Genomic DNA, 205,672 nt, shown 5'->3' with positions numbered 1-205,672 from the left:
ACCGGCCTGTCTTGCAAGTGTATTGGAAACGTCCTCGTTCCGCTGCTGCTCCTCCACCCGCCTCGCCTCCCCTTGCTCTCCGGTGCCCAAGGCCGTTTTTGCTGCGGAGCCCCCGCCCCTCCTTTCCGCCTGCTTGCGCTCCACTGGGGCGCTGCTTCAGCCTTGGCGCAGATAAATCAGGTGCCAGGCTGGTGGCAGTGACATTGACGTAGAATTGAAATTCAACCTGTTTTAGGTAGGGGAACAGGTTTACTTTTGGGTGTGCTATTGGTAACATGGAGACATGATCAATGATTTGCTTGATCCCGGTTTGTTGAATTAATTAGCTTTAGTTGGGTTTGTTCTAACAAACCACCTTATGGCATGAAGCCAATTTACAAGGTCTTTGTTGGATCTTATCAAAGTCTTAGGCTGGTATTCTGTTGCTTTCATAATTTATGTGCATGTCAATAGCAACCCTAAACTATCTGATGATGATCTTGTGCCATCAAGTCAGGTTTGACTCCTAGAGAGCAGATATATTTCCTCCATAATGCTTTTTCCTTAACCTGTTCCTTCAAGTCTCCCAGCTCATTGTCACTGTAATTGAATCCACCTACCTTGCTGCTTGTCATCCTTTTTTCCAACTTTCCTAGCATTAAAGCCTCCTCCAGAGAGCTAGGTCTTCATATAATATATCTTAAGTAGGATAATGTGATGCCTTGAATGAGAACTCTGGGTTGATTTGTTCAAGGATTCACCAGGCTTGTTTCCTTGGCTGTCCACAGGAATCTTCTACAACAGCAAAGTTCAAAAGTGTCAATACTCTTCCTATTCTGCTTCTTTAAAGTATCAACTTTCACTTTGATAGAGTGTCATAGGGGCATTTTCTGAACATCGGGTGCATGATGCACAAATCATTCAGAAATTCAGTGGCACAAATTTATAGTCTTAGATACTGGCTGTTATACTCTTAAGCTTTTGACTTGTGTATAATTTCAGTCATAATGTCTTTGAAAGTCATCCAGTCACTGTGAGTTGGACAGCCATATAAATGCCCTAAATAAATAGTGATGTGACAGCAACATCCATAGTAGTGAATCAGTGGTGGGTTGCTCCCAGTTCGTCTGAACCAGTAGTAGCAGCGGTAGTAGGCTCCCACCTACCTACCCGGACACTACTGCGCATGCGCAGAAGCGTTGCGCACCCCTGAACCAGTAGTAAAAATATTTGCAACCCACCACTGTAATAAATGGTAGAATGATGAAAACTGTATTACATAAGACCTGCCCGTTTTGTGCATGCATTGTCAGACCACATTATGTGCAAAGGGGTGAAGCATACGATGCAACATTGAGATGCTGCTTTCATTATTCTGAAGAAAGCAGTCATCACTTGTGGACACCCATGTGATGTAGCATTTTGGCATGCATTTTGTGAAAGAATGTGTATGAAAGATCAACTATACAGAACAAGGCAAAAATATTTGTCGTGGACAATTTCTGCTTATGCAGTATGTGAAAGCAAATGTGAGAATGAAAAGTTCTAAGAACACAAAGCAAGACACTGTTCTGAGAACAAAGATAGTCCTTGTGTGATGATGCAGTAGCATCTGTGTAAAGCGTCAAAGAAACTAGTCAAGCTTTGATGGACTCCTTGAACTTGGTTGTAAGTACAATATAAAATAGAGGTGCTTGCTAGATTTACAGCAGGTTCCATCTTGCTTCTGCCACTGTGCTCCACACTCATCTTTTTTTACTAGTCATATTGATGTATTTTCTTTGGGTTTTTTGTTGTTGCTTATTTTGTTGTTCTGCTTTGTTTTCACTTTGTTTAAACTTCTTTTTTATTTGTTCTTTTATTGTTGTGAGCCACCTAGAGTAGCACCATGGCAACATAGACAGCAAATAAATTTAATAACAATAGATTGAAGCCTTTTGTAGAATACAGTACCAGATAACTAACAATCTGAACTGGTCTCTCCACACGTCATCCTTGATGTGGAAGCGTGCAAACTAGTGTCTGCCTTTCCTGCATCGGATGAGGAGAGCACATCTTTCTCCTTCTATCCTGGCCACTTTTAACAAACTGCATCACTGTTTGGTTTGGGGGCTGCAGTGCCTCAGATAGAAAGTCCATTCAGAGAGTGGTAAGGACAGCCGAGAAAATTATAGGCAGCTTGCTTCCTGTCGTTCAGGATACTGCTTATAAGTGCTATGTGCTTAGAGCTCAAAGCATTGTCAGAGACCCCACACACCCACTTCATGGTCTCTTTCTGTTGCTCCCCTGGGAGGAAGTTTTGAGGTATTTCTAGCAGGACTTCCAGATTCTGTAACAGCTTTGTTCCCTATGCCATCCGCCTAGTACACTCGCAAGGTTTGTTTCTCTTGCCATGTACATGCATACATCTGAACTAGACTGTGTTGTTTCTCTGCGTCATATAATATATGTGGGCACATGCATAATTTTGTATTTATGAATTTCTCTTGTCTTGTTTATGTGGTGTATGTTAAGAGGGGAGACCCTTTGAGAGCTGTATGCAACAAAATTTCATTTTAATGTATGCTGATTAGTGTACATTCAAAGTGACAATAAAGTTATTCTAAGTCTAAGCAGTGAATGTCCTACTCCAATTCTTCTACAGACCTGTTGGATTGATATGCACAGATGAATGAATGTATAAACAAATGGAGTTTATTTCAGAAAGTGAACAATTAAAATTATAAACCTGAATTTGTTTCCAAGTATTGAAACACTGAAGAAAGATGAAGAAATAGCATCATTGGAAGCTTAGGTGTGATAACAAATACTCTGTTTCTCTGAAAATAACACCGCCCTGGATAATAAGAACAATCGGGCTTTTGCGCGCTTGTGCTAAAATAAATTTCCCCTGAAAATAAGCCTTCCCCAAAAATATTGCAACACAGCAGCAGCCATGAAGTGACCATGCTCACCGCCTCCTGCACCTCAAAAATAAGGCCAAGCACTTATTTCGGGGGTCAAAATAAAATGTCTTATTTTCGGGGAAACACTGTACCTTATTGTCAAGACAGTCTTGTAATATGCATAATTTGAATCCATTTCCAGATCTTCATGCAACATCACAATTGTACTGTGTTAATAGATTTTTATGTGGTTGGGCAATATTTAGCTTCAGGGTTTAGTGAGTGTGGTCTACTCTAGACAACAGTTTGAAAAAAGTTTCATTGGCAATGGTGGTTACAGAAATCTGTTGTCTAGACCATGATTGCTAAATCCTCAATGCTCAATGCTACTCAACAATTAAGGAGAAATTTTCTGACAGAACAATCAACCAATGAAACAGCTTGCCTTCAGAAGTTGTGGGAGCTTCACTCGAAGCTTTCAAGAAGAGACTGGACTGCCATCTGTCAAAAATGGTGTAGGGTCTGCTGGGGGGGAGGAGGTTGGACTAGATGACCTACAAAGTCCCTTCCAACACTGCTAATCTGTAACTAAATATTGTTGTGACAACCTATACCTGTATATTTTTCTGTAGTTTAGTAGCAAAAGATAGGGTTTTCATATATCACCAGATGAACAGATTCGTGAATCAGAAATTTAAGAAAAAAATTCAAAGACTACTGAAAAATACTACCTAGTGAATCTCTGAAATTCAACAGTAGTTTTTACTTTGTTGAAAGCCTTATTCAGGAGGGTATAGGAAGTTCTTCTGAATAAATATATGCTGAATCATGTTGCATAGCTCCTGAAATACATTTTAATCATTGCTTTGTAAACACATACCTCTTGAAAGTCTCACTGGGACCACTAGCAATTTATTAGCAGGAAAGACTATCTTCTAAATGCATCATTGGTTTTATATGCCAGTGTCTCAAAGTGCATCTTCAATACATGGCTAGAAAATTTCTAGCTAAGCCATGCCTGTGGTTTGTAACAAAGATGAAGACTCCTTCATGTTGAATGCTGCTGTTAAATAACTAAAGAAAATGCCTCATACTCTTAAAAGCATGCAAACTGCCATTTTGATTCAGTACATAACACGTCTGTACAGAACTAACGAGTATGAATTTGTTCTGAAAAGTAAAACGATAGCTGGAATCTCTCGATGCTATAAACCTAAACAGAACAACTCTATCAATCTAATATTTTATTTCAGTCACCTGAACTGTGTTGGACGAAGTCCAATTCTTTTTTACTGGATAGCTAAAAGTTCACATTTTAAGGGAACATGTTAGAGCAGTGGTTCCCAACCTTTTGGGGGCCATGCCCACCAGTGGTGGGTTTCAATTTTTTTTAGAACCTATTCTGTGGGTGTGGCCTATTTTGTGGGCATGGCTTGGCAGTCATGTGACCGGGCAGATATGGCCAACTTGACATCACTCATGCAGACTCAGTCACATGACCACCACCATCCCCAAGCCATGTGGCAAAAAATTTTGGGACTCCTATGAAGGGGGGAGGGGGAAGAGAGGGGAAAACCTCCCAAAAATATTAGTGGCCAAATTAGGGAGATGGGAGGAGGCAGGACAGAGGGGAATCCAGTAGAAAGCTATTGCATGCTGGGGAAAGAACCTTGGGAGATGGGAGGAGGCAGGACAGAGGGGAATCCAGTAGAAAGCTATTGCATGCTGGGGAAAGAACCTTGGGAGATGGGAGGAGGCAGGACAGAGGGGAATCCAGTAGAAAGCTATTGCATGCTGGGGAAAGAACCTTGGGAGATCGGAGGAGGCAGGACAGAGGGGAATCCAGTAGAAAGCTATCGCACGCTGGGGAAAAAACCTTGGGAGATCGGAGGAGGCAGGACAGAGGGGAATCCAGTAGAAAGCTATCGCACACTGGGGACTTCCGGGTCCACCAGTTGAACCTCCTCTCACCGGATCTGTAACTTTCACCATCAGGTTCTCCCGAGCCAGTGCGAACCAGCAGAAACCCACCACTGACGCCCACCTAAGCAGCTCTAAAATCCTGATCCCCCCTCCCCCCCCGTTGCATATAGTTCTTACTATTCAAAAAGTGAACTCCCAACTCATGCAGAGGAAGCCTAAAAGGCCATGAATTTGATTTAAACAAGCACTACTGCACTACTCGTTTTATGCATAGGATTTGTGACTAAAAGAAATAAATGTGAGGAAAAACTTATGAAATGATGCAAATTATTAAAAGAAATAACTATTAAAAGAAGATGGTGCAGAAAGAGGGAATTAAAAAAACATTCTTAGCTTAATTTATGAATAATAAGGTTGTCATGAACGAAAGGGGAGGTTGTAACCTATGACCCACCTACTCGCCCACTCAGTTTGAACCTGCAGCTTAGTGGTTTGGTAGTAAGTGGAGGTGAATCACCCAGCCTGGCAAAGCCTATGCCTGCATGGCCCAGCCCCATATTGCTCTGAGAGGAAAAGTCTTGTAAAACACGGCCTGGGAAAACACAGACTAAAAATAACTGTACATCTAACAATTTCTTACTTAAACTTGGGTCCTGGTTCTGTATCCTCACTGCTAGGCTTACCCCAGCAGCCATACACTCTGTCACCCAGCAGCAAAGCCCACAGGAAAGAGAGAGAGAGAGAGAGATTCTGCCAGTGCCATGATCCTTAGTGGGAACACATCTGGTTGGCTGACAGTTGCTTCCCCCCCCCACAGCTGGGATATCCTTTTCAGACCAGGCCCTAGGAAATGCACTTTAACAAAGACAACAATAGGTAAATGAAACACAGCTGTTTCATCACAAATATATAAGAACGATTAGCGGGCTTTCCAAAATTCAGTTAATAGCTCATTTTTGAATTGTCCTGTTAAAAATCAAATCCCCCCCCCTTCGTGGGGCGTGGGCCCCATGTTGGGAACCACTGTGTTAGAGCAAGGAAAACCATTGTAGCACTTCAGTATATTCAATAGTGCAACATAGTGGGTGATGGTGCATTTTAATAAAATAATACTTCAAGGTGCAATTGCTAAATATTTCCTTCCCTCCATGATTCTGCTACCTTTATTATTATAGTGGAATAGGTTTTCAATAGATGGCGACTTCTACTTCTCTATACCAATGACTCAGCCTTTGATTGGATTTGTACAGTTCTGAATAGACCCACAATTCATAGTTGGCACTATACATTAAATAATAAACTGGCTTACAAATTACCAATAGCACATTATACCAAAACTATCCATTATTACTGCAGGAATGCTTTACCTTTGTGGGCTGGTAGACACATTTTGAGAGCATGTTGGACTTGCTAAGGGACACAATGGCTTCTAAATAGTCACCAACAAGCACTGCTATAGCCATATTTCTCCACAAACTCACAAGACCCACCAGCTACTTGTACTTCGTTTGTCTTTTTTCTTGACAAGTGACTACACGTTGCTGCCCGTAATTGCTATTATTTAAGACATCCAGGCATCACACTGGGGATCCCAGCTTTAGCAGGATGTATTGTAAAAGACTAAATAACAGGCTTAGGTGTTTTGAAAAGAGGCAGCCGAGATTTAGAGGGCAAGTAAAGAAAAAGTTATGAAGAGAGACTTGACTTTAATAGGCTTGCTATAAGTTATACCCCCTCTTGGGCCCCGCCTTGGAGCTTCCTGTTCCTGTATAAGAAATGTACTCTGATTGGTTGTCAGATTACCATGGGCCTGGTTGAATCTTGCTGCGTGATTATGTAATGAAGGGGCTTTGGGCAATTTCTATTATGGCTTAATGGCTTTGTCCTGGTTTGGATCTTGAGTGAGGGGTAATCCTATCACCCTTCCCCTGCTACACCCACCAAGCTACTCCCACTAAGCTACGTCCACAGAACCGGTAGTAAAAAAACTTGAATCCCACCACTAGACTAAACCTCATCTTTTAAATCAATTTGGATTTTAGTTTTTTTATTGCCTTTTTTAGAATGAAAAACCATCAGAACTACCAGCTTTCAAATTGCTGGGTAAACTTCCTTTAAGTCATTTTTTTTTTAAAAAGAAGAAACTATGTCTTTTCAGCTTTGTAAAAAAAAAATGTAACTGCAAAGTACAGTAAAAGAGTGATTTTAGACACCAGAGTTGTTTCTAAACAGTTTAGTTGCTAATGTTTTGTGAAACTGATTTAAGAAAAGGTTTTGGAACTAATTAGCTGGATCCCCTCATGTGGAAAAAGCTTTTCTACATTTCAGTGCAAAACAAGACTTGGAAAGTCGATTACTAAAGCATATGATGGTTTTTTAAAGGAAACTTGGTCTGTGGGTATGTGAATTGCTTAAGCTTTTTAATTCTACTAGAACTAACAGTTGTTATGGAAGATGAACAAACTCCTCTGAAAACAACCGAAACAGACTCTAGGGTGGCCTTAAAATTACAACTTACAAGAAAAAAAATAGAAATACTGCATTTATAAGCTCCTAAATAATTATTAAAGACCAAAAAAAAAACCCCACCCATGCAAATAATGTGCCAAAAGCATTGTGAACTGTCCTTTTAAATTGACCTATAAGAACTTTAGTAGAGTTACTGTACTTAATGAAAGTACAAATGGACTTGATAAAAATCATAAGAACTTCAAAAGAAGATACATAGACTGGAAAAAACAAGAGTTAGATTTTTATCTGTGAGATTTAAGGAGGACTGGGAGGGAGGGAGGGAGGGAGGGAGGGAGGAAGGAAGGAAGGAAGGAAGGAAGGAAAATATTATAAAATTGGTTTATTTGGTAAAATGAGTTGCTATCTTTGATGATGTTTCATGGCTATACAGATTGGATACTGTAGTTTCTCTTTTGGAAATGTTCAGTGGTTTAATGGATTAGAGTGTAATATTTACATTGTCATTGTTGGATACAAAAATTATTATTAGTGGTAATATTTGATAGCTTTCAGTTTTATTATGATTATGTAATGTTTAATTGTTAAGAGAAGAACAAGGGGGATTTTGACTAAATGGAAAGCAGGATTATATATGGATGTCACAAGGTATTTTTGTTAATTTTTACAGAACCTTTGTGGATCAATAGTAAGAGCTCAAGATTTAGAGATGAGTTATAGAAAATGCAATGATACTGGCATACCGGAACCTTCCCCGGAGCACCGAATACCTTTCCGGTACGGTGCTCCAGAGGGCCCACCCACCCGCCTGAGTTCCTTATCGTGTTTTAAAGCTTTCGGCGCTTCCGCGCATGCGCATGGTGTATACAGCACCTGCATGACGCTCCGCCGAGCAACTGGAGCATTGCAGAGGCTTGAGGAAGCGTCGTTTGCAGCTACAACACATGTGTGTGCCATGCACGTCCACTTGGGTGATGCCGGGCCTGTTCCAACCATACCAATTGGAACGGGATCCGGAACCCACTACTGCTCCCCCCTCTCTACCCCCCGCACGTATGTGTGTATTCTTGTATTAGGTTTGTTAGTTGTATCTGTTTAATACAAATTTTAATAAAATTATCGAAAGAAGTTTTAGGCCTTTGAATTGTTCATTCAGAAAAGCAGGAAACTGCAAAAGGAAGGGATGCTGCTATTGACCAACAGACTGTCCACCAATTGCTTACTGACCTGAATATTTAGCAAAGGATAAGGCCAGTGCTGAGTCATACATCAGCAAAGCTAAAGCTTTCAATACAATCAAAGTAATCCTTAGAAATGTTGCTGGACTATTCTGGTTGATAGAAGATTGAATTGTGATTGCATTTCAGAAGAGGCGCATTCCTACCTGTTTCAATGATTTTACTACAGGAATTTCTAAGCTGAGCCAGCATTACATTGTTTTCTTTTGGCACCGATTGACAGATTAAGCAGTCAGTGCAAACATCTCTGGATTACAGCCACGGTCAAGAATACAGATTCTTACAAAAGCATTTCCCAACCTGTTACCCTCCAAATAGTTTGAATATAACTTTCAGAATCAATTTGTCATAGCAGCTGTAGTTGATGGGAGCTGGAATCCAAAAAAATGTTGAGGTCACACAATGCAGTTTTCTATTGGTTAGCAGCCTAAAAATTACATTGCCAAAGCTGTCGGGTTTTACATTTCTACTATCTAAGCTGTACATTGAAAGAAAAGCAGAACATCAAAGAAGACAGAGCAAGGAGGAGGAGCTAACGTTGCGATGACACGATGTGCAATCTTGGGCTCCAGGATCGCAGTCAATACTTTTGTCGCTGGACGGTCCTGCAGAGACAGTGACAGGGAATAGTACGTCTTGCTGATCTCAGGGACATCGCAAAGTCCCTGATTGATCCAGGAGAACCTCTTCTTGCCGACAATAGAAGCGCAGCCACTGAAGCTGCTGAAGTTGGGACAGCTCCAGAACAGCAGGAAAGCAGAAAGAGAAAGTGTGACGTTTCGTGAGGAAATTTTATTACTAGACAAGAGACTACCCAAAAAATCAAAGTTAAATTAAATTTGAAAACAGAAGAAAGTAAGCGGTGAAATTAAGATACGTTAGACAGTGTGTTATCCTTGTTTTTTAAAAATCTTTTTTCATGGATGGAACTTTTGCAAATATTTCCTGTTTTTAAACTGAATGGGATAGTTTTTCTTCTACTACTTTTTATTTATTTTTATATACCAATGGATTAAGAATTTTTTCCTATATTTTTACAATGATGGACTGGATGGTTTTTTTCTCCATTTAAGAAGGTTTTTTTTTCTCTGTAAGTTTGGATTATAATGAAGATATTAAAAGGAATACAAAGAGGTCTGTAACAATAGAAGGAAAGGAAGTAACACTGCCACTTGGAGACTGGAGGCTGGAAATATTGTTTTTTTTCTCCCTTTGATCATTTGTTTTACACTTCAAGGTCTCTCAGCTTGTTTACTGTGAGTGATAGTGGGAAGAGCACGGGTTGTTTATGCAGGTGCTCTTCGGAAGCTCTTTCAATAGCTGTAGTGGAGAGAGGAGAGACCTTGACTTTGAAAGATTATAAATGAACTCGCTTCAAATGTAACAAAAAGTTTGAATGTTATAGTGGCAGTGTTTACAAATTGAAAAATGGCACAACAAGAAAAAAAAACTTAACATTGCAAATGATTATGTTTGGAATTCAAAAGATCTTAGCTGTAACAGAAAAAATTGAGAAGATATTGGAGAATATAGAATGCAGCACAGTAAAATTTGATGGAAAAATTGAGAATGTTTATCAAATGGAAAAAGTGAAGGACAGAGTTCTAAAAATTGAAAGGAAAAATAATCAAAGAAACAAGAAAACTGTTGATATTGATAGTAAACTGAGTCTGGCTGGAAATGAAAAGAGTGGAATATGGAAAGGGGAAATAGATGGACTGGAACTCTATCCCAGACTTCAAAGTACAGAAGAAGAAGAAGAAGAGAGAAAAATTGATGGAAGTAAGTAGAGAAACTTTATCAGAAGCATGAGTGATAATTAAAGATAAGCTGATTGAAGAAGCAAATGGAGGGTTTCGAGTTTATATAAGAAATGAACTGAACAATAACTTGCAAAGAGAAGTCTATATAAGACTTACCAAGAAATTAATCAGAATGCTAATGCTACAAATGGCAAGAGACATAAGACTGCACTATTACTGGAGAGACATAGGTTGATGTAATGAAAGCTGATAATAAAAATTAAGTAAAATTTAGTTAAATTTAGAGTATTATGTATAAAATGAAGTGATAATGGTTATAGTTAAATAAATAATTGATAATGATAATAATGCATATATATGTATTGGTTTGTTAAGAAGAAATTCTATATAAATTGCAAATGGAGACTATGAAAGGAAGTTTAGAAATTAAACATAATCAATTTTTTATTTAGAACGTTATAAAGATGCAATTTTGTTGTAGGATGTTGGGAGGTGTTAATGGAATGCCATTATGTGGTTTTGCTTTAAATTGGAATATTTCATATAAAAGGATGTAAAAACAATTACAGTCAAATGAAGGCTGAGGTATGATGAAAGCAATGTATATAAATACTGCATACTTGATTTAAAACTATGTGATTCGATATGAATTATAGGTGATGACTGTGGAAGGGACGCACGGAGGTTTTTGTAACCAATCATCACACTTTCTACAATTTGTAATGGGAGATGGTTTTGTGTTTTTTGTTTTTGTCTGTTTGTGTTCATTTTTAAAAAATTCTTCAAAAAAAAGAAGAAGACAGAGCCAGCAGGGTGGGGTTCAGGCACTTGCATGTGATTGGGGAGTGAATCAGCATCTTCCATCTGGGTGTGACTTCCATTCCTATAAATCAGTCTCGTATAATGCTGACCATAGCAAAGAAAAGCCTTTGTGTGGAATATGAGTTTTGCACCGTCAATGAAACCACACCCCAGTCAAAGACTATGTAGTTTAATGTTTTCATAATTGGACTTGAAGATGTTTGGACAAAAAGACAAATGTGAGGCAAAGAAGCAGAGGTAAAGAGTGATGATCTTTTGAAGCATGGTCACTGAATCTTAAAAGACTAATACATAGAAATGATTAAGACTGTTTGGATAACATACCCACGATTAATGCAAATCTGAGTTCACACCATGCTCCATTCCATAATTTAAAAATGGGGGGCACGTGTACAGAATGTGGTGTGCTAAAACATAGCTGGTACTTTAAAAAAAAAATTCAGCATATTGTACATATCTAACCAGAGACCAAAAAAATCCAGAGCATTTTCTTAATTTAGCATCCTCTACAATCAGCCAATGGCCATGCTGACTTGTGAACTCTGGCTGTTGTAGTTCTTCCACCCTTAAAATAAATACACTAAAATGGAGCCTTTACCGTGGCTTAAATTGTTCAAATATGTTATTGTGGCTTGATTTGCATATAATAATGAGTTATAATGGATGCATTTACACATTGGACTAAGTCAAAAACAAACAAACCGTCTAATGGTTTACCATTAGTTGTGAACCTAGCCATTAGTTGTTTAACACAGAGCACACAATATTTTCTTCTCGCACAGACACATGCACATACACATTTGACACCAGTCAGAGACTTCTTTAAATGTTAAACAAAAGCAAACCTAACTATTATTCTGAAATATGAACATAAAAGTTTGATTTTGAAGTAGGACGTTAGATACTTTGAAGTCATTTATTCAAAGTTATTTATTTATGCCATACTTTGACATGGATCTTCTCCTCCTTCAAGGCTTGAGAGCTGGGGCCTCAAAAAGGAACCGGGTGCTAGATCCCTGCCTTGGCACTTTTACAAATTTAAAGTTTCATTGTTTTCAAAGTCTTTGTTTTAACCTGATTTCTTACTATATAGAGTAGTACCTTTCAGTTATGAAGAGCACTTTATTTCATTCTGGAGCTGACATTAAAAACATCTTTCTCTTGAAAACAAGATGATGCAAGTATATCTTTCACTTTCCCAAGCTTTAAATTTGTCAGCATGCCCAATGTTAAGAGCTTTCTTAAATTTTGCTGCAATTATTTTTGCTTTTTCCCCAAACTATTTTGCTTTGGTAAATTCATTGAATACTGCTTATTGAAGCTTTATTTATAGAATAACATTTTCCAGAATCATCACGGAGGACACCTGCTTATTAAAAACCATCCAATCTCAATAAAGCCTTCACATAGTTATTTGATGACAAATCTTACTCACACATACAACCAAAAGTATCGATCCAATATTTTCATCATAATAAGAAAGAAAAAACCTAGAGAAGACAAGTGAAACAGTGGATAATACCTTTGAAGGAATTAAATTCATAAGGGAAGAAGAAAATAGCAATATACTACCCTTCTTGAGGGACACGGTGGCTCAGTGGCTAAGATGCTGAGCTTGTCGATCAGAAAGGTCAGCAGTTCGGTGGTTCAAATCCCTAGCACCATGTAATGGAATGAGCTCCTATTACTTGTCCCAGCTTCTGCCAACCTAACAGTTCAAAAGCATGTAAAACACAAGAAGAAAAATAGATACCACCTTCCGTTCCATAAGCCTTCGGTGTTTAGTCATGCTGGCCACATGACCATGACCATGGATATGTCTTCGTACAGCACTGGCTCTTCAGCTTTGGAATGGAGATGAGCACCGCCCCCTAGAGTCGGGAACGACTAGCACATATCTGCGAGGGGAACCTTTACCTTTACCCTTCCTGAATATCTTCATCAGCAAAGGAAACAACAACAATCTAGAAATCCTTAGAAAGAAACTCACACTAGGTGTTCAACTACAGAGTAATAATTCAACCTCCCATAAGAGGAGTATGTAAGAGCCATATTCAGGCAAAAACAAACACACTGCAAATACAAATCCACAATGCCAAAAGGAAGAAACAGACCATCTAATGCAGTGGTTCTCAACCTTCCCAATGCTGCGACCCTTTAATACAGTTCCTCGTGTGGTGACCCCCAACATAAAATTGGTGTCTCGGTTCCTAAGACCATCGAAAATATGTGTTTTCTGATGGTCTTAGGCGATCCCTGTGAAAGGGCCATTTGACCCCCAAAGGGGTCCCGACCCACAGGTTGAGAACCACTGATCTAATGTATATAATATTTCTAATGAAACGGATACCCACGCAACTTTATCAAGAAGTATCTAACCACATAAACGACTATGGCCAAACTAGAACAACTGAGGAAAAGAATAATTCTTGCATACATCAAAAACCTCTAAGAAACAATCAATTGCTACAACCACACAACAGCACTATAGTACCGTAACACACAAACCAGCTTCCAAAACATTTAACAAATCCAAAGACTCAATAGCTCAAGAAGAAGAGGGGGGAAGGGGAGTCATCTACAACATACAGTACACGAACTGCAATGTAAGACAGAGAAGTAGAAGCAACAAACATCCACAAGTACCTACTAGCTCTCATGACAAGACTCTTTCAAATTAGACACAAAAAGATCAACCATAGTTTCAACTGGGAAACTGTAAGTATCCTAGATAGCCCAACCAAAACTGAAAGGCAAGCTACCTCACATAAACAGGTGGCAAATCCCACACTCACTGCATTGATAATGTTACCTAATTAGGTAATGAAACATTTGGAAGCAACCAACTAAGTTCAGAGCGCACCAAGAACACCACAATATTTTTGAATATAGCTGGTGTCTATTGTTTTAATTAATTTAGGCAGCTTTTCACCATATGGCCGTCCAGTATTTAGGAAGAACTCAGCAACTAGGAAATTAGTAGTCAGTACTAATTTGAGGTTATTTGTTAAAAACAGAGTGACATGGGATAAACCATATTTTCCAGCTTTCTGTCTTTCATATTTAGCACTGGCATTAGCACTAGCCCTTAGACTTATATAGCACTTCACAGTATTTTACAGCCCTCTCTTAAGCAGTTTACAGAAGAGTCAGCATATTGTCCCCAGCAATTTGTGTCCTCATTTTACTGAACTCGGAAGGATGGAAGGCTGAGACAGCCTTGAGCCATTTAGAATGGAACTCCTGGCAGTGAGCAGTTAGTCTGCAATACTGCATTCTACTGCACCACCATTATTAGATTAATGGAATTTAAGCCATTGCAAATTACCTAGTTTATTTTGGGGGGGGGGGATATTTGTCTGTTTTACCTGGGTAACCTGCATTCTGTTGCTTAATAGCCATAGTCAGTCTTCGGTTTGATTAGGACAAATGTCAAAACTGCCTCCATCCTAAATTTCTCCGATTCTTTCCTTTTTCCAATTTCATCAATCCAGTTCAAGGTAATTGGTTGTTCCACATTAGATGGAACAGTTCATGATAAATGAGTGCCATCTACAGTCAGGATATGAAATGTGGTTGTGATACCCAAGCAGCTTATCATATAATAAACAATTCTAAAGCAGACAAAAATGTTATGTTAAAAATAAAACAGAGATGGATAAATAAATGGAGCAGGTTTTTAATTAGTAGAATATATCTTGTTGCATAAGTGCTCTTTTCCAATCTGTATTTCAAAATGGCTAAATAAATTCATATTTCTAATCTTGTGTCTTGGTTTAAGTTGTCAAGTTGGAATAATATTGATCTAAGAAATAAGGAGGACTGCTGGAATATTGTTAGTACATTTCATCTGAACTGTCAAAATACTTTTTTAGATTTACTGTCTTTTCGTGTATTTATTCTTTGCATTGGCTAATGGTTCCTTGTTAATCATCTAGATCGTCTAAGAAAAAAAGCAGTTTAAACAAACTATAAATTAGGCATATTGTAACTCAAAAAACTCTGAAACTATTTGATCTTTTAGAAATCTAGCACAGGTTTGCAAATAATAAATTTCAATCCACTGAGCAAAGTCCCATGGAATGCCATATCTAGTAATCACTTGCTTTAAAAAATTAATCTGAATGAAATCAAAGGCTTTTTCTTCATCTAAAATTACTAATAACATGAAGTTCATTCTATTCTTGGCTATATCCAGTTTATCAATTATAATTGTAAATGGTCTGATGCCTAACATTTTTTTGTAAACCCCAAGTAACAGGGGTAAATTATATGTAGTAAGACTTCCTACAACTATTTAGCCAGTATGGTAATTAAATTCTTACTATCCAAATTAATTAATGAAATCAACCTCATATATTCATATGAGAAAAGAAAGTGCACCCTCTTTGAGTTTTATGGTTTTAAGTATCAGGACATAGTAAAAATCATCTAGTTCTTAGAAGTTATTAAAAGTAGAATAGAATAACAGAATTGGAAGGGACCTTGGAGGTCTTCTAGTCCAACCCCTACACCACTTCAGACCAATGGTTATCCAATCTCTTCTTAAAAACCTCCAGTGTTGGAGCATTTACAACTTCTAGAGGCAAGTTGTTCCATTGATTAATTGTTCTAACTGTCAGGAAATTTCTCCTTAGTTCCAAGTTGCTTCTCTCTTTGATTAGTTTCTACCCATTGCTTCTTGTCATACCCTAAGGTGCTTTGGAGAATAGCTTAATGCCCTCTTCTTTGTGGCAGCCCCTGAGATATTGGAACACTGCTATCAAATCTCCCCTAGTCCTTCTTTTCATTAAACTAGACATACCCAGTTCCTGCAACCATTCTTCATATGTTTTAGCCTCCTGTACCCTAATCATCTTTGTTGCTCTTCTCTGCACTCTTTCTAGAGCAGCGGTTCTCAACCTGTGGCTCGCGACCCCTTTGGGGGTCGAACAACCCTTTCACAGGGGTTGCCTAAGACCTCTAGGGCCTAGAGTCAATAACAGGAGAGGGGAATTAATTCACTTGATTTTAGCTAATGGGTGCATTCGCCAACCTCGGTGTGGAAAGGGAGGCGTTTTGCAGTGACAGCCTTCGCAACATAAACAGCTGGTTTCCAGTGCTTTCTGGGAAGTGTGGTCTTAAGGCATTGTTTTCACCTGCCTAGATGCCGCTGGCTCTGAGATTAGTCAGTCACGTGTCACCTGCTCAGCTCTGCAGCGGCGGCCCTTGGGTGTAGTAGGCATATGGGGGGGGGCAAGAAGCAGGTCCGCTTTGCCCGGTTGGAAGAAGAGGTGGGAGCGTGAGAAGAAGCGGGAGCCCTTGGGGATACCGCTGGGGAGGATGCAGCCACTGGAGAGTCACAGCCTGGAAGCTCGGCACCGCTCACCTTTCAGCCGATCATAAAGGTGGCTGATGGCCATGGGCAAAGAAGCCAAGGTGGCGGCCTTGGCGCAGGAAAGCTGGCAGCTTCATGTCGGGCACTGAAGTGCATTTCAGCTGCTCTTTGCACCGATTTCCTGGGCCTGGTAAGGAGGTAGGAAAGCCAGGAGGGTGAACGAGCCGGGCAGCACGTTGAATGACAGCCGGCTTCACTCTCTGCCAACCCTGTGGGCCCCTTGCCCTTATGGCCCAGCCCGCAGCTTTCTGGGAGCAGCGAAGGAAGTCTGGAGTTGGGCGCTGCCCTCTAGCGCCCTTGAAAGAGTGATAGTCAGCAGACCCAATTGAACTGCCCCGCTGGTAAGAGATCCAGTGGGGATCTCTCTGCCTTCCTTAAGAAGCAAACGTTGCCCTGTTGGAATAGGGACAAATGGATACCCTTTGCCTCTTGCCCTGTTTTTGTTCAAGCCTAACATACAGGTAGTCCTCGACTTACCAGCCCACACTTGAGCCCAACATTTATGTTGCTAAGTGAGAAGTTTTTTGTGGGTTTTGCCCCATTTTACCATTTTTCTTGCTACATCTGTCAAGTGAATCACTGCAAGTTAAGTTAGTAACACTGTTGTTAAGTGCATCAGGCTTAACAATTCATAACAGTAGCAAAATTACAGTTGTGAAGTAGCAACAAAAATATTTTTATGGTTGGGGGTCACCACGACATGAGGAACTGTATTAAAGGGTCGTGGCATTGGGAAGGTTGAGAACCACTGAGTCTCCACATCTTTTTTACATCGTGGCGACCAAAACTGGATGCAGTATTCCAAGTATGGCCTGACTAAGGCATTATAAAGTGGTATTAACACTTCACATGATCTTGATTCTATCGTTCAGTTTATGCAGCCTAGAACTATGTTGGCTTTTTTGCAGCACATTGCTGGCTCATATTTAAATGGTTGCTCACTAGGACTCCAAGATCCCTCTCACAGTCACCACTATTAAGCAAGGTACCACATATACTGTACCTGTGAACTTGGTTTTCCTTGCCTAAATGTAGAACCTTACTTTTTTCATCATTGAATTTCATTTTATTAGATAGTGCCAGTGGTGGGTTTCAAATTTTTTAGAACCTCTTCTGTAGGTGTGGCCTGCTTTGTGGGAGTGGCATGCCGGCCATGTGACCAGATGGGAGTGGCTTACCAGCCATGTGACTGAGTGGGCGTGGCCAACATGTAAAATGTGGCAAAACTCACTTAATGCAACCAAAATGTTGGCTCAGAAACTCTGGCATTTGAAGCACGCAAGTCTTAAAGCTGTCAAGTTACAAGACCCTTGCACCCCTAACCCTTTAGAAAAAAAACCCCAGGGGTGTTCAAACTTGGCAGCTTTAAGACTTGTGGACTTCAACTCCCAGAATTCCTCCTCTGGCTCTTCATCTTGATGATGTGCGGACGGGCGGGGGGAGGGAGCTGGAACCGGTTCTAAATGGCACTGTAGATTTGTGGAACCTCTTCTGTAGAAAAGGTTAGAACTGGCAGGAACCCAGCCCTGGATAGTGCCCAATGTTCAAGTCTGTCAAGTTCCTTCTGTATCTTAAGCCTATCTTTTGGAATGTTGGCTATTCCTGCTAGCTTAGTGTTGTCTGCAAATGTGATGAGTTCTCCATCATACATAAATACAAACTCAGATGAGTAACATAACATGACATATTACACCATGTCATTATTTATCTACAATTATTAATACAATGAGGTTCTTTCTATTCTTGACTATATCTAGTTTATTAATTATAACTGTAAATTGTCTGGTGCCTGATGATGATGGCAGTTTACAATTATTAAAATGTTTATTATACAAAATATAGTACCCTGGAAATCTGCCAATGTCTTGTGCCATTGTTTCTCAACCATGGTCACTTTAAGATGCATGGACTTCAACCCCCATGTTTCCCAGCTAGCTTTCTGAGGGATTCTGGGAATTGAGAGCGTGCACCTTAAAGTGACCAAGGTTGAGAAAAAGTGCCTTATGCCATTATAGTGAAAAACTGTGTCTGAATATGTGTTGTTTTTCACCATTCTTTTCCTCTACTGCAGTGTTTCCCTACAGTGAACCAATTAAAAAAGACTTGGTTATGGAAAACTAATGTGGAGGATTCAAACTAACCTATTTGCAGTCATGTATCTAGTATTCTATGTGTATTTTAGTTGATACAACCACATAAAGTAAATGTCTGCATACTTTATTTATTTTGGGTCAGTACAGCAAGTGGGGTTAATGATGAATTGCCTTCTAATTAGTCAGTTTTTATTCTCCATTAGAGGACTGATTTAATTACTGGTTTGTACATTTAATTACTTCTGTCTGCTTTAGGGAAGCAATATTATTTGATAGCATGATGACTAATTAATAAAAGAACAATTCATCACTAATCCCTTAGGTGCATTATAAAAGAAACAATAAAAGGAGTCAAAAGAGAAAGGAGGGAACTATTAAATAATATTGGAACCGACTTTAATTAAACACTCTTCTCTCAAACTTAGAGTGAAATGTTGCCTGGAAAGCATTGACAGTAGAGGATATCTGAAAGGGGAATGCTAGCTAGCAACTATAATCCAGCTGAAAAGATGTCAGTAGTGGCAGAGGGATTCGTAGGTTTAGGAAGTGGACACTTTCCACAAGAAAAGAGAATTGATGTTTTTGATGTTGGAGAAAATTCCTGTGAATATCGCACATAGAACAAGTCAATCCACAGTTTTTCCTTAAAGCAAAAAATTAACAAATTCAAAAGATCATATTTCGGACATATTATGTGTAGACCCAGCTCCCTTAAGAAGAAAATGTAGGAAAGATGGGAGGAAAGAGAAAAAAATAGATGACCAGATAGATGGACTTGATTATAATGTCAGTGGAGGCACTCAGTTTTAAAATCAAGGATGCTTCTTAGTAAGACTCTGTCATCACTAAAGAGGTGATGAAGAGATGATGGAAACTATTTTTGGAGAAACAAACTTTTTCACATCTTGTTTGGTTTGGCTTTCCTTTCAACAGGAGTGTTGAAGTGGATGATGGGGAAAAGGTGAAAATTACAGTTTTTCATATTCAAACATTTGTATTAAATAGATATATGCAGAAAGATCAAGAATCAAGCATTCTTGATTTTAAAAACCAAGGATGTACCAAAAGTTGGTTTTGCATAGATAGATGCAGAATTGCTAAAGAGATGGGTTAGGTGAGTAAGATCGGCACCTGGGAGAGGGAAACAGGGATTGGTTTGATTTGGGGACAGAGCAGGCAAGCAGAGGTTTATGCAGGAAGTGCTTATACTGTGGATTCTCCTGGAAAAGGTTTATCGAGGCAGAATGCTGTTGTCAGGGTTCCAGGTAACACCCCCAACGAAAGAAGATTCTGAGGCTTGAGTTTCCTCAAAGTTCCTTTTTATTAGAGATGTCATATTGGCACATCTGGGAAAATCCGAATCTGAAAGCTTCTAGGTTTTCCTCACCCTAACAAAAGTTCAAGTCCCTGCCCAGCACCCACATGTCCATCATATGGTCCAATCAGGCATCGTTCCAACTGGAGATGCCTTCCAGTCACACCACTCCAGGTGCAGGGCAAGATGTCCTTGACTCTCTGAGAAAGGAATGTTATTTAGACCATATATCTCCCATACTCCATGTAATGCCCCCTCCCATTTTCCCACAGCAGAAAATGTGGCAGGCCTGGAGTCCCAATGTAAAAGATGTTTTTCAGGCCTGACAGCTCTAGTGTATTTTAGCAATGTCTCAGAGTACACTTCACGAAATACAGATAGGATTGGGACAAACCACTACATTCAATTTCATTTAAATCAAAAGAATTTAAAATAATTTTAGTGATACTGTTTACACCCATGCATTTAATAACCACCATCTCATTTAAAATTTCAGTTTGAGAATTCCTTTAATAGATCTTGAGAATCTATGAAACCCAAAGGTTTTAGAGGCTGAACACCAGAATCTCAAGACAATTGAACAGAAGTTGGAGGACAATGCTGTAACCCAGGAGTTTTATGATAGTTCTGTTAGATATTAACATATATCGCAGCAAGTCTCCACTCAGGTCCGCCGCTAGGGCGGGAACCAGGTATCATTCTGATTGGTCGAGAGGCGTACCCGATCCCTATAAAAGGGGAAACCTCAGACCACAGAGCAAGCTGGATCACTACTACTACTAATAAAGAGCTGTTAAGTCACTACGTGTCCAGAGTCTGTTCTCTCGTTGCCCAAATCTAACATTGGCGACGAAGGTGGGATTGAGAGACAGATAGGACGAAGCTACCTCCAGAATCCCAGGATTCGATCCAGCCCAGGAATTCGGCAGAAATTCCGGCAGCCATCTCACACCATCGCAGCGCGGGAAATTCAACGCAGAGAAGATGGCGATGCACACTCCTCCTGCTCCATTCGACCCAATGAGCGACCATTGGGAGTCCTACATGATCCGGTTCGAGTGTTTTCTCGAAGCGAACGAATACACGGGAATACCAGACTCCCGTAAGAAGAACATTTTTCTTAGCTACTATGGGCGAGAGGTCTTCGAGACGGCCAGAGACCTCTCTGAGCCAACACCGATTCAAGCGGTATCATGGGCGGCACTACAACAGACTCTGCAAACACACTACGCGCCAAAACCTTCCCGCCATGTTTGCCGACAAGAGTTCAACACGAGGAACCAGAAAGCGGGAGAATCAATCAACCAATATGTTGCAGCACTACGGAAAGCAGCGACTCACTGCGAGTTCAGGGATCTGGACGAGCAAATCCTGGCAAGACTCGTTTGTGGGTTAAAGGACATTTCTCTACAAAAACGGCTGTTGGCAAATCCCAATTTAACCCTACAAATAGCACTAAATGAAGCAAGGGCGTCCGAGTCAGCAGATAGATCTTCCGAGACTATACAACGCGGGTTCAGCGCGATCCAATCCGGATCCAGACATGCCAGAGTTCACTATGAGGACACCGATCCAGATTTTGAGGATCCCGAAGTAGAGGACAGTCACCTGATGAGGAGCAGTCACATGAGACCTGGGGGTAAACCCGGATTCCGCTTGCCACCCTGCGCAAGCTGCGGAGGGAACCACCCCCGGTCTACCTGTCGGTTCAGGAACGTTGTTTGTTCGCACTGCGACAAACTTGGGCACATCGCAAGAGTGTGCCGGAGCGAAGTCCCTGCCTCACAAGAGCAGCCTCCCATGTACCGCCAACAGAAGCCCAACCCAGGGGCTTGGCGAAAGCAAAAAGGGCGCCCAGAGAGAAACCCAAGAGAGTTTACCCAGAGACATTATTCACAAAGAGCTGAAGGGGGATATTCCCAGAGAGATTACACACAAAGAGCTGAGCGAGCGTATTACCAGAACGCTGAGCGAGAGTATTCCCAGGATACCGATGCTGAGATAGAGTTGACCCAGAGAGAGCAATTGCGAACCTATCTCACCACGATAGGTCAGGTCCGCACCAAGCGGCCTAAAAAGCTGAAAGTCACAGTCCTCCTGGAGGACTCTCCTTGCGAGCTGGAAGTTGACACAGGATCGTCCCTAACGATCATTTCATGGTCCGCCATGAAAAAGGCTATCCCTAGCCTCAAAAAGAGCCAACTACGCACACCAGACATCCTGCTACGAGACTACCAGGGGAACAGGGTCCCCATCGTGGGCCAAGGCACGTTCCGGATACAGTTCAAGGACATCGTAGCCCAGCTGCCAGTAACCGTCGCCAGCGTGCCATTACAGAACCTTCTAGGATTGGATTGGTTTGGAGCCCTGGGGTTGGAAGTCACCGGAATCAACGCCGTGGAGAACAGCAGCGCTGAACAGATTTTTAAGGAGTTCGAGGATGTGTTCAGCCCCGGTCTTGGTAAGTATGTGGGTAAACCTATCTCATTCAATCTAGACCCAAACGTGGCGCCAATCCGACTTAAACCAAGAAGAGTGCCTTTTGCACTCCGCCCCAAAATAGACAAAGAAATCGACAAACTAGTAGAGCAAGGGATCCTTGAACCGGTGGATCACGCGTGCTGGGAAACCCCCATCGTGACCCCAGTTAAACCAGACGGGTCAGTCCACATCTGCGCAGACTATAAATGCACAATTAATGTCGCGCTACAACAAAGCGCATATCCTGTGCCAGTAGTCCAACACTTATTGCACTCGTTGGGGCCAGGAAAGATATTTGCAAAATTAGACATGGCACAAGCGTATCAGCAGCTGCCTGTGGCTAGCGCCACGGCGGAGGCCCAAACTATAGTGATGCACAGAGGCACATTCAAATGTAACCGGTTACAATTCGGTGTGAGTATCGCCCCCAGTCTGTTCCAGAGCGTCATGGAGCGGTTATTGCAAGGGATACCAGGAGTCGTCCCATATTTTGACGACATTTTGGTGTCCGCTGCAAACGAGGAGCAACTATTAAAAAGAGTCAGAACTGTTTTGGCCAGAATCAGAGAGAAGGGTCTCCGCCTCAAAAAAGATAAATGCCAAATTAACGTGCCTAGCGTAGAATTCCTGGGATATAGGATCGATGGTCTGGGCATACACCCTACATCGAAGAAAATTAAGGCGATCCAGGACGCCCCCACACCACGAAATCAGACCGAGTTGCAGGCCTTCCTCGGACTACTTAACTTCTACAGCGTTTTTCTGAGACAGAAAGCGACCGTTGCTGAACCACTACATCGACTCCTCGCCAAGAACGCAACATGGAGATGGGGACGTTCCGAGGCAGCCGCTTTTGCCGCAGTCAAGCGCCTGCTCACCACCGACTCGCTACTAGTACAATACAGCCAGACGCTACCACTGGTATTGACCTGCGATGCATCACCATTTGGCGTCGGCGCAGTTCTCAGCCACCGCATGCCAAACGGGAACGAAGCACCCATTGCTTTCTATTCAAGGACTCTTTCATCGGCCGAGAGGAACTACAGCCAGATGGACAGAGAAGCGTTAGCCGCTGTGGCTGGAGTCAAACGTTTCCACGAGTACCTCTACGGCCGCGATTTCGAACTCATTACGGACCATAAACCGCTGTTGGGACTTTTGGCGGGAAACCGCCCCACACCAGTCTCACTCTCTCCACGCATGACCAGGTGGACTGTTTTCCTGGCTGCGTATTCCTACAAACTGATACATCGACCGGGCTCCACTCTAGGGCATGCAGCCGTTGCCCACTTCCAGAACTTTTGCCAGACCCCACTCCCGAGGTACCGGTTTTATTAATTGACTGTTTGGACTCAGGACCTGTTTCTTCCTGCGATGTTGCCAGATTCTCTTCTAGGGACAATGTAATAAAACAAGTTCAAACTTGGGTTTGGAGGGGGTGGCCCAAGGGAAACGTGGGGCCGGAATTTAAACTGTTTTGGGCGAAACGTGATGAGCTATCAGTGTTACAGGGTTTGTTGTGGGGGGATCGAGTTGTTATTCCATATGCTTTGAGAAGAAATGTTTTAGAAGCGTTACATGTTGGGCATCCGGTAATCGTTAGAATGAAGGCGTTAGCAAGGAGTTACGTTTGGTGGCCAAATATGGACAAAGAGATAGAGGAATGGGTGGCCACTTGTGATCCGTGCCAAGAGTCTAGACCAGCACCCCCTGAAGCATGGAATGGGAGAAGCCAAAAGCACCCTGGTCGCGAATACACATTGATTTCGCAGGGCCAGTCCAGGGACAAACATTTCTTATAGTTGTGGATGCATACTCCAAATGGTTAGAAGTAGTCCTAATGACTTCAATCACGGCAGAGGCAGTCATTAAGGTACTACGGCGACTTTTCGCCACTCATGGCCTGCCCGACCTCCTGGTTTCCGATAACGGGCCTCAGTTCACGGCCATGCAATTTGAAACATATTTAGCAAGTCAGGGAATTCGGCATGCCCTCATCGCGCCATTCCATCCGGCATCGAATGGACAGGCGGAGAGAATGGTGCGATCTGCAAAAGAGGCCCTCGCTAGGATGGGTCCAGGTGATTGGCAAACACGCATTGATCATTACCTCTTAATTCAGCACATTACCCCCAGCGCAACGACGGGTAGGAGCCCCACTGAATTACTCATGGGCCACCGTCTACGGTCTCACCTGGACTGTCTTCACCCAAATTACTCTGCCACATCGCCCCCAGACTCTACAAGCAAAATTCGGAGTTTTAGCATAGGGGATTCGGTATACGCCCACAACTATGCAGGGGGAACATTGTGGATGCTGGCAACGGTAATTGGTATCACGGGTCCACGATCATATTTGCTGGAGCTAGAAGATGGAAGGAACTGGAAAAGGCACATAGATCAACTCCGGGGTCGCCTTGCACACTCGGAACTACGATCCGCAAACGAGGACTATTTGCCAGCGCAAAGTCAGCAACCCGAGAGCCCAAACACAGAAGAGCACAACACCTTGGAACCCAGGGTAGAACCAGCGGTCGATGGCGAATCTGAACAGCGCCCAAACGAGGAAAGCCTTCAGACCCCCGACTGCGAAACAGGGGGAGCAGAACAAGCCGATTCCGAAACCACTCCAGTTCAACCCGAACTACGACAATCCACCCGTGTAAGACAAAAACCAACATACTTAAAAGACTTTGTAACTAACAGGAACACTCCATCTAAGAAGGGAGGGGTGTTAGATATTAACATATATCGCAGCAAGTCTCCACTCAGGTCCGCCGCTAGGGCGGGAACCAGGTATCATTCTGATTGGTCGAGAGGCGTACCCGATCCCTATAAAAGGGGAAACCTCAGACCACAGAGCAAGCTGGATCACTACTACTACTAATAAAGAGCTGTTAAGTCACTACGTGTCCGGAGTCTGTTCTCTCGTTGCCCAAATCTAACAAGTTCTATGTACGTTTGATGTGTATTTGCGTGTATACAGAACAAGAGATGGATGGGATCATGTAAATCTTGTAATCCAACCCCCTGCTCAAGCAGGCGACCCCATACCATTTGAGACAAATGACCGTCCAGTCTCTTCTGGGCAAGCAGTTTTGCTGGTTTATTGCTCTGACTGGTAGGAAATTTCTCCTTAGTTTTAGGTTGCTTCTCTCCTTGTTTCCTTTCCATTCATTGCTTCTTGTCCTACCCTCAGGTGCCTTGGAAAACAGGTTGACCCCTCTCTTCTTTGTGGCAGCCCCTCAAATATTGGAACACTACTATCATGTTAGCAGTGTTCTTTTCACTAGACTAGACATAGCCAATTCCTGCAATTGTTCTTCAGCCTCCAGCCCCCTAATCATCTTCTCGTCACACTTTCCAGAGTCTCAACATCTTTTTTTATACCATCACATTTCCCAGGGGCTCTAAGCCATATGCAAGATTAAATAAAAATAAAGAAGCATAATAATTAAAATCCAGAGCAGCATCAAAAATAAAAAATATCCATAGAAAGCAATGTTAAAATCCCAAACCAAACCCGAGATAGTGCCCACAGCTGGGATTGAATGTACATTGAAATAAAACAACTTCAATTTCTGTTTCTGCAAATTAGGAAGTTGCGGGTTTTTGCAGAGAAAACCTGCCAAGGCCTGCCACAAGGGGAGGGACAATCAGATGATAGAAGTTGATTCAATTCGGGCAAGTTCAGCCTGAGGGTGTTAACCATAATGATTAGCACTCTGAATTGGACTGAGAAGTCTACTGCCAACTGATGCAGTGATTTTAGTAGTGGTATGATGTCAACCTCTGCTTCACTTACTTGCTATCAGCTGCCATAGAAACGGGGAGGGAGGGGGAAGGAGCCAACGTCGCTATGAGACGGACATGCGATCTCAATGCTCTGAGATCGCTGCTGAAACTTTTATCGCTGGGTGGTCCAATCGGACCTAAACCGTCCCGCAGAGACAGCGAACGGGAAGAATACGTCCTTCCTGCTGATCTCAGGGACACTGCAAGATCCCTGATCGACCCAGGAGAAGTTCTTCTAGCTGGTAATAAAAGCACAGCCCCTAGGCTGATGAAGTTGGGATGGCTCCAAATGGAAGGAAATTGAAAAAGAAAGTGTTTCCATCTGGTGAGGATTTTTTACTATTTTAAAAGAGACTGCCTACAAAAAACTTTAAATTAATTTAAATCTGAGAACAGAAGAAATAAGCGGCAGAATTAAGCTTTAAACAAATGAAATGCCACTATGTGGTCAGGTTTTAAATCTTGATACATTTTATGATGAAGGACGTTTAAACAATTATAGTCAAATGAAAATGGAGGTATGATGATGGTAACATGTATAAAATATCTGATTTAAAATACTTGAGTTAATACGAATTTTGTGATGACAGTGGAAGAGATGCATGAAAGCTTTTTGTAACCAACTGATACACTTTCTACAGTATGTAAAGAAGGAGGATTCTTTGTGTTGTGTTTGTTTTGAAAATAAAAAACCCTTTTAATTAAAAAAAAGAAATGGGGAGGGAGGGGGCATGATATTTGGGATTGGAACAAATGGTACAGGAGGTGATATGGAAAAGAGAGTTTTCTTCTCAACATCTTCTGCGCATGCTGGTTCCTGGTGTTTGGATCTGCTCAAGGCCAACCCTCCTGCATACCAACATGATGATGCCTTTTGGAGATGCAATCCACATGACACCTAAGGGAGTTACAGATTGGACACTGGGGTGGGGTCGTTGGAGGGAGGGGGCTGAGTTATCATTTGATATGTACTTGTTCGCGCCTTTCTGGCTCAGATCTTGCTTTACTTTAGCTGCTGTGTTTTCATAACCAGTAAAAGTATTTCAATTCCACGAACAATGGAGTTGGGAGTTTTCTTTCTTGGTTATTGATGGAAGCACACCTGACATTAAGTAAGATCTTCCCAGAGCTAACACCTTCCGAGGGAAGTGTACTTAAAACAAAAATCCTCCACAGAATGTCACATCCAGGCAGTGATCAGGAGGACAACATGGGGGCTACTGGATCCTCATATCTTTTGGAAATGGAACAGATGGCTGAACTTGACTTGGAGGAAAGATCCGTCCATCCCAGGTGGTCATTGGGAGTGGGGCAGAGGAGTGATCCTGGGGAGATTCCTGCCGGAGTTACCACCAGCCGAAGCCAGCGACCTGAGGCTGCTTGACAGGAAGCCGAACAAGAGGACCTCATGATGACCCATGCTTTGAAACTTTTTCAAGAGGCGTGGGAGAAACGCTGTTTCCATGAGAGCTATGCTGAGAGAGAAGCTGATTTTGCTGAATCAGTGTGGAAAACCTGTCTAACCCAGGGGGGGGGCTGGGGGCAGACAGTGGAGCTGATTGGGATGGGAGAGCCCCAGCTGCAGCAGCGGCAGCCGTCTGAGCTCCTCCAAGGGGGGGGAGGGCCCCCCGCAGACGCCGAATGCCAAAAGTTCCTCCTCTTGGCGTGAAATTCGGAGGAGACCCCAAAGAGCTGGGATTTTTCCTGGTCCAGATCTGGAATTACATACAACAGTATGGAGAAGATTTCTCTAATTCCCTGTATTGGCAGAGGTCCTAATAATATTACTGTCATATTTTGTATCAATTTCTGAACTGGGTCCAAAGAGTAGACACCAAAGGGTGATTCACAGTAGTTCAATCAAGAGGTGATGAGGGTATCAGTTACCGAGATCAGGGCATCCTGATAAGACAATAACTGGTTCCTCAGCTGAAGTTGGGCAAAGACTTCTCTTCTCACAGCTTTCACTTGCTGCCTAGATAGGAATGGGAACATCCAGGAGGATCCCCAAGTCATGGACCATTCCATTGGTGGGGTAAGAACAGGGGGAATAAAAGTTGCATCATAAAAATGCCAATAGTCTTGAAAGAAAAGTGAAGTGCAAGTAAGTAGCACATTCTCCCCTTTTACCACTTAGAAAAGCAGTTCATGGACATACAGGTTGTCCTCGACTTATGACTGCAACTGGAACTAGAACTTCTTTCACTAAGCGAGGCAGCAGCTAAGTGAGTTGTGCCTAATTTTGCAATATTTTTGCCATTGTTGTTAGGCGAGTCACCACAGTTGTTAAGTGATACCTGTGGTCATTAAGTGAATTCAGCTTCCCCCATGTCTTTTGCTCGTCAGAAGACAACTAGGAAGGTCATAAAAGGTGATCACATGACCCCGGGTTGCTGTAACCATTGTAAATACATATCAGTTTCCAAGTGCTCAAATATCAATCACTTAATTGCGAGAATGCTGCAAAAGTTGTAAGTGCGCAGACTGGTTGTAAATCATTTTTTTCCAGTGCTGTTGTAACTCTGAGTGGTTGTCAAATGAACTGAGGACTATATGTAAGTTGGGGACTATATGCAGTGGTAATTATAATAAGAGTTCAAATTTTTATTTCTCAAATAAAATGTTAACATTGAAAGATCTAATCATAAAAATTAAAATGTTCTCTTCCTTGTGCTTACAGCTTTCACATTCATATAGCTTTTTTTTTGCCAGTTTTCATAAAATTAAGAATCATTCATGTAGCATTTTTTAAAACCAGTTTTCATAAAGTTAAGAATCAAGATTGCCTAAAGTAAAACTAAAATAATTAGAGCAGGGGTGTCCAAACTTGGGAACTTTAAGACTTGTGGACTTCAACTCCCAGAATTCCCCAGCCAGCCATGCTGGCTGGGGAATTCTGAGAGTTGAAGTCCACAAGTCTTAAAGTTCTCAAGTTTGGACACACCTGAATTAGAGATCACCAGATGGCACTCTGCAACAGAAGGGTGTGATAGTCACAACATATCCTCAGAACTTCTTAGTCTGAGTTGGTGACTGCCAACTTTCAAGCCTTTGACAAAACATGCCTGAGCAGATTGTAGGACCTAGCCAAACAAGATTGTTGTCGAAAAAGGTAAGCAGAGCTGGAACTGAACCTGGATTGAAAACCTGTAGGCAGATAAATGATGACCATAGGAAGTTTATTTATTTTTATTTCCAAGCTATGAAAAGTTGATTATGAGTTTTGTTTGCTGAGAAGTAACAAAGAAAAAATGAGCATACAAGACCAGCTCTACATTTGCTTGGCAGTCTCACTCATCGCCAACAATAACTTCAGACCAGTCTTTGAAGCAGCCATTCCCATTTCCCATGGTGCACCTGATGGAGAATTTAAGTGCCTTCTTGGATGCACAGCTCAGTGTGGTATCACCGCTGGAACTCTAAATTCTGAGAAAGGAGTCTCATTCTTTCAGCTATTCATGTTGCTTTTTTCTCTGTGTTCTGGCTGTTTCTGTCAATGAGTTTGTTGTGCCTTCTTGGTCACTAGTATCCCTCAACAGCAGCTTGGAACGGTTCACCATCTTTTTTGGATATTGAAGCTACAGGTAATCCTCTAGTTATGAACATTCACTTAGCGACTATTTGAAGTTACAACATAACACACACACACAACCCAAGTACTTACAACACACTCCTATGATGACCAGGGGTGTGGTGCGAAAGCAGCACAACCAGAGAATAGATTTAACTCTCCTTTATTGCTCCAACTGTACCCCTAAACCAGAGGTGGGTTACTGCTAGTTCGGCCCGGTTCATGACAAACTGGTAGTAGAACAGTTAGCAACCCACCACTGCCCCAAACGTTCCCACATTCACAAGTCCTGGAGCAAAGCTCTCATACGCACCTTCAGAAGCCAGTAAGTCAGGTTAATCAAACTGCAACCAGGGTCAGCAGTCCAATAAGCCAGGTTAGCCCAAACATTAATCAGGGGCAGCAGTCCAGTAAGGCAGGTTAATCAAACTGCAACCAGGGTCAGCAGTCCAATAAGCCAGGTTAGCCCAAACATTAATCAGGGGCAGCAGTCCAATAAGCCAGGTTAGCCCAAACATTAATCAGGGGCAGCAGTCCAGTAAGGCAGGTTAATCAAACTGCAACCAGGGTCAGCAGTCCAATAAGCCAGGTTAGCCCAAACATTAATCAGGGGCAGCAGTCCAATAAGCCAGGTTAGCTAAACAGTAACCAGAGCAAGAAGTTCAATGAAGCAGGCATCTGGCAAGCCCCACAAGAACAGTACAGCAATCTTCAGGCTTTGGCAAGTGCACACAAAGCTCCACAGATTCAATGCTCCTTACATCTCATTCTCCAGGTGTGCCTTGTAAAAGGGGGGTGGGGCACTCTCCTCCCTCGTAGCCGGCTCAATCTGCATTGATCTCGCAGTCTCTCTTCCCTCCTTGTTCTCGGATCTGGAGGGGGTAGTCCTTGCTTTTCTCCTGAGCTCTCCCTGTCTGCAGGCCTTACTAATTCAGAAAAACCTTGCCTGAACTGATTCTGCCCTTCCTGTTTCCTCCAAGACCAACAGAGCTGGACTCTCCATCTCTATCAGTTCTTGTTCCAGCTCATCTTCCCCTGCAGATTCAGACTCTGATAGGGGCATAACACTTCTGAGGTTATGAATGTTGCAGCACTATGGTAGTCATTCACACTTATGAATGACCACAGAGGCACTGCAACATTCACCCTGCCTATTCCCCCCACCCACCAGGTTTCCACAAGTACTGGGCCTGTGGAGACTCACCTTGCAATGATCTAATAGGCCATCACTTCCTTTGCCTGTTTAGGTGCATTCACAGAGAACAGAGCCCTATAGTAGTGAAAGATCATGAGAGATCGCATGATCTCGCATGATCTCAAAGTAATTTAGGCCTCTGTTCTCAGTGAACCGAGGTCTGCACAAGATCTGGCTGAAGAGTGTGTTAGGGAAAAAAAATGCCCTGGGGAAATCTGAGATCAATGGACCGTGGCTGATTCCCTTCCGCATATCTTTTGAGATATTGAGAAAAATAAAAGTCTTTAAAAGTATTCTAATTAATAAACAAACTTTAATAATAAAATAATAAAAGTAAATGAAACAGAAAATAACTAATGGTTACATTTTGATAATGAAAGCTACGTCTGCCAAGTTGGCTGCCGAACAAAGAAGAAAGGAATTTTGGAATGTGTCACGCGTGCGCAATAAATCACCTTCAGATAAGAACTTTTTGTTTTATGACCTGCTCAATAAAGCTTTCTTAGTTTAACTCTTGAGTGTCAGTTTAGGCAGTTCAGGCCTAGCAAACCTTTTAACATTGTGACAGAGTGTTTGCAAGCCATCAAGACTTTGGGGCAATGAAATCGCATTGCTTCAAGTCTCATTGACATGTGAGATCATGGCCCCCAGAAGCTACTAGTCTCGGCACAAAAAGTGTTTGCAAGTCAGTGGGAGGCTTGAAGCAAAACAATTTCACTGCTTCAAAATCTTGTTGACTTGCAAACTCTTTTCGCGCTGAGACTGCAAGCGGGCAAAGAAACAGTGGCAGAGAGGCTGGAGAGGAGACAGCTTGTTGGGGGGGGGGAGCAATTATGAGGAGACCCCAGGGGAGGGAGCATGAGGTGGGTCAGGGGAGGCCTTGGGTGGTCTGAAGCAGGTGACCTGTTCCACTGCTATCCCCCCCCATGGCCTTCTCCATCCTGAGATCCCGCTTGTGCACTTAATGGCCTGCACATTCGATTAGCGAATGCATGACCGAAAGCAGGGAGTGATCATGTTCATTTTATGTGATTCACTCCAATAAATCCTTGGATTATGAATGGAATGGAGGTTTCAGGTTTTTTTCTTTTTACATTGTGTCTGGCCTCTCTAAAAGAAAAAAGCTCCCTCGGTAAATGGTTTCCCACAAGTATAATACAGGTAAACTTCAAGTTATGAATGTAATGGAGCCTGACCATACAATACAATAGTAGAGTTGGAAGGGACCTTGGAGGTCTTCTAGTCCAACCCCCTGCCTAGGCAAGAAACCCTATACCGTTTCAGACAGATGGCTATCCAACATCTTCTTAAAGACTTCCAGTGTTGGGGCATTCATAACCTCTGGAGGCAAGCTGTTCCACTGATTAATTGTTCTAACTGTCAGGAAATTTCTCCTCAGTTCTAAGTTGCTTCTCTCCTTGATTAATTTCCACCCATTGCTTCTTGTTCTACCCTCAGGTGCCTGTGGCAATATCTCAGGGTAATATCTTACCTTTTTTTTAACTGTCTTACTGTCATCATCCAGTTCAACCTGCATGGACTGGGTCAACAGTTTCATAGGCAGCAGAAGATCAACAATGCCTCAACATATCTGAAAGGCGTATGAGGACATGGTTTTTAGTTTATATACCTCCCAAAGTCATTCTGGCTTTAAAATTTAAACTTATGTCTTGTGAAATGCTCTATTAAGCAAAGTTAATTCTCCCGTTTTAGTCTTTACTGCTTAGCAGCTATCAATTGCTTTTTTTTAAAAAAATCTATCATTATAACTTGTTTTTATTTATTTTGCCTAAAGAGAATAATACTATATGGCAACTACCGGTAATACTCTTTCAAAATAAAGACTTTGAGAAAGCTTTGGTCCTCATTTATAAAAAGATTGTAGAATCCTCCTAACTTTATTTATTTATATTTATTTATTTATCTATCAAATTTGTGTGCCACCCATCTTGCTTAGATGACTCTTTCCAACCTTCTTGCATGCAATTCAGAAAAATTAGGAGAGGGAAATTGAAGTTATCCTGCTGATAAAATTTTTGTGTGCAGTGATCCAGCAGTAATGCCGGGAGCAACCCATCCCTGAATATCTTCAACATTTTTACTTGCCAACATATCCATGTATAAATTTAGCAATGTGATTTGGAATCCTTGAAAATCAAAGTAATCAAACTAATCAAGGAGAGAAGCAACTTAGAACTGAGGAGAAATTTCCTGACAGTTAGAACAATTAATCAGTGGAACAGCTTGCCTACAGAAGTTGTGAATGCCCCAACACTGGAAGTCTTTAAGAAGATGTTGGATAACCATTTGTCTGGAATGGTATAGGGTTTCCTGCCTAGGCAGGGGGTTGGACTAGAAGACCTCCAAGGTCCCTTCCAACTCTGCTATTGTTTTATTAATGTAAGGGTGCTTTTTTTTCATTTTCCCTTCTTCTCTTTCCTTTCACCTTTCTATATAAACATCATACAAAAAACAGCTATTGCAACCTCCTGTAATTAAGTAGCAAGTTAGCGAAAGATGTAGACTGCTTTAGTGGCCAATGGCAGAAGATTAAATGTGTGTGTTTTTAAAAAGAGAAACGTTTAATTTGGCTGGGAACAATTATGTTTATCTCAAACAAATTGCCTCTGTTGCAAATGCTTGCAACTGTATTTGTCATCCATTTTTGGCCAGTTAAGAGATGCCTCTAAGTTTCAGTAAGCTGCCATATGCTTCTACAGTATAGAACAACCACAACTTATGCTGTCCCAATGCCTTTGGGATACTGGGATATCACCACTCCATTCTGTGTACAAAAACTAACAGGGGAACCATACTGTGCTTCAGTATTTTCATGAAACAATACCTACTATAGAAGATGACTTTGTAATCCATCAGTGAGACAGTATAGACCAGTGGTAGTCAACCTGGTCCCTACTGCCCACTAGTGGGCGTTCCAGCTTTCATGGTGGGCGGTAGGGATTTGCTGTAACTCTGCTTTATAAATTTTATAAAGTAAAGTTATTTCCCTACTTTATAAATCACCATTACTGTGGAATCGGTGGGCAGTTAAAAAATTTAACTACTAACAGAGATACAAAAGTGGGCGGTAGGTATAAAAAGGTTGACTACCCCTGGTATAGACTGTAGTGACACAGATATACAGTATCTGTGTTGCAATATGTTCCTAACATCCCTTAAGTGTTTAATAATATTGCCCAACCTGACTTTTTATGACGGAGGAGAGTATACTAAGAAAATTGGATGGGGCATATTATTATCCAAATACTGTCAAGAGTTGAACAATCAGGTCAGAACACCCACTTTGAGACTTTCCTGTAGCAGTCCAACATATTTGCAACAACGTGAATCAGCAAATAAATCAATATCTTTACAATAAGCCTTTGAAAGTCTCTAAAGTTGCACTTATTGTATATGGCTTCTTAAAATGAGTTTCTAATGGAAATTCGGTATTTTCTTGTTTGTGATATTTTGGGTCAGTGTTATCCCTTTATTCTGTAAACACCCTTGGAAGCATTAAGACCATGATACGTAGCAGTCATACAGTAGTTTAAATTCTCTGTAAATAAATAAATCAACTGAACAAGCAACCTAGACAAAGCTATAGAGATATTGAGAAGACAGCTTTTGGGATGTCTATGGAGATTCTCAGTCATCCAAATCATGTCTTATCTGAAGAACTGAAGAAGCTTCTTGAATGCAAAGCAAAATGTCTTCAAAGAAAAACCAGAAAGTCCAGTTGCCTCTTGAAAAAGTACCTTTGGGACAGCTTTTGGGATGGTAGATCTGATGCTCACAGCATATTTCTTCTTTATTGGTGGAGTTTTTGGTGCTCCCCAAGCTCAGTTGTTTGCCTGCAGATGTTTCATTACCCAGCTAGGTAACATTATCAGTATGAGTCCTCTTTTCAACCTCACAAAAACTGGCAGGGCAAGCAACTGTATATAAAAGGGCAATGAATTCTACATTTACCTACACTGATGATGTTACCTAGTTGGGTAAGGAAATGTTTGTGAGCAGACAACTAAGTTCAGAGAGCATCAACAACTCCATAGTTCAGTCCTACAAACAATGCCCTCCTTGTTTTCCTTTGTTAGCAGAAATAAAATCAAGAGTACAGAAAATGTTTTCTAATTTTAAAATTTAGCTATGCACATTTATTAATTCAAGGTGTTAAAAACCATTATTATTATTATTATTATTATTATTATTATTATTATTATTATTATTATTATTATTATTATTATTATTATACAATATTGCAAAGGAAGTACAGCCATATTTTATCCAAAGCTTTTCTTAGTTTAGCTTTTTAAGGATTCAACTTTAAAAGGCTAACCTAAATAATTCACAGAAATTCCACTCTCAGCAACATTTACAGGGTGTTTATTCACTTAAAAGAACTGGTAGCAAGCTGGGTGAGAAACTGTTATTTCTCAGGTACAGAAACTTGTGAGTCAAGTGCTGGGAAAAGGTGAGATTTCTCAGCAATTTTGGTAGGAATGCATCTGAATCACTGAAGACAAATGAGTTGCTTTCATTATGGAGAGAGAAAGTCTTTTAGAACTACACTAGACAAGCCATGACCTGTTGGGTCATAGTTTCAGATTTTCTTATCTAAACAGAAAGACTAAGGGTGAGCAAAAAAGCAGGAATCAGCTTCCCCATTGACATCCCTTGTAGTGTAGGATGTTATCACCCGGCCCTGTCCCAGAAAAATGAAATATCCTAGGAAATATTGAAAAGGCAGAATATTATATTTCCCTGGATGTGAAAAGGAAGAAACATGTTTTAAATTGAGAATAGCTCCCTGTAGCTTCCCACCTCCACCCACTTTGTCAATGCGCCATTAAGAAGGCCAAGCCAGTCCCTTTACATAATAAAGAGCTCCCCTTCAGCTCCAGGGGGTTGGGAATGAAGGCATGATGATATAAGCCTTTACTCAACTGACCACATGGCATCTGAGAACTCTGAGAATTCAACCAAACCTGGACTCAGCCTAGAGAGTTGCCCCTGCATGGGCCCATGTGAGTCTGACAACCAATCAGAACACATTTCTTACACAGGAACAGGAAACAGAGAGGTGGGACTGAACAGGTTATAAAAAGCCTAGCAAGCCCCTCCATCGGCCCTTCTCTTCTTCTCCCCAACATTGAAGCATGTGATTGCCTTTTCTGTTCAGGACTCAAGCCATGTGGTCCTTGTCCACCATTAAAACCATCTTTCCAAGCAGCCTCCATGTCTCCAGTGTCTTTTTCCCCACTTGGAGCTGAACCCAGAAGGACATTTCTTTCAACAGTAGGAAGCTGGCATGGAGCACTGGAAATGATGGTCAGTGACCACAGCTGATTGTGGCAATGTAGCAGCACTGAAGTGGCCACAATTTTGCCAAATTTCAACCCCACAGGGGTCATGGGTCCTAGATTTTGGACACATTGTCTAAGTTAGCCTATTTGAGGTTCAAAAATTGTTGTCCTATGATGCACCATTTTGCCCAATTGAAGGTTACAACAGGTATGAGTATTTTAATAGCATATAGCTGCACTAAGGTAGGAATCCCATGCATAAGTCAAAGCAATACTCCCTGAATGCCATAACACGTAAATCATCTTTTAGATGCTACAAAGTTGAAACTGACGATGAGTTTTCCTACTTTTGAATTCCTTGTAGCAGGGTTGGGGACCTGTGACTTTTCAAGTCACAACATTATTCACTGATGGCTAACCCAGCTGTGCCTGCTGGAAGCTGCAGTCAGCCTCATCGAAGAGGTTACAGGTTCTCCATTCCTTAGGAACTGAGAATTGAAAGCTGAATCTTACAGAAAGCTAAATCAAGGTCTCATTTTAAAAAATTGTTTGGCTATCTAAAAAGAAATCAATAAATATAACATAATCTGCATGTTAATATTCTTTGTGCCTAATTTGTAGTAACAGCATTTAAGTATAATTAAAAGGTATATTATTACATACATAATTTAATGAGGATACTTGCTGTTATAAAGAGGAGTTTTATTTTCATTCATAGTCTTTGAAAATACAATTTCCTCCAAATGTAGCCTGAAGTAATCTTAGATATTATTAAACCAAAGTACTGAATTTGTTGCTATAGGAATAGGCAGTATGAGTTGATATCCAGCACCGATGGTTAGAAGAAATCTATGGTAATTAAAACACACTTTGTTAAAAAAAACCACAGGTCTAATTTAAAGGGAAAAAAATCAGAAGGATCTATGTTGAATATTTTTTTCTGTCTTGATTCAGATATGTTGAAAAGCAATTAATCCTACCTATCTTCAAGTTGGGAAAAGCTGATCCAGAAAAGCTGATCCAAAGCTGTAGCTGATATGCTACAGTTGCTTTTCGTGTGAAAATAATAGACTGAATTAAAATGTTTTTTATATTGTTTTTCCTCCTTATAGGAATTTATATAAGGACATTAGTGATTTAATGTTCAATTAAAAGAAAAGAAAATGTATGTAAGACTATATACATACACACACACACACACACACACACACACACACACACACACACAAAGACTGGATGGATGAGAGACTCTACCTTTTTTGAAATACTTGAAGTGCTGTATATATAAAGGGTACATTTTGCTTTTGCTTCCCTAAAGTTCATGTTTAATATGAACTTTGCAGAGCAAATGTTGGCTGAACGTTAGGGGAATCTTAGCAACAACAAAACCAATTATCCTAAATAATCCCTAAAGCTTTTAAACTCTTTTTATCCCTAAAGTTGTTCTTTTTTGGACATCCTTAAGCAAGATGAAATCCAAAATTCCATCCCAAGCAAGAATTAAAAGACTAGCCACTATTTTTGGACAGGAATAGTAAAGAACCTGATCCCACTTGCTTCTTGATCACAAAATATTCTCTTCATCCCATTGCTTGCCATGAATGAAATAGCCTTAAGTCATGACTTAAGTGTACTGTTACAAATATATTATCTTCTCTCTTAAATTAGGGGAATTGCCCCACCATTTTTTCAAAGTGTTTAAAATATGCACCACTTTATCACTCTTAACCTGAAAGGTAAGGCCAGGTCACCTGTTCTTGGTGCAATTGCTTTTGGCACCATCACTGGATTATGTTTGTGACCTCAGGATTTCCCCCCTATGATTTTTTAGAATGCCCAGGAAAGTTTTCATTCTATTTTGCTAAAACAGTGTATTAAATTGACTATGTCACATTTTGCTAATTTCTCTTTATTAGATCACAGGAGTATTTATCTTAAAGAAATAGAAGCAATGAATATTATGAGATAAAATACTTATTTTTGAAGTTTCTTATGATCAGTATAGGATTTATAATTGATACTTTCTTAGAGCAAAGAAGTCATAAGACTTATTTTAATGAAATAAATCTTGAAATAATGTGATATGAATAGTTGCTTTCTATAGAGTGAATCATTTCTAACTCAGAAGTATGGGGGATATATATTAAATTCTTCCTTCTGAGAAAGACTTCCTGCACATGGAAAATTTGCAAGTCTGGGACAGAAGTCCTTACTGTTGTGAACTATTTATTGAATCCAAACATGTTCTGCTTCTGTTTTGGCTAATTATTTTAACATTCTTCATGTTCAGTTCAGCTTTTAATATGGCACTTATGCTAATTCAATCAGAATATACATAATTGAAAGATTTAGACCAATATAATTTATTGCATAAAAGCTGCAATTTTACAGGCACACACCGATTTGGTAATACATTCCAATGGAGGAAACTATGTTACTTATTTTCAACATTTGAATACCCACACAAATGACTCTAGGCAGCTTATAATATATAGTCTAAAAACAATCTTGTAAAAACATGTCATTAAAAATAAATAAAATTGCTGCTGTCCAATTAAAAGTTTCTAAACTGAATATAATTTAGACCAGAACTCTCTTCATCTATTTTCAAAAGAATACCTGCCTGTCTGATCAGGAGTTTTGAAGATCACAAAGGCTTGCATATGATATTTTGTTATTTTGGGTTGTCCGATTGCTCTAATACTGATTCAAGGGTTTCACATGCACTATCTAGTCTAAACTCCTGCACCTGTGAAAAAATCATATTTTTTCCTTCTTAAATTCCATTTAATACAAGAGGCCTAATCCCAAGTTTTATGGGTACAAAATAGATACCAGGATGTGCAGCTGCCCACTCTAAACACTTTCCCCAGGACTTATTGTGTAGTTGTAAGCCAGATGTGATTTGCTGCGTTTGGCTGAAGTAGACAAAACTTGGCTTAGCACAATATGCGAACCTGGCCGTTACTTTATTCATGATGAAACAAACCATGTTTCGTTGGTTAAACCTTGTGCTCCCCCTTCAAAAACAAGCCGCTTTGCTCCTGCCTCAGAGGATGAGGAAGGCGCTTCTCCCTTTAAAAGGTTGGGCGCGTTTAGACACCCATCTTCATGAATGGAACTTCCCCCCTCCTCCTCCCTTGTGTGGGCGAGCTCATTCCGCTCATCACCGGGGTCCTTTTTCTCATGGGGGGGGGGCGCAAAATGGTTTCTTCTCCACGGCGCAGTGTTGTTTTTCCGGGAACTGCACCGGCCGTGTAAAAGGGCTGCGCACGGCCGGCGCGCCTCGGGTTCCGCTTGAGATCATCTCGAAGCAACGCTCCCTTCGCGCCGCTTCTCCTCCTCCTCCTCCTCCTTTTCCTGGGGCGGGCGGGAGCGGCGAGAAAACGGGGGCCGCTGTGCAGTTTGCAGCAATGGCAGAGCTAGAGGAGGGGGAGGGACGCAGCTCGGGCCAGAGCGGGCTCCCTTCGCTTTGCCTCCAGCAGATGGTCGTCGTTCCTCGCTAGCCGGCCAGACCGCCGCCACCGCCGCTGCCCGTGCTGGAACCCAGCAGCTTTTTCCCGCAGAAGAGCACCGCCATGTCGACCAAAGCAGAGCAATGTAAGTAAAGCAACAGCGGCGAGACGGGGGCCCGTCTTCTCCGCGGGGAATAAAAGACGCAGGACGCCCCGCGGCTGCTGCCCGAAGCTTTTCGGAGGGCGGGAGAGGTGCAAGGAGGGAGGCCGGGAAACCTTGGCAAGGTGTGGGCGCTGTCCGTGGTGCTGGAGGCGACTAGGTGTCGACGACCGGCCCTGCTCGCAAGCAGCGGGATGGGAGAGGGGCGGAGCGAAAGCCGAGGGTTCCCCGGCCACTGCAGTTTTCGAGCGCTTGATCCGGGGCAACTTTGCCTCTCCGACATTATTCTGCGACCCCCATTTGAGGACGCGTGTGGTTGCTTATTTCTTGTCATGGTATTTTGAAAGACCAGCGTTTTAGGAAGAGAAAACCCGTGACTGTGTAAAATGGCGAGAGAAACCCAGCCCAAAGCAGGCCTTAGACGTGGTGTTGTTAGGATTTAGTCATTATCTTCAGAAAAGGGCCTAGCTTTTTTTGTTTACTTCAATTGTACAGTCCTACCTCGGTACTTATCGTTAATTGTGATGAGTTCCAAAAATGATGAGTACCAAACAATTTTTCCCCATAAGGAATAATGTAGTGAGTCACAAGGAAGTCAACACTGACAAGTTCTTAACTGTGTGCATTGAGTACCAAATAAACAAGTAGTATTGAGACAAAATGTTTGCATTAAAATGCTTAGAGTACCAAATCCAATGAGTTTCAAAGCAATTGAGTACCCAGGTGCCACTGTGTATGAATATGTCTTCATGCTGTACTAGTTTACTCAACCTTGTCAACATAAAATTCAGGAGCTTTCAGTCACAGCTCTATTGTTACTTCCTTTCACGTCTATTCCAGCCTTACCTGCTGTTTTACCAAATAACACTGTCTTTCACTGTGGCTTTATGAGTTACCAGTGAGTTAATGTTAACATATTCAGATGAATTAATATATGATTAGAAAAGGGAGTAAGAGACTGGTCACATCCATATGTACAAGACAAATGTTTATAAGGCATCTTCTTAAGTTACCATGATATATGGCTAACTATTTCTGTGGTTTGACTATTGAATGAAATAGTGTAATAGGATCACAGAAATATCAAATTGTATGGAACCTGTGGCTAGCTGCACTATTCTCCAGTGTAAATCAGAAGTTCCTATTGAAATGTTCTGCAAAGCCTCTCAGGAAAAATTAATTCATTGTGGGTGAACTTCTTAAACATCTTACTGATATGGTAAACAATCTCTCTTTCAAATTAGAATTTGATATGGTGCACATGATTTTCTCCCCTCTTAAACAAAACATTGCAGCTGCTGCTAGTAGTTGGCCAACACGCTGATCACAGAGCTATAGCAACATAAATCTGAGAAGGAGTACACAACTGCTATGTTCAAATCAAATGGAGGATATTTCTCAACAGGTATCTTTCTGAAGTTTTCTTAGAGACCATCTGGGAACCGTTGTACCAGACCATTAATCACATAATTATTTTTATAGATGGTTTACCAAATACCAGGAAATTGTTCTTTCTTTCCATAGGAGGGATAAATAGTTTTCTGCACTGGAATTCTCAGAATGTGTTGTGGATGCTTCCTTACAATGGCTGCAATAAGGGGCTTTTCCCTGTTTTTTATTTTTACAAAGAAAGAAACCACTTATGACACTTTGGCATTATGGCATTTTAACTTGCATAATCATAAATACAGATATAGTTGCTCTCTCATAATCCCTCTAGCTCTTCCACTGCTTACCATTTTTCTTGGCAATGATCACACATCTAGTGAAAATACTGAACTGTAGCCATGCTCCAAATTTATATCTGATTTTGCCTAAAAGGTCTGTGTGGGCATTCTTGGAAATAAAGGTTAATGGAGATTAGATCCTTGGATCCATTTTTTTCATTTTAATTAAAAACAGTTCTCTCAGAAAATTTCAGTTAAACATAACATCAAAGTAAATATGATCTAATATATTGTTAAGAATGAGACACGTTTAGATGCTTTTTACCTCTGCAGTATTTTTAGAGAGGATATTAGTACCTGTAGAATTTAATTCATTAAGTGTTAAGAGAAAGCATCTCCTTTTTAAGTTCAAATCATGTGTTGATCATTAACAGATGCACTGATAATTCTATCAGTGAAATAAACTATAATTCCCAGGATTATTTGGAGAAAAACATGATAGATAAGCAATCAATGCATTATGGTGTTAACAATTTGTGACAGGATAAATCTATTACACTAAACTACACTTGAAGGCACCAAGCTAGGAAACAAGAGATCGTGAGTTCAAGTCCTGCCTTAGTCATAAAAACCAGTTGAATAACCTTGGGCCAGTCACTCTCTCTCTCTCTGTCCAACCCACCTTGCAGCTATTGTTATAGTGGAGAAAATAGGAGGCAGAAAATGTGCTAGGATTGTTTGCCACCTTGAGTTTTGTACAAATAATAAAGGTGGGATATAGATAAATAAATAGTAAACATCTCGAGGCTCTTGGCTCCTGCTGGGGAACAAGAAAAGCCAGAAGATGTCTATGACCTTAATTCCTCTCTGTGATCAGTGTATTAGAGTATTAGCCCACGAACCAATATTTTTTGGATGGTTGGCACATTTGGAATCATAAAGCATATTGTGGGTTCTTTTACAAAAAGCTGTCACGATGGATAAAGCTAACCGATTTACTAAAGAGATTTTGGGAAGGTTGCTCCCCCAACTTGATTTTTGCCTCCTGGTAGATTTTACTTTTTCAATTTACCATTCATATTTTTCCCCTGAGTAGATGAACACGCTCCTAACATATACATCTGCAGTAAGCATCTATTTCTTTTCCTCCAGGCATGCATGTCTAATTTTTAAAAGAAGGTTTGAATTTCCTCCAGGGGATTCAGGGCCTGTGACTGGTGATGTGATGATATCATCAGAATGAACATGGTTAAATATTCTGGTCTTTTAAATATTTAAGAACACACAGAAATATGTGCATTAACCTTAGAATATTGAAGAATTTTGTACCAATGAAAACTACAATTTTGCCTTTAATTTGATAACACGATTCTGGGCCTGGAACACCAACTGAGCTGCAGACCACTGAATTTTCCTGCTATAGAAGGTGGAAAGCATACCACATGGCTGAGTTTACATTCAGAATTAAACAAACCCATGTTATGGCTAGAGTATGGTGTGACAATAGTAGAGAATTCTTATGCTGGATTAAGGCCATCCAACATTTATCATATATTTGAATGCCCTGCAGAGCAAATCTATCATATTTGTCATGTCTGAACAAAATCATGGAAATTTTGGTAAGTTTGTCATTGGCTCTGTGGTTTTTGAATCACTTCTCTTTGTTTAGTCAGTCAGTCAGACAGTAATGCATGGTGATGCCTAAATGTGGTGATACCTAAACATGGATGAGTGTAGAAGAGGAGAGCTACCTTCTTTGGTTCCCATATGCCTCATCTCACTTTCACGTTCATTTTATCTCCTCTTAGTTGATCTACAGCAGTGGTTCTCAACCTGTGGGTCGGGACCCCTTTGGGGGTCGAACGACCCTTTCACAGGGGTCGCCTAAGACCATCGGAAAACACATATTTTTGATGGTCTTAGGAACAGAGACACCAATTTTATGGTTGGGGATCACCACAACTTGAGAAACTGTATTAAAGGGTTGCGGCATTGGGAAGGTTGAGAAGCACTGATCTACAGGTTTTTTCTTACTTCAGCTTGAATATTTTCTGTACCTTTCATATTATATTAGACTGAATAAAAAAATTCAGACTTGAATCTTATGGGTGTGCTTCACAATAATGCTGCTTGGTTGCATGCTGATTAGATGATTACGATTTCAATGGACAAGGCCCAAGAACCAGAGAATGTTATATCACTGGTACACAAGTGCTAATAATGGTTCCTTTAATTTGTTATCTATATTTCCAATGATTAGGAACAGTCCAATAAATGGGAGAGGAAGAAAGTAATCAAGAGACCACAGAGGTAGGGGGGTATTGAGGACATATTTTTCCATGATTCACTGCCCACAATCATGCAATCACTAAGTGTTTTAAAAGGATAAGTGCCATAGTAACCAGAACTGAAGCTGCTAAACATATTAAATAGAATATCTTAAAAACTGAAGCTACTAGAAGAAGGTTGTAAGATGCAGAATTAAACAGTATGCTTATTATTGATTGGGTCTGTACACCATGCTAAGCAATTATATAGCTAAGGGCGTTGCGTAAATTGAAATTTTGTGTACTCCTGTAGTAGTAATCCTAGTGGAAAAGGGTTTGAGTTACTATGCAAGAAGAGTTTTAAGCAGAACTCAAAGACTAAGCCAGACTTGCTATTTTTTGACAATTGGTTGGTTTACAAAATACCTCGATTGCATCTCCTCTTCAGGTGCTCTCTTCCTTCTGAATCAACTTGTAACTAGGCAAGCTGTCCATTAGTTTTACAGCTATACTCGCTGGACATACTCAGCTAGAAACTTAAATTAGTGAGCAAAGGGTTATGGGCAGAATATAATTAAAGTATATTATTTTCTGAGAGGGAGAACTGAGCTAAGCATTTTCCCCCATTTTCTTCTTTCATGCAATACAAAATCCAGTTGCTTCCAAGATCCGATACTTGCAAGAATACCATAATCGTGTCCTTCACAACATTTATCCTGTCCCCTCTGGAACTGACATTGCCAATACTCTGAAGTACTTTTCTCAGACATTACTAAGGTAAGTTTTAAATTATGATCTCAAAGAAAAAATATAAGTACTGTATGTATACAAGTAGCCTATTGACAAATGGTATGGCGTTTGGCAGAACGGTCAAAAGCTCATTGAAACATAGCTTGAATTAAGTAACTATGGCAGAATCTGGTTAGACTGGGCCTTTAAATGCAGCAGAATGATGTGGAATGAGGTGTTTGAATTCTTTCTTTCCTTCAAAGGAGTCCTAAAATGAAAATAAGCAGAGAGAAACCCTATAGGCCAGACCGGACTTTTCCTGGCACACTATTTTTCAGGATGATATTAATGTACTGGGATATTTAAACTGTCATCAATTACATCAGCCTTCCCAAACTGGTCCTCTGGTTGTGCTAGGCTACAAAAGTCAGAAAAAATTAGTGTAGATTTATGCTACTTGGAAATTTGGGGAAATATATCCAAAAGGTGCTTTTGCAAGAGACAACTGGACTTTTTTTTTTCTTTGAAGACATTTCGCTTGGATGAGAAGCAAAACGTCTTCAAAGAAAAACAAGAAAGTCCAGTTGCCTCTTGAAAAAGCAACTTTGGGACAACTATGACCTCAATGACTGAGAATCTCCATAGGCTTCTGAGAAATATAGTGTAATCCATCTGAAAGGCAACAGGTTAGAAAAGATAACCTTCTCATGCAGATGGAAGCATTTTGTTCTATTTTAAATGTCCTGGTCTTTCTTTTTTTAATAGATTATTCTGATACATTCTGTAAACTGGGCCATGGCTTGCCAAGGTTAACTGCATGCTTCCCAACAGCTAATTCTAAACTAACAAATAAAAGCTTGGGTTGGTTCTACTGATACTCAGCTTTAGAAAATTCAGAGGTTTAGCAACCTAATTGCCCAGCCTTCTGTAAGCTAGAAAACGTACAGTACAGTAGTTATATTATTGCCCTGTAAGGCTAAGTGAATAAGTTATAATTAGAAATGTCCTCAATCTTTGATTAGTCTTCATTCTGAAAGATATATGAAAAGCGGTAATCTGTATAAGATTGGTTTTATAGTAGTCTCAGTGATTCTAGATGCTTTTGATAATGAAATTAAAATTTGGACTGTCTCAAGTTTGTCCTGCATTCAGGATTTGGTTTAATCCCATCTGCAGTCAATAAAATTAGTAAGAAGCTTGTTTGCTGCATAGCTATAAAACAGGAATTTTCCTACAAAGATTCTCTAGTGGAGATAATCCTTGTGATCAAATTATCTTCTCAGTAATGATAATATCTTTGAAGGTCACATTTTTTATCCACATATATTTATCCCAGAGCTTTTAATAGAAACTTGATTTATTGAAATTATAGGCAACTATTTGTGACAAGATTTGCCTGCTGACTGTTGCAGAACATACTGTTGTAAAGAGTAAAGGAAAATGTTAGGTTTTTTTCAAGCAATTAGTAACCCAGTAACCTCTCCATGAATTTATGGCAAAAATCAAAGTGAATTCTGCTATTCTAAATAGTGCAATGTGGAAGATAATATTAACATGCATGTATCATATAGTGATCATTTTTACAGAGCTTGATTAATTATTTCCACAAGCATGTTTTAGATGGGATATATACCTGAGCTGAAGTTTAGCAATAGAAATTTCTGAAATAACCCTAAACTGTTCTTTGAACCAAGCTTGATCTGGGGATTTTTTGGCTATATCCAGGTAGGGAGTTTTGGAAATGGTTTGCCACTGGCCTCTTCCAATTTCCTAATATTGTCTTAGCTAAAACTTTACTTTGGAAATTAGAAATAAGATAGAAAACTAGAACTGCATGGTTGATTACTCAGTGAGTTTCCTGAGCCTCTGGAAAAGGATATCATGCTTCAAAACTGTTGCCAAGGTTTTCTTAAACATTTTATGGAAAGAAGATCCATACTTATCTGAATGACCACATTACCAAACATTCATAGTATCCCTTAATATTTGATCAGAAACTCTAACTAAACTTATTGCAATTCTTTTTCTGATCTTAGACATATTTTTTTCCTTTAAACCACAATTTTCATTCAGGAAGCAATATATAGTAGTAATGACGAGAAGTAGAATGTGGTGGACCAAGAAGAGTTGAGATCCAAATTCTCAGTAGATATTGGAGCATTTTGGGTGATATGGGTTATCAGAATCTCTCAGCCCACTCACTTCATAGGATAGTTAGGACAATGAAATATTTGGATTTGATTCCTGAAATATGCAAACCTAGCACTTAAAAGTTCTAAAAGCATGCGTATCCTTTCCTTAGATTGCATGCACAGAACTTCTAAAGAAGGAGTGGTATACAACATAATAAATAAGATTAGTTTTGTTAAGGAATAAGCAGTAAACACTGCACTAACATAGCCGCTCTCTTACATTTATTTCTTTTGTATGTGATCAATGTTAATATGAGTAGTAATGGGACAGATGAGAAGAACACACATTTCAGTTGTTAGCAATGTCAACCTATCTCCATCAAAACAGACATGTAGAAAGATATTTTCTGTAAAGAATTCAATGCCACCAGCATAATATGAAAAGAAGTAGATATTGCTCCATTATCTTGATGTGTCTTAACTTCCCATGTGCTCAAATGAGTTTAAACCAAAATCCTGTTGCTCATTATGACTTCAGAACAGTCATGATCAATTTTAGTGATCTTCAAATGTGGTTGGCTACAGCAACCTTGAAGACTCAGAAAGAAGTTAAAAGTAATCTTAGGCCTGAAGAATCAGGGAGCTGATGTAACTCTAGAGTGAGGGAATTCGCAAAATTCTGTGTGTTGTGGACATGGGTAGAGTTTATGGAAGATTACCTTAATAGAGATATGAAGGGTCTGTTGTCTAGACAAAGGTTTCTGCATACTGTATCTCCATCAAGGTTATCTTCCATACTCTCTACAACATTGTCAAAATACTTGTAGTTACTTTAGATCTAGTCTAGAAGTAAGAAAGCTGTGTTTCTCCAGGTGTTCTTGATCTTTATCATCCCAAACCAATGGAACCCAAGACCTGGAACCCAGCTATATCTGAAGATTCTCTTTGCAGCTAAGAAATTGCCACAACAATAGTTTCATACAAAAAGTGGCACACTGAAAAATTAAACTGTTTTGCCATAGTTTACTCAATTAATTTATAAATGAAGATTGAATGGAACCAATATATTTTGTTGACTTTCATTAAGGACGATTTGGGTTGCATTTCAATTTGCTCCTCAAATGTCTTTCTTTTTAGTCACCCCAGAGTTAAAACATGATCCTTGATTTACAGACATCTTGAGAGGTTATCAAATTTGGGGAGGGGAATTGGGCTATGCTGGTTTTAATTGGAAAGATGGGAAAATGGAAAGAAATTGCATTGAATTTTTTGACAAACAAAACATCACATTAAACAATCACCATGCACAGCGCATAATACATTGATTCATTGAGCTCCTCCTTAAGTTTTTGGCCAAAAGCATTTCTCTGCATTTAAGCATGAATTTAATTTTCATGCATTTCTCATTTCCAACCTGTTTTATCCCAAATTTCCACTGTGATTATAAAAAATGTAATAATTCACCTCATATAAATAAGCTCCATGCTAGTAAATTTCTGTTATTCAAAAATAAGCCAAGATTCAAATAACCTTCTAAGAGCTTTTGCATATACAGCCAGATTATTCAGGTTTTTTTTTAAAAAAATGGCAGTGTGTCTGAAAGAGTTGGTGAATGCAACTTGAACTTGAGGAATGATTTTTGAAATGGTGACGGTGACTTATAGTTTTCACTTTAGGATGCCCAAATACAAAAGGGAAGAAAAGATAGGCTAGAAGAATTATTGTTACATAGAAGCAAAGGAAACTGTTCCCACTCAAAAATCTCTTACACAGGTGCCATTAAATATACAAAAGCCCTGTCCCCTTTTTTTGTCTCTCTCCATATGATCCTAGAGAAATGTGGACACTTTGAAAATAGAATGGAATAGAATAACAGAGTTGGAAGGGACCCTGGAGGTCTTCTAGTCCAGCCCCCTGCTTAAGCAAGAAACCCTGTACCATTTCAGACAAACAGTTGTCCAATCACTTCTTAAAAACTTCTAGTGTTGGAGCATTCACAACTTCTGGATGCAAGTTGTTCCACTGATTAATTGTTTTAACTGTCAGGAAATTTCTCCTTAGTTCTAGATTGCTTCTTGATTACTTTCCATTCATTGCTTCTTGTCCTACCCTTGGGTGCTTTGGAGAATAGCTTGACTCCCTCTTCTTTGTGGCAACATTGCTATCCTGTCACCCCTAATCCTTCTTTTCAGTAACACAGACATACCCAATTCCAGCAACCGTTTTTTATATGTTTTAACCTCCAGTCCCCTAATCATCTTTGTTGCCCTTCTCTGCACTCTTTCTAGAGTCTCAACATCTTTTTTATATTGTGGCGACCAAAGCTGGATGCAGTATATTCCCAATGCATTATAAAGTGATATTAACACTTCACGTGATTTTGATTCTATCCCTCTGTTAATGCAGCCTAGAACTATGTTGGCTTTTTTGGCAGCTGCAGCACACTGCTGGCTCATATTTAAGTGATTGTCCACTCAGACACCAAGATCCCTCTCACAGTTATTGAGCCAGGTACCATCTATGCCATACCTGTGTACTTGGTTTTTCTTGCCTAAATGTAAAACATTACTTTTTAACCATTGCATTTCATTTTGTTAGATAGCCTCCAATGTTCAAGCCTGTCAAGATCCTATCTTCTGGAGTTTTGACTATTCCTGCCAGATTGGTGTCATCTGCAAATTTGATGAGTTCCCCATTTATTCCCTTATCCAAATCATTGATGAAAATGTTAAAGAATATTGGGTCTAAAACAGAGCCTTGGGGGTACCTCATTGCATACTTCCCTCCATGTAGATGCAGTTCTATTGATGACTACATGTTCAGTTGGCCAGTCAGTTACAAATCCATCTGATTGTGATGCTGTCTAACCCACATTTGTCTATCTTATCAAGTAGTAGGTTGAGGTTCATTTTATCAAATGCTTTACTGAAATCTAAGTAAATTATATCCACAGCATTTCTCTGGTTCACTAATTTTGTCACTTTGTCAAAGAATGTAATACAATTTGTCTGGCATGATTTGTTTTTGACAAACCCATGTTGGCTTTTGGTTATGACTTTGTATGCATCTAGGTGTTCACAGATTCGTTGGTTGATTATCTTTTCCAGAATCTTCCCAAGTATTGAGGTCAGGCTGATAGTTTCCTGGATCTATTTCCCCCCTCTTTTGAAGACGGGAAAATATGTCAGCTCTTTTCCAGTCCTCTGGTAGTTCCTTGGTGAGCCAGGATCTTTGAAAGATATAGTTAAGTTGTTCTGAGATAATATCTGCCAGTTCCTTCAGAACCTTGGGATGTAATCCATCTGGTTCTTGTGATTTGAACTCATCTAGGGTGGACAAGTGCTCTCTTACCATTTTCTTGCCTATTTGAAGTTGTATTCCTAATCTGTTTTTTACAGTACTGTTTTGATAGGTTGGACTGTTTTTTTCCTTTTGTGTAAAGACAGATGCAAAAAAACAAGTTAAGCAGTTCTGCTTTCTCCCTGTTGCTTGTCATCTTCTTGCCACTTTCAACATCCTAACTACACCCAGTAGGAACATCTTTGGAAAGGCAGAATTGTGTACAGGTTCCACACTGACACTCCTTTTGTGATTGAAAGTTTTGAGCATATTGAGAATATACAGTATTGTTTGTGTTAGATCTGTGCAGTCTTTAAAAAGATGCTTTGCAATGTTTAAGAGCAGATATAAGTCACCACTTTTTACATAACTTACAGCAGCTGTATCTTGAAAAGTTCATGTCACTGCCTTGGTATCTGCTCCTGGGGGCTGCATAAACAAAATGCTAAAAAGTTATGATAACTTTTAACGTTTAAATTATATTAAAGTAACCAAAATATCTTTACAATCCCCAAGGCATGTCACAACTTTTGAGCACCCCTAATGTTTGGAAATTGAATGTTGAAAAAATTTGACAGACCCTAACAGGGGGTTAGACTAGAAAACTGCTAAGGTCCATTCCAACTCGGTTATTCTGTAATTCTGAAATGTTGCATATACAGGCACAGCACCTTTGCTTTCCTGACAATCCCAGAGTAAGAGTATATTTGTATCTATAGCATGCAGAAACAAGACCATCTTTTAATACAACCCCACAAGTTTGCAAACACCAAAGCCAATTCCAAAAGAGGTACTTTTTACACCTCCCCATTCACGGTGAAGCATTATTTACATAAATGTTGTTCGTGGAAATGTGAAACCCAAGTATGTGACAAATCCCAACATGCAGTGCAACACTCTTTTGGTTAAGGAGATATAAGGCTGTACCGTCAGGATTTAGACTAGTGGGAGAACAAGTCTAGCCATTGTATTGGAAAGCTTAGTAACAGGTGGAAAATCAATAATTGAAACTTTACTTACGTAGGTCTGGGATGCCTCCTTAGGGAGCAACAATCGTTGCTTCATTTATGTAGTTGTCCTTTACATGGAACTGCCCTACATGCAACTGTTAAAGCAGCAGTTCCCAATTTTACATTCTCCAGATACGTTGAGAGTTCCCACTTAGCATGGGAATAGTAGCCCCAACACATTTGGCAATTATATTTTAGTGATGTCTGTATTAAACAAAAACCTTATTGTAGGGGGTGAAAGGCTACTGGTTCGGGCCAGTTTGCCCAAACCGATAGTAAGAAATGCTAAACAAAGTTTAAAAAAAAATTCTAACAATCACGTGGCACTGCTGATTGTTGCACAGCTGATCATTGGAACTTATTTTTTTTTTACTTTTAAAGCATTTTTAAACTACTAGTTCTCTCGAACTGGTAGTTAAAAATTGCTTTTAAAAAGTTTTAAAAAGTTCCGACGAGCAGCTGTGTGACAATCAGCTGTTCTGCATGATTTACATTCGCTAGAAAGCAGGAAATCCTGCTTTCTAGCGAATCTATATCTCGCGGCACAGCTGTTCCCCCCCCTCGCTGTTCTACTTACCTTTGCAGACTCAGAAAAGGCTTCTTAGCGCCTGCGGTGTGATGTGCATGAAGCGCACGAAGCAAACCGGTAGCAGACTTCAGAGCATTTCACCCCTGCCTTATTGACAATTAAATAATTACTTTTAGGGAAACTTAAAAGTAAATTTTGTCTTTAAAATTTCTGAGCAATACCATAGCAGTATCTGAAGATACAAATGACACAGCCAGGTGGATCCAGTAGCCGCATAAATAGAAGTTTAGTTTTGGAAAGTTTCTTCTGGAAGAAGTGCACGCGATTCCACATTTTTCATCCCCATAAAAAGCTGTTCTATCTATAGAAGTCAGAATGTAGGAATAGCAGAAGTAAGAAAAGCCATTCAGATATGCCTCTTCCACTTATATCAGCCAAATGTCCTTTGAATCTCAGTCCTTCCAGAATGGAGGGAACCTTTTCAGTTGTAAATGAAAACTAGTCTATATTGTGAATTCATTCTAAGCAATTTATCCTATGGGATTTAATAGAATATGGTTAACTCTGCATTAATATTCATATGAAGGAAAGACTAGTTCTGAAAAACAACAGAAGAGGATGAAGAAGCAGAGTGTCTTGTAGATTTGACTGTCCACAAACTGAAAGGCTCCTTCCATATATAGAAAACATTTATTCTTGTTTCTTATTGGAAACAAACAAACTGTCTTGCAAATTCACTAACATTATTGCTGACATTAGTGGAAAGGGAAATAAAGGAGAGAGTTTGAGGAAGTGTCAGGACAATTGTTTGTTCCCTTTATCATACAAAATGTTGTGTTGGTAAACACAGATGTAAAAGGAACAACATAGGATATGAGTACTTACTGGTCAGAAGGGCTTTATATCAGCACAGACTTCATATGTCTCTGGATTTTTTTTTTTAGAGAATAGGAATAAAAACATGATATTGCCCTCATATTTTTCTATGAGACCTTTATTTGGCACAAGTTTTGTTGTGGAAAAAGTATTGACCTAGAAAAACTTTTGACCTGAACTTTATGTTCTCTTGCCCTTAGAGAATATATGAGAAGAAGAATTGTGGGAAAAAAGCCAAAACATAGTTTTTATCACTGAGATATTTCAATAATAAAATGCATTACACTTTTAGAAAACAGACTGAATGAGGGTGGATTACTACATGATGGGATATGTAGTCTCTGGACACAACAGTTCCATATTGAAGAGGACAACCTTGAGTCAAAAATTGGCATTGATTGCACAAATACATATGAAAACTAAAGCTCAATATGATTTAATTATTGCTGCCAAATAAAATGAATAATTTAGTGAAAATCAGAATGAAAACTAATAAGAAAGCAAGTAGAAAGATATAGCACAAGCGATCAATTAAACATAAGCCCTCTTTTGGGCTTCTATTTTAATTGAGGTAGACAAGCTACTGGTTTAATATAATAGAAGTCAGTATCTTTTATCCCTACATTTCTGTTTATTACGGTAAGCTGCTAGGTTATTTTACAGTTATTTTACAGCTAGGCTTATTACAGTTATTACTGCTAGGGTAATATTTGGATATATTGCATTTAGATGATTTATTGGTTTTATTTTACTAATTACTTTCGTGACAACTGGATAATAGTTAACTAGAAACCAATTTAGGCGGACTGTTATACAAAGCACAATAAATATTTTAGAATTTAAATATGCTAGTCCAATGTATTCTCCAGCTACACAGTAAAAGCTTTGGGGCTGGGTCCGTTCTCTACAGCAGTTCCCCTCAGTTTGGCGCACACCAACTATATGGGTCCCAGAATTCCCAGCAAACGACAAACTGAGAATTCTGAGTATTGTAATGCTAACTAAGCCTAAGGGCACCAGACTGGGGAAAATTGCTTTGTACACTGATGGGGACAAAAAGAGGCACACTTGAACATACTTGTACATTTATGGATTGCAGCACCATAATATGCTGTCTATATCCTAGAGATACCTGTAACTTTCCCAGTGCTATCTTTAATGATATCATTTGGGAATTTTTGCTTCTGAATAATCAAATCGTTGAGTTTAATAAAAGAAGGAACTTTAAAAATATTAAGATGTTATTCAACACTCTTCTCAATAACCATCAGTGGAAAGTTAATTTCTGCAGTATGTAGAAAATTAACAACAGTCACAATGATAAGTGATTTTTCAAATATTTTCTCTTTCATCACACAAAGATTAATGGATTTGTAGTTTGGTGAAATGTAAATACACTTTTTATAACTTAATTCTCTAACACAAATAATTTTTGCAAGAGTGGCAAATATCTGTAGCTCGGGTGTAGGATTGGGTTGAAGGTTTGCTTTCCGAACATTTCATTACCAGGCTAAGTAACATCTTCAGCAGAATTAACGGAATCCATCCCCCAAACTCCACTGAAAATGTTACCTAGCCTGGTAACTAAACGTTCAGAAACAAACCCACAAGTTTGCAGAATGAACCTTCACCCTCATAAATTATTTCATAATAAAGTAGAAAAGCATTTACGATCATAAAATTGAATATTTTTAGCTTTTCTGATTTCAGTAGGAGCCAAGGTGTACTTAAGATAATAATGCTAAACTTACTTATTTGGTGTCCAGGTAGACTACCTTCTGATTGTTGTTATACTCTTTCTGCAAATCTCACATTATAAAGTGCTATACTAGTTAGATTATGCCCTTTTAGTTTGCTTATTTAGCAGCAGTTTTTAAAAATAAAAGCATAGTTATTATAAAAATAAAAGCATAATTTGATTAGGGGGATTTTCAGAAGGCGTAGCAGTCTATTTTTTGCTCCCATGAAGCTTTTCTTTTATTCTAAATTATTTTTCCTTTAGTTTGTAAGTTCATTAAATAATGTAAGTAGCAAAACAATGAATGCTAACACCTTTTCTGCTATGCAGTTATATATAACTGGTAATGCTTGCTTAGTCCTTAGAAAATAACCACAAAATAGAACAGCATTATGTTTCCTCCCCGCCCCCAATTAAAAGCAGACACAAATTATCATGCTCATTAGCTCACAAACATATGCTGCAGCCCATCAATTATATATTATTTTAAAGCTTACCTAATGTAGTTTAGCTAACATTTTAGAAATATATATTATTTCTAAATCCATGTGCCTGTTGAAATCTCATTATCTCAGATGATACTGAAAGACCGTCATGAAACAGTATCATGTATTACATACAGACATTATTTTAATGCAATAAACATGTGATTTTTAAGGTTCTCTTAACAAACACACATGTTTATTTTTTGCTAAAACATGTTTCTGTAAGTGTCACACCTATCTTTTGCAAGTATTTTATCTTTGGTTTTCCAATCATGAGGTTCAAAATGTTGTCTCAATATTTATTTGATAAAAGGTCAACAATGCAATCAATTGACATGGTGCTGCTGTAACTTTTGTTTTCTATAACAAATCGCATCCAATTCTGTAGAACTGTAAAACATGGGTGTGCCACTGAAACATGCATTTTTATATTTTTGCTCCTTATGAACCAGATAACACATGAGATGCAATGGAAATTTCCCCACTTGTAGCAATTTTTGAACTGTATTTCTCCTAAGCATGGAAGTAAATGGTTGCTAGATTTTTCAAGATGCCTTAGTATTGGTAGAGACTGCATCTCATGTGGGATGTATCTGGAGTTTTATTATTTGTTTTATAGTGTCATTTCAATGTAATGTGCTGTTCTTTGTGTCTTTGTTGTCTCTTTTTTTTCTTTGTCCCCCCAACAGCATTTTGTCCCGCACAGGGAAGAAGGAGAATCAAGATGCCTCCAATTTGACAGTGCCCATGACCATGTGTCTTTTTCCTGTGCCATTCCCACTCACCCCATCTCTAAGACCACAGGTCAGTTCCATCAACCCTACTGTTACTCGCTCCCTCCTTTACAGCGTCCTGCGAGATGCTCCTACTGAACGAGGCCAGCAAAGTCGGGATGCTCAGTTATCTGACTACCCATCATTGGACTATCAAGGACTATACGTGACATTGGTGACTCTGCTGGATCTAGTTCCTTTGCTACAACATGGTCAGCATGGTGAGTGAATTCTTCTTATACTCAACACGATACATAAAGATAGTAGGCATGTGCAGGCATATTTCAAAATATCTCCAAATCAGATGCCTTCAGATGTATTCGGATTAAAGTGGCCATCTTCCCAGTCTATGGCCTATTAACCATACTACCTCTTATTATGGATTTTTTGTAGACTAACTAAAGTCTGAGAGGGGAAGGTTGGCTTAATATTAATTTGTAAAACTTGAGTCATTGTTATTTGCCACAGATAAAAATGTGTGTGTGTGAGTACATAATCGCATATGCACACACAGTATTTTACTTTACTTTACTTTATTTAAATTTATAAACCGCTCCCTCTCCCCGAAGGGACTCGGGGCGGTGTACAGTCAGAGTTAAAACACCATATACATACATATACATAGAGGAGGCGATATACAAACTGTACAGTAATAATAAAATTAGAGACAACATTAAAATCTACCCCAAAAACTACCCCATAATTAAAAAATAATTGCCAGGAGGATTAAAGAATATTACTATGAATGGGCCAGGCCAGCTAATTGGAACAGGTGGGTCTTGAGTTTCTTGCGGAAGGAGCGGAGATCCGTGGTGGTTCTAATATCGGGGGGGGGGGGGGAGGTCATTCCAGAGGGTTGGGCCCATTCAATTATATATTGAATTAAGAAATGGCTTGTCAGGTTTCTTTTTATAAGCTATATTCAGGTTGTTTTGGATCTTACATTAATATTTTGTCTTAATAAGGTAAGAAATTACGTAATTGATTTTTGGTAGTAATAATTTGAGAGTCTCAGTAAATTGACAAAAATATTAAAGAAGTGACCTGGAAGCTTCAGGGTTTCCATATCTGCACCTGGAATAAATAGATATTCAGCCTGAAATTAATACACATACATATAATATTAATCACTGTATGTATACATAGCAATATTTGCAAACTTTCCAGCATGCAGCGTTCTTCATTTATTTTTTGTCATTATTTCTTTTGTGTGAAAAGTGTGTGTATCAGCTCACATGTATTCTTGCCACATGATCTGAATTCCTACTCATTGATTCTTAAATATAACCAACATTAATGACAATATATAAAACATTTTAAATAGTGAGATCACTTTAAATAGCATATATGTGTGTGTATATATGTGTGTGTGTGTGTGTGTGTGTGTGTATGTAGATTTGATGCATCAGATCAATGTGTGACAGAAGCACAGCAGTATATTAATTATTTTCAGTGTAAATTTACATTCTGTGCAAAGAATTTTGTGGTAATTGGTACAAGTGCTATAACTGAATTGAAACCCACTTTGAAATATTAGGTTCATATTTAGCTGCACGTCCAGAAATCTCATGGACTAAAAGTTCCTTGGATATTACAGTGTTGTAGAAATGGCTGTTTTGCAGCCAATACTAGACAGGTTCATGACCTACTAATTTCAATTGGATCAACTTAGTGATTGAAATCAATCATAGATACTCCAGGTATAGAATTGCTATTAGTTTCTGAATATTTGGTCCTTTCCAGATTAATGTTTCGACCTTTAATTTAGCACAAAATGTTATCCAATGAGTTAGCAAGAAATATCCTTAAGTGTCAGTACCAGGAGTTCCATCATCAGCTTTCAGAGACAGGCCAAGGATCTGCTGGATATGAGTTGTTTCTTATCAGTTTTTGGAAGTTCAAGGATAACAGTGAGGTGATGATACAAAGTGGGCACACACAAGGTTTTAAGGAATTTTCCTGTTCTTGGTATGTGTGTGTGTGGGGGGGTCAGTTTTAGTTTTAGGCTATTTTAGGGCATAAACTCTAATTTCTTGCCACTTATTGTACCTTCTACCAATGTACTTAGAGGGTGCTCCATGGGTGGCTAAAGAACCTCCGATTTTGTTTCTTTTTACTAAGTAATGATAGACCAGGCACTGCAGACTATTTCTTTTATACTTTATTGAAAAGACAGTGTCATGTCAGGGTAACAATTGCAAAGCCAAAGAAAAATCAGTAGCAAATCTTAATCTATTTAACAAGCTAATAACTATACAATAATATATTTACAGTAATTATAATAATACAACCAAAGGGGAAAAAAAGAAAAAGAAAATGAGCTTTAATTGAATTTCTACTTACATTAATCTATTTACAGTTTTTCATATTATATCCATAATTCAATAGCATCTTTATTTTCCACACTAACAGTTATTGACATTCATCAACTTGCCTCTCATTTCTCAGGCAGTGTAGACTATTGAACATAATGTTTCGACTCTAGTTTTTTCCCCATCATCTTCCTTCCCATTTCAATCTTTTTATCTCTTCTGCTAAACCTGATTAATTCACAAGAACATAAAATAGGAAAAACCCTTTCACACAGTGATTGCAATTGTGTATTCATATTGTTTGTTCTTTGTGCCTCTGACAGATCTTGGACAGTCCATTTTTTATACTACTACATGTTTGCTACCTTTTCTCAATGATGACATCTTGAGTACTTTACCGTATACAATGATCTCTACTTTAGCTACATTCCCACCGTTTCTGCACAAAGATATCATAGAGTATCTCAGCACATCATTCTTGCCCATGGCGATATGTGAGTAAATTTGGTTAATTTGTATTTGCATGTAAGTAAATCTGGCTTCACTTGTGAAGGAGAATAGCGTATCCTGCTTTGGAGGGTTGATTTTTAGAATACCCAAAGAGCTATGAATGCATGGGATGAATTGGGCAAAGGATTCAAAAGTATTTATTTTTTAAAAAAATTGGGCATCCATATTATCATAAGGTGCGTCTGGGTGGTATACATTCATAAAAAAATTATGTACATTAAAACAAATAAATTAAAACCAAAGTTTAAAAACTAAAGACATGCAGGGTGGGCAAGGGAGGTGGAATGTGGGGAGGTAGGATCTGCTGTTAATCACTTCCAGTGTGCTGTTCCCTCATTGGGGTCCAAGGCCAACTGGCAAAGCCAGGTCTGTAGGCCTTTACAAAAAGATAGGAGGCTTGGGGCCGACCTCATGTCGGAGGGCAAGATGTTACAGGGGGCAGGAGCAACAGCAGAGAAGGCCCTCCTCCTGGACTCTGAATTCAAAAGTATTCCTTGTACTTCTTAGCTTCCAGCTTTTGTTTTTAATAATTAAGAGCTGTAGATGGATGATTCTAGGTAAATAGAATCGTTGTGGTAAATAGTTTTCCCACAAGCTTACTTAAGGTCTTTTGAATCTCCCAAAGTTGTGTATATCCCCATGGGAATTCCACTATTTCCATATGCCACAGGATTGGGCCTATTTTGCACTGATATGCAAAATCCTCTTTCAAGAAAATAAAATTCAGAAAAGACAATGCATTTAGGGTTAATATAAGAGGTCGTTCTTTAATTGATAAGAAATCTGGTAGCCATTCCCAAAACAATCAACAAATTCGGTCTGCCCTTCTCTCACAAAATAGAGAAATTAATATCAAAAGAGCAGGAGAAAACAAATCAAAACTTTCATACCCTAATCTGTTTAGATAGATGTTTCTCATTTGAAGGTAGAGTACTTGCCAAAATTTTAGCATTGTTACTTTAGTCTTTTTCCCAATACACCTTATTAAACAGATTTCTGACATATTTTTTTTCTTGAGGTTTACAGTATTCAGACCAGCTTGCTTGCTGCAAAACAGGTTTCATGTTAACACTTTAGGAATTGGGAGCTCAATCTGATTGCTGTGAACAGTTTCTCTGATGCTCAATGGATACGTTTCCATTTTAAAAAGACTTTTCATTAAAAAAAATAAGGTGGCGTGCATTAAATTTATTGCATCCCTAGAGGCCCCATTAATATTGGAAAATAAAGGCTAATTGCAATCCAATGCTTGTTTGGAAGTATGCCTTAATATAGCAAGAATAGATTAATTGCACCTTCTTTTAATGTATATTTTATCCAGAGCTCATACTACTGACATAACGTTATTTCTCTTTTAAATGTCCTCTTCTCAAATGTTTGATTTCCTATTCCTTGTTTTGTATTCACCAGAACAAGCTATTTTCAATGTTTGAACAATATATGCACCTCCCAAATCATGTAGCGTTTAGGTTTCTGTGAGAATCTTTCAGAACTTCTCACCTCCATCAAAACTCTTAATGCATTTTTTAAAGAAAAACACCTGAAATAATTGGCTTGTGAGCCTCTGGATGGCTGGGATGATGGTTTGCCTCAGATTTGTCCACTCTTGAGCTATATAATTTTCTACTCCCCCTTTATTCTTCTTGCATTATTGTCACTTGGATAAAAAATTGTTAATCTTTTGTTATGTAAAGCTCCATATTTACTATACTATACTACACTACACTACATTACACTACACTACACTACATGCACACACATATCTATCTATAGGAATAAGCAGACTTTAAAATTGGGTGGGAATATTAAGAATGATGTTGAGAAAGAGAAAGGCATAGAATTTGTATTGCTAGTATGGTGGGCAGGTATCCCATTTTCCTGAGAAGGATCTTCTATTTAAAACAGGGGTTCCCAACTAGGGTGCTTGCTCCCCCACTAGGTGCAGGATGGAATTTCTGGGGGTACAACAAAGATAGTTTGCATCCCTTGCGAGGTGGAATTTCAGACAAAGAGTATCATTAGATTCATTAGTGATGAATCACAAGTCACAATTTCTTTTATAGGGAGTTCAAACATTAATCAAATATTTCCTAGGGATGTGGGGTATAGAAAAGATTGGGAACCATTGCTAAATGTTTGTTTGAGGATAGAAATTCTTACTAAAGTCTGTTCAGTTCCAATCTGGTTTAGAAAAAGAAATGTAAGAAGAAAAATCTCAGGTTTGAAGTTGCCTTTTCCATCTTTGTAGTAACCTCGGTCATTATGGCCTAAACATGTATTTTTTAACTGTCCCTATTTTCTAAAAAGTACAGAATCGATTCAAAAATAAATATTTGTTTAATTGCTGCCATTTATTTTTGGTTACTTCCATCTATTGGTGGACATAGCATTGTCCAGTTCAAGTGCAGAAGTAGCACACCATTGTTAGAATGTACATTTTAAAAAGCTGAAAATATTTTCAGAAATCAGCTTTCCTGTGATATTATATATGTGTAGATTGTGATATCTAAAAGCTGAAATGGGTCTTTGACATTTTAAAGAATTAACTGGAACATTTGTGAGTACTTTTCTCCAATTGGTTTTCTTTTATTTTTATGGTATGGATTCTTCATTGGTTTAATCGAAGAGTCATGTGTGTACCTTTCTCCTAAGCAAGAAAAATCTTCAGATTTTAAAGTATTTCAAGTATTTTAGAGTTCCAGTTTGAGCTACAGTGTATATGTGTAGTAGGTAGAACTGTGTTCCTGTATCAAAGAAGTAATTTTAGCACCATGGTCTTATCCTGGGAGTGAGATGGGTGGTTCCAAAATTAATTAATTAAAGGAATGGACATATAAAGAGGGGGAAATAGCAAAAACCAGCCAGACAACTTTACCAACATGGCTGAAGGACTACAGATTAATGTTCTGTGGGGAAGGAGCACAGAGCAAAGTAGCTTGCAAAGTCTGCTGAATACTACTAAATTTTTTTTAAAATTCACTACAGCTTCTGTCATGTTTGTCAAGTTGAAAAAAAAGAGATCTCTATAAGCATTTCATTTTGGGAGTAACAATATGCTCTGACAAAATATTCAAAATAAGACCCAAACTTCTTGCAGGTTTTGGCAACAAGATTTAAATTGTGTGACATATTTTATAGCCAGACTCAATTGTGGCTGATCTTGAGCTGAGCAAAATGGACTCTGCTGGGCACTTGAATATGAGATAACAACAAAATACCAGATCTATTGGACAGTTGAGGAAATCATGTTGAAAGAAAACACATTACTTCTTTAAAAAACACTACACACTATTTTTTTAAAAAAACATGTGGACATCCAAATTATCAGAAATCAAGCATAATTTTAAAACATTGCATCTTTATTGAACATAGGAGAGACAGGGAAAATGAATTTAAAGTACAGGTAGTCCTTGATTTACAACAATTAATTAAGTGACCATTCAAAGTTACAATAGCATTGAAAAAAGTGACTTATGACCATTTTTCATACTTACAACCATTGCCGCATCCCCATGGTCATTCTGATGCTTGGAGCTAGTTCAGATTCTTCAATGACAAGTGGGATATTACAATGCTAGCAACTATAGAATTGGTAGAGCATTTCTTTAACTTCATAAAGGTAAGCTGAAACCAGTAGCCTATTCTTCCAAAATATTCTTGGATCCAGACAAAATGCCTGATTTCGGGAAGACATAAGGATAGTTGCAAAAGGATAGTTGTTTGAACAGTTCCCATATATCAGGGGTGTCCAAACTTGGGAACTTTAAGACTTGTGGACTTCAACTCCCAGAATTCCCCAGCCAGCATGGCTGGCTGGGGAATTCTGGGAGTTGAAGTCCACAAGTCTTAAAGTTCCCAAGTTTGGACACCCCTGCCATATATGTATGTCTGTGTGGACAGACAGACAGACAGATTTGGAGTGGGTACCACCGAGAGATCAGAAGTCTTTTCTTCCAGTTATGAGACAGCAAATTCTTACTGCATAGTGATTTTTTTTAAACACAGGAAGATCCATTTCTAGCTCTATTACGTTATAACACAAATCTTATTCATGAAATCAAGTATACATGAGGAGAACTAACTATAGATCAACAGCGTCCACCCCTAATTCCATCTTTGGAAGCAAACTGGCACACTCCTGTGCTTGATTTCAAGGAAATCCATGCAATGGATACAAAGAGAAGAACAAGCATGTGTTAATTGGGGAATAAGGAAAAACAGGCAAAGACTGAAAGCTTTGTCACTGCAGTTACTACTGTATATGTAGAAGTTACTGTAACTATAGTTAATTCTATTTAATCTAAGGCAGTTTATGTAGAACAAAATTAGGAATTTGATCTGCTACACATTCCGATATATCTAAGCCACAGTTGATTGTGGCTTATTGTAAAAGTCAGATCATTGCCTATCAATCATTTAACATCATCAAGCAACAAAGGTCTGGACATTGTTGAGAATGAGGTTCAGAAAACATGCAAAAGGCATATCAATGGCAAATGTTGACATTATTCTACCCAGCCAGGTATGAGAATAGTAACTTCTTGAATGAGCTATTATTTGGTAGGAGTTTGAGAATAATCTTAAACTGCCCTGCAGGCTTGAAGAAGACTCTCTTGGGTCAATTGTATTGGCATTTTCTTATTTGTGCTTAACCACATCAAAGACATATCTTGGCAGCCTTTTTTCTGTTGTGTCCTCATGATTTTACTTTCATCCCATGAGTGACAGACCTACCGTAAGTTGTCCTTATTTATACCAACTGTCCTCTTTATTTAGTTTTAAGGGAAGACTGAAATTGTATAAAGTTTATTAGGTTTGTCAGCTTGGAGGGAAATCAGGTGATGGCAGCAACCTGAAATGGGCAGGCTAAAAACTGCAGTTAGGGACGATAGATTACATGTTGGTATAGTTTTCTGCCAGGTCAAGAATGAATGGCTAGTGCTAATTCAGCAATGTTGAAAGGCCTTCTGTATGCTACAATAAAATGGGAAAAATCAGATACATAAATAAAGGAGACAATTTGAATAATAGAGAAACAACAGAGAAAGATATTACAGGTAGTCCTCGACTTACAATCACAATTGAACCCAACATTTCTATTGTTAAATGATGTTAAGTGAGACATTAGTTAAAAGAATTTTGCCCTATTTTACAACTTTTCTTGCCACAGTTGTTAAGGGAATCACTGCGGTTGATAAGTTAGTAACCCGGTTGTTAAGTGAATCAGGTTTCCCCATTGACTTTGCTTGTCAAAAGGTTGCAAAAGATGATCACATGACCTTGGGACACTGCAATGGTCATAAGTATGAACCAGTTACCAAGCATCTGAATTTTGATCACCTGGTCATGGGGATGCTACAGACGTTGTAATTGTGAAAAATTGTCATGCCACTTTTTTCATTGTCTTTTGAATGGTCATTAAACGAATTGGTGTAAGTTGAGCACTATCTGTATAGGATAAGGTATTAATTCCATATTTGAATGAACTGCTTATGATATTAATGAGACAATTTATATTGCTAACTGCTAATATTTTTTCTTCTTTTCTTTGAAGTGGGCTCTTCAAGGAGAGAAGGGGTACCGGCTCATGTTAATCTTTCTGCATCTTCAATGCTAATGATTGCAATGCAGTATACGACCAATCCTGGTATGTACTGGCTGCCATGGCTGTTTCTCGGAAGAGCAGAACTATTTGAGAGTGCTTTTAATTCCTGTGTGCTTATTTTTAAAAGGAGTTGAAAATGGCTCTTTTAACATATCTAAGCCTAGTACCTGAAGTAGCTATTATGGTGCTAATTAATTTCACAATGATGCAATGGTACATTTCAAGATCTGGAAACAGGACCATAAGCTCTATTTTAACACCAGGAAATGGGGCAGGTTTTTTTAAAATCACAATTTATTTAGTGATAATTGCTAACAACTCTGAAGTTCGTGTTAAATTTATATTAAAAGGTGTTGATTGCTTCATATTTCACATTTGGTAAAGTTTGTAATGTTAAGGCCTGCTTGGAAACGGATAAATTTTGCCTCCTTCTGTTTAATAAATTGATTACAGGTAAAGAGAGACAGAAGAATGGTTACATTAGTGATAATAAGCGGTTCATATGGGTGTCTATTCAGTTATTACCTATGGTGGGCTTTTAAAGAAAAAAAATAACAGCCTAATGTTTAATTAATGAAAATTTCCACTATTATGTGGATATGCTGTTGAAAAATGGATCAATTGATCTCTAAGTAGCTGATTACAGATGTCCCTCCACACAATGGTTAGCAACAAAGCATTCTTTCTTTAGCAAGGTCTGTTATGGTAAAATAATGCTTGGTTATTTTGGAAATGGCCTGATTTATTTGTTCTCTGTTTATTATCAGGGATGCACTAAAATCTTGGGGGGGGGGGGATTCAGATTGCTAGCTTTTATTCTTATTGGATAGTGATTATCCAATTTGACTTTTGAAATCTCTCAAGTTATTTGATTTGCCAGAAAGTTAGTAATTAAACAATAAATAAGGTATTTTGTCATTTAATGAGATTTGCTTCTGTTTGTCTCTTCTTTCCCAGTGTATCACTGTCAGTTACTGGAATGTCTTATGAAACACAAACAGGAAGTATGGAAAGTAAGTTTGGGACCAGATGGCTTTTATGGAAACAGTACTGTATGGTGATTAATAATAAGTTAGTAACTTTGAATTACTAAATCATTTTGAAAATGCACTTCTAATTCCTTTCCTGAAGTTACAGAATACAAATCCATTGTAGGATGGCATAAATTTATGCATGTATTTATTTTTTATATTATTTTATATTATATTATATTATTTTATATTATTTTATATTATTTTATATTATTTTATATTATTTTATATTATTTTATATTATTTTATATTATTTTATATTATTTTATATTATTTTATATTATTTTATATTATTTTATATTATTTATATTATTTTATATTATTTTATATTATTTTATATTATTTTATATTATTTTATAATGTTATTTTATATTATTTATATTTTTTAATATTTTATATTATTATTTTGTCAAACATGTAAAAGATAACAGGTATAAGTATAAACATAAATATGAACATAGTAAATGGGTACAAATAAATGGAGATAGTAGAACAGGGATGGAAGGCATGCTGGTGCGCTTATGCACGCCCCTTACAGACTTCTTAGGAATGAGGTGAGGGTGACATTAGACAGTCTTAGGTTAAAATTATGGGGGTTTGGGGATGTAACAACAGTCAGGTAGTGCATTCCAGGCATTGACCCCTCTGTTGCCGAAGTCGTATTTCTCTGTTTTAGGTTTTCCACTGAAATTCTAGGTGAACATAAAAAGAAATATGGAGAATAAACATTGATTCAGTCTTTTAGAAGACCCATGTATGCTATGAGCAAGCTTCTCTTCCATCTGCTGTCCCTTCACCCACCATTGTCTCTGAGCTTTTCCCTATGGTTTTTTCTGACCATTTGAACCCACTTGTTCTCACAGTATTAGTGGATCACAGATACTCCATCAATTTATCATGAGCTCTATTGTTGTCATATGAATCTGCAGCAAACTTAGCTCTTGAAGAATTTCTTGCCAATCCATTCCACCATTAATGGCAACTCTTGCCTTATCCTGCCTTCTGTCTCCTTTGCCTTAGCATTAATTGGGCAACATTTTTTTCCCCAGCCAACCCATATTCTTGGAACTTAATAGAAATGTTGGGTCCTTTAGCCTGGCTTTTTGATGGATCATCTCTTTCCTATTTGTTCAGGTTCCATATGTTTCTCCTACTTTGTGGAATGTTGCTTGTGGCCCAGAAAGAGTTGTACTCCTCTGAATTAGAATAATAGCAAGCACTACTTGCAGAAAATGTTTGGGAAAAACCCGATATAGATTTTTATATGTAAACTTTGTGAGCAAAGTTCTGGAACTGTAAATAAATGCATGGACTGATTTGGAGGCACCTTGCTCCTTAAATCTAAGTTTCTATTCCCCTGTTGCTATGGTGTATGAGCATGAAAACAATAACAATAGATTCAAAAGCAGAAGTAGTTAGTGAATGGATTTCTATAGGTAGATCAGAGAATCAGTGGTAATTAATTTTATTTAAATCTTTGGGGGATGGAGTATTCTCAGGAAAGAGACAACATTGCAATTGTGTACATGACTATTTAAAGAAATAAGTACTATATACTGACCAGTATGTAGCGTACTGTACAGGATTTCAATGTTGTGCATGTCTACTCAACTCATATGTGCCACTGAGTTCAGAGAGGCTTATTCCTTAGTCTAACTGCCTCCAAGTCTTGGGAAGGATCATTGAATTGCTAATTGTTTTCACTTTTCTATTACTTGTGTCTCACTGCACCTGTAAAGGCTGATGTTGCCTGAATTTAAATGTGTTGCACCCTCTGACTTCCTCTAGGATTTGCTATATGTAATAGCATATGGTCCATCTCAAGTAAAGCCACCTGCAGTCCAAATGCTTTTCCACTACTGGCCCAACTTAAAACCTCCCGGGGCAATAAGTGAATATCGAGGACTACAGTATACGGGTAACTGAGATCATCAAACTATGCATTAATGCTAATGCCATATATCAGCAGAAGTTTTCAATAATGTCACTGAGATATAGTTGGTTTTTTTTAAGCATTGACTCTTCTGTATAAAATGTTCATCACCCTATAATGAGCTCTGGATTAGAATCTTTGAAAATGAAAAATGGGGAAAATAGAGACAATGTTCTATCTTCCTAATTCAGAAAGCAATTATAGTTGTTTGCAAACTAGAAAGACAGTTAAATGCTGTCAAAAAGTAGGGTGTAAGTTCTTCTATAAGCATGTAATGTTTAACATAATGATGCAGGAGAAAAAGATTGAACTGATTGATCTCAGTCTGTTAGTGCATATAGTAGTTCTGTATTTTAAAGCTAGAATTTTTTTCTAGCTTTAAAATGCAGAACTACGTACTAACAGACTGAGTTGTCGCTTGATGTTCTGATGATAGATTTACCATGAATTTCTATTTTTACTCTGACTACTTTAATTCTGGGATGAATCCTGCATCCATTGGATTGCAAAAGTAATTAATATGGATGGGTGAACCAGGCCTTAAAAATAGTTTATACTGTGATTTTGGAAAGATATGCAGAATGATAAACAATACTTCACATCAGTGACGTGCGGTGAGGTTTATGGCTGGTGAGGCTGGTGACGTCATCAGGAAGGCGGGGAATGGGACCACGTGTGCTGGAGGCTGAGGCTGCCTCAGCCTCCAGCACACGTGATCCCATTCCCTGTCATCCGGGAGCGCCGACAACATTTCTGCCTCCGCAGCTCGCGGGTGCGGACGGACGGAGGTAGCCAGAGTGACACCGAGAACCTTCCCCCAGTCGCTTTCGTGGCTTCATCATCTGGGAGCGCCAACAACATTTCTGCCTCCGCAGCTCCCGGGTGCGGCCGGCCGGATGTATATAATATTATAATATACTATTATTTCATGAAGAGAGGTGAGGCTCTGCCTCCCCTGCCTTCCCTGACCGCACGTCCCTGCTTCACATTTAACATTTAAGAAAATGTTGTATAGATATGTATGTCCAACTCCAATAATTTAATCTCTGGATTCTCAGAATTCGTTTTGTTATAAGCAGACTGGCATACTTTAAATGGCATTGTATTGCTGTATTTGCTCCACTGTATTTGCCAGAGCTGGGCTACCATCCCATGGCTAAATATTTGAGGCATGAAACAGAGACATTATCAGCTGAAAGTCCTTCAGATGATATTTATGGTTTCATATAATGCTGAGTTTTACTTCTATTTTAGTAAACCTGTGGAAATTTATCCATGATGGCTTTATTTTTCAGCATGGAATCCCATTCATTGTCAGCACATTGAATGCCATAATGCAATTAACAAGCCAGCTGTGAAGGTAATGAACACTTCTGTATCCTGTAAAGCATGCCCTGTGAGTAACTATTTCAGCCTTATCCCAGCTTTTCATGGCATAGTAAGGCAATTAAAAACAGAATGGAAGGTCATTGTCTACCACTCAAACTATGGTATTGCCAAATATAACCATGGTAATCCCAATATAAAATTCCTGATAAATCCCTCTTTTCTATAAAGAGATTGTGAAAATGATTCTTTAGTCCAAGTCCATTTGTTGTTCCTAAAAATTCTACAAATAGTTCTGCTTAGTGACGTGCGGTGAGGTTTATGGCTGGTGGGTTTCAAATATTTTTAGACTTGTGGACTTCAACTCCCAGAATTCCAGAGCCAGGCATGCTCAGTTCCGATTTAAAGCGACAGCATTTGTTTTTCTCCTTTACGAAAGAAGATTCCTTCTTTCTTTTTCTTTTTCTTCTCCCTTCCCCTCCTTCCTCCCTCTCTCCCTCTCTCCCCCCTCTCTCAAACACACACACACACACACAAGTTGGATTGGACTACACACACTTTTCCCCAGCCCCGGAAGGATCCAGCCCAGCGTCACTGATTACAGGTTTGAAAAGGCACGTGGCTCTGCCTGTAATCAAACTATACTTTGAAGTTTGAAGTTTGAATTCCTCCCCCTCCCTCTGACCCACACATACCTTTTCCATCTGTTTTTGAGAGGATTTCAACTCTGGTCTTGCCTCGGGTCCTCTGAAGAAGCCCCGCCCAAACGAGCGCCCTCTACTATGAGGCAGAAGAACTGTGTGCCTCATCTACGTCAGGAATTTTTAGGCTTTTAACCCTTGCTTAACTCTGCTCAAGTGATCATAAAACGCCTAAAGTCAGATTAGATGAGGCATGCAGTTCTCCTGCCTCATAGTAGAGGGCGCTTTTTTAGAGGCTTTTTTAAACAGTTAAGCAGAGTCATCCACGGTGAGGCAGCAACTAGCTCAGCCTGACCTCAGCTCTCGCCTTTTTCCTTTTACATTTTTTTTCTTTTCATGATGACAGTGGTGAGGTCTCCCCTGACTGCACATCACTGGTTCTGCTAGACCACACAACTTAAGTGATCACAGTTGGAATTAACAACCTTGTAGTATACTTCTGCACTAAGTAGTATTGTTTTCCCTCACAAAGACACTTATTTTTTGCTCCTGTGTCCTTTGCTTTCATCCAAATAAGAACTAGAAGTCTAATGAAAATGCAAAAAATCATGAACAAAGAAAGAAAGTTCCAAACTACTTTTGCTCAAAAGGTTCCCATCTTCAAAAAAGGAAAAAAATAGATCCAGGAAACATTAGACCTATCAGCCTGATCTCAATACCAGGAAAGATTCTGGAAAAGATAAGCAACGAAATAGCGAACACCTAGAAGTAAACAAAGTAATAACCAAAAGCCAACATGGGTTTGTCAAAAACAGATCATGCTAGACTAATCTTATTGCATTCTTTCACAAAGTGACAAAATTAGTGGACCAGAGGAATGCCGTCGATATAATTTACTTGGACTTCAGTAAGGCATTTGATAAGGTAGACCATAACCTACTACTAGATAAAGTAGAAGAATGTTGGTTGGACAGCATCACCACCAGATGGATTTGTAACTGGCTGACCAACCACACTCAACGTGTAGTCCTCAATGGAACTGCATCTACATGGAGGGAAGTATTCAGTGGAGTACCCAAGGCTCTGTTTTAGGTTTAGTACTCTTTAACATCTTCATCAATGATTTGGATGAGGGAATAAATGGGGAACTCATCAAATTTGCAGATGACACCAAGCTGGCAGGAATAGCCAACACTCCAGAAGATAGGCTTAAGATACAGAAGGATCTTGACAAACTTGAACATTGGGCACTATCTAATAAAATGAAATTCAATGGTGAAAAGAGTAAGGTTCTACATTTAGGCAACAAAAACGGAATGCACAGGTACAGTATCGGTCAGCAATGGCGAACCTTTTTTGGCTCGGGTGCCACAAAGGGGGGGGGAGCGCAGGGGGATCGTGTGCGGGCGTGCCGCACCCATAATGCAACGCGCGACCCCCCCCCATTTTTACATGCTTTTTTCGCCCTCCCCAGGCTTCAGAGGCTTTATATGAGCCTGGGGAGGGCGAAAAGAGCCTCCCCCACCCCCCCCGGAGGCCCTCTGGAGGCTTCAAAGGACCGTCCGGAGGCTTCCCTGAAGGCTTCGGAACGCTTAAAACAACCCTCCAAGCAAACAAGAAGTGACTTCCGGTTTGCAAGGAGGGTCATTTTAAGCGCTCCGAAGGCATCAGGGAAGCCTCCAGACGGTCCCTGAAGCCTTTGGAACGCTTAAAACCACCCTCCGAGCAACCCGGAAGTCACTTCCGGTTTGCTCGGAGGGTCGTTTTAAGCACTCTGAAGGCATCAGGGAAGCCTCCGGACGGTCCCTTAAGCCTCCAGAGGCTCTTTTCGCCCTCCCCAGGCTCCTATAAAGCCTCTGAAGCCTAGGGAGGGCGAAAAATGGCTTTTTAAAAGGTGAACTCAGCTGGCCAGCGCGCGTGCCCTGACAAATGGCTCCGCGTGCCAAGTGTGGCACGCGTGCCATAGGTTCGCCATCACTGGTATAGGTGGTACCTTGCTCAGTAGTAGTAACTGTGAAAGGGATCTTGGAGTCCTAGTGGACAACCATTTAAATATGAGCCAGCAGTGTGCAGCAGCTGCCAAAAAAGCCAACACAGTTCTAGGCTACATAAACAGAGGGATAGAATCAAGATCACGTGAAGTGTTAATATCACTTTATAATGCCTTGGTAAGGCCATACTTGGAATACTGCACTCAGTTTTGGTCGTCACGATGTAGAACAGATGTGGAGACTCTACAAAGAGTGCAGAGAAGAGCAACAAAGATGATTAGGGAACTGGAGACTAAAACATATGAAGAACGGCAGAAACTGGGTAGGTCTAGTTTAATTAAAAGAAGGACTAGGGGAGACATGATAGCAGTGTTCCAATATCTCAGGGGTTGCCACAAAGAAGATGGAGTCAAACTATTCTCCAAGGCACCTGAGGGTAGAACAAGAAGCAATGGGTGGAAACTAATCAAGGAGAGAAGCAACTTAGAACTGAGGAGAAATTTTCTGACAGTTAGAACAATTAATCAGTGGAACAGCTTGCTTCCAGAAGTTGTGAATGCCCCAACACTGGAAGTCTTTAAGAAGATGTTGGATAGCCATTTGTCTGAAACAGTATAGGGTTTCCTGCCTAGGCAGGGGGTTGGACTAGAAGACCTCCAAGGTCCCTTCCAACTCTGCTATTGTATTGTATTGTATTGTATTGTATTTCTATAGAACTGATGTTTTAAAAAACAGGAACAAGAGCTGTGGTGGTATAATGGTTAGAATGCAGTATTATAGGCTAATTTTGTTGACTGCCAGCAGTTCAATCCTGTCCATTTCAAGATTGACTCAGCCTTCCATCCTTTCGAAGTCAGTAAAATGAGGAGCCAGATTATTGGGGGCAATATCCTGACATTGTAAACTGATTAGAGAGGGCTGTAAAGTATTATAAAGTAATATATGTCTAAGTACTATTGACAGTATTATTGCTAACTATAGAATAGAATAGAATAGAATAGAACAGAACAGAATAGAATAGAATAGAATAGAATAGAATAGAATAGAATAGAATAACAGAGTTGGAATAGACTTTGGAGGTCTTCTAGTCCAACCTCCTGCTTAGGCAGGAAACCCTAACCACTACAGACAAATGGTTATCCAACATCATCTTAAAGAAGAAGATGGAGCATTCACAACTTCTGGAGGCAAGTTGCTCCACTGATTAATTGTCCTAACTGTCAGGAAATTTCTTCTTAGTTCTCTAAGTTGCTTCGCTCCTTGATTAGTTTCTACCCATTACTTCTTGTCCTACCCTCAGGTTCTTTGGAGAATAGCTTGACTCCCTCTTCTTTGTGGCACCCCTGAGATATTGGAACACTCTATCATGTCTCCCCTAATCCTTCTTTTCATTACCTAGACATACCCAGTTCCTGCAACCACTCTTCATATGTTTTAGCCTCCAGTCCCCTAATCATCTTTGTTGCTCTTCTCTGCACTCTTTCTAGTGTCTCAACATCTTTTTTACATTGTCGCGACCAAAACTGAATAAATCCAACACTTTATTTTGAATAGAGTAATGCTATAATTTATTCAAAGTTACACTGGTTATGAAAAGTAAATCCATATTCTCTCTACTGCAGTTGTGTTTTGTGGTCTTTAGTATCTGAATGTTTGTGATGCTGATGACAAGAGTCATATGTCTGATGCTTATGAACTGATATTTTAACTTTTGAGCCAAATTTTAATGCAAAGATAAAAATAAGATTTTATGATAATCAGAGTAGATTTACTCTATACAAAGTTTTATAGACTGAATCCTTATGGTAAATGTTGTTTCCACTTGTAATCCTAATATGTTAATGCTAAATATTTTGTGAATAGAAGAATAATTCAACCCATAGATTCTAGTTTGAGTAACACACACTATAAAGAGTAAGGAATGATAAATTTCATATATCACACTTAACTATGATTTTATTAATTCTGTTTTATTCACCCAGAAGTGGCTGGGAATACATACATTAAATTAAGCTGTGAACCATCCTTTACAAAGGCACATGAAATGTGTTAAATAGACTACATTATAGCATGTTGGCATAACGTGATATGCAACTCAGACTAGGAAGCAAAGTCATATTCTCTTTTGATAATTTAACTAACAGTCTGCTCCTTTTCCCCCTCCAGACTAGCATATTAGTTTGCTTGCTGAATCTCAAAATGTGTCAGACTACCTTATTACAAATTATGACATTATGTCTTAATATCTTGTTTACTGAATCAGTGCTGCAAAATATATCAAACAAACATTCAAAAAATTAATAATATAACCATTTGTGCCATTGTCCGTCATCACAAGCAATCCTTTCTTCATATTCAAGCACTAGGGTAAAAAGGAAATCCAGGACCTATAATGTTAATTTCTTTCATTCAAAATATACCTGTCCTGGGAGGGTGCTTTTGGGGAATGAGACACTAATTCCATGCTTCCTGTGTATTTCAGATGTGCGTAGACCCTTCTTTATCAGTGGCTTTGGGTGATAAACCACCTCCTCTCTACCTTTGTGAAGAATGCAGCCAAAGGATTGCAGGGTGGGTAAATCAAGAGATGTAACACACACACACACAGAACGAGGGAGAGAATGAGAACTGGAGATAAACTTAAGATACATTTCTTTTAAAAACTTGTTAAACTTTTTAGTTTAGTTTAGTTAAACTTAATCAGTTGGAGCCTGATTAAGTTAAAGTGACACTGAAATAGAAAGCAAGCAGAAAAAACAACTATTTAATTTACAGGTCTGGGCAAATACAGCAGTTTGATTTTCTAAGTTGAATAAAAAAAATACATTTGCTTTATTAAGTCACACAGGCCATTTGACACTGCAGTCTGCAGGAAATATGTTATCAATAAAAACAGAGCTGGGAGTAGTGTCCATGTCCTGACTGCAATTAAGCAAAAAGATTTAAGATTCAAAGATGCAGGAGGTAAAGGTGTATAATAGAAGGAGTCAGGATTTTCCAAGTATTTAAAGAAAAATTGTCCTGCTGGATCCCTCTGTATGATATGGTTGGCTAGACTATTTTTGATCTCAGTCTTTAGTAAAATCTATATACTACTACAACTCTTATGTCTTACTTTTAACTGGGTGAAACAGTGTATCACGGGCAACAATTTTAGTACCAAGATACTTCACATGGGCTAACTTTGAGAATGTGTCCAAAATCCAGGACCCAGGACTCATGTGATCCAGACCCTTGGCAAATTTGTGATTGCTTCAGTGCTACCATGCTGTCACATGGATCTATAACAGAGATGGGAAACCCATATCACCAAAGTCATATATTGTCTTTGACTTAAGTTCAAGCATCAGTTAGCTACTCCTGTTTATAGCATCTCTGAAAATACATCCAACCATCATTCACCTGGTTGTAACAGTAGATGTGGATGGGCTTTATTGGTGACTAAGTGGCATTAGAGGACAGGTGGCTCAGTGGCTAAGACGCTGAGCTTGTCGATCAGAAAGGTCGGCAGTTCAGCGGTTCAAATCTCTAGCACTGCGTAAGAGAGTGAGCTCCCATTACTTGTCCCAGCTTCTGCCAACCTAGCAGTTCAAAAGCATGTAAATACAAGTAGAAAAATAGGAATCACCTTTGGTGGGAAGATAACAGCGTTCCGTGCGCCCTCGGAGTTTAGTCATGCTGGCCACATGGCTACAGAGACGTCTTCGGACAGCGCTGGCTCTTCGGCTTTGAAACAGGGATGAGCACCGCCCCCTAGAGTCGAGAACAACTAGCACATATGTGTGAGGGGAACCTTTACCTTTAAGGGGCATTAGAAGTCACAACTCAAAAAGGGTGAAGAAAGGGAGAGGGGAGAAGTGAGCTTTCTACGTACTTTAAGGTCTGGTTCTTCCTGCTGTTGCCTTCTGCTTAGCCCTTATCCAGCACTGTTATATTCCCTGAAGGAATTCAATCTTGGTAAGAAAAAAACAAATCCTATTCATTTTGTATAGCATTAAATTGTAATGTAAGGCCATGTATTCCCTCTTCATTTTTTGTTTCTTAAGTAAATACAACTTCTCACTGTTACAGCATTTGCTTTAATGAGATACTCAGAATGGAACTCATATTATTTTATTAAAATAGCAGTGTTAAGAATGAAATTTAACCCAGGGTTGTTAATTAAGTGGAGAAAATACATTATTTTTTGGGCTAAGTTTTAAAATCCAATTATTATCAAAATTGGAAGTATGTGGCTACCAATTCCTGGACATGTGGATCAGAAGGTATGATTTTGGGCTGCTGCTTTATCAATGCTTTATCATTATAACGATGCCACTCGCAAAGGATTACTAAAATGTGTTCTAATCTTATAAAAGTCTTCTTTGTGTCAACATAATCCTTGCTTTAAATCTAAAGTAAAAATAATTAATTTGGAAAGAAGGCCAAGCTTTATACAGGGATGAGGTATTTGACACTTAGAGCTACTTATTCTCTTTTTTTAGTATTTTATCATTTTGCCAAATATATTTTTTCCCTCTGTATATTTTGGTATCTTCTAAATTAGAGTGTTCTTTGTAACAAAAACAATAGGCAGGCAGACTTGGAATAAATGAATGACAAAGAGGCGAACGTTGTCCAGCTGCCAGCTGCCGTTTTAGAAGTAAAAATAAAGCTTGGATCTTAATTAGGTGTCTGGGAGCTTTTCCCTTCATGTATGTTTAATGGAGGTTCCATTAATTGGGGAATTAATTTTAGGCAATGTCTCCCATAAAGTCTTTTCTCTCTCTTCATTCTCCCAGGCGTATAAAACAGCTTTTCAGAAGTATAAGATTAGCAGAAGTAGAAGAACTAATAAAACTTTCCCCTTCAACTTGTAGAAATACCTGCAGGAATTCTTCTCAGATAATTCTTAAGAACTTCGTCCCCGTACATAATCATTATATTGAAAACGTGGCTGTTTCATTGAAGGGATATAGATGACATCACAGTCCATTCTAATTCGTTTTCTTTTTTCTTTTAAGGGATCACAGTGAATGGTTGGTTGATGTTCTTTTACCACAAGGTAAGACTGAATTTAACACCAGAGAAAGTAATATTCACAGTATGGATATTGTGGATATTGTGGATTCATAAATAGTAATATTTATAAAATAATGGACTTGTGAAATGCTATTAGGATATTCAAGGGGTATTCATAGTTGGATGGAAAGCCTTTGCGTGTACAAAATCTCAGGTTCAGTTTCTTCCTTTTTCAGCTCAACAGTCAAATAGTGGTGAAAACAATTTCATCTTTCTTAGAATGTAAGAGCTTTATCATCATCTTTGGTGCAGGCAAACCTGGGGTAAATGGACATACAATCTGAAATAAAATCGTTTTCTAGGTTACTATTTCAGGATTATTCTTTAAGAGGTGATGTTATTCTCAAAGTGATTAATTCTTATTCTTGAAAATCTAAGACCCTGTCTCTCATTAAATAGACGCTGAACTTAATCAGATTTGAAATAGACTCAATATAATCCATAGATCTTGAGTAGCTTTCTTTTAACTGTGATTACATTTGGATTCATGATGTTTAGTAGGATATAATGGCCATTGGTTTTAGGGCTAATGCCATGGGGAACCATCACAATATATCTGATTTTTAGTCAGATATAATGATGTTGGGTTGGACAACCTGTGGCCCTCTAGATGTTGCTATACTCCCAGAATCCCTCACAATTATTCCAAGGGTTGAGAAGTGAAGCAACATTTGCATGCCCTGTGTTTGCTGAAAGATTAAAAAAAAAAAGGGAATCCTTGCTTCAGACCTTCCAATTTATAAATGGATGTCCTGGATGATACAGACACACATTTGGTAGCTTTAACACTCCTTTATATATACCTGTAGGTAGTAATGGAAAGGGCTGAAAGGTTTTTTTCCCCATATCTCTGCTATTTATCAGTGTTCATCAGGGATTTGCTGTTAAATTCAGGAGGGAAATAAGCATTTTTTTGGTTCTGAACTTTCAGTGAAACTGAACTGCCTGTCTTTGTTAAGGAGGATTGTGAAGGGAATAGCAAGTCCAGGTCGTCCTTGATTTATAACCATTTATTATCAACCATTTAAAATTACAATTGAAATGAAAAAAATGACTTATGACTTGCACTTATGGCCATTGCAGCACACAGTGAAAATATAGGCACTTGGCAATGGCACATATTTACAACAATCCTGGAGTCATGTGATTACTATTTGCAACCTTCCTAGCCGGCTTCTGTCAAGCAAAGTCAACGGAGGAAGCTGGATTTGCTTAACAATCCTGTGATTCACTTAACAACTGAGGCAAAAAAGTCATAAAATTGGACACAGTTCACTTAGCAGCAAGCTTGCTTAGCAACAGAAATCCTGATATCGTTTGTAAGTCAAGGGCTACCTTTACTGAAATTGTTCAAGCATATTATTTTAACAATTTCAATCAATCAATTTCAAGCAAACAATCAAACATACAGTATACTAAAATTGTTCAAGCAAATTGTTCAAGGTGTATGTAATTTTTCTTTTTGAAATTGGATTAGACTGAGGCAATATTTTTTAAAAGAATGATAAGAGTAAAAATTTATTCACTGGGTTTATAAATACATAAAAAGGCAACATCTTTGTTTTCACTTTTAGTTTTAGAATACATATATTAATATACTTTTATCTAGGATTATATATGTAAGACTAACAGAGAAGTTTTATGTAATACGTTTTTAAAAAGTTTGAATCGTGTTCTTACTGCCAACATCCAGGCAGTTTCTGAAATGTCCTGAGTAGAATACATTTTCACCAGAAATTTATTTTGCTCAATTATAGATTATCTTCTCCTGCCAAATCCAATGTTATTCACTATTCCTAAAACTTTTGCTTGTAATCCATGATTGCACGTCTTCCTTGTATGAATATTTTAGCCTCCAAGCTTAGAAATTGAATGGGTTTATGCAAAAATGTCTGTTATGCAGGTCAGAATCCAATACTGTGCCTAGGCCTAACCCTACTGTTAGACTGTGGTGGTTATCTCAGGCAGCATATATTAGGAAATAATATCACAGTGCTGACAGACAAACTTGTAGGTGTCATTTAACAAGTTCTGTAACCTCTAAATTAGGAAGCATTGTGTAAGGAAGATTTAACTGCCAGTTTAGCTGACTTTTGGGCATAGAATGGGAAGAGTAATTATCTTGCTTTGGCCTCTAACAATAAAGATATTGTGGGCTAGCCCGAACTAATTCCAGGAAAGTGAGAAATGGGCAAGATTTGCCTTGTTTTGAATGGTAGAAGGTGGAAGATTTGAGTCATGAAGGAAAACTATTCACTCTCTGTTACATACATCCATACCATATAATGGCTTAATGTAAATGTGTTTCTAATCTGCTTCTATATAAGGTACTGAAAAACCCAATAAGATCCAGAAGCCAGAGACCTATGCTTTACTGGATATGCTTATCATACCTGGTGGCAAAGTGATCATAACTCTTTTGATTTTAATTTCCCTTCCCTTATAGCTGAAATTTCTGCTATATGTCAAAAGAAGGTAAGGTAGAAGTGCATGTCTAATGAGATACAACTCAGCTTGTTGTTGTTGTTGTTGTTGTTGTTGTTGTTGTTGTTGTTGTTGTTTGGTTTCTGTCTTCATCTCATCATCACATGCTGTATAAAAGTCTTTCTGTGAAAATCATCTTATCTTGCTAACACATCTTGAAATTGTTCTGATTATTATGTGTTGACATTCGGCCTACAATTCTATAAGAGCTATTGTATTAGTTAGCTATTGTACTATTGCACTCAGTTCTACGCTACATAAACAGAGGGATAGAATCAAGATCACGTGAAGTGTTAATACCACTTTATAATGCCTTGGTAAGGCCACACTTGGAATACTGCATTCAGTTCTGGTCGCCACGATGTAAAAAAGATGTGGAGACTCTAGAAAAAGTGCAGAGAAGAGCAACAAAGATGATTAGGGGACTGGAGGCTAAAACATATGAAGAACGGTTGCAGGAACTGGGTATGTCTAGTTTAATAGAAAGAAGGACTAGGGGAGACATGATAGCAGTGTTCCAATATCTCAGGAGTTGCCACAAAGAAGAGGGAGTCAAGCTATTCTCCAAGGCACCTGAGGGTAGAACAAGAAGCAATGGGTGGAAACTAATCAAGGAGAGAAGCAACTTAGAACTGAAGAGAAATTTCCTGACAGTTAGAACAATTAATCAGTGGAACAGCTTGCCTCCAGAAGTTGTGAATGCCCCAACACTGGAAGTCTTTAAGAAGATGTTGGATAGTCATTTGTCTGGAATGGTATAGGATTTCCTGCCCAGGCAGGGGGTTGGACTAGAAGACCTCCAAGGTCCTTTCCAACTCTGCTATTGTATTGTATTGTATTACTACATTGTCTGGTTAAGTACGAGCATGCTTCATATAAAATTGCTAATCCAGGAAGCCTGCTGAAGTGGATAGAGACGGCAAAGGTAGTTTAGGGGGGCGGCAAAACACAGATATGTTCTGAATGGAAGAATGCTAGGTTATTTTACTTCTAGATAGAAGTTTTCCCCAAAGAAGATTATTTGCTCAGTCTGAAATATTGTGATTGTCCTCTATGAGTAAGGTAGACATCCTGGTGATGGGCAAAGCAATAGCAAGAGAATTTCACAATTGTAAAGAAAGAGTCGAATCATGTAGCATCAGGATTCATCAAGAGAAAAGAACTTCCATCTTGCTTCATTTTTCTTTTTTTGTCTTTTGTCACCTTGTGCAAAGATGAGAAAATTTTTTTAAAGATCTAGATCAAGGCTGTCAAACTCCCAGCCCATGAGCCAGATGTGTCGTGGGCTGGCCATGCTCATGCCCAGTTTAGCGAAGGGGGAAAAAGTCCAGCTATGTCACGTGACACCACCATGATGACGTGTGTTTGACCCCCCTAATCTAAGTTTTTTTAATGGTAGTAAAATTATATACTAAAAACTGAATATCCAAATATTAAGGTCTTTCTCTGTCTCGCTAAAATTCATCAATAGTTGTGAGTGATTGATGATTTACTGCAAAACATAATCTCTCCACAGTATATTTATCTTACACTATTATGGGTGGAGGTTGATGTAAGAACAGTATTGTGCATACCTTCAGAATGTGGGTCTTGAACAAAGGCACATGTAAAGCACCTGTTCAAAATTTCTTCACAAAACAGTACAGCCACCAAATGTCTAACAGGAAAACGACCATTGCCTTTAGTCTGAACGATTTCAGAAGCTAAAAATGTCTGCATGTGCAACTTTATTTGGAGCTTTTGATCAGTTTTCTACAGTCAGCTGCACAAAGTAGTTCCACAGGAATTGCCAGACAAAGTTTCAAGGTCACACAGGTACCCTGTTTGAGGTGAACCAAGCCATCACTTATAGGCTTAATCTGGAACAGTATAGAGGACTAAATACTAGTACTGGGAGCTTGGTTTTCCATTGCTGAATAGGGTAACTATTTAGAATCTAGTACAGGTAGTCCTCAACCTAGAACCGTTTATTTAGAAACTATTCGAAGTTACAACAGCACTAAAAAAAAGTGACTGTTTTTCACATGACCATTATCGTATCCCAGTGGTCACGTGATCACAATTTGGACAGTTGGCAACTGGCATGTGTTTGTGATAATTGTAGTGTCCAAGGATCATGTCTTCACCTTTTGCGACCTTCTGACAAGCAGAGTCAATGGGGAAGCCAGACTAACTTAACAACCATGCGACTACTTAACATCTGCAGCGATTCACTTAACAACTGTGGTAAGAAAGATTGTAAAATGAGGCAAAGCTCACCGAACAACTATCTTGCTTAGCAATGGAAATTTTGGGCTATATTGCGGTCACATGTCAAGGATTACCTGTAGCTCACATCTGAACTCTGCATTTCCCCACCCTCTTAAGTATCTCAGCTTTTCAACCCAATCCAAGGTAGTATTTTAAATGTAAATTTCTATGACTGTCAGCTAGTTGAGTTTTTCTTCTATATCACATTTATTTTGTTTTTGTTTTTTTTGCAGAATTGCAGCTCACATGTTAGGAGGGCTGTTGTGACATGTTTCTCTGCTGGATGCTGTGGTCGCCATGGTAACAGGCCAGTGCGTTACTGCAAAAGATGCCACTCAAATCATCACAGCAGTGAAGTCGGGGCAACAGCAGAGACCCACCTTTATCAGACATCACCACCCCCTATCAATACCCGTGAATGTGGTGCTGAGGAATTAGTCTGTACGGTGGAAGCTGTCATTAGGTAACCTTCACCAGCTTAATTAATATAGCCAAATGTTCCTTTCGGCACTCCATCCTCTGTCCCATTATTGCAGTCTTTCCCAATTGGTATCACCAAGATTGAACCCACAATGCCCAATCAGATTCACCCATGGTTCCAGTCCAAGAAGCCACACTGCCTGACATTGAAAGGTTAGTACAGTGAACTCATGTACAGGTTTTGGAGTTCATCTTAGGTGTTCTTCATCTTTTAGCCTGCTGAAGGAGGCTGAATTCCATGCTGAACAAAGAGAGTATGAGCTCAATCGCAGGAGGCAGCTGGGCCTGTCTTCCTCTCATCATTCTTTGGACAACACAGATTTTGATAACAAAGATGATGACAAGCATGATCAGCGGCTTCTGAGCCAATTTGGAATCTGGTTCCTGGTAGGTGTTCTTTCCTCTCTTCGTTAAGATTCAAATTTTGGGGGAATTATTAGAAGCATCTCAGAGATTAAAACAGTCTTTCCAAATATGGTGCCTTCCAGTTACTCTGGACTTTAACCCCATCATCCATAGCCAGTCTTCCCAATATCTATTACTGTCTGGAGATTATGTGAGTTGAAGGCCGACGCATCTGTAGAATTGAGACTAGGGTTCTAAATCTCCGTGAATACAGAAAGTTCGTGGCTTCTGATGTTAGTTTTCCTAATTTGAGGGGATGACAGAACATTGTTGTTCTTCCCATTTTTTAAAAATTTGGTTTGAAAGCATAATATCTGGAGAAGGTCTCTTTATAAACAGCTTTGACAGGCTATAGAATTATAGACTAGAATAAAATGTAAATAGTATGCATGACCACAGCAAAACAAATACATGGATGCACTTTGAACAATGATGACTCTAGGGGGATTACAAATGAGCAACCACCTCCACAAGCACTTACATGTGAGGAATTCTGTCCATATAAACTAAAAGCAAACAAATATGACTAGCTTTGTAGTGTTCTGTGAATGCAGTTGCTCCCCTCCTTAGTTATTGTTACGGAATTAAGTGCAGTTTCTCAGTGCAGTGCTTCTTATTTTGGTTTTATGTATTGGGGGAAAATATGGGTCAATATAGTCTCTTATACTTACAAGTTTAGTTCAGTCTTCTCATCTTTGAATTCTCTTTTTATAATACCCCAACTAAAGAGCATTTCTGGAGGGCTCAAAAGCTTTTCTATCAATTCCCCCCAAAAGTACTTAGTTAATCAAAAGTCCTTCAAGATAGCATCAATGGCAATCTGTTAACAATGGCAAGTGATGTATAGACTGCTTAGCTTGATTTTTGAATATGTGGTGTGCTTAGCTGAAGTAGGAATGTGAGAAGCATGCCTTTTATCAGACATATTCCTTAATAATCAGGATAAAAAACTCTTAATCGGCTCCTTAAAGGGGATGATATTAAACCAAAGAACAAGTAAGAGATGGTCAAAAGGATTATAATCTGTGCTGAATGTAGATGGAAATATGATAACTTTGTCTGCAGTTGATCACTTTGGAATATTGCGTCATGATCTGCTAGAAACTGAATCTGAATCTCATTTTGAACCTTAGCTTTTATTTTTAATAGAGAAGTCCCAATTGGAACAAATACACACTAGCAGTTGCCTACTATTTCATTATTTATGGTTATTGCTTTCCCAATGTTTTTGGCTGAGCTTGATAGTAGTAGAATAGTCCGCCCCACCGAGTTTTTGTGCCTTTGTTAGTCAAACTACCTGAAAGCACACTTGTTTCTTGCTTTTCCCAAATTTGCAAAAGATAAGGAGAAAAATTGAGAACATTTTGTTTGCAGGTTAGCCTCTGCACCCCTAGCGAGAACACTCCGACAGAGAGTTTGGCTCGGCTTGTCAGCATGGTTTTCCAGTGGTTCCACTCCACGGCATATATGATGGATGATGAAGTTGGCAGCCTAGTGGAGAAACTCAAACCCCAATTTGTCACTAAATGGCTGAAAACAGTGTGCGATGTTAGATTTGATGTCATGGTGATGTGCCTTCTTCCTAAACCAATGGAGTTTGCAAGGGTAAGAATTATAGTTCTTGATTTATAGCAGTGTCACAGAGAAACATATTTAGAGCCATAAGTAATGGACATTCCTAGCAGGCTTAAATTACAGGGTTTAATATTTTGAGTGCCTGTTGTACACAAAAAGAAAATGTAGTGCTGGTTGCCTTCAATACTATATTCACTTACTACATGACATTTAATATACCTTTTCCCCCCCTTGGCAATGTCCTCAGGTAGGTGGATATTGGGATAAGTCATGTAGCACTGTGACACAATTAAAGGAAGGTCTGAACCGGATCCTCTGCTTAATTCCATACAATGTAATCAATCAACCTGTGTGGGACTGTATTATGCCAGAATGGCTGGAAGCCATCAGGACTGAAGTGCCAGACAATCAACTGAAGGAATTCAGGGAAGTATTAAGGTAAGTGGAACAATATGCAGTCTTTTTAATTCGTGTTGGAGGACTTGAAGCTTATATATTAGTCATCTTTCAGACAGTAATCCAAGGCTTACATATCAAAACTGCAACTTTATAAATGGAATGTCAGACATGAAATATGTCCTGTAACATATATGAAATTTCAAGCCCTTGGAGAAAATGCAGTTGCTTTTCCCAAAAGCATCAGATCTGGATTGGACCCCAAGTCTGAATTGCAAGAAAGCACTTTCAAATTCTAAACCTCTTGAGATGCTTCCTTAGGCAATGGTTTGATTACAATGATTCAGGTCTTGGAGGCCCATGAATGTTATTTAGGAACTTATAGGTTGAACATTAGTTCTTGATATTGATATATCAATAAAATTCCAAGTTGCAGAAGAGCAAGTACCTACAATCATAATTCTCTGTGGGATTGTTAATTTGGATTTTTTTTTAGAAAGGTGGACAGCCAAAGAATTGCAGCAACCGATGTATCGCACTCTGATTGTGATTGTAGAGAGAGATGCTGACATATATTTACTTCAGTTGAATTTGAAATCCTTCCAATTTTATTATCAGTTCAGAATGGTTTACACATGTAATACAAAAATAAAAGCATCCGTAAATTATATAATTACATTACTTTCTAAAGAGGGAATTCGAAAACTGTTAAACTTCCTAATGGTCAGGAATATACACTATTGTAGCTTATAGGATTGATGGTCCTTTCCCACTGGAGATATTTGAGTAAACATGAGAAGTCATGAACAGAAATACTGTAATTCTCTAATACTTGTACTCATCAAAGTTTGGATTAAAAGGGCTTAAAAAATTGAGATTCTCAGGCATTCTTCATACTTTCATATATGTCAAACTTTTTCATTGTCCACTTCATGCTTCTTATACAATCTCCTTGCATAATCTTATTTCTTTTCAACATTCCATAGGAATATTTGCTCTTTTTATGACTACCAATTGGCCTAGTCTCATTTGGAATTTATTCCAGTAAAAACTACTACTATATGACGTAGTACCTTTACATAAATATAATGTTTTCCTGATCAGATGTCTGATGAAGCAAAATCTCACTTAAGCCAAAACCCTGCCTAAAATAAGCAGTATAGCTATGTATGACATGGTATGAATGGAACATAATACATTTGTTTACTTTATATAATGTATTACAGAATTTCAGTCTTTAGTGCAGAGTCTATTTTATAAAGTTCCAAAGTTTCCAAATGTGCACAATGTTTAAAAATAAATAAAAAATATAGTGTGTTTAAAAATAAATAAATAAAAATTATAGTGTGTATTTTAAACCAAAGTTTGGAGCTTGAAATGGGATTGCTTTGATCTCAGACTTCTAGAATTTTTAGACTAGCTGTCCTGAATCAGAGCAGGGTCCTTCAGATTCAAAACATTTGAAATTTGCAATGTTTTACAAACAGCTGGTTTCAAATAATACACCAATTACCGTGTTTCCCCAAAAATACGACATGTCCTGATAATAAGGTCATGCCACATTTTTCGGGTGGGCAAAAATGTAAGCTCTCCCCCGAAAATAAGCTCCCTGGACAACCCCCCTCCAGCCAGGCAGAGCGCCACTCACCGACCTAGCGGTATCCCGAAGGTGCCAAGCCGCAGGAACGGGGTGGAGTTGGCAAAGGCTCGCATTGCTTGGCACCTTTGGGATATTGCTAGGCCGGTGAGCGGTGCTGTGCCCAGCTGGAGAGGGGAGTTGCCGGGCGGTTGCTCTCTTGCGAGCGGGCTCCCAAAGAGCTGGGCACAGCCTCAGGGACAAACGGCTGTGTTGCGCTGTCGCAGCAGCACTACACAGCAGCCATGATGTGACCACGCTCACGAGCAGCCGCCCGGCAACCCCCCTTTCCAGTCAGGCAAAGCGCCATTCACTGATCTAGGGGTATTGCCAAGCCGCGTGAACACCTGTTCGCCGCCCTCCGGCTCCCATGGCTTGGCGCCTTTAGAATGCCCTTAGGTCAGTGATTGGGGCTCTGCATGGCTGAAGAGGACGGTTGCGCTAGTGGCTTTTACGCTCCCTGCTCACATGCCTCCCAGGCCTCACGATGCCCTTGTCTAACTCTTCATGCAGAGCCAGGGCATCTCCGCTACTGCCGTTGCTCACCGCCGCCGCATGGCTTTTTCTGCAGCTTCCAAAGCACGGAGGTAGGATGCCGAGTCTTCCAGAAGTTGCCATTCTGGGAATATGCTCTATGATTGTACACTTTGGGAGTATGCTCTGCCGGCAGCCAGCCCACAACCATAGAGCATACTCCCAGAGCGGCCGCTGCCGAAAGACTCGGCTGCGGATGTCCAGAGTTTGGAAGCAGAAGAATAGGTTATGCTCGGAATGCCTCCATGGCAGCGGCACCCTGGCCCTGCAGGGAGAGCTGGGCCAGGGCATGGTGAGGTTGGGAGGCACACCAGTTGGAGATGGAACAGGCCCTCCTGCAACCTCCATTTCCAGCCGGGCAGAGTGCCATACACTGACCTAAGGGTATCCCGAATATGCCAAGCCACAGGAGCTGGGGGGAGAGCAGAGCACCACGTAGCTTAGCGCCTTTGGGATATCACTGGGTCGGTGAGTGGTGCTCTCCCTGGCTGGAAAGGGGTGTTGCTGGGTGGCTGCTCGTGAGCATGGTCACCTCATGGCTGGTGTATTGCACTGCTGCAACAGCGCAACACAACCGTTTGCCCCTGAGGCTGTGCCTGGCTCTTCGGGCACCCGCTCGCAAGAGAGAAGCCACCTGGCAACCCCAAAACAATAAGCCTCTCCCCAATAATAAGACCCAATCAATATTTTGGGGATCAAAAGAAAATAAGACCCTGGGGGAAACACGGTAGTAATTAGAATTGTTTGAGTGTTGTTTTTAAATTTTGTGGACAGCCTTTGCTCTTTTGGGTAGCTGTTTTAAAAGAACTTGCTATTCAATCTTTTGTCTTTGTGTATTGCAGTAAAATGTTCGATATAGAGCTATGCCCACTCCCTTTTTCTATGGAGGAAATGTTTGGCTTCATAAGCTGTCGATTCACAGGATATCCATCCTCTGTACAAGAACAAGCTCTACTCTGGCTTCATGTGAGTGCTGATATATCTCTGATCAAATCATTCTATGGAAGCCCATTCCAGTGTGTTGATAGGATATAGTTCCCAGATAATATTGACTGGGTGCATCAACAAAATTTTAATATATACTAATCCTACTAATTATTTATTATTATTTTGGCTCACTATCCCAAGCAAACATTAGATGGCTTCTATTGTTATTGTCTTGAAGCTACTTATGATCAAGATTTATGATCTGTGAGACGCTTTCAGTGTTCAACTCATAAAATAGCTTACAGAGTCTGTACTCTTTATTTCCTTTTCCTTGCCACCTGTTATGAAGTTAATACAGTCTCAAGAAATCATATAGAGGCATCTTATTACTGAGGCTAAGCAGATCAGCATTTGGTTGTGTCTGGTTAGAAAGCAATGTTGTCAATCTATGCATAAGTTTTGTCATGACAGAAAGATGTGTATTTAAGAAATTAAGGCTTCAGTAACAATTTTAGGTGACTTGCATTAAGAGTCTCTTGGAGGACGCCAACCTAAAAGCAGAAACTGGGTTCACATACATTAAACCATGATTATTTGATTTGTTGAACAAATAATAAAAATTGGGTTTGCACGATTTGCTAAACCCTACATCATAGTTTCACAATTAATATAATATATTAAGCCTAGATCAACCTCCTCACACAAACATCATTAGTATGTATACACCAACTAGGGCATGTCAAATCTTTCAACTTTCAATTTCCAAATATTAGGGGTGCTCAAAAGTTGTGGCATGCAGGTAAGTAACTACATAAATATCATAACTTTTTAACATTTTGTTTCATTTATACACATTTTAGTTGATTATCACACAGACTGCTGTACATAAATCCTACAACTACAGTTTCAACCCCCATTCTCTAGATCTTAATTTATATAGGGACTAAATTAAATGCACGTTTCAAGTTCATTTTTCTTTTTGACCTAGTTTCTAAAATATGCATTAGCACTTCAGTTTTTAGTTGAACCTGAGAACACTGCCTTCTTCCTTCTTTTTCAGGTGTTATCTGAATTAGACATTGTAGTTCCACTTCAGTTGGTAATCAGTATGTTTTCTGATGGTGTTAATTCTGTGAAAGAACTGGCAAATCAAAGAAAATCGAGAGTCAGTGAGATAACTGGGAACCTTGCAGCTCGAAGGGTAATTCATTATCAATTTCTTTTATAACAGGAGACACATTTTGCATGTATTTTTTTGACTAAGTCAGCAGGTGCAATCAGTGAAAATGAAGTGTGATTAAACTAAAGACCTTTGAAATGAGCTGGCTTGAGTATGCATTTAAGCATAAGACTGAAGTCGGTTACTTAACAGGACACTCTGTTGAAGATTGGAAATTTATTCATTGTAAATAGATGCACTTAGAATCAGGTTCAAAGTAGGCAGGAAGCTTTTTTTGTAGAAATGGCAGTTAACATAGATGTGTGTGTGTGTGTGTGTGTGTGTAAAACCCACTAAGTAGCAAATTTAGGTCTTTGACCTGGATCAGGACATTATTAGGAGTGAAAGCTTACTCATTTGCTATCTGTTGCAGACCTAATCTAGATCACACCATTCCTTATTCATATTATATGTATAGGGGGGAAAATCCAATAGAGGGTATATGAATTCTGCAAATATTGCACGTAGCTTATGTGGAAGCATGAAACTGATGGGACACCTGCAGGAGTTGAAAAGTTCTGGTATGAAAAAGGATTATCCCTCCATCAATCTTAGTTATGGTCAACTATAAAGGATTCTGAGTGTTTCAGCATAACTTCAGTTGGAGGGTTGTAAAATATAAATATAAAATATATATTGAACTATATCCCCCTGGCAGGAACTAGACTTACTGGTAGCTTTTTAGAAAACACTTCCTGCTTTTTAAAACATGTTTAAACTGTGTATGCTAACCTTACAAATAGAGGTGTCCTTGGATATTTTAAATCTATATAAAACGTTTGTAGCAAAAAGATGAACTATTTAACTCAGTAAGCTAAACAAGCAATTAAAACAATTAAACCAGCAACTGAATAGCAGAAATCAGGCTGATTCAAATGATTCAAATATTAGAGCTACAAAAATCTCTAGACTGCTAGATGGTAGGAAAAGAAGTTTTATGCATTTCATTGTTACCATCTTATGATTGTCTGGATTTTTATGGTGCAAATGTGGTCACTCGAATTAAAAAGAATGATTAAAACAGGAAATTCTGGGAGTTCAACCCATAGGTCTTAAAGTTGCTAAGGTTGGACTCCCTGCATTAGAACAAAGTAAAATTTAACAGTAAAATTCTTAATCAAATATAATTGTTTTTGCCTTGCACCAAAAAGATAATATAGAACTGCCGAGGGCAGATGCTTCATCACTATACATTCTCATGGAAGGGTACCAAGTATCTCTTAGCTCTCAGAGAGAAATACACGAGAAAAGTTGTTCTTTTAAATATGTCAAATGGAGTTTGGCTGTTAGTCACATCATTTTAGTTAAGACTTAAGGTGTACCTAATTTGTGCCATTTAACTATTCCATCAGTCATGAATGGAATAATTCAGTGGCACATAAAACAGCTAAATGGGATCTCTGAAAAATATTTTGGAATACCATGAACAAATGATTATTAAATCATGCTTTTCTGCTTTTATGACTGTTTTATTAATAGCAGGTAACACTGTATCTTCACGCTGGGGAAAATGTGTTTTCTGCAACTTTCTATCATGAAATGAATGTATTTTCTTAAATTAAACATAAAGGAGTTCACCTGGAATTCTGTCTCTGTATGTTATTTTATTTGGATTCCTGTAGGTGAGCATTGCTTCCGATCCAGGACGCAGAGTTCAGCATAATACACTGAGTCCATTCCCAAGTCCGTTTCAGAGTCCATTTCGCAGCCCCATGCACAGCCCTTTCCGCAGTCCTTTCAAAAATTTTGGACCCCCTGGAGGAGGAAGGGCCATTGACTTTGACTGTGATGATGAGGAAATGAATTTGAGTTGTTTCATTCTAATGTTTGATCTCATCTTGAAGCAGGTAATAATATACATCCCAGTATTGAAAACACGGTCAATAATACAATCCAAATATAATCACATCTTGTTTTGGAACATTTTAAAGAATCTTTTAACATTTTATACAGGTGTCAATTTGCAAGCCAGAGATTTATATGCATCTAGAAACATTCCATGGTATACAAACTTTTTTGGGATCAAGAGTTCACTATGCCTGAGTGAGTTTTCTTGGCCTTTTGGTAAACCCAAGAAATTAAAACCATACCTTTTCCAACCCAAGAAATTAAAACCATACCTTTTCCAACCCAAGAAATTAAAACCATACCTTTTCCAACCCAAGAAATTAAAACCATACCTTTTCCAGCTGATAGGCATCATGGTGCAATACCCCAGACATTTTAACAAATCAAAATATCACATATTCATGAGATTCTGTGAGTATTTAATTTGGTGGCTAGGTGGAGGGACTTTAGAGAGCTAGAGAAGGATCATTAATGACCTCTGATCTAATGTTGGAGGGATATGTAGTATAATTGATAAATATTGATTGAAAATTACTGATTTCACACAACATATTGTCGGGAATTTGAATATGGGTCAAAGATCTATATTTAGTTTACTAATTTATTAAATTTATATGACATTCACATCACAGTTTGAGGCAACTTTGTTGAGTTGAATCCTATATTCAGCTCAAAATTAAATAAAAACTGTTAATCCTTTGGAGATGCAGCATTCAGGATATAGTCACTGGCTCAATTGACTTTTTCCCTATCAAAAATTTCTATACTTTTCTTCATGCATCTTTTAGAAGGACTGTGATTACTTCAAAGACATACTTCTTGTTAATGAAGCTTCAGGTGAATTACCCAGGTCAAAACAGATTTACAAATTAAAGCAGATCTACTGTTACACAGCAAATGTGGCTAAGCATCTCTATCTTTATTTCCTTCTGGACGGTCTGTGTATCTCTGGCAGTTCTAGTCTGGTTTTTCTGCTCTGCTAACTAACTTAGAGTGTTGCCAATAAGGCACAGCCCTGATACAATTAAATTCTATCCAGAAGAGGCCTTGCCTGCCCAGCCTGAAACAAAGGAAACCAAGGCTGGGGGTGAGCCTTCTCAGGATAAATGAATCTTGCTAGCCAGATAGTATAGCTTTATTGTAACTCTGCTAAAGGGGAGGCTCTTAAATAAGAGGAAGCCAGCGGACATTAATGTTAAGAAAAGGAAGTGGATAAACAAGAACTCTAATAGTTTATAGTTTTTGTTTTTAAACTGGAATACAAATAATTCTTGTTTATCAACTGCATCATACAGCAACTGTTCACGTGATGAAAAAGTAACTTTTCAACCATTAATATATTTATTATCTTTATAGCATCTCTTTCTCTCTGTCCTGCATTTATCATTACAGTTAATTGGTACACCTTGTCCTGGCTTGACCCATTACCTCCCCAGAGTGGAGAGATTGTCTAAATAAGATTGTTTCTTCCTCAGATGCTTTTCTCTCACTCCCTAAAAAGTGCTAAGGGCAAGTTAACCAGCTCAGCTCTGTATTCTTAATTAGTTGATTAGAACCCAGTTGGCTGGCAGCTGCTGCCTGAAACTGACTAATCAGCTTTACATTAAAGGCAAACAGCTGACACCCATGTATTCCTTTTGAAGTGTAGTCCCTATTGTGTGTCTGCTTACTCTCTTTTTATCCCTGCCTCTTCAGTGCATGTAAATACAAATATTTTCTTCTTGCTAATTACTCCAGTACCAGGTGAGCATCCCAAAGGTAAGGGGGGGGGCAGCTTCCTCATGAAATGAGTTTCAGAAACCCTGCCATTTGGCCTCACCCAGATTTTTGGAGTGGTACCCTGACGTTGTAAAGCAAAGCAATGCTGAAGTAAAATCATAGTCACATTATTTTTTTCACTTAGCAACAGCTTACTTAATGACCAAGTTGTTGGTTTGAATTGTGATTGCTTAAATGAGAACTATCAGTAAGACATTTTCTGCACTGATTTGACCAGATCATTTGAGCTTTTTCCTGTATAATGTAGTGGCTCTGCTGTCCTGTCTTTTCTTCATCTCTGCCCAAAAAAAACCCCACCTCCTGATAACAGCAAACATAACCATGTAATTTTCTATGGAACAATATAGAAATGGGATATTTTTTCTAGTTTGCAGCTCTGGAAAACCCTCCCTATATATCAATAAAACCTGGCTCTATTTGGCATCCAGATTCAGTCAAGGATTAGTGCTAAGTGCTGCCAATTGCTGAGAATTCTACCATTCTTACTATTTTCATTTTCTTTCCAGTCTATCAAAGCAGCTTCAACTATTTTGATGTTTTCCTGTTATAACGAATCCTATAAAAAGTTGGAAACAAAAATGTCAAAGTAGTTTAATCAGCTTAAAATTGAATCTCAAACTGCAGCTCAAATAGAATCATACCTTGAATTGAATCCCAATGATTCATATAGGCTTCATTTCCAATATGGAGAAATCGTCAGTTTTATGATTCTCATCTGCATGTTGCATATTGTGATTTGTCTGAACATATATGTCATTTTTTAGGGATGAATAACACGGAAACTGTGCTGCATTCGCATGCCAAGCAGTATTACATATATAATCTTTTTAATCTGAATTCATGTCAGCTAGATGGATGTCTGATTAATTTATTCAGCTAACTAGAACAAGAAGAACTGGAACAATAAAAGACAGTGTAATTTACCTAGAGTCTTTTGTAGTGGGTGGCTATAATAAATCTAATTAATGATAAGGATTGAGATGGATTGGGCCTAGGAAGCCTAATGTTCAAATTTCCATTCAACAATGGAACTGAGTGATTTTGAAACAACTATTATGTCTTAGCACAACCTGTCTCACCAGGTTGTTATGAGGATAAAAATCAGGCAGATTTTCCCATGTGCAATATCGCAAATTCACAAAAGAAAGACAAGATATAAAGACAAGACAGAAATATAATAGTAAGGATTGATGACCCATAACCACACTGAAATCACCACACAACTGGACTATTTATTTGTCAACTTTCTTAAACACCCATCTCCCTCATAGAGGGGCTCAATGCAATGGGGCTGCCTTTGAAAATGATTTCCAAGATATAGTTAGAATACAGAATACATAAATCATATTCCTAACTGGGAAACCCCATTGTTATGTCCATCTAACAGTCACTGCATTGGCTACTAACAGGTTTATCAGCTCAATTGGAAGCACTATTTTTAACCGATAAAGCCTTGTAAGGTATGGCACTGGATTATAACTACCTTACCAAATATAACACTGCCCATCTGACCCAGTCACCACTTGAGATCTTCTTTGAAGTTCTATGCCCAGGGGAAGTAAGAGAAGTCAGACGGTGAGTGAAATCTATCGGCAGAACATAATATGGGATTGCAACCTTTAATACCCCACAAGCATCTGTTGTGTGAATAGTTGTTTGACAGGAAGAAATTCAACTGAAATGAATTTTCAAAGAGAAAATTTCAAAGCTTTCTGTACTTTTCAGCTATTCAAATACATGGAGCTTTTAAGAGCCGGGATGCTATTGTATATTATTTAGTAGACTAATTTAGTTACTTGGACTAGGGAGGGCTAGGGCGACTTTAAATAAATTTAAATACACACAGAGCCATGGAAGATGATTCAGTGGGGTTTTTGTGTGTGGCTAATATGATCTCTCTTTATGTAATCCAGGACACAAAATTATCGTGGAGTGAAACTGGAGGGAAATGTATTATGTATGCTTTCTTGAGCTCCCCCCCAAAAAAGATAGGATATAATTTCAATAATACATTAAAAGCACATTTAAGAGGGCACTCTCCTTTTTTCCAATGTTTGTATATCAATTACTTTGCTAATGATTCCTCCTAAAATGTGTTTTTCAGATGGAACTACAAGATGATGGTATTACCTTGGGCTTGGAGAACAGCATTTCCAAAGATATAATTGCTATCATCAATAATGTATTCCAGGCCCCCTGGGGTGGTTCCCATATTTGTCAAAAAGATGAGAAGGCAGTAGAATGTAGCTTGTGCCAGTCTAGTATCTTGTGCTATCAGATGGCTTGTGAACTCTTGGAAAGATTAGCCCCCAAAGAAGAAATCAGACTGGTGGTAAGCAAATTAAAGAAAGCATTTGAAAAAGTGTCCAGGAAAAAAAAAATCCCATTGTATTTATATAACTAGATCTTGACTCTGATATTTTGCCTTCTGTGTACCACATGTTGAATATACAATATGCCATTTGATTTGTGCAAAGATCTATATAGAAACCCAGGGTGTATGAACTTTCAAGTTCTCAAGGCCCCATTCAACAATAACTAGAAAAGGGTGTTACAATCACTGTTCAGATGTTGCTAAATTTAATTACTATCACTTAGATTGGTAAGGTTCCTGGGAGATGTAGTTCAGGAACATCTGGAGCAGTGGTGGGATACGACTGGTATGTCCCAGTATGGGCATACCGGTGCTTGCTGGGAGCACCAGGTACCGTTCCGGTACGGTGCTTCGGAGGGCCCGCCCATCCTCCTTACCTGTATTTGAGCCGATTGGGGCTTATGCGCACGGAGCGTACGGTGCCTGCATGATGCTCCGTCAAGCAACTGGAGCGTCATGGGCGGTGAGTATGCATGTGCGCGCATGCATACTCACCGCCCATGACGCTCCAGTTGCTTGACGGAGCATCATGCAGGCACCGTACGCTCCGTGCGCATAAGCCCCAATCGGCTCAAATACAGGTAAGGAGGATGGGCGGGCCCTCCGAAGCACCGTACCGGAACGGTACCTGGTGCTCCCAGCAAGCACCGGTACGCCTGCACGCATGCATGTGGTGGATGCCCAGCCCTGTTGCACCATACCGGTTGCAACGGGATCTGGAACCCACCACTGATCTGGAGAGTCATCATTTTTCACTTTAGTATAGGTAGTCCTCAGCTTACATTTATTTGCTTAATAACTTTTTAAAGTTACAGTAGACTCAAAAAACGTACTTACAACCTGTCCTTGAAGTTATATCTTCTGCATCACCCCCGTGGTCCCAAGATCACATTTCAGGCACTTGACAACCGGCTCACATTTATGACTTAGTTGCAGCATCTCACAGTCACATGATTGCATTTCACCACTTCTTTTCCAGCAAAGAAATGCCTGTTGGATAAGCTGGATTTGGACTTATGCCAACGTGATTCACTTATTGACCATGCAGTTCACTTAGCAACCACAATAAAAATGCCCATAAAAATCAAGTCCGCATATGTGGCGACTTGATTTATGTCCACAATGACTTATGACCAAAATTCTTTTGGTTATGGTCATATGTCAAGGACTACCTATAAAGGCAAGGATCTTATTTTTGTTCAAAGATTACAAACCGCAATAAAACTAAATGAAACTGGGATACCATAGAATGATGTTGAAATATGGTAAACAAATTTTACACAATTATTGCCAATTGTTTAAAACATGGTTGCTTCTCCTACTCTGACCCTCAGCAATTTATAAATGTCAACTTTGTGAAGGGTAAGACATAATTTTTGTAGGGCTTGTTTCTCTGGTTGATGGTTATAAAAATTATGTAAAGAAACACAAGAGAAAATTGAAAGGTCTTAGTATCTGTTGATTAGTCCTCTTTGTAAAGTATGTGTAAGAGATGACCAAGTTGAGTCTGAGGGAGGGGTCAATCAGTCATGAGTTCATCCATGCCCACAAGAGACCTAAATTCAGCCCACCTTGAATTCCTTTCTCTTCTTAACTCCACAGCAAATTTCCCTTGACCATTAGATTCAGATTAACCCAGATTCTTGTAGAGTTTAAACTTGCAATAAATCTTTATATTCATTTGAACTGCCTGAATCTTCAGACTTCCTTGGTGCTTGAGAGGATGTTTGCCCTGAAATACATACATGTGAATATTGAACATTATTTGTATTTGATCTTACGTTTTGAAGGAACCGACAGATAACTTAGAGGACAGTCTTCTTGATTCCAAACCGGAGTTCATTATAGGAACTGAAGGGGATGGAAACAAATCTGCACCAGAGCATGTAGAAAACCCAGGGAACCACACAGAATCAACAGAAAATACAGGTATTCTTTTTTAAGTATTAAAATTAAAATACTATAATGATTAAAATTGAAAGGTAGCCAATACCTATTATTTAATCTATAGCTTGCCATAATCTCATGACTCTCTGTCTCTGTCTACCTACCTACCTACCTACCTACCTACCTACCTACCTACCTACCTACATGCACCCCATAAGTAACATAAAGAAAGACATTGCTAATTTGTACTCATTTTCCACTTGTCATTTCTGACACTTTATTTTCCTTTAATTTTTATAACAATTCCCTTCAATAAATATTGGTATCAACTGGGATGCCAAACAGGCATCTTGAGATCATTTGTTCTAATGGCAGGCTAGCCTCCCATTAGCAATAGCAATATCACTTAGATTTATATACTGCTTCACAGTGCTTTACAGCCCTCTCTAAGCGGTTTACAGAGTCAGCATATTGCCCCCAGCAATCTGGGTCCTCATATTATCCACCTTGGAAGGATGGAAGGCTGAGTCAACCTTGAGCCTGGTGGGATTTGAACTGCCGAACTGCAGCTAGCAGTCAGCTGAACTAGCTTGCAGTACTGCACTGTAACCACTGCACCATCTTGGCTCATTACTAGTGGTTTACTATACAGAGCACTAAATTGCCTGCCAGAAAGGTAGGAAATTTCCTTCCAGAAACCAATGACATTGTTTAGGCACCTAGGATAGAGAATGTGAACCAATCCCATTCTCAACATACTGAAAGGTGAAATGAATTGACTATGCATTGACAACTTAAACATCAGTTAAATTAAATAGAAGGCAATTGGACACTCAAAAGATACTTCTCAGAACATAAAACCAAAGAAGGATCAGTATTGCTTTTATAGGAAGGATATATAGCAAGGACAGTGTTTGAGTATAGTGCAATCATTGGCAGAGCCGTGGTGGTGCAGTGGTTAGAATGCACTACTGCAGGCTACTTCTGCTGATCACCAGCTGCCAGCAGTTCGTGTCTCACCAGTTCAAGGTTGATTCAACCTTCCATCCTTCTGAGGTCGGTAAAATGACCCAGATTGTTGGGTCTACGAGTCATGTGATCACCTTTTGCAATCTTCTGACAAGCAAAGTCAATGGGGAATCCAGATTCACTTGGCAACCATGTTACTCACTGTGAATGTTACATGAATGTAAGAATTCTAATTAATTCCTAATTAAAAAGAATGAATGTTACTCATTCATTCATTGATTCACTTAACAACTATGTGTTGTAAAATGGGACCAAACTCACTTAACAACTGTCTTGCTTAGCAACACAAATGTTGGGGTCAATTATGGTCATAAGTCAAGGTTTACCTATAATCAGAATGATTTCTATGTGTTGTATATGAACTTCATCAGCTTGAATTCAACGAAATCAGATCGACTATATTATTGCTACAGGGAAGTAGAAAATCCAGATGTACAGCAAAGAAATGGCCAGGAGCTGACTGTGGAAGAATTCATGAACTGCTCATATGAAAGCTCCCAATTAAGCTAAAGAAGAAAGCCAACCAGTTTGCATATTATGATCTTGAGCACATATCCACCAGTTTTAAGGAGAACATCAGAAATCACTTTGAAGTTCTGAATTTTATATATAGGGAACCAAGAGAACTGTAGCATGAAATCAAATGTGTTGTTAAGAATGAATGTGAAAATCAGAAGCATACAGGAATATATGGAATAGCCATAGAAATATTCCAAACAACTGAAGAAGAATCTATAAGATTGTAACCGAACTATGCCGGAGAACGTAGCAGCCAACAAATTGGAACAGGCCAGCCAATATTTCAATACTAGAAGAAAAGGGAACCAACATAGTGTGTGTTGGTATTTTTTCATATTTTTAATTTCACCATGGTCTTGTTACACTCATTGCAGCTGCAACTTTCTGCCTCATCAATTCCTTTAACAAACTTTCCTAATTCCAACCTAAGTCCTTCAAGAGGAGATAATAGCATTCAATAAAGGGCAATATCCTTGAATTTAAAATGTAAGCAATAATGTAAAAATAATATAATAAAACAGAAAAATAAAGAAGAACATCTAATATCATGTGGATTCCTAGATGGAATCTTTCCCCATTTTTATATGGGGACTTTTAAAAATAGATAAATAAATAAATGTGACCAAAATGATCTGTCATTCTTCTCCCATTGGATAATATTTTCACACGGGGGTCAAGAATGTATAGAAAAGGGGTAACACAAAATCTGAAAATGTTATGAATGGGGGTTTCTGAACAAAACTATACAGTGAATTAGGAGCCAATTCAAGTAACAATTATTAATTATCAAGTAATTGGAAGGTTTGCTTGCCCTGCAGGACTTTACTACATATAAAGAAAAGCCATTAAAGTATCAAAGCTTTATTTAACACAAGAGTGATGTAGAATTGTGGATCTACTCAATGCAATATATATATATATATATATATATATATATATATATATATATATATATATATATATATATATATATATATATATATATATATATATATATATATATATACACACACACACACACACACACACACACACACACACACACACACACATACATACATACATACATATGTGGGAATCATAATTGAACAGTTTCAACTTATTTTTCAAAAACATTGCTATCTTTTATCTTAATTTTTAGCACCCATAAAAAATGACACTGAAAGGAAATTTTGTTACCAGCAGCTCCCAGTGACATTGAAACTCATATATACAATATTGCAGGTAAGTTTCACTTTTATTTTTATTTCAAAATATCTTTATGAATTTAATAATTTAGAACATAAAACCCAATAAAGCACAGTTTTTGAGACTTGTATTGAATCTTTTAGAACACACAAATCCAAACAGTCTATGCATCTATGCATCAAAAAGTGAAAATTATATATTAAAGGACAGGGGTGGGTTCCGGTAGCCATTACTGCCGATTTGCTCAGGGACGCACCGTACATGTACACATGCGCAGTATAACAAAAAATGCTCTGTGCACATGCAGAAGCAAAAACCAAGATGGCAGTGCCTATGGTGCTGCCAGGAGAACCAGTTTGGGGGTGTGGCAGGCCTGGGTCGTTGCCAGTTCCAGTGACCCAGGCCGCCAAGGTACTACCGACTCAGCCAAACTAGTCCGAACTGGTAGGAACCCACCACTGGTGAAGGAGAATCAAACTTATCTAAGTTTTTAGATTTAGATTAGATTTATTGCATTTCTAAACCGCTCCCTCTCCCCAAAGGGACTCGGGGCGGTGAGTTTAGATGAGTTTGATTCTCCTTCACTATATCTACTAAATCAAGTTATGTTTTGATCGTTATAATTTTGTTTCAGTTTGTAATTTATTATTTTTGGTGGAATCCAAGATTAATTTTACCATATATTATTTGCCAAATTTTGCACAGGAAATGGCACGTTTTGAAGAGCCAGATATTCTCTTTAACATGCTTAACTGCTTGAAGATTCTTTGCCTTCATGGGGAATGCTTATATGTTGCAAAGAAGAACTATCCTCAGTTTCTAGCATATATCCAGGACCACATGCTGATTGCCAGGTATAAATGTTATCAAGAGGAGGCTTAATAAGTTCATAGGCTATCCACAAACAAGTTTTGGTGGCCATAAATCAATGGTTTTATTTTTGGTGCAATCTGGACTGAAATTGTTAAAATACATTAAATCAGGGGTGTCCAAACTTGGGAACTTTAAGACTTGTGGACTTCAACTCCCAGAATTCCCCAGCCAGCCATGCTGGCTGGGGAATTCTGGGAGTTGAAGTCCACAAGTCTTAAAGTTCCCAAGTTTGGACACCCCTGCATTAAATCAACATATAGGTGGATAAAGGCTAGAGCTGTACCCATCAGTAGTCCAAAGCAATGTTTCTCAACCTTGGTTGGCTGGGGAATTCCGAAAGTTGAAGTTCACGCATCTTAAAGTTGCTAAAGTTGAGAAACACTGGCCCAAAGCATGGTTGAACAACCATATATTCAGACACTTAAGCCTGCTCTGGGGTTTCTCTGTTGGATAATTGGGTTTTGGAACCACCATTTTCCATAGTGCTCTAGAGAACTTGATTAAAAGACCATTGTAGGGAATTAAAAGTTACTTAAGATGTCTGTCATTGATTATAATAATACTGTTGTTGCCATATAAGCTGAACCGAGCCACTAGAATACAAATAGATTATCAGAGGGCATTTTCCCCCAGAGATTCCTTCAAATCTGAAGTACAAAATTATAGACAGGGCAGACTCATTCAGTCTTTGAACTAAGAGAATTGAAATCAATTCTACTTTGGAGCCTAAAGCTAAAACAGCTTTGAAAGGAATGTAATGATCTACTTTTCCAGAATTCTTGTCTACAGTGGCATTGATGCAGATATAAGATCCTATTTGCTGCCTTGCTAGATCTTTTCCACCATAAGCAGAAAAGGGGGAAAAAGGTTAAGACCAAAAGATGGAAGTTATTTCTGGTTGCTAATTAAAAAGTACCATTTAGGCAATAGAGTTGCACCATAGCTAAGGGGAGATGCTTTACCGCATATTTATGGGCACAAAATTATTGATTGCAGAAATCATTTCTGCTTGATGAAGCAGAAAAAGTAACAAAACTAGTAATCTATTCATGGAATCATGATCATGTGTTCTGAGTTGCCTCTCCTCTCTCGTCTGTCCCCAGCTTATGGAGAGTTGTAAAATCAGAGTTCTCCCAGCTGTCTTCACTAGCAGTGCCACTCCTTCTCCATGCTCTTTCATTGCCTCATGGAGCTGATATTTTCTGGACAATCATCAATCTCAACTTCAATAGCAAAGACTGGAAAGTTAGATTTGAAGCAGGTATGTCCTTTAACAGATGAAATCTATGGTTCAAAAATGTACACATTTTAAGGGAATCTTCCCTGAATGTTAATGAATTCCCCCGTAGATGATGTAGGTATAAGTAAAAGCACACCGATTTATGTTTGTTTATTTATTTTAAAAAATTTGTATGGCTGTGCATCTTCAAAAAACTCTGGGTGGGTGATTCAGATGTTTTAGGAGTTCAAGGATTTCAAGCAGTGGTGAAATTCAAAATTTTCCTCTGCCGGTTCTGTGGGCATGGCTTGGTGGCTGTTGGCTTGGTGGGTGTGGCTTGGTGGTCATGTGACTGGCGGGAAACAAGCCGGTCACATGAGGAACCCCATAGAGTCACAGAGAATTAAAAAATCAACTATCACACTTTACACCAAAATAACACAAAAGCTACACAACTGATTCACATACGGTGCAAAAGCAACTGGACTTCACTTACAAAAAAAAGGTTCCAACAATCATGCAGCACAGCTGATTGTCATAGCTGGAACCTTTTTAAAACTTTTTTTTAGCATTTTACCCAAACCGGTAGTAAAAAAATGCTAATTTTTTTTAAAAAAAAAGTTCTGACGATCAGCTGTGCCACGTGATTGTTGGAACCTTATAAAAAAAATTTTAAAGCATTTTTTTTTACTACCAGTTCAGGCGAATCAGTAGCATTTTTACAAGTGGTTTGGGCGTTTGTAGCTTTTCCCCCGGTAGCGTTTGACCCCTGAATTCAAGACCTCCATGGCAACCATGGCCCCAAGTCCAATCCAACTCACACAAGTAGCCACATGCTTTTATCTTGGATTAGTTGGCTTGTGATCTGAAATTTTAGTTTTTTGGCCTGGTCAGATCACTTTCTAGTCACTATGCAGTCTCTTACCTATGAATAGTGAGGACAGTTTAGAATGGACTTCCCTAGGAACTTATGGGTCCTATGGCTTTTCACAATGATCCGACAGCAATTCTGCTTTACAACTGGTCAAGCTCTGAAATGCAGATGCAAACATTTTAGATGGTCTTCCGTGATTTTTCTCTCTCACAAAAGGTGCCATGGCTCAGTTAACATGCTTCTTTATTTGCTGTTTACCTACAGTGGAGAAAGTAGCAGTGTTGTGTAGATTCCTGGATATTCACTCAGTGACCAAAAACCATCTACTGAAATATTCCTTGGCACATGCCTTTTGTTGTTTTCTGACTGCTGTGGAGGATGTGAATCCAGCTGTGGCCACCAGAGCAGGGCTTCTGCTAGACACCATAAAAAGGCCAGCCTTGCAGGTATGTTAAAACAGTGAAGAAACTAAACACGGTCCCAGATAAGTTGCAGGCTTAAAATTCCTTGCTAGATTTAAAGTTAAATCCATTTGTGTAACCTCTCAAACTCTAGGATGATATTGGTGGCTTCTTTGATAACTCGAAGTAATTGCTGTTATAACTTTTATTCTTCTTTTTAGGGACTATGCCTTTGTCTTGATTTCCAGTTTGATACTGTTGTCAAAGACAGACCCATTATTCTTAGCAAGCTTTTGCTGCTACATTTTCTCAAGCAAGATATTCCAGCGTTGAGCTGGGAATTCTTTGTGAATCGGTTTGAGACACTCTCTCTTGAGGCACAGCTTCACTTGGACTGCAACAAGGAATTCCCCTTCCCAACAAGTAAGAAAGCTTGGTAACATGATTTATTTTTTACAGTTAGGGTTCTAAACTTAAATGTCTCTTCTTTGTTGGAAAAAAAATGCATATCTATGGTGAATAACCCTTATATTTAAATCGTATATTCTCTTTGTGGAAATAATTCTAGTAATATTTGGCCAGTTACTCCAGTTACTGGTGTGGTGCTGATGAGTATGGCACCACACCTTACGCTGGCAATATAACACAAATAAAATATCTTTACTGCTTTAAAGAATTTATATGAAATAGAAAATAATGGACCTAGTTAAGAAGTAATGATCTTGGCCTGATAAAGTATAGCTTATTAAACCAGAATTTCCCCGTAAACTCCTTCATGATCCTTCTGTTTTTGAGGCCAAATTTAGTGGTACTGTTGTATTACTTAGATTGTGGTTTCCTATCACATCCAAGGCAAAAACTGGGTCTCATGGAATCTGTGATTTGAATACGTAAGACAACTTTGTAAAAACTGGATATGAAAGTTTATGGAAGAAACATGTAGTTACATGCCTTATTCCTGGACCAATATTTATCAGTCATATATCATTTCTTTTTTTAAAAGCCACTCTTATCAGCTTAAAAAGGGACACGGTGACTCAGTGGGCTAAGACACTGAGCTTGTCAATCAGAAGGTCGGCAGTTCAATGGTTCAAATCCCTAGCGCCGCGTAATGGAGTGAGCTCCTGTTACTTGTTCCAGCTTCTGCCAACCTAGCAGTTCAAAAGCATGTAAAAATGCAAGTAGAAAAATAGGGACCACCTTTGGTGGAAGGTAACAGTGTTCTGTGTGCCTTCGGCATTTAGTCATGCAGGCCACATGACCATGGAGACATCTTCGGACAGCGCTGGAAATGAGTACCGCCCCCTAGAATCGGGAACGACTAGCACATCTGTGCGAGGGGAACCTTTACCTTTACCTATCAGCTTAAAAAGCATGTGATAATATTGGATGGGCCATATTCTGTGCTCCCCATACATTATCTCTCTGTAGAAGAGAAATTGAAAGCATATGCCACATTGTTTGAAAGTACTGGGTTACAAACAAATGCACATTTTTGAACCCAAGCATGAAAACTGTGCTATGAAGATGTGGGTTTACAAGTTAGTCTATGAAATGAAATTTGGTTTAATCCTGTTTGAAAAGCAATCACAGCGGTCCGGACCAATGTTGCCAACTTAAGTGACACAGCAATGTGGAAGATCAAGAGAGCTCGCTTTGCTCGGAATCGGCAGAAGAGCGTGCGTTCTTTGAGGGACAGTGTGAAAGGTCCAGCAGAATCCAAGAGGGCACTTTCTCTTCCAGAAACCTTAACAACCAAAATCCGTTGAGTATTTTATTTTATGTTTTTTCTCCATTTTAATTCTGTTGCACAATTGCCACTAGGTGGAGATGAAATCTAGGATTTGGCCAGATTTTCTTAAACTGACAAAACAGTTGGTTTTAACTGATTGCTTTGTTCACAGTTTACGGGATGCTACTGAAAGATCATAGTGATCTATAGAATAGTAAAATACGTTATCTATTTCTGTTTGTCACTATTATTTTATAAACAAGTCCTTTTCTTTAAAGCCATTTTGTTGGTTGTTTTAATACATTTGCAAGCTGCTAAATTCTTCCAGACTCCTGGTGGCTTATCATAATATGTAGGCTATTTGTGAGTGGTGCCTCTCTACAAAAAGAAGAAATCAGTGATATCTCTCTGTGTGTATGCTTACATGTGATATCTCTCTGTTTGTATGCTTACATACACACATGACATGATTATTAGGAAATATCATAACCATGGTTTTCTACTAATTAATTAATAACAACCCAGCTTCGCAAGTATATGTGACTCATACCTGTAGAGCAAAAAAAAAAAAAAGGTTCTCTGCTCTGTTCAGATCTATGCTTATAAACATTTTTTGTTTTCTGTTATATATAATATACCACCGATTACTACATTGCAGTTCTAAACACTGGGAAAACACTGCTTCTTTTACGTGCATCTTCTCAGATGCAATGTTATTGTTCACTGTTAAAAACAAAAAGCTGACTAGATATTTCAACATCTACGTGAACTACTGGGTGACATTACCTGCTTATTTGGGGTCATACAGTATACATAGAGCTTACCCTTGAAGATAACCACTAGTGCAACAGGGCAGGCAGTGATGGTCGTGCCTCAGTGTGCCTTTGTAACATCTCTGCTTTGTCAGCTGCCCCTGGTTGCCAGTTTGCTTCTGGGTGCAATTTGAGGTGCTGGTTGTTACCTATAAAGCCCTACAGAGCATAGCGCATGATTATGGAATGCCTGTCTCCCGTAGTATCTGCCCAGCAGATTGAATCTGGCAGGGTTGTGTGCTTTGGTTTCCTTTGATTAAACAATGGTATCTATCAGAAGCATGCTTTCTCTGCAGCAGTATATGCCCTCTGGAAAGAGGTTCCCCAAAAATTCAACTAGTAATGTGTTCAAAATAAATTACCCATTGATAATTTAAAGGGATCTGAAGATCTAGCTCTTCACCTGTTTTAATTTCTGGCATGTTGTTTCCTTGTTTTTAAATATTGTTTTACTGTATTATTATAAAATGCAAGTAATACATTATATTGTTTGGCCACAGTGATATTTGTGCAGTATTAATTAGAGACTATTATGATGTTTTAGATAAATTAGACCTTTAAATGTTTTTAACAATTTGAAAATATCCAGGGTCATTTGCAGTCGGGTGGCATATAAATTTGATAACTTTCTATTATTATTATTATTATTATTATTATTATTATTATTATTATTATTATTATTATTATTATTATTATTATTATTATAATATATGTGCCCAGTGGGAATACTGGTCCCTCAAGTTCAGTATTGCCCACATTGATTGACAGTGGGTTTCTAATATGGCATGGTGGTACTGATTTGCAAAGTTTGGAATTTTTCCTACTTTGCAAGAATATGTCTCAATTTTCTGCACACGGTATATATGACACTCCATTGAATACAGCAATGGCTCCTGAAGATGCCACAGCTCTATACAAGCTAACCATAGCTTTCCATTTTTTTAAGCAGCAAAACTGATCAGACACGAACAATCTGCTCCAGCGCTTGGCGGAACACCAGAAAATACACAAGGTAAATGTGGCCTTTATATGTTCTGTAATTACATAAAGAAGAAAAGAATAATTCTTAATTTTGGATATTCTCTTACTACTCAAAAGTACGAGTCAGAAGGATCTTGGCACGGAGTCTCAGAGAGCCACGAACCAATTAAGTGAAATTATTGTCTCCTGCACTCCCCTTTCGCTCCTCTTTTATGTCCTCTGGGAGGGGCTGTTCATCATCCATCTGTGGCCTTACTCCCAAGTCGACCCCTGTTCTTTAGCTGTTCCCTTTGTCTGGCAACTCTGTGCATGTGCACACTGGGAACAGGCTCCAGCTGTTTGTCTGCCTCACTGATATCTGAGTCTGAAAGCAGCTGATAACTGGCATAGGGCTCTGGCCCTCCCTCTGCCTCCGACACAGAGCCCTCATCAGAGCCTTCCCCAGACTCCAGGACTGGCCATGTTCCTCCCCAACCTCCTCACTGTCCGAATCTGCTGTCAGCTCCACTGGCCGCTGGTGGAAAACATGGAGAAACAAATGCATTTTTAAATGAAAGAAAAAACACTCCATACTTGGAGCTCATCTGATTAGGGATCTCTCTCTCTCTCTCTCTCTCTCTCTCTCTCTCTCTCTCTCTCTCTCTCTCTCTCTCTCTCTCTCTCTCTCTCTCTCTCTCTCTCTCTCTCTCTCTCTCTCTCCTCCCTCCCTCCCTCCCTCCCTCCCTCCCTCTCTCTCTCTCTCTCTCTCTCTCTCTCACACACACACACACACAGACTGTTTTGCTGCCATCTTTAAACCTCCTTTAAAAGAGACATTTAGCCTTTCTTCCCAGTGATAATCTCTATATTACAGATTTTTTAAATTTTCTGTGCTAACAGGGCAGCCTTCTCCAGGGAATGATAATACCATAAAGGACCTTCTCCCAGAGGATGCTGGGATTGATCATCAAACTGTCCATCAACTCATTACCGTGCTGATGAAATTTATGGCCAAGGATGAGAGCAGTGCAGAATCCGATATCAGCAGTGCTAAAGCCTTCAATACAGTCAAGCGCCATTTATATGTTTTGCTGGGCTACGATCAACAGGAAGGATGCTTCATGATTGCACCTCAGAAGATGAGAATATCAACCTGCTTTAATGCCTTTATTGCAGGAATTGCACAAGTGAGTTGGATTTATGCATTTGGTATAACCTGTCCAATTATCCCACATGGTCTGGCTGAAACCTCTATTGCAATTCCCGAAAGTGAAATTTATAGCCATAATCAGAAGAATTCAATGGCACATAGGGCATTTATTTGTATGAAAAGGAAAAAAAAGGCACTGTTATGTGCACTGTTTCTAAAAAGTTCTATCCTCTCATTTATGTACATAGTGCTTATACACAGGCATACATAAACACATTTCTGTGCAAATGTTTAGGTACACATGGTGAACTTGTATTTTAATTGATGTCTAAATGAACAGAAATCGATGCGATTTCTATAAATGAAAAGATACCTTTCTTCAAATTTGAAGGGAACCTTTCTATGTAGGAGCAGTTGTTTAAAGATTCAAATTTTTTAAAAAATTAAGATGAAAAAGACTGGAGTCTCTTGGGACTAGAAAATGAGCCGTTTCAGTCATGGCCACTCTTTTCTGGAACAGAATTCCTCCAGATATGACAGTGGCTTCTACTATATGGGGTTGGTCTTTCTTTTTTCTTTTTTAGAATGGCATTTAAATTTGTTTATTCCGTCTGTCTGTCTGTCTGTCTGTCTGTCTAGCTATCTATTAAGTAAATATGTGATAAAGGAGATCCTCCTGCTATGGATTTAGTAACTATAAAATGTTACTTAAGTATAGTTTTTGTCTTGCTGCTGTTGTATTTCAATGTTTGTGTTATTTTATAAGGCACTTAGAGTCTTGTTTTGATTAAGTTGGAAGATATAAATGAGTGAGAAAGAAAGAAACTACACTAACGATTTAACTACACTAAAGATTTAATTCCAAAGTAGCAGTGAAGCACTGAAAGGTGCAAAAGCAAGTGAAACTCATATTAGTCTTTGGATTTACCCTTTATCTAGATGTTATCTATTTCTTTTGATGTCCTAAAAATCCAGGTTGCTCATAGCACATGAGCAAAGATTGGAAAGTGAAACATCAAAGCTTGTTAGGAGAAGAAATGGGCATCTCCTGGGCAATAGTGATATCACTGGCTAATCCTTTCAACATGAACATAGTAGTAGTAGTAGTAATAGGAGAATAAACATTTATGTTCCCTTGACCATGGTGTAATAGGCTGGACCAGTGGTGGGTTTCAAAAATTTTTAGAACCTCTTCTGTAGGTGTGGCCTGCTTTGTGGGAGTGGCTTGCTGGCCATTTGACTTTGTGGTAGTGGCTTGCCAGTCATTTGACTGGAGGGGCATGGCCAACTTGTAAAATGAAACTCACTTAACAATGCTCCTGCTTAGCAACGAAAATGTTGGCTCAGAAACTCTGGCATTTGAAGCACACAAGTCTTAAAGCTGTCAAGTAACAAAACCCTTGCACCTTTAACCTTTTAGAAAAAAAACCCCAGGGGTGTTCAAACTTGACAGCTTTAAGACTTGTGGACTTCAACTCCCAGAATTCCTCCTGTCGCTCTTGATGATGTGCGGACGGGCGGGCAGGGGGGAGGGAGCTGGAACCGGTTCTAAATGGCACAGTAGATTTGTGGAACCTCTTCTATAGAAGACGTTAGAACTGGCAGGAACCTACCCGTGGGCTGGACCCACTTGTATTTTCATTTGTAATAAATTAACCCTTCACCCATTTTTAATTTTGTTCATTTTTAGAAGACTTATTTCTGATACTTTAAACATTCTTTTAATGCAAGCTATTGTAGGGACCAATCTGTTAAACTGTGATTATGGCCAAATTGCAATAATAGTTGGTTGTTTGCCTCACAATCCTTGCCAAGGATGCCTACATACAAAACAGAGTGTGGATAAGACCAAGACAGAAAGATATGCCCAAGATACAGTCCTTTCGTGCTCAGTTTAATTCTGAAATGTTTCATTCAGAGAGCATGAATGAAACATTTCTCACAGATACTCTTTTTTCATTGTTGCTATTGTTAACAGCATTCTGGAAAGGAATGTTCTAGTAGCAAGAACTGATGCACTATATAATAATCAAATTATTGTTTTGGATGCTAGTCTAGCAGATGGTGTTGTCTATCTTTCCTTGAAAGTGACTGTCACTGTGACTGGAAAGCATTTGGCAAAGTGATATCGTGTTAAGCTATAGCAGGAATAAATTAATTGTCAGGCTGAGGATGAAGTACTTATGACCCACTAGAGGTTGCTGCACTACAGTCTGTAGCAACTGTGGTCACATTAGAGAACGGTGTGGGTTCTAGGAGCATTAATTCAGCAATATATGAAGTGCCATGTTCCCCCTTCTCAGCTCAGGCTAAGGCAAACTACCAAGGGACTGATCATTTGGCTGAGAGATTCCCAATATCAGGACTCAGCTTGAAATGAATACTGTACATATGTGGATACTTACAGGGTTCTTGATTTATATGGGACTGCTGACTACACAAGGAATTACATGTTTATGTGTTTACCAGAATAAATCTCCTTCAGAATGAAGGACTGAATATCAATCAGGAGAGTGGATAGCTGGAATACATATTTACGTTCAGGAATTTGAGGCTATCCTATTTGTTTCCACTCTCCTTTTTCATACATTTCATGAGTAAAAGTAAAGGTTCCCCCACACATGCGTGCTTAGTCGTTCCCGACTCTAGGGGGCGGTGCTCATCTCTATTTCTAAGCTGAAGAGCCAACGCTGTCCAAAGACGTCTCCGTGGTCACGTGGCCACCATGACTAAACACCAAAGGTGCAGGGAGCACTGTTACCATCCCACCAAGGTGGTCCCTATTTTTCTACTTGCATTTTTACATGCTTTCAAACTGCGAGGTTGGTAGAAGCTGGGACAAGGAACAGGAGCTCACTCCGTTACATGGCACTAGGGATTCAAACTGCTGAACTGCTGACTTTCGGGTAGCCACTGAGCCACCACATCCCTTTCATGAGTACCGAATAGTTAAGTGAAACATTATATAATAATAGCTTGAATTCCAGGGCTCTCATTGTTCATCTGTTTGGCTTTACAGCTATTGTTTTATGTTTCCACACTATTGGGAGGGGTGGGGAAACTTTTCACTATCATTCATTTTTAGACCGAATTTTGTTAGGACATTTATCCTGTAAAGTGGCAGGCATAGTGATGGCAATTACAAATGACTCTTTGAATAGTATGATATGATATAGAATGGTATAGCATGGCACATACTGCATGTACATTTGTGTGAACACATTATGATATTGCAGGCAAATAGTTTTAGTTCATGCAAAGATACAGTACCTGCTAAACATCGTGAGCATTGCTTCCTATTTTGTCATGCAATGGAAAGAGGAAATTTTGCTTACAAGGAACTTCAAAATGACAGCATTATCCTTCCACAGAGATAACTTTTCATTATGATACTATGGAAATATCTAACAAAAAAGGTGAACCATCTTGTATTATAATTTCCAGCTGATCCTAAGAATGGAAATTTTAATTTCACATTTAAATTCACATTCAGGGGCATGGATAACAATTGACTCCTATCAATTAACTCCTGTACTGAATGTGCTGTTTAAGACATTCAAGTGATTATAGGTTTGTCTTAATGAGCCACTGTATTTAACCTTGTAGGTTTATTTCTGCAATCACTGATAAGATTTTATAGAAAATGTATTGGTGCAAGTCTTCAAATAGTGTTTTTTCCTTTTTCAAGAGTGTTCTAAATTCTAATCTAATGTTAATTTTAGGTGATGGATTACAACATTAACCTAGGGAAGCATCTTCTTCCTTTGGTGGCTCAGGTGTTGAAGTACTGCACGTGCCCTCAGCTTAGACATTATTTCCAGCAGCCCCCTCGTTGTTCCCTCTGGTCCCTTAAGCCTCACATTCGACAGATGTGGCTGAAGGCCCTGCTTGTCATCCTATATAAGGTAAGCACTTCCCTTATTTCTTTCGGTTACTCCAAATCTATGTCTCATCAGAACTTCAGAACAATTGTTTTTATGGAGTCAATTATAGCTTAATGAATATTAAGGGTGAGTTACCTTAAATTTATCTTGACCATTCTTTGTTTTGGCTTCAGGAGACATGGCTTTTGATTAAGGAAAACACTGAAAGATGGAGCGATTTTTTTTCTCTTAAAAAAATAACAGGAGATTTTAAAAGACAAAATGTGTTCCTTAAACTTGTAGAGGTGTACAGCAGTGGTGGGTTCCGGGCAGTACGACCCGGTATGGCCATACCAAGAGTAGCGGGGAGACGTGGCCACCATACTGGAATGATGGCTCATTTGACCCACCTGCCCGCTTGCGTTCTATGGGCGTTTAATACCATGACCAGCCCATTGTGCACGCGTGCACAGTGTGCGGTGCCTCCGTGACCTCTGCCGGGCAGCTGGGTGTCACGGGGCAGTGGCGTGCGCATGTGTGCACAGCGTGCGTGTCCATCTAGGATGGCTGGTTCCATGCGCAGTGTACCGGCTGCGCCGGGGTCCGGAACCTACCACTGGTGTATGGTACCTATTGTACTCTTTCAGTCATTCCCAAATGTTGAAAATTGACTTTGGGAAATATATATATATTACCCTTACCATACCCTTACTGGGATTTGAACCTGGGCTGTATTACATATTAAGCAGGAGTCTTAGCCACTAAGTCACAGGCTCTCCTCCTTATATTTGGGCATACCAGGGGTTGTAACACAAATACATACCTATGTATGTATCAGCTCAGCTGATAAGGAGGAGAGCCTGTGGCTTAGTGGCTTAGTGGCTAAGACTCCTGCCTAATATGTAATACAGTCCAGGTTCAAATCCCAGTAAGGGTATGGCTAGCTGATGAGAGCTAAATAGCTTGAAATAGATCTATACTAGTCTCCCTTTATTTATTTATCAGCACAAATACAACACAAATATAAAAAGGCAACATTAAAAATATGGTTTTCTGCCTGGATGGTTTTCTGTAATGAGCCGAAGGACAGAAAGGGGGAGTAGTGAGCTCCCTCCCATATTTGGGCATACTAGGGGTTGTAACACAAATACATATATATATATATATAGCTTTACCAGAGACTGTAGACAGGAAGCTTCTGGCTGAAATGGCAAAATTGACTGTTTTGATTGAAGAAAAGAATATAAATACTTTTGTTTCCACATGGAAACCACTTCTGAACTTTGTGCTTGAAGTGGAAAAGAATGAATTTTTTTTATTTTGTGTTTTACTGATGGATCCTTATAGAAAAGGCTAGTTTATATTATTATGAAAAAACAAAAAGTTGTGATTTGACGTTAATGACATATTTTACTGAAGCAGAGAGTCTGAAGTCAATGCTTCTTTTTCTTTTTCCTTCCTCACTCTTCTCGCATCTCCCCATTGTTTTCCTATTTTCTTTTGTATTTTGTCTCTATAACTCAATAAAAATGTTAACAATGAAAAAAAAGTGTTGAGGAATTTGGCTCTGCCAGCTTCCCCAGAGACTAGATGGGAAGCTTCTGGAATCATCTGTGAATGCAGGATTGCTTATCCTTAATATATAAATCAATCAGTTGCTACTTTTAAAAGCAAAGAATAACTTAGAAGTTATTTTACAATTCCTATCAGTAAAGTACAAACACGATTTCATTCTTAGCACTGTTAATCATAATTGTTCCTCCTTTGGCTTATGACATGCTAAAAGAATAAAAGAGCTGAAATAATTAAATTACTGCTTTGTAGATTTTTTTTCAGAATAAATTAAAATATTATAAATTAAAATGTTATAAATGAAAATAATCACAATGTTTAAAAATATTTCCTTCCTTTCTTCTTCCCTCCCTCAGTATCCTTACAGAGATTGTGATATCAGTAAAATTGTGCTGAGTCTCATCCATATAACCATCAACACATTAAATGCCCAGTATCACAGCTGTAAGCCTCATGCCACAGCAGGCCCTTTGTATAGTGACAACAGCAATGTAAGCCGGTACAGTGAGAAAGAAAAAGGTATTACATTGTATGATTCCTATCATATATCATTGAAGATTTTTTTTTATTTTCATCTTCTTGTTTAGGTTCAGTTTTTAAAGAAAAAAACTATGCTACCTATGCATTCCATATAATATAACAAAGAAAAGTATTAAAAGTTTATTTTGTACATGCAACAGTGGGGGGACAGACGGACTTGCCAGCTATATATAGCTGTATCCTATAAATCAGTAATCCTGTTTTTTAAAGAATTTCTGATCTGAACTAGCTAGTAGCCAGAAGGCATGAGGAAAACTCCTTAATTGTTCAGCATGTGAACAGACTCAACCAGAGGTGGGTTCCTACCACTTCGAACCGGCTCGGATGAGTAGATAGTAACTTGGCCTGCCATGCCCCCAAACTGGTTTCTTGGTGGCGCCATAGGCAGTGCCATCTTGTTTTTGGCTTCTGAGCATACGCAAAAGCATTTTTAGTACTGCACATGTGCGCATAGTGTGGATCAAGCTTATGCACACACACGCAGCACGTCCCTGAGCAAACCGGCAGTAGCAGCAGCCAGAACCCACCCCTAGACTCAACCATAGTTTTACCTGATAACTGTGAGCAGCCTAGACCAAATTTAAATCCAAGAAACTCTAGCAAATTCCTAGAACCTTGGCATTCAGACAAATCAGCCATCCATGGACATATAAAGATAAACCACATTTACACTGCCATTCAAAAGAGACAATAAAAAAGCTAGGAAGGAAACAAAAAGATCAGAATACATCCTCTCCAGCAAAGTCCTTTGGCACTTTGCTGGATGCTTGTTTCATGGCTGTGATTTGGAAAAGGATGAGAAGGATTTTGTTTGTAGCTGAAGTCACACATTCTGAGCAAATATGCACATTAGTAGGATTACATTTAATAATACCTTGATTAACAGCATTACTGAATGCATTGCTTTAGGTCTTCATCAGTCTTTTGAAAAGAATAGTTCTGGAATTATTATGGCATTTGAGTTGAGACAATTGTATGCAATCTGCAAGGCATTTTTGTATTTCCCAGCTGGATTATAAGGCTAATTTGATGGAACTGAAAGTATATGATGCTGCCTTATGATGATGAACATATCTTGTATTTTATTGAAAAGAGTGCAATAAAAATTGTTCTGTGCCTGCACAGAAGCAAAAAACAAGATAGTGGCGCCTATGGCGCCGCCTGGAGAACCGGTTCGGGTGTGTGGCAGGCCTGGGTCACTGCCGGTTCCAGTGACCCAGGCCGCTGAGCCATACTGGTTTGGCCGAACCAATCCGAACCGGTAGGAACCCGCCACTGGGCTGTTGTGATGTATCTTTAAGCTGTCTGAAAATAGTTGACCTTTTATTAGGATGAGGGTTGTGATACTGTTGCCTACCTTTTCTCTTTCAAGCAGAGGAAGACAGTGTCTTTGATGAATCAGACATTCATGATACACCCACTGGAACAGGCAATAAAGAATCACAAACGTTCTTCGCAAGGTTGAAAAGAATTGGAGGCAGCAAAGTGGTGAAATATCAGCCAGTTGAGATGAATGCTCAAAGAAGTATGTATATCATTGGGAGCGTGGGAGGGTTGGGAAGTACTATCATGTTAGACACAAAGCTGTTGCCTGGAAATACAATGATTATATGATTATTGCTTGGTATACTGTGAATATTTTTGACTTGAACTGGGATAAGGTAAGCAAGCATATCAAAATCTGTATCTTAAAAGCACAGAGAGACTTTGTGGATTGTCTATAGTTAGCGCCCTACTCAGTGCAGAAATCTCAGAAATCCAACAAAGAAAAATATCATTCTCATAGAAGGACAAAACACCACCTTGATGGGGAATTGTTCCACTTGCCAGCTGCACTTTTAATAAAGCAGTTTCTTATAATTTCAGTGGAAATCAATCTTTTTGTAATATAAGCACGTTAGTATTAATTTTGTGTTTTGATCTAGTAGTATGATAGCCAAATATTATTGTTAGTGTTCTTCAGATCTTCCTCATCCACATATGAGAATCACAGCCAGCATAGAAGTCTTAATTATGCCTGAATAAGTCTGAACTTTTAACATCAATTCAGTCATTTTCTCCTACATATATTTAAATTACACTCTTTATTCTGGATATTTTAAAATAAAATGCCATAAAAACGCCACTTATAAAATACTAAGTAATAGCTTATTGTATTGCTATCAGCCCTGGGAGTTTGAGTCCCTTATAATTTAGAATATCATAAAAGTTATTTTTCTTTTCTCCTGTTCAATATCTAGTCTTCTTAACATAGGGAAATCTTCACTAGATTTTCTGTTTTTACAATCTTTCCATAAATGAAAATATTATCAGAATTAATATCATGAACTGAGGCATGATTCAGCCACTGTATAAAAGATGGTAAGCCAAGCCTGGTGTTATTAATATTAATGTATTAATGTTGCCATCTTGTTCTTGTAAACTGATTTCATGTCTCACCCTGGAAAATCTCTTTAGAATGAGGACTAGAACTATCTGTATCCATTCAATGTAGTCTTGAGGTTATAAACAGGAATTTTACCTAAAATGCCAATATAGCTTAAATATGGAAATGCAGAATGATATTGAATGGAATAGTATCAGCTTTTTCTATTCTAGGTGAAATAGAACTGGCTGAATATAGAGAAACGGGCATATTGCAAGACAATATTCTGCGCTGTATGAGAGAAGAAAGCATTCAGAAAAGGAAACTGCGCTCTCTAAAACAAAAATCTCTTGACATAGGAAATGCAGACTCCCTGTTGTTTACATTAGACGAGCACCGTCGGAAATCATGCATAGACCACTGTGACTTAGAAAAGCCACCTGCCGCTTCCACTTACACCACACTGAGGCAGAATGATTATGGACAACCACAGCAAAACTCTTCTACCAAAACAGAAGAACAAGACACAGGAGAGAAGGAAAATATTCCAGCTGTCCCGGGAAGAAGTCAAACAAGGCGACAACCTATCATACCAGAAGTCAGGTTAAACTGCATGGAGCCATATGAAGTGACCATAGATTCACCAGCTAAAACTTTTCCTCTAAAGGAGGACTTAGATCTCATAGATCTGTCATCTGATTCAACATCAGGGCCCGAAAAACAGTCTGTTGTTTCAAATTCAGACAGCGACTCCTTAGTTTTTGAGTCCCTCCCTCCTCTTAGAATAGTGGAAAGTGATGAGGAAGAGACTGATCTCACAAGTCAGTTGCATGACGTTGACTCTAGGATGACCCTTGCCTCCTCGCCATCAAGTCCTACCAGTGTTTCTATCCTCAGTCTTAGCATTACGCCCCTGGTGCAATTCAGCATTGAAGACTGTTCCAAGGTTGTAACCCCTTGTGAAGTGAGTCATTTTGTATCATTTGCACAAGACAAAACTCCCCCAACTACCCCTGAAAGTCAAAAGGGTGTTGATGAGCTAGCTAAGCCAGAAGATGTTCAGGGGATATCCCCTGGCAGCCCCCTGACACTAAAGCAAAAACGGGACATGCTTCAAAAATCATTTGCTCTCTCAGAGATGTCCATTGATGATAACTCTGAATTATGCATAGAAGATATTAAGCCTGTTGGATCCTTTCCGAGTTCAACTGGGAAAACAGTCTTTATTACGCTCCCTGAGGACTCCGATAGCCAAGCTGAAAGTCAAAAGCCTGATGCCAGTGCAGAATCTGATACAGAACAAAGTACAGAACCAAAGCAAGAGGAAGAGGCTGAAGAATCAGAATTTAAAATCCAAATAGTTCCTAGACAGAGGAAGCAGAGGAAGATTGCTGTGAGTGCCATCCAGAGAGAATACCTGGACATTTCCTTCAACATCTTGGATAAGCTGGGAGAACAGAAAGAGACAGGTGAGGAATAACAGTTGCCTATGCATTTTGAAATGATCTAATTATCACATTGGCTTTTCCCCCCCCCAACGAAGACGACCATAGCAAAATTGAGTGATTGTAAAATAACAGTTTATAATATAAAGAAATACAAAACATCAGTGGTGAAATTCAATTTTTTTTACTACCGGTGCTGTGGGTATGGCTTGGTGGGCGCGGCAGGGGAAGGATACTGCAAAATCTCCATTTCCACCCCACTCTGGAGGTAGTATTTACAGGTTCTTCGAACTACTCAAAATTTCCACTACCTGTTCTCCAGAACCTGCGAGAACCTGTTGAATTTCACCCCTGGAAAACATTGAATCTGAGTAAAGTTCACAGTAAGGTGCTTCCTTATTGAAAGTCAGCATTTCTTCCAGATCTGTTTCCTAACCAAACTATCTAAGCCATGGGTGCCCAAACTTGGGAACTTTAAGACTTGTGGACTTCAACTCCCAGAATTCCCCAGCAAGCCATGCTGGCTGGGGAATTCTGGGAGTTGAAGTCCACAAGTCTTAAAGTTTCCAAGTTTGGACACCCCTGATCTAAGCTAAACAAAAGCCTTTAGGAGAGAAGGAAAAGTTGAAAGATCAGTAAGGCCTCATTTATTTCTAGTGAGCTCTCTTTGTTATCAGCTTAATCATTTCCTCAACAATAAAGGTTTTGTGAAAGATGTAGAAAGGAGTTGATTCATGGTAGGTTATTCAAATTTTCCATTTGCCACTTCTCTGGAACTTGACAATATTTGAAGAAGACTTGGTTATTTATTTCTTCATATATATTCTGCAATTCTTCCAGAGGAATAGTAGACTAAGAATAGAATGGCAGTAATCAGTATTAACCAAAGTAGATGACAAATGTTATTTCAGGTTTAAGATTAGTTGTTGTTGTTGTTGCTGCTGTTATTGTTGTTGTTGTTGTCCTCGTCATCATCATCCCCCAGCCTGCTTTCCTAAAATGTTCCAATCATATCTTTGAACTTGCTCTTGTGTCTTCAATTTTGTGAGTTAAATCATTGACTATAAGGCTGCAGTCAAATGGATTTAGAATTGTAGCTGTAGTGCTTTATCCACATCCCAATTGTCTCAGCAAAATTGGTTCTATTTATCATATGAACACTGTCACCTCATCCCCATAACTCTCAAGTAACAATTGCTCCTGAAGACACTTACAATATGGACATGGGGGTAATATGCACATGTAATCCAAATGCCTGCAGGGTCCAGTAGTTTCACTCAGACAACATGGTTGGAAGATGGAGGTTTATCTGATGCATTCACTTGGTAAATGGTTCAGATATTGGAATGTATAAATCAGGCAACATCACAGCTAACATACCATATTCCAACATAACATATTCTTTAGAAGGCTCAGTCATAGGATAGAATTTGATTCTATATAGCAGAATTTTTCTTTTTCTTTTTTAAAAGATATACGTTTTATGAAGAATGTTTATTACAATAATAAAAATTAATATGAATTAAACTTTTAGAAAGAGAAAAAATGGAAAAAGAATAAAAAGTGCAAGAAAAAAGAAAAAGAAGAAAAAATAAAGTACATAATAAACAAAAATAAAAAATATATAAAGAAATGACATTCAACCTTAATATAACTATCAAAAAATCTAGTAGTAGCTCGTACCTTTTATAAGGCTATAGATATCTGTTCATCCCATATTCCATCCTTTGTTTATGATGTCAGAAAATGCCCATAAAAGATACCCAGAACTTTGCCAAAAGGGCTTATTTTGACTTTGATCAAATAAGCCTACTTTATATTCCTTCCTTTTACTTCTTTAATCTTTAATTCAATGAAATATTGTCATAGGATTTATATTCTTGTTTAAATCTTCTTTATCCCATTACATAGATTTCTTCAAGGCTTTAACAAGCCTTTTTTTGTAGATCCAATAAGAAAACCTTTTCTTGGTCATTCTCTTGATTTATCATTTGTATTTCTCTTTTGATTTTTAAATTTTTTTAAAAAAAATTTAAAGTTTATTTTTTATATCCAAAAAAGTGTTTCTTTTCCAAATCAGTACCTTGTTCTGTATTGTGGTTCCACTTTCAGTACTTTTTCTGTCTTATCAATTAAAATTTGTTTTATATATGTCATTCCTTCATTAATGACTTTTGGACATCCATGGAAGCAGACATCATTACTGATAGTGTGGGATATTGTAGCTAATTCTTTGTTCCATTTTTTAAAGATCTCCTTTAACATTTAACAGATATCGAGATGTATGTTTTCCCCTTCTACTTTGAATCTTTAGTCCTTTCTAGCATCAAGTTTCTAAAATCATAAGGTAGCTTGCTTTGTTATGGCTTATAATAGTCAAGCTAGCCAAAATAAATCTCTTTCCAATAAGAAGCTATTTATTTTTCACAATTAATTCCAAAATCTTATAGTCAAAATCAATACTCCAAATCTATCTGGACCCTTAATCCATTTATAATTTTTCTTAGATACAGTTTATTTAGCTTTTTGCTGTTTGTTTCATTTTTTTAAAGTTCTATGTAAAACTTACATTTATTTTTTCTTTGTTCGGAAGATAAATTCAACCAATGACTTTTAAAAGTTGCATTCCAAAGGTCTCTTAACAGCTTTAAGGTGGTTAATAATTTCTGAGAATAATTAGGAAGGGAGTTTTGTTAACCTAGTGTCTTTTAAAAGGTTCTACTATGGTTATAAGCAAAATGGCTAATCCCTTTTCTCCCAGTGCTCAAAACTGCCAAAAACTGCTGTCCTGAAATCTCTTCATAGGAGCAGTTGTCCGGAGCACATGTGAGCGATTTCCCATCCTCTCCTTATCTGGAGAGATTTTACTCATTGTTTCCTTGGTCTTTGCTGCAGTTCTCAACTCCACTTTCATGAAAACATTTTCAGTTACCTTGTAAGTCCCCCTTATAGCAGCATTTTCGAACATGCTATCTTCTAGAGGTGTAAAGAAAATATAACAGAGCATTAAAATGTATGATAATGTCAACATACCCATTATGATGGTGAATCGTGTATATTAAATATGAGTTCATAGGAAGGCAGGGTTTGTGTGTTTTAGAGAGCCCAAGTGCTACTTTGCATTCCTCCATTGCTCTTTTCTTATAATCTGTGTTGGAAAAAAGTGAGGTGGCATTTTGTAATTTCACAATTGTCTTTATAGGGATGCATGGAAATTAACATCTGCATAGGAAAAAGCTGTGTATTGAAAAAGATTCTCCAGCATATGAATGTGTAAATCTAATTTCAGTGAGATACAAAGGAAAATAAATGATTTTCTCATTACAAAATATCTCACCTCTCCAAATTCCTCTTTTAAGTGGCAAGGTGATAAAAAGGAATATCAAGAAGAAGAAAAATTGAAAAAAAGAGAGTTTATGAATAATTGTTTTCTGATTTCAAGGGCCCCCCACAAAGTTTCTGAGTTCCAAGCAATATTTCTTTTTGCAGATGTATCAACTAAAGTACTTTCAACCTTAGAAATGCCAAGGGAGTCATCTTCTGCTCCTACACTTGAAGCAGGTGTACCAGAGATAAGTAGCCACTCTTCCATGTCAAGTAAGCTCTCCCCTGACTTTGAGGAAAGAAACCAATGTTTACTGCATTTGTGCTTCTTAGTATGTTTTGCCATCTGGTGCATTACTTCTCTCCACTCGTAAATGTTTATGTGTGTATTGTGTTAATTAACTCTAAAAGTACCAGAATGGAGTTGGCAGTCCATAATGAGCTTTATATTCACAGAAGATTAAAGAGTTGAGGAGTCATTTTGTATTATCATTCAGGAACATAGAATAAAATAGTTGGAAGGAACCTCAGAGGTCTTCTAGTCCAAGGTACTGCTTGAGCAGGAGACCTTATACCATTTCAGACAAATGGTTGTCCAGTCTCTTTATAAAGGCCTCCAAAGTTTTTGGCGCACCAAAAACTTCTGAAGGCTATTCTCATCTATCTTTTTTTATCAGAACACAATCTTTAGCTAAATGGACTTTTCATAAGTAATAATGTTCACATACTGTTGGGTAGGATAGCTATATTTCAATAATTACCACATACACTGATGGCATACATAACCATGTCCTTTCCTGATTCAGATGTACATGCATGGAAGATGCAGGAATATCTAGAGCAGTGTTTCTCAACTTTAAGATGTGGGACTTCAACTCCCAGAATTCCCCAAAATGCTGCCCCCAAAAGCTTGGGAATTCTGCAAGTTGAGGTTCACATAGTTGCAGAAGTTGAGAAACACTGATAAAGGGGAAACTCCTTTTAGGTTTTTCCTAATCCAGACCAGTGTCAGATACTACTATCTCACTCAAGCATGCAGTACCCTTTATATTTTCATCAATTCTGTATCATTCAGGAAAACCAATAGATTTTTCTTGTTGCATTCAGTTCTCTTTTCCCCACACTTTTAAATCTTTTTCCTGTTTTAAATCTTTCTCCTGTTTTTCTTGCTTGTACTGAATTATGACCACAGTGAACGTTAATATTTTCTACTTGATTAGATGCGAGATGCTTAGGGAGAGAAAATCATGCCTACATTTTCAGGGCCATGTAAAGCATGTTAAAGTAGCATAGCAGGAGTAGATGCAGACCATTTTTAGAAATAACTGATAGGAAAAAAATGGTTTCAATAAAATAATAAAATAATAGGTTTTGAGGACAAAACAGTTTAATCAGAAATCTGTATATACCTTATTGGTTTTTAAATGCTAAAGATATATTTTTCAATATTTCTACCCCTCCCCCAACTCCAATATTTTAAATGAAATTTTTCCTTGAGAAATGAGATAAATATAGTAATTTTCAAAGTTAGTGTTTTCATGCCGAAGAAAGTACCTAGAAGGGTTTAATTTCCACTATAAAAGCTAAAATTTTGTAAGATTGTATATTGGCACTTTAGAAGGTTGACTTGATGTTCACTCTTTGTTTATAATATTTTAAGCTGTTTAGTTTTATAGTGATTTTTTAATGTGATTTTATATATTGTTTTAACTTTTGCTTGGGAGCTGCCAAGAGTTGTTTGGAGGATAGGCAGCTATGTAAATGTTTTAGATAAATAAATAAAATAAGAAAGAAAAACAACCAATTTCCTCTGTTTTTGGCAACAATTTATGCACTAGGCAGGAATGTCTGCTCCAAAATACTAATTGCTGCACTTTGTTGGGAAATTTTATGTGTAATAAACTGGTTTAAAGCATAGCACTAGAGAAGAAAGTTATGCTATTCTCTAACTTGATGTTGACAAACATTTTTATGAGAATGAAAAATCATATGAATTGGAAATGGAATTTTAATCTATTTCACAATTCAACTGCAGAATCAATCTCACATTTAAAAAATGCTTTGAAGTACTAAAGATTGAAATAAAGGCAATAGCAATAATATTTAGACTTACATACTGCTCCACAGTGCTTTTACAGCACTCTCCGAGCAGTTCACAACATTAACATGTTGCCTAAAATCCTCATTTTACCAACCTCGGAAAGATGGAAGGCTGAGTCAGCCTTAAGCCCTTAATTACAAAAAATGTATTTGCAATATTTTCAGTGTGACATTCATCAGTAAGATGCCCTATGGATCCAAAGGTTGTCCTCATAATCTAGAGAAATTTGGGGGACAGAAATAAAATTGCAGGTACAATTGTAGATCTGTTTGACAATCGCCATCCTCTTCTGAGCACACTTTATTGAATAACAACCGATTGGTTAAATGTGTGTAGAGGTACAGTATATTACAGAGTGGAAAAGTTCATTTTGAAGAACAAGCTGGGTGTAGGTAATTGTAAACAAGAGTAAATAAGATTGAAAATCATACAAATACATTAACTTCTGACTTGCAGCTCAGTTCCGACAGATGAAAAGAGGTTCTTTGGGAGCACTGACCATGAATCAGTTGATGAAGAGGCAGCTGGAACATCAATCTAGTGCTCCTCATAATATTAGCACATGGGACACTGGTAAGTATTTCACATTGCAGAAAATGAAGGTGAGATGGTGAAATGAGGTGATGAATAGAACTGGGACCTGTGAGGATAGGATACACAGGAATGGGAAGGGTAAGCAAATTTTGGTAGCGATGTCAGGAGAGTTTTAATGGGGAACATAGGATAGGTCTATGTTTGAGGGTTTCTCAAAATGAGTCACTTTAAGATATGTAACTTGCAGAGTCAACACATCTTAAAGTGGCCCAGGTTGAGAAACCCTCGGATAGGGCATTCAAAGAGAAAGTACATTACTTTGATGCTGATTCCCATGTCTGACTGCGTAGCTCCCTTAGATTTTGACTTTTCGTGGGCAAAGTCTTCAATGGTGATTGGAACATTTTCTGATGTTAGATGGGGCCCCTTTTATTCTGTGGACTCTGAACAAGTGGATGGGGCATTGTCTAGTGTGGTCTTTTTGCCATGTGGGAGTTAGTCCATGCTCTTCATGGCTCTTTTGAGGGGCACATGACTGGTTTTATGAAGGTGATCAGACTCAGTGTGTAGGAGTATTACCTCTTAAAGGAGGCACTGGTATACTATGGGTAGTCCTCAACTTTCAACCACAACTGAGCCCAAAATTTCTGTTGCTAGGGGAAACAATTGTTAAGTGAGTTTTGTTCCAATTTATGACCTCTCTTGCCACAATTCTTAAGTGAAACGTTCCAGTTGCTAAGTTAGTAACCTGATTGTAAAGCAAATCTGGCTTCCCCATTGACTTTGCTTGTCAGAATGTTGCAAAAGGTGACCACATGATACCACGACCCTGAAACCATCATAAATATGAACCAGTTGCCAAGCATCTGAATTTTGATCACATGACCGTGAGGATTCTATGACAGATATAAGTGTGAAAAGTGGTCATAAGTCCCTTTTTTCAGTGCAAATGGATAATTTATGTAAATTTTGTTTAAAACTGGTATGCAGTTAGTGTTTCTAGATATAATGAGGGCCATGCTGAATTCATTCATAATTTATACTTGTCAATTAGATGTTTAGGGATGCCTGAAAGCATGACATGATAGCCATTCTGTCACTATTCCCAAAGAAATAGTACAGTAGGAAAATTGTTTCCAATTTTCAGAATACTTTCAATACAGAATAACAGAGTTAGAAAGGACTTTGGAGGTCTTCTAGTTCAATCTGCTGCTCAAGCAGGACACCCTATATCATTCCAGACAAATGGTCATCCAATCTTCTCTTTAAAATCTCCATTGATGGAGCTCCCACACCTTCAGGATGCAAACTGTTCCACTGATTAATTGTTTTCACTCTCGGAAAATTCTCCGTACTTCTAGGTTGGATCTCTCTTTGATAAATTTCCATATGTTAATTCTTGTCCTGCCCTCAGATCTTTGGAGAATAGGTTGACCCCCTCTTGTCTGTGACAGGGCCTCAAATATTGGAACTCTGCTCTCATGTCACCCCTGGCCCTTTTTTCACTAGACTAGACATAACCGGTTCCTGCAGCCATTCATCATATTAATAATCTTTTACATATACATATGCTGGTTTTGTTGTATTCGGGTCTTTTCCCGTGTAAGATTGAGATTGTCTTGGCAACGTTTCGGTAAGGCCCCACTCGCAATCTTCAGGCTGGTGTTTTCAGCTTCGTGCTTGTGCGAGTAAAGCATGGTCGGAGCTGCCGCCTTTCTATAAGTCTTGGTGAGGAGGGCGTGGATTGCTGGCTTTGTTGCTGTAAGTGTGTTGATTGGCTGTGTAGTTGCATCCTGATTGGTAGATGGAGCTGATGTTTGTAGATTGGTTGGCTGTTTTGTATCATCCTGTGTGGCTGAGGTGCTGGCTGTGTGTCCTTTGTTCTTTTGTAGACTTAGGTAGTGGGTGGGGTTCGTTTGTTGACTAGGGCTGGTTTCCAGAAGTCTGGTAGGCGGGAGGTATCGTTATGTTTATTCATGTTGTGGGGTGTTTCTCTATTTCGATGGCTTCCATAATTATTCTCTTGTTGAAGTGTTCTGTTTTGGAGATTAATTTGGTTCCTTCAAAATCAATTTCATGTCCTATTGTTTTAAGGTGCTGGAAAAGGGAGGAAGTTTTTTCTGACCAATCAAACATCAACTCCATCTACCAATCAGGATGCAACTACACAACCAATCAACCCACTTACAGCAACAAAGCCAGCACTCCCCCCCCAGATTTATAGAAAGACGGCAGCTCCGACAATGCTTTACTTGCACAAACACGAAGCCAAAAACACCAGTCTGAAGCTGGCGAGTGGGACCTCGCCGAAACATTGCCAAGACAATCTCAATCTTACACGGGAAAAGACCCGAATACAATAAGACCAGCATACCTACACCCGTGAAAATCTACGAAAACATACGTACGTATGTACGTATGTACATACGTACACACACACACACACACACACACAATCTTTATGATTGATAGCCAATGATAGCATTATAAATTATATTCATCCTCCTTGGAAACCATTGCTACCTTTTAGGAGAGTACATTCCATTGTATGAACACATCCATGAACACATAGAACATCCATGAACATCAGCTAGCAGTCAAAAGACATGATGAAAACTCTTTAATTTCACAACATATGGACAGAGTTAATTATAGTTTCAATTGGCAAACTGTAACCATCCCAGATCAAGCCAAGTCTAAAAACACTAGGAATTTCTAGAAGCCTGACATTTTGACAAATTAGCCAACAATACACACATAGACGTAAACAATATGTACATACTATGCAAAAGAGATAATCAACAAGCCAAAAAGGAAACAAAAAGACCAAAATACCTTCTCAAAAGCAATCAGAACCCAGATGAGCATAGATTAAATCCAAGATTAACAGAACAACAATGAAGAAGTAAGCAATATCCCAATCAAGGAACTCCCAAACAAGCTAATGGTAAACAGCCCAACCAATGAACCGCCAAGACTACTCCCTACCACATGGACAGGGCAAGCCAGTAGACTATAAATGATAGCAAACCCCATTCCTTACTAGCACTGATGTTACCTAGTTTGGGTAATAAAATGTCTGCAGGAAAACAGCCAAGCTCAGAGAGCACCAAAGACCACTCCCATCCCACTGTTATGCTTTTAATGTATACAGTGTTTTGAATAAAGAAATCGATCATTTTGACTCAGCGGCAATATAGGAAAAATATGCTAACTGGATATCAAGCTTTCCATATCATCAAGAAAAATGAACTGAAGATATACTGGCTATAAAATATGAAATCTCTACCTCCTAATTACAACATTCCTTTATTACATATTTTGACTCTCTGTAAAAATACTAATGTGTCCCACTTCACTGAAGATCCTACAGTTTGATTGATTCTGGCACATTTATAGAGCAGATGCTTAACTGCAGTTATCTGCCAAGAAAACTCTGGGACTTCAACAATGTATTGGCTTTGTGCAATATGATGTGGAATGAATTATATAAAAAATTATCACAGGCCAGCAGCAATTATGCAGGCACCAAAAAGCCCCTTTATGCATGCTTTGCCATGAGGAGCTTTGCAGGAGGTCTTCTTCTTGACCTTAAGTAGAAATAAGGTGACCAACTTTTTTACAATGAAAAGGAGGACAAAACACGTTCTATTGTCCAAAATGCTAAGGTGACCAACTTTTTTACAATGAAAAGGAGGACAAATAAATTGGAAAAAATATATCGTAAATAAAAGAAATATTTTATTCATTGCAACAATAATACACTAAAATATGATATATGCATAATAAAACATTTGCAACATTTTATATTGTAATTATGCTTACACGCCTGTTAATTATTATTTAAATGAGTACTTTTCCATTGAATTAATATTTTCTGTCAATGTATCATCTTCTAACAATATATTGGAAATATCTGAACAAGAAATATCCTTCATATTGAATTTTACGGCAAGTGCTGCAGCTAGAGTATCAACATTCAATCTCGATTTCTCACTTGTTGAAAAATCATTGGCAATTGAAAAAAACTCTTTCAACTGCTGCATTAGTTCCAGGGCAGCACAACGTAAATTGAACAAGTATAAATAAATGTTCACATGGAATATGTTCATTTTTGAAATGGCTGAAAATATCCACCCATCTTTTATCAATTTCAACATGTTGATTTTCCCATTGTATTAATTTTTCAGAATTTAAATATACATTCAGTCTTCTAATTCCTTCAAAGAGACAATTGTCGTCTATTTTAATGTCTAGCATTTCTTTAGATAAAAATTCAACACAAGATTCAATATCTGTTCAATATACTTGCGATGAAGTAAAAAAAAACACCATTAAAAACTGTTTAATAAAATACGTCACATAACGCGCAACAGATTAGCCTTCAAATATCAAAAAGGAGGACATGTAGGAGGACACTTTTCGAGGGAGGACAGAACTTACAAAAGAAGGACTGTCCTTCCTAAAGGAGGACGGTTGGTCACCTTAGTAGAAACAAAAGTATTTACCATATTTTTCGGACTATAAGACGCACCGGTGTATAAGACACACCAAGATTTCGAAGTGTTAAGTAAAAAAAGATTTTTGTCCTCCCTGGCTCCCAGGAGCACTCTACAGCTGTCAGCAGGGCTGGGGGAAGGCAAAAAAGCCCCCATTTTGCAAAAAATGGGTGGAAAACAGGCCTTTTCTACAAAAATGGGGGCATTTTTGCCTTACCCCAGCCCTGCTGAAGCCTGCAGAGTACTTCTGGGGGCTGGGGGGAGGCAAAAATGCCTCAGTTTTTGCGGAAAACAGCCCGTTGTTTTCCTGTTTTTCACAAAAGTGGGATGCAAGGGCGGGGATTTGGGAGGCAAACAATGGCTGGATTCAGTGTATATGACACACCAACATTTCCACGCTCTTTTAGGGGGGGGGGTGAAATATGCGTTTTATGCGGTATGTTTTTTTTTCTTTGATCAAAGTTTCCTAAACATTTATTCATTTTCTAGTTGGTTTACAGAAGTTGTATCTTTGAATGGTTATGTATAGCTGGTGTATTTATTGGAATAGCTCTGCAGCCAATTCTTAATGAAACCCAAAGGGGGCTGAAGTTCTCTCTCTATCTACAGAACAGATACAGCATGGGAAGAGACCATGCAATGTCTCAGTCTGCCTCAACCCTGACCTAGAGGGACAACCACTAAGAATAAGAGGTTAGTTAGGGTCTGTTCAGCTGTGATTTTGCTGGGAAGATTAAAAAAAAACTGGTGTTCCTAGTTAACACAAATTGAAATTGTGGTCTTGATGTTTTTTGAACTGAACAATTTATTTACTTTGCATGGTTTTTTTATCTGAACTGGAGGGACTTGAAAATTAAACCAATCTCAGTATTCTGTTACAATCAGGGGTGGGTCCTGGCTGCTGCTACTGCCGGCTCACTCAGGGACATGCTGTGTGCATGCACGCCCTTTCCTGTATGCTCTTGATGTGCGCTACGTGCACATGCGCATATGAAAAAAATGTTTTTCTGCATGCACAGAAGCAAAAAACAAGATGGCAGCACCTACAGTGCTGCTGATAGAACCAATTCGGGGGGGGGGGGACAGGCTGAGTTACTACTTACTCGGCCGAACCGGTAGGAACCCACCTCTGGTTACAATGATTGTTAACAAAATTTATTGCTTCTCTTCAAAAGAATGAGAAATTGAATTGTTTCCATTTTTGAAACCCAGAAGTATTCTAACCTCTGCAAAGGATTTTGAATAGTTTTTATTTCATTATTCATCAGTCTAAGTGTACAGAATATGTACTCTTTTGAATCGGGTGCCTTTCTACCCCAGTTATGCAAGCCACAGTCTTCATGCATTAACTGCTTTCTGCTTGAATGCAGCATCTAGTCACATAATGTCTTGGCAAATATCCAGAGCAATGTCACAAAGAAATAGTTTGGGCAAGACAAGATATATACATAAATACAAGAAATATTTTGTCTAAATCACTGATTGAAATACTTATTTTGCCCATTTTAGCAGCACACACGAATATATGATTTCAGATTATTGTAATATAGTAGTAAACGGGGAACAATTAGCAATCTTGTTTGTATAATGGGACATATAAAATTATGCCAGTACAACTACCATTGATTATGGGTTCTGTAGATATATTAGCATTCCTTCCTTCTTCAAACATTAAATGTACAGACTTTGGGATAACTTTTTTAAATCTCAGTTAAAGCAACAAAAAGAAAAAGGGGAAAAAATCTGAATTTCCCCCCCCCATAGGATTATATAGGTCAGCCTGTTCTTGGTTTCTTAAAGCATTCTGCCAGTATAATAATGACCTATTTGTAATTGCATTTTTTTCCTTATGCTTCTAAGCACCCTGCGTACAAATGATGAATTTACTTTCGTAGATCTCTGCCAAGTAATACTAAGATTGATTTCAACTCATAAGATTTAATGAAAATCTTTTGCCATTTCTTGATGAACAAACTTTTTGATCCTTGCTGCTTCATTTAAAGTGAAAAAATGTTTCAGGTCATTTGAAACCTGACCTGAAGGTTGGAACACTGATTGTTCAATTTTAAATGAAAATTGCTACGTTCTCTTGATTGTTGGTTTTGTGATTTTTAGGAGCTTTGATAAATTTTAAAAAAAATCTTTGAAAAGATGCCTTAAATTACAAGACTTCTCTTCAGTGGAGCAACTGTTTAAATTCTGAAAGTTGACTTTAAAAGCATTGTAGCTCTTTATATGTCTCTCAAATGTGACAAAAATAGATAATTTTGATTTATCATGAAGTTCATCTCTCTCTTTTTTTTCTTGCATGTTCTCCCCTTTTTTACAGGTGCCACAAAATCAAGCTTGCTGTCAGCACCTAGCATCGTTAGTATGTTTGTACCAGCACCGGAAGATTTTATTGATGATCAACCAACCATGATGACAGACAAGTAATCATTTTCACATTTCTTCTCATTTTTGCTATTGAAGACTAATGATAAGCTTAAAGGGATGATTTATTAATGACAATGATAACAGCAGTAAAAATAATTAATATTTTGTCACTGAAGTGAAACCAGAATAATTATCTGGATATTTTGTTAATGCTTTATACCAGGGGTGTCAAACTCGATTTCATTGAGGGCCACATCAGGATTGTATTTGACATCGGGGGCTGGGGTGGGCATGGCCAGGGTGAATGAATGAATGAATATTTGAATATGCGTGCCCTATTTGGCCATAATAGCCTCCCACAGTCCTCTACCAGCCAAAATGGAACTCTAGGCTGTGGGAGGCCATCACGACCGAAAACAGGCCCAGGGGGCACTGTGGGCCAGTCCTCTGCTGTTTCAAGGGTGGTCCTGCAGGCCAGATCTAAGCACCCTGCGGGCCGGATCTTGCCCCCGGGCCTTGGTTTTGACAACCCTTCTTTACATTAAGAAAAGTTAAAATGGCAGTGCATAAAAGCTTTAGGTTCTTCAAGATACAGAGATAGAATATAGATAAGGAATTATTTGTATTTACACTATTGGGTTTTACAGAACGTTTATTGATTTTTACCCTGGAAGTTGGCAAAAACAATAAACAGTAAAAAAATACTGCTAGGGATATAGTATAAAATTACTGTCAAGTGTGAGTGTATTGTGTTTCTCTGTTGCAGGGGTTTAAACTCTCTTCCCTGCTGGAAGAGATAAAGCCAAAAAAGAAGAGAGGGGTGGAAATGAAAATTGTATGAAAATCCTAAATTTTCAACCATTTGGTTAAAATAAACATTATATTATACCAAATAAAAGAAAATGTTAAGCAATTGATAGGGAAGTTATAAACCTAATGTACTTTCCAGTTTTTAGTCATCTACCTTTATCTTTCAATATTTAGATTGATGCATTTGTAGACTGCTACCCACAAACATTTCTTCCAAAACCTTTGTTTATCATATGTTCTCTACTATTTTTCATTTTAATATAAATCTCAGCATGGTTTGCATTGAGATAAACACTGTTATACTAACAACATGCTAAAATCTATGTAGTTAAAAATAGCATAATCAACAATGAGTGATATAGCTCAAAATTAAATAGACATGGAAATCAAGGAAGTGCTTGGAGAAACAAATGCATTTTTAAATGAAAGAAAAAACACTCCATACTTGGAGCTCATCTGATTAGGGATCTCTCCCTCTCTCTCTCTCTCTCTCTCTCTCTCTCTCTCTCTCTCTCTCTCTCTCTCTCTCTCTCTCTCTCTCTCTCTCTCCCTCCCTCCCTCCCTCCCTCCCTCCCTCCCTCTCTCTCTCTCTCTCTCTCTCTCTCTCTCTCTCATTCTCTGTAATTTCCATCTGAGACTATATGGTGAGTATGTCTTCCTCAATCATGGGTCCTCCAACAGAAGATTGGGAATTGGAGGGTTCTACACGGTATCCTAGCTATTCTTAGCACTGCATACTTCTGGACAGAGAGCTGCAATGTTATTCCTGGAATCTTTTGGGGTCTGTTTGTTTCCCACCTTAAGAGTCACAGACCCAAGTGCTCCTACCACCACTGTGGTTATTTTGGCCTTTACTTTCCACAGCTGGATAGCACCCTAGAAATCTGACGATAGATAGGAGGTGATGATAAGTAGGGGCTGTTGAGTTATTTCATGCCTATAAGCTTCCTTGATTATTTTTAATAGAAAGATAAATCAGAATTTCTAAAATGAAAACAATATTTTTCATTTCAGATAGATTCAAATAAAATGCTTCATTATCCCATTTTATGTACCTCTAAATACAAGAAGAAAATATTTAATAGTGAAGGTTACCTGACTGCCTCATTTGTTGGTGGAACAGCAGTGAAAGGGGGAGCATGGTTGATAAATGAGAAATATCCTGTAAGGTTAATTTATTTCAGTCAGTCGGTCTGGTTGTTTTCTAAAAGCTTTGGCAGCAGGTAGTAAACCGGGCTAAATGAGATTGATTTTCATGACCTTGTTGGCATTTTCTCCTGCTGCTGTGGGAAAGGAAAATTGTCTGTACAATCCCATTAAATTCAAACATCACAATCTGTTGGAGACATTAGTGAGTGGTTGATCAAATTAACCAAACATCCCCATTGGACCAAGATGTACTGGTTTTCCAAGTCTTTTTATACAGTCAGTAATATCCTGCCTCATCTCATCTGCATTAGACAAGTCCCTTAAGATCAGACATTATAGAACCATGGCAGAAATTTGAAAGTAATCTCTTGGCAGTACACGAGTTACATCCCATTCTGTGGCCAAAATTGGAAGGAATAAAAAACAAACATCTTATTGTTGCAAAATTAACTGGTCTCCTTCCTTGCAACCCATATTTTCCTCACTTACAGAATAATCGCTGCAGCAATGTAATGTGATTTTAATATACTAATATTGCATTTTGCCCTCTAATTTTCTTACAGATGCCATGACTGTGGAGCCATCCTGGAGGAGTATGATGAAGAAACACTGGGTCTGGCCATAGTCGTCCTCTCCACATTCATCCATCTCAGCCCAGATCTGGCTGCTCCTTTGTTGCTGGATATTATGCAATCTGTAGGAAGGTATAAACTTTCATTTTTCTTCTCATGTCCTTCTACAGATCAATGGCTTACAAATAAAGAGTGAATTTCAGCATTGTTTCGTATTTCTAATGCATCTACTATTTGAGCAACCCTAAATGAAATGGAATGGAATGAACCAGTGGTGGGATTCAGCCAGTTCGCACCACTTTGGGAGAACCGGTTGTTAACTTTCTGAGCAGTTTGGTGAACTGGTTGTTGGAAGAAATCATTAGGGCAGAGGACTGGTTGTTAAATTATTTGAATCTCACCACTGGAATGAACCCTGAAAGCACGAAAGTTGCTATCAGGGAAAGTAGATCTGTCTGAAGGTCCCCAATCCAGCTCCTTCCTTTGTCCCACCCAGCTGATTGATACCAAGGAGAAGGCTGAATTGATATTACACTGTCACATCATCTAAGCCACCATTTCGGCATCGAGTGACCAAACTGGAACACGCGTGCATGTGCATACATGTATGCGCGTCTGTGTGCCAGAGCGCCAGAAACCCGCATGCGGGCCCCAGCCATCTGGTCTTCAAGCACATGTGCACTGGCCAGTTGGTCTTTGCGTGTGCCAGAGCACCGGAAACCGGAAGAGCAGCTGGCCAGCACACGCATGCCTGGTTTTTGGCCGTTTTGGACCATTTTTCAGGCTATTTTTGACCATTTGGGGGTCATTTTCAGGCCATTTTTCAGGCTATTTTTGGCCTAAAAAACATCCCCAAAATGGCCAAAACCAGCCTGAAAATGGCCCAGAAAACAGCCTGGAAAATGGACCAAAATGAAGCTGAAAACAGCCAGAAAATGGCCTGGAAAACTGTCTGGTTTTTGGCTGTTTTTCGGGGCATTTTCAGGACATTTTCTGGTGCTCTGGCACCTGCGAAGAGCAGCTGGCGCTAGTGTCCGTCCGTCCACAGAGAGGGCTCTGTGTGCCACCTCTGGCACATGTGCCATAGGTCCACCATCATGGATCTAAGCCTTTTTCCATGTCTACCATTTTCTGTGTGAAGGAGGACACAGAGAATCATCATGATATTTGATAAGCACCTTTTTTAAATGAGCTATCTGACTTAGCCAATTGCTGCTCGGGCTTTCCTGGACATGGAAGATTTGTGCCAGGCTAACCAGGCAGCATATGTGCTTTAAGGCAAAGGGCAGATAAGAAATTGATACCTTTGAGAAAAGAGGAGCAGCAAAGGAAGGTGCCTCATATCAGTCCTCACAATTTAGATCCCTGGTGCCTGCATTAGTATCCTAAATTACCATTCTAGGAAATCTCCCAGCTTTCACTGAAAATACTGTTAACGTAAATGGGATCTCTTGCATACAAACTATACACCCTTCTCTATTCTTATGATAAGGAAAGTAGATTTATCAGTGAGTGCTCCAATACAGCCCTTTTACAAAACCATTGTGGCAGCTTTTTTTCTAACAAAAGATTGTTGAGCTAAGTCATCTTAGCTGAATTTTTATTTGATTGCATAACCAATTCCAACTGTTTTATTGGAAAAAAAATGATGTTTTTATTTAATTCTCTCCTTTCCCATCCCCTGGTCTTTTCCCCCTCACCAGGTTGGCTTCAAGTACCAATTTTTCTAATCAAGCTGAAAGGTATTGTATAATGATAATCATTTTTTTTGCAACAGGCCTACAGAACAAACAAAAGCATAAACATTTCTTATGAATATTTGATTTGGATCCAAAACAGAACAGCGATATTAGATGAATAATAGAGCTCCTCTTTGAGAGGAGATGGGCCGTTTAGAAGTATGAAAAATAAATAGATAATTTTGTATCAAACCGCTGCAGTATAAATCTAATATTTCCATAAACTAGTACAGAAATAGAGAGCTATCTAGAAAAAAATAGGGAACTCCTGAATATCCTCGCATACATTTCATTAAGGAGGTACATAACATGGTGTCTTTTGTCAGGTAACATCTGGAGTCTCAGATCATGTAGGAGAAATCCATAACTCAGTTCCAACCATGTCTATATTTAGCATGTAACAATTCTGCCAGGAGAAGTAACCATGTCATGGATTTATTTATGTGGAGTTTCTGATATTAACCGAGTGGCACTGAAAGGAGCCGTTCCACAGTAATTGCACATCATAAGTGTAATAGGATAAGATACTAATAGAGAAAAGAAAAAGTCACATGGGTACCAACATCTCTTGATATTTGATAATGTAATTATTCACTGTTTGATGATATCTCCTACCACTGAAGAATAGAGTACAAATTCAATATAGTGCTGCCTTTTGTAGTGATACAAAATATTTGACAGGAAATTATTAGTATTAGATTACACCTGTGCTGTTCTGGTTATAGGATGACATCTTATAAGACCTGCCTATATGATATCACACTTTTGTGTTTAATCAACACAAAAGTGGGATCGAGAGAGGAAGAACAAATATGCATGCCTGGCCTCTCCACTACCTGGGCAAGAAAGCCTTTTCTATTTATTTAGGCAACCCACGTGATTCAGAACCACGAAAAACCCCAAATCTATGCTTGTGTGAAATCTAAGGCATTCTGGCACTGTATGGACGGGTTATTTTGCATGTCTATGTATGGATTAAAAAGAATATTGTTTGATGGAAATGTCTTCACACATGTGGATGTAATGGCTGCCATTTAGATTGAACTAGCCAATAACATGGCGTTGCTCAGGTATTTATTTATAGGGGGAAGATGTCCAGACCAAATGTAATTTCTAATGTTGGATTTTCCCCCTTACCAGAGGGAGCCACCTTGTGGAGTACTGTGAAGCCATTACCATGGCAACTCCACTGCGCTGTATAGTAGAAGGCAGTATGGCACAACAGGCTGTATCTTAACAGAACAGAATCTTAACTTAACTTAACAAGGGGTGTTAGGGGTGTCTTACCCCCATAATATTTTTTTTCCAAAGAGTAAGTCCTCTATATACCAAGTTTGGTTAAAATTGCTCAAGGCATTCCAGAATTATTCTGGAACACACACACATGCACGCGCGCACACACACATGCACACACACACATAAATATTAGATCTTTCAAAGGATTGTTGTTTTCCTAGTTCTTATTTCTTTCAAGCTGTAAAGTATGAACAATCTGATTCTTAATGAATGCCCTTCTGTGTTCTTGTTGGTTCCTTCATGATGAAATATTTTAGTATGGTCACAATATTTTTCTCCTTCTTTCTCTCTTCCTTTACTTTAACACCCCATCCCCACCCCCAGTATGATGATTCCAGGAAATGCTGCAGGTGTGGCAAAGCAGTTCCTGCGTTGCATTTTCCATCAGCTTGCTCCCAATGGTATATTTCCACAGCTGTTTCAGAGCAACATCAAGGGTAATATGCTGTGCTTATAATTTATTTCTGAGACTCTGCATTATGTTCACATGAAATCCCACTAAAACAATTGTCATTTGCAGATGGAAACTTTTTACGAACCTTGGCCACCTCTCTTATGGATTTCAGTGAGCTGAGTTCTATAGCTGCATTGAGCCAACTCTTAGAGGTCAGTCTATTCTACTTCTTTAAGGTCCACTCTTGATACTATTTTCCCAATAGTTGTATGGACAAGTGTTTCATTTTCTACCCTTATACAGTGTTTTCCATTCTAAAGTTTGCTTGTACTGCAGTAAGCTGAAGACATTTATTCAATTGTGTAACATAGGAGTGAGTATTCTGTTGCCCTAAGGCTGCATCTAGCCCTTAGTTTAATTTCTGAACCTTTTGCAAAAAAGCTATTCAGATTGCTGGCTAGAGAAATCTGTTTCTTTACCAGCAGACGTCTGGGCAGGGAGGATGAAGAATGAGGAAGGAAAGCACAGAACCTGAGATAAATTGCAATTACTTTGAGATAGGAGGACTGGATTGAAAGAAAGTTGCCCATGTTGTGATGGAGTGAACATCCTTTTTTCACTCTTGAAAGTAGTCATTCATGTCCATCTGATAATAGAACAAACTCTAAAGGAACAGCCTATCACATTGTCCCCTTTCACTTAGACAGATGATTGCCAAATGCTAAGGCTAGGAAGGAAAAGGAAGGGAAAGTAGTTTATTGTAGTGTGAGTATTATACTGCAATCATATACATATTTTTTTGAATAAATCCCCTTGACATCAACAGGGCTTCAGGTTCCTGGAACGGATCCCGTTCAAATGCAACTCCATTCGGAACTAAATATGAAAAGTCTCCAGATCCAAAGAGCCCTATAACTCATAATTTCTGTCTTGCTGGCTTGAATTGAAGCCTGTTCTCTCTCATCAAAACCCTCATAGGTTCCAGCATTGAGATAAAATATTGATTGCTTGGTTGATCCATGGTAGAGATGTATCTCTTCAGTATATTGATGTTATTTAACGTAAGTGTAGAGGCCCAAGGAAGCCTGCAAAGCAAGGCTCCAGGCCAGATCGCTCCCTCCCAACAACACCAAATGGAACTGGCTTTGGAGGAAAGCAGTGAACATTGTGCCCCCCCACTCTTAAACCCCAAACCCAGTCCAGAAGGATACAGTAATCAATGTTATCAAAGGGCATTGAATGATCAAGAAAACCCAAGATGATGGACCTGAAAGATCTCTTTCTCTACACTGGCATGTTCAAATCTCTTTCTGCTCTTTTTCTTCTTAAGAGTTTTAACATACACTGTTACCCTTGAAACAGGAAGATTGCCTGTTGTAGCAGATTTGTGAGAAAAAACGTGAAGTGCTTAGATTTATACATATTTTAAGAAAAATGAAAATACCTTCCTGTTTTTACTTTGCATCTTTTGCCTGAATGGCTTACTTGTTTTCTTAGGGTTTAAACAACAAAAAGAATTTGCCAGCAGGAGGTGGAATGTTACGCTGCTTGGAAAACATTGCTACATTTATGGAAGCTTTGCCAATGGATTCCCCAAGCAATCTTTGGACTACAATCAGCAACCAGTTTCAAACTTTCTTTATCAAACTACCATGTGTTTTGCCCCTTAAGGTAGAGTTTCTAGTTCCAATCTAGTATATTCTGCGAGAGTCTTGTGTCTAAATTTTTGAGAGGCAAACACTGTGTCCAATCACTGTAAAGAACACCAGACATATAAATCAGCTATCTATTAACATCTGTTTTACCCTGGGCTACATATATTTTGATTTATGTGTGTGTATTTTGGTCAAATGTTTCTTTTTCATGGAGGTAGAAATGAGAATGGACAGTGGTGTGCCATTTCTATTTGGGCACCAGAATTTTTTCTTGGAATTTTTTTTGGCAAAGGTAGGAAGTACCGTATTTTTCGAAGTATAAGATGCATCGTGAATAGTGTTTAGGAGGCTTCTAGAGGGGTCCTGGGGGGTGCCCCCCCTAAAAAGAGCAAAAACCGTAATAAGGCAGTTCCAATGCATACGTTGGCGCCAAGGATTCCACCCACCTTTCGGCATCAGTGACTGGGGAGCAAGCCAGGCACAATGTAGAACATACGTTCTTGTCTAAGGATGTGCACTGGCCAGTGATGCCAGGTTAATGAATTGTCCTATCCCCAGGATGCATATTGTTACCTCGTTGGTGTTTGATCTGCATCTGTGCCTTTCCAGTGTCATAGTTTACCTGCTATCCAGCAAGACGTTAGGTGTAGGCACATTTGAAAGACCTACACTGCTTTCAGGGAAGGTGACCAAGCACGATTTGCCCAGCCTACTCCAACTCTACAGCTTTGTACCCTTGGTCTCTGAAGTTTTCAGCAGTGTTTTTCACAATCTTTCAAGCATTTATTTCATACTTGAGAGCTAGGAACTTTGTCCCCCCCCCTTTTTAAATTAAGCTATAGGGGTTTTTTAGAACCAAGGAATTTTGTTGAATTCTCCATTCTGTGTTTATTGATTGTGCAGCTCTGCTTTTCTTTGATAAATCTGACATTCCTAAATGCTGAATGAACGTGTGAAGAATAGCTTGTAATTCCTCTGTGTCCTTCTTTGCTTGAAGTGTTCATTGGATTCCAGTGTAAGGATAATGATCTGTTTGCTGAAGATTCCCACCAGTAGTGCTGCCAGGGTAAGTTAAAAGGGAAACAGTGGGAAACTGAATAGCTGTTCTAACACTAATGCAGTGAGATTTGCTTTTATTTAAAAAGGCGTTGTGTTGAGTACCTGTATTTACTCTCTGTCAGCTTTTTACATTTTTACAGTTCTCTTGGATAAAGGGAATAACTGAAGCATAAAAGAGAATCTGTTCAGGTGTTCTGTTTGTTATTTCTGTTTATATGGCCGCTCATCTCTTAGCAGTGACTCTAAGCAGCTACCTTAATATTAAAATTTAATATGTCCTAATAATATTTTTTTAAATCTGCCTATCCCAGGTCCTTGGGAAGGATTCAATAAGTAGATAAAATGCCAAATCCAGTCTATACAGCTGGCTCCCTCACTGCACAGCCAGCTATAATAATAATATAATGTCAATCAACAACCACAACAGTGCCCATAAATAAGCATCTACCTTGTGGATCAAATCAATAGTAGCTATGCTACAATGGCTGTTACTTTTTAAAAAGATTCCCCCACTCCCCATATACAACCCAAGGTGTTTCACATACCTAATAGAATAGAGTAGAATAGAATAACAGAGTTGGAAGGGATCTTGGAAGTCTTCTAGCCCAACCCCCTGCCTAGGCAGGAAACCTTATACCATTTTAGACAAATAGTTATCCAACATCTTTTTAAAAACTTCATTCACAACTTCTGGAGGCAAGTTGTTCCACTGATTAATTGTCCTAACTGTCAGGAAATTTCTCCTCAGTTCTAAGTTGCTTCTCTCCGTGATTAGTTTCCACCCATTGCTTCTTGTTCTACCCTCGGGTGCTTTGGAGAATAGTTTGACTCCTTCTTTGTGGCAACCCCTGAGATATTGGAACACTGCTTTCATGTCTCCCCTAGTCCTCCTTTTCATTAAACTAGACATACCCAGTTCCTGCAACCGTTCTTCATATGTGTTAGCCTATAGTCCCCTAATCATCTGTGTTGCTCTTCTCTGGAATATTCTCTAATATTCCTAATATTCCTTCTTCCTCCTATTTTCCCTATAACAACTCTGTAAGGTGAATTTGACTGAGAGAGAATGACTGAATGAAGACACTCAGCCAGTTTTTTTTTATGCTCCTTTCCTTAAAATGAGATCGAACTGCAGGAGAACTCCCAAACTGTAAATTCACATGAGGTAGTGCTACCCCATCCAGAACTAAAGATCAAATCATTGGATCCAGGAAGGCCTAAAATCCACAGCCACCTAATTTTGCTGAAGTTGGCCTGAAGCCTATTGTTGCCTATCAAGGCCCCTAGACACAGAAAATATCTGAACAACATCACTTGTAACTCCAGGGATATATAAATAAGTATCATTAGCATACTGATGAGATATCATCCCCTGCGAAAGATGAACTCACCCAGGTTCTTCATGTAGATGTTAAACAGGAGCAGGGAATATTAAAAACCCGAGCAACTTTTAAAAGAAGAAGCTTTGGACTAGATCTTCCCTTCCCTTAACCACACAGTACCAACTGGAACTGGAACTGGAACTGACCTACAGGAAGGAGAAGAACCACCCCAACACTTTCCCCCACTTTCAATATCCTGAACTGTCCAGAAGAATAGCATTATGAATGATATCAGAAACCACTAAGACTTCATTTATTATTATATGATTGTGCATTTGTATCTCCTCATCTTTACAATGTTTGTTTGTTCAATTTATATTGCTGCCTATTTCAGGTTGATGACTCTGCGCAACTAACAATGTTAAAAATTATAAAAAACAGAAAGACAAGTCTCCCTCCCTCAAAATGCACAGAAAGCAACAGCCCATAAAACAGCAGCCGAGATTCATCCTAACAATTAACATAGCCAATGTACAGGCTCAACCCCACCTCCTGATGCCCATGTCCAGTGATGCTTAAATTTTACACCAGATGTATCAGTAGAACAAGAATCGGTAATTAGCAAATTTAGCCAAACCAATCTTGAGGGTCTCTTTCTGGAGAATTTTAGCACTAATTTATTTATTTATGAAATGTAGGCGTTACTTCTGTCCATCTGGACTACAGTCGGTTTCCAATGGATGCCTACAACTTGTTGATGTATGATTGCTGTTGAACTTCCTTTGTTGCGAAGCATTGCAATTGAAATTCTGAGAAGGATCCAGAAGTTTCTGATGCCTTTTGGTCTCCAAAAGAGTGGCATAAATTGATCCCTTGGTGCTGTTGCTTGCTCTTCCAATGATAGAGGCTAGCAGTCTGGGACAACTTTTAGCATTTATCTAGTGACTATCCCAGAGGGAAAGTTCCATTTCCCCCTGAAACATCCTCCAGAGGTTCATTCAAGGTACTGGCTGGGAAATTCCTGAGTATCAGCCATGAGATGAATCAGCTTGGACGGCCACCGCCTTGCACCTTCCAAGTGAAAAATAAAAGCTTTGTTAGGGTGGAAAATTTCATAACATGTGCATTGTGCATTTTGCAGAGGCATGGAAATGTTCTGACATAATTATGATTATTGGTGTTATTATTACAGAGCCTGCTGGAGCCATTTTCAAAATTGCTGAGCTTTGTCATTCAGAATGCCATCTTTACCCTGGCTTATTTGATTGAACTGTGTGGCTTATGTCACCGAGCTTTCACAAAGGTAATTCAATTGTAGCTGCTTTAAAATTCTTTAGGGAGAGATGAAACAGTACCTTGTTATGCTTTCCAGCAGAACAGTGATTTAGGCAAATCTGTTTTATTTTTTAAATGAAAGATGCTATAATCCTCTAGTTAGGAGTAGGGTTATACGTGAAAGATTTACAACAATTATTTTAAATGATTTGGCAAATTTAAGTTGACTTCCTTGTTTTCAGATTTAAGATAACTCACTAAGAGAGAAAAGGAATCCATTGAATGGGCTTGCATCAGGGGTGAAATGCTACTGGTCCAGACCGGTTCGCCCAAACCAGTAGTAAAATAATGCTACCAGTTTGGGCAAACTGGTATTTCAGACGATCAGCTGTAATTCATATTCGCTAGAATCGTCGGATTTCCTGCTTTCTAGCTAACCTAAATCGCGTGGCACAGCGGACTCTCTCCTTCGCTGTTCTACTTACCTTTGCAGGCGTGCTCAGTAGCAGGCTCTGCCCACCCACCTGAATATCATCATGTCATTTTTGATGCTCTGTGCATGCGTGGAAGGTCCTGCGCATGCACGGGGGTGGCGCATGCGTGGAGGTGGCGCGTGTGCTCACATTTATGAACTGGTAGCGAAGGTAAGTTGATTTCACCCCTGGCTTGCATCCTGTTAAATAACTATCAGGATTTGGCAGTAGCAGCAAGAGCTGCATATCATATGACAGACTACTATGAATTTGGGATAAAAGTACTGTGATCCGATGTTAATCCTGCAAAAGAGTGATATATACTCTTCTTTGGACAAAAAATACCATCTGAAGTATTTCCAATCTAGAGGCTTTGTAGATTTTATCCTACTCTTAATTTGCACTTGGCACCAATTTTAATGGGAAGCAGATGATAATGAAACATCACAAGTGTCCATAATGCATCCAATCAACTGAAAAATAGCATGGTGTAGTGGTTAAAATAGCAGTTGAGCAGGCCAAGCTCAATTTAACATACCCAATATTGCTCTTGCTCAGTTATGACCTAGTAAAAATGAACAAACCCTAGCGAAAGGCTTCTTTTTAAGAACACACACAGTTGTTCAGTAGTTAAAGGCCACAAAAGGTTAGGTAATAATCAATTTCCCAAGGCAGGATTTCTTTTAGTAAAGTCTTTCGTTTTTGTTACAAGCAGAGAGGAACATCTGAACTATTTTATGCCAGTTAAACATTTTGCCCATTTAGCTCTGTAATTTTTTTTTTTTTTACCAATTTGGCAGCTATTCTCTAGATGTCAAGAAGAAAGAAGCAGTCCCCTCCTCCCCCCAGTCATCATGAACTATGTGTAATTTGTTTAAGTAGAGATACATTCTAACACTTCCAAATATAAGGCATTTCCTCTCTTTGGTGCTCATTTTATGAGCAAAATAAAAAGGGCGGCATCCTTGCATAATAAGTGTTTTAATTTAAGAAAGGATGGTCTTTTTCGTAGCACTGTCTGGAATGCTACCCTTTCACACAAGGGCATCAAAGTAGGCTAAGAGTTGCCAAACAGTGTTTCAGAGCTCTGTTTTGGAGCTTTTATAATAACCTGCATATAATATGCAGTCGCGAGGAGCGCGCAAAGTCCAGCAGAGGCAGGAAGGTTCTCGTCGTTCCCCAGTCGCTTTCAAGGACTGCGGAGCGCGAGCCGGCGGAGCACGCTCAGGAAGGCGGGGAATGGGATCACGTGTGCTGGAGGCTGAGGCAGCCTGAGCCTCCAGCACACGTGGTCCCATTCCCCGCCTTCCTGATGACGTCACCAGCCTCACCAGCCATAAACCTCACCGCACGTCACTGTTATGATTCTCAGGATTCACCCCCCCCCCCAATTCTGCTTTGAGTTAATATCTTCATTCATATTCTATAGTTGAGATCCTATATTCTAAACTCCTCTACAATGATGTTTTCACTCAGGGAAATGAGAGGCTGTTTCCACCAGTGGCTGTTTCTGTCTGCAGCTCATCTGTCCTCCTTCCTTACATTTGATCTGGACACTTGTGGGACTTTTAGAACAGAATAGCAGTTGTCACAGAAGTAAAAGGGAGAGGGGAGGAAATATAGGATGTTCAGTATCCAAACATTTACATAGGGTATATGCAAACTAGCACATAAATATGCATATATACACACATCCATGCAGACTGCAGATATGTGACAGAGTGCAGCAAAAGTCAGGTGCCACAGTCCAGTAGTAGATGATCTAAAGGAGACCATTGTATTAAAATTTGCAAACACCTTATTATACATAGGCATGTTTAAAGAGCATTCATCAGTAAGGAAAATCATCGGCCATTAAGAAAAGTTTAGAAGAAAATGGCTACCAGTTCAAACATTTAATGTAATTTATATAACAAATTGTCCATGACCCCTGATTTGGGGTACACCATGTCTATGCAGGAAAATATGGGTAGAAATAACTGTGCATACCCACCCCCCACCCACCCACCCCCACACCCCCCTGATACTAAAAATATGATTAACACTAATTTCCTTTATTTTAGGAAAGGGATAAGTTCTACTTATCCCGCAGTGTCATCTTAGAGTTACTGCAAGCTTTGAAGTTAAAGTCGCCTTTGCCAGACACCAATCTGCTGCTCTTGGTCCAGGTACAAACAAATATTGTAATAGTTTTCCAGTGAAAATGTTTGTCCTTTTTCTCTTCACTGTTTGAAAGGTTTGAGGTGGGATTAAAAAAAAAATGCTGCACTATTGAAGTACCATTACATGCTGTCATCCATCCTACTAAATTGTGCCACTTGAGGCAGCCAAATTCACCTTTCTGCAAAATACTTCATGCTGTGAAGCATTTTATCTTTGTGTCAGTTCAAGTCTGTTATATTTATGGCTATATGTCCACTGTATTTCCTTATCCTGTATATTTGTTCTTGGTGATCTCTCATGTTTTAAATTCTCAGCTGGAACAAATACCAAGCAATTTGCAAATGGGATGCTCTCCAAGGACAATATAATAAAACTTTCCATTTAGAGTTCTTTATAATCATTTTGTAATTAAAACATGCATGATGTTCCTAGCACCAGCTATTCTGATTTGCATAACAGAAGAGGAAAATATTAATGAAGTGCAAGTATTAGCATCAATGGTTGAAAATATATTTTGCAAAGTAGACAAGAAATGAAGACAGCTTTTAAATCTTATCTTTCCCCACGCAGTTAGTTTATTTATGTAAAAATAAAGTAACATTGAAGAGTGAACATTTCAAGTGCAGTAGAAAAAACGGAATGTGATCGCTGTGAGCCCAGAATCTCTCATTTCTATGGAACAGCATTGAATTGAAATTTAAGAATATTTTACAATTCAATACAATAGCAGAGTTGGAAGGGACCTTGGAGGTCTTCTAGTCCAAGCCCCTGCCTAGGCAGGAAACCCTATACCGTTTTAGACAAATGGCTATCCAACATCTTCTTTTTTTTTTTTCCAAAAACATTTATTGGTTTTTTAGAACATTTATAAGGAAAAGGGTAGGTGGAATGGTGTACAAATTTTGGCAGTTGCAAGTGTGGCAGACGCCCCCTTCCTCCAAACTCATAAGATACATCTAAGTATAAAACATTAATACATGATCATATAAAATCAGCATATTGATTCTAAAAGAAAAATTTTTTTCAATCAGCTTATATATTATGATATATAGTCTAGATATAATTTCATTATTACTTTCGGACTGTTTATAACAATGTGATTTTCTTATTCATTTTTGTGATCTGAGCTTTCTTGGTGTTGCCCCTTCTCCCCCCGCTGGCAGAGCTCCGGCCCCTCCCGTGTCCTGCGTGACCGTTGAAGAGTCTTCTGTTTTTTCTAGGTTCGCTTTATTTTTTTCCATAAAGGCCTGCGCTTCTATGGGTGTATTGATTCTGATTCTTGTCTCCTCCCAGAATATCAGCATCCCTTCAGGCATCAACCATCTAAACCACACCCCTTTCTGGTATAATTTATTCGCCAATTGCGAATAATTTCTCCTTTTCTCCCTAATTTTTTTTTGGGATCTGCTTCAAGATGGTTATCTCCCTGTCGTGATATGTCAATGCTTGCCCCCTTTGTACACCCAGAATTACGTCCCTTGTGCTTTTCCTAAGGAATTTAATATGGACCTCCCTGGGTACATTGTGTGTTCTGGCATATGCTGAATTCACTCTATAAACCAGATCTATCTCCCATTCCATCTGTTGTTTATCTTTGTGTATGTATTCAGCTAAGATATTAGTCATAATGTCCCTTATATTTTCCCCATCTGCTTCTATAACATTTTGAAATCTAAGATAAAAGGACATTCTCTCAAACTCTGTTTTCATTTGTTGGATATCAAGTTCTTTGTTACCCTTCTGTAGAGCCTCTACCCCCCCCCCTCGCCTCCGCCACCCCACCCTCCACAAGGTCCAGTCTCTGTGAGTTCTTATAAATTTGGACTTGATTCTCTTTAATTTCCTCCTTCATTTCCTTTAATTGTTTCTTAATTTCTTCCTGGCCCTGTATGAGTTGCTGAAGCATTTGTTGCAAATCCATCTCTGTATTCTTAGGTTGCATCAGTTCTGTAATCTTTGACTGTGTGGCAGGACTGGATGTTGCAGATGTCGGTGCAGAGGTAGCAAAGCCAGGCTTTCCAGGTGGTGGTCTTTTTGGAGACATAGTTTATAAAATAGAGAGATCAGTCAGTATAGAGACTGGACAGCTTATCCAACATCTTCTTAAAGACTTCCAGTGTTGGGGCATTCACAACTTCTGGAGGCAAGCAGTTCCACTGATTAATTGTTCTCACTGTCAGGAAGTTTCTCCTCAGTTCTAAGTTGCTTCTCTCCTTGATTAGTTTCCACCCATTGCTTCTTGTTCTACCCTCATGTGCCTTGGAGAATAGTTTGACTCCCTCTTCTTTGTGGCAACCCCTGAGATATTGGAACAGTGTTATCATGTCTCCCCTAGTCCTTCTTTCTATTAAACTAGACATACCCAGTTCCTGCAACCGTTCTTCATATGTTTTAGTCTCCAGTCTCCTAATCATCTTTGTTGCTCTTCTCTGCACTCTTTCTAGTGTCTCCACATCTTTTCTACATCGTGGCGACCAGAACGGAATGCAGTATTCCAAGTGTGGCCTTACCAAGGCATTATAAAGTGGTATTAACACTTCACATGATCTTGATTCTATCCCTCTGTTGATGCAGCCTAGAACTGTGTTGGCTTTTTTTGGCAGCTGCTGCACACTGCTGGCTCATATTTAAGTGGTTATCCACTAGGACTCCAAGATCCCTTTCACATTTACTACTGTTGAGCAAGGTACCACCTATACTGTACCTGTGTATTTCATTTTTGTTGCTTAAACGTAGAACCTTACTCTTTTCACCATTGAATTTCATTTTATTAGATAGTGCCCACGTTTGTCAAAATCCTTATGTATCTTTAGCTTATCTTCTGGAGTGTTGGCTATTCCTGCCAGCTTGGTGTCATCTGCAAGTTCCCCATTTATTCCCTCATCCAAATCATTAATGAAGATGTTGAAGAGTACTGGGCCCAAAACAGAGCCTTCGGGTACTCCACTACATACTTCTCTCCATGTAGATGCAGTTCCATTGAGGACTACACGTTGAATGCGGTTGGTCAGCCAGTTACAAATCCATCTGGTGGTGATGCTGTCTAACTCACATTCTTCTACTTTATCTAGTAGTAGGTTATGGTCTACCTTATCAAATGCCTTATTGAAGTCCAAGTAAACTATATCGACGGCATTCCTCTGGTCCACTAATTTTGTCACATTATCAAAGAATGCAATAAGATTAGCCTGGCATGATCTGTTTTTGACAAACCCATGTTCGTTTTGGTTATTACTTTGTTTGCTTTTAGGTGTTTGCTAATTCTTTGCTTGATTATTTTTTCCAGAATTTTTCCTGGTATTGAGGTCAGGCTGATAGGTCTGTAGTTTCCTGGATCTAATTTTTTCCCTTTTTTGAAGATGGGAATCACATCAGCTCTTTTCCAGTCCTCTGGCAGTTTCCCGGTGCTCCAGGATCTCTGAAAGATATAGTTCAGTGGTTCTGAGATCTCGTCTGCCAGTTCCTTCAGAGTTTTTGGAGGAGGAGCTTCCGGCGATGGCGGTCGCCTCTTGAGCGCCAAGAACTATAGCGGAGCCCCAATGGGGGGGAAGGGGTTGCTGCCGGCCCCCGTTCCATCCGAGGGCCGAGAGTTGGACTGCTGAACCACCCTGGCCTGCTTTGGACCTATTTCGGTCCGTCAGGGTGGTCGGGGAGGCCGGGGAGACCAGAGAGAGGCCAGAGAGAGGTGAGAGGCTGGAAAATGGATGCGGGGGCCGGGGGCTGAAGGCAGGAAGAGGAACGGCGACGGCGCGCATATGTTTGGCGCAGGCGATGGCGGAGGGAGTAAAGAGTAAAGAGACGTCCGTGAGAGTGACTGGCAGGGCCGGGACTGGCTGAGCAGAATGGAACTGAGCAGCTGAGCAGCTGAGTAAACGGCAGAGACGGCAGCGGCGGCAATGAGAAGAACGGGAGAGGAGACGCCGCTGCCAGGGGGCCTTGCTGAAGATCTGCTATCTCCGAGCGCCCCTTGGTGGCTCCCCCCGCCTGCAGACCAGCCAGCACTAATAAGAAGACGCCGAAGGCTTAACATCAGGATATTGGAACGCTGGGTGAGAGCCTGGAATATGAAGTTTTTTGGGCTTTTTGGGAGGGAGCCAGGACAGAGTCTGGAGTTACAGGACGATGGCTGGGGGTGGTCTAGAACAGCAGAAGCTACCGGAAGATCGGGCCTAGGGCCATGGAGAGGCCGGAGTGGTGCCTGGATTAAGCAGGCCTAGGCTAAGAACGCCCCCCACCCACTGAGGACCCTAGACTTCTGTCCATGAGCTCATGCTCACCTGGGACCATCCTATGCCCACTCGGGACCATATAGGGCTTTCACCCACTTTTGTCATCTTTTATCATCGTTTATCATCTTTGCCACCTCTATTATGCCTGCACCATCTGGACATTTGGACTTCTATCTGCCCCCCCCCTCCTATCCTCATCCAAATACGAACAGGATTCTGCCTCTTACCCCCCCCCCTACTGACTTTGTTACCATCTGCAGCACCTTAACCCCACTGGATTTTTATATCAATTTACCTGAGGTCAGACCTGCTCCGCCTGCGGGAGGCCCCTCTCTCGCAGGCATGGCCCTTGGCTCTCTCAAGGGCCCGCCTCGATGACGGGTTTGTCAACCCCGAGAGGTGCAGGAAACGGAAGCTAAGGGGTTTTTTAATTAAATGCTTTGTATCTTTTTTAGGGGGTTCCAGGGTGGGGGGGAGGGTCCATCAGACTGGGAGGGAAGCCAGTGCCAGGCAAACAGGTGAGTCCAGGAAGGAAGGGAACGAGGTGGGGGGGGAAAGAAAAGGTCATTTCAACGGAGGGTTGTTTTATTACAACGGTCGTGGGGAGAGGGGGATGCGAGGACAGGAGAAGATCCCAAGGTCGGTTGGGAGACCGTGGCTGCTGGCTACGCCCGGTCGTTTGTACCAACCCCCGCAGTCTGGGTGGTCAGGAGCTACAGAGCCAGGGCCTGCGGCTGATGCTTTGCAATGCAAGGTCTGTGATTAACAAGGCCCCCCTCATCAATGAGTTGATCTCAGAGGGGGAGCTAGACCTTGCAGGGATAATGGAGACCTGGTTGGGCCACGAGGGCGGTTTGCCCCTCGTGGAAATGTGCCCACCGGGTTTCCGGGCATTTCATCAGCCCCGGGCCCTGGGTAAGGGTGGTGGGGTGGCGGTAGTTATTCGGGAATGTTTGGAGCCGAGAGAGTTCACTGTTCCTCAGATACCCGGGTGTGAGTCCCTTGGTGTGAAATGGGGCCCAGGGAGGCAGTGGGGCTTGCTGATTGTATACTTGGCTCCTCGCTATGCATCAGCAGCCCTGCCCGAGCTCCTCGAGCTGATCTCGGAAACGGCAGTTGAGACCCCCAAGCTTCTGGTTATGGGAGATTTCAACTTGCCGTCGACGGGAGAGGCTTCTGAGTTGGCTCGGGAGTTCATGGCTTCCATGACGGCCATGGACCTGACCCAATTAGTTCAGGGCCCCACTCACGAAGGTGGTCACACACTGGATCTTGTTTTTGTATCTGAGCAGTGGACGAGTGATCTGGGAATGGGGGATTTAGTCATCACGCCCCTGTCATGGTCTGATCACTCATCTCTCTGGCTGAACTTCCCTGGCGCTACCTCCCACCGTGAGGAGGCGGAACCAGACTGTCTAAGCTGGTACCGCCCCAGGCACCTGATGGAACCGGATAGATTCCAGACGGAGCTTGGGCCAATACCTATAGCCCTGACCCGCTCCCGGTCGGAGGACCTAGCGGCCACCTGGAATAGGGCGGCGGCTGGGGCCTTGGACCGGGTTGCGCCTTTGCGACGTCTCCTGCGGCAGCGATCCACCCGGGCTCCTTGGTTTACCGAGGAGCTGAGGGTGATGAAACGCCACAGGAGACGTCTAGAGAGCAGGTGGAGGTCCTCACGCTCCGAATCTGATCGAGCACAGGTAAGAGCCTACTTGCGGACTTACCTTGTGGAATTAAGGGCGGCCAAACATAGACATTGTGCCGCCCTTATTGCGTCCGCCGATAACTGCCCTGCCGCCCTGTTTCGGGTGACCCGCTCCCTCCTATCACAGAGGACGCGGGGGGCACCCCTGCAGGGAAGAGCAGAGGAGTTTGGGGAATATCTGCAGGACAAAGTCGCTCAGATCCGGAGCGGATGGGCCCCCTTCAGTGGACCGGACGAGCCGTCAACAGCGAGTCTTGTGAGACCACTCTGGGAGGAGTTTGACTCTGTTGCCCCCGAGGATTTGGACAGGTTATGTGGACGGCTGCGACCCACCACATGTTCAATGGACCCGTGTCCCTCCTGGCTAGTACTGGCATCCTGGGAGACGACACGAGGCTGGCTTCTGGGCCTGGTGAACGCTTCGTTGGGTGAGGGATCCTTGCCAACCGCCTTGAAAGAGGCGGTGGTGAGGCCCCTGCTCAAGAAGCCTTCACTGGACCCAACGGAACTAGCTAATTACCGTCCAGTCTCCAACCTTCCCTTTTTGGCGAAGGTTGTTGAGAATGTGGTGGCGCAGCAATTTCCGCGACACCTCGACGAATCCGAATATCTAGACTCACGCCAGTCCGGTTTCCGACCCGGGCACAGCACGGAGACAGCCTTGGTCGCGTTGGTCGATGATCTCTGGAGGGCCAGAGATAGAGGTTGTTCCTCTATCCTGGTCCTATTAGACCTCTCAGCGGCTTTTGATACCATCGACCATGGTATCCTATTGCGCTGGCTGGGGGGGATGGGAGTCGGAGGCACCATTCTACGGTGGTTCGGCTCCTACCTCTCTGACCGGACGCAATGTGTGTTGACAGGGGGGCAGAGGTTGACCCTGAGGCCACTCTCTTGTGGGGTGCCGCAGGGGTCGGTCCTCTCGCCCCTCCTGTTCAACGCATATGTGAAGCCACTGGGGGAGATCATCCGTGGTTTGGGGGTTGAATACCATCTGTACGCTGATGATACGCAGCTGTACATCTCAACCCCAAACCACCCCAACGAGGCTGTCGAAGTGATGTCCCGGTGTTTGGAAGCCGTCAGGGTCTGGATGGGGGACAACAGACTCAAACTCAACCCCTCCAAGACTGAGTGGCTGTGGCTACCGGCACCCCGGTTCAGCCAGCTAACTCCATCGCTGGCCATAGGGGGTGAACAACTCCCCCCTGTGGAGCGGGCGTGCAATTTGGGCGTCCTCCTAGATGCCCGGCTGTCTATGGATGACCATGTGGCAGCCGTGGCAAGGGGGGCGTTCCACCAGGTTCACCTGGTGCGTCAATTGCGCCCCCTACTGGACCGGGATGCCCTACGCACGGTCACTCATGCGCTGGTGACGTCTCGCCTGGACTACTGCAATGCCCTCTACATGGGGCTTCCCTTGGGACGCATCCGAGGACTACAGCTAGTCCAGAACGCAGCCGCGCGGGTGATTATGGGGAGCTCAAGATACTCCCACGTGACACCTCTCCTGCGCGAGCTGCACTGGCTGCCTGTGGTTTTTCTGGTGCGTTTCAAGGTATTGATTACCATCTTTAAAGCGCTCCATGGCACAGGACCCAGTTACCTGCGGGATCGTATCCTCCCGCACACATCCCTACGACCAATCCGCTCTCACAGGGAGGGACTTCTACTGGTGCTGTCCACTAGGCAGCGCCAGCGGGCGACGCCTAGGGGTAGGACCTTCTCTGTGATGGGCCCAACCCTCTGGAATGACCTCCCCCCGATATTAGAACTACCACTGACTTCCGTTCCTTCCGTCAAAAATTAAAGACTCACCTGTTTCGATTAGCTGGCCTGGCACATTCTTAGTTTTTACCTCCCGGTGGATATATTTTAATGGGTAATTTTGGGTAATATTTTAACTCCTGGGTTATTAGAGCTCTTAATGTACTATATTTATTATTCTATATACAGTCTTGCAACCTCCTCCACCTACCTACGTATTTAATTATTTAACTGTTTTATGTATGTATTTTATAACGCATTTTAGTGACTGTACACCGCCCCGAGTCCCTTTCGGGAGAGGGGGCGGTCTATAAATACGAATAATAAATAAATAAATAAATAAAACCCTGGAGTGTAATCCATCCAGTCCTGGTGATTTGAACTCGTCTAGGGTAGACAGGTGCTCACTTACCATTTTCTTCCCTATTTCAACTTGTGTTCCTAATTTGATTTTTGTGGTGCTGCTTTTGATAGGTTGGACTGTTTTATCCCCTTGTGTAAAGACAGATGCAAAACATGAGTTAAATAGTTCTGCTTTCTCCTTGTTGCTAGTCACCTTATTGCCACTTTCTCCCAGCAATGGACCAATTGTTTCCTTAACTTTTTTCTTGTTTTTAACATGTTGGAAGAAGCTTTTTTTGTTATTTTTTACTTTTGTGGCAAGCCTTTCTTCATTGTGAACTTTAGCTTTCCTCACTTCATCTTTACATGCTTGGGCTATTTGCTGATATTCTGCCTTAGTTATGCTCCCCCCCGCTTTCCACTTTTTATACTTATCTTTTTTGTCTTTCAATTTGTCAGAGAGTTCTTTATGCAGCTCTTTATGGTTTCTTTTGGGAGCTGTTATTTTTCTTCTTCATTGGTATTGTGCTAGACTGGGCTTTTGTAATCTCATTTTTCAAAATTTCCCAAGCTTCTTGAGTTGTTTTCACTTTGAGGATTCTCATCCATGGAATTTTTCCCAAGCTCTCTCTAAGTTTATTGAAATTAGCTCTCTTAAAATCCAAGACTCTAGTTTCACTTTGTTATACTACTACGACTCTAGTCTTCACTTTGTGTTTGCATAATGTTGAATTCCAATATTGCATGGTCACTTGCCCCCAGGGTTCCTGTGGCTTCAACACCTTCTATCATTTCCTCTCTGTTAGTGACAATTAAGTCCAATATGGCTGATCCCCTTGTTCCCTTCTCTACTTTTTGGGAAACAAAGTTGAATCACATCAGCTCTTTTCCAGACCTCTGGTAGTTACCCGGTGCTCCAGGAAAGATATAGTTCAGTGGTTCTGAGATTTTGTCTGCCAGTTCTTTCAGAACCTGGAGTGTAATCCATCCGGTCCTGGTGATTTGAACTCGTCTTCCCTATTTCAACTTGTGTTCCTAATCTGATTTTTGTGGTGCTGTTTTTGATAGGTTGGACTGTTTTATCCCTTTGTGTAAAGACAGATGCAAAACATGAATTAAATAGTTCTGCTTTCTCCCTATTGCTTGTCACCTTCTTGCCACTTTCTCCCAGCAATGGACCAATTGTTTCTTTAACTTTTTCCTGGATTAAAATAACTATTGGGTTCAGAGGTATTTTATGAGAAGAGTACTCCACTCCTCTACTCACAATAGAATTCCCTATGCCACCAGGCTTGAAATTTTGGGCTTGGTCAATCTGGAATTGCGCTGCCTGTGGTTCGATCTAAGCACAGTACACAAAATTATCTGTTTGTTTGTTTTATTGGATGTATATGCCGCCCTTCTCCCAAAGGACTTAGGATGGCGTACAGCATTAAAAAACACATATTACAAAACTTAAAAGAAAATTAGAAACAATCCAAGAAACAAACCGAATTAATAGAACACTTTTTAAAAATTAGATAAAATTAACAGGCCAGGCTGGCTTGCTGGAAAAGCCAACTTTTTAGGGCGTGTCGGAAGGACCGGAGGTCGGGGATTATGCAAAGCTCCGGGGGCAGCTCATTCCAGAGGGAAGGTGCTCCCACAGAGAAGACTCTCCCCCTGGGGGTCGCTAGCCGACACTGTCTGGCCGATGGCACCCTGAGGAGGACAACTTTGTGGGATGGCACTGGATGGTGGGAGGCTACTGGTGGCAGTAGGTGTTCTTGCAGGTACCCTGGGCCTAAGCCATGGAGCGCTTTAAAGGTCATAATTAGTACCTTGAATCGCACCCGGAAAACAACTGGCAACCAGTGCAGGCTGTCTAAAAGGGGTGTAACATGGGAGCACCTAGGTACCCCCATGATAACCTGCGCGGCCGCATTCTGGACCAGCTGAAGCCTCTGGATGCTCTTCAAGGGCAGCCCCATGTAGAGAGCGTTGCAGTAGTCCAGGCAAGAAAGGACGAGGGCATGAGTGACTGTAAATAGAGCATCCCGATCCAGGAAGGGGTGGAACTGACGTACCAGGTGAACCTGGTAAAAGGCCCCCCTGGTCACGGCCATCAGGTGTTCTTCTAAACTAAGCCGCGTGTCCAGGAGGACTCCCAGTTTGCGGGCCCTCTCTGAGGGGGGTAAAATTTCTCCCCCTATCATCAAAGATGGAACAAGATGCACAAATCGGGATGACGGAAACCACAGCCACTCAGTCTTGGAGGGATTGAGCTTGAGCCTGTTCCTCCCCATCCAGATCCGCACAGCCTCCAGGCATCGGGACATCATGTCAAGGGCATCGTTTGGGTGGTTTGAGGTAGAGATGAAAAGTTGGGTATCATCAGCATATTGAAGATACTGTACCCCAAAACCACGGATGATCTCGCCCAGCGGTTTCATATATATGTTGAACAAGAGGGGTGAGAGAACCAACCCCTGGGGCACCCCACAAGTGACGCGCTTGCAACCGACTGCAACTGATCCGACTACAATGTCTTGCTTGTCAACAACTTCTTCAGCTTCAACCATAATAATACATGGGCAAACAACCAATGCAAACTCAAGGTAAACCGCTTCAAAGTCGACTGCAGAAAATACGACTTCAGCAACAGAGTGGTCAACGCATGGAATGCTCTACCCAACTCCTTGTTACAGCCTCAAACCCTCACAGCTTCAATCTCAAACTGTTTATCGTGGACCCCACCCCATTCTTAAAAGGTCCACAAAGGGGGTGTGCATAAGCGCACCTATACAGTCCCCATTTTTCTGTATTTACTTCCTTTGTTCATGTTTATGTTCATACCTATACTTGTTATCTTATACATGTTTGATAAACAAATGAATAATAAATAAATAAATAAACTAAGTATTATGTGGTTGAGGCACTACTCAACTTGGCAGGTACAGAACCATAACTCCCCTTCATCTTTTTTCCCAAGGTGACTGTACTAGCAGAAGTAAAAATTATTTGATTCGTAAATCAAATCTGCATTATTCTTAAAGACATAAATCTAGACAGGCGTCTAATAAATACTGAAATATTCCACAATTACACTTTATTTATATCTTTTTGCCCAACTTGTATTGTTTAGAAGCTACTGTCACGGAGTCTAATGTAAATGGTTCTAGGATTTTTAAAACTATTTTCTTCTTTAGGAATTTTTTAAAAAGCACAGGTTCCTCATATATTTTACAAATGGGGTCAGAATTGCTCCTAGACATAATAATATTCTTTGATAGCTTTTTACTAACCTTAACTATCACTGTATCTTTTTATTCTTGATGAATGTATTTTATTCTCCATATGTACACTGAGAGCTTATGCACCAAAGACAAATTCCTTGTGTGTCCAATCACACTTGGCCAATAAAGAATTCTATTCTATTCTATTCTATTCTATTCTATTCTATTCTATTCTATTCTACTCTACTCTACTCTACTCTACTCTACTCTACTCTACTCTACTCTACTCTACTCTACTCTATTCTATAAGAAGTGGTAGTGTAGGACAGTAGAATTGACCTAATTGGAAATCTGAAATTGTGAACGCAGATTGTATCCCCAAATTCTGTGGCTACATATCAAATGGTACAAGTTTTCTTCAACAAGCGGGTAATCTGAATAGAAAATGCTCCATTCCAAAAGATTAACGGAGAGCTCTTCATGTTTGGTAAACAAGACCCTGCTCATCGCAACAGTTCTTCTTTGAGGTTAAAGGATTCACATTACAAGGGCTGAAGTGGAAGAACACAAGAGATGTCACTTATTCAAGTCAAATTGTTTTACATTTTTATATACAGCCACCTGGCAGGGGCTGACCTCTAACGCAGAGTGACTGCTCTGGCAATCACTGGCACTTAACCATGTCAAAATGACAATCAGCTGAAACAGAAGTGACCAGGCTGGCCCATGGCAAAATGCCAAGCTCTGCAAATTTGCTCCTAGGGTCACCCATCATTCCTCATGATTGACAGGCTCTCCCCCCCCCCCCTATTTGAAGCACCTGGCTTATACATATTCTTATCTTAAGTTATTCTATCTCCGAAACGGGGATGCATTCAAAACAAATGATATTGGCAAGTAGGTTTTCCTATGCTGGAACTACACTAGAAGGAAATTTAGCATGGTCCAAAGAGGTAACAGAATATTCCAGCATTCTTCAAAACTGTTGGTTCTTGGACTGACCGGTTTTGCACACTGAGGAATACGGGAGGCATGGAATAGAGAACTAGAACCCAGCTTTACACCATGAATTCACATTCATACCAATGAAAAACTATATTTTTATTGATTAGTTAATATTAACTAAAATACCAACATATTTATATAAAATTTAACAGGAGTATCTATTTTTTGCTTTTTAGGAAAAGCTGGAAAGATTTAGATAATTGCTAAGGATATTCTATTAAAAACAAAAACTTGCTTTGTGTGGTGTGTTCTTCTGTTGTAATTGTTCTAAGGCAGGGGTGTCAAGCTTGATTTCATTGAGGGCTGCATCAGGGTTATGTTTGACTTCCAGGGATTGGGGTGGGCGTGGCCATCTCAACGTTACCTGTGTCGGGGGTGCCTGTGGCGGCCCGAGTGCTCTGCCAGCTAAACAGGTTCCTGAGCTCCGTTTTCAGCTGCCATGGCCTCCTGCAACCCCCTGCCGCATGCTGCCCTCTCAAACTCCATTTTCGCTGGCAGAAGGTTGCAGGAGGCCGTGGCAGCTGAAAACGGAGCTCAGGAACCCGTTTCACTGGCAAAAGCACTGCAGGTTGGTCCTTCTCAGCTTCCAGGGTGGCCCTGTGGGCCAGACCTAAGTACCTTGTGGGCCGGATCCAGCCCCCAGGCCTTGAGTTTGACACCCCTATTCTAAGGGCTGTGACTGTGTATCACGCCATGGGCCATCTTGGTTCCTTCTGTTTCAGATGGTTCTTGTTCTGGTATAGTAAAGTGCTGGACCACTCATTCTGCAGTAGACCACTGACAGGTGGTTGTAATTTAAAATGTAAAACACTTTTCCTTGAATAAGTGACATCTGTTCAGTTATTTTATTCCACGAATTCTTGGCTCCAAGGAAAGAAGATGGAAATCAGTAGGATCTTCTTTACCAAGTATGAACAGCCCTCAATACGTTTTTTGGGGATGTACTTTGAGTACATCTTTGAGTTTTTTAGATTGACACATTTGTTGAAGAAAACCTATACTGTTTTGTACGAAGACAAAGCAGTGCAACTGTACAGAATGTTGGGTTATGATCTATGTTCACAAGTCAAGATTTACAATCAGTTCAAATCTACTGTCTTGCAGTATTAACTCTAAGCAGTATGAAGGTCCTGCACAATACAGCCAAGAATTATTAAACATAGAAACAGAATCTATGCTATACAAAAAGAGATGGAAATGGCAGTCTTATGATGGCAGAAAGAATGGAAGAGCTTCCATCTTTATTAATTTTGCAATGGACTTAAACCCCCCAAGCAAGTTTTTTTATTAAGGAGACTCAAGTTCATTAAATATTAGGCTATTGATAGTTGTTGGTTGTTTACTACTTGGTCACAGGCAGCATACTTAAATACCAATTGCTAAAGAGCAACTATTCACATCCTACCCACTCTTCTATTGTTTACGAGCTTCCTGAATATATTTATTGTGAGGCATACAATGTTGGATTAGCAAAGCTTCTCTTAGGTTCTTTGTTCTTAATTTGTACATTTGTAAAAAGAAACTTTAAGTTCAAAGAGTACCATCTACTGTATCTTCTTTCTTGTCAGATGAGCTCTTGAGGAAAGATGGGCTATAAATCAAATAAGTAAATTGGCAAGGTTGCCGGTCTTGCCAATTTTCTGTTATCGATTCACAACATTATACTAAAGGTTACATATTGTGTCTTGGTAAATAAAAAACATTTGGAGGCAAATTCTTATTTATAAGTGAGCTTCCCAAATTAAAGAAGGGAGGAAGAGACCCTGTAAGTAAATATGACTAAGTTTAGGATAAGGAAGTTGATTTTCCCAAGAAAGCTTTTCCTGCTTCTATATGAAGATGTAAACCAAAAATGCTGATCATAATATCTCTCCAGTATTTCAAAGTTATATCTTTTCTCACTTTGCTAATTGTGATTCAGTGACTACATGAACATTATCTATGGATGGTCAAGAGAAAGATTAATGTCAAATTAAAAAACATTATAGAAAATCATCTAGGCCAAACTGGTGATGGTAAAATCAATCCTCTCCTACAGCATAGCTGGCTAGATACCATCCAAACTCCTCCTACCTAATATTTCTTTCTTTCTTTTATAATTTAAAACTCTTTATTTGAGTTCCACTGTCTGCTGCAACAAAAAACAAAAGTGGTGTACTATTTATGTGACAGCATACTCTTCAAGAGTTTAAAAATGGCTATCATAATTTCCTAATTATCTCTTCTCAGTGCTAATTATACACATCTCATTCTATCTTTCTGTAACTATCACATTCTCCAGATCTTTCATCATATGTAATGTCTTTCCCCAGTACTTTCTAGTATGTCATTGTTTTTCTACCAGATCTGTACTTTACTTTCTAGGGCAGACTTCCCCAACATGACGCCTTTCAGACATTTAGCAACACTTAACAATGGGAAAGTAGCAAGACAGAAGATGCCAAGTTAGGCTTAATGCAACTTTAATGGATTAGCAGAATTGGAAGGTATCTTATAGGTCATCTAGTCCAACCCCCCGCTCAAGCAGGAGACCCTACACCATTTCTGACAAATGGCAGTCCAATCTCTTCTTGAAAGTCTCAAGTGATGAAGTTCTCACATCTTCCGAGGGCAAGCTGTTCCATTGGTTGATTGTTCTCACTGTCAGAAAGTTCCTCCTTATTTTTGAATCTCTCCTTGGTCAGTTTCCATCCATTATTCCTTGTCTGGCCTTCAGGTGCTTTGGAAAATAGCTTGACCCCCCCCTCCTCTCTGTGACAGCCCTTCAAATATTGGAACATTGCTATCATGTCTCTCCTGGTCCTTCTCTTCATTAGACTAGCCATGCCCAGTTCCTGTAACCGTTCTTCATATGTTTTAATCTCCAGTCCCCCTAATCATCCTGGCTGCTCTCCTCTGCACTTTTTCTAGAGTCTCAACATCTTTTTTATACTGTGGTGACCAAACCCGGATGCAGTACTCTAGATATGGTCTTACCAGGGCTTTATAGAGTGGTATTAGTACCTCACTTGAACTTAATTGTATACCTCTGTCAATGCAATTTAGGATTGCATTGGCTTTTTTGGCTGCTGTTACACACTGCTATCTCATATTTAGCTGGTTGCCAACTAAGACTCCAAGATCTCTCTCACAGTCACTGCTATTAAGCCTGGTTTCACCCAGTTTATATGTGTACTTTTGGTTTTTCTTACCTAAGTGTAGAAAATTTTGACACACACTCTCACCCTAATTTTGATTTACACCCTCACCCTAATGTCCTACCTATTTCAGAATTGAATCTCTGGATGCTATTTCACTGCTAGAATTTTTCTCTCTTTTCTCAAATGTGCACTGAATGGTCTCCTGGGCCACTGCTCACCCACCTATCTCTGAAGCCTTTGTCAACTTTTATCGCAGACAACAGATTTCCAGGAAGAAGCACAGCTCACATCCATCTCTTTTTTGCTCAATTGTTGTGTGGATTTCCTTTATATCTCTAGCATTAAATCTGTTGCCTGGGATGTCTCGGTGCCTTGGAAGCAGTTGATATGGGCAGTGATGAGGCACATTGGAAATACGTATGAAGCATTTGTCTGCTTCTTTTCCATATGATGTCAGGCAGAACTCTACCTGCTTCCTGAAAGGAGAGCGATACCATTAGGAAAAATGTTAATAGCAAAGGAGATTGCTTTTTTACAGAAGCATGGTAGGTGTCACCTGTTCACATTTAAATGATCCTGAAAAAGATTTTGTTTAATTACTGACTCATGACAAGGCAAAAAAAGGAGCGTCAGTGATATTGTACATGTACTCATTGAGAAAAGTTACAATTCTTCCATCTTTGTCCATTCACAAAATAGTTGTTCGCACTGGCATGTGTTTATCGTCGCTGCCAGCATCATTCCGAAATATCATAGTATTAATTACTAGCATGTTCCAGCAACATTTACTACTACACATATTTTAGGGCAATTATGCCTTAAGAGTATTATTGAAGTTTCTGTCAGAAAACCAATAAATTTCATACAATTCTTCCTCTTTCCATGTGTTCAAATTATTCAGTTTGCACTTCTCTTGTTCTGAAAAAGACAACAAATAGATAGGTGAACCCAAGGACCATCAGATAAAGCAGTCAGCATAGACAGCAAATACTGAGCATACTGGGGAGGAAAATACCTCCAGCCCTTTGGCATCATTCTTTTCTGATGCCCCGAAACTTTAAAGCAAACCATTGTTTATATGACTGCTACACTTGGTGTATCTAGGTAGAATGTGGGGGTGCCACGTTCTCCTTTTTGCTTCAGGCATAAAATGTCTCAGGTTTGGATAGATTTCAGTGTCCTCCTCTCCATCTGTTTAGCAGGCAGGCAACTTTTGTGAAATGTTTATATACTGCATTAGCACAACGGATCCATCTTTGAAGAAATGTCTTATTTACTGCATTGTATAGATTTAGAATGTGAGAGAAAGTGGAAAGCCTCTTCTACAATCTGTTTTCTCCTCTTTGTGGAATATTTGTTAATACTAGGCAACCTGCTGGGTCACCATTCCAGAGATATTTACTTACCTAAAGAGAATCAGAATGACCATGGATGGGCAAAAAAACAGTGGAAATGGGAATAACTTCCAAAACCTACCTACCTACCTTCCTTCCTTCCCTTCCTCTTTCCCCCCTCTCATTTTGTCATTACTTCCCTTCCCAGCAGGCAGAAAAATGACTGCTGTTGTGTGGGAGAGGGAATGAGGGATTCTGAGATTGGCTGGGAAATTGGCACAGAGTGTTGAAACTGAAGACCATATGGCTGCAACAGCAGTAGAGCAGCAATCCATAGCATTGAAGCAGTCACGACGTCCCCAAATTTCATAACTTTGGGAGTCATAGATCCCAGATTTTGGACACATTCTGTAAGTTAGCCTATTTGAGGTGTCTCGGTTCAAAATTGTTGCCTTGTGAAGCCCTGTTCTGTCCAGGTAAAGATCACAATTAAGTTTTAGTAGTGTATAGATTGTCCCCAATAATACAATGTTACTTCTAATTTGAATAAGTATAGAAAAACATCAGTAAAGAAAACACATGAAAATGGATAAGACATTTTAAATATTTTGCTCTGAAATGAAAACCTACATTGCTAACAACTATAATTCACAATAGCACCGGGATTGGATGCCTGTGTAATGAGGCTGAATGAAAAATGTTAAATTTGTGGATGTGGAACTGGGAATAAAGTAATACATGGCAATTTTTATATAGTATGAATCTGAATAAGTGACATCATTCCCATTCATAGTTTAGCCATTTTGTTCTGCAGATTTAACCGCAAATATCAGCAAGATGAGACCTTACTGATAACTGCATTTTTCCTTTCATTTTTCATTAGTTTGTTTGCGCAGATGCTGGGACAAAACTGGCCGAATCAATGATCTTACACAAGCAAATGATTGCTTCTCTCCCTGGAGTAAGTATTTAAAACCCCAATTTTTCTGCACTCTGGTTTTTATACAGAGCCAGATATAGATGTTATATTTTTTCCTCTGCGGCAGTCATTGAAAATTACCAGTTTGTATACTGGATTACATCCATGGAATAAATTCGACAAAAATGTAGCTTGCTAATTAGCATTACCATTTTAGCCTGATTATTTATTGTTTAGCTTTTGCCAAAAGTGTTAAGATTATGGCTTAAAGAATCCCATTATTTCAATAAGCACCGGTGATTGTTTTAACCTGATGAAGTAGAAATCTATTTGTGTTCATATCATGGCTCTCCTTTTAAGTACAATATGTGTTGCAGAAGAGCATGATTTCCCCAATTGATACTCTTCGGTTCTGGTGGAACTACCACTTCTAGAATCTCCAGTCAATATGCAACCATGGAAGTGCTGGCCTGAGGAATTCTGACAATGAGATTAGGGAGAATCAATTTGCAAAAGGAAATCCCAAACCTTTTCAAACTTCCACAATTCAAATGACAAATATTATTTTCCAAGTGATGTGATTTTTGCATTGTGCTGAAGTGAAGCATCTGGTAGAAAGGTAGCAATGTAATAGAATATGCTTGTTCTAATTGTAATCAATTGTATTTGGTACAATGTAGGAAAACAGTGCAATAAAGAAGAACAGGCATAGAATAATTTGTATTCAAGGGGGCAGTGCCCAATTTCTTTTAGCATCAAATTGTTCAGCCTGACAGAAGCAGCGTATGGAATTCTTCATCCAAACTGACTGGAAGATGGAGAATAGTTTGACAGGACTCTCAGAGACCTTATTTTTACTGTTTGTTGTTCTGTCAAGTAAACTGATAGGCAGAACAGCGGAGAAGACAAAAAGCGGAGGTGTCATTCACCTTCATGTAGATTTTATATTTTATACAGAGAAGTGAGAAGCACTTGGGTCAGTCATTAAAATACAACAGTGGAAGTCCTATTGTTGCTTCCTTATTTTCCGCTTCCAACTTTCAACAGCTAATCTCCAGTGATTTTGTAAATTGAAAGTGCTGCTAGGTATAATTGCATGCCCACCATATACTAATTATATTGAATTATTGCAAAATTTATTAGGTCCCTTCTGACTTGGTTCCCCCCCCCCTCTACTTCCAACTTTCTTATTAAAAATATAATACAGGGGGTCCTCGGGTTACAACAGCTCTGTTAGTGAGCATTGAGAATTGCAATGCCACTGAATAAATGATACTTACACTAATACTTATGACTGATCCTTGGCATTCAGCCATCACTCCCCAGTAATGTGACTGTGATTTCTTATGTTTCCTGCTGATTTTTCACAAATAAAGTCAATGGGGAATCTGGTAGAAAGTCGGAAGTGCAATCATGTGAGGTTCTTGCTTCATATCCTACATGGTCCTCATTTAATAATGGCAATTGGGATGGCTGGAACTGCTGTCATGCAGCATTTTACTTTATGAGCATGTCATTTACATAACCCAAGGCTAATGGTATCTTGATTTTATTCTTACTACAGTCAGTGGAACTATTTAGTGATCTATGAATTATTCTTAAGTGAGCAATATTCCCCTTAAGATTAATCAGATATTATACATATTTATAACCCTTAGCTTATTTATTTATAAAAATTTATAGGCTGCCCATCTTTCCTCAAGGTAACTGGGGAAGATTTACAGTCAAGCTTATTGGTTCTTTGTGTAGCTCCATTCTTCTCAGGTGCAAAAGACCAGGGCCACACATTAAGTTTTAATTAAGATTTAAAATGGTTTATTGCTTCTGCTTATCCACAGGAATCTAGTCAACTAGTTAGCACTATTTGGGCACTAGCTAAGGATTAATGGAATTCAAGAAAAGTTGGACTTGGTCTGCTTGTGGCAATGTAGAGACTCTGAGCTGATTACTCTTTTGACTCCACCTCACCACCTCAGGCTCTGTCACTCTTTCCCCTAAAATTCCATATAGGTAACTTTGGACAGGAGGTACTGGTTAGCATATGAACATGTAATGACTGAATTTAGGAATTGGTGCTGTCATTTTACATTCTAAAACAGGTGTGACAATTCCCTTTCAGAAACCCCTGGGTTGCATGCTAGCAGGGAATGAGATTACTCTCTGTTGATATGTGACATACTGTATGAGAGGGAGAGGGAGGAAGGGATGGAAGAAAAGAGAAATGTAACTTTCCATGTAAATATATTTAGCAACAGGTTTTAGAAAACTAGTTTGAATCATATGACTGCCTGTTATATTAGAACTGAAGTTGCCTTTCAAAACCCTTAGCACAACAAATCCTATGTTGCTTTAATGCCAGTTTCAGTTTAATGACATCACTTCCCTCCATCAAAATCCTGGGATCTTTAGATTTTGAGCCTTCTTCATAGAGCTCTTCGTTGAGTCAGCCCAAAGCAAATAGTTTCTTTAGTTGAGTATTTGATTGTGGGAAGTATCAAACTGGCAAACCATCTTACTGGTCTAACCTAATGATCTAACCTAGATAATTGCAATGTACCACTTATTCTGGTAGATTGGGCTATCAGGGTTTGTGTCTTTCCATTGTGATGTGATCATTTTCCAGAAACATTATATGGATTTTTTTTTTGAATGAAAGGGGAGAAAGTTGACTATCTGGTTTAAGATGGGCAGAGTTCCATTGGTATTGGGTGTTGGCCTGGTGTTTTATGTTATTGTGCTTTAGGCTAAAGTTGAGCATTTGTTTTCATATTTTAGTGTGGAACAGCAGCAATGGAATGCATGAGACAGTACATTGGTGAAGTTTTGGATTTTATTGCTGACATGCATACTTTAACCAAATTAAAGGTGAGTTCAGAAAAATCAACTCAATGTCACTTTACTTCATTTGTATGAAATTCTATATTAACTATTTAGCAAGGAATATTTTAGTATCGTGTTTTTGAAAATCTAAAATAAAAATGAGCTTATCATAAAACAGAAACTGTGCTAGTGTTATGGTTGCTGAAGTTTCTTCTTCTAATACTTCTTCTTGTGAATTCCACTATTCCATTTTGAATATACCACTTTTCTAGCAGCCTCATCTGATGAGGATAGGAGCATTTTGATATTGACATGCTACCTGTCATGGAACTTTATTTTTTTTTATTTTCTTCGAATTTCTAGACCGCCCCCTCTCCCGAAAAGGACTCGGGGCGGTGTACAGTCCACACAACAAACAACAAGTATCAAATACAATATAAATACAGATATAAATACACATAAGGAGGAGGTTAAAAATTTAAAAGAACTGTACGGAAGAATATAAATATGGTTCTAAAAACCCTAAAATCAGTTAAGTTTAAAACCGTACCCTATAAATAACCAGGTAAAAATATGTTTCCAGGAGGTAACAGTTGTCACAATTATAATTATGCCAGGCCAGCTAATTGAAACAGGTGTGTCTTCAATTTTTGTCGGAAGGAGCGGAAGTCTGTGGTGGTTCTGATATCGGGGGGGAGGTCATTCCAGAGGGTTGGGCCCATCACAGAGAAGGCCCTACTCCTTGGCGCCGCCTGCTGGCATTGCCTAGTGGACGGCACCTGGAGAAGCCCCTCCCTGTGAGAGCGGATTGGCCGCAGGGATGTATGTGGGAGGATGCGATCCCGCAAGTAACTAGGTCCTGTGCCATGGAGCGCTTTAAAGATGGTAATCAGGACCTTGAAACGCACCCGAAAAACCAACTTAATCTACTATCAAACAGGGTTTTTTTTCAGGACTAAACAAGTACCTCTATAGATATTTTTTTTAATGACAATTTTATTAATAATTAAAAACCTCAATAATAATAAAAACTAATACAAACTAAGAAATAAAAGAAACAAGTGTAGAAAAAAGAACAGAAAATAGAAAAGAAAGAAAAAATTACAGTAAAGAAAACTAAAAGAAATATATAAAGAAATGAAACCCACTTCATTACAACTAATATCAACAACTTTAGTAACATTACTTTCTCTTAAAATACGTGATCACTTCTTCACATATCCTATCTCTTATCTATACACAAATCTTTAAAGCCTCATCATTGCAGTTCTGATCAGCAAAAGTCCATCACAGGTTACCAAATATAACATATCTATTTTAACCTTGATCAAATAAGCCAACTTTATATTATATTTAGTGTGTTAAATAATGTCCTAAAACGTGGCTAGTTTTTTATTTTTACTTTATCTCTTCTTCCCAAAAACTTCAGACTTTAATAAGCATCTTCTGTAAATCCAATATAGGAAAATTATCCAACACACCATTCTTTGTGTATCCCTTTTAATTGTTTAAACAGCAGAGGGAACAGAGAAGAATGAATGTAGTCAGATCATAAATATGGATATATCTCCATTTTGATATCATAGCAGCAGCTTGATGTTACTTCTAGACATAACTTTAGTTTTTCACATACCCCTTTATTGCTTGTCACTTGGGTTCCTGCAGGACCACCTGTTGCAACTAGAATTTTCTGGTCCAGCTAGATCTTCTAGGGTAAAACTTTTTATAGTCCTGTACTTCTAAGAGATGAGAGGAACTGAACCAAGAAAGCAATGTTTCTCTGTAGCAACATTGGTTCTTTGGTATAGCTTCCCATGAAAATTAGGCTGATCTCATTTTGTCAGAAAAATACTAAAACTAATGTTATTTTGGAGGGCATTATCCTAAGCTTAAGTACTATGCCATCATTTTCCTTTTTATTTTTGTTTTTTATTTGTTCTGTTAATCTTGTTCTTTTTATAGATTCATGATCATTATTTCTATTTTTGTCATGCCGTGGGTGTTTACATTTTATATTGTTGTATTATTATATTGTATGTTTGTGTAAGCTGCTGAAAATTGCAGATTATAGTGCCATATAAGGCTAATAAATAATATCAAATATTTTATCTCACATAAAACCAATATAAATATATTGTTATAGATGCCACTGAGTATGTTGTGAAAGCTGTAAATGGTATAAAATGAATATTCCTCCTAAACTAATATATTACTTGGAATACTACTAGACTACTACGTTTAAATGATTTTAAAATGTTAAAAAATGAGAAGAACAAACTCACAGATAATCTTGATTATGGCCATCATACAATGACATAAATTTTAACTGTCCTTTCAGCTTTATGCATCCTGAACATGAGCAATTCATAATAGAAATAAGTGAATGAATGGGAAATGAAGTGAATGTAAGCATATCCACGGAGGGAACAAGTGAGATGAAGATTTTCAGAGTTATTTTTCTAAGGGCTTAAGTAACTTTTGAGCTACTTAATAGTAATGGGAAAAATGTGGAATCATTCTTATTGAAATATATAATGATGGCAAAAAGGCAAACAGAATTAGCTTTTAGCTTAATTACGTGATAGTAATTTGTAAATGGATTTCCCAAGATTTATCATCATAATAGCTCTATATTTAAAGATATAGAGCTGTTCACCTTTAATATAAACCATATTCTGATACAATTCTGAGAATTGCAGCTCCCAACATTACAGGAAGTCCCAAGGTTGGGGACGTTTTATGTAAATAAATAGTGTATTTTCAGTTGAATTGTGCAAGTTCCTTGATCCTTAAAATAACTTTACTATCTAAATATCCTGCCTTTCCACTACAGAGTCACATGAAAACGTGTTCCCAGCCATTGCATGAGGATACTTTTGGAGGACATCTCAAAGTGGGCTTAGCACAGATTGCTGCAATGGAAATCTCACGGGGCAATCACCGGGATAACAAGGCTGTGGTTCGTTACTTGCCTTGGCTGTATCATCCTCCATCTGCAATGCAACAAGGGTAAAAAGCCTTGGTCATGACTACATTAAAAATGCAAACTTGAAATAGGTCACCAAATGGTGGAGCAAAGGGGAAACTTTGCACATTCATGACTGGTATAGACATAGGTATTCTTATCATCAAACCATGGATCCAACAGCAGAGGTAGGTTCCTACCGGTTCAGCCCGGTTTGGCCAAACTGGTAGTATCTTGACAGCCTGGGTCACTGGAACCGGTGCTGCCATCTTTTTTTTTGCCTTCTGCTTAGGCGTAGAGAAATTTTTGTTGCACTGCGAGCACATGGCGGGTGCATGGCACCTCCCTGAGCGAACTGACAGTAGCAGCAGCCAGAACCCACCCAGTCCAACAGGTGTTTACTGTTATGCCTTAGCCTCGGAGACGTGGCTCCGTCTCCGAGGCTCGCCATTGGTCGAGGCGCGTGCGTGGCCAGAGCGGGAAAGTCACTGTTCTCTGATTGGTTAACCGCAGGACTGCCTGCATATAAATTGCTGTCAAGCGGGAACTGTTCAAACTCACTGGTTCTGGAGTTGCTGTTGTGTTAGCTGTTCTAATAAAGCTTGTTATCCGAGTCCTGCCTTGCCTCAGTCACTGCCACCCCCTCGAATTTAATACTGGTGACGAGGATGGGATATTTTGAGGCATAGGAGAGCTGTATCACATATAAAAGTTTTTTTTTATTAACGCAAGGCTTCTGGCTAATCACTGAGGCAATCTCCTCAGAACGTGTCTCCCTTAGAATGGCCACTTTGAACAATTTCGCACTGTTTGCACCAGAGTTAGAGTCCTGGGAGGCGTACATTGACAGTTTCGAATGCTTCCTCAAGGCAAACCATCTGGCTAACTTGCCTAGTGAGGGAAAGAGAGCCCAATTCCTGAATGCTTGTGGGTGCGAGATGTTCGGAACAGCCAGGGCTTTGGCCGCCCTGCAACCAGTCCAGTCCCTTTCATGGGAGACTTTGTTGGCCAGACTGCAGAACCATTATTTTCCAGCTCCGTCTCACATAACTAGGCACTAGGCCTTCCAACAAAGGCTTCAGAAGGAGGGGGAGTTAGTGAACCAGTACATGGCTGCCCTCAGGGCTGCAGCATTGCACTGCGATTTTCCTAATCTAGATGACTCCCTACTTCAGCAATTCATGTGCGGGGTGACCTATTTGAGGCTGCATCGCCGTTGGCCCGTTCTGAGCTCAACCCGAGAGCAGCATTAGATGAGGCTCGTGCCTCTGAGATGTCCAACGAGTCCTCCACCAAGATTGAAAGAGGTCAAGCCGCGGTGCCCCGGCATTATTATCTACCAAGACTGTGCCTATTCATCACGGGGAGGTGGACGAACATTCTTTGTCTGACACCGATGAGGCTGGCGTTGACCACCTCAAAATTGCAGGCGGCAGAGTAGAGCGCTCACGAAAGAATTGTGTTCCTGGTGTCATTTCAAATCAGCTATTTGCCACAAGTGTGGGAAAAAAGGACATTTAGCTAAGGTGTGCTGCACACCATCTCCTTCTCAAGGTCAACCAGCTGACCGTTCATCTTACCGCAAGCCAAAATCACAGTCTTACCATACCTGCTCCCCCCATGGCAAAACCTAGGAAGTGGAAGGACCCCAAGACTCCCTGGGCTAGGATCCATTTGGATTTTGCAGGGCCGTTCCATGGACGTATGTTCCTGGTAGTGGTCGATGCATATTCAAAGTGGGTAGAAGTCCTAATGCCATCGACCACTATCGAAGCTCTGATTAGGGTGTTGCGAAAGATGTTCGTGACTCATGGGTGCCCGGACATATTGGTATCCGATAACAGGGCCCAGTTGACGTCTGCATCTTTCTAGATGTTCTTACCGGGACACGGCATCCGCCATGTCTTGGTAGCCCCTTACCATCCTTCCAGCAATGGTATGGCGGAGCAGACAGTGCGATCTGTTAAGGAGTCTCTAGCTAGGCTAGGTCCACGGGATTGGCATGCCTGTATTGACAGATACCTGTTAGTACAGCACACAGTCCCATGCCCCCTAACTAACCACAGCCCTGCAGAGTTGTTAATGGCCCACCGCCTCCAGACTAACCTTGATCGACTTCACCTCAACTACTGCAATGACAAACCTATTGACAATGATGACCACGCCATGGGTCTTGAAATGGGGGATCTGGTCTTTGCGCAGAACTATGGGGTGAGCCCAGGTGGTTACCGGTGCGCATTCTACAATTTAAAGGTCCTGCTCTTACAAGGTTGACCTAGGCGATGGGTGCATTTGGCGCCACCACATTGATCAGCTGCAACTGCTGATGGCCTCGATGCAGACGCCAGCTGATCTCTTCCCAGTTGGTCCCATAGACCCCCCCCCCGTTTGCTCTGAACACCTCTGCAGAAACGCCGCGTTGTCCGACCCAGCGGTCTTGTGTTCCGGCGCCAGTTCCACCTGGGCAATCAGAGTCACATCCAAAGTTGCCGGGCAGAGAGTTAGCGCAGTCGCAGGCAGTTCCCCTGGAGAAGCCTCCTCCTTTCCCTTCTCCAGTGTCAGTTCCAGCTGAGCCAAGGAGATCAGACCGCATGCGCAGGCTGCCTGCATATTTGTAGGATTACGCATGCGGCTGACTGGTGGAGAGGGGTGTTATATCTTAGCCTCAGAGACGTGGCTCCGTCTCCGAGGCTCGCCATTGGTCAAGGCACGCGCGTGGCCAGAGTGGGAAAGTCACCGCTCTCTGATTGGTTAACTGCGGGACTGCCTGCATATAAATTGTTGTCAAGCGGGAACTGTTCAAGTTCACTGGTTTTGGAGTTGCTGTTGTGTTAGCTGTTCCAAAAAAGCTTGTTATCCGAGTCTCGCCTTGTCTCAGTCATTGCCACCCCCTCGAATTTAATATTTACCATCACAATTTATATATCAAAGTGGAAGATATATGCATGAGGAACTACTTAGTGTGGTTTGACTACTAGGAAAATCTGAATCTCCTGCAGATAATTATGTCTGTGTGTGTGTGAGAGAGAGAGAGATCCTAATATTGCTAAACTATCATATCATTACCCAACATGGTCAAAAGTGGGAACTACTGGGAACTCTTCTTAAGTAGCATACTTAGCAGGAGTTGCTCTTGAAGATCACCCAGAAGCTACAACTATTCTAGAATGAAGTGGTGCCAGTAGTTAATGGATAGGCTATGCTACACACCTATTATCCCATTCCTTGTAAGATGCACTGGCTTCCAGGAATCTTCCTGTGTAATTTAAGGTGTTGATCATTATCTATGAAGTTTTAAATGGATAGCATTCACATTATTTGGGATTGACTTATTAATTCCACCCATCCCATGCTTTATTTTGAATACCATACTTATATGGGACCCCAGAAATATACATTCTGTGTCACAGGGCATGCCTTCCCCACCCCCCACCCAACCCAAAAAAGAATTAGGATGACTCTGAACCTGTTTGTTAGAGTTCCGAGTAATACCCCTACTAAGCAAAATTCTGAGGCAGATGAATTCCTCAAAGAATAGCTTTAATGGATATATCATATTGGCACAAATCTGGTGAAAACCGAATCTGAAGGTTCCCGCAGTTTTCACCTAATTAAAAGAGAACGTTTTCCCACAACCCCAAACAATTAGCCACATGGTCCAATCAAGATGCTTAGTGGTCTGTTGACCTCACTCCTCCTTCCACGGTCCAGGTGTGAGATGTCCTTGGTTCTTAAGAGAAAGTATTTTATTTTGTCTGCACAACCCCCTCTATCTCTAACACCCTCTTCAATCTGGCTCCAGTCAGGTCAGCTTCAGTGTTGACACTGTTGACATTACATAATGTGCTTAAAACTTTATTTTTACCACAGGCATTGTGTCAAGGTGTTAGATAGCCCTGTTGTATGAGCTATTGGACAGGCTGAGATTGGCCTTGGATTTCTCTGTGCTGTTTTCTAAAAAAATTAATTGTCAATTTTTACCTCAATTTCAACACCCTTGCCATGTCCTTTCAACAAAAATGATATCCCTAGGGCAGACATCTATCCCAAGGGCAGATATCCCAAAACATCTGTATTAGCATAGTAATAATGGTATATTAGTCATGAATTGATTATCTAGAATGATATTCTTAGTATGTATGCTTTTCAAATAATACATATATTTGATAAACTTGACACTAAAATATATATTCTTTCTTAACAGGCCCAAAGAATTCATTGAATGTGTGTCTCATATTCGATTACTCTCTTGGCTACTGTTGGGGTCTCTGACACATAATGTTGTCTGTCCGAATTCCCCTTCAGCTTGTATGCCCATTCCATTGGATGCAGGTTCCCATGTTGCTGATCATTTAATTGTCATCCTGATTGGGTTTCCAGAGCAATCCAAGGTAAGAGACTTGCAGGATGATGATCACTTTCTAATATACCACAAAACAAAATGTACAGTCTTGAGCATGATCCCAAAATTCTTCTAGAACATGGGTGTCAAACTCACAGCGTCATGTTGCCATCACATGACATTTCACAACATTTTTCCCTTCACGCAGATGGGGTGGGTGTGGCCTGTGCATGATGCATCTGTCCCCATGACCTGCCAGTTCGACACCCCTGTTCTAGAAGTTGCCGTCAAAGTGTAATTTTTATCGTGACAGATGGTGAGATTTATTAATTATATGAAAAATATTCATAGTCAGTCTGACCAATCTCTGCAAGCCATACAAAAGTTGAATCTCAGCCTCTCTGAATCATAACTCTTGCTACATAAAAAAGCTTATTTAGTTTTTATGAATTAATCTGGTTAATGAAACTCATTGTTAAATTTCTTGTTCCTTAGTCGGATTCAAATAACTATTTCCTTGTCAGCAAACTATCTAACTTTTGAAAAGAAATATTTGTTTTATTTCATAATAAGCAATACTCTTCAAAAGTGCTCTTTCTTAAAGCATTAAAAAGATTTTGCAGCCTTTAATTCATGAGTAGAACATTTTCCCTTCTTGCTTGCTATCCCAGTTACATTCTCCGCTCCAGAGTCCAAAAACAAATTTAGGAACATCTGGCCTCTCCACATTTTTCAAAGTTCAACAAGTCTCATCAGTTTAGTAATGAATCATCCAAAATCCTATTTTGCAGGAAGCCTCTCTCATCACCTTTCTGCAATCCTAGCCCACCAAACACAGATAAAGGAAACCTGCAGTTTTTTATACTTGGATAAATGTCTGGTGGTATCTGGCTGTACACATCTAAACAACGCATGTTAGATTTGGTTCATATAGAGCAAGTAATACGAAGATGGATTAGCTCTGGGTGATTCTCTTATCAGGAACAGATCAGTCACCAATCAGATTTAGACTGACATCCATTATAAATTGTGGAACTGTTGAATGCAAAAACGATCATGAGTTTGAGAATTCAGCTTTCAATCTGAGATCTCCCATGTGCTTCTTTGCAAACTGTTAAGTCTATTCCCATTAGGAGACTAGAGTTCAGCAGCGGAATGTAGTAACGAATAAGCCGTTGAATAGTCTCTCACAGCCACCAAAGGTAAAACAAAGAATAGCTTTACTTGCATAACAAAAATAGGATAAATAGTCTCCAAACAGACTATAAGCAGTCTTGAAGTATATACAGTCTATTTACACCTCGTTGAAGTTACAGTTGCTCAACTCACAATTCACCATGTAGACAGGTAACTTAGTTATAGACTAGCCACCATCCAATACACGGTCTTCTCTCCAATACAAAGCTCATACAGTAACAGTCAGGAACAATCAGGAACATCAGTAGCTGGGGGGGGGGGGGGGAGAGAACCGTAATAGTTCCTTCCTCCTTATATGGCTGCTTAAAGCAATTAGCATCCAATTGCATCTCTCTAGCATTTAAAGTAACAGATACATTTGTTACAATCATGGCTTATATACATTGCCAAGCCAAGACTAGGGTTACATCCCTAACATAAACCACTTTAAACAAGCTTTGCTTCCAAGTCTTCATCAAGTAGTGGAAGTCTTAAGGGCAATTTTTCTCCTTCCTCCCGAGGTATCCAATAAGAAAATATAAAATCTCTAGTTATGAGCAAGCAAGAACACCATGGTTTCAAAAAAAAGGGCATCACAAGCTTGCTTAGCAAATTACTCAGCTTTTTTCTTTGGAACCTCTATTTTTAGGGTTGCATAATTACTGTCAAAACTAACAAAAGCTGCGGTATTCCCTCATTAATGAGAATTTTTCTATTATTTATTTTTCCAACATGTAGTTTTCAAGCTTGTTTATTTCTTTGCCTTATTTCAGTGTATGAATATAAACTAGTAATTTAAGTATGAATGTCGTATCACTCCTCTGACAGGAAAGAGAATTTCAGAAAATTCTTGACAGATTCATTATAATTATGTGTATATGTGTGTATGTAGAATTGTTATGCTCTTATATTGTGAAAGACAATATACACATTCCTTAAAGTGTTATTTCAAGCAAAACAAAGACTTTGTTTTCCTTTTTTATCTTCCCGCAGACATCTGTCTTGCATATGTGTTCTCTCTTCCATGCCTTTATATTTGCTCAGCTGTGGACAGTATATTGTGAACAAGCTGCAGTTGCTCCCACAGTCCAAAATCAAAATGAATTTAGTTTTACAGCAATCCTCACAGCCCTAGAATTTTGGAGCCGAGTAACACCAAGCATCCTCCAGCTGATGGCACATAACAAGGTGGTGAGTCAGATACAATGATCCCAACTAATTTCATTGAGTCCAAGCCAATAAACAATAATTTAAAAACCTATGGCTGTGTATTCACATAAATAATGACATGCAAGTACATGTACATGCACAGAAATAAACTTGCAGAAGTGCATAGTTCATTAGCAGAGCACATGCTTTGTTCAGTCATAGACATCTTCATTACAGGCTAGATGGGACTTGTTAAACTCAGCTCAAAGATCTAACCTGGTATAAATGGGCTTGGAAATCCATCCAGGTTGTCTTAATCAAGAATTTAAGAAGGTGAACAATTTTTTATTTGGGGAAGGAGAGGGAAAAAAATAGTACTTTAAATTGTCTTGTTATGTCCTGATTATACCTAATTTTGGAATGGCATCCAAAGGTTGATGTGATCCTCAAAGGACTTGAAGTCATGTGTACCTATTATTTATTGTTTTTAATAATTACGATCCTCCCTCTCTCTCCCTCCCTCTCTCTCTCTCCCGCCCTCCTTCCCTCCTCCCTTCCCCCCGTCCCCCTCTCCCCCTCCCTCCCGCCGCAATGCTATTCAATTGAACAGAAGAAAGGGAGAGTCCTATAGATCCTCTAGTTTTATAAATTTTGTTTTTAGATTGACAGTTTAAGAATGGGGTAGCCATGGCTAAAAGGGAAAGTTAGCCTACTTCTGCTATAGCTGCTCATTTATTATAGATTCTTTTGCAGGTTCACATTTATGCTATATTACTAACGATGCTTGCACAATACTTCATATAAATACAGCATGTGACAAAGTGTATCCTATCTGCAAAATCACTATGTGAACATAATGAGTTGTAAATAAATACCACCATGATTGTGTAGAAGTTTACAATGGAGGATAGGCAGAAAAGGGCGGGGTCACCAATGCATATGTTATTCATTCCATTTAATGTAAAGCAATCGCTTGTCAAACCCATGGCATGAGAAATGCCTAATATATAAATGCTGTTAGACTGCCAATGGGACTGATTTAAATTTCAAATATTTCCACTGTGTCTGCCTGCAGTGTTTTGAAATGTAATTAACTGGTCCTTCCAAATAATGACAAAGACAGTTCAGAAGAAAGTAACTGTTAGTAATGTTATAGGGCATCTGTTATGCCAGAAGTTGGAGGACATTATGCATCATTTTGTTACATTTACTGTAGAATGTAATTCTGAATAAGTATTATACAGATATGATACCTTCAATTAAAGGTAAACAATTTGCATTTTAATTATTTAACGTGAAATCTCAATCTCTCTCTGTTTATTTAAGAATGTTAATCAAGTTAGAATAATAGTATGAACCATTTATTTTTTGCTTTCGTGATATTATTATACTGCTCATTCATTTTATTGCAGTATGTCTCTCTTTTATCCCAGATGGTAGAAATGGTGTGTCTCCATGTGATCAGTTTAATGGAGGCTTTGCAAGAATGTAATTCCACTATTTTTGTCAAGGTATGTTAGCCATTGGGTTGGGAGGGGTGGGGAGGCAGAAAAGTTTTTTAAATGGCTGAAATACAAAGGGTTTTTTTCATATGTGCTTCCTGGTCTTCCAAGCAGCCCTTTGCATTGTTCTCCGAAAAAAGCTCTTGAAGATTTATGAGCTTTCTAAAGCAATGTTTGATGGAGTATAAAGTGCTGTAGAGAGAAGCTTAACATATAACCTTCCAGTAATTAAAAAAAAAATTCCAATAATTATACGCAGCTGTTAAAATATTTTCCAGTTATATAACTTGGCTATAGTGTTGTCCAAAACGGATGCAATTATTAATAAGAGGGACAACATGTTATTACTGGTTTCTTTGTGGTTTTGTTCTAATAATTTTCGAGAAAAAGAATTGCATTATACCAAACAGCATGTCGCCAATGGATAAAGGATGTTTTGTATTTGAACTATTACGGTATATTGGAAAACGTTCTCAGGAATGCTGCAGGAAGGATTAAAAGGTTTGGCACAGCTTCCCAATTGTACCTCCCTTCTGGTTTACACTTTGGAAGAATAACATTGCTTTAGGCCATTTCCCTTTCTAGAGAAAGCCCTGCAGTCTTTTACTCACTTACACCTAATCACAGTATAAACAACATGTCCTGGTGATGTCTTTCTTGTGCCAGGTTCTTAAATGATCATTCTCATCACATCTCCAGTTCATGACACAAGCTTAAGGCATCCTTAGCTGCACTAGTGTTAAAGTCATTAATGTTTTCCATCTTAAGCCAATAGCATCTGATGGGAGTCAAAGGCAGGTATTCTATAGTGGTGATCAGAACAGTGCTTAATGGTTGTCCCTCTGAAACCTGGTTACTCTTAGATGCTGCCATTATACTGCTCTCCCTCTATAGAGCTGGTTTAAGATTCTGGAAGTCCAGAAAGTTACAGGGCCGCACAGTTTTTGACTGTAAGATCTCGGCCCATCTAGGTTCCCTTCTCTTTAACCATCTCAAGGACTTTAGACTTATTGTTTGCAAATGGGGGGGGGGGGGGGCATGGGGCAGGATATAGTGTTATGGCAGCTTTTAGCCTCATCCATAGCCACTTCAATAATTTCATACAAATCACCTTATGGATAAAAAAGTGGGAATATTGTAAAAACTACTAAGATTGGAAAGTTGACTTCATGGAACAAATCTGAATTAGCTTCCTAGGGTTTGGGGGAGTAAAAACAATGGCATTATGTATATACCTTGAAATCTGTATAAGTGACAGAGAGAATTTAAGAAAGCATCTCTGCACATGTATTTGGCTCCCAATGTTTTGGAAGAACATACAAAATAGTGCTTTCTTTCTAGGAAGATGAGAATCAAAGATAATGTGCATCTACTTAAAGATACAAGCTGACATGTCATTGCATGCTTTTTAAATTCAAAATAAGGAACATTTGCTCACAAATACATATTTTAAGTGATTATATAAGCAAACAGTTCATGTGGAAACATTAAATAGGTACATTTCATATATCCATGAATGGGATTCTAAAACTTTGTTGGATTCATAGACACAGCTCCAAAAATAGCTGCATTACTATTTTTCAATATTTCCACATGAACACACTTATGTGATGCCTTTCAAAACTGTGTGTGTGCTCTCAATATATTTTTTTAAATCATAAACAGAGCAAAAATAATGCTCACAAAGAACATTTGTGAGCATAGAAACTGCCTTTCTGAATCAGATCATCTACCCAGCATTTGTCTAGTTCTGCTTTTTCCTCAAATAGAACAGGATATTGATGGCCTTACCTTGTTATTTGGCATCGGAAATAACAAGGTATATTGCTTTGGGATCTGAGGTTTCTATTTAGCCTTCACATTTAGGAAATATTGATGGTAAATCCAATCTGTGTCTAATGAAAAGTATCCTTGATCACAAGTTTAGATGTCCAGGTCTTCTCTGATAAGAAAGTGGGCACAGTTCAATATAATTTGTAACAAGAGAACTAATTCATGTTATGTCAGGAACAATCCATAAACGGTTATAATTGCATATTTCTCCAAGTGGTTTGCATTTTTTTCTTGCACAGTAGGAAGAAATATCCCCCCCTCCCCATTTCTCCTTTGTGGATAGTTGACAATCGCTATAATTATAATGTGGTTAAACATGTTATTGAAATGGTTATTCCTTCATTGGGATTCCCTAAACAATGTCATTTGTCATAAGGTGCATTAAATAAGAACAGGCCTGACCCCATCAGTGGAACCCAGCCAAATATTATATCATCCACTCTGGCCAATGAAATCATGTTCTCCGAATAGTGCTTTAGCTCATTCTATTAATACTGATTCAATTTTGCATGCTGGTGGGAGCTTAATTGGAAAAAAGTGAAACTTGATATCATTTAGAGGAACATTTTAGAACAGTATGTCCAGTTTTAAAATAATATTAGGTAACATCAAAAATATCTTCACTTTTAAAACAAATCTGACTTACAGTTAGAACACCCCAGCCTTTTACTTCCTTCCACCATCCCAATAAGAAAGTAGATAAATGCATGTATATGATTATAAGATTACAGGTTATTTGTCAAAGAAGCGCACATAAATATTCATTGCTGCAAACTCATAACTTATTGAGCCATAGTGCCTTACTTCTTGGTTAACCTCTAAAGGGTGCTATATTTTTAGGAACTATACTCCAACTACATGTGACGTTTTTGATCATATTTATTCATTTATTTATTCTGGATTTTTTTTTTTGTAGTGCCTTTATTCCTTTATAAGCATTACACCTTCCTCCTCCCATTTTCTCCACAAAAACACCACCATGAAGAGGTTTGGACCGAGAGAGTAATTGGCTCACAGTCACCCAGCTAGTTTTCATGCCTAAAGCAGGACTAGAGCTCTCAGTCTCCTGGTTTCTAGACCAGCAATTACTACACCAAACCAGCTCTCATGTTACTGTCTATTGGAATATGTGGGTTGATAGATCAGCTTAATATAATGAATTTATTGTACTATTAACCCAGCTGGTTTTTTTCCCAATTACTTCGGTATCTGAAATCTTGGTTCTCTATAAGACTGACATAACTTATAAGAAGCAACTTAGAACTGAGGAGAAATTTCCTGACAGTGAGAACAATTAATCAGTGGAACAGCTTGCCTCCAGAAGTTGTGAATGCCCCAACATTGGAAGTCTTTAAGAAGATGTTGGACAGCCATCTGTCTGAAACGGTATAGGGTTTCCTGCCTAGGCAGGGGGTTGGACTAGAAGACCTCCAAGGTCCCTTCCAACTCTGCTATTGTATTGTATTATTGTAACTTCAGGGATGGGGAATCTGTAGCTGTTCAGACAGCTGTTCTATCTATCATTCTGAATCAAGATCAAGAATGAGAGGAGTTATTGCCCAACAAACTCTGGAGAGTCATTGGCTTCCTACTTGTCTCTAATGAATATCTTCCTTTTTTGGTTTCTTGCTTAACTAAAAATTTTCATGAAGAAAAGAAATGGCAACAAATCTAATTTGTTTATTATTTCAGAAATGCCATAGTGCATGACACTTTCAGCCAAAGGCCATTTTTTTCATATGAAGTTTTGATGCTGGTTGACTGATCGCAAAACAAAACAAAAAACTCCTAGTCTCATGAAAATCTAACTAATACATTTAAAAAGGGTTTATGAGAGGTAATTACAGAGAGTGACAGAAAGAGAAGTAATGGTGTGAATTGGCTTTCAGTGATTCCTTTCTTGGCTGTCTTCCTTCATGAGTTTTGTGCTTGAAAACTCTCAATTGGGAAGGAAGATGACAGTTTCCATCAAAGTTTCCATCAAAATTAAGGGAGATCTTTCATCATGGAAATAGAAAGGTTTGGAAGCAGCATCTGTTGGCATCAGATTTATTATTGTAGTTGAGTTAAGGCAACTTTCCCTAAACCTGGTGCCCGCCCCCAATGCTTGAATAATTTGCCTTGGCAATTATACAGTTTGAAATCCCAAACTATCTAGTCAGTGCCAGTTTGGTTGTGGCTGCACCACGTTGCTCTCTTACCTTTTAATGTGGATGAATAAAAGTCCATTTTTGATACCAAACTGGCAAAAGTCATTGGTTTCAGATAGGTGTATAACAAAACACATGACTTCTAAAAGACAATATGCAAACCTTCCATGTCTAAGTTGCTTCCATTATTTAGAAGGTTGCTTGTAGTTGTTTGCCATATGCATGAAGCCATGTTCTAGATCAGGGGTCTCCAATCTGTGGGCCGTGGCCAGAGGTGGGTTGCTGTTTTTTTTACTAACAGTTTGGGTGTGCTCGTGCACAGAAGCATCTGGGGGGGGAGGAGCCTACCACTGCCACTACTACCAGTTCAGCCGATCTGGGCTGAACCGGCAGCAACCCACCTCTGGCCGTGGCCCACTAGTGGGCTGTGAGGGGATGGTAATTCTCACTTGCAGCAGGCAAGCAATGGCCGAGCACATGGATGTGCTCCATTTGCATGAGCAGCAGGCACACAGGCATGCCACTCACATGGAATCAGCCTCTCACACACAGCCCTACCAGTCCACAAAGTCGGAAGCATTGGGGAACTCTGTTTTACATACAACTGAACAAACATCTTTCCTTTTCCTGTCAATACTGCCATGAAGACAAAGGGCCTAATCTAGATGACTATGTTGACTGCTGTTGCATCATACAGTGATGACACTATGCAAAGTTTACATTGGATTGTTTCCGTTGAGAAGTATTTGATATGATCTATACTCTGTTTTAGAGGAACGCTTAAATATAACATTTTAAATAATCGCTGGTACTTTGAATACTTTGATAAATAAAAACGATTCTAAATTTGTACTTGAACAGTAAAATATATTGGAATCCTCAACATTATTTCTAGGAAAATGCTGCCTATGTGCAATACAATTCAATGCAATACAATACAATACAATAGCAGAGTTGGAAGGGACCTTGGAGGTCTTCTAGTCCAACCCCCTGCCTAGGCAGGAAACCCTATACCGTTTCAGACAAATGGCTATCCAACATCTTCTTAAAGACTTCCAGTGTTGGGACATTCACAACTTCTGGAGGCAAGCTGTTCCACTGATTAACTGTTCTAACTGACAGGAAACTTCTCCTCAGTTCTAAGTTGCTTCTCTCCTTGATTAGTTTTCACCCATTGCTTCTTGTTCTACCCTCAGGTGCCTTGGAAAATAGTTTGACTCCCTCTTCTTTGTGGCAACCCTTGAGATATTGGAACACTGCTATCATGTCTCCCCTAATCCTTCTTTTCATTAAACTAGACCTACCCAGTTTCTGCAACCGTTCTTCATATGTTTTAGTCTCCAGTCCCCTAATCATCTTTGTTGCTCTTCTCTGCACTCTTTCTAGAGTCTCCACATCTTTTTTACATCGTGGCGACCAAAGCTGAATGCAGTATTCGCCATACATTATGAATGAATATTACTAGGTTTCAGCATTGAGATTAACTTACCTTTCCTACTGGTTTGCAAATGTGAGAGCACATGCACATGTTCAGTACTCGTGCAGTACATCAGGGTGGGTGGGCGGAGCCTCCTGCAGCCGCTGCTACCGGTTCGCCCAAACCAGAGAGAAGTGGCTGAATACAAAATTATTGTTTTGTAATATAATAATATGGTGGCTATTATAAATATACGTATTATGAACATGCCTAATATAGTGACCCTGATTTTTTTCCCTTTCTACCAGCTCATCCCAATGTGGCTACCAATGATTCAATCCAATCTAAAGGTAGGTTCACCTTAATGTGTTCCCAGGATGTTAACATTTATTTTGACTGAATAACAGCATATTAAATTATGCATCTATTCCAAATTGGACTCATCAGCTATGATACTCTAAGACTCTGTTTGCATAAACATAGTTTAACTGATATCTAGTAAATATAGGCATGCTTGGCTGTCAGTGAAAAACATTGAACTGGATCCAGAGCTGTTCTGTCAAGAATGTAAGGGCCTTTTTTTATAGGTGAAAGAAGCTGGAGCGCAGCAGTCTTCTGCTGAAGGAACGGGAAAGTAAATTGTTATTTCTTTTCCTTTCGGTCCCCCCAGCCATTCCCCCACTAGTTCAGGTAGGGAGAGGAAGAAAGTGGGAAGTCCAGCACGCATCCTGCTTGCCTTCCTTTTCCTCCACACCCTGGATCCGCTCCACCTTTTTGTCTTAATAATATTGTGTGCAAAATGTGTCCTTTCCCTCTTAAAGGGCCAGAGGATGACCAGCATAAACTCACATGAAGATGGTCCGATGATAATTATATTTGCAAAACTATGTAAAAAATAGTCAGAATAACCAAAAGTGAGCACATGAGAGAGAAAAGAATGCTTCCTGTGGAGCCAGAAAGAATGAGTACCGCAAGCATTATAGAATACCAAAAAGAAGCGAATCTCTTGACAGCCAAAACCGAACCAACTAAATGAGAAGCAAGCATGTTCAGGAATTGGGGGCACAGCATGAGCTATGATAACCGGATGAAGGAAAAAAGAAGGGAGAAAATGAACTGGTTTGCTAGAACTGCTCCAAGCTTATACAGAACTGAAGGAAGCAGAGCATTCTGACCAGTTTTCCAACATGATGTCGAAAGTCTTGTTGTAATAGTGTAAACCTACCCTGATTTAAAAGGCGTTATACATTTCTAAATTTGAATTGGCAGCTACTAAAGGAAATTACTGTGCTGCGATGGCCCCTTCTCTATGAATCTTTCTTCCCTCAGTAAGAGGGGTTATAAGTGATCCTTTCCTTCAGGTGTACGATGCCCTTTCATTAAATTCTGCTGCTTCTTACTGGATTAGCTCATTACAGCCTGTTCTTATTTTCACTCTTGGAGGGCTGATTTGATTCTGTGAATTTGAAATTTTAAGGTGATATAGGCCCGTGATGGCAAACCTATGGCACACGTGCCAGAAGTGGCACACAGAGCCCTCTCTATGGGCATGCGTGCTATCGCCAGTTGCTCTTCCTGGTTTCGTCGCATGCATGGGCACTGGGCAGCTGGTCTGGTGTGCATGTAAGCGGCAGCCAGCTGCTTTTATGGGTTCCGGCGCACACAACCCGGAAGAGAACAGCTGGACATTGCGCAAGCACCACCCATGAGCCCCGCCCAGCTGCTCTCTTCCGGGTTCTGGAACTCCGGTGCACGCTCCAGTTTCAGCACTCGGTGCCGAAAAGTTTAGCCATCACTGATATAGGCTTCATCATTGCTAAAGTTGCTTTGAGTTGGTTATTAAAAAATAGAGAGAGAGAGAGAACTGACAGTAAAACTTGTGCATATTTTAACAGCATTTATCTGCTGGCCTCCAGCTCCGCCTGCAAGCTATTCAGAACAACGTGAACCATCATAGCCTTAGAATGTTACAGGGATCCGTTCAGATCAACATCAACACCTCTGTCCTTCGCAAGTGGCTGCAGTGTACGCAGTTCAAAATGGCTCAAGTGGAAATCCAGTCATCTGAAGCAGCATCTCAGTTTTATCCTTTATGAGTTGGGCAAAATGTTCTGTTGAACCTGTTGGTCTAGCAATAATAGGGCTAAAGCTGTAAGACAATGGCCATCTTTAGGAACCATACAACAGTACTGTAGCTCCGTTTCTGTTTTGTTCTTGTAGAGAGAAAAAAGTGATGTGGCTAAAGAGAGTGGGCTGCCTGCATCCCTCTGTAACCAAAAGCATGTTTTGGCCGATGCATAACATTTACAGGAATACTCTGTGAAATGAAGGGTTTGCTCACTGAAGCCTGAGCCAATGCACATAGCTACGGTAGCTCTTTAAATATATGCATTTAAAAATATTTGTTTATAAAAGAAACTGATTGGTTTCGCCCCTAGGATTTATACGCACATATGCACAGGGCATGTATGCACACACACACACAAAGTGTTGTGAATTTTCACATACCTACGTATGCTGCTGTTTTTTTTTTTTAACATTATGATAAAGTCAGCTGCATTTTCGTTGTCTTCATAGTTAGACTTGGTAATGCAATAAATCAGCCATCTCCAACCTCATGCCCTCCACGGGCTTTGGACTACAAATGAGCGTGGATGCGATGGGTTTGGATGATGCGAGCTGTAGCCCAACACATCCGGAGATCACCAGATTGAGGATGCCAAAACTTTTTTTCATTATAAAATAGTGACCTTGCAATTTCCCAGGATTTCCTATCCATTTTTTCCCTGCAATTTCTATCAGCAACTTGCAAGCATGGCCTGGGCCAAAAGAAAAAGGAAAGGAAAAAGAACAGGAAAGGAAAGAAAAGAAAACCTTCCAGATTAAACACTCATTACCCCTCCCTTCATGGTATGCACCTCTTGGCTAACAGGTCCCCATTGCAAACGGGGGTAGGAGAGGCATCATTCTGGGGCCAATGCTGGCATTTTGCCCAGGGGAACGAGACATCCAAAGCCAATTCTGCTTACTTACAAAGTGCACTTAGAAATTAGGTGGGTAAACTGTGCCAGTTCACTTGTCTTTTTTAAAAAAGAACTACTGAGTAAGTTTAAGAACTTTAACTTGGTTTCATTGCCAGTATTTTTCTTGCAATTCTTAGGAAACTCTCCGCATACCTGTATGATATATGCTATTTCTTCTTATATACTTGTACACACTGAGATTTGAAATCGGTCCCATTCATGGGGATGCCAGAGAGAATATGGATGCTTCAGGCTTCCCTGAGGAAGAGGTTTCAAGTTATAAATTTACATGCAGTAAATAGAAAATATATAGAACCACTGCATAAAAAAAAACAATGTTAAATATTTTTTAAAAGTGAATTTTAATAGCATTGGGAGAGACTGATCCACTGAGATGTATAGCAGAGCCATTGGTTGCAATGGACTCTGGATCAGTATCTTTGCCTAGCAGAACCTCTTGTAATTAAAACTTTTTGTGTGTATACATAACTGAAATATATTGTATTTATTGCTGTAATCTATTGAAATAAAGATTTAAGCTTTATATGAAAATGCTATTAAAAGCGTAACTTTTTAATATCCTGAATAATATTGGTTAATATTCTGTAAAGAAATAAAATAATTACTGTATTATGCAGCATTCCTCCCCTCCCCCAATTATTATTCCATTGAGTCTCCAGGGAAACTTGACTGATCTTAAAAAAAAAAAAAGGCAGGGCTGGAGCTGCTTGATACTAGGCTGAGATGCCATTGGAAGTCACGGGGTTATTCACTGTCGTGGGAAGTGGAAAAGCTGGAGTTCAGAGATTTTGTTTACTGCAAATAGAGTTTTCCCCATACAATAATGATAAGGACAGCGCCATACCATTAGCCACTTGCAGGGATATCATTAGCTGTAAATGGTACATTTTAGTTGCTCATTTGAAAAAACAGAAGGTGTTTACAGATAGACAAATTCTGCCATTATCAGCCCCCAAAAAATCCCTCTCCATAAAAAATAAAAACATTGTGCAGCTGTCGCATGTTTGCCTCTCTAATGTAGAGGGTGGGTGGGGAGAGAATAACCAGCAGTATGGTGAATGGATCCAGTTACAAGAGCCTGAGGACAGATCATCTTGAACAGAAGTGGGTTCCTACCGGATCAGACCGGTTCGAGTGGGCAGGTAATAACTAGGCCGGCCACGTCCCCAAACCGGTTCTATCGGTGGCACCGTGGGTGCTGCCATCTTGTTTTTTGCTTCTGCACATGCACAGAAGCATTTTTTTACTACTGCGCATGCATGCGTAGCATGCATAAAGCACACACACACAAAGTGTGCGTGCCCACGAAGCACATCCCTGAGCAAACCAGCAGTAACAGAAATTGGAATCCACCCTGATCTTGAAGCTTGTCTATGTGATTGCTAAGACCAATATTGCTGACACTGGTTTGATGGTGCTTAATCACCAATTAGTGAATTACCTAAGTAAGAAAAATGTCACCCCCCCCCAAAAAAAAATATTGAAAGATTACAATTAAAGATGGACAGAAGTCCAGATTCAGTGAATAAGTCAGTGGATTGTATAATACAACCATGAAGCCCAGCAAGGTATTAGAAGGGATAATAAGATTATGCTAGGCATGCCACCTACCTTTCTCCTATGCAGTGCAAAATAGTCAATGTTTAGTTCTCAAATATTATACAGGGGAATATGAAAAGTGTACCCAGAACATCCTAACAACTAGTCCACCTACTGGTAAGAAAGGAGAACAGAACGCTCAGTTCTGAAACAATATAGCAGTTATATACCGAGTTCTCTACATATACCAGGAAGAAGACTCTTAATACCAGACCCGTACAACATTTCCCTGTGCTCAGTGGTGGGATTCAAAAAAAATTATTACCAGTTCTGTGAGCATGGTTTGGTGGGTGTGGTGTGGATTGGTGGGGATTGAAGGGGAAAGATACTGCAAAATGCCTATTCCCTCCCCACTCCTGGGGGAAGGTTACTGCAAAATGCCCATTCCCTCCCTATCCCAGTAACCTGCTTTCCAGCTCCGTTCTCCTGTTCAGGGCAACAAAAGATCATCAGTTGGGAGGCTAGGAGGCAGGGTTGGCGGGGCCAACCTATTTTCCGGTTCTCTGAACTACTCAAAATTTCCGCTACGGGTTCTCCAGAATCTGTGCTGAACTGGCTGAATACCACCTCTGCCTGTGTTGTGGAGTTTCCTATTCTTCCCTAAACCGATGTTGTCCCCATCTGATAGAACTGTAATCTATGATCTCAAAAACCATGCTAGCTGGGGACTATACATAAATATATATTATATATCAATATATTAAGCTTTAAACTTAGAAGTAAATTTGCACTTACACATAAGTATGATTTACACATAAGTATATAGAAACGTATTTTTGAAAAAAGAACTGGATACAGGGATCAACTAACTACTTCTAATATATACACTTCTTTAGTTTACCAATGGTAGGTAATTACAGATTAAAGTATTTGTATTGTTAAAATTCTGGGCAATAGTACCATCTGTGTAACTGGTGTTATTTTAGTTCAGTTGACTTCTCTATTGAGTTTTAGGCTTTGCCAATCTGGCATTCTTCAGACATTTTGACAATGCTCCTGAGCAGATGAGATTGGAAAGAGTTGATAGGATTTGTAGGCTGGGCGTAGATTGGACTATTTAGCTGCTGCTCATTTCTTACAGTAAGTGGAACATTGCTCTGGACCCCCGAAGAGTATTCTGCTAAATCTAATAGAGAGGATAATTATGGTCAGCAAGCAGATGCCTCCACCATGAAGGTGCAAACAAGATAAATATATAAGATCCAAAGTCTTTGGAATGGTTGCAATTCATTCACTTGCCAAAGAGTCCACAAGAGCCAATGAAATGAGTATCTTATGACTCTACGCAAAATGTTGCAGGCATCTTACTGAATGCTTTTGAAAAGTAATAAAATATTTAAAAGCCATAAATGATTTGTTTGTCCAGCTGCTGAATTATATATGGAAAGAGTTGACCTAGTGTTCCATTACTTCTATCAAATTTGCCATCATGATTTGTTTGCCAGCTTTGATAGGATCAAGCTAAATGCAACTCCAGACTGCAAAGTTACCTGATACTGACAGTGCGAAAGTGTTTCTAGGGATCTTAGCATCTAAATATGAATGATTACAGATTACAGATTAAGGGAATCTTATAGTTCATCTAGTCCAACCCTCTGCTCAATCAGGAGACCCCAAGCCATTTCTGACAAATGACAGTCCCATCTCTTCTTGAAAGTCTCAAGTGATGGAGCTCCCACAACTTCCAAGGGCAAGCTGTTCCATTGGTTATTATTCTCACTGTCAGAAAGTTCCACCTTATTTCTAGCTTGAATCTCTCCTTGGTCAGTTTCCATCCATTATTCCTTGTCTGGCCTTCAGGTGCCTTGGAAAATAGCTTGATCCCTTCCTCTCTGTGGCAGCCCCTCAAATATTGGAACACTGCTATCATGTCTCCCCTTGTCCTTCTCTTCACTAGACCAGCCATGCCCAGTTCCTGTAACCATTCTTTTAGTCTCCAGTCCCCTAATCATCCTGGTTGCTCTCCTCTGCACTTTTTCTAGAGTCTCAACATCTTTTTTATAGTGTGGTGATCAAAACTGGATGCAGTACTCTAGGTGTGGTCTTACTACGGCTTTATACAGTGGTATTAGTACCTCACTTGATCTTAATTGTATACCTCTGTTAACGCAATTTAGGATTGCATTGGCTTTTTTTGCTGCAGTTGCACACTGCTGGCTCATATTTATCTCGTTGTCCACTAAGACTCCAAGATCCCTCTCACAGTCATTGCTATTAAGCCTGGTTTCACCCAGTTTATATGTGAATTTTTGGTTTTTCTTACCTAAGTGTAGGACTTTACTTTTCTCTACACTGAATTTCATTTTGTTAGATAGGGCCCAGTGTTCATATCTGTCAAGAACTTTCTGGCTCTTGAGCCTATCTTCTAGGTGTTAAGCTATTCCTGCCAGCTTGGTATCATCTGCACATTTGGTAAATTCCCCTTCTATTCCCTCATCTAAGCCATTTATGAAGATATTGAAGAGCACTTTAAAATCACTTTTTATTTTTAAAGTCTTCCTAGTTACTTTAATAAAAATTAGAAATTGCTTTTCTGTCTGAAAGACATTCAAAATAACATGAAAATAATAATAAAAACAGATTTTAAAATGCAACAGAATGTAAGTAGAATGATTCCTCTAGGAATTTTTAACTATAAATATGTTTATAGTTAAAAAATCCTCAGGGAACCACTCCAATAAGTTTAGTGAGACAAACTTTCCCAGATTTCTCTCTAGGAAATGCCTAACCTTTTATTTTGGCAACTTTCTCTTCCACAAGGTTGCACCTAAACCAATCATCAGGGAAAACCTAATAGCCAAGTAGAGTAGTGACAACTTATCCATCTCTGCCTTGGAACAGTTACATCCCAACTGTTTGCACAAGCCAAACATTTTTCTGCTCAAAAGTTAAAGCAGTTTGCCACCTCTTTGTTTCTGCAAGAGACTGTGTGCCTTTTAGCAGCATCAGAGGGAAGAGGAGCATCCCTAGCATTCCCCCACAAGAAAAAGGATAGGAAGTCATTCCTGCCCATTTCTACCTATATGGCATTTGTCAAGGAGAAAGCAAATCTGTCCAGAAGAATTATGGTGAATCATTTGGACTGCTGTATTTCTGGAATGGGCTGTTCTAAATTTTTGCATGCTGGCACAGCAAGCCATAGCATTAGGCAGCAAATTACTTGAAATGCTTCTTTATGGCTTTTATTGCCAGCTTGAAGAGGAGGCAATTTCTTTGCTATGCCAACTGAATTTTGTAATGGCACTCAAGGATTTCACAATAATAGTTCTCCCTTTCCTTGGTGAGAAGAGTGTGCAGGAGAAGGGAGATTCCCCCCTCATACTGGATGATTGTTAGTGCTTTTGATCCAACTTTCTCTTATTAAATGAAGTCCTTTCTGGACTGGCATGTTTTAATTATGAATCCTATGAATGTTGGTATAATCATGGCTTTATTCCAAATCTCAGCAATTGAAGTTATTGATTTAATTAGTAAGATCATAATGCCTTGTAATGTTCAATGAAATCAAATCCAATTTCTGTAATGATGCCAACTTGTTAATTAATTAAGATTTATTTGTATATTTACAAACTCTTCATGTCCTAAGGATCTCAGGGTATGGGTTACAATCCCCCCCAAAACTCATACAACAAACATGAACATGAAATAAATATATATAAACCCTAAAAGACTAAAAGCATCCATCTCCACAGCACAAATCAAAGACACATATTACCAATTGGTAAAAAATATAGTGGCTATCCTATTGAATGTCCCCAACACTGAAGGAGAATATCAGGGTTTTTCCTGGTCTTGAGAAGGAAATCATGTTGGCACCAGTTTTTTCTCTATTATTCATGTGATTCATCTAATTAGTCTGTCAGTGAGAACTTTGCTGTTTCAGAAGAGCAAGTGGAAGTGGACATGGTTGCTCCCTGAGCATTTGAAATAGTATAAAATTCCCGTGTCACATGAATTAGTGGTTCTTCTTGCCAAGACCCTGAACCAATCAAGATTTTCTGTGTTATGTGAACTCAGCCTGAATTTATGATTCAGCAGGCAGAACACTGAGTTGCATAGAATGGGGAATTAGACATAACTTAAGATTCACTGTTTTCAATAGGCCAGATGCAGAGGTGTATTTTAAGAAGTCCAGAATAATACATCCTGGAAAATTAATGTATACGGTAGGACCGGCTAGGACAGAAATCTTATCCGGAAAGTGTATGGTGCTGCTTCCATAGGAATAACGTAGGGTCCTCCTCTCTGAAGCTCCCTTGCCCTTTTTAAGAAGTGATCAACCTGCCTTATTTTCATTAAATACATAAAAACAAATAAGCCCCTCTTGTAGTAGAAGCTGCATTGCTTCTTTTTTTTCACCACAATTTCAAGAGGTTTCCCCTGGTTTTTTGAAGAGGAAAAAGCAATTTCGTCTTCGGCTAGATTGCTTGTTATAGGTACAAATCAGAACGCAATCAAGATTGAAGCACTAAAAAAAAAAAAGCAACCCACCGCGTTCTTAGGACAATCAAGACTTAATTCATCAGCAGGGAACCTCCAAATCATCTGCTTCTTAGCAGACAAAAACACTGGATGAATTGCTGAGTCAGTTCCTTTCTGGTATTGCTTTTTTCTTTTATTCTGTTTTGCACCGCTGAGTATTTCTGAAGGAGAGAAGAGTTGCTTCTGCCGGTACAGGCAAATGTGAGATGGATGTATCTGTCAAAACCTAAGCAAAAATCCTAGATTGTTTTCCTCCTTCCCTCCCCCTCCCTCCCCCACCTGTCTTTCTCATTCTTTCAAATGAAATTAGAAAGAATTAGATTTTTGGAGCATGACTGTAGCCTTGCAAATTATTCAGGGAAGCTCAGTCCACCTTCCTGAACGTCTTCTCCACTGTCCAAACTTATTTGCTTATCTTCTCTTTCATTTATTAGATTTCATGATTTAAACTTGATTTGCAGTTGATGGATTTTTTAAAAAAGCAAATCATACAGACAGTTCATCAAGGTCAATCTTTTATATTGGGAATGGAATAGCCTTCGGTCTGCTTATAGTCAACAGTCGCCTGGGAGAAATGAGCAATGGTTTTTTTCATGGCAGACTAGCATTCTTATAACTGAAAAAAAAATTATGGCTAAAGTAAAAATGATGTAACTGAAAATAATGTTTAACATCCAGGAAATAAGAAGTCTTCTAACATCTTCTGAAATATTCCTGAAAAAAGTACAAGGAGAATAGGAATGTAATAGAAATCCAAGGGGGAAAGGACTGGGGGGAAAAAAGTTTGGGAAACATAAATTTGTTACACCCAGTAAAATAACATATTCTTGTTTTTCCTTTAACAATCATATTTAATTGTGTAATTACTTATTTTGTCAACTGATACATAAATTAAAACACCCCATAACTAAGAATGCAGGTCTATTGAATGTTAACGATTTCTCAGGACTCCCTTAAACCCAGATTTAGTACCCTTTCAAAATAGTACAGTGTTGCTTTGAGTAAAAGAAGTTGTTTTACTACAAACATCTATTTTTCAGCATAAAGTATTCAACATTTTTTTTAAAAAAAACAGCAGATGGAGCATTAAAATATCTCATACCTGATTTTAATTTTTTTAATAAGATAGGAAATCTAGTTCCAGTAGTTAATTCACAATTCATCATCTGAAAAGAAATATTTTACCTAGGAAACTTTATTAATTCGAAGGTTGAGAAAAGCATGAACTTGATATTTCTGGGTTTATTAACAAATATGTAATACAAGATCTGTGTACATTATAGAAAATTAGTATCTATCCACCATCTGTCTGTCTGTCTGTCTGTCTGTCTGTCTGTCTGTCTGTCTGTCTGTCTGTCTGTCTGTCTGTTTGTCTGTCTGTCTGTCTATCAATGTTATGCATACAATGTTTAAACTCAAAACAGTATCAAAGCCATTCTTTTCTGAAAAAGAATTAAATCTAGGATGTTATTTGTTGGGTCTCTGTTATAATCTAATGGCAATCCTTTATAAACGAAATTTATGACAAAACAGCTCTACTAAACTATTGTCCCTACTTAAGGACCCATGGATCAAGAGAACTAAGTGTGAATGTCACCAAGAGGCAGAGATGTCAATACTACAGGAGGATCTATTAGTAATCTTGGCAAGGAACCACTATGATTTATAGCACACTCCAATTTGCCTAAAATGTGGCAGCCATTCAGACATTGCAGATGTAATCGATTGCCAGAGGCCAGCTTTCAGAGGGAACTTCATAATAATGCTCCAAGGTAGCATTTGTTTTATTATTACTGTTTTATTGTGCACTGTGAACCTATAGGTGTCAAAACTAGAATTAAATTCTGCACAGTTATAATGAATCATGGCATCTTCAGACCTGAGTTACAGTTTTGATTGATTATGTTCTCTCAACTTGTTGTCAACTCTTAGTGAGCACATAGATTTTCTTCATGACAATCTGTCCCTAAAGCTGTTTCTTTAGGCCTTCCAGCAGTGCGCCCATCACCACTGTAATTGAGTCTATCCAACTTGATGCTGGCCATCCTCTTCTTTTTTCTCTCTTACATCTTTCCCAGCATTGAGCCTTTCTCAGTGAGCTGAGTCCTGTATCTAAACTAGGATAATTTGAGCTTGACTATTTGTGACTTGAGTGAGAGACTCTTGAGAGAACTCTGGGTTGATTTGTTTGATGATCCATCAGGTTTTTCCCCCCTTGTCTGTACATGGTATTTCTGAGAATTTTCCCCCACACAAAATGTCAAAATCATCAATACTCTTCCTATCCTGTCTTTCCAACATCCCACTTTGATTTGCATAGCGTGTCACAGGGAATACTGTGGTTTGCACAATTCTAACTTTAATTTAGATAATTTTGCCACACAATCACTATTTCTATCATTCTCAGTGTTAATGGCGGAATTTGCAAGTGGATGAAGCAAAAATGGGATTTGATTTGGTTCTGTATAAAGTGCAACCACTTATGTTATAATTTTGGAAATCCACAATTTGTGGTTTAGTCTCTCTTCCTTTAGTCCTCTCTTCCTTCCTAATAAATTTTGGCTAAACGAACCATGGTTTAGCATAATGTATAATCTAGGGTTTTATGTGAAAGGGATTCTCCCAGTCTTAATATATAAAAATTGAGGGTGCATTAAATCAAGATATTTATTCATCATCACAAATCCCTATGCAGAATCCATCTCCCTGTCTTTTCTTTTGGAGGATTCCATCTAGAAGAGATAAGAGCGGAATCTTACAAATTACAATAGTTTAGAAACTTCTCCAGGAGATGGAAAAGTTTGAGTCTCAACTCCAAGCATCATCTGGAAAGAAAAATGAATTCTGGAACTATCAAGTCCAAGTCCTAGTAATAGAAGTCAAGGAGCACAGTGAAAAAAATGGGACTAAAATTAAATTTTTAAAAAAACATTAATGACAACAGGTACAATAACCAGCCTTATAATGGGCAATGGAAACCTCAAGAGGGTAGATACTTTCTGATTTTTAAGATCAACCATCTACTATAAAGAAGCAAGAGCAGAACTACAGAAAGACCCAAAGAATAAAATTAAAAAAGAAAAAGAGAGATAATAAAACATAAGATCAACTTAATAACTCAAAAGGATTTAGCACAGAAAATTAAAGCAGCCAGACAAAATTACTTTGAACAAGCCAACAAACCTGGACGATGGCTGGCATACAGACTGAAAAAAAAAAGAGAAAAAAGGATGAAATATCAATTAAAAGATGATGAGGGAAGAATTCAATACAAAGCAGAAGAAAAGAAGAATATTATTCATAAATACTTCACAAAACTATAGGCACAAGATAGTATGGAGGAAAATAAAATAAAACATTATTTAAACACAGAAAAGATAACACCAATCTCAAAAGAGCAAAGGGAGGCGATAAACAGGCCAATAACGTTAGCCGAAGTGGAATTAGTCTTGAAAAACTAGAAAAATAATAAAACCCCAGGACCAGATGGAATACTGGTGGAGCTGTATAAATATAATAAAATAATATTGGAAGAACTAGGAGTGGAAATGTTTAATGAAGTTTTAGGAAAAGCCAAGATACCTGAATCATGGACAGAAGCAATAATATCGCTAATCCCAAAAGAAGAAACCAGCCTACAAGAAATTCAAAACTACAGGCCAATTTCATTATTAAACTCCGATTATAAAATATTTGCAGCAATTATGGCAGGAAGAATTAAACAGGTTTTAAATGAACGAATACACCGGACCAAAACAGATTTTTACCTCACAGACACATTAAAAATAATACGAGAATCATCCTAGATATAATAGAGTACTACAAGGCGCATCCAGAAAAGCAAATGGTACTGGTTTTCCTTGATGCACAAAAAGCATTTGACAACGTAATCTGGAAATTTATAATAACACTATTGGACGAGATGAAATTCAGAGAAAAATTTATTAAAATGATAGAAGGATTTTATAACAATCAGACAGCCAAAGTTCTGATGAATGGAGAATTAACAGAGAAGATTGAAATAAAAAAGGAGTCAGACAGGGATGCCCCCTCTCTCCTTTGCTGTTTATATTAACTCTGGAAATTCTATTAAATGAAATTGGGAAGGACCAGGGAATAAAAGGTTTAAGACTCAAAAATGAAGAATATAAGGCCCAAGCTTATGCTGATGACTTAGCATTTGTTCTCGAGGACCCAGTAGAATCCAGCCTGAAATTAATTCAAAAATTAGAAGAATATGGCGAAGTGGCAGGACTAAAGACCAATAAAGACAAAACAAAAATGATAACCAAGAACATGACAAAAAAGCAAGAAGAGGAACTGGAAGTAACAACCAGAATGCAAATAACTAAGAAAGTAAAATACTTGGGGATCTGGGTGTCGGCAAAATGTTCCACAATTAAAGACAATAATTATAATAAATTAGTGATACAAATAAAAAAAGATTTAGAATATTGGAAAAATATTCAACTATCACTCATGGGACGTATAGCAACAATTAAAATGAATATTTTACCAAGAATCTTATTCCTGTTGCAAGCCGCACCTATTAATCCGGGTAAAAAATTCTTTCAAGAATTAAACAAAGTAACCGCTAGGTTTATTTGGCAGGGACGAAAAGCGAGGATTAAACTAAAGTCAATGCAAGACAGCAAGGAGAGGGGAGGTTTAGCATTACCAAATTGGGATCTATACATATCAGCAGTAACAATAACATGGGTGAAGGACTGGATAGAGCTAAAGAATAAAAGAATTTTGACCTTGGAAGGCCATGATTTGCAAGCAGGCTGGCATACATTCCTATGGGATGATAAAAATAAAGCGCACAAATACTTTCAAAATCATTTAATTAGAAGAGCGTTATTACAAAAATGGCTCAAAATAAAAAAAAATCCACTATGTGAAATTTCCGAATTGGCTATCACTGACAGAAAGGACGACCCTGTCAGGGGAAGATTTCACCCTGAACTAAATGAGGCTTAGACCGCGGCTTTTCCAAACAGGCATATTCTTCAAGAAGCGAAAAAATGAAAATAAAACCCGAAAACGTGTTCTAATGAAAAACAAACTTTAATACAAAAATAAGAAAATAGAAATAAAACAAATCTATCTAATTGTTACATTTTGGCAAGAAGCAGTTTGTCTCCCAGCTTCCTGGCAGACGAACAAAGATCAAAAGGAAAGAAGTCTCTGGAATGTGTGATGTATATAAACATGTTAAGCATGCGCAATAATTCATTGCTGATAAAGCTTATGACCTGCGCAGTAATTCTTTCAGTAACTATTCAGTTCAGTTCGGCTAGCAAACCAATTAACGCAGTGACAGACCCATCCAAATTTTATAGATTTGAACAAAATGCTAAGATATAGAGACTTAATTGATAGACAGAGGAATTTAAAAACAATTGAAGAATTGGCAGAACAGAACATGAAAGTTGACTGGCTAACTTACCTTCAAATCAAAGCTAAATACAATAAAGATACCAAATTATATGACATTGAAACAGAACCACATGAATTGGATAAAATTATTCAAGGCTCAGATAGAAAGATGATAGGGAGAATATATAAATTTCTCCTGAAGTATAAAATGGAAGAGGAAATTGTGAAAGAACAAATGATAAAAATGGCACAGAACTTTGGCTATAATATTGAATTAGACAAATGGGAAAAATTTTGCGGAACAAACTTAAAAATGACTATCAGTTGCATACAAAGAAAACCAGTACAAAATGTTTTATAGATGGTACCTGGCACCAACAAGGTTAGCTAAAATCTCAACAAATACCTCCCCAAAATGTTGGAAATGCGAATCAATACATGGAACATATTACCATTTATGAAGGACCTGTGAGGAGGCTAAATTTTTTTGGAAAAAGATAAAAAATTGGCTGGAGGCAATAACGGGGGTTAAAATAGAATGAAAACCTGAAATTTTTTTATTAGGAATAATGTCTGCGAAATACAAAAAAGAAATCCAGTATTTAACACTACATATAATTACGGCGGCAAGGATTGCTTTTGCCCAGAAATGGAAAAACAAACTAACTCCAAGCGAAGATGAAATAATAAGAAAGGTTATAAGAAAGGACTGTGCTGAAATGGACAAATTAACTAAAGAAATTCATGGAAAAGAAGAATCAGAATTCTATCAGATATGGGATAAATGATATAGGTGGATGGAGGAAAGAAACAAGAATCAATGAAGGAATATAACAAAACTCAAAAATAATAGTTATGAGTAAAATAAGAGAGTTAAGAATGGTGAAATCCAAATGAAATACAATAGAAGAGGAAATAATATAGGGTGAGTGGTATCGATTGATAATTGGTATTAGAAAGAACAGGAAGCTCCTGTTTGTATTGCATTGTGTAAACGTGTTGTACGTCTAAGTTTTGTGTGTGTGTATTTTATATGTTTGTTAATAAAATTGAAAAATTGGAAAAAAAGAAGAAGTAAGAGCAAGAAATATGCTGCAGAGTAGCATTTGGTAGAGCAGTCACAAAAGCCTTGGAAAACACACACAACCATTGTGATATGACTATATTTCATAAGCCTCAAACGAAATACCTCCTAGCAATAAATTAGCACTAGTTTGGTTAACTTAATGCTATATTAATCCTCCCAACCCCATCAGTGCATCCCTTGTCTTCCTTCTGGCTAGTATTTCCCTTTGACTACCTGAAAGTCCCCTGAGTTTTAAGGTTTTAAGAATGTAAAGCTGCTTTTGCTCACACTGGGCCCCAGATCACTAATTTCAATCAGCCTCACATTTTGTAACAATTTTGCTCACTGCAGAAGGTTGATTAGATTCATTGGGGATGACAGCGGCCAAATGTCCTCCTGTGGCAAAAGGAAATGAGTCTTCAGAAAAACACTAATTTTGATGGAAGAGATTAGGAGAGAAAAAGGATTTCAGTTCTATGAAATGTTATTGGTCATCTTGGGCAAAACTGAACAAGTAAATAAAATTCAAGATGTTTCCCTTTCCTCTCCCTTGTTCTTAATCAGTAGAGATTTTGTAAATGTAAACGTATCATCAATCAAAACACTGATCTCTTAGTCTAGCTGAACCTTTTTAAAAAACTCTGTTTGGGCAAACTGCCAATGCTTTTTGGCACAGTCCTTTCAACAGTTCCAAGAAGGCTCCACACCCATTTTCACCACTCAGGTGACCCTGATAAAACAGATAAACCTCCAGGTGACCTTATTGACTTACTAAAAGAATACAAATGACCAGCTGTCTGCAAGGAGTATAAATCCTTCCACTCCCCACCAGCCAGTCGAAGCCAGTGGTGGGTTTCAAAAATTTTTGGAACCTCTTCTGTAGGTGCTGTGTGGGAGTGGCTTGCCACCCATGTGACCGGGTGGGAGTTTCTTGCCACCCATGTGACCGGGTGGGAGTGGCTTGCCACCCATGTGACCGGGTGGGAGTGGCTTGCCACCCATGTGGGAGTGGGGTGGGAGTGGCTTGCTGCCATGTGACCGGGTGGGAGTGGCTTGCCACCCATGTGACCGGGTGGAATGGTGAAGACGATGTCACTGAATTATTTGCCCCAATGGATAAAGTACAATAAGATTAAAATAAGTACACAAAACAATAAAAGAGCTACTTACATAGAAAAGATAACTGTCCTAGTGGTCATACTCTGTTGCCTCTTCATCCTGTTAAATAATACTAACTGCAGAAGAAATAAAACAATATTGGACTCAATTGTGGTTGTAAGCTGAGGACTACACTACAGGTAACAGAAGGGACCTCTGTTTTCACCCAAAAATGTACAGTCTTTTCAAGAAGGATGTCCCCCAACAAACAGGAAAGATATAGTCTTTCATCCAAGAAGTTAGATTAAGAATGAATGTCATAGGTAGATTCACAAAGCAGTACAGATTTCTTTTTCTGAAATTTAGTTCTCAGTTCAAAAAAACAGGAATATATGAATTAGGTTCAGTATTTAGGTCGGTCCAAGAGTTAGTGGTTAGAAGCAATGGTAAAGCAAGATATGGATGTAAAACCAGAAATATTTATTGATTATTTGAAAGGGAATACAATATGTATTTAATTTTACACATGTTAGCAGCTGCTGGAATTGTGTTTGCACAACAGTGGAAAAACAGAGATATGAAAATGAATAAATATTAGAATGTACAGGAATAAATAAATTGACAATTAAAATCAAGAAGGCTTTGAATACTTTTTCACATGGCATTTGTTTTAGCAATTGCTAACTAACAGAAACAGAAATTAGAGATCTAAAAGTATGAAAGAAAACACCAATTATGTAAGGAAAGGTCACTAAAATGTATAAGGAAATATTATTAGTACTTAATCATTATTAATGCATAGCTAACTGCGGGACATTATACACCTACACGCACAAACTATGATAGTGCCAGGAAAACACCAAAAAATAACAGTTTCCCCCCAAAAGACTGCAGATGAAACCAGTTTTTTCCCTTAACCCTAAGGACAGGAAAGACAAAGTCACTGCAATAAAAACCATCAAGGCATTGTGGGAAGTTATAAAGGACAGTGCCAGGAAGCTCACAGAACCAGCAACCACCTCACAATTACCTAAACAACCAGGTATCGCACAGAAACACACAAAATCTGGCAAAGCTGCCTTGCACCAACCTGGCCTGCCTATAGAAAAGCAGCCACTTTGAGACACATAAACCATGCACCAACCTGCACACTTAAAAGCAACATATTGCATCACAAATAAACCATTTGCAAAAAGGAATAACATTTCTTGTGATAAACATAATCTATAAACAATAAATAAATAAAATTTCCCTAAAATAATTAAAAAATATATATTCTATAAATAATAAAAAAGTTCTTAAAAACCATTAAAAATATTCCATACCCAATAAATTACAATAAAACCATTAAAATATTATATATGCAATACTTTTAAATGTATTGAATATAAAATATTTTTAAATGGTTTATTTCAATTTATTGTTGATAGCATATATTTTTAAAATAGTCTAAGACAATTTAAAAAAAGATTCCACACACAATAATTTAAAATGAAACCATTAAAAGTATTCCATACACAATAAATTACAATGAAACCATTAAAAAAATTCTATACACAATACTTTTAAATAAAATGATTTTAAAAAATTCTATACACAATAAATAAAATATTCTTTTAAAAAAACATTAAAAGCATAAAAGGAAAAAAAAACCAGGTCACTTACCAGCAGGTAGAATCAGCAGCTCTCCGATGTGATGGATGCTGCAGGAAGCAGGCAGGCGATGAGGCAGCAGGTAAGCTGGACTGATGGGACAAGGGACAACCGGGTCAGCTAGGCCCACGGCCTGGCAGGCTTAGCCATCCAGGCAAGACTGGAGATGGTGGGGAGGGGGAGGGTGGTAGCAGTAAATCCCCTTTCGGCCACGCTGCATATGCCAGGCGTAAGCTAGCCTATCCCCCTTTCTCCTCCGCTGCCGCCGCAGCCCACCTCCTTTTGGCCACGCAGCTTACGCCAGCTCATGGCTTTCGCGAACGAAGGTTTGAAGGCCTTCCCTCGTGAAAGCTGCGAGCTGGCGTAAGCTAGCCTCCCGCCCCCACCGCCTCCCTTGCGCTTAATTGCTTACCTGAGGGAAGCAGCAAGCTGCTGGAAGGCGAAATGAAACAAAATGAAATGAAGTGAGGACCCACCACGCTTTTAAATGGGTGTTAGAAGCGGGCGGGTTGACTCCAGCCCGCTCACTGATTGGCTGGACTCCAGCCAATCTGTGATCGGCGGGCTGGGCTAGTTTAGTGCAGATGAGTGGGGGAGTGAGTGAGCTGTGATGGAACGGGCAGGGCGAGAGAGCAACAGGGCCGGGGCAGGCGTTCCGGAACTTACTTCCGGGTCTACCGGTGGAAACTCTTCTAACCAGTTTGGTAGATTTGACGAACCGGCTGTACCTAACCGGTGCGAACCGGTAGGAACCCACCTCTGGTAGAAGCTAAAGAAGCTTCTTGGATGAGGAGCTAAACATCTTCAAAGAAAAACCAGAAAGTCCAGTTGCCTCTTGAAAAAAAGCATCTTTGGGACTTTATCTGGCATGGGAGGGGGGACCCACAAATACTGGTTCCTTTTATATTTCAGGAGATGTTTGAAATTATTATACTGTTTCTATACTATACAAGTGATTATCATGTTCCTATAGCAAACGCACCAGTTCCCATGATTGGGAGTTTTCTAATTTGGATTCTTTCTACCTCCGTGTAACAAAACTAACCACACCGAGCACTTTTGCCACAAATATTAATTAATGTCATTCTCTTGATGTAATCCATAATGTCAGTTTTCTACCATTTTATGAGACAATCTAGAGGCTGCTTACTAGTTAAAACCACACCAACATTGTGCATACATCAGATGGCGATAATGAGCACTCTGTAGTTTAGTCCCAAAGGCTTTTCTATAGTTCCTTCATAGCTGCCATGAAATGTGTTGATGGGAGATGTAGTGGATGTAAATGATGGATGCTATTCAGTGGTGGGATTCAATTTTTTTTACTACCAGTTCTGTGGGTGTGACTTGGTGGGCATGGCTTGGTGGGCACGGCATGGGAAGGATACTGCAACATCTCTATTCCCTTCCCACTCTGGGGGAAGGTTATTGCAAAATCCCCATTTCCTCCTGATCAGTTGGGACTCGGGAGGCAGAGAATAGATGGGGGTGGGGCCAGTCAGAGGTGTTATTTGTCCGAACTACTCAAAATTTCTGTTACCGGTTCTCCAAAACTGATCAGAACCTGCTGAATATCACCTTTGTTGCTACAGGAATTCCTTTTGGAAAAACAGGATTGGGGTTATTCAGAGCTCTTTCCAATGAAGTACCAATTATAATAGTAGCACCTGGATACTCCGTGTAGGGGAGTGTTTGCTGTTCTTTTTCAGATATCAGATTGCAATATTCTTCAATGGGAACATTCTTAGGGACTAAGCATTTGGTGCAATATCCATCATTAATTTCTATGAAACCCTATTTATTTTCAGACTGGCTAATTTATGATTTATCCAGACACCCCCCTCCTCACAACTCTCCCGCACTCAAAAGACACCCAAACAACAAACTGAATGGGATGAAATATTGAAGCAGTAAATAGGCAGAGCTGGCTTGGCTGAGAAGCCTTTTAGATTCAAGCAAATTAGATTATACATTATTGCTAATTTAAGAGCTAACCGATGTAAAATATGCCTTTTGCAATAGCATCAAAACTTTGAGAGGGAAAATGAAAACAGACCTAATTTGGTTTCACTGCAAATGGAAAGTACACTGTAGGTTTAAGCATTTCTCTGCCAAATGCAATTTTTAAGAGCAAGGGAAATCACTGAAAAGGCAATTTTAATTGACTTAATTTATTAATTTCAGTCTCTGTTGTTGTTAATGGGAGATTTCACATCACTGTATAAAACAGGCATGTGTGTGTTATTTTTATAGTAGAGTTGTGATGTGGGAAAGAAATTTAAACCTTGGTTGGTTTTTATTTTTAAAAAATAGTACAAGGAAAACATCAAAGCCCTTACCAGACTGTTATGTATTGAATGTATATAGTTGTGTTAACTGTGTTAAAGTGAAAGTAACCTTTAGATGACCATGGAGGGAAATGTAGAACATTTATATTAGGGCAGGATTTTCTAGTTCTATGATTGGTTAAGGCCCTGTGGGCCTAGAGCAGTGATGGCGAACCTATGGCACACATGCTACAGGTGGCACATGGAACCATTTGTCAGGGCATGCGAGACGCTGCCCTGTCAACTGGCCAGTGCACATGTGCGCGCTGGCCAGCTGAGTTCACCCTTTTTTAAAGCCATTTTTTGCCCTCCCCAGGCTTCAGAGGCTTTATAGGAGCCTGGGGAGGGCGAAAACAGCCTCCCTGCCCCCCCCCGGATGCCCTCCGGAGGTGTCAGGGAAGCCTCTGGACAGTCCCTGAAGCCTTTGGAGCGCTCAAAACAATCCTCCGAGCAAACCGGAAGTGACTTCAAAGGCTTCAGGAACCGTCCGGAGGCTTCCCTGAAGCCTCCGGAGTGCATCCAGGGGAGCGGGGAGGCTGTTTTCGCCCTCCCCAGTCTCCTATAAAGCCTCTGGAGCCTGGGGAGGGCAAAAAAAGCATGTAAAAATGGGGGGCGCACCTGTAATGCACACATGCACACTGGGGGGTTGCACATTGCATTATGGGTGCGGCCCACCCGCACACGACCCCTCCTGCGCTCCCCCCACTTATGGCATGCGAGCCAAAAATGGTTCGCCATTCGCTGGCCTAAAGTATAAATCACAGGCATTTGCCTGAAGTTCCTCAATTCCATTTTTGAGCCAATAAATGCTGTTGCAGCTTTGCTGGTCTGGCTCTTGCCTACTGAAGCCCACTACACAATAATCCCCTCTCCCCAATTGGTAGGGTTACCGTTGTATACCAGTAGCACATTACTAGGAATGCTGCATTGATACAACAGTCTTTTTAAAGTCACTCAAACCATTGCTAAGAAGGCTGAGTGTCTTTCATTTCCTGCACCACTTCTCTTTTCCATTTTCCAAGTCAAGCTAAGAAAAGAAATCTGCAGTAGTGCAAAGTAACCATTAGTGTTGAGTGGCTGGGAAGCAATCTTATTCATCTTCCACCAATTTCTGTTCATTTATAAACATCCATGGAGGGGGAGATAAACGTGAAACAGCCACAGAGATAAAGTGTCTAGAAAGATTTACTGTCATAAGGCCGCATAGGGTTTCAATCTGATCGTAAGAGATATAAGCCTCATTAATCCCTCTGTCAGCTATTATGCAAGAATGAGTCTGTTTAATGCTAAAGCCTCATTCCACACACCTTAGTAAACTGTTTGATATTCCGGTGATGCATTATTCCCCACCATTGATCTAATTAATTGTGTAATAGGAATGTGGCCTTAATATCACATATACTTAAAGCCTTAAGGGATACACAAGTAGGCAGAGGAATAATCAAGGGATGCACATGCATAATATACCTTGTCACCAAGCTTTCCAGCATATCCAGGTATCTGCCATTTATTTGTTTATGAAACTTGGCCTGTTGGTAGCTTACCATAAAAAAATCCAACATATATGAACAGCAACATTAGAGGAAAATGAATAAGTCAAAATAAACTATGTCACATTTGCAATAATTTGTACAAAGGACACTACATGGGTCTGTTACACCAAATAACCCATATTTTGGGTTAATTTTCCAGCAAAATCCTATATGATTGGAACCACATTGTCTCCTTGGGGCCATGGCAATTCTGGCTCTATACAAACTATTTTATTTTCTACACACAACAGAAATGTACTATTTCAATTATAATCTATTTATCATTATATTATTATGGACCACCATAAACCAAATCACAATATCAAAAACTCAATAATGATAACAATCACACAATTGGAGATTATGCATATGCTCCACTTCTCAGGATGAGAAAGTCTCAACAGTGTTAGGGCAATTGGGGTCCTTGATAGAGTTGCGCAAAGGATTTTGGATTTAGTTACTAATTGCAAGTACTTCAAGTACTAATTGTAGAAGAACTGCAGTGGAAGAAAAATATATCTCTGTTTTCTTCTTATGAGCATCCCAGAAGTATCTGGTTGGCCACTGTGAGAAACAAAATAACCGAACTTCTTGGCCTAATCTAGTGATGGCGAACCTTTTCAGCACCAAGTGTCCAAACCGGAACATGTGTGCATGTGCGTGTATGTGCATGTGCCGGAACACTGGAAACCCGAAGATCAGCTGGCCGGTGTGGGCATGCCTGTTTTGGGGGCGTTTGGGGGCCTTTTCCAGGCTGTTTTGGGCTGTTTTCAGACAATTCTTCGGGCATCTTCAGGCAGATTTTTTGGCCTGAAAACAGCCCTAAAAACAGCCTGAAAATGGCCTGAAAAACAGACCTAAGAAGGCCCGAAAACAGCCCAAAAATGCTCTGTTTTTTAAACCAGAAGAGCAGCTGGCGACAGCATGCATGCCTGCAGAGCGGGCTCTATGTGCCACCTCTGACACGTGTGCCATAGGTTTGCCATCACGGGCCTAATCCATCAAGGCTGTTCAAATATTCACCATTGCACCATTCTTCCAAATTATTTTGTTGCATATATAGAACTGATTTGAGCTGGAAAATCAAAAGGTGGAGAGGAACTACTGAGGAAACAGTGGCTGGGCATACAATATGTCAGATATGATTAGCTTGAGTATTCCCACACTGGGGGTGAGGGGATATAAATAGGATATTTCATTGATGGAGGTTTGCACATTCTTATAATGGTGCAATGACAGCATTTTGTCTTCAGCATAAATACTCTGACTCTCTCTGCCCTCCAACGCTTATCACACAAATAACAGAGCAGCCCTTCTCTAGACGTTCTCCTGGGCGCCAGTTTATCAGCACTTACATAATAACCATCTTTATCCACAGGATCTTGCTTCTCCTTCAAACCAATCACTTGCCCAAGTCTTTAAATAATGGAATCTACATGAGGCAGCAGCTGATGATCTTACTTTGCAATGGTTATTGTGTGTTCCTCTCTCCTATTTTTCTTGAGATCAAATTGCTGTTGTTTTAGTTCAGTATCAACTATGGGAGCAAAATTCTAAGGAGCAGAGTTGGTAAAAGTGCTTTGAGAAATGATTTAATTGCATTCAGAATTTCAAAACCTTATGCTCGTTTCCATGTCATATAATATGTGTGCACATGCATAATTATGTATGTATGTATGTATGTATGTATGTATGTATGTATGTATGTATCCATCCATCCATCCATCCATCCATCCATCCATCCATCCATCCATCCATCTACCTATCTTATCATGTTTATGTTTATAATAGAGGTGGAGACCCTTTGCAAGCTGTAGGCAATGTAATTTCATTATAATGTATGTCGATTAGTGTACATTCAAAGTGACAATAAAGTTATTCTAAGTCTAAGTCTTCTCATTTCAGAATCCAAGCTGACTCTGATTGTCCAGAATAATGTTGCCTTGTTCAGAGGAGAAAGATTTCAATGCAAGAGAGAATACAGTGTGTACCATAATGTCACAGGCAAAATATCCATACCTTTGCAATGGAAACACATTTCATAGGGTCCCAAGGAGAATTGGGTACTGGTCAGGATCAGGATCATTTATTTATGTTATACTACTTTAATTAGCTCCAGTTCCAAAGGACTCTTGGTGGCATCCAACATTAAGACACAAATATAAACAAACTACATGAAAAACACCACAGGAAACAAAGATAAAACTGTAAATAAGCCCAAGATAGACTTCCACAGTGAACCAGCTATGTCTGAAAGCACACTGAAATAAAAGCATATAATCTACTAATTAAATTGCAGTAAGATGTGATTGCATGAGACAACATTATTACAGAGAAAACTCACCATGTCACTTAAAACCTACAAACCTTATTGGGAATGTCAGGTCACAGTAGAAATTCCAATCAGCAGTCAGGGAAGAGGTTGAGATGACCACATCTTTTAATGAAGACATTGTTTATGTATTCCAAGCCATAAACCTGGATTGACCTGTGATCACCTTTCCACAGTTAACTTTTTGGAAAATACAATTGTTACTAAAACCCAAGAATGACGTGGCTATGGTCCAATGTGTTAGCAGTAAATATCTATTTATCTCAGACAATGTACTTTATTTCCCTTGACTTGGGAAATAAATAATCTCTTCCTTGGGACTAGATCTAAGAGTGAATTACAATCACAGCAACTATAAAACTGGACACTTCAGTTCTCTCTCTCTCTCTCTCTCTCTCTCTCTCTCTCTTTCTCTCTCTCTCTCTCACTCTCACTCTCACTCTCACTCTCTCTCTCTCTTTGCCATATCAAACTTTTCTAGACGGGCTAAGAGTTTATTTATTTATTTATTACTTTTAAAAATAATAAAGGGGAAAACAGAAAGATAATTATGATGCATACATTGTCAAAGGAAAAACAGACATTAAACATACTTTTTAAAAAGGTGAAAAAAATACAACAAAGGAAAAGATATTTTAATAATACAATTCTACATATACTTATGTAATGCAATTAATAATGAAATGTAAACATATTTCTGAAACTTTTATATAACTATCATGTTTTGCAACCTACTATTTAGTGTAAATGGATCCCATATTTCATTATATATGTCTATACAAAAAACTGCTAATTATGTTGATGTTGTGGAGATTTAACTCTCAGTAAAGACATTATTTATAAGCAGTACACTCATAGGTGGCAATGTAATCAGGTTTTCAATCCATTCAGTGAAAGGAGCCAATGCTACAATGTCAGTCTTTTGGCCTAATAATGGCACGGAGAATCCATTTAAGTTGTCCAGTTGTTAAATTCCACATATTAGTTATGTAGTTCAAGAGAATATCATTGTCTGAAAATTTTAGCTTTTGTCACACAATTATATTGATACAATCTACTACTTTCTCCCAAAACTTAGTATGTGCAAAACGTTGTAAAAACACATGATTTAAGGAAGCATTATCCTTGTTACATCTCAAACACACTGCTATTTTTGAGCATTCCTTTTTATAGAACATGATGGAATATTTTTAAGCCATAATTTGAAGTCAATTAATACTCTTGCTATAGAACAGCGATGGCGAATCTTTTTTGGCTCGGGTGCCACAAGTGGGGGTCATGTGTAGGT

General features: G+C 39.3%; 1 protein-coding gene across 10 annotated transcripts; it reads left to right on the top strand.

The window, feature by feature from the left end:
* Nucleotides 1-44,413: 44,413 nt before the first annotated feature.
* On the top strand, nt 44,414-183,505 carry UNC79 (unc-79 homolog, NALCN channel complex subunit). Of its 10 annotated transcripts, none has more exons than XM_081939440.1 (51): nt 44,414-44,538; nt 55,289-55,593; nt 58,008-58,178; nt 63,749-63,841; nt 64,757-64,812; nt 66,619-66,748; nt 68,059-68,123; nt 73,204-73,292; nt 75,725-75,765; nt 78,229-78,257; nt 80,750-80,979; nt 81,212-81,383; nt 82,776-83,006; nt 83,224-83,414; nt 86,385-86,508; nt 87,530-87,670; nt 89,311-89,535; nt 93,420-93,647; nt 95,480-95,618; nt 98,266-98,348; nt 99,018-99,166; nt 100,289-100,446; nt 101,543-101,724; nt 101,901-102,102; nt 103,264-103,443; nt 105,173-105,235; nt 106,084-106,370; nt 110,056-110,238; nt 112,125-112,287; nt 113,684-113,833; nt 114,907-116,142; nt 119,608-119,715; nt 122,000-122,116; nt 127,186-127,269; nt 128,906-129,008; nt 131,475-131,615; nt 133,187-133,225; nt 134,843-134,955; nt 135,039-135,124; nt 136,410-136,583; nt 137,565-137,633; nt 140,141-140,251; nt 142,760-142,864; nt 160,480-160,557; nt 163,291-163,380; nt 166,169-166,344; nt 170,505-170,691; nt 172,812-173,009; nt 174,401-174,478; nt 180,178-180,219; nt 181,765-183,505. In XM_081939440.1, the coding sequence occupies exons 2-51, from the start codon at nt 55,347-55,349 to the stop codon at nt 181,963-181,965; spliced, it is 7,938 nt and encodes a 2,645-aa protein (XP_081795566.1). In that variant the 5' UTR covers nt 44,414-44,538; nt 55,289-55,346; the 3' UTR covers nt 181,966-183,505. The 10 variants fall into 10 exon arrangements, with proteins under 10 accessions (XP_081795566.1, XP_081795563.1, XP_081795567.1 ...); XM_081939437.1 differs by having other exon boundaries at nt 174,380-174,478; XM_081939441.1 differs by having other exon boundaries at nt 113,681-113,833; nt 172,812-173,006.
* Nucleotides 183,506-205,672: the final 22,167 nt, after the last annotated feature.

This window comes from Natrix helvetica, assembly GCF_964273705.1.
Source record: "Natrix helvetica genome assembly, chromosome: 1".
In the NCBI taxonomy this organism is placed as follows: domain Eukaryota; kingdom Metazoa; phylum Chordata; class Lepidosauria; order Squamata; family Natricidae; genus Natrix; species Natrix helvetica.
Note: the sequence above shows the minus strand (reverse complement) of the source record. Positions and strands in the feature narration are given on the sequence as shown.

What these genes read in the sequence shown, in the direction of transcription:
- UNC79 (XM_081939434.1), top strand. Translation starts at nt 55,347, where the DNA reads ATGACCATGTGTCTTTTTCCTGTGCCATTCCCACTCACCCCATCTCTA. An exon ending in GAAAGTTAGATTTGAAGCAG is followed by an intron (nt 100,447 to 101,542) that starts GTATGTCCTTTA and finishes GTTTACCTACAG; the next exon opens with TGGAGAAAGTAGCAGTGTTG. An exon ending in GTCACCGAGCTTTCACAAAG is followed by an intron (nt 140,252 to 142,759) that starts GTAATTCAATTG and finishes CCTTTATTTTAG; the next exon opens with GAAAGGGATAAGTTCTACTT.